Source organism: Carettochelys insculpta, chromosome 2 (genome assembly GCF_033958435.1).
Source record: "Carettochelys insculpta isolate YL-2023 chromosome 2, ASM3395843v1, whole genome shotgun sequence".
In the NCBI taxonomy this organism is placed as follows: Eukaryota; Metazoa; Chordata; order Testudines; family Carettochelyidae; genus Carettochelys; species Carettochelys insculpta.
In genome coordinates, this window is record NC_134138.1 from 269,315,142 (window position 1) to 269,553,272 (window position 238,131).

Sequence of the window (238,131 nt, forward strand, 5' to 3'; positions counted from 1 at the left end):
AATTTTCCTGTCTGAAATAATTACCAGCAGCAAAGGAAGGGAAGCGGTTCTTGTAATGCGTGAGGTGGCTGAAGTCTCTGTTCATACCACGTATTAATGTGTCAAATTTGCATATGTACTGTACATCAAAAATCTCTTGCTCTAATCTGTTGTTAAATTCTCTCAGATTGCCTTAGGACCATGTTTCTCAACCACCGGTACACAAGAAGTCTGGGTGTGTGTATCTATCTATCTATCTATATATATATATATAAATAAAATGATTGAGAAGCACTGATCTATAACCATTCTCCAGCTGTGCATTGAAGCTGCAGTTCAGGAAATCATCCTTCTCAAGGGCAGAATTTAAACATGTGGGATTAACTTGACGCATGGGATTAAGCCATGCTGATCCTCTGTCCTGAGTCAGACCTGTAAGCCTGTGATGGGGTGTACAAACTCTACTCCAGGGAACAGGTAGATGAGGAACAGCTCTGGTCACAGGAAGCACCTACCTCTGTAGTGCATGAGGTAGGAACAGCCTCTTAAGAGCCAGTAGGATCCATGCGCCTCTTTGAACTTTAACACCAGCTCTAGAAGTCACGATGACCCTGTTCTCACCCCACGAGCAGGGTGGTCATGTGAATGAGTAGCCCCACACCCCTGGCCACTCAAAACCAATAGCCACTGCAGAAGAGACAGTGTAGTAACTGCTTGTGAAATGGGGAAGAGAATCTTCTAACCCACTCGGGGGAAAGAGGGGAGATGCTTTAAGACAGCCTGCAGTGTGCCTCAGGAGAGACCAGGACGTGGTAGGTAGTACAGGTTGAACCTCTCTAATCTGGAACTCGCTAGTCTGGCAACACCCATAATCTGGCATGCTTTTAGTTAGCCAGATGACGATTTATCGTGGGTGTGGCCAAGTTTCCCATGGTCCCATAAAGTTTGTTTACAGCCACCAGTCCTGGCTCTCAGTGTTCTGTGCTGTTATTTAGCTCTAATTTACCCATAACTCCCTTCTAAGAGCCCAGTAAGCAGTGGAAGTATTGGCAATGTGTTAAAAAATATTGACCTCCTATGGTTCAAAAAATTCTCATCCAGCATCAGTCAAGTCCCGAGGATGCCAGACGAGAGAGGTTCAACTTGTAACCCAGGGAGTAGGCTGGGTGATAGCCTTGCTCAGGTCACATACCGGATCTGCCAGCATCCAGGCCCTGGGTTGGACCCTGCAGGAGTGAAAGGACCAGGTTCCCTGGACTTCCGTCAACTTCCTGGACTTGACCCACTAAGCACTACTGCCAGCTATGGCCAGCCAGTGCTCTGACGACCGGAGGACATGGTCTAAGAAGCAGATCCCCCCCCTACGTTGCTGCATGTATCAGTGAGCCCATTATCTTTCTTAGGGAGTTTCTGACCCACTGAATGCCACAGTATCTATGGAGCCCCGTGTTTGACCCTCCTCTGGGTCAATCCATTCAGTTGCACTGGTGTCAGGAATTTGCAGCATGCGGTGGAAGGTAGAGCTTGGCTCATATGATGTGCACTGCTGAATGGTATAAATGAAAACAGAGATTTTCAAAGGCTTTCCCCAGACATGCAGTGCATTGATTTTGCTTCTTTTCCTACTGCCAGCAGGTAGGGAGTTGGAGTGGTACAGAGAGCATGGAAAGAACTGGCTTGCCCAGGCGGCCTCAGTCCTTTCACATTGCTGTTGGCTCTGCAGGGAGCAGCTCGGCCCACCGAGCAGCAGCCCTAAGAAGAAACTCCGTCTCCGTCTCCACATTAGTGGCCAGGTGAGCGGCTGATGTCCAAACACTGCTAACCATTCTGTATTGCTGAGGTACTGAGAGCTGGCTAACTGCAGCACACAGCCTCCAGCCCCCCCAGGAGCTCGTGACAGACACTTTAAAACTGTGGCTCCCAAACTTTTCAGCACCACAACACCTTTTGATTTTTGAGAATCCCTCGTGCTCGCCCACCTCTTCTTTACCACCATCCAACCCCCCTTTAACAAACCATTCAATTCGTAATTCGCGATAAACACAAAAGCTTGAGATAAAAATGTTATTTAGAATTAAAAATAAGCCCAAATAATTTTTCTCGGTCCCTTGTGGTTGCCTGGTGCAGTCCCAGCTGTCCAGCTGCCTGAGCCCCCTGCCAGCCTCCAGAGCTGCCCACGCCAGCTGCCCACCTGCCTCAGATCTGTGCTGCCAGAGCCGCCCACCGAGCCTCACGCAACCAGGACCAGTTGCCCACCCGTCCACCTGCCTGCTGGCTGCCCGAGCCCCATGCTGCTGGGGACAGCCACCCGCTCACCCGCTCAAGCCACCCAATCCCCATGCTGCTGGGGCCAGCCACCCAAACTTTGCTCTGCCAGGCCCCGCCACTTGAGCCCCAAGAGTCCCGCAAGCTGGCCGGCCACCCAAGCCCCACAAGCCCTACGAGCTGCCCACCCGAGCCCCTCTCCTGGCCTCCCACAAAGCCAGGCACCCTCAGCCCTGCATCTAACTCCATCCTCCTCCTCCTCTTCCCCCCCGCAATCCACACACTCTCATTCACAGAAGGCAGCCAGATTCATGTGGGTCTTTGCTGGCTGCCTGCTTTTTATTGCAGCTGCGCTGGGTCACCCACCTTAAATGTCAGGGACTGAGAGCCGGAAGCAAAGGCTGGATCTTTCTTCGGGTGGGGCGTATGATGGGGGGGCTAGGTCACCTCACACCCCTCCTAGAATTTCTTCACACCCCGCAGTTTGGGACACCATGCTTTAAAACATGCTTCAGATGCTGCAAACGCTACCCAACAGGGCTGGTTGTGGTCAGCAAAGCCCTAAAGCCAAGAGAGGGGCCTCCAAGCGTGCTCCCCTGCTGTACTGCCACAGCCGAGGTCAGCCGGGCTCTCAAACTGGGTATCTCAGGAGGTGGCAGCCCTGGGCATGTTCTGTGAGGGCTCTGGGCTTCTCGAACTCACTCTGCACCTTGGTTTGAAATGCTCTGGGGAGTTCTAGCGATGTGCTTGCCATGATAAGGAATTGTCGGTAGGCTGGCTGAGGCCTTGGAAGTGAGCCTTGTGAACAAACAATAGACTAGGGCAGGTAGGACCTCAGAGAGACATCTGTTCATTGCTTCAAAATTAAATAAATCTGACCATCACACTTGCCCTTTCAGAGCACAACCCCAGCAGCAACACAGAGTGTAAGAATAAGTCAATCTCACCCAACAGAGTCTCTGCTCGATTAGCGAGGGGCACGTGCCTCAGAGAGACCCCTCTGCTCTCCTTAGGCAGCAGAGCAGTGGGTTCTCTCTTCAGTGATAGGGCGTTATACTGAGTCAGACCAGGGGCATCTCTTTGAAGGTTCATTTTCAGATCTCCGGTGTCTACGATAAGTCTGAAGGGTCATTCACTGCCCTCTGAACCTAAGCAGGGTGCTCTGCCTTGCTGCAGGTAAGCAACAGGCACACTCCAACCCCTGAGCCGTTCGAGCATTCCCCAGTATGTCCACCTGTTTTCTGCTGAACACTCACAGAATTCACAGCTCCCAAAGGAACAGGGTCCCACAGGTTAGCGCATCAACCAACTCCCAGCTCTCAGATTTGTTTACGTAGCAAACAAGTAAAAGTTTGTTTAACAAAGTCCAGAGATTCTAGAAGTAGCATGCAAAAGATTTGGAAACAGGTGCTTGCAAGTAAAATCAAAGCATACCCCACTTTTCCAGAGCCTAAACTTCACTGCCAGGACATCCTCCTGTCACACAATGGCTAGCTCAGCCAAAGTCTTTCTCACAGGGTTAAGTGGCCAAACCAGCTGTGATCCTGTGTTCCTAAAATAAGCCAGCTGGCAGCTTGTCCCCAAAGTGAAGAATATTGGGTTTTACCACTGTACTCGCATATATAATTCCAGCACTCCTCTGTTTTTGCTTGTAAACAGGGCACCCCTTGCTGCTGGTTTTTTTTGTAGACAATATCTCTTGGAGACTTTGCAATCACATGATTACCATTTGCCTAGCCTGTAAATAGGAATTCATTGTGAAGTATATAGTACTCAGTTTACATATAGCCAGATGGGTAGAACAGTATCTCCCAAGCGAAAGGTACTTTATCACCTTTTGGTGTTCAGCCTCAGCTCAGGCTTTGAGAGATCACAGTGGATGAGAGGCTGGATATGAGCCAACAATGTGTCCTTGTAGCCAAGAAGGCTAACGGCACATTAGGGTGCATTAGGAGAAGCATTTCCAGCAGATCTAGAGAAGTTATTATTCCCCTCTACTTGGCACCAATGAGGCCACATCTGGAGTACTGCATCCAGTATACTGGAGTACAGCCCCCCCAGTATAGAAAGGACACGGATGCATTGGAGCAGGTTCAGTGGAGGGCAATGAAAATGATTAGGGGGCTGGAGCACATGACCTGTGAAGAGAGGCTGAGGGATATGGGTTATTATTTTGCAGAAGAGTGAGGGGCGCTTTGATAGCAACCTTCAGCTTCCTGAAAGGGGGCTCTAAGAAGGATGGAGAGAGACTGTTCACAGTGTTGACAGATGGCAGAACAAGGAGCAATGGTCTGAAGTTAGAGGGGGATGGGAGGGAGAGGTTAGATATTAGGAAAAACTATTTCACCAGGAGGGTGGTGAAGCACTGGAATGCGTCACCTTGAGAGGTGGTAGAATCTCCATCCCTACAAGTTTTTAAGTCCCAGTTTGACATAGTCCTGCCTGCGATGATTTAAGTGGGGTTGATCCTGCTTTGGGCAGGGAGCTGGACTAGGTGACTTCCTGAGGTCCCTTCCGGCTCTAGGATTCTAGGATTCTATGAGTGTATGGACATGACTCCCTATGAATTATCTGTCTTTTACATAGGTATCAGAACATACTGGATTGTGAAAGGGCCACTTCAAAGCAAGAGAACTACAAGGTGAGCTACAGGCAAGCTGAGTAATATATGAGTGACAGAAGACAGAAGACCTGCTGATGGTGGCGGGGGAGGGGAAGCAAAGTGGGGAGTTGCCCCCAGACACGGCATTTCAAAGGGGCCCAGCGCTCCAGCCACATTGAAGTAGCAGCGGCCAGAGCTCTGGGCCCCTTTGAAACATTAAGGAGAGCTGCACCGTGTGTGGCTCTGAGGAGCATGGGGGGGGGGGTAGAGTTGATGGGCCTAGTCCCACCCCTTCCACCTCTGACCCCGCCTCTTTTGGGGTTGGGAGTCAGGTCCCCCGCCCACCTTGCCCCTGGGCTCGCAGCAGCTATTGTCACCACTGGAAGAGATAAGAGGCTGACACACTGTATCGTCTTAATGAATGAGATTCAAGCAAGTCGCAGGAGCTGGCTAGCACCCTGCTCACAAGGATTCAGTTCATCTCAAGACTTGGTCATATCACTCCTATGCCCATAGAGAATCAGACACAGGAAAGGCCACAGAAGGTATGTCCACACCTGAAATGCTACAGTGACACAGCTGCAGCATAGTAGTGTTTCTGCTGTGGATGCTCACTATAGAGTCACTCTAGTCAGCCGTCATCTCTTGACTTGCTGGGGTCTATATCTGGGGTTAGAGGGGCTTAATTCTATCACACTAGGAGTGAAATGTTCCACAGTCCTGAGTGACGTAGGTAAGCTGGCCTAAATCAGTTGATTTCGATTGAATATATCACAAGCTTTCAGACCTAGTGGAATCCTAAAACTATGGGTTGAACCTCGCCCATCCTGCACTCTCTCGTCCAGCAAGACCCGTGATCCAGCATGATTTTAGTTAGCTGGATGACCACTTATCATGGGTGTGGACAAGCTTCTCATGGTCCCATAAAGTTTGTTTACAGCCACCAGTCCTGGCCCTTAGTGTTCTGTGCTGTAATTTAGCTGTAATTCACCTCTCAATGTCTTGTGGGAGCCCAGTAAGCAGTGGAAGTGTTGGGAATGCTGCTAGACAATATTGACCTCCTGTGCTCTGGCAAGTTCTCTCATTTGACGCCAGTCAGATCCCGAGGGTGCCAGACTAGAGAAGTTCAACCTTTAGTATCCCACTGGCCATGTAATTGGTATGCAGTGTCTGTTGCTTATCATGTTACGATGTGTACTGTCTCATAGTGGGTTTGCACTCCCACATCTGCCTGTATCTGTCTACTGTCTCTCATCTTCTGCTTAGATGGTAAGTCCTTTTGCTCTGTGTTTGGACAGCACCTAGCACAGTGGAGCCCTGATCCACAACTGGCGCCTCTAGGAGCCAGGAATGCAAATAATAAACTCACGCCAGGGAAACCTTTCAACTCCTATTGATGAGCAAAAGATTTAACCAACTTATTTTCACAAGACTAAATTCAAGATTTGAGCTGATGTCTGAAGGTGTTAGTCACTGATCTTGCAAGCTGAGCCATGCAGGAAGACCCACTGAAATCTGTGGGGCTTTGTGCAGGTTCAGTGGGCAGCCTATGCAGACCCAGCTTGCAGAGATGGTTGCCTAGCATCTTAACCCTCTATACCAACCTGGCCTGTAGCTGTGGGCATCGTTATTTGTCTACTAACTTAAAAAGGACCAAGAACTAAGAGTGTCCCTTTCTCCCTCAGCCTGTGATTAAACATCAGTCAGTACAGAGCACAGCTCTTTCTACACTAGGATGTGAGCAAAATGTATTTGAATTCAATACAGGTTAAGCCTTTCTTGTCTGGGACCAGGGAGCCCCAGCCACAGAGGTTGCTGGGGCGGAGGGCTCAGCCAGTCTGCCAGGCAGCCGCACTGGTTGGGAGTGTAGCTGGCGCTTGCCTTGGGCAGGGACCCCTAGGCAGCCATGGGCTGGGAGCCCTGGTGGCCTGGAGCACAGAGCCCTGGGTGAGGAGCCCCAGGAGCCCAGTGCAATGAGCTGTTGACAGCTCTCAGCAGGGAGATGCTGGGGATAAGGAGCACCGTTGGCTGGAGCAGGTGGCCAAGAGTGGCCTGACCTCCACTGCTCTGGCAAATTCCCTCGTAAAGGAGGGCTCAGGCCCAAGGGCACGAGACCAGGGGGGTCCAACCTGTATGAAACAAACATTTCTGAAATGAATTCTATTAATTGTGGTTATCAAGCATTTAAACTACACTGCAGATAAACTTGCTTCTCAGATCAGCATTATAGCTTTGTAATGTGATAGCGTTCAGTGCAGCCGTTCCTGATTTACACCAGTGGAAGAGGGAATAAAATGCAGCCCAAACATAGCATGTTACAGAACACAGAGTAAGACAGCCCCGCCCACAAAAAATGTATACTCTTCCATAGACAGGAGAAAACATGGGACCACCATCCAGGACAGAGTAACCCATGTGCAGATCAGCGTCTTGAGGGTCTATGGAAGGAGTGGTTTTAGGCAAGAGAGATCAGGAAGACATGGGGAGGGTGCCTGATGGGAGATTGTTCCAAGCCTAGTGATATGATCGATGGCATGAAGCTGAGAGTGGGTGCTGGGGTTCAGGACTGGGACTACAGTGTTACAATCATGGTGCACTCCCTGGGGACAGAGCTATGTGGGACCCACTCAGGGTCAACTTTCCAGGGGTCAGTTTTGCACATCTGGTAGGGATGCACAAAACTGACCTCTCAGGGGTCGCAGTCAACCCCTGTATTCCTGACAAGACACCAGGGAGAAACTCTCCTGTCAACCTTCTTCAGTAGGGATGGCCAACTAAGCTGAGCACAGATACATCAGTTCTAGCTAAGCAATTGCCGTAGCTAGAATTGCATATCTCCAGTTGACTTACTTTGCCTAGTGTAGACATAGTCTGAGTCTCATTTGTTGCTTTTTTAGATCATGGTGAGAAATGGTCTACAAAAGGCTTCAGGGGGAAAACCTGTCTTACCTCAAGGCCAAGTCAATGATGAGTTGAGGAGCAAATCGATGGAGAACCTGACTCTCCATCAAACCGCTGGTACTTCAGTGAACTCCAGGAGGTTTCAGACCAGCTTCAACATGGGCAAAACTGCTCCCGCTTCATGGCTCACAGCTTTCCCTTTTGCCATGCCCCAGACAGCATCTTTCAGCAGCAGTGTGAGGAAGAGTGAAATGGAGCCCAGCACTGTTACACCCATCCACTGTCCACCCAAGGGGGCTAAACCCTGGACAGAGGTGTCCTCTTCAGCACAGAGCAATGGCAGGAGGCAGCAAGGGAGCACTGCAACCTCCATAGGGAAGGATTCAGCCAGAAAGGTTGGTGGACTCTTTTCTTCCAAGCCTCCCAAGACATGTCTGTCATTCAGCATGGAACCCTGCTGCCTTTGAACTCAGTGGTGAAATCCCACAGATGTCCCTAGGCTGGGGAAGCGTTACTAGATGTGCCCAAGAGTAGGTCTAACAGTTGCTCCTGGGTGTGGCTAGGAGGCAAACAGCAGCGCCTAATGCATGCAGCACTGGCTTCACTGCATGTTCATTAAGACCATGTTCCTTATGACTCCTAGTACTTGCTGCAGCACCTGTGGTTAGTGAAACAAGCACTCTGTCTGCTTCCCCCGCACATCCCCTGATTCTGTTCCATTGGGTTCAAGGGACCCGCTCCTGGAGTAGGGCGCTAGAGTAATAGTGGCAGCATCTGGCCCTTCCTTGGTAAGTGGTGTTGTGCATGAGAGGAAACGTATTAGGTTTTAGCACCAGTCCATGAGCGTAGTGAATAATATTGAGGAGAACCAGTAAACATCCACTGGGACAAGAACAAACTCATTTCCATTTGTGGTTTGAATTAGCTTTGAACCCTATTGTGTAGCACAGAATCATAAAACCCTAGAACTGGAAGGCCCTCGAGAGAGCATCGAGTCCAGTCCTCCGCCCTCACAGCAGAACCAAGCACCATCTACATCGTCCCTGACAGAAGTCTATCTAACCTGCTCTTAAATATCTCCAGTGATGGAGATTCCACAACCTCCCCAGGCAATTTTTACCAATTCCAAATCCACTGTGGACCAAAGTAACCTCCTCCAGAGCCCTTCTAATCTAAACACACATCTTCCCAGCCCCTGAAACACAGTTCAGCCTAGACCATCCAGGCCTAGGTGATTTTGAATGAACAAACATTCCCCAACAAAATGAATGAACAAAAATGCCCCCCAACACTTACTAGGTATTCCAAAAATCCCAAGGTGATACAGACATCACAGTTATACAAGCATATCCAGAGAGCCATCTTGACAGCCGTATAATGGAGGTCACCCTGGATCTTGTGCTTACTCCTCCTGAGAGCAGCCAACATAGAGCAGAGAGCTGCTTGCCCTGTTTACTAGGGCGCTGGGCAGCAGAGACACTGAAAGAATCAAATGGAAATCAGAAAGTCTTGGCAAAAGAGAGTTAATGAGACTTGACACTGTGGTGGTGTGAGTGGGGCAAAGCACAACACTGTAAGCCCAATAAAGAGAGTCAAACAAGATAATACTGCCAGTCACTAACCTCAAGGTAGGCGGCTTGCCATAGTACTGCACATAAGGCCCTTTTGAGACCCCATCTGGAACCACAGGGAGTGTGGTTCTACTGTCTGAGGAGAAAGTTCCATAGCTGAGAAGACAAGAAAGGACAGTGAAGATAATTCCAGGCATGAGAAGTCTCCATTGTGTAGGGACAAGTTAAAGAAAGGGTCAGAATTACCTCTGTCAGAAAGAGGCCACAATGATACACTCATTGAAAAAGCAGCAGAACTTTGCCCAGGACTTCGGTTTCTTTAGTTTACAGAAGAGAAGACTGAGGGGTGATTTAATAGTGGCCTTCAACTTCCTGAAGGGGAGGTCTAAAGAGGAGGGTGAGAAACTGCTCTCAGTAGTGTCAGATGGCAGAACAAGGAGCAATGGTCTGAAGTGACAGGAGGAGAGGAGTAGGTTGGGTATTAGGAAAAAACTACTTCATGAGGAGGGTGGTGAAGCTCTGGAATGCGGTGCCTAGAGAGGTGGTGGATTCTCCATCCCTAGAGGTTTTTCAGTCCCAGCTTGACAAGGTCCTGGCTGGGATGACTTAGATCCTGCTTGAAGCAGGGGGCTGGACTAGATGACCTCCTGAGGTCCCTTCCAGCCCTTGGGTTCTATGCTCCTGTGATTGGCGATACGCAAATAAACCTTTGTGGAAATAGCTTTAAAAAAAGAAAAAAAGGAATATAATCCCAGGTGCCAGATTTTGATCTTTTGATTCTGAATGGAGGAGTAACTTACTCCCTCACTATGCTATTGAAGTCAATGGGACTACTCCTGGAATAATTCATACTTCACATGGTAAGGAGGACGTAAATGAGACCAAAATCAAGGGTAAACAGGGGGTTTATTTGGAGTACTCTGGGGGCTAAGGGCCATTAGCATATGCTTAGGTGAAGCTATGACAATGGCAGGAGGACGGTGTGGAATCTTTAGTGGTTGTTAGAAGGGCCTGGAATCGAGAAACTGTCAGCTCTCCAGTGCTGATACCCTCTCCTAAATATAAAACCATTTGAGCATGACAGTGGTATGCTGACGTGCAATGGATAGAGGCTCTGTCAGAATCCACAATGCAATAATATGGTCTAATTGCTGCCCGTACGTGCCAGTGCCCGTTCAAGTTTCTAAAATCTGTGTACAGAAGTGTAACTGCCCAACTAGCAGCTCATCCTGTTATCATTCCCATATAGGAAATGAAGCTCTCCGTGAAAAGTAAGATGCCCATCTCGGAAGTGCCAGATACAGCTGGTGGCTCAGCTCCGGGTAAGTGCTGTGAGTTCCTGATTTATTTTGGTGATCTCAGCAAGTGTACTGCTGGAATTGTGCCAATCACAAAAGAGGGGACACCCCCGGCTCCTGAGAAAATCGGCTGATATCACATAAATCTATGACGTTGCCCTGAAAGTAGAGTGGGCCAAGGACATTCTTGCCAGCAACCACAGAAGCTTGGATGGCAAGGAGCAAGTAACTTGGTGGTTCTGCCTTTCTTAGGGAGATGCGAACCCAGTAGGATCATTCTTAATGAGACAAAAAACGAGGGCAAATTATCTTGCAAGTACAGTGCGCTGCAAATTACCTGAAGCCAATCCATTGTAAATTTATCCTTTCATTGACTTAGCACAGACATGTCACAAGGGGTTTAGCCTCAAAGAATTAGACAATGTAGTCATCCGAGCATAGGCCAGGGGTCAGCAACCTGTGGCTACGGAGCCACCTGCAGCTCTTTAAGGAGCCACTTTCAGCTCTGAGCGCTGCTGCCACTAACTCCTCTCGCAGCTCTGGAGGCTGCCTCTTACACATAAACACTAAATTCAGGTGCCCGTGATTAAACCAACTGAATTTAGTTTTCTTTGTTTAAGCAGTGGCAGCGTCCAGAGCCACTGAGCAGTCAGCTGCAGCAGGGAGCCCTGCAGCAGAAAGCCAACAGGGCAGGGAGCTGTCCTTGCTGCATGTGGGGGAAGCGCTAATCCTGCAGGAGAGCTGGGGGGAAGGGCAAGTGAGCTTACCCTTGCCGGAGCCACGCAACCATGATGAGAAGGAGAAGGCAGTGGGGAGCAGCGGGGGACGGGGGTGTGGCATCTGCCATGGAGGATCAGCAGCAGCGCATGGAGCTCGTCCAGCAGGCAGGTTAATCCTGGGGATCATGGGGCAGATTTGGGGCTGAGAGTGGTTGAACCTGGGGATGGGCAGTGGGTTTGCAGGATGTGGGGGTAAAGCTTGGGGATAGGGGTGGATTTGGGGGCTGAGGTGGGTGAAGCCCGGAGATGGGGTAACAACTTTCTAAATGGTACAAATCATTGTGTGTGCACTGTTCTTAAAATAGGACTGACAAAAAGTACAGTTTGATGTTATTTATTAAGGACTGTCTCGTATTCACGTGCACTGCGGCTCTAGAAGCACTGATTTTGAAAAAAACCAGCTCTTCTTGCTATTTCGGTTGCAGACCTCTGGTATAGGTGTTGACTTCTCTTTTTGCTCATGGGTGCTCAGCCCCAGCCCCCCACTCCAACGCCACCTATTAACCCAAGCCCAACGCCCCACCCCACCTCTTCCCTACCTTCTCCCCCAAGAACACCCCATATCTGCTCCTCCCCTCCCTTCTGGAGCTTGAACACTGCAAGTCAGCCATTTGTGGCACTCAGGAAGAGGGTCAGGAGTTTGTAAGTTCTGGTGCACAGGAGGTGCAGGGGTGGGGGAAGGGAGGGAGCTTGGTACTGGTGGGTGCAGAGCACCTGCTATCTTTTCCATGGAGTTGGTGCCTCTGCGTTTTTTTGAAACTGGGAAACTGAGGTGCGTGACTTTGAGATCACTTGCTCATGACTAACCACTGAGCTCATGAAAGCAGGAGCAGGAATGCAAGAGCTGCTGGCACTTGGGCCAAAGTTCAGTTGATGCTATACTGTTAGTCTCTAGGCTAATGTTTAAAAATAGGCTGTATCAAATGGTGTCTAGCTGGGGTTCATTTGCGCTGCACTGGAGATGAAATAATTCTTCCATGATACTCTGTGAGCTATGAGGTTATTTTGCATGTAACAAATGATTGGACTACGGCACTCTCAGACTGATTCTATTTCAGACAGCGCTTGGATGATGAATCAGAGCCAGTCATCATTGGCTTAAGGTAGGATGTTGTAGGTGATCCCCATGCTGTGATTGCATTGGAACCCAGCCATTTTAGGAATGTACTCAACAGTACAGCTATTAGGGAATAGAAACAGTACAGGAGAACCTGAAGGCATCTGATTCCCACCGGCTTTTTAAACAGAAAGAAGGTGGGAATCCTCATCGTACCCTGGTAAATGGGTACTGAGGTTTTGAGGATTCCATTAACATTAGTTTCATCACTAATTTTACAGTGCGAAGGATGGGAACATGGCTCATCATCTGGCTGATGGATGATGATGGTGATACACTATTTTAGGATTTTATACTGCCACCCACCATTGCAGAACTTTTGGCCAGGTCTACACTAGACCTGAAAGTCGATCCTAGATATGAAATTCCATCTCTGGCAATTGCAGGGCCGGAATCGATATATCTACGATCGATTTATCTGGCCATCCCCACAGAGGGAGGTCGATGGGAAAAAACTCTCCCGTTGACCTTCCTTATAATCCTTGTGATAATGAGGAACACCGGGGTTGACTGTGGAGCCCTGATAGTTCGATTTTGCTTGTCCCCACTAGGCGCATGAAATCAAACCCTGGAAGATTTACCCTGACCTGGTCAATCTCCTTGTAAGTATAAGCATAACCTAAAGCAAAATAAATAGTGATGGCAAAGTCCTCAGTGAACTTCATGGAGTCTCTGTCATTTCTCCCTTACGTGGGTCAGAACTGTGGTTGGGGCAGGTATTGGGAAGGAACTGGGAATAAAAGAGGTGTACAAATCATAAATGACTTGCAGCAGTTTAGCTTTCTCAGTGAAGAAGGCTCTGCTGTAGTGCTTTAAAATGATCAGACTCTGAATTCACTACATCTCTTCTGGGAGACTGTTCCTTCCTTCAACAGAGTGCTTCAGACCTGGCTTTCATGGGCTTCACTGGGGGGTTTTCAAGTCTACCCATCATCCCAAAGGAGCACAAGGAGATGTCACTACTGTACTCTGTTGCTGGTAGCACCTTGCCAGGATCCTAACAAGCGCTGTCAGGACCAAGGGTCAGAGCTGGGGCACACCTGAGGCCAAGGATAGTGGAGAAGTACCGAGCCTAGTTGCAGGCCAGAGTCAATTCCAAGCTTCAGAGGCTGAGTCAGGTTTCAGCGTCCGTGTCAGGAAGTGAGGCATTCAAGAACCAAAAGCAGAAATGCTAGTGTCAGCTACAGGGGCTCTACTCTGTTTTTGGACACTCCCTGGAAGGCCTCTGCTGTTCATATGGTGTGGGGAGCCACTCAAGAGCCATTAGGCTTCTTAGACCTGCTGCAGGTGGGTGGCAGGATGAGGTGTTCACTGCCTGGCAGCTCTGCAGGCCAGGATTTGAGACCCTTTGGTGCTTTAAATTATCCCCCACTTAGGAGCATGCTCTGCTGGCCTCAGTGGCTGTGTCTACACGTGCCCCAAACTTCGAAATGGCCATGCAAATGGCCATTTCGAAGTTTACTAATGAAGCGCTGAAATGCATATTCAGCGCTTCATTAGCATGCGGGCGGCAGCCGCGCTTCGAAATTGACGCTCCTTGCCGCCGCGCGGCGCGTCCAGACGGGTCTCCTTTTCGAAAGGGGCCCGCCTACTTCGAAGTCCCCTTATTCCCATGAGCTCATGGGAATAAGGGGACTTCAAAGTAGGCAGCATCCTTTCGAAAAGGAGCCCCGTCTGGACGTGCCGCGCGGCGGCAAGGAGCATCAATTTCGAAGCGCGGCTGCCTCCCGCATGCTAATGAAGCGCTGAATATGCATTTCAGCGCTTCATTAGTAAACTTCGAAATGGCCATTTGCATGGCCATTTCGAAGTTTGGGGCACGTGTAGACACAGCCAGTGTGTCCACAAGGGTGGTGTGGAAAGCTGCCATGAAGTCAGTGGGATGGTCTTTGGACAGTGAGTTGGTCTGGTAAGACATAGCCTTGCCAGACCACAATTTTTGATTGCAGTATCTTGTGGACCTCATCTTCACTGTATCCTTGGATCTGCACCCTAGCACATAGCGATGGGATTGCTGACATAGGGTTTTAGCAAGGACATGTGGAACAGTGGGTACATTTTGAGGGATCTAAGTAACTGAAGCTTTATTGTCCCTGGGTTTGTTAGCCGTCTGATAGACTAAGGCCCAAGGAATCGGGAGTCTATTTTACAACATGGCCAGTCAGTGCAGAAGTGTTGGGCTGACAGACGCACTTTTTGCCCAACAGTGCAAGGCCTTCCCAGTGCCGGTGGTCAGCATGCCACTTGCCCTCTACTGTGGCCTTGTCCACATAGGCCTGGGCTTTGCTTGGACCTCATGAATCTGGAACACCCCATCAACAAGCAGGGCAAGCCTGTGTGCAGGAATTTCTAGGTGGGGGGATTTCTTTTGGGGTAAATGTGGACAACGCCCTCGAACAGCAGTCCCTGCCACATCCCCCCACCTCCAGCTCTCCAGCTGAACTGCCCCTCCCCACTTCCACTGTAATACAGTAATACAGGTTTTATAGAAATTGCATTCTGGGATCTTGGTGGTCATTGAAAATCCATATTCCAAAATATTCCAGTCTTCATCCCTCCACACCCAAACCTCCTGCCCTGAGCCCCAGACTGAGCTGCAGAAGGTGCAAAAGATGAAGAATCAGAAGCAACAGAAGGAGAAACACAACAAGAGCTAGAAGAAGCAGAAGCAGCGAGGAGGTGGCTGCTTAGCACATTGCTTGAAGTGGGTCTCTTACCAGGGCCCCGCACCAAGCAGGGCAGCTCCTGTGCCCGAGCACCAATCTGGGGCAGAAGCAGCAGCTGATCTGTGCAGCCTGAGGCTTCCTTGCCTGGGCTACATGCCGCATGTAGAGCCCCATGGTCCAGTGGCAGCCACGTTGTACAGCAGCAGTGTTGTGTGGTGTGTGCATCGCACCACTCACACACGGACCAGCAGCTGCCATAGGGGAGGTAGGGGAAGGGCTGCTGACACAGCCATAGGACAGGTGGGGCAGCCACCCCAGGCCCCACAGTGGCTGCCCCAGTTGTCCTATGCATGGGAGGAAGAGTATTACCTGGGGCAGGGCGCGGGCTGGCAGTGGCAGTGACAGACACCCCTAGCTTCCCCGACACTCATCATGCAGAGCTCCATCACGCCATCCTGGCCTGCTGAGCCCTCCTGCTGCACAGGAATTACAGCATTGTATGTTCACACCGGTTCCAAAGGGCGTATCCTTTCTTCTCTTCTCCCCCTCCGTTTTGTATTCATTCAAGAGTGTACCAGCAAACAGTTCCTTTGCAAACATGACAACAGGCAACTGAATAGTAAGTCTGCTGTAACTAGCCAAGAGAGCTGGCTTGCAGTGGTTTGTTTGTCTCACTCTGCCTCAGTGAGCAAGGACCCAGGCTGTTTTTCAATAGAGGATCCAGGTACCTAGTTAAGCTATAAAGCTGTCTTGCGGCAGAGAAGGGGAGAGTGCAACAGGGTCTCCCCAAACCCTGCCTCCTCTTCAGGCCAACTCACCAGCCATTTTGTCAATGAAGCTCCCACCACGGTCAGTATTTTATTCTTTTTCCCTAGGGATTTACTCATTGTTCAACAGATTGTCAGAAATCAAAGCAAAGGTCCTGGCCTCTGACTCACCTGAGGTCTTGGCCACTGCCTACACAACCTGTACCCCAGTCAAGTCTTTCACCCAGCTCTTCCTGACCTGGGTCTCTTGTAGGACCCTCCCTTACTACTTGCAGCTGTCTGCTTAAGTGAGCTGCTCCTTGGCTGTGTATCTCACCAGCAGGGAGGCAGCTGACTAGTCACAGTTAGGGGCTATGCCCAACCCCCTCACTCTCCAACTCTTACAGAAACTACTTTGATTTAGCCCCTGTAATATGACGGGGCTTCTGGGCACAGCTGCGGGAACCAACCCAGGGTATAATTGCTAAAATCCAGGCCACTTGCAGCCCAGGCTGTGATTTCCTTCTCACTAAGGAAAATCAAACCAGCCACAAAAGTACTTCTTCCAGCCCCACTGGCCAGCCAGAAGCCACACAAGCAAACCCACAGATTCTCCAGCTGCTTCAAAATGCCCAGACCAACAGCCTTCTACGCTCAGGTGAGATTTTATGGAAAACTATTTCACCAAATCCACACAGATTCTTCTAGTCCCCAAAGGGTCCAGCCACAGTCCCAGGTCAATATATACTTGGATCTTACACAAAACAGCACACCATGCCTATCCTTTAGAATCTAAAATCTATAGCTGTGTCTACACTACAAAGTTCTGTCTACGGAAGAGGCCTTCTGTCGACAAAACTAGGGAATGTCCACACTGCAAATGTGTTCTGTCTAGAACTGGTCAACAGGACACAGCCATTTTCCTGGCAGGGTTCTGTCTTGAAAGCTTGAGGCATAGTGCCTCTGTAGGCAGATTCTGTAGACAGAACGATAATGTAGACACTCTGGCTATGTTTACATGGCACTCCGCCCAGTGCCGCTGCCGGAAGAGGTATGCAAAATGAACTTCTCAGGATTGCAAATGGCATGCTATTTGCATACGCCCACAGCTCATTACCATAGTCCTGCAAGAGTTCAGCATTGGCAGAAGGGGGTGCCAGCACTGCAGAGGCATGTGGACGTGCCTCTGCTAACTAAACCCCTCTCTGTTGCCAGTGTCTAATGCCCCTGGGGGGCCCTCTGTTGACAGTGAGGGCTTCCAGTTCACCTTGCAGCTCTGTTTGCAGAGTTGCTGGTTGACTGTTCTGTCAACAGAGGGCTGGTCAGTCTGGCCACTCTCTGTTGACAGATGGTGTCGACAGGGGGAGCCCCCATTAGGTTCAGACGTGTTCTGTAGACAGAGATTCTATTGGCAAAACTCTATTGACAGTGACTTCTGTAGACAGAACTGTAGTGTAGACCCAGCTTAAAGGTTTGGAAAGAAAACAAGAAAGAAAGATAGTTAAAGTGATATATTACACACATCAATTACAATTATTGATGCAGGTCAGCAATGTTATATGCCAATTTCTGGAAAGTCTCTGAAAACACACCCCATGAGGGGTGCGACCCCCAGGTTACTTTGGCTTAGTTCATGGAGACTGGAGAACTGAAGACTGGAACACTGGAACCTTGGAACCTCAAGCCAAATGGTCACTGCCAAGGCCATCTTATGGTACGTCTACACTGATCCCAACCTTTTGAAAGGGGCATGCAGAAACAGCAGATCAAAAATGCAAAAGAAGTACTGATTTGCATATTAAGTGCCTCATTTGCATAACAGCAGCCACTTGCCATTCCAGAAGTACTGTTTTCAAAGGACAAAATAGCTATGTAGATGGGATTCCTTTAAAAGGAAGCCCCGCTTTCGAAAGCACCCATCTTAATTTTTTTTTTTCAGGAAGAAGGGAGCTTTCGAAAGCAGGGCTTCCTTTCAAAGGAATCCCATCTACATGGCTATTTTGTCCTTTGAAAACAACACTTCAGGAATGGCAAGCGGTTTGCTGTTAAGCAAATAAGTCACTGAATATCCAAATCATTGCCTCATTTGCGTTTTCAATCTGCTGCTTTTACACGCCCCTTGCAAAAGGGATGGGCCAGTGTAGGTGTAGCCCTGTAGTTTTCAAAGCGGAAGGAAGAAGTCCTTTCTTCTTCCCATAGGTCCTTGAGGTCAGAGTCACCTGACTCAGGTGAGTCATTGTGGCAAACTCCCATTGGTGGCTGGTTTTGCTAGCACATCCCACTCTATTTACATAATAGGTGGAATGGATGTCTGGGCATCTAATTTCAAGTCCATTGTTCAGCCCAGGTCACCTGACCAGCTGGATGACAAGTCCCAAATTCCTGAGATGTGTATTTGACATCTGAGCCTTTTGTTTAGTCCATCATCCTGGCTGGGATGATGACTACACCTCCTATTGTGAATCTTAGCACTAAAACATTTCTAATACAGCTACAAAGCCAATATCTATAACTTGATATACAAACATGGCACAGGTATCAGAGGGGTAGCTGTGTAAGTCTGTATCTGCAAAAACAGCAAGAAGTCCTGTGGCAAACATGGCACAGACATACAAGTAAAATAAATAAATTCAGGGCATTACCAGCTTTCATTAGATACCTCACTTGGCCCACTTGGCCATCTAGTGGCCAAATTGTTACTGTCTTTGTCTCTTTATAATGACTATTTGACTAAATTTGATATGATTTTCAGGTTCTGATTTGGCAGTTGATGATATTCACCTTTTTTAAAAACAATTTTGTAATGTACTATGTTGTTTAATTACTAATGTGACTTTTTCCTTTTTGAATTGATGAGGATACTTAGCAATTTTCATCTGTTGCTTGAATGCACAAGAGTACTCTAAGCACAGACATGTGAAATTAGCTGAGAAATGTCAAAGTACCTTGGACTTTAAGTTGATTCAGCATTTAAATTAATGTGAAGAATCTCTGGATTTTTAAGCTGATTTTGTTGACTTGGGATAATGCTTCTTTTTCCCCTGTGCACACAGAGGCTTTTCCATGAATTTAAAACTAGCTGTATAAAAATAGTGCTTAAATTATGCAGCAGGCAGGAGTCACAGTAACTATTTGGTGATTTGTGCCCCACCTGTCAAACAAGACACTTACACCAGGATCTCAGTCAAGCTGCTACCAGCCGCTGTCTTCTCCAGCAATGTGGAGCCACCCCACCCACACCCTCTGGATGGTGTTCTGCCCTTGAACGTGTGCCCTTCCAGCACTCACTGCCTTTTCTCAGCATCCGTATTAAATTATTACACCACAGCTCCACAGTGTGTGCTCTGTGTGCCTAAGCTAGTCTGCTGTTCCATTTGCTGACTTTTGCATGTTATGGAGCTTATGAATAATCTAGTGAGCTGAACTGGTAGACATATGACAACCTCTGTGGTTTCTATTCCTGTGAGTCAGAACCTGGCAGGTAATCAATGAAATGTATATTGCATGCTTACTCAGCTCCCTGGGCTTCCCCCCTGTGAGTTTGCAATACCCCATGTGGGGCTATTTTATCAGTGACTCTACTGCTGCTTAATAGTGCCCTACTCAGAGACCACCTCTTGTGTGACACGCAATGTCTTGTTGACATGGGAGATTAATTACTGTGGTCTCTATGCTATAGTTTCTCCAGGGCTCTTTTTTTTTCCTCAGGTCACTGGATTTCCATCAGTTCTGAGCAAATTAACTTTCTTCCCTGCTTCTCATCTATTGAAGGAAATGAAAGTGCACGTCCAGGAGGGGGATGTGCTTGTGGAATGGTGGGATGAGCCTAAACCCCTGAATCTCAGCAAGCGGCTAGGAAGCTGTAGTACAGCTGTGAATGTAAGGACCTGGCCAGCATTTGAGGTGGTGAAGAGCTCAGTCGCTCCAGGAAGCCCAGTGGGAAAGGAGAAATATACATTACAGCAAACAGAGATACCCAAGGGTTGTAAGAAGGGGCTTAAGCAACATGGATTGAAAAAGTAGCATTCTCAAGCTATTTGGCCATTCCCTCAAGGAAAATAGGGTACCTCCGGGGTACCCCTTGCTACAACTCCCATTATGTTCTTATCCTTATTTAGGCTACCCTAGTATCCACAGGCACTTACTGTAGCAGGGCCACACCGTGCTAGGTGCTGTACCAACACATAGCAAGGCACAGTCCCTGCTGCAATGACCTGATAATCTAAATAGTGAAGGAAGGAAACCGGAAATTGAGACCCATAGGATTGAAGTAGCGTCCTCAGTGCCATACAGGAAATCTATGACAGAGCTGGGAATGGCAGCTGTCTTGACTTCCAATTCAGTGCATAAAGCGCAAGATCTTCCTAGCCTCTGTCGAGTACAGATTTGTCCCTTATCTCTAGTTGGTGGCAGGAACTACATTTCTAGGAGCCACACAACACAAGCAGCTTCTAGAGCAAGCTCACACCTTCTTGAGCAAGCCCACACCTATCTAGTTGTGGTTGGTCATGCTTTGAGCAGGGCGTTGGTCTAGATGACGTCCTGAGGCCTCTTCCAATCCTAATCATCTATGGTTCTTAGAATTCCTCAGTGGATAAGTTATACCAAGTTACACACCTCTAGGACAGCAGCAGAATGGGTGAAACGAGATCAAAGGGGCTAAGGTAGTGCAAGATCTAATTCCGCGGTGTCCAATGCATCCACTACTCACCATATGTGACAAACAAGACACTGCATTGTGGCGAATATGGTTCTTGAGCCACATGTGGCTCTTGGAGCCTTTAAATGTGGCTCCTCCTGACAGCTGCACATGCGGAGTACAGTCTGCCTGCTCCACACACGCACCCCACTGCTTGGTGGGAGAAGCATGTGGTGGCAGCGGCAGCAACCCCAGCGGAGGCTCTGGTGGCAGCTCTGGTGAGTCGCCGGCATTAAATTAGAAGGGGGGAGAGGAGGTTGGGGGAGCCTGGCTCTGGGGGAGGGGGAAGGCATTTATTTGCAGGGGGTGGAAATGTGGCGAATAGGGAAAGACAACAACCACAAGTGTGGTGATCTTTGCATGCCTATTGAATGCTGCTGATCTAACTTATACATCACCTTATACATCACTTTGGCTGACAGACATAAATTTAAAGTGGACTGAGAGTTGAAGGCACTCAGCCCTGTTCAGGAATAGCTCCAATATTGTTCGCTGTGGCCAACAATTCAAAAGAAAGCATGAATCCTACACAGAGTACCTAAGGACAGTTTTGTATGAAGTGTGTGTGGGAGCGAGGGGATTCTTTGCTGTCCTCAGCTAGTGAAAAGTTTGTGCTGTGACACATGAGGTCTGCCCACTCTTGTTTGCATTCTAGGGTAGGATAACGATAGATGCTATTGTTGTATATACATACCAGCCTTCTCCACAGTCTAAGAAAAAGCAAAGAAAAATAAAAGGCAAAAACAATAAACTAAACAAAAAGAAGGTTCTTTTAGCCAGCAGAACTCCTCATCACATGATATTACATAATGTAGAGCCGTGTTTCTTTAACCATGTTCTGCAGAACACAGCTTTTCTGTGAACAAGTGGAAGGTGCATTGTGAGTGTTTGGAAAAATACACTGATGGGACATATTTTCTATTATTAAAATCAGATGCAATGTTACTTCTTCATTGCTAGCATACCCAATTAAATTACTTCATTTTGGTTTTGCTGTATATATTGCTGGTTGTTTTGTTTTGTTTTGTTCTTGATCTGCTGACAGGTTTTTTGAAGAAAATTTTCATAGGTGTCCCACATCAAAAATATTATTGCTCGGTGTTCTGTGGTCCCAAAAAGTTTAAGAAACACTGTTGTAGAGGACAGCCCAGCTGGTTTTCTCTGTATCATTCCTTCATTTATGTTCCTCTGCCATATCGCCTTGTGCTGTTCTCTTTTCCAAACCAAACAGCTATAGAAAAAAATACACCTCCCCGTAAAAGCTAATTATGAACCAGCTTGGGCTAACCGTTACTTGTTGCCATTCCCAGCTTTTAACATAGTAATAACCTTGTGACAGCCTCAAAGTGCCAATGCCGTGGCCTAAGGACCCCTGAGAATGACTCAGGAAAGTGCCTCTTCTCCAATACACAATATTTGGAAGCTTACACATCCCGTTACTGAATGACAGTGGGGCAGGGCTGAATGAATAAGCCTATCAGCGTTGGAAGCTGCTAGCGCCAACAACAACTCAAGACTCCCCCATACTCCACTCGTCTGTCATAGCTTCAGGAACTCTTGATTGACTCAGCCTGATGGAACAGCAACTTCCGTATTCCCTAAAAATAAACCCCTTGTCTCATCCCCTCAACTTAGCCCAGTGCACTCTGATAAAATCAGCTGTCGGAGACCAGTCAGGGCAGAGAACAGGCTCAAGAGAGGCCGACTGAAGCAGGGCTTCTACATAGGATACACTAAGGGCTGCTTTGCCTTACATTTGAAAAACCAATCGAATTCTGCTGGATCTTTTTACCCAGACGACACGACTAGCTGGACTGGCAGGAACTCTTGGTAAGTAATCACTTGCTTGGTCAGATTCTAGTGAAGATTTGCACGTTCCATTGTAAAGTGGGGATGTCCTGAAGTCACAGCTTGAAACTCCAAATGAGTTTGCTGCCACTGGAAAGCAATGACCCTGGAATCTAGCAAATCCAGGTCTCTGTGGCGTCTTTTGCTACAGAGGGTATTGTCTCTGCACCATGGGTTGTGTTTTCTGTCTAGTACCACAGAACGTTGACTCAAGCAGTATGGGAGGCTTGAAATGGAGAGAGGGCTTTTAACATGGGGACAAAACCATTCCTCCTTTCCCCATAACAAAGCAGCCAAAGGTTGTCACAATTTCTAGCATCTGTGCAGCATTCGCTGGGCAAGTTTCTCAGTTTCAGTTACTTGCATGGAGCTACATCAGTTTATACGAAGGGGCTGGTTCATTGTAGCAGACAGATCGGGTGCGGAATCCATGCTAAGTCCATACATTCTATGGATCAGCTAATCAGATAGATCGAAGGATATTGTAAAGGAAACTGCATGTGATTTGCTAATTTGCATCTATGTGGCATTTACACCCTTCAGGAGTCAATGGCAGCATAGATTTTCCCCAGGCTAGAATCTGATTCCCCCTCCCACACTTCCAACAATGAAGAAAACATTTGTATATCCATATTCCTGGGTTATTCATGGGGCCCACACTCAAGAGGTGCACAGCACTTGTCTGAAGCGATTAGCAACTCAGTACCAGGCTTATAGTTTATAACTTTTGGAAATACTTCTGTTCACTGTTTGTTCAATAAGCACCAGAACTGCAGCTCTAAGGTGCCCATGTTGTCTAATGGGGGGAGCAGGGCAGAGAGACATGAATACAAGGTTCTATTCCTGATTCTGCCACTGGCTACTATGATGGGCAAATCCCTTTGTTCCTGGTGCTCAGATGGGGCGAAATAGCATATCTACTAACTTCAGTGGATTTACATCGACTGAGGGCCTGGCCCTGTGTGTCCCTAAAAGAAGTGTACTACAATTTAGCCTGCTGTCAAGCAGTCTAAAATCCTCAGCAGGAAGGTGTTATTGACATGCACAGTATGTTCTTCATTCATGTGTTCTCTTGTTATTACTTCCTCCTGGGATGTACCCATGGCAACCTGTCAGCTCCTGCAAAGACAGCTAGGCTGTTCTTTCCCTGATCAATCACTGGCTAAACACCGCTTGAACAGCTTCTTTTGGTAGAAAAGAGAGAGAGACAGAAACAGAGAGACTCCATCTGCTATTACAACTGCCTACAGTAAGGAAACAGAATGGGAATAAGCTCTCCCGGCCCAGCACAAAGGGGTTCAGCCTGCTAGTCTTAATTAAGGGAAAGGAAAGGAAACCCTAGGCTGAGGGTGGGAGATGTTACGATGCACATTCAGGTCCTTGTATGCCCTGAACTATTCATTATTTCTAAGGAAAGGAAACAAATGAAGCCAAGATGACTCCTGAAAACCTGAGAGCTCATCTGCTCACAAAAGCTGTACCCCCTGTAACCTGTAACCATCCCAGGGTAACTAAAGCAGAACTGTCCCTAATGTGGGCGCAGGTAAAGCAGTCTAACAGTGAGTTATATTGGTACAGCTTACCTCTGTATGGGACAGGGAATTGCTTTTACTCGGCACCTTTATTCCAGTATAAAATGAGCATTCTCAGGGTTGTAACACATATACCGCTGACCACCATAGCTATGCCAGTACTAAATCTGTGCACAGACCAAGACTTAGAGGCAAGTCTGGAAAATAGCAAAAGATTATTATATTTAAGCGCTCAACCATAACCATAGGAGAGGTCTGGCTAACGTTAATTTCACCCACGTTGAGTTTGTCCTTTAGCTCATCCTCCCAAATATGCCATCGAAGAAATCCCCACCAAGAATTCCATAGGGTTAGGTACTGACCACTAGCTCATTCACTGGTGACTCCCTCAGTATTACTAAGCACTCCCCTCCCGCTTCCTCACCTTTAGAGATTCTATGGTCTGGCGCAGCTCAGACCTGCTTTATGCCGTCACTGAAAGGGTTTCTCAGAAGAACTTTTTCTCCTTTCCAGGCAGGAGCTCTCAGAATTTCATTGAGAGCAGCTGGCTTTTGAAAAAGGAGCTGCATTCTGGACGCCGCACACATTTGTGCGGGTAGCAATAGAACTATGCAATGTGTAACTCCCCCACAAGCAGGCTTAAACCTGGGACCTCTGGAGTTTAGTGCAAGAGCCACTACAGTTTGTTCTAAAAGCCAGATGGCACTCGTCTAGGGCTGTAGAGGAAACTAATTCTTTCTCTCTGTGTATATGATCTAGGTGCCATCACATGGGACAGTAAACCACACCTAGATATGTGGGATATATGGGCACTTTCAGATTTTTGTACAAGAGCCTCTAGCAACAGCTACAGTGAGGAATTGACTAATTCACAAGTCAGGCTCCCTGGGGTAGAGGCCATGTGCAGCTCCTAGTGCAATGATGCCCAAATAATCAGTTGTCTTGTGGTTCTACTGAAACATATACAACAATCAGCTTTGTTTTGTGGATTTGAAAAGATGCCTCAAACTATTAGTTATCAGAACTGGAAGCAGACGTCTCTGGAACTGTGAAGAAATTTGAGGCCCAACTCAAAAGATGTGCCTTTCACTATCATATTCTGTGACACAGATGTGAAAAAGTAGGATTTCTCTCTTCTGCTCTTTTATAGGCAGTCTTCTTTCACTTTCCTCCTCCCGCTTCCCTCTCCCCTCCTGCTGCCCGGATCCTAGCTAGCAGTTTGCTTCTGTTGGGAAGAGGAGGAACTGGAAGACAAGAACTTTGCTTGCTTTTTTGCAGCTATTGTTGGGATTTTTTTTTTTCAGGCAGGATTAGGTTTTCCAGAGCAGACATAAGATCCTTTGTTCACCATTAATTAAAGAGCAGTCAGTAGTTTAATGGGTCCATATGATACTTCACCATCACTAAATTAGTAAAAGATATGGAAAAGGTTTGAAACAACTACTTTTAACTTAGCTAGTGACATACATACATTCACAGGGTAAAAATATCCACTCAACTCACTGATAAGTTCAAGAGCATTGCAAACAATGCTTACAGTTATTTTTATTTGCCTTTTGTGCTGAGATTCCTTCGACATCCCAGAAACATACAATACATGCAGCAAATGGAAACATGTACCATGCTCAGGCCAGTCCTAACATTCTCATGATGATTAGAATGGACCCGCCTTAAAAGGCATGGCATTCCTAGGACTAAGGCAATCCTTCTCCCCATTAAGATATGACCCCAATGGCCGGCTCAGTCCTACTGTTCCTAGTGATTGATGTTGGCAGAAGTAAAGCTATTGCTATGAACTGACCAGCCGTAGGTGGAAAATCCTTTAGGAATCAACTCTCTGCTCAGCTTGTGTTCACAGCAATGTGTCTGAAAGTACCAGGCCAGGAGAGTAAAGAATAAGCGATCAAAATAGTCACAGATAAATAAAAATTAGTTTTACATAGGAAGAATGATCCTGTGGTTGATGCACTGGATTGGGGCTCAGGTGAGCTGGGAGTGGGGCACAATTGCTAGTTCTGCTACAGACTTTCCATGTGACCTTGGGAAAATCACTTAATCTCACTGTTGCCCTTTCATAAACTGGAAATAATAATCCTGTGTCTATTTTACTATTGAAATTGTGAGCTCTTTGGGGTGGGAACTAATTCTCCCTGTGTGTACATACAGCTCCTACCACAATGGGGGTCCTGATCTTGGTTTCAGAGTCTAAGAAATAATAATAGTAATAAGAATAATAATACAGTTGGAAGTAAGATATTAAAGAGAAGAGTATAGTAGAAATGTAGACCACAAGAGGCAATTTTAAATACTATGAAGATGATACATTTGTGATCACACTTTAGATTAAAGTTCAATTTATAAAGAGTCCATAAAGAGTTAAGAAATTATTAATAAATGTTACAAGAGTAGCTCATGTGATGGGTAGATTTAAACACATCAGAAGTATTATGGACATGGTTATGAGCAGGCTTTTGACATTATAGACTCCATAATAAGTTCTTTAGCGTTAATTAAAACACCTGATCATCATTTATTTCAACTTTTCATAAGTGGAAACTGACTCCAAACTGTGACTTCCATTGGTAAAACACTTCTGAGGCTGCAGCCATAGCTTCATCCGTCAGCTCAATCAAAATGCAATCAGAACGCCTGGAAGACCTGCAGGGGTGAGATTTAAAGTCCTCCCTAAGGCTGGATCTTTCTAACTATTTGCATCCTTGCCAGCCACCCTTCTTCTCTCGGCAACACCACTAGCAGCTGTTACTTAGAGAAGTGTCTTTGCATTTTTGAACCAGAAATAGCATCTCTGCATTCCATCGAGCCTGAATTTTTACAAAGACCAAAAATAACATCGCAGTCCTTCAAAGTGACTCTTGTGTCAGCACAGGGCTGTGTTTTGTGGAGTCACTTCTGGACCTCTTTAAGTTGCATGAGAGTATTGAATGGGGGTATGCCACCTGCAGAGAACTGTCAGATTCCAGTTATATGGCCAGGATTTTTAAGGAGTGATGAATGATTTGGTTGCTACAGTTCTAACATGACCACTTGAGCCTCCTTAAAAGAGGGACTGCCTGTCAGTGTCTGGGGACTCAGTACTTTACGAAAGATCCATTTAAGGTACCTCAAACTGAGCACCCAAGTTAGTCACTTTTGAAAATCTTGGTCATTTATGATATATTGAAATCCTGGCTTGTTTTGCTCAGCTCACATTAGATTGTTAAAACCTAAGAAATTTCCTTTTCACTAGAGCTGGTTGGTTTGCATTTTTCTCTGCGCTTTTGATTGGAGTCAGTTCCACTTTCCAGCTGACATGTACTTAAGCACACCGATGAATTGCGTCTTACCCACAAAAGCTCATTATCCAAGTGCATTAGTCTTTACAGTGCTACAGGAGAGCTTGTTCTGCCCCTCTGACACTATTTACTGTTGCAGTATAGTTCTAAAGGCATTAGCACAGGGTTTCTATGGAACATGTAAGTTGAAGCCACTGCAAGTGGATGTTTAAATCCAAGCTGTAACTAAAAGCTGATTTATATGGTATGTCTGTAAAAATTGTATTATTATAATGTATTTGTAGTTGTGACAGAGCCAAGAGGCCCAACACTGGGATCAGAAGTTAGCTGCTGCACAGGCATTATAAACTATGCTCCTTACTCCAAAGAGTCTGAAAACGGTACTAGCAGCTCACTTACTTTTATTGTGGGTCTTGCGATAAATAGTGTTTTTCTTAAAGCCCCAGTCGCTGGAGTCATGTGAACATGTAAAACTCTTAGTGTTCTTTTTTTTTTTTTTTAAATGGTACATTTCTGGCTGTGGAGAAAAGGCTAGAAATGGGACTCAGGTGAACTCTGCAGGGTCAAAAACCAGAACAAGATAAAACTGCCAAGATGCTTCCCTCCCACACTTCAAAAAAAAATCTTTATTTTTTAAGCCAATTTCTGGTTTTTTTGGTGGACCAGACTCATGATTTTTGACTATTCGTGGTTGGCAAACATGCATTCTCCCCTGAGGCTGACCCATCCCTAGAAAGAGCCCAGCTTGAGTTTCAGATCCCAGCTGGATTTTGTGAAACTGGCAGCAAGGGAGAAGGCAGTTAGTTTGCAAATGAGTAAAATCCAGATCCAAAAGTCAAGGAGCAAAAGAGCGAATAAATAAGAATCCTCTGGACATCAGTGTTCTGAACTCTTTCCTGCCAAAAGCTTTGCTTTAAACAACTGGTTCCTGCTTTGCCCAAACACTGCCCTGTATTCTCGCCTTGGCAAAACCAGCACATGGCCTTTGAATGATTTTTCTGTGCCCCAAATACTCCACCGTAGGCTGCAGCCAAGTGAGGAATAGCTGAAATGCACTTTTATCCACCGCTGAGCTGCCTGAATAAAATCTGCCGTTGTCTCCCTGGCCATCTGCAGGGAGGTGCCCTTTCACACCAACCTAAGGTCTAGAGTAGTGGTTCTCAACCAGGGGTACTTGTATCCCTGGGGGATGCAGGGGTCCTCTAGGGGGTACATCAACACCTCTAAGTCACTGTTTCTCAACCTGAGGCTGGAGGATGAATGGGTGGGGGAGGGTCACACTTGAAGGGATGGCACGAGAGCATAGTAAGTAGGGCAACTACCTGGGGCTCCATGTTGTAGGGGACCCAGCAAAGCTAAGTTACATGCTTCAGCCCCTGCCTGTGGGCCTCAGGCTTCAGCCAAGGTTCACCAGTAACATGTAAATGCAATACTTGTATTCCAGTTGATTAACATTATCATCTTAGAGAGAAAATCTGCATCTTTTTCCGGTAAAAATGTGCTGGGACACTTTTGTATTTTCATGTCTGGTTCTGTGAGCAAGTCATTTTTAAGTGAGCTGAAGCTGGGAGGATGCCAGACCAATCAGATTCCTGGAAGGAGTAGAGTAGTCTGAAAGGACAGAAAATCCGTGCTCTGCACTGAAATAGAAGTACATTATTTATAGGCCCAAGGAGTAAGGGAGCAGCTTTTCAGTAGTAGTAGCACTTTTGTATGTGTAGGTCTGATTTGTAAGTAGTTTTTAAGAAAGCTGAAAATTGGGAGAAGACATATCAGACATCTGAAAGGGGTATAATAGTCTGGAAAGGTTGGGAACCCCTGGTCTAGAGCATTTTCCATTAGCTCCAGGTGGTGCAACGCCAGGGTCACTTCCCCTTTTGGTGCAACTGCTGGAACTCTGCATCCCTGAGAGGGAGAGATTCAGACAGCTGGAGCAGTCTGAGCTTCCTCCGCCCTGCCCCCATCTGCTTTCCACATCGTTTGCGTCCGTCGCAGTGACAAAAGGGCTGTCAGGCACTGCCGCTGGATCATTCCATGAGGAATGTGGACCCTGTGGGGGGCTGAACAAGCCCCCTCAGCCGGTGCTAAAACTGATGGGCTGGAGGAACTGACAGGAGCACAATGGGCCGTCGGCGCACAGAATGGAGGAAGAGATTTGAACATGTTATCATCGATTTAACAGGGCCAATGAGCACCTAGTCTCCCAGATTAAGCTGCCATGCTGGCTTCTTCTCCAGCTATTATTAGTGCTTATCCGTCGATGAGAATTCCACCAGAGCAGCCACATGAGTGGCGCCCTTATTTAGCAGGCCTTTTGTCAAGAGGCCTGGCAATCTCCCAGCGGAGGGAGGGGGAGCGATTCAGCACAACTGACTTTAAATGCTAGTGACCAAGCCATGAAAATCAGGGCGAGGGCAAATTGTGATTGTGATGCACGAGCACTGAGGGCTGGTATCACCAATCTGCACTGATTCCAGCTTATGGTGAGTTTCCCAGGATTCGCTAATGCACAGGGGACCTGGGTGACCAGGCGAGGTTCCTAGAGATGGAGGTGCAGGGAGTGGCCCAGGAATACGGCAGGACACCTCTCCAGCCTGCCACACAAACCCACCACTCTGGAGCCTACAGCAGCTGCTGAACTCAGCACAGGCCCCCATGAGGTCAAAGCAGCGGGGAGACTCAGAGCCCTTCCCATGCCACAAAGAGCAGCTGGGATTCAAGAGATTCCTGGTTAGAAAACCAGCTGGCTTAGACTGTGTCAAAGACCATACAGCCATGGGGGGTCACACTCAGTCACTATGGGGCATTTAAGTTACCCCATCACTCAAGCGGACAGATGTCAGGACACGCTGCAGAGAACAAACCTGGGTCGGCAGGTAGAGGAAAGATGGCTCTTTGCCAGCTCTGGCTTGCACAAGCCTGGGAAATGGCAGGGTGCGCGTCCCAGTCACTGAACATTCACTTTAGGGAGGCACAGCGCACAGCCGCTCGTGACTCCGGATACTCCCATGGCTGGCAAAAGCAGGGCTCAGGAAAGCCCACTGGAAAGAGTAGCTGCCTATATCCCCATGGCTGGGGGAACACCAGACAAGGTCTCTAGTGGTGTTCCCTCAAATTTTTCCATCCATGGGCCGAATAAATTTTGTTACGCGCACCAAGGCATGTGTGGATGTGCACCATTGATAGAAACACAGGCTGCTGGCTGTGGGCACTTGTGAGTGCTCTGCTAATCAGCTGGGCAGTCCCTGAATCTCTCTGGGTGGGCATCCTAGCGCTCAGCCTAAAGCAAACATTGGTCTGTAATAGTTATAATCCACCACACGTTCTTCTGAGCAAAAGAAAGCTAGGATTTGGTTTCACACCTCACGTCACTGGATGGTTCTTCTTTGCTTTGTGACCACAAATTGCAAATGCCTTAGCTGTGGCAGGCACCCCCATGTTAGCCCACACAGCACTGGGCAGGTTCCATTACCCCCATCCCATTGGACAGGCAGGCTAGTACAGAAGCACCACCATCCAAGTGGGTTTCATATTGTGGCACAAAGGGCTTTCGCTTAGCAACCGTGTTTGTTCAGTGCAGATGATTTCAGGAGCAAAGCTGATGACACGCTGTTTAGCAACCATCCCAGCTAGATGAGGCGCTGAGCTTGCAGCTTCCTTTTTTAATAGGTGAGTCAGTCATTCGGTAGTTCACTGGGCATGATGGTGCTAGCCGGTCTATGAAACACCCTAGCAAGAAAGATGATGGACACTAACAGGTGGGTGGCATTGTTTCCCTGCGACACATAATGGTTTAAGTAGAATGAGACGCCAATCGGGGTTGCTGACTTTTTTAAAGATAGGAGAGAGATTTCTTAGAGGCAAAAGAATTTTGTTTTCCTTTACTGAGATTCTGGCTGTTGGATCTAACGTTGTAATTGGAGAAAAGAAAGAAAGAAAAAGATTTTGTATTGAGTGCTGCACCTTTATTAACTTTTTTCTGTGTAACTCTGAGGCTTTTTCCTCCTGTAATGTTACCTTCAAGAGAGGACAGTGTGCTCTTGTGGTTTTAGCTCCTGTGTCAAATGGTTAAATGCTTCTTCATGCTTATGATTTAGGACTGCCACCCGCACCAAGCCTAATCATTGATCAATTAATGAGAAAGAAAATAATAAATAATAATAATATTAATAATAATAATAATGATAATAATAATTTCCCAAGCAGGGAAAAGTACAGGTTTTGCCAGTTCTGTGTTATGCCGCTTTCCAGGGTCTTTTAGAGCATGGGCACCCTCCTAAAACCGGCTTTAAACTCAAGCTTGACAGAAATAACACAAGGGGTCAAACTCCACCCCTGGCAAAATGACGAGAAGCCCTGTGGCAGATGAAGTGGGCCTTTACCTACGAAAGCATCTGTCAGCCTTTACAGTGCCCCAGGACCCCTCGTTGTGTTTGCAGGTCCAACTGAGCATGGCTGCCTCTCTACCCCGGCGTGATTTAACTGATTTCAGTGGATGAATCTGGGCCTCTCTTCTGAACTTTGTGGGGCAGAGTGGAGGTGGCTGTAAATCAGGATTGCTCTGTGGCCATGGAGGTGGCTACACTAATTTGCCCACTGGCGATTTGGGCTATATGCCTGTGTGTAGCGGTAAGGATGAATTGTGTGACCATAAAAGTGGCAGACTAATGGCCACTCGCTGAAGCTGGGTGTAGCGCAGACCTGCACTGTGTGATGGAACCACTGACACACTTTGCTGAGACACCCCACTCCTGCCACACATCCTCCTATTCCACTTCGGGCCACAGCAGGCTTCTAACCGCTGCACCTCAGCTCAGGCTTGCAGCGCTGTTGCTATGGGTGTTCCACACCTCTGTTGAACTGAGACTGCTGGCTGGCCCAAGGGTTCCTCTACCAGGAGACCTAGCTGACTACTTAGAGGTGCTTGGCTGAGCTACTGAACCTGTAGCCCCTCCCCAGATTCGATTTACAAATACTCTCCCAAATTACAGTCCCATGGGAGCCAATGGGCATTGCAATGTGGTCTTCAGTGGGAACCGAAGCAGTGCCTTGGGGTGGACCCTACACTCTTGACTCAGGGGAAATTCCCAGTGAAAGCATCGGCGACAGCTTCTCCTCAGAACAGCAGAGGGCAGCCATCATGGAAACCCATTTATTACGAGCTAACCAGTGAGGAAGCCTAGAGTAATCGGGTTTAAAATCCCCAGACTCCCTGGGGCCACCGCTGGGTCTATTGTTTGATTTATATCAGCGTCTGCCGGTTGCTGGTGGGACAGCTGTAATCGATCAAATAAATTCCAGCCTGGCCCTTCGTCTAGCAAGGCAGGAAACGGAGTCCCATTCAGTCTCCTACAGCTCTGAGAGATGACCTTGTGTTCCAGGGTCTCAACCATTTTAATCAGACACAGGAGATTCCCTGGCAGGGTTTGTGATCAGTATGGGCTTGCGCCAGTGTTTTAGGTTGAAATGGGCTCCTTGTGATAATGCACAGTTTGCAGTTTGTCTAAAATGTCGAATAATTATACAATGCAGTTGCAAACCGGTCCGAGCCTGGCTTTCTGGTGTTCAGAAGGACTTGGTGCCCCTCAGCTATGTGGGCTATTCTCTATAATTAGCCATTTGGTGAGTGGCTGTTGTCCTGAAAAGCTGTGGGTCCTTGCATACTTTCCATGCTTTCAGAGCACACAGCTCATGCTGCTGTTTTTAACACCCGCTATCTAAGGCGTGTGATTTTCAGGAAGGGGATAAGCAAAGAGCAGGTTTGCAAATACCGAGTAAAAGAAAAAAAAAGAAACAGAAAATGACAGGGAGAGACTCGACTGGATGTCTCACGTCTGACTTCATCCATCAGCCACAGAGCAGCCCTTTGATTTTCTTTATTCAGCTGATCTGACTGCTCAAGGATAAGAATTTGGTCATGTGCTAGCAATGGACGCATTCCCTTTGGCTGTGCAAATGATGTAATCTACTAGAAATCTCAGTTAGGGTATAAAAAACTGTTATCTCTATAAACTCTCTAGGACCAGGAGGATCACTTGGTTTTTGTGTCTGTGGAGCACCCAGCAGAAGGATGTCCAAGCATTCCTGCGGCTCATAGGCAGTACAGGTTGCACCTCCCTGGTACGGAACTCTCAGGACCTCAATAGTCCGAAACAAGTAATTTTGCCATACCAGAGGAGGTTAATGCCCCCTGGGTCCTGGCCACTCCCATTGGTCAGCCACAGTTCCTTGGCCTTGCAGATGCAGCTTATTGCTACAGGAGGCTCTGTGCCCTGGACCTCCACGGGGCTGCCAAGAGGCCAGCTCAGCTTGCCCTCCTCCCCAGGTCCTCTGGTGCAGGAGTATTCCTTGACCTGCCAGATGAGGAATGTTGCCAGACCAGAGAGTCCCAGTTTTAAGAGGTGCAACCTGTGCAGGAGTAGACATCATAAACAATGCTATGCAGTACTCCCCAAATACAAACCTAGAGTAATTAACACAGACGGCACCTGCCTCAATGGCTTCAGGATATAGCATATTTTTGTGGCTCCATAATATTACTGTAAATTCTCAAGTGGAAACCTGGATCCATGACCTGTAGGCCATATACCTGCAGCATGATCAGTTCAGTCATTTTCTAACATGGGCATCTGTTCTGTTTGAATGTATCATTTTAAGACTCCTGGGATTTCATACACTGCTGAGCTTACTCAGACTGCTTCTTTGCAAGGAAAGGCGTTGGAGGGAGTTAAGAAAATTAAGCTCCACGCCCAATCCTCAACCCTGCCTGCACACCTCGGCCAGATCTACACTACAGAGTTAGGTTGACGTAAAGCTACTTAATGGCCACTTAACTCCATAAGTGTCTACAGTAGAACCTTGCTCCTGCCAATGTAAGTCCCCCACTGCACTGACCTAATAACTCACCTCCACAGGAGGCATAGTGCATGTATCAATGTAATCTGGGGGATGATGCAGTGTCTGTGTAGACATTGTTTTTTGTGCCAGTGCCATGGAGCCCCGCTGCTCTGTGTGCAGCCTCAGTGCCGGGGCTGATAACCCAGCAGTTACACATGGAGCTCAGAACTGAGGGTTCTTCACAGGCTTAGTAGCCCAGGCTGTCAGAGCCTCACACAGACCTCACACATGGGGATGCAAGTGCTCCAAGTGGGGACATGCACCACCAGCTGAAGAAGGGTTATGGGAACATGAAAAACTGTGGTAGTTACTGCAGCAGATGTGTATGAACCTTACATAGGCTGACAATGGTGTAGTGTAGATAAGCACAAGAACAACCAGATGTGAAACAATTAGCAATGTTGACAGTGTTCTGTTGTATTGGGGTCCAGTGCCAAGACCCTGGTGAGATGAATAAGGGCTCCTCACGCCTCAGGGGGTGATTTGTTTTCGACCACGCACCTTGATACGGGGTGAAGCCATTCCATGGATGGGAGGCCACATTTGAAAGGTTGTCACCACAACCAGAAGAACTAGAAACCTTTTCTTTAAAGGATGATACTACTGGGACCACCTGATTGGTGCTGTCTTGGCATTTCAAAGAGCACCTGATCAGTCGGAGTCCTGCTAATATGACTGGACCCATTTAGACTGGGATTTGCAAAGAAGCCTTAGGGAGTTTGAAATTCAAAGGTGCTACCTGCACCTAATTCCCTTAGGCTTCTTTAAAGATTTCCACTTTAATAGGCATATCAAGAAACAGTGAGAGTAACTAGGATAACATGGGATTTTCCTTATTGGCCAATAAGTATTTTAAGAGACACCTTCCTGCAAATAATTGAGGAGGCAGCTATGCTGAACGCTTATAAAATATGGGTATAACAAAGGCAGCCTGACGGCACCATGAAGTGCATGGGACATCCACCTGAGCAGTCCTATAGGCCAAACTGGTGTCATGGTGGCGAGCACATCCATCATGCACTCCACAGGCCAGAACTGGAGATCGCTATAGACAACATGCTCTAGCTGAAGCAGAACCTGGGGGCTTGAGGCAGGAATTACTAGGCATGGTTCTCTGGCCTTGGTGATGCAGATGAAATGGTTCTAACAACCTCTCCTGGCCTTACAATCTATGAATCTAAATGCTTTGGCCATAGAGTCATAGAATCCAAGGCTAGAAGGGACCCCTATGATCATCTAATCCTAGGGCTGGCAACCAAAATAGCAAGAAGAGTCATTTTTTCCAGTTCAGTAAACAGCTCAATAATTCAAGGGCTGCAATGCATGTGACTACAAGACAGTCCTTAATAAATAAAATCAAACCATACTTTTGTAACCCCTATTTTAAGAATAGCGCACACACCATGATTTGTAATGTGATCCATGTTTACTGCAGGATGTTCACAAACTTTTTACGTATTCTATTTCCTGACACTTTACCCGTGCATTTGTACCAGTGTTTTTCTGACTTATACTCCCAAACCTTTTCTCTCTCTGGAGGATGCTAGGGGGAGTTATCTAATGTTTCGAGATCACACATCATTTGCTATTTAGATATGAGTTGTTCATTTGGGGGCTTTTAGACATTCACCAAAAATAATCAGGAGTTTTGTTTTGGTTTTTTTTAAACTTCGTCATTATAGTGTTGGGAGCCCCAAAAAAGTCCTTAAAGAGTCACATGTGGCTCCAGAGCCGCAGGTTGCAGACCCCTGATCTAGTCTTGGGACATTGAGCTTTCCTAAACAACCCTAGAGCATCTTTCTCAGGAAAACCACCAGTCTTTGTTTAAAAACTGTCAGTGATGAAGATTCCACTATGGCCCTTGGTATACTATTCCAGTGGTTAATCACTTTCTCTGTTTAAAATTATGCCATATGTCCAGTCTGAATATGTCTACCTTCAGCTCCCAGCCACTCAATCCTGTCACCTCTGCAAGACTGAAAAGCTCATTTTAAATATTTGTCCTTCATGTAGTTACTTGTATAACTTACATAAATTACTTGATTTGCCTTCTCTTTGGGGAGCAAACCATTGAGCTCCTAGAGTATATCACTGTAAGACGTGCTTCTTAATCCTTTAAATATCCTGGTGGATCTTCTCTGAACCCTGTCTGATTTGTTGACACTCTCCTTCCCATGTGTGAATGCTGATGTGGCAAATCCCACAACTCCTTATGGAGAAAAGTAATAATTTGATGGATCCCTGTGTTTGGAGTGTGCTGCTGGTGGGAGCTATTTCCTCTTCTCCTTTTAGGTTCCAGTGTCCCCAGCTGATCCAACTAGGCCAGGGGTCTGCAACCTGCAGCTCTGCAGCTGCACATGGCTCTTTAAGGACTTCTTTGTGGCGCCTAAAGCTATAATTGTGAAGCTGAAAACAAAAAACAAAAACAAAAACAAAAACAAAAAAAACCTCCTGATTATTTTCTATAAATGGTGAACATCTAAAAGCCCAAAAATGAACTACTCATATCTAAATAGCAGACGGTGTGTGATGTCGAAACATTGGATAACTCCCCCTAGCATCCTCAAGAGAGAGAAAAGGTTTGGGAGTATAAGTCAGGAAAACACTGGTACAAATGCACAGGTAAAGTGTGAGGAAATAAAATATGTAAAAAGTTTGTGAACATCCTGCAATAAACATGGATCACATTACAAATCATGGTATGTGCACTGTTCTTAAAACAGGGGTTACAAAATGAATGATTTGATGTTATTCATTAAGGACTGTCTTGTATTCACATGCATTGTGGCTCTTGAACTATTGCATTTTTTTTTTTTACCAAATTGGAAAAAATGACTCTTCTTGCCATTTTGGTTGCCAGCCCCTGAACTAGGCTGATTCCTCATTGTTTCCAGCTGTTTCCCAAGCAGCCAACCTCCTTTCTACCCTGAAAACCTAGGCTTCTGTAGAAGCAACTGGAACCTAGGAGGAACACCCAGTACCAAGTGACCTGCCACCTCTCCATGGCCTGCCAAAAAATGCCACCAATAATCACAGGGGGACACACACAGTAGAATAATGTGTCTCAAATAGTGTTGCCAAGTCTCATGATTTTATCACAAGTTTCACGGTACTTGATGTTTTACCTAAAGCCCAACCTCCTGGGCTCATGTTATTATGAAAGATTCTCAGCTTGCTTTTTGTTAGGAAAAGTGCATTTCTAGCAACCATGGGTGCAGAGAAAAGTTTGAGAATGTGAAATGCGAGGATCTAAATCGAGAAGGAGAAAAATGAACCTCCAATGTATTATTTTCAATGTGTGGTGGTTTTCAGCCAATTGTGTGGTTCTGGGGACCCGGCCTCAGTGTGCAGGGCTGGCACGCCTGCATAATAAACACACAGGATTATTATCTATTCACTGAGCACCATAAATATGCATATAGTGGTCACCTGTAAAAAATAAATCAACCGTTACTGGGGTTGTTGGATTTGTGGGGGTATTTCCTATGCAGCAGTTCAAGTAGAAAACATGGTAAATACTGAAGTAAATTCCAATGCAACAAACATAATTGTTGTTTTTATTTAAAGAAGAAAGCAGCATATGAGCAAGGTGCTATAGTCCTCTCTTGTTTTCACTGGATTGGCAGAGGGAATAAAATTTTAACTAGCAAGGAGAGAAAACACATACATCCATATTTGTGATCCCTCAAATCTTTTCCATCCATGTGCAGATTTTTTCTGTCCATGTACGGAATAAATTTTTATGTGCACCAAGGCACCAAACATACCTGTGGGTGCTCTGCTAATCAGCTGGGCGGCATCTGAATTTCTTCCATGAGTGCACAGCTTACAAGGTCCTCTGATCCATATGCCTTCATGTGACCATAGTTGTACACATGGATGTGATGGGATGTGGGAGCAGAGTATGAAGGTGGTTCTTAACCTTTTGTCCTGCATTTGGGATGTTCTAAGATGGATCCAAAGATAGCCCAGGGTGATGTGGTAGATGAGGACCCTGCTGATCTCACGGACCCTTCTTAACTCTGATTCCTCTTGGGTTATACAAGAGAGACTTGTGTTACTCATGGCAAAACAAGAGAGAAATACATTGGCTGGAATAGGGAGTAATGGATCACTTTTGGCAAGGTCAAATTGGGCTGCAACAGGTGTATTCATTTCCATAAATTTCTCTGTTGGAGCCTAACACTGATCTCTCCATCAGTGGCAAAGCTCCCAATGAGTTCAGGAGCAGGCCCTTCGCTACAAACCCATGCAGTGATAGAGCAGCAGCAATTGGGAAGAGGTAAGTGTTAAAGGAACATGGGCAAGTGTGAGAGAAACAGACTGTGGCCGTCTCCATACGACAATGTTAGCATTATACTAGCCAATGCTTGGGGTGGGTCCTGGGAGGTTGAGGAGGAGAGCAGATACATATAATGGAGGAAGGCTGGCATTGTGCTCAGGGCATTAGACAGACTCAATTCCCAGCTGTGCCACTGTCTTCCCACATGAGTTTGGGAAAGTCAATTAACTGCCTTGTGCCTCAATTCCCCCTCTGCAAAGTGGGTATTATATACAATTTCCCTACTTTGCAAGGAAGTTGTGAAGCTCACTGCATGGGAGGGGGACTGGTAGCATAGTGATAGCCCATAAGAAGGGACTGTTGATTAATGTTTTAAGTAAATAAAAGTTTCATTTCCCCAACCCCTCTCGTTTCTGGCAGTTACTCTCCAGCATCAAGATGGCTTTGCCTTAGCTCCCTGAGGCATGGACTGGCCTGTGTCCTAGCTTTATAGAAGTGCAGTTTTGCTGACAGGACAACACAATAAGGAGACTGTAAACGTGTCTCCTGCAGCCCACCACTGGGAGCCAGGACATGGTCCTTTCCCCAAGCATATGGTATGGAATAGACAGGACATGTGACTAAATGCCCAATGCTCCATTCCAGTATGGAGGTTCTACCACCTCCTAGTTTCCATCCAATCTCTTCACCGCCCACCTCTCAAGTTATTTCTGTCCCCTTGAGAGTATCTCTTGTATAACCCAAGGGGAATCAGAGTTAAGAAGGACCCTTGTGATCAGAAGGGCTCCTCGTCTGCCACATGTCACCCTGGGCGACGTTTGGATCCAGTCTCAGAACATACCAACAAGCAGGGCCGCCTAGCCTCGGAGACGAACCACCCAGTTCCTCCCCGCACTCAAAACCCTAGCATCTGGGACACAAAGTGCTGAAGGGATTGATTGGGGAATTGCTGAGTTTCCAGGCAGTCCCTTGTCGTGCTTATGCCTAAGGCCTTCCATTTTTGCTGCCTTTGGCGCTCTGGCATATTTCTAACACCCATCTCTGTCCCTGTTTCAGGTGAGAGGACATGGTCTGTTTTAGACAACACTAGACACTTACTGCACCCAAGAGACGGGAAACCCTTCTCCCCCTCTGTGAAGGAGCGATCAGCTCTCTATCTCACTCGCACAGCTGCTGCCACTGCTCACACAAGCAGCTTCCCGAAGTCTGTAAGTATCTCATGCTTTTCATTCCTGGCTCTCATCTGAGTCACCAAAAGCATCTGAGCAATGTCCCTTCCCAGCAACTGGCTATAATGAGGGAAAAGAGAATATGACTGTTTAATATAGATTTGGAAGAGAATGGAACTAATCCTCCACAAATCACCATCTTTCGCTTGCCAACGAGCTGTAAGACATATTTATTTACCATAGATATAGACATATAAGCCTCAGATAGAAGAGTTATATGTTATACTATATGTTAATCTACATGTACATATAGGCCATGTCTACATGAGAAGGCTCCGTCGACAGAAATCGCTGTCAAAGTATTTCCCAGTAAAACTTCAGTTGCCAGATTGTATCTACACATAAAAGCAGATCAAAAGAGCGATCCCCTCTGACGACAGAGAGCAACCAGACTGCCCGGCCTTCTCTCAACAGAACACCTGACTGGAAGCTCTGCAAACAGGGCTGCCCAGTGAACCGCAAGCCCTGTCTGTTGACAAAAGAGCCCCAGTGCATCTACACGGCTTTTTGTTGACAGAGCACTGTTGAGAGAGTCATTATATCTGAAAGTGGAGAGGTATAACGCTGCCAGTGGATGTGCCAGGTTTTGTCAACAGAACACTGTCGAGTGCGGCTTTATATCTGAACGCAGAGAGACCACACCACTGCCTCCAGCTGTGCTGGCTTTTGTCAACAAACTGTTGAAAAAGCACATTTTGCATGTAGACGCTCCATGGTTTCTCCCGACCAAAGCCTGGTTCTGTCAGGAAAAGGCACTTGTGTAGATATGACCATATTGTATATACATTATATACCTGCGGACACTCATATAGATTGTGTATACACGCACATTCTATCTATAATAACCTTCAAATACAGTGGATCAGCAGTACTCTTGCAGCTTCAGCTGTACGTGATATGGTTCACTCTCATCACTCCATTCTTGCGTAGTGTTACTGTATGCTGTTAAGTTGTTGCTGTATTCCACCACAGAGATGGCTGCCTTTCAGCGACAAGTAGAATCATCCCCTGGCCTTGCTGATCCCATTTGCACTGCAGTAAATGGCAAAAGTCCAATAGACTTCAAAGAGGCAGGAGAGGCCCTCCATAGTCACAGAGACAAACTGCTCACAGCAGATTGTGTTGTTCTAGCCATTCCTTGAGCCACTCGCTGGCCAGGCTGAGTGGCATTGGCCATCTGTTTAGTATAACTTACCATAGCCTAGAATCTCCAAGCTCAACTGATCTGCTGGCCTCAGCTTCCCAAGTAGCTGGGATTGCAGGTGTGCACCACCCTGCCCAGACTCTGTAGGATACAAATACAGTAATTTGTACTATACATTAGGACTTCCAAAAGGTGTCAGACAAAAGTTTGATCCTAACTTTTGGGACTGAACACCCACAATTCCCATCAACCACAAGGGAAGTTGTGGATGCTCAGCACCTTTCAGGATCAGACCCTAACTAAATCCTAATGGATATATCAATGTCAGGATAGAAGGGGAAGGTTTTCTGTGACGTTTCCTCAGGTCAAACCCCTATAACAGCACCTCAGCTCCTCCTGTGACCACCTGTGAAGTCCGTGTGGCAGCACACACAAAGCTGCTGCATGTTAAAGTCACAGAGAGAAAGCCGTGTTCGTCTGTATCTTCACACAATAAAACACCAGCCCTGTAGCACTTTAGAGAGACTACTGAAATAATGTATTAAGTGATGAGCTTCCCTGGGGCAGACCCACTTCTTCAGCTCTGGAAATTAAATTATTAGTTATTTTGTTAGTCCTATAAGTGCTACAGGATGGCTTTTTTGTTTTGTTACCACAAGTGTGAGAAGGGGCTACACATTCAGACTTCATCTGCATTTTAGCTGGGAGGAATGATGCCTAGAGTCAGGCCCACCAATGGGGAGAGGGGAAAGGGGGCAGTTGCCCTGGGGCCCAGCCTTTCAAGGGAACACAAGCTCTGGGCTATTAGCCTTCCCCCTGTGGCTGTGGTGGACCCATACCACGGTCCCAGTGGCACTAAGAGTGACTGCCATTGGCCCTGCCCCTTCTGACCTTAGCCAAGCCCCTCCTGGGAGCATGGAGCCAGGCCCCCCACTCCCGCTTTGCTCTGGGGTCTGCAGCGGCTGTCGGCCTTGCTGCCCAGAGAGTATAGATAAGCTCTGCTGTCTGTGCTCAAACTAACTTGAGTGGCTTCTCAGCCTCACCCCCTGAGTACAACCCCACCCAGACCGCCACCGCAGGTACGTGCCACAGGCAGCTGAGCCAGACTGCTGCCGTGCTCTCCAGCTGCGCTGCTAGGGTCAGCAGGCTCACTCAAACAGCTTTGTTCTTAAATATGGATGTGTCCATGGTTAAACCCTAGGGCAGTCGTCTGTACTGAGAGGCAGATGTCTTAAGCTCCATTCATGTCCATTTCCTCACTCATACATGGGCAGGGTACCCAAAAGGGCCAGGGACAGGTAAAGAATGGGTACAGCCAGGCTCGCTGACGGCATGGGTGAAACAAATGGAGCAACAGCCCTGGGGCCTGGTGATTCAAAGGGTGTGGGGCTCCCAGCTGCTGCAGTTGTGGCCGTGGCAATGGCTGGAGCCCCAGGCTCTTTAAATAGCCAGTGGAGCACCACACCTCAGGGCTCTGATGGCTGGAGGGTAAGCACCACACTGCTCAATGGGCAGCACTGAGGGCTGGCCGCCCCTTCCGCCTGAGGCCTTGCCCTTTCTGAGGTGTGAAGCTGGGTCCTACCCACACCTTGCCCAGGGGCTGGCCAATGCTGTCATTCCCATGAGTACTACTGAGCACAATAGTTTAAATATGATCTTTCTCCAACCTCTGAACTACCTGGCTCCCCTTAGGGCTCACTCCCGCTCCTGAATCGGAGTATCATTGTAGTCACACAACCGTGCTCTCATCTGGTTCCCCGACGTTCTCCTTCCTTTGTACTTACACATGTAGCACTTCATGCCTCTCTTGTGAACGAATATGTCCACAGTGTACTTCCTGGGGCCACAAGGACATTTTTGGCTTTCAACTCTAATGATTTTTGAAGGGTTGGGTCAGAAAAAATCATTCTGGAATATAAAAAGTCCTATGTAAGAACTAATATGTTACACATTCACATGCACACATACAAACACACACACGGAACATGTATACACATACAATTTTATGTAATTATGTTTTACTTCTCTTTCAGAATACCACAGAAAAGAACACCTCCCATTGTCCTGACAGCCAGAAAAAGGTAGGGCATGGTAAAAACACGTGTGGTTGTCTAACCTAGTCTTTGCGGACTGATGTAGTGTGTTTTAACTAACTACATATGACAATGACGAATGCTCTCATGCAGACTCTGGAGGTCTGACACCTCAATTATCCAACCATATTTAGCACTTATTTATGAGGTTCAAAGCTCCTTTATGTAAAACAGGTCCAGGAATTTAGAAATATATCGACGCATATGAAACTGAAGTGTTTTGCTACTTGCCATGCAATACGTTGATTTTGGTCTTTCATCACTAAGGTTCAATACATAAAAAAAAAAGAAGTATTTTTATGTTTAACAGAGTGAATTAGCATTGCAAACAACTGAACTTGAGTCAAAAATATGAAAAGCGTAATGGCATGCAAAGGTTTCTGCTTGTGTTGAAAGATAAAATACTAGAATTATGGTCCCTCTTAGGTAATGATTATTAGCATCAGCTATTTCCGTGTGTAAAATCTCCTATGCAATATAGATACTGTACATTCAACGCAGGATTATGCTGTACTTCCCAAGCTCAAATACTAGGGAGCAAAGTCAGAGCATAATCAGACATAATTCTAATGTCACATTCACTTCAATATCAGTGTTTCCATTAACTAAGAGCGGAATTTGAACCAAAAGGTCTGCCGGGAATCTGTTCAGGCAAGTTTGCACTACAGGAGAAGGTCAAATTAAGGTGGGCAATTTCAGCTATGTTAATTACATAGCCAAAGTCAACATACCTTATTTTGGACTTCTGTGCCATCTCCTCTAAGGGAGGTTGACAGGAACCTCCACTCCCGTCAACTTCCCTTACTCCTAACGCGGGAGGGGAGAGGTGCAGGAGTACCATGGTTGGGGGTGTGTGGGAGGAGGGGGCTATAACTTCAATTTAGCACATGCTAAAATCAAACTCCAGAACAGTGACCGTGGCCGGGTCGCTCTTCCCTGTGGTGAAATGTACCCTCAGTTTGGCCCAAATCAGATTGCATCTAAACTAGTTTAACTCACACACTGAGGAGTCAGAAGAGAGGACCCAAGAAAAAGGAATTAGGAGATGGGATTGACACAGTGGAAATTAAAGGAAAGCACATGTTATTACTGAACCCTTTTCCCATTTTCTTCTGCTTCCATGCTGTAGAAATTTACTCTCCTTTACAGATCACAAGTGGGCACAAGGGATCTCACTTATACCCAGCTCTCATCTGGGCTGTGACTGTCGCAGTTAAATGTCACTTACCTTAGGTCTACAATCTGCTTATGTTTTCCAAGTGTATTAACTATCATGGTCCTACCTGGATCTTGGGGGCACTTAGGCTATTGCTAGGGGAATTCTCTGCCAAAAAAATAAAAAATTCTGAGCATAAAATTTTAAAACTCTGCAAAATTCTGCAAAATGCATTTGTCAAAATAACACTGCCTAATCACAATGGTTTCGATTATGGTGGTAATTTATTTAAAATACCTGCCAGCTAGTCTGTCTGTAACAGTACAGACACACACAAAAATGCCCCTCCCCTCAACTGAAGTAGAGCCTTAAAGAAATTCCATGACAACCCAGTTCATGTGTCTGTGCCCTCTTCACTCCGCAGAGCCCATGCAGGGGGCCAGATACTCAGACCACTTCCTCCTCAGAGCCAAGCCTGCCCCTCCCCCAGCCCAGGCACCCACTTTCCTCTTTCGCAGAGCCCAGGAGGGAGAAACAGCCAGACGCTTGGTCCTGGGCTTGCATGGAGTTTCTTAAGTGCCACCCTCTCCTTCCTTCAAGGTGTGGGGGGAACTGCAGTTGATGAGACCCCTTCTAGCTCCCTTGCTCTACCACCAGCAGCGTCTACTATGTGCAAACTCGGTTTTGCCTGGTCCAGCTGCCCCTACTGGCATCCAGCTGCACCGCAGCCCATTTCTGTGGGGGAAGGGAAATTCTGCTCAGAAAACCAGCAATTTCTATAAAATTCTGTATTGCACAGTGGCACAGAATTCTCCCAGGAGCAGCAGTTGAGCCACAATAGAGGAAATCCTTAATCCAGTGAATTTTGTCTTCATTCTAGAGATGTAGGCTTCACAGGCCCTAGGAAAAGGCTTCGGCAGAGAGAGAAAAATGGTCCAGCTCTGATTAAGGCCCATTGCTCTAATGATTTTGTGCAGCATTCCAGACATCCAAATATACAGATGATCTTCACTCCTCATTATAATCACAAATTCTGCCTCCTTGTGGGGTTTTCTCCCATGTTAGTATCAGAGAGTTGTCGTTCCACTGGCTTCCTTCTGCATCCCTACCTGGGTCTTCATTTCCCAGGCCCACTGCAGTACAAAAAACCTGGGAATGATGTAAGCAGCACATTAGCTCCCTCTATTCAGAGGTTGCACTGTTAATGTTACCTGGTTGCTCATCCTCTCTTGCTCGCTGTCCCAATCAGATATCTCTGTGACATGCTACCTGTGCAAATTCTACACTATGGCTACGTCTACACATGCCCCGAACTTCGAAATGGCCATTTCGAAGTTTACTAATGAAGCGCTGAAATGCATATTCATCACTTCATTAGCATGTGGGCGGCCGTGGCACTTCGAAATTGACGCACCTCGCCGCCGTGCGGCTCGTCCAGATGGGGCTCCTTTTTGAAAGGACCCCGCCTACTTCGAAGTCCACTTATTCCCATGAGTGGATGGGAATAAAGGGACTTCGAAGTAGGTGGGGTCCTTTCGGAAAGGAGCCCCGTCAGGACGAGCCGCGCGGCGCGTCAATTTTGAAGTGCCGCGGCCACCCGCGTGCTAATGAAGCGCTGAATGTGCATTTCAGTGCTTCATTAGTAAACTTCGAAATGGCCATTTGCGTGGCCATTTCGAAGTTTGGGGCACGTGTAGACACGGCTTATAAGTGCTAGAAATGGGTGGATTAGAGTGCTCACTTTAACCTGCCTTGCTGTGGAAATGGTTTAACACCATGACCCCGATCCGGGAGAGAGTTTGCTGTGGCGTGGTGTTTTGGGAGGCTGTGGGCTATTGAATCCAAGTTGTGGAATTCATATTCAGTAGGTGCATGGGTTTCCCTGACTTGTTTGCTGCTCTCACTACTAACAAGCTCTGGGCAGGTGGAGAGAGATAACCCTGACGTTCCAAACTGTTTCCCCAAGGATGGCAGAGCTTCAGAACCAGACGACATCTAAAGCAACTGGTAAGAAAATGGAAGAGGACTTACCTCCCCATCCCCTGCAAGACTCACTGCAGGCCGCTACTCCCCTGGCTGGCAGCCAGGATACAAATCCCCTGCCTCCGCCTCCCCCTAAGGAATCCTTCTCCAAGTTCTACCAGCAGCGCCAGGTGAATGAGCTGAAGCGGCTGTACCGGCATATGCATCCCGAGCTGAGGAAGAACCTGGAGGAAGCTGTGACTGAGGACCTAGCGGAAATGCTCAACACTGAAGATCCCAGTGCCCAAGCCTCAGTGAATCTGGATGCAGTACTCCCAGGGGAGGTTCAGTCCATGCGCTGGATCTTTGAAAATTGGACGCTAGATTCCATTGGGGAACATCAAGGCACAAAGAAGTTGGCCGAGGAGGAAACCATCCCCAGCGGGGATGTGAAAAGCACCTCCAGGAGGTTCGAAAGCCAGTCACTGAATGGAGAGGGGCTCTCCCCAGTGAGCAAGGTGCCGGAGGTAGTCCACGCCAAAGGGGACGTGCGTACAGCCCGGTGGCTGTTTGAAACCCAGCCACTGGACTCCTTAAACAAACTGTACTCAGATGAAACAGAGCTGCAGGAGGCTGTTCTCAAGGAGCCTGTTCAAAGAGGGGATGTGAAAGGCGCCAAACAACTCTTTGAAACTTACTCCCTGGAAGCACTGGGACACTGCAGCTCAGTGGAGGAGCAAAGTATCCTGCAACTCAAATCTGAAATCCAGGAAATAAAGGGTGATGTCAAGAAGACCATCAAGCTGTTCCAGACAGAGCCACTCTGCGCCATCAGAGACAACACTGGCAATATCCATGAGATCAAATCCGTATGCAGGGAAGAAATACAGAGCAATGCAGTCAGGACAGCTCGCTGGCTATTTGAGACTCAACCCCTGGATACCATCAATAAGGACCCCTCCCACGTGAAAATTATCCGGGGGATTTCATTAGAAGAGGCAGGAAGGAGAGACATCAGCGGAGCAAGGTGGCTGTTTGAAACTCAACCATTAGATGCGATCAAAGAATTGACAGTAGAAGAAAAGGATTTCAAGGCTTCTGTGGATTTTGTGGAAGGAGCTGATGTCAGTAAGCAGCGTCTACTTTTTGAGACCCAGCCCCTCGACTCTCTAAAGGGAGAAGTCTCAGACAGTGTCCCAGCCAAGGAAGAAGTCATCGGAGGTGACGTGAAATCTACCCTCTGGCTGTTTGAAACCCAACCAATGGAAACCCTGAAAGATAATTTTGAAGTGGGCCATTTAAAGAGAGTGGGGCTTTTGGAAGAGGAGAAGGGGGATGTGAAGCAAAGAAAGCATGTCTTTGAGACCTGTCCACTAGGCAGCATCTGCAAGACATCCTCTGAAGACCTTCCAGCCTCTAGTGTACAGGAGGTGATGAAGGGGGATGTAAAATCTTTCAAAAATCTGTTTGAGACTCTCCCCTTAGACAGCATTAAGCAGACGGATGCTGAGTCCATCACCAAACAAGAGGAGGAGATACCAGCCGGGAACGTCAAAGCCAACCAGTTCCTCTTTGAGACAACTCCTTTTTACACCATCCAGGACAGCTTGGGAAACTTCCACAAAGTCACCTCTGTCAGCAGAGAGCAGGTCATGAGCGGTGATGTCAAGAACTACAAATGGATGTTTGAAACCAAACCTTTGGACCGGTTTGATGACAGCACTGAGAAGGTGGACGTCATCAAAGGGATCACGAAGCAGGAAGTGATAGCTGGTGATGTCAGAACAACGAAGTGGCTCTTTGAAACCCAGCCCATTGATGTCATCCATCACCAGGCCAACCAAGCAGAAGAGCGCTCCTCGGTGAAAAGGGAGCTTTCCCAGCGGGGTGACGTGAAGACCTGCAGGTGGCTGTTTGAGACACAGCCAATTGACAGCCTATATGAGAAGGCGGAGAAAAAGCCAGAAGGGGAAAGCTCTGTGCCACAGACAGACGTTAAGTCCTACACGTGGATGTTTGAGACCCAGCCTCTGGACTCTCTGAAAGGCCAGGAGGAGCAATATTTGCAGGTCAGCAAAGCCTACTGCCAAGATGACCTAAAAGGAGTTGACATTAAGACTGTCAGACATCTGTTTGAGAGTGAACCACTGTCCGGCAATGCCTCCAGTGAGACTGACTCAAGGAAAATGGTCAGGTACTCCAGCCATGTGGAGATACAGTCTGGGGAAGTGTCTCGGGTGAAGGAGTTCTTTGAAACCAAGCCCTTGGAAGTACTGGGTAAACGGGCCACTGCCACGAAAGGGAATGACCTCCCTGCAGATGGGAACATTGAGGCTGGATCTGTGCACAAGTTCACTTGGCTCTTTGAAAACTTCCCCATGGATAGTATAAAGAACACCACTGAGGGCATCCAAGAAATCCCTCCAGAGAAAGATATCAAGAGTGGGGACACAGGAGGCAAGAGGTTCATTTTTGAGACCTACTCCCTTGACCAGATTCATGACAAGGTGGATGATATGGAGCTCAAGAGGATCCAGGAGGAGACCATGAGCAAAGCCAGCATCAAGTCCTGCACCATGCTCTTTGAGAGCCAGCCCCTGTATGCCATCCAAGACAAGGAGGGGGAATACCATGAGGTCACCTCAGTGAAAAAGGAAGAGATCAGGAAAGGTGACTTGAAAGGCGCCCGGTGGCTCTTTGAAACCAAACCGCTGGATCAGATCAAGAAAGAGGAGGAGGTGTTCGTGATCAGGGCTGTCACCCAAGAGGACATCAAGAAAGGGGACATACAGTCTGCCCGATGGAGGTTTGAGACGGAGCCTCTTGATTCCTTCTCTGGGGGGAAGAGGTCTGTGGCCCGGACCGTGGATGATGTACAGAAAGGAGATGTCCAGTCCAACAAGCAGCTTTTCGAGTCTCAGCAGATGAGCCAGAAGAAATACGTGAGGATGGTCAGCGTCAGTGACATCCAGCACGGCAACGTGAGGACATCCACCTGGTTTTTTGAGAACCAGCCCATCGATTCCCTGAAGGGGGATTCAGCAGGGAGCTCCAGCATAACCACAGTGCAGAGAGAAGACAGTCAGAAAGGGGACGTGAAGCGCTGCACCTGGCTGTTTGAAACTCAGCCCATGGACAGTCTTAAAGACCATGAGGGGCCTGCCAGTGGCAATGCCCCAGAGGTGGTCCCTCACGCTGACGTGAAGAGCACAACATGGCTGTTTGAAACCACCCCTCTGGATCAATTCAGCTCTCCTAAAAACAGAACTGAAATGGAGGTGAGAGAGAGGACAGTGAAGGAGACTTTAGAAGGACTCTGTGCGTGCCGGGCCATCCAGTATGGCGGGATCCTCATTGAAGCCAATGATATAGGGAGTGTGAGGATGGTGAAGTACCAGCTCAGCAGGCAAGGTACACCAGAGATCCAAAAGGAAGAAATTGTGGGAGGCAATTTGCAAAGGATCTTGCTGCAGCTACTGCACAGGACCAACGTGGAGGCCCAGGGGATGCTGGTGGAGGAGGACAAGGAGGGCAAGATCCAAGTCAGTCCACTGCAGCTGTTGGACCCGAGTGAAGCCAACAAAAGCAAAGAGGAGTTGAGGGATGACGTAGCTAAGGCTCTCCAAAGTCTCCTCAACCAAGATGCCTCCATCAAAAAGGGCATAGTCATGCAAGAGACAGAGGTGGGGTTGGTGAAGATGACTATCTACTCCCTCCTGCACCACTCCATACACCAGGAAGTTGTCAAGGGGGATGTGAAATCAACCATCGGAAACCTGTTGGCTTCCTCGCAAGAGCAGCGGACGATGGCAACCGTCAGACGGGAGGACAACGAGAAGGGCAATGTCCAGCTGTTCACCAGCTGCATCGAGAAGGGAGACCTGGACTATCTAAAGAACCTCCAATGGGAGTCTGAGATTGAGTCCCTTGTCTCCTCTCAAGCAGAACGGGAGCCAGCTGAACCCCTCCAGCAGGCTGTGCAGGGGGCTACCATGCATGCCTTGCAACAGGAAGAACCAGCAGATACAGCGACTCCAGATGTGGGACAAGGGGGCATTAAGGGGGCTAAGAGAGTGCTCATGTGTGAAGGTGTTAGTCAAGTGAACGTGTTAGAAAGAGAGGCAGTGCATGTAGGTGATGCAGAGTTCACTGTGAAGCATCTTGGGCAAACCTTGAGCTTGCCCACAGCATTGGAAAAGGAAGATGCTGTGTCTGGGAATATGCAGGCAACCAGTCAGTCACTGCAAAAGACTAAGAATGGCAGCAAGAAGGCAGTGGGAGAGGAAATAGTCTCTAGAGGTGGGAAGATGGCACCACAAGGAGCAGCCCCCAACAAAGTGGCAGCTCAGAGAGATGTCATGGCCAGAAGTCAGTGTCCTGTGGCAGGGGAAACCCACCAGATGACAAAAACACTGGAAGAACAGGCCCTTGGAAGTGACCTTCAAGCCGCAATGCAGAACCTGAGGCTAGCCACAGCTGAGGCACAAAGCATTCAACACCAAGTGCAGAGCAAGCTCCGCAAGAGCACAGAGGAAATCCATCTGGCCCCTAAGCAGCAAGCACCCAGCCTTTTAGGGACGGTGGCCCTGCAATCAACTGTTCGCCAACAGGAATGTGCACCCACCAAGCTGCATCAAGCTAGTGCCACCATCAGAGTCCAGGAGCCCGCCAAGTCCCACACAAGTGTGTCTCAGAAGAGCACGATGCCACACAAAAAGGTCAGTGCTTCTAAGGAAGTACAGGGAGGACAGCAATTGTGCCAGGAGAGCCAAGCTGTGCCTAGTACAGATGTTAGCATTGATGGTCTGTGTACAGCCAAGCCAGTCAAAGCCTATGTAAACCCTTTTATTGAGTCTGATTACAAAGATCAAACAGTGCGAGAAGAAAGAGAGCAAGAGGCCTTGCTCAGAGGGGATGTAAAGACAGCTGTCAGAGCACTGCAAAGTGCTGCAACAGAACAGAGACAAGTAGAGAAGGAGGAAGTTGTCCGAGGTAACTTAAAGGCCACCCTTCAGTCGCTGGAGAAGTCTAATGTTAATGTTTCCAAAGGGGACTTTAAAGCTGCTATGATATACAGGAATGCAGGGCAGGCATATTCCATATGTAAAAAGGAAAATGAGACTCAATCCATTAGTAACCAGACAGCTGTAGTGGCATCAGGGTCCCAGTCTGATAATGACTTTCCTCCTCCTCCCCCAGTTGCTGTGATGAAAACTAAGTGTTGTCCACCCACGACACAAGCAATAGAAGCTGCCCCTTCCCAGCCAAGAAAAAAGGACGAAACCCTGGGATGTTCTGCATCTGTGCACAATGCTTTTCTGAAGACCCTAACAACTGTCTCCACCACAGCCAATGACCAGAGCCCTTCAGAGAAACCTGCCATCCTCCCCAAACCAGTAATTACTGCCCCACCAAGGAGGAAACCCATTCCACCTCCAAAACCTGAGCACTTCCTTCAGGAGGCACCTTCACACCCTGCTAGCAACAACAAAGGGAGGATGTCAAAGCCAGTCCCTCCCCCACTGCCTCCTAAACCTCCAGGCCTAAGTGAGCTAAGCAAAGCAAAATCCCCACCCATGAATCAGGCAAAGGAGCCATGTTGTTCTGATGCCTCATCACAAGTGGAAAGTGGGGACTGTCTATCAAAGTGCTGTACCTCTCAGTCCTCAGTGACCAATACTGCTATGGGAAAGAACCACAACTCAGAGGAGAAAGAACCAGAAGACATTATCAAAACACCTCTTCAGATAGCAGAGGAAAAGTACAAGACAATCAAGAAAGAACAGGGCAAGCAAGAGTCCGTAGGCTCTGTGACATCCAAGCCACGTAAAAATGGAGTGGCCGGCTCTGAAACAGAAGAGGTGATGACCAAAGAGAAAGCAGTAGCTCAAAAAAAGTGCTGTCCAGCGGAGGAAATTCAGGAACGCATACTTCCATCCGGCCAAGAGAACGGGTGCACATTAACATCAAGACAAGAATGTTTGGGTGGCTATCAGACAAGTTTGGCTGCATCAGAAAGTCAGAATAAGTCACGTACCTCTCCTAAGGATCAAGTCACCCTTCCGAGGACAGGATCTGCACTGAATGTCTTTCCTAAAACAGAAAGTATGAGCCTGTCTAGTACCTCTGGGTCAGGGGATCATCAGAGCACCACCCAGAAAACCAGTCAGAGAAGACAAGAAGCACTTCCAGCATCTTCCCATCAGTATTCAAGGGACCTCTTTCAGGAGCAGGAGCAGCAGCAGGTGAACAGCAGACAAGTGGAACCTCTTGAAGTGAAGAGGGAGCTAATAGCACAGGAGAAGCCGGTGGTGGTTATGCGAGAAAAGTCCGGCAGAGAAACAGAGGATGAACGGCGCAAGAGGCTCTCTTTCCACAAGGAGGAGATCATGAAGGGCAGTGTCAAGGAGGCTATGGAGATCTTCGAGAACCTGCGGCGGCAGGAGGAGCTGCAAGAGATCCTGACCCGAGTGAAGGAGTTTGAGGAGGAGACATTTAAGGTGGATGTGAAAGCCCTGAGGAGCTTCTTTGAGAATGTTCCAGAATGGGTGGTGCCTCAGAAGGCTCCCCAGGTGACGCAGCAGCATAAGGTGGATAAGGCTGAGCAAACGGCAAAGGAAGACTCCGACAGCGTCTCCTCTGTGGAGCTGGCTTTTGAAGACCTGGAAAGGGCAAGTGCTGAGATCATCCACCTGAAGGAGCAGACTCTGGCCAGGCTGCTGGACATTGAGGAGGCCATTAGGAAAGCTCTCTCTTCCATTTCCAATCTAAAGTCAGAGTCAGACATAGCTGGGCTCTCTGGGCTTTTCAAGGAGTCTCTGGGGAATGCCCAGAGCCCTGCAAGCAGCACCAATATCCGTAAGATCAGCATTGTGTCCAGCAAAGCCAAGCAAGAGAAAGCAATACAAGGGTCACAGAATGCAGCATCCACGGGAAGTGCAAATGTGCCAGAAAAGATGGAGATGCCCAAAGGAGAATTAGAGGTCCCCTGCGTCATTCAGCAGCGTGTAAATTCTCCATCCTCACCTTCTTATATTTCCATTGAGTCTGCTGCCAGAAAGCCTGCAGAATCACCCAGGACACCATATTCTTCCTGGGATGCCCCCTTACCAGATTATCCCTCCATGCCAGGGAAAAGGGATGCGATCACTCAGGACACCTTTAACTCATTAACTCGCAAACCAGTGAGGCCCAGTGGATGCAGCCCTGCTCCATTTGAGAAAGAACAGGAACCCATCCAGATGAAGATAGGATTGAAGTCAATTAAACAACACCATCTCAGCAACTCCGAGCACCAGCTCTGTGGCAGTAGTGACAAAGAGTCGTGCATGCTGGACACATCTAAAGGCAGCTGCCCTGGTGCAATCAGAGGAGACTTTTCTGACTACAACCCTAAACCTCCCCGGAATATCCCTAGCCCACAGAATCCAAGGAGGCAGAAAAGCATCCTAGAACTGCAGACAAGCCCGGATGGATCCAAGCTTTACGGAGCTACCAGAACAGTGACTGAGCAGTATGAGGAGGTGGATGAGTTTGGAAACAAGATCATCACTTCGTCCACCACTGTCACCAAGCAATCAGAGACCCAAACCTCCTCCACGTGCAATGTGGTCTCTCCTCCCCGGTATGAGATAACCACCTCGCCCCTCCTTCGGAGATACCTAAACAGCCCAAGTGAAGATTTCCACTCCAATGGCAGCTTCCAGGAAAGTGGGGTGGTCTTTGTCACTTTTGGGAACGCCAAGTCAAAGAAGTAGAAGACTTTGACTAGTTGGAGATGCTAATCAATTACAGAAAAAACGAGGAATCCATTGATTTAACCAGGTGACATACAGGAACTCTACCAAGTCCTATGATTCTTCTAGACTACTCCCCCCGTGTTTGGAATACAGAATAGATGCATTCAGGGGCAGCCCTTGTGGTAAACAGCACCTGCCAACTCATCAGCCTGACAGACATGGGGGTAACCCCACATCTGAAGATCTGAAACTTTGATAGAAGCACAAGCAAGAAAATAAACAAATGGGCGTTTTAGGATGGTTTCTTCTCCTCTGAATAGTATTTGTGAGTGTATCCAGGGCAACTCTGAGCAAAGGCTGAAAAAAGAACAATTAGAGACACCCAAAAGACCAGCCTGTCTGGGTAATTTGGAAACAGACTTGTTTATCCTCTTTCTGGTACCAGCATAGACCTCCCAACAAACACGTTGCCACACAGGGACACTCACTTACACTCATGGGTAGGTTGGAATAGTTTTGTCTCAGCTTTTAAAAGAAAACACCTGAGCTTGCTTTTGGAGAGTAGGGGGCAAGACACTTAGCAAAAAACAACACACAGCAAGTATTCAGTGTCGCCTAAAACTGTACGAATCAGGATTTCCAGAATGTCTGCTAGTGTCTTTCCCCATAAGAAGAACATGAAGGAAGATGCTCTGGTTAAAACTCTGTAACATGTTCAACTAAAGAAATAGATTGTTATTGCTTTCCTTTCTTTCTTTCCTAGACCTGTAATTTATTATCCATGGTATACAAAATCTTTTAATGTCCATGCATTCTTATGTGTAATGTTTAAATCCATTTTGAAACTTTGTAAAGAAATTTTCCTTTTATTATGAATTTGTTTTGTACATTCTCAACTCAAGATTTTAGATATTTTGGGCTCTTCCCCTTTTTTAATTTTTATTGCTGCATTTTGAAAGTAAACGTTACCTCTGAAAACACGCTGGTCTGGTTATTTTGTTTTCCCACGCATTTGATTCAGTTCTGAGTATTTAAAATGCCTCTGCTGAGGAGCTGGTTGAGTCTTTCATGGTCACCTTCAAGCTTTATCAGTGGAAGCTAAAAAGAAAACAGAGCTAGTAGTGATGGAAAAAAATGGAATTGAATTTTCAACACAAATATATTTCCCACAAAAAAAATCCACAGAAATCCCTAGCAAATATTATTTCCCCACACTTTTGCTCTTTTCAACCCTACTCTTTTGAAATTCACAATTTAAAGAAAAGGAAAATACTGCATATTTTGACCAGATATAATGGGGAGAGACTGTCTAGGAATGATTACGGCAGAAAGGGATCTAGGGGTTATAGTGGGCCACAAGCTAAATATGAATCAACAGTGTGATGCTGTTGCAAAAAAAGAAAACATGATTCAGGGATGCATTAACAGGTGTGTTGTGAACAAGACACAAGAAGTCATTCTTGCGCTCTACTCTGCACTGATGAGGCGTCAGCTGGAGTATTGTGTCCAGTGCTGGGCACCGCAGTTCAAGGAAGATGTGGAGAAATTAGAGAGGGTCCAGAAAAGAGTGACAAGAATGATTAAAGATCTAGAGAATGTGACGTATGAAGAAAGTCTGAAAGAACTGAGTTTGTTTAGTTTGGAAAAGAGAACATTGAGGGGCAACATGATAGCGGTTTTCAGGTATCTAAAAGGGTGTCATAAGGAGGAGGGAAAAAACTTGTTCTTTTTGGCCTCTGAGGATAGAACAAGAGGCAATGGACTTAAACTGCAGCAAGGGAGGTTTAGGTTGGACATTAGGAAAAAGTTCCTAACTGTCAGGGTGGTCAAACAGTGGAATAAATTGTCAAGGGTGGTTGTGGAATCTTCATCGCTGGAGGTATTTAAGAACAGGTTAGATAAATGTCTATCATGGATGGTCTAGACAGTACTTGGTCCTGCCATTGGGGCAGGAGGCTGGACTCGATGACCTCTCGAGGTCCCTTCCGGTCCTAGTGTTCTGTGATTCTATGATAACAACATGAGCAAAGAATGGGTTTAATGTTTAACAAGATGATTGGCTTTATTTAGGGTTATCATGTGATGTGGTTATACAAAAGAGGAAGAACCCCTCTTCACAGCTGGGTTGATCTGGGTCAGGAGTTGGTAACCAAGATAGCAAGAAAAGCCATTTTTTTCAAATTCAGTAAAAAAAAAATCTCAATAATTCATATAACTAAGACTTTATTAGCAACACAATCAAAATGCGGACACAGTGTCATATCCCACAATGCACTGCACATATTAAAGGGGGAGTTATCCAGTGTTTCGAAATTACATATCCTTTGCTATTTAGGTATGAGCTCATCATTGTTGGGCTTTTAGATGGTCACCATTTACCAAAAATAATCGGGGGCGGTTTTTTGTTTTGTTTTTACTTTGCAATTGTAGTGTTGGTAGCCACAAAGAAGTCCTTAAAGATGTGCATGTGGCTCCAGAGCCGCAGGTCACGGACCCCCGATCTGGGCAAACAGCATTTAGCTCTGAGTGTAGCCTGGTGCAAGTGTCCGCATTACAAAGCAACAGCCCCATTTGTGTGTCCTTACTGGTGCTGCAGGCACTCATGTGCCTCACTAGGACTCCTAGGACATAGCCCATGGCTTTCAGTGTTACAGGGGATTTCGCTGCTCTGTGAGCCTTTTCCAGTGACTTATGGGAGAACTTGTCATTTTTTTGGGCACAACTGTGGGAAGGCATTAGAGAACTATCAGCACTGAAAGGGTTCCCCTGCTTGAGTGCTCCCAGCACTTGGGTTTTAAAGCACCACCGACTTGAGTCAGTGGGGTTTGTACATGGATTAGAGCTGGAGCTGAGACAACCCAAAGGCTGCTCAGACCTTGAGTTAAGACGTTGTCTCTGAAGCAGGCTCCAGCCCTGCCACTCACTGGCCAACACTGAGGTATAACCATTCAGGCCAGCAGCAAATGACTCCCTTTCTCCCAGAGCAAGGAGGAAGTAAAGCTGTTGTGGCTCACTGGGATGTCCTGTGCCCCTCAGGTCTCCACGTGGGGCTGTGTTGCCAATGCCCTCTGGTCAGGCTGTCGCTAAAGTCACAATCTAGCCCTTTATCTGGAAAGGAGGAGCGTTAGTGGGGATTTCTCGCAAGCTAGAGAATCTATTAAAAAAATCACGCAGCTGGGTGGTCTAGTGGTTAGCACCCTATCAATTCTCTTCACAGCAATGCCAGTGGATGTGTTGGGTAATGGGCAAGTCACGTCATTGCTCAGTGCTTCTATTTTCCCCTTCTGTAAAAAGGGGCTAATGATACCGATTTCTTTTGTAAAGCACTTTAAGATTTAGGCATGAAAACCCGAGTACAACCTCTAGTAATTATTATTGTTCCTATTATTCTTTCTCCCAACCCTGCGTGGAGACAGAATTGGTTCTGACACTGATGAGTAAAGAGGAGGGAAAAAAATTAAAGACAACATCCATGCCGGCAGTGCATAGTTAATGAAAGGAACCACCTGTCTCAAGATACCCAAGGGAACAAAAGTGGCTAAATTAAAAGGGCCTGGTTACTCTGTGCTCCTGGTTATACTGTGTGTGATACTTAGGGCAACCATATCTCCCTGTCCCAAATAGAGGACAGTGAGATACGGGGGAAGGGCTGCTCCTCCAAGCTCTGGGGAGCTGGGAAGGAGGTAGCAGCCACCAGCGATCCCCAGGAGCCCCAGGAAAGCAGCAGCCCCCAGCAATTCCCCGGAGCCCCAGGAAAGCTGCAGCTGTCAGCCTCCCTGGGAGCCCTGGGGAAGTGGCAGCTGCCCATGCTCCCCCTGCTTCCCCAAGGCGGGGAGGGGGGCGGGTGCAAATACGGGACAATGACTCCATTCTAGAAAAAAGGGTTGGGACTCCTTTTTGGCGTCCCAAATAGAGGACCGTCCCACCCAATACAGGACGGATGGTCACCTTAGCGATACTAGGTGAACTAAGATAAAGAAAAAGTTAATCAGACTTCATACATCAGGACATAAGTTGATCCACCATGGGGAAGCCAGGTGGAAACCTTGTCTCCCATATCATGTTGCATGAATTGGTCAGCTGTGTTACAGCTGGTTTATTCCTTCCTTTTAAACAAAGGGTACTGGTCCCTGCAGGAGGTAGGATGTCATATAGGGTGGACCAAATGATCAGATGCAGAATAGAAACCCATGGAAGATACATTAAGAAGGAGCTCAGGGGCTGATCTAGTGAACTGATGTGGTCATGAGGAGGGGCTCTGAGTTCACACCTCACTCTTGGGGAGCAGGGTTGGGGGCGGGGGACTAAGCTCTGGAAGCAAGGAGCACCTCACACAGAGCTCTAGGGTGATTCTTCAAAATGACCTATGTAGTAGCCTGATAAGCTCATCAAGGCTCTGGCCAAAGTTTTTCTTGGAGCATAGAAGGATCTTTTGATGTGGAAAAACCATGTATGAGCCAAAGCAGACAGTGCAGAGGCTGGCCCACCTCTGCATGGCAAGAGAGCCTAGCTCCACTTGCCATGAAGACAGAGAAAGCTAGAGGACTGGGACATTATTGTAAGCCGGGAAATGGAGCAAGGGTGGAATTTTTTGTCGCATTGCTTGGAATAGTCTTTTTTTTTTTTTTGTTATTTTTTTTTGGCTCATTTGTAGATGCAACAGAGTGTGGGAGTCACCAGGCCCTGCACCCTATCCACGGTCAGGAGTCACTCTCACTAAGCAGGCACAACAGAAGGTTTATTAGTCGACAGGGACACTGCATAGTACAGACTTGTCAGTACAGCAACCAGACACAGTCAGTCCAATCCGTTTGGGGGAGAGAAGACCCCAAGATGAGACCCTGAGCCAGAGCCTTGGCACCCCCTTTGTCTCTTTCCCCTAGTCCAGACTAACTGCCTTCCAAACCCCCAGTTCCAATTCCAACCCACCCAGCCCTTCCTCCCTCCTTTGCCCTGTTTCAAGGGGAAAAAAGGTGTCACTTGGTAGCTCACCTTACCACTACGCACTGATGCTTCCTAGTGGAACCTAGGGAAACTGCAGGGAACTACAGGGCCTACATACAACCCAAGCAGAGGAATAAAATCCCCACACACCTGCTTTGCCATATCTTAAGCAAAATGACTTCATATACCTGGTACTTCTAAGGTTTGAAAAACAGATTTTAAAATATGTATGCATCAAACAACAATACAAGGCACCATGTATCATCGCCCCCATACCAAGTCCCAAGTCAGGCATGGGTGTGTATGATGTTGTAATGTATTGTGTTGCCCTTAGTCAGGAAACTGTTGTTCTCAGGCCTACTCCCCCTCCAAGGTCAGAAGTAAACTTTCCTCAGTCTCTTACCGGTTCCTTAGGTAAATATCATCAGAGGAGTAGCCGTGATCAGCTACAGCTTCATGAATAACAAGTAGTTCTGTAGCACCTTAGGGACTAAGAAATTTATTAGGACATGAGCTTTTGTGGGTTAGACCCATCATTGAAAGCTCATGACTTAATGATGCGTTAGGCTCTAAGGATTGGTCTACACACCAAAGCTACTTGAAATAACAGCGGTTATTTTGACATATCTATCCTAGCATCTACACAATGCAATGGCTATTTTGAAATTATTTGAAGAGTGGTTGGCTTCTTTTGAAATAGGCAGACCTCATTCTACAAGGAATAGTGCCCATTGGAAATAGCTTTTTCAAAATAGGTGCTGTTAAGATTGGGAAGAGACCCTATTTCAGAATAAGCCTGAGTGCGTCCAATGGCTCTGTGGTGAAATAGGCTCTGTGGCTATGTCTACACTAGCCCCTTCCTTTCAGAAGGGGTATGGTAATGAGCGAGTTGGAAAGATGCTAATGCAGTACCTTGTTGGCATAATGGCAGCCACACAATTCAAAAGTGCCGCTTTCAAATCGTGCATTGCCCGTGTAGATGAGGGCCTTTCGAAAGGACCCTCTGGACTTTGCAAGCCCTTTCTTCCTATTTGGTTTTTGGAATAAGGGGCTTTAGAAGTCCAGAGGGTCCTTTCAAAAGGCCCCTGTCTACATGGGCAGCACGTGATTCGAAAGCAGTGTTTTTGAATCACATGTGGCTGCCATTATGCTAATGAAGTGGCACATATTCATGGAACAGCCTCATTAGCATCTTCCCAACACACTCATTTCCATGCCCCTTCTGAAAGGCAGGGGCTAGTGTAGATGTAGCCAATGTGCATAGATGATGTATTTCAAAATAGCTGTGTGCTTTTTCAAAATGCATTTTTGTGTGTAGCAGCCTTACTTCAAAATAAAATATTCCAGAATAGCTCATCCAGAATAGCTTATTTCAAAATAAGACTGCTCTGTAGACACATCCTAAGGTACTACAGGACTGTTATTTGTGAAGTTCCTTAGAGAATTACGTTCAGCCAACTGCCAAAACTGCCAGCAGACAAAGAGCCTGAGTGATCAGAAAGCAGCAGCAAAACACACACCTGAGCTGAATCAAAGCAAACACAGAGAATGTTTTAGGAAAAATCATATTTTCACTCATTTGGCCAGTGGAGGTTGGCCCCAAGCTCTGGTTACTAAATCAGTGGTGCAATGAATCAGACATAGACTTCCCATCAGTTCAGGGGTCAGCTCCTATTGGAATCTCTATGGGAACTCTACATTTTGGGCTTAAGAAGGCTTCGTCAGGCCAGGTGAGCTGTTGCTGAATAGTGTCACTCTGAAGACAGGTCTCCATGAAATAGCTGCTTTGCAGATTGTCCTTGCTACACTTCATGCAAACAACTCGCGGTTAGTGCAGCAGCAGGTCTCAGGTCCCTGCTCCTTTTTGCCCAGAAAAACTGTCAGAAGTTGTTACATGTTGAACTTCTCTCATCCGGCACCCTCAGGACCTGACTGGAGTCAGAAGAGAGATGTTTCCAGACTACGGGAGGTCAATGTTTTCTAGCACTTTACCAATGCTTCCACTGCTTACTGGACTCTTAGAAGCCATTTAGGGGTAAATTACAGCTAAATAACAGTACAGAACACTGACAGCCAAGACTGGTGGCTATAAACAAACTTTATGGGACTATGGGAAACTTTGTCACACCCCAAATATGTGGTCGTCCAGCTAACTAAAATCATGCCAGATTACGGAGTTTGCCGCACAAGAGAGCGCCAGATTAGATAGGTTCAAGCTGTATAGAGCTGTGCAATGCATTCCAAAGCAGTTCACTGAGCCTGTTTAACATGAGTTAGTATTTGTAGAATCAGGCCATAACATGGGGCTCATATCGTAAAATATGGACCATAATAAAACACACTAGATGGATGTGTGACCTGGGCTTGTTATTGTAGCTGCAGAGAATTAACATTTACATTTGCTGCCTTTGTGTGATTTTAACTGTCCAGCCTCTGGGAGCATTATTTTAAGCTGAGGATCAGTGCATCTGGTTTTCTTAGGGTTACTTAGCCGACTAAGAATTTGCAGTATCAGATCTTGTGTTAGTTTGTCTTTTTATACACAAAATTTTAAATGGTTCTATCTGCTTGTGGGGAAGAGCTTCAAGGCAAGTCTCGTCTTTTTCAAACTCATTCACCCATTCCTAACACACCCCAAACTCTCTTCCTATACCTGACAGCAAATTGCTTGGAACAACCAGGAAATTGAGAGCGTAAGAAAAAAAAATAGCAACATTTGCAATATGACAAAATTCCACAGTAGGAGTCAAATCAGCAAAATTATGTTGCATGTTTAATTGCAGGTGTGGGGGTTCCAGTGTTATTTAACTTTGGAATTATCATTTCAGTCCATGATGAAGGAGGTATGTTGCTCATGTCTTCAGCCTGTCCCTGCTATGGAGCGTGTGATAGCCAACAAGTTCCTTCTACACCACACATGCTTCTGTTGCAAGCTCTGCAAGAAGCAGCTCAGGTAAGCAGAGGCAGTAGCTTCAGTTTACACCTTGGAGATCTCAAATTAATTTTATGAAGTGCCCAGAAGTGCCTTCCAGTAACTCTGGTAGTAGAGAAGATTTCTATAGTGGTCACAGAAAGGGGAGCAGTGTTGCTATAATATAAATATCCCTCCGTATCCCTGGAGCTTGAAGACTGCCCACTTCAGACACATGGTGCTAGGGCTCTGTGGGTCAGGAAGCCTGCTGAAGGCAGGTGGGCTTGAAGCAGCTGTCATCTATGAAGAAGTTAATGACATTTCAAGCAACAGGGACTCAGACTGGACCTCATGAGTACCACAAAGCCTGAGGGCAAAGCAGCCAAAGACAGGGCAACATCCAGCTGCCGCAGAGTGAGGAAGCTGGTGACAGGGCAACCCTCCTCACCCAGCCACCACAGAGTGAGACAACCAGTGACAAGATATCCCCCTCCCCAGTCGTCATGGAGCAAGGCATCATGCCTGTCCACCCACAGCTGCCATGGGACAAGGCAGACAGTGACAGTACAGTCCCCACAGCCACCATGGGATGAAACAGCTAGTGCCAGTGTTGCCCTTCAACCACCATGGTGTGAGGCAGGCAGGCAGGGACAGCACCTCCCCCACAGCCAACCCGACAGCCAATAGCAGAGCAGTCCCCTCAGCCACCATGAAGGGAGGCAGCCAATGGCAGAGCAGTCCCCTCAGCCGCCATGAAGGGAGGCAGCCAATGGCAGAGCAGTCCCCTCAGCCACCATGAAGGGAGGCAGCCAATGGCAGAGCAGTCCCCTCAGCCGCCATGAAGGAAGGCAGCCAGTGGCAGAGCAGTCCCCTCAGCCGCCATGAGGGGAGGCAGCCAATGGCAGAGCAGTCCCCTCAGCTGCCATGAGGGGAGGCAGCCAGTGGCAGAGCAGTCCCCTCAGCCGCCATGAGGGGAGGCAGCCAATGGCAGAGCAGTCCCCTCAGCCGCCATGAGGGAAGGCAGCCAGTGACAACACTTGACCCCCAGTCCCCAAGAGGTAAGACAGACAGTGACAACACTTCACCATGGGTCAAAGCATCCCATGACAGTGCAGCCCCCATGGCTGCCATGGGGCAAGACAGCCAGTGGCAGCATGTCCCTCGACCAGTCGTGATACTGGGGAGCAGGGGCACGCCAACAGGTCAGCACAGTGAAGCACATATTTCCTGCTCAGGCTGAGGAGACTATGGTACTTGGAGCAGTGTTCCCAGTGGATCCTGGGCTCTGCAAACATTGCCCTGGCCTTTAAGGCTCCCCAGACTCTTCACCCCTCCCAGGAGCATTGGGAGAAAACAACAGGGTGAACCATGACATTGCCTGGGTGTGTCACTCCTGCAGCTGGTTTTACCCAGGAGGGCCTGTGACGGCCCTCTGCACTTTCACAACAACACTGCAGCTAGTTCTGGAGTGAAGACTGGCAACCACACAGCATGCAATGTGTTGTACGCCAGTGGCAAAAAGGGGAAAGGACGGCCAAGTAAAACCTTACAAAAATGTCCCGATCTCTTTAGGAGGTGACAGAGCATCAGCTTTTCACACACATTTCATTGCTTTCAACACAGTGTGTGGACCTAGGTTCTTGGATATTAATGCCAGCAGGGGCCATGCTGATCCTCTAACCTGATCTCTTGGGCACACAGGCCTTTGAATGTCACATTGTGGCTCCTCCATTAAGAATCTATAGCATGGTTGAGCTAGAAAGTATATTTTAAAAAGACACCCAATCTTGATTTAAAGACCTAAAGTGACAGAGAATTCACCAAGTCCCTTGGTAAATGCCACACAGTTTATTGTCTTTGAGAGGCCTTCAAAATGGTCGCCTTATCAGAAGGGTAAAGGATTTAACTAAAATAATCAGGACTTGAACCAGTGTTGCCAGGGTGCCATGATAAAAACATAAGGATGCCAACTTTCAGCCAGCACTAATAATAACCTTTTCCCTCACACACAGCATTCAACTGCTGTTTTATTGTCTGTTTTACAGCTTGCATGACTACACTGCTCTCCACCATGCATTTTACTGCAAAGTCCATTCCAAGCAGCTTGCCAAAGCCAGGGGAGGATGCAAGGAAGAAAGGACTGATTGCAAACAACAAGATCAGCAGCTGCACGCAATGCTAACACCTGCCTTAGGATCAGACCCCAGGAACAGATATAACAGGGCAGAAGAGAAGATGTTGGAGCGAGAGAAACTGCAACCCAGATCCTTCGATTCACAGCCATGTCTCAGCTTCAGGCCAGCTGATGGGATGAGACAACTGAGTACGGAGTTTGTCTCAAGAAATCAGCTGAGCACTAGCTGTCCGCCTTTGAAAAACAGCTCCGCAGAGGCAGCCAGGTGCCCTGACAAACCCGGAAAGAGTGACAGGCAAGACACTGCACTGAATTTACAAACCTACAAGGCTGTGGCCAGCAGAGCAGATGGGGTTCTGGTCAGGATGCCTGATGGAAAATCAGTAGCAGAAATAGCTGTGGAAAAGAAACCAAGCCTGTTACCCAGGGTCAGCTTTCTAAAAGAGGAAGGGCAAGGCTGTCCCTGGGTTAAATCAAGGTGGGGGGAAGGAAAGCTGAGAAATGATAGAACAAAGGTGGGGAGCAGGGAGAGAAACATGCCAAGCGCTCCCAAAGGGAAGCAAGGGAGCAGCGTATCGGAGAAAGTTGCTCTGTTCCAGGAAAGTAAACCCACACTGGAGAGAAAGCGTATTCCTGCCCTCTCACCATTAGGCTTGGGCCCCGTGAAACCTCCTGCCCATTATACATTCATCTCCCAGTCAAAAGCACTGAGAGCTACTAACTGGACATCTCCAACAGCTGTCCAGGCTGGTGCGCTGTTTACTGAAAAGCTCCCACAAAAGGATAATGAGCATAGCATAACGCCCTCCAGCAAGACACTGTTTAAAGAAGAAAGCATAAACCTTAGCACAGAGCAAGCTAAACCTGTTCCCAAAATTAGAGTTAATTTGCCTCAAGCGACTCTATCCACGAGTTCCATTACACGGGACCGACAGCATCCTGAGGATGCTGAGAGTAATCCATCAGCCATTCATGTACCAGGAGAAGCTGAAATGCACAGCACTCCAAGCATGGCACAAGAATGTGGAGCTGGGGGTTACATTTCCTCCCAGCCTAAGCCTGAAGCACAGAGGCAGCCATCTGAACATGGTACCATCAAAGGCAATGAAACAGCTCCCCACCCCAGTGAGTCAGAGACCCCTTACACAGTGGCAGATTCACAAGAGCTGGGAGTTTGGGTGCCATTACACCAGATAGCTGAGCAGATGAATGACGATTCAAAGACAGACAGCCAAGAGTTCTCTGGAAACCTAATGCCGCTATCTTATGAAGCAGATGTGCAGGGATGTAGAGAAGACCTCAAAAGCAGTGGAGCAGAGATTGAGAAGATGAAGAAAATGCAGCCAGAGAGCAAAGGGTGTTATGAACATACTCCTGGGCCAGTATCTACAGAAGGCAAGCCCAAAGAACTAGTCGTCTTTTTAGATGAACAGGCAGATAGAAAAGATGATCCCACTGGGTCCTTCTTACCAGAAACAGAGTCTGAAAAGACACGTGATCCCCTAGTAAATATCCCACAAGGGGATATTTTGATAGAGAATCTTAAACTAACTAGCAGGCACATTTCAGGATCAACAGACACAAACCTGCCTGCAGGCAGCACTACTGGGGTCTCACATGATAAGGCCAGCAGCTTAGAAGATACTAAACTCAAGTCAAAGGATCAAGATGGCACTTTGGGACAGAGAATCCTTCATATTTCTTCTGCACCATTGCACAAAAGGATAGATCTGAATGCATCTAATGAAGTACCAGACAAGCCTGAAACTCACCTAGCAGGAAATGGGAATGTGGATGTGAAACTGGAACATGAGAGTGAGTTGCATGGAATTGCTAGTGAACCCCAAGAAAAAGGGACCAGAAATGTTCATGACAGGAAAGATGTAGTAGCAAAATCTTCCAATCTTGGGAAAAATCCCTTTGCTAGGCTCTTTGCTTCTGAAAATAAAGGCACCACCTCAAAGGAGGTTGCAGGGGAAAAAAAACCCACTAAGCCCCAGTCTGCCTTGGTGACATTGTTTGGCTATTCCTCAAACAAAGAAAGGAATCAAAAGGAAAGTCTTACAAAACCATCACCAAAACTTTCAAAGCAAACAAACAATGGAGATCAGCAGGAATCTTCCCAGATCAGAAGCTCCACAAGCCTGTCCAGGCCGAAGGCCAATAAGGAGGAGGAAGCACCAGATGCTGTTACTAAAATAAGAGCAGAGGCAACCCAACAAGATTCACTGAAGAATTCTGGGTACCACTTGGGAGATGGACTAGGTGAAAGTTTTCCACATTTAGACAACACTGAAATCTTAGGGTCCAATGCACTTTTGTTGACTCCAGGTGAAGGCAATATGACCAATGCTAGAAATTTACATGAAGCACCTATTTTTGAGTTTCAGAACCAATCTGATTTAGAGGTGCAAACTGCACAATAGGGTGATGGCAATTGCTCATCCTTGATTCTATTAAAAGACTCTCAGGAAGAATCTCCAGCAACCAAGGAAGGCAGACAGCCTCCTACAGCTGCAACAGACACTAGTATGAATCTCACCAGTGAAGGAAAACAACACGACATACGTCTGCATAAAATGGAAAACCTGGCTGGTTTGGATGATCAGGATTCAAAGACCAAGACTGGAACCTTTTCTATATTAAGTCATTTAAGGAGCAACACAAAAGAAGTTGACCTTACCTTAGAAGACAGAAATATTTTAGAGTCCAGTACACTTGTGCTGTCTGCTGGGACCAGCACTTCAAAAAGCACAAGCAAAAACTTTTCTGACCGAAGTGGCACAGATATCCAATACCCAGCTGATTCAGATATTCAAAATTTACAAGCAAAAGATCAAACTTCTTCTGATTTAAATTCCTCAGAATTACACAATACAAGGTCATGGCAGAGAAATGAACTTCAGTTATTAAACTCTAGTCCCCTTCTGATGGAAGACGACTGTTTGGGTATCACCGATGCTCATGAAATTCAGAAGTCTGGGCTGTTATAGGAGTTCTAGCTAGACTCGCAGCTTCAGGTGGACAAAATGAGCCTTTTGGACTGGGTCTTGACACTAGACAACCATCTACAGCTTATTAGCTTACATGGCAGACAGCTTTCTCCCAGTGTCCACATCTACCCCCCAGGTTTCTGAGCCTCTTAATGATATCCTGGATATCTTGAGTACTGAGGCAATAGCAGCTCTCCAGCAAGCATTGATAACTGTGGAAGATAATGTGCAAGCACTAGACCTTCCATAGCACTGCATGATGTCCAGCCCCATGCAACCTGGCTTTGCTTAATTATAGTTTTAAAACCAGATATCATTTTATATAGATATGATTCATGGATAAGCACACACACACACACACACACACACACACACACGTGCACACACATACCATAATTAGCTGACACTGGATGATAGTTGTTTCACAAAATGAGATCAGAAATCCACCCAGAAGATAACATTAGTGCTGAATTTGAATACATGTGATAATTTGTGAATGGCATGGAGATCAGCATTTGAGATCATAGTGGAGCTCACCTAATGGGTAGGTGCCCATATCACAAAATCCACTGCCACGGCTGGAGTATAGTCAGCAGTCTCCACAAAGAACCAGAAGTGGCCATCCAGAATAATCAACCCTTTTTCACCACTTGAGCAGGGTCTCTGTGTTGGAGCTGAAGCATAATATCAGGACAGCATGGAGGGAGCTTGCCCTTCTGCTTTCTATGCTGTGGAGTCACAGAAGCCTACACACTCCAGAGCTGTCAATCTCCTAAACTTTCACGGGCGGCAATTTCAGATCAGAAAACAGACATCAGGAGAGAATCATACTGTCACTTGAGACTCTTCATCTCAATCACAATGACAGCAGTGGAGCTGTAAACTGTGCAATGAAATGATGTCCCATAGCTTTTCACCTTGTTGTTTTCTTGCACAGTACCTAACAATATTTTTCAACTTATCACTTTTCACCCGTAGATGCCAAAGCCCATTTTACAGAACTGTACTATAATTCCATTAACCCACGAGTGTGGCCAGACCATTTGACATGTTCTAATTGTTTCTTCCTCCTCTGGAAAATTCCCAAAGACCATTATTTTGTTGGAAGAAAATAACCTCCTTGTTCACCCCAGGGTAGTTGCAAAGCCCGGTGCCATGTTAGGTGCAAAATAAGAAGTTGAGTACAATGTAGAAGCGATCCAAAGGAAATGAATGAAAAATCCAAGGTCAGATTCTAGGACTCAGATACAATGCCAGGGTTAGATATAATGGCAATGCAATTTAGTTTTAAACCTGCTCTGCTGAGGGGCAGAGGGGCAGACTCAGCCAAGGCAGCCCTAAAAATGAGCTGGCATGACCAGGACACCTGGCACCTCCAGACTCCTTAGAGCAAAGCCACCTGGATACTCCCTGCTGTCAGGCACAGGAGGTTGTAACTTGAATGGCATGGGGAGAAGGATATGCTGGCAATAAAAACAGGGAAAGTTCCCCTTTGCATCTAAAGCATTCCATGGACACCAGCTGAAATAGAAAAACTGCATCTGGGCAGCTGTGGAGCTGAACGTAGCCCACTAACATCAGTGAAAGTCTTGCTCTGCAATTCAGTGGGTTCTGGGTCAAACTCTTTCCTTACAGACCCCTCTCTGCTTCCCTGCAGTGCCAAGCTCTAGTAATAAGGTCACCTAGCTCTGACATAGTGATTTTCATAGAACTCAAAGTGTTTTAAAAGGGAGGTAGTTGTGATAATAACGGGGGAATTGAGGCAGAAAATGATAAAGCAACACAGACCTTGGCAGTGGGTCTTTGCCCACAAGAGTTTATGCTTCAATAAATCTGCTTGTCTATAAGGTGCCACAGGACTTCTTGTTGTTTTTGCAGATACAGACTAACATGGCTACCCATCTGATACCACACACAAGCAGGAACTCTCTGCCTACATTGGCTGAAAAACATGATTCGGGGAACGCAAAAGATCAGACACCAGCTAGTTATTGGGTTAACAGATAAAAACCTTTCACAGGAGCTACACGGCCGAGGAGAGATTTAACCCTTGCCCCAGCAAGTCCAGCAGCAAAGCAGGCTGAGCTGGAGAGACAGCAAAACCCAAGAGCAACTTGCCTAGTTATGGTGTGAGACCACTGGGGGTAAGGAGAGAAAATGCCCAGATCAAGGCGCAAATTCCAGACCCATTCCTTGCTCTTCTGAATTACAGACCAACCCCCTCAGAGTAGCCACTTCATATAGTCCAGCACATGTCAGGATGGGGAAACAATTCAGAACTAAGTTCAGGCTTGTACAAAGGACTTTCGGTGTGGGGGGAGCTTTTTTAGTACATATGGCCACCACCTCCCTTGGTGGGCTGTGCCCTTCTCCCCTCCCTCAGCTGTCCAGTTGGCCCTGCCTCCTACCCTCATCCAGCCACTCCCAGTTTAGCTCCCCCTTCCCCAGCCCTGCAAGGCTCAGCCCTAATGACCCACCCACACACCCACTGTTCAGCCCAAGGACCCCCCCCCAACCCCAGCTCATCCCAAAGATCCACCTCCTCCCCCGGGCCCAGGACAGGGAGGGTTACCTGGGCTGGGGGTAAGGTGGCAGCAGCAGCAGCCACAGGGGATCACCTCTTCATGGCCTCCCTCCCCCTCCACGTCCCAGTGCTCCCCACATGGAGCTCTGCCTTGGCCTGCCAGACTGTTGAGCCCCACTTCTCCACCTGTGGCTGGAAGGCCTCTAGCCCCAGTGGGGCTCAGCAGACCTGGAGGATATGGCGGAGCACTGCACAGTGAGCGTGAAGGAGCAAGGGAAGCCGCAGGAGGTGATACCCTCCAGCTGCTGCCACCTCCCCCACCACTGGCCCAGTAATCCCCAGTTAGACTGAGCAGTGGAAGGGGCATGGCAGCGCATGGTGGGGTGCATTTGCACCCCTCACTCCCCCATCCCCATGCACAAATGGAAGTGGTGGGCGTAGCCAGTCCCACTGAGGTTGTCAGAGACAAAGCAATTCTACATTCTCTTCGGCGTCTTATGAAACTTCTTTACTAGGCCATTGGTCTGCAGATGTCACACTGGGATTACCAGGGACTTGTGGTCAGACAGGAGCATGATCATGCTGGGAGATGAAATTAGTCCCTTGAAATCCCACACGAGAAGAACTTCAAGAGATCTGTGGTGATCACTCTCATCTGCTTTTCTGGGTTTAACAGGCAACATTGATCTCAGAAATGTTTGGCCACCACCTGTAATCAGACACCTGGTGGGTGTGTCGCCTGCTGAAGCCACTGTCTTTAGGCTGATAGCTAGGCAATTAATTACACTTTTTTTTTTTTTTTTACTTTGGCCTAGTCCAGCAACTCAAGAGAGTCTCAGCTTTGATAAGCAGGCTGTGTAGGTGTGGTCAATTATGGGGCTATCAAGGGAGCTTAATGTTCTGGTTGCCAACATGCCACAGTGACCACCCACTCAAAGGCAACCACAATGCCTTCAGGGTCATTTCTGTGAGCTGGAAAGCTTGGGCAGTGCAAGTCAATGTTCCTGGGGTGCAAAGTTGGGGAGCTGCAGGGAATTGCCTGGAGCTTCTCTATTGATAATCCATGTGCATCTAAGAGAAGCATTCATGTAACTCAGTTGTGTCCCTGCATGTGGACGGCCGTGTAAGGACAGTGCCTGTTAGAGGCTTTTAGTTTGACATCAGCATAACAGTGTGAAAGGCAGCACTGGTTGATGGCTTTGTCGGGAAGGGGTGGGGCCAGCAGTCCCGAAACCCAGGTTGCTCCTGGGGCACCCAGTCACAAAAAAAACTCAGAAAGAAACACCACCATCAGAATGCACATATTCTTCATCTAAATGTAACCCTTCTATTAATGCCAGGTGCCTGCCAGAAGGGCCAGGTTCAGCTCCTAGGGGGTTTCCTGTCAAGGATACAACCGGCTCGAGCCCCCTCCCAGTAGCCTGGGACAATCTCACCCCACTTGCTGGGTGCCTGTAAGGCAGTTCTCCCCCCACCAGCACAGAGTCTAAGATAGAAACAGCTTATTTAATGACAATAACCTACCCCAAGGTTACAGTGACAGATGCAGTATATCTAAGCAAAGGAGAGACAAACCCCTTTAACAAGATACCATCCCCATACGCTATAGAACCAAGTCTTTTGGCCTTTACCCCACACACAGTTACAGGATGTACCTCTCGCCGTGCAGTCCCAAACCCAGAGCCCACAGATACATCACCAGGGCAGTACTAGCTGTCCACTTGTCTGCAGCATCCCACTAGCTGCCACCTGCTGACCACTGGCTACTCCTACCAGCCCGCCCACCATTGTCCGCCATGCCTCCTACCAACTGCCTGCCGGTCACCATCGTCGCTCCCTTACCAGCCACACTGCTGGGGGAATGCCCTGAGGCAGAACCCTGTGATTTGAGCTCTGCATGGCCTCAGTGCCACTCTGTGATTTCAGCTCTTAATATGTTCAGTGTGAAGTTTCATGAAAACCCTGGTATCCAATTCTATCTCTCAACAGGTGGGGAAAGCTAGTCAAACCAGGCTTATAGCTATATGGCCAAGACATAAGCAGGACCAAAGCACCCAGCAAGCTCACTCCACTAGTACCCTCCCTCTGTCCCCCACAACAACCCAGAGCATTGGTGAGATCCTACAACTCCGACACTGAGTGTCAGCATAAATTGTGATTTTACAACAATGTGTTTACAATAGACAAAATCTCATGGCTGACATGCTACCCATTAGGCTTTGCCTGAAAGGTATCACAAATGCACCCCTTTGCATTCTCTTGCAAATGATCTCTGGGAGACACATTCCTCCCAACCTTCAGCAGCCTTGCGTTCCTGCTGCCACTTTCCTTCCATCAAAATGGAAAATAAGCCAAGAAGTTGGTGGTGAATATTGAAGAAGAAGGGAGGCCACATCTCATTACGCATTCCACCCCGGTTCCAACCCGCTTCCCTGCCTTCAGCCTGTGCTCCCCCACACACTCACACAAAGTGAGTGAAGAGAAGAGCCTTACACCATCACAGAGCGATCTGCCAACCAAAGGTGTAAGGCAGGGGTTGGCAACTCCCAGCCTGCATGCCACTGTTGGCAGATTAACCTTTTAAATGTCATGTGGCAGGAGCTCAGCCCTGCCCCTCTTCCCCCATGTAGCACATGAGGGGGCCAGAGGACTGGGTCCCCTGCTGTGAAGGGCCCCATGGCAGCACAGCACAGGGCTGGGGCTGGAGCACTGCACAGTGTGGGGCTGGGGCCAGAGCTCACTCAGAGCCCCACTGAGATGTGGGGCTGGGGCCAGAACCCTGAGCTGCGTGGGGCTGTAGCTCCTCCTCCTACCTGGACTCCCCACCGCAGGGCCAGGGCAGAGCCCCTACTGCAGAGCCCTGAAGAACCTGCCACAGGTTTGTTTCTCTCCTCCTCCCCTGTAGTCTGGAGATGAGTGTATGGGTTCTGGCCAGGAGGGAGTGTGCAGGAGCGAGCTGGGGTGGGTGCTTGGGGTCTGGATGGGAGGCGGGGGTGCAGCAATGGGCAGGGTTTGGGGATCTGAGTGGGTGGTAAGGTGCAGCAGTGGGTGGGGGGTTCAGGTGCAGGCTGGAGGTCTGGGTGGGAGGATGCAGGAACAGCTGAGAGTGGGGGAGGGGGTCCGGGCAGAAGGATATATAGGAGCAGGGTGGGGTGGCCCGGGCAACAGGAGGTGGCAGGAGTAGGCTGGGTGAAGTGGTGGGGTGATGCTTATCTTCCTGCAGCATTGTCGCTGCCCCTGACCCCTGCAGTGGGAACATCAGTGGGAGAAATGTGCCATGGAGAGTCTTTTCTCCCACAGTCCCAGATATTTGCACCTCCTCCCCTGCAACTGCTCTGATTGGCAGGAATGCCAAACAATCAGAGCAGTGGGGGGAGCCTCACTCCACACAACCTCTGTGCTCTGGGCTCCCTGGTTCAGTGATCCTGCCAGATGATGGACATTGCCAGACCACAGAATCCAAGATAAGAGACGGTCAACCTGTATTAAAATCCCAGATATTTGTAGATATTGAAAAACCCAGCCGGTCAGAGATTTAAAGACTGAAACAGTAAAGCTCCGCACCTTAATTAATTGATTAATGTGGCCGTAGGCCTGTTAGTGACTTTTAAAAGTATCACCGGCACTTGGACTGTACATGGTGGCCAAAAGGTCAAATTTCGGCACTCCACCTCAGAAAGGTTGCTGACCCCTAGTGTCAGGGAAGTTGTCAATAGATCTCCTAAGGAATGGCATCATGCTAGCACTCCTCCCCAAAAAGGGACCCAGGACTGCCTCACTCAGTTTTACTGGTCACAAGAGGCACAGGGCTTATCTGTAAGGAAAGGAAGCCTAGGGGACCCAGAACTTCAGTGGCCAGATGTTCTACTTCTGCCTCCTGGTGTGGTTCTTCTACCACCTCTGATTGACTTTTATCCCCAAAATAAGCAAAGAACTCACAGTGAAAAAGCTTTTACTCTGCTTTACCTGCATGGCATGCCTCCCAAACAGTCCCGACGACAGTGTTTTGGTATACAGTAAAAGGAAAAAAAATAAAGTCTTCTTCCAAGTCCTATGCAGCACTTGTGTGGCAAATATCTTCAGCGCTGGACTGCCTCTGCCCTAATCATTCACCTCTAGCAAGTGATCTGTATAAGGCGGCAGCCAGTGAAGAACCAGGTAGAGAAAGAACAGGTTTTCCTTCATATGAAGTGGCAAAGGATGATCACAAGCAATTAGAAAACTTTGTGATGGGTGTGGCATAGGGAAATGAACAGAACCTGTGACAGATCACCACCAGAGCAGGATACATTCTGAAGAATTCTCCCTGCTAACTCCACAAGGCCCATCAGTCCTTTTAGATGGACAAATTAAACAGGTTCTTTGTCAACAAGCTAAACTGTGCTTGTAAATAGGTCCTCCAGAACACGAAGGGTTTTCATCAGACATTCACTTTTTCCTCTAAGCTCAATGACGTCTACAAGAAAAGCTGCCCCCCATTAGACATGCCAGACCATCTAGAGTTCTTCTTCTTGGGTAAGGCTAGCTAAAAGGAATAGGGGTTTGAAGTGAGGGTGGGCTAGAGAGAGAACTGGAAAAGAAAATTTTGTTAGCTGTCTAGTGAACTCTATCCATCAACAAGCGTGGTTGTATTTTCTTGGGCTGTACTCAACCTATATGTTTATTTTGCACATGCTTCATTTCCTGTGAAAGGCTATTCTACCATTGAATACAACTCACGCTTGGGGAAGTTTCCGTACATGGTTGGGGGGGTAAAGAGGGAAAAAAATTGTTCTGCCCCAATTTCAGATTTTTATCTTCAACTCACAGCTCCAGTTTTCACCCAGTAAGGCTGTTGCACCAGTCACTGAGCAGATCAGGAGTGATGAACTGTGGTACCTACTGGCAAACATGAAAAGGAAAGTTACGGAAAGCAAATAAGATAACAGAGAAGAGGTGGCAGGGGGCTGGTCTACTTGGGAAGTCCATGTAAATGAGACCCAAGCTGAATCCACTGATGGTTGGAAGTCTTTGTTCTTCAGCCTCTTATGGCCAGCTTAACTAAAAATGTGTGCTCCTTGTGTGTCCTGTGTCTTGCCCATCTTCTTTCAGTTTCAAGGATCCAGTTTCACAGTTACTCATGACATTTTCACAGGACCTAATGAAAGGGACTATGGTTAGGAACATGAGAGGGACACTTTCTGAAATAGCAACAGCCGGTCCTTCTTTGCCACTGGCTTGCCACATAACCATGATCGTGTTTCCCATAGCCCAACCCACATTTCCCTTTGCCCCAAACACAGCCCACTCAAAGCCACTGAGAGCATTCCTCAGCCCTTTTGCAACTCTCCTCTGCACCTTCCAACCCACAGAAGAACTGCAGTTTCACCCCTTCTTCTTTCCCTGAACAAATTTACAGTCCCCTGCAACCTTCTGAACTCCCCCCAGCCCCTGCCACCACCACAAGGTGGTGCCTACCCCAGGATGCCTCATCCTCACAGTACACTGAATATGCTGCTTCCCCATGCAGTATATGCTAGTCTTTGTGGCAGTTGCTGCTGATGTATGTTGTCTGCTTTCCCACACCTCCCCAGGCCCAATGGCAGAGGTGGGGAAGGACTGGGGGTGGATTGCAGATGGGGCAAATCAAGATGCATTCCGAGCAAGAGCACCAATGAGGCATGGGGACAGAGCCCACATGATCTTCCCCGAATCCTCTGAAGTTAGTGCCACAATGAGAAGTGCCCATGGGCTGCATTTCCCAAGAGGTTGACCTCCCCATCTTCCATATAACAGTCTCATCCTCACCCCACGTCCGCCCACCCGCATCTGCTCCACCTAGCTTCTTCATGTCTGAATCAGATCTCATTCAGGCCACCTGCTGACAATGGTGATGAGCATTAACAGTGCAGAGGAGAAGCAGGTGAATTGTGCATTTCATCCAGTGATGGGTCTGAAAGAGCTCACAGCTCAGTGACCCAAATACCACTGAAGAGGGAAGCAAAAAGAGACCGTCCACCGGCACCAGTGTTCCTGGTAAGCTGAGCGTTTGGGCAGCCGCCCGGCAGAGAATCGGGTGCTGCCCAGCTGATTAGCAGAGCACCGCCAGCCACCCACAGTGGGCAGTGTGTGTTTCTGTTGGTGGTGCTCAGCCACATGTTTTGGTGCACATAGAAAAATGCAGGCCCCTTCAGAGGACTTACCGCTGGCTAGCCACAGCTGCTTCCATGTGATCCTGAAGCTCTTTGCCACATGTCTCTGTGAGGAGGAAGCAGAGGGTTCCCGCAATCACTGACGTGCTTCCAAATATCACCATAGAAACAGAAGGATGGTACTTGTCCAAGAGACCAATCAGAGGGGACAGGATGCCTCCCACTCTGGAGGACATTGAACATAAACCCAAACTGGATTGCCTAGGGAGGAAAGCATGGGAGACGTGAACAAGATACCAGAGGAAAGTCTTTGCCAAACAGGTTGTCGCCAGTGGTCTAGCTCCTGTCCTGCAGCGTAGGGGAATCCCAGTTCAAGCTCGGATCAGTGGCCAGGCTGGGAAGTGAGTGGGAGGTGACGGTGTGTGTGAAGCAACATCTTTTTGTATTTAAATATTTGTGGAACTCTCTCATCTTTGCATTACCAGCAGTGGGGGCAGTACGTAAACGAGACTCCAAAGTTGGGAGAAAGCGATAGGGCTCAATTCAGTCAGCTCTTGGTCACAAACTATAATTGATTATTGACCTTTCAGCCAATGGCAACTGGTAATAAAGCTTCCAGGGGAGGCACCAGCCATGTGCCCCTGCCTTGCCCCTGCTCCACCCATTCCTCACCTCCCCACACACATCTGCTCCACCTATTCCCCACCCCGCCTGTCCCTGCTCTGCCCAATGCTCCACTCCCTCCCAGTTCTGCTCCAGCCATGCCCTGTCCCCCGGCTTCTTCCTCTGGAAGGGTGGCACCACCGCATGCCCCACGCCTACCCCCAGAGCAGCATGGCTGGAAAGCAGCATGAGCTAGAAATCTCACCCTGTTCTAGGGCCATGTCGCGCCAGAAGCGGTGTGATGCTGACAGTGACTGTGTGGGGGAGGGCCAGATGTCAGGGGTACAGCTGACCCCCCTGTTCACCCCACCATGTGTCACTCCTGCTTTCAACTAAAAAATAGTGGCCAAAGGAAGGTGTTTTCCAAACAAGTTAAGCTGGTGAAACACAATCCATCACTGAGTAGCTTGGAAGGATAAGCAACAACTAGAGGGTTTGTTTTTGAGGAAATCACACACCCCAACCCCAGGCTCGTAGGCCATGTCCCCCCGAGACTGTAAGGAATGTAGGTGATCACCCAGTCTAGTAGCTCATCAACTCAAAGCCACTCATACAGAACGTAACAAGGATCCAGCTCTCTAAATCGGTACTTTATGGCCCCCATCACTGTAGGATCTTGAATTCAAATTAATCCATTTGATTTGCAGCTCAAAACCAGAGACGGACTGCTCCCTGTTCCGGAGCCGGGGGGAAAGAAAAAACTGGGGGTGGAAGACAGGAGGAGGAGGAGAGAAGGGTGATCTCACCTGATAACAGTGGGGAATAGCTCTGCACAATAAACATAGGAGACAGCAAAAGAGGCTGAGATGGCACACTTCGCAAGAGCAGCCAGCACTGTGACTACTACCGGCATATCTGGTGGCAAAAGGCGATGCTGTTATGCAAAACTTATTTTGGGACATTGAAGTCAGCTAATGCAACTTGAGGCACACAGAGGGAGTCAATCCATGGGACAAGAAGGCATTGGTTGTACACAGTCACTTGTCAGACCTGAACCCCACCTTCCACAGTCCTCAAGTTCACCAGTGCAACTTTAGCCAACCACCAAGTACAGGTTAACTTTTATTAGGTGATCACTTGCAGTTGTTCCCTTCTAGCTTGAGGTAAATTACACTATGTTACACTCTAGGAGACAAAAGAGAGGTGCAGCAAATCATCAACAGAGTTCTACCAGCCATTGACTTCACTGAATTTACACCAGCAGTGAATTTAGCTTGTGATGTGGGAGATTTTCAATGGTACAAATAAGAATTATGCCCTCAATCCCAATTAACGTTCAGAGGGAGCTGGGTGCAAAACTTATATTTTTCCTATTATGTTCTTTTTTTTACCATTGGTATGATTATTTATTGTTGTAGTACGGTAGCACCTGGGAGCTTTAGTTATAGACTAGGAGCCCAGTGTGTTAGGCACTGTACTACACAGAGGGCAGAGTGACAGCCCCTGCCCAACAGAGTATGCAATCTACGGGTATGTCTACACTACTGCAAAGATTGACCTGGTCAGGGTCTATCTTCCAGAGTTCAATTTCACACGCCTAGTAGAGATATACAAAATTGAACTGTCTGCGGTTGGCAGCCTGCTCCTCTACTCCTCAATATTGTGAGGAGTAAGGGAGGTCAATGGAAGAGTTTTGCCCGTTGTCCTTCCTGTGTATGGAATCATAGAGCTGGAAGGGACCTCTTGAGGTCATGTAGTCCAGCCTTCTGCTTCAAGCAGGATCAACCCCCACTAAGTCATCCCAGACAGAACCTTGTCAAGCCCGGACTTAAAAACTTCAAGGGGTGGAAAATCCACCACCTCTCTAGGCAACACATTCCAATGCTTCACTGCCCTCCTGGTGAAGTAGTTTTTCCTAATATCTAACCTACACCTCTCCCTCTTTAGCTTCAGACCACTACTCCTTGTTCTGCCATCTGACACCACTGAGAACAGTTTCTCACCCTACTCTTTAGAGCTCCCCTTCAGGAAGTTGAAGGCTGCTATTAAATCACCTCTAAGTCTTCTCTTCTGTAAACTAAACAAGCCCAAATCCCTCAGCATATCCTCTTTTGCTCCAGCTCCTTACTCATTTTTATTGCCCTCCGCTGAACCTGCCCCAGCACATCCACATCCTTTCTATACTGGGAACCGCAAAACTGGACACAATATTCCAGATGTCGCCTCACCAGTGCCAAATAGAGGGGAACAACCACTTCTCTAGATCTGCTCACAGTGCTCCTCCTAATGCACCCTAATATGCTGTTATCCTTCTTGGCTAAAAGGGCACACTGTTTACTCATATCCAGCCTTTCATCCACCATAACCCCTCGGTCCCTTTCCATCGTACTGCTACTGAGCCAGTCGGTCCCCAGCATATAACAATGCTTGGGATTCTTCCACCCCAGGTGCAGGACTCTATGCTTCTCTTCTTTGAACCGCATCAGATTTCTCTTGGCCCAGTCCTCCAATTTATCCAGGTCACTCTGGATTCTCTCTCTACCCTCCAACATATCTACCTCTCCCCGTACTTTTGTGTCACCCGCAAACTTGCTGAGGGTGCAATCCAGTCCCTCATACAGGTCATTAATAAAGATGTTGAACAACACTGGCCCCAGAACCGAACCTTGGGGCACTCTGCCTAAAACCGACCACCATCCAGGTACAGCCATTGACCTCTACCCATTGGGCCCAACTGCCAAGCCAGCTTTCTACCCATCTTATAGGCCAAGGATCCAATCCATATTTCCTTAACTTAAGGGCAAGAATGTTGTGGGGGACTGTATCAAAAGCTTTGCTGAAGTCAAGGTATATCACATCCACTCACTTCCCCATGTCGACAGAGCCTGTTACCTCGTCATAGAAGGTAATCAGATTGGTCAGACAGGGCTTGCCCCTGCTGAATCCATGTTGGCTACTTTTGATCATTTTCCCCTCTTCCAAGTGATCCAAAATGGATTCCTTGAGGATCCCCTCCATTATTTTCCCAGGGATTGAGGTAAGGCTGACTGGTCTATAGTTCCCTGGATTGTCCTTCTTTCCTTTTTTAAAGATGGCACTACATTTGCCTTTTTCCAGTCATCCGGGATCTCTCCCGATCTCCAAGAGTCTTCAAAGATAATGGCCAAAGGTTCAGCAACAACATCTGCCAATTTCCTCAGTACCCTTGGGTGCATTAAATCCAGACCCATGGATTTGTCTACATCTAGTTTTTCTGGAGAGCTCAGAACTTGTTCCTTCCCCACAGATGGCTGCCCTCCATCTTCCCATACTGCATTGTCTAGGACCGTCGTGTAGGAGTTGACTTTGTCCATGAAGACTGAGGCAAAAAGAACAGCATTAAGTACTTCAGTTTTTCCTACATCATCTGTAACTAGGTTACCTCTCTCATCCAGTAATGGCCCCCCACCTTCTCTGATAACCCATTTATAGTTAACATGCCTGTAGAAACCCTTCTTGTTACTCTTCACATACTTTGCCAGCTGCAGTTCCAATTGTGCTTTTGTTTTCCTGACTACTCCCCAGCATTCTCCAGCAGTATGTTTATAGTCCTCCTTAGTCAACTGTCCACATTTCCATTTCTTGTATGCGTCCTTTTTTAGTTTAAGCTGACTAAGGATTTCCCTGTTAAGCCAAGCTGGTTGCCTACCATGTTTTCATTTCTTGCTATGCAGCGGGATGGTTTGTTCCTGTGCCCTCAGTAAGACTTCTATAAAATACTGCCAGTTCTCCTGAACTCTTTTCCCCTTCATCTTCGTTTCCCAAGGGATCCCACTCATCAGCTCTCTCAGGAAGTCAAAGTCTGCTCTTTTGAAATCAAGGGTCTGTATGTTACTGCTCACCCTTCTTCCTTTTGTCTGGATCCTGAAATCTACAATCTCATGGTCGCTGCAGCCCAGGTTTCCACCCACTTCTATTTCTCCTACTAATTTTCCCCTTTTCGCGAGCAGCAGGTCAAGTTGTGCACGGCCCCAGTCAGTTCCTTCAGCACTTATACCAAGACGTTATCCCCAACTTTCTCCAGAAACTTCCTGGATTGTCTGTGTGCTGCTGTGTTGGTCTCCCAACAAATGTCTGGATGATTAAAGTCTCTCATGAGAACCAGGGCCTTGGATTTGGTAGCTTCACTTAGCTGTCTGAAGAAATCCTCATCTACCTCACCTCCCTGATCTGGCAGTGTATAGCAGACACCAACTACAACATCACCTCTGTTACTTCCGCCTCTAAGCTTAACCCAAAGATACTCAAATGGATTTTCTCCCTCCTGTGGATGGCCTAGTTGATTGCAGGTGAATCAATTCTAGCTATGCAATTCTACCATGATGAGAACACAGAATGCAGTCAACTTAGCTCCCTAGTGTAGACCAAGCCTGAGTACGAGACAAGAGAAAACAAAAAGTGGAGCACAAGGAAACAAGGGAACAATTCCTTTATAAATAGACCAGGTAGAGACAGAGTGGAGGAAGGGGTAGAACATACAACCAGCACGATCAAAGTGATGGTGGCAGATGGCATGTGAGCTCTGATCTACACTAAGGGGCACCATCGATCTACTTCAGCTACACTATGCTGATGTCGACATACTTACCACGGTGTCTTGCGTGTGGTAAGGTTGGTGTGGGGGGACTGGTCTCCCATGGATGCCAGTTAATCTTCTCGATTTGGTGGAGTGCAAGTGTTGATGGGAGTAAGGTCAGACATTGATTTATTGTGTCTACTTCAGAGGTGACAAATTGATGGCCGGTGGATCGATCACAGCAGTGTCAATCCCTGGCTTTGTGTAGACATACCCTTTGTGCCCCAGTTTTGAAGTGGGGAAGGATTACATAGGAGGGGATCGGCTCCATGGAAAGAAAAGCAAATGGAAGCAGGAAATGGCACAGTGCAGAGGCGGAAAGGCATAAGGCCATAAGAACTGCCCTCAAGGGTCAAGACCAATGGTCCAGCTAGCCCAGTATCCTGTCTTCCAACTGCACTCAGGGGGATTTGCTGTGTACCTTTGGGGATGCCTATGATGATTAGACACATGACTCCACTCTGGAACAGAAAGTAGCTCTGGCATTTCTTCCTCCCAAACCACTGCAGCAGGAAGAGACAGCACAAGCGAGCTAGTAATTCAACAGCCCCAAACACAAACTGTGTCAAGTAAATGTCCAAGCCGAAACTTCCGATATTGAAGCTGAGGCCATAGAACACCAAGCTGTTCACAAACCTGAAATCAAAGCAGAACAGAGTATCTGTCTCCATGATCGTGGTTAGCTTTAGGTGTTCCCTGTTTCCATAGACAAAAAAAAAAATCCACTACTTTTGCTATAAAATAAACCCTCCATAAAGTGCAGGTATCCTACGCTGGGTAAGAGAAATAACAAAGGGAAAGAATAGGGTAGTTGCAGGCTGCAGTCAGAGAACAGAGGGACGTTGTGGTACCTTTGTTCTGTATGTAGTTTTATTCTTAATACAGGATTTCTCAGACCTGGTACTGCTTGCCAGCCAGATAGTAGATAGGACTAGCAGAGAAAGACATGGAATGCTGGAAGATGCAGTGAGAAAGATAAAGTTGAAATGGCTACTACTGAGCCTGAACAAGTCCTCCCCTGGCTGTGAGAATCAGAGGAAATGCTGAATATGCCTGGGAAAGGTTCAAACTGCAATTTTGAAAAAAATTGATATACTCCCTCTCAGAGTGTCCTCTTTTTTGAAAGTTCCAATGCAGTAACCCTATGTAAACAGTGTGCCCTTGTTGCCAGGAAGGCTAACAGCATAGTGGGCTGCATTAACAAGAGTGTTCCCAGCAGATGGAGAGAAGAGATTATTCTCCTCTATTCAGCAGTGGTGAAGGCACATCTGGAATAGTGTAGCCACTTCTGAGGCCCCCACTACAGAAACAATGTGGACAAATTGGGGACAGCCCAGTGGAGGCCAAGAAAAATGATTAGGGAGCCGGGGCGTATGAAATCTGAGCAGAGCCTAAGGGAAATGGGCTTATTTAGCCTGTAGAAGAGAAGAATGAGGTGGGATTTGATAGCAGCCTTCAACTTCCTGAATGCGGGTTCCAAAGAGGATGGATCTAGGCTGTTCTCACTAGGGACAGATGATAAATGAGAAGCAATGGTCTCAAGTTGCAGTGGGAAAGGTGTAGGTTGGATATTAGGAAAAAATATTTCACTAGGAGGGTGGAGGCACTGGAATGGGTTGCCTAGGGAGGTGGATGAATCTCCATCTATGGATGTTTTAATACCCAGATTTACAAAGCCTTGGCAAGGATGATTTAGTTGCAATTGGTCCTGCTTTGAGGAAGGGGTTGAAGTCCATGACCTTCTGAGGTCTCATCCTATCCTAATCTTCTCAGGCTCTATGATTCACATGGAACTGATACAAGCCATAATCATATTCTCACTATAAATTGAGCTTTCTGTCACCTCGAGAGTGCTTTTAAAGAGCACACAAAAATTGTTGTTTTCCCAGTGATGAGAAGAAAAATACTGGAGTGAATGTACAAAGGGCACCTTGTGAAGACCACATCGAAAAGGAGAACTAAAGCAGTTATATTCTGGTCATAGATGAACAGCAACATCAAAGAAATGGTGTGCAAATATGGAATATGTCAGATTCCAAGCCCTGGTACTGCACAAACAACTCTCAGTGCCATAAGACAATGTTAGAACTGACATGGGCAGCCTAGAAAGGGGTGGGAACTCAATGGTCATTTGAAAATGATGAAACTACTAATTTCCAAGAAACGGTTGCACTCAAAGATGCTGCAGGCACATCAGTTATCAGGCATATTAAACCTCTATATGTACATCATGAAATTGCAAGCATGGTAAATAAAATATATCCCTTTATTCACATGCCATGCAGAACTGTAACCATCTTTCTACAAGGTATGCCATGTAAGGTATCATTTGAAAAACTCATAATTTGCTGGGCATTATTATGCAGCTAACATAAGTGGGGCAACTTTGTATGTTAAGGTATAAGATTTCCCTGTACTTTATAATGTTTCAGGTGCATTTTCTTCCTTTTGCTGGCAGAAGAGCTGTCTCCTGCTGTCAAAGAGCAGCTGCACTGCATACCCTACTTGGGTACTGCTGTAGCAGCACAGCTGGTGCCTCTTTAAGTTGTGCAGTGTAAACACAGCCTAAGACTGCGCCACTTGTTCCTAAAAGATCACACTAGCCATATCTGCATTGCTACTTTTACTTGGTCCTTACTACAACCATAGAGCAATGATTGCAGACATCTCACAAGATGGGCAGGATTGAACCTCGTCAGTAATCAGATGGGAGGGCTCTAAGGATAGTCTGGGGCTGTGGGAAATGGTAATCTTGACATGGCAGGTGGCACTCTGAATCATTACCAAACCAATGATCCCGCCTGACAGTCCCTCACCGCACTTCTACAGCCCTGTACAAGAATTCATTTTCACTTCTGTGAGGTAGGGTTATCATCTCCACTTTAGAGATGAGGAACTGAGCCAAAAGGATTTTAAGTAACACACACAAGGTCACACAGAGTCTGTGGCACAGCTGGAGGTCGAGCTGTATCTGAATCTCATGAGTCCCAATTCAGCATTGTAATCACAAGGCCATTGTTCCTCCTTACTACCCATAAAAAGCACATGTTTTTGCTTCACAGAACAGTATGTTTGCTCACTGATGTCTTAACAAAGTAAGATGATGACGTAACAAACAGGCCTGTGGCACCTTAGAGACTAACAAATTTCTGGGTAAAACCCACTTCCTTGGATGAAAGAGTGAGGAGGAAAAACAGAGTTCAGGCTTTATATAGCAGGGGGAAGGAAGGGGAAAGTGGGTCACCTGTCAATAGGAGGACCAGTTAATGAAGCGAGTTAAGTTGGATGCATCTCATTGCTGCAAATATCAAATGTGGGGAAATTGGCCTTGTAATGTATAAGCTAGATAAGATCTCTACTCAGGCCATGGTTAAAGGTGGTAAATTTGTAAATGGATTCACTATATGCATGCTTTAAAAAACAGTTATAAAATAAAGAAATACTGGATGACTTACCAGATATAAAACATAATTAAAATCACATTCCTCTGTTGCTGCTTCCTGAAGAGATCCAGAACATTTCCAGATTTGTTCTTTTTTTCACATGTCAGCTTCAAAATACACAAGCAAAAGGGTCAAAATATAAGAGTCACCAATGGTCTGATCCAACACTTACTACAGCCAATGGAAAGACGTGCACCACCACCCAGGACAGATTGGGACAGTAGGGTTCTGGAGATGAGTACTCAAGCACTGCCATACAATGTGCTAGATTTATATGGCCAAAGCCTGTTTTTCTAAATGCCCCCTTTTGGTCATTAAAGGCTTTTCTTAGGTTGAATATTCCTGACAAGAGGCCTGAGAAAATGTGGTAGAAATTATTGTTTGATATGTTTAAGAAAAGAGCAGAAACATAGAACAAATTCCATGGCACTTGAGCAAACTGGTCTGTAAGGCTACGTCTACACAGTGATTCTCTCCACACTCAAAACAGCGCTGCTTCTCAAGCGTGGCATTCTAGTTCCGGTACCCATCGTAGTACGAGGGGTCATGGAACTTTCGGAATACCCGCTTCTTCCCAAGTTTGGTGCCATTTGGATGGTACCAAGTTTGGAGTAAGCGATTTCAAAATAGTGCACAGTGCAACTGTGTAAATTATTTCACAACCAACTCACCATGTACACATAGCCTAAAAAAGCCAGTGTGATATAAGACTATTGTATGTATGAAATGGTTGTACTTCATAGATATGACAGAGGAAAATTAATGTTGTCCTTTTCTTTGATCCACTAGCTACTACATTATAGCCACAACTATAAAGTAGTGTCAGTTAGAAACAGGACTTGTTTCATCCTCAAGTGTTTTCTCAGTGATATAACAGGCACATATTCTGTATGGACCAGGCATGTAACACATGCTGGCCAGTGGGTTATGTATATATGACATAAAAACTGTGCTTTTGTATCTCTGTTCCAGTACACTTTGCATGCCATTTGTTTTATTGTGGCAAGGACCATGTATGTGAACAGTTCTCAGCACCCTTGGGCTTGACCCTAACCAGAGTCTCTGGTGCTACTGAAATAGTTACATAACAGAAATTACAGTGTACAAGTGAAAATCCACAGGAAGCAAAGATGTAGAATAAAGGAGTAAGAATAGACAGTGTTACCTCCAGTGAAATGACATGAATCAATGATTGCAGTTTCACTGAACATCTGTTCTGCTGTTTCAGGAGAAGAATAACTGGGTGGAAATGGTTTCCTGTTCCTCATTACAACTAACAAAGGCTCTTTTAACTTTTTTGAGAATGAGAGGGAGAGAGACCTGAGAGTTAACCAATAGCCTAATGGGCAGGAATTTTTTAAAGAAGAGTTCTAAAATGGAACAAACACTGAAAGAGAATAGGGACTTGGACCTAACTCGACTTTGTGTGGAAGTGAGGATATTCAAAATCGAATTTATAAAACCCAGCATTACAAACTCGAATTTAATAAAATTGAATTTATCTGGTAGTGTGGATGAGAGTGACCCCATGGAGGAGACTTGTAGATGACCTACACTCCTCTCGGAGTACAAGGGTTTAAGTCAAGCCAAGACAGGAACAACTCCAGCAGGGGAAAAGGAGTGCAATCCTGCCAAGACTAGCCAGTGGCCTGGTGATTGTGACCAAAGGTGGAAAGTAACTAAGCAGAAATACTTTGGTACACTACCCAAGCACATTTTTTCAAGTAATTTATGTAGTTACTCACTACTTCCACCACCCCACTAGCGGTTGTGCAAGCCAATATTCCAATTTGCTAAAGCACAGCTGCATGTACATATTATCCAGTCATCATGCAATCAATAACCAACAAGCATAATGACCCTGCCAAAGAAGAACCCTTTTAATAGCTGCATCAACACCTTTTCGTTCAAAACCAATCCCTACACAGACCCTACCAACCCTACACCTGAACCCCCAGGCTGCTACCCAGGGTAAAGTGCTGAGGGGCTGCATGTGAAAAGTTTCATGTGACTTCACCTGGGAGCCAGCCCGCTAGGTAGGAGGGGAAATCCAGCATTTCAGTGAAGAGTGGGGAGAACAGCAGCACTTACTCTGTCTCAGGTAATTCCTCTGCTCTGGTTGGAGAAGCAACAAGGGGGGTGCCCAGAGCAGGGGCCTCCCACTCTCCCTGAGACAGAGGTTCCTCTGTAGAAGCCCTCTGGGAAGAGGGTGGGGCAGGCTGCGCTAGAAGCAGCTCGGGGTGAGCGGCTGAGGTTGCTAAGGGGTGAAGAAGTGTGTGTGTGTTCTCTCTGTTCTGGCTGGCTAGCCCTGGGGGTCAAATATTAATGTGTGTTTGTGTGGCTTCCCTCTGTGCACTAGATGGGCTCTGAAGCAACCCTGCTATCTAGGTGTGTGTGTCACAAACTATGGGTAGTTAGCAGTAGTGAGTAGTGTGAATGGTTGGCATGAGTGACTTAACAGTAAGTGGGCTGAAGAGAGGCCATTTGGAGTCAGTGCTCGGGGATTATGGACTTGTTTACCACTTCAAGAACAGAACTGTGTGTTGAGAAAAGCAAAATTACACAAAGGCGGCCAGTTCCCAGGTAAATTAAGAAGGAAGAAACAAGGTGAATGCCTGGTCGTGAGGATGGTGTCACCAGGAGCACTTAGGCTTCCTTGATCAGGGGATGCTGTTCCATAAAGGACTGCTAAGCAGGGATGGAATTCACCTTTCGAGGAATGGGAAGGATGTATCTGGATGGAGACTGGCTAACCTAGTGATCAGGGCTTTAAACTAGGTTTGATGGGGACAGGTGACCAAAGCCCACAGGTAAGTAAAACACCTGGAGACCTGGGACTTGGATTGGAAATGGGAGGGATCATGAGCTACAACAGCAGAAAAAAAATAGGGACTAGGCAGAACTGGGGGGGCAAAAGCAAATCAGTATCTTAGATGCCTATATACAAATACAAATACAAGAGGTATGGGTAATAAGCAGGAAGAACTTGAAATCCTAATAAACAAAACACAACTATGATATAATTGATATTGCAGAAACTTGGTGGGATAATACACATGATTGGAATATTAGTATAGAAAGGTACAACTTACTCAGGAAGGACAGACATGGTAAACAGGGAGGAGGTGTTGCCTTATATATCAAAAACATGCACACTTGGACTGAGGTAGGGATGGATGCAGGAGACAGATATGCTGACAGTCTCTGGCTTAAGTTATAAGGGATAAAAAACAAGGGTGATGTCATGATAGGGGTCTACTACAGACCACCTAGCCAGGTAGAAGAGGTGGATGAGACTCTCTCTAAACAATTAACAAAATTATCCAAAACATGGGACTTGGTGGTGATGGGGGACTTCAACTATCCAGACATATGTTGGGAAACTAACACAGTGACACACAGAATATCCAGAACGTTTTTGGACTGCATGGATGTGACCATTTTTTTTTAATCTCAGAAGGTGGAAAAAGCTACTGGGGGGGAAGTAGTTCTAGATTTGATTTTAACAAATAGGGAGGAACTCACTGAGAATTTGGAAGTGGAAGGTAGCTTGGGAGAAAGTGACCATGACATCACAGAGTTCATGATTCCAAGCAATAGCGAAAGAGAACAGTAAAATAGAGACATTGGATTTCAGGAAAGCACATTTTGGTAAACTCAGAGAGCTGGTAGGTAAGGTCCCATGCGAAGCAAGATTAAGAGAAAAAACAACTGAGGAGAGTTGGCAGTTTTTCAAAGGGACATTATTAAGGGCCCAAAAGCAAACCATACCGTTGCATAGGTAAGCTAGAAAGTATGGTAAAAGACTGCCCTGGCTTAGCCTGGAGATCTTGCGTGATCTCAAAATCAAAAAGGAGTTGTATAAAAAGTGGAAAGTAGGAGAAATTACAAATTATGTATATAAGCAAACGATGTGTGCATGCAGGGCCAAGACTAGAAAGGCCAAGGCACAGAATGAGCTCAAATTAGCTAGAGACATAAATGGTAACAAGAAGTCATTCTATAAATATATTAGAAGCAAGAGAAACACCAAGGACAAGGTAGACCCACTACTCAGTGAGGAGGGAGAAACAATATCAGGGAAAATGGAAATGGCAGAGGTGCTTAATGACTTCTTTGTTTCAGTCTTCACCAAGAAGGCCAATGCAGAAATGCTTAATATAATGCATGCTAGTGGGAAGGGGGTAGGTTTAGAGGATAAAATTCATAAAGAACAAGTTAAAAATTACTTAGAAAAATTAGATGTCTTCATGTCACCAAGCACCTGATTAAATGAATCCTAGAATACTTAAGGAGCTCATAGAGGAGGTTTCTGAGCCTTTAGCTATCACCTTAAAAAAGTCCTGGAAGTCAGGAGAGATTCCAGAAGACTGGAAAAGGGCAAGTATAGTGCCCATCTATAAAAAGGGAAAAAAGAGCAACCCAGGAAACCACAGACCAGTTAGTTTAACTTCTGTACTGGGAAAGACAATGGAGAAATAATTAAGAAATTCACCTGCAAACATCTGGATGAAAATAAGGTGATAGGTAACAGCCAGCATGGATTTGTAAAGACCAAATCATGCCAAACCAATCTGATCGCGTTTTTTTAAACAGGATAACAAGTCTTATGGATAAGGGAGAGGCAGGGGATGTGGTATACCTAGACTTTAGTAAGGCATTTGACATGGTCTCGCATGACCTCCTTATAAATAAACTAAGCAAATACAAGTTAGATGGGGCTACTAACTGGCTGGATAACTGTTCTCAGAGAGTAGTTATTAATGGTTTGCAGTCATACTGGAAAGGCATAACAAGTGGGGTTCCACAGGGATCTGTTTTGGGACCAGGTCTATTCAATATCTTCATCAACAAATTTAGATATTGGCATAGAGATTACACTTATCAAGTTTGCAGATGATACTAAGCTGGGAGGGGTTGCAACTGCTCATAATTCAGAATGATACGGACAAACTGGTGAAATGTGCTGAGGTAAACAGGATAAAGTTAAATGAGGACAAATGCAAAGTACTCCAATCAGCAGTTGCAACCCCTCCCAGCTTGGTATCACCTGCAAACTTGATAAGCGTACTCTCTAAGCCAATATCTAAATTAGGAAGAAACAATCAGCTTCGTACATATAGAATGGGAAGCAACTGTCTAGGAAGCAGTACTGCAGAAAGAGACTTAGGGGTCATATTAGACAACAAGCTAAATAAGGGTCAACAGTGTGAAGCTGTTACCAAAAAAGCAAACATGATTCTGGGATGTATTAACAGGAGTGTTCTGATCAAGACAAGAAAAGAGAAGTTACTCACCGTAGTAACGGTGGTTCTTCGAGATGTGTCCCCGTGGGTGCTCCACAATAGGTGTCGGGCTTGCCCGGCGCTGCAGATCGGATCTTCCAAGCAGTTTCTGCCGGACCGCGCATGCGCTGGCGCGCGCCGCTCCCTTGCACGCTCCTGGCCATGTGCGCGATCCGGTCCCCGCCAGTTCCTCGACCAACCGCCTCGGGTGCCCCTGCAAAACACTAACAGAGATCTGAAGCGGGGAGGATGGGCGGGTAGTGGAGCACCCACGGGGACACATCTCGAAGAACCACCGTTACTACGGTGAGTAACTTCTCTTTCTTCTTCGAGTGTCCCCGTGGGTGCTCCACAATAGGTGACTACCCAGCAGTAACCCAAGATAGGAGGTGGGTAATCGGATTATGTGCAGCTTGTCCCCGAGAGGACCGCTGTAGAGAGATGGGTATCCTCTTGGAATACCCTGTGAAGGGCGTAATGTTTGGCGAAGGTGTCGTAGGATGACCAGGTCGCCGCTCTGCAAATGTCTTTTAACGCAACGCCCTTGAAAAAGGCTGTTGATGCCGCCACCGCCCTAATGGAACGAGCCCTGGGAGTGGCCGATAAAGGAGTCTTTTTGAGCTCGTAGCACATTTTTATGCAGGATACAATGTGCTTAGAGATTCTCTGCGAGGAGAGACCTTCTCCTTTCGACTTGGGAGCGAGGGAGACTAGGAGTCTATCCGTTTTCCGGAAGGACTTGGTCCTGTCTACGTAGAAGGCTAGCGCCCTCCTCACGTCCAGGAGGTGTAGGCGCGCCTCTTCGTTGGAGTTATGAGGCTTTGGATAAAACAAGGGTAGAACAATAGGTTCGTTAATGTGAAACTCGGAAGAAACTTTGGGAACAAAGGCTGGATGCAGCCGTATGGTTACCGCCTCCTTGGAAAAAACAGTGCAGGGTGGCTTTGCCATGACTTCCGCGAGCTCACTCACCCTACGAGCTGACGTAATTGCAAGAAGAAAGGTCGTCTTTATTGTAAGGAGGCGGAGGGGGACCGTGGCCAAGGGCTCGAACGGTGGTCCCATTAGCGTGGTAAGCACCAGGTCCAAGTTCCACGAAGGTGGAATCGGTTTCCGAGGAGGGTATAGGTTTACCAACCCTTTGAGGAACCTGGTAACCATAGGGTGGGCGAACACCGTGTGCCCGTCCTCCTCGTGTCTGAACGCCAAGATGGCGGCAAGGTGGACCTTCAACGAGGATAGTGAGAGTCCTCCTCTCTTGAGGTCCAGTAAATACTCTAGTATTGTAGGTATAGGCACCAAAAGGGGGGCCAGCTGTTTGGTAGAACACCAAGCCGTGAAGCGAGTCCATTTCTGCTTGTAGGTCTTCCTGGTGGAAGTCCTCCTGCTACTTTCTAGGACTTGCTGTACTTCCACTGTCCATGTGCTCTCTAGGGAGCTGAGCCATGGATTAACCACGCTTGCAGTCGCAGGCTTTGGGGGTGCGGGTGCACTATGGACCCCTGGGCTTGCGTGAGCAGATCCGGCGCCACTGGAAGAGGCATCGGTGGACGGTCCGACATGCGCAGGAGTAGGGGGAACCATTGTTGTCGATCCCACGTTGGGACTACCAGGATCATCCGGGCCCTTTCCCTCCTGGCTTTCTGCAAGACTTTGTGGATCAGCACTGTGGGAGGAAACGCATAAAGCAGGGGGCCCCTCCACGGGATCGCGAACGCATCCCCCAGGGACCCCCATCCCAGTCCTGCCCTGGAGCAGAATCGTGGGCACTTCTTGTTGTGCTGAGTGGCAAACAGGTCTATCTGGGGAAAACCCCATGCGTGGAAGATCGGCCGTAACAGATCGGGACGGATCTGCCACTTGTGTGTGAGTGCAAAACGCCTGCTCAGCTGGTCTGCCTTCACATTGTGCGCACCTGGCAAGTATGAGGCTTTCAAGAGTATATTGTTGGCGATGCACCAGTTCCATAAGCGGATTGCTTCCGCGCATAAGGCACGGGATCGAGCTTCTCCTTACCTGTTTATATAAAACATGGTGGAGGTATTGTCTGTACTGATCCCGACGACTTTGCCTTGTATATGGTCTCGAAAGTGTCTGCAGGCGTTGAGCACTGCTCTGAGCTCCAGTATATGTATGTGTAGTGACTGTTCCGTGGGTGACCACAGTCCTTGAGTCACCTCTTCGCCCACGTGCGCTCCCCACCCTATGAGGGAGGCATCTGTAGTGAGAAAAACCGATATCTGCGGCTGGTGGAAGGGTACCCCTGTTATCAGGTTCCTGGGGTTTACCCACCATTGCAGAGATTTGCGCACCCCCGCTGTGGGCGACACCACCCTGTGAACGGTGTGTACTGCCGGTTTGTATACACTCGCCAGCCAGTGCTGCATGCTGCGCATGTGTAACCTGGCATTCTGTACTACGAACGTCGCCGCTGCCATGTGGCCCAGCAGCTGTAAGCACGTCAAGACCGGCACCGTAGGGCTGAAGGTGATGACCTGCACGAGGGAGCCGATGGCCCGAAAGCGAGCCTCTGGTAGATACACTCTCGCTGTAACCGAGTTTATGCGAGCCCCTATGAACTCTATGTCCTGTGTGGGGTCTATTTTTGATTTTGCCAGATTGATAACCAGGCCGAGTGAAGAGAACGTGTTTGCTGTGACGCGTATCATGCACAGAACCTCCCCCTTCGAGGCCCCTTTGAGCAGGCAGTCGTCCAGATACGGGAAAATAAATACCCCCTGTCTGTGCAGGTAGGCTGACACCACTGCCAAGGTCTTGGTGAAGACTCTGGGGGCCAAGGAGAGGCCAAACGGTAGGACCTTGTATTGGAAGTGTTCGTTGCCTACCATGAACCGGAGGAATCGCCGGTGAGCCGGATGGATAGTTATGTGGAAGTACGCGTCTTGTAAATCGAGGGCTGCGAACCAGTCTCCATCGTCCAGTGCTGTAAGGATGGAGGCGATTGTGATCATCCGAAAACGTTGCTTGCGCAGGTACCAGTTGAGGCCGCGAAGGTCTAAGATGGGCCTCCAGCCTCCTGTCTTTTTCTCCGTGAGGAAGTACCTGGAGTAGAACCCTTTCCCTTGCAGTTGCTCCGGCACTCTTTCCACTGCCCCTATGAGCATGAGATGGTCCACCTCCTGCCTGAGCCTCGCTACATGGGAGGCCTCCTGGAGGTGGGGCTTGGGTGGAGGTCGTGACAGTGGGAGTGACTGGAAGGGGATGGCGTACCCCGTGGCTATGATCTCCAGCACCCATTTGTCTGTGGTGATCCTTTGCCACTGGTCGTAGAATGGTCGGAGGCGATGGCGGAATAGTCGCTTCGGATGACCTTGTGCGATGGTAGTGATGGCGCAGCCCTGGATCTGTATGTCAAACTTGTGGCCTTTGGCCCCGCCCCGAGGACACACGGCTCTGTTGTGAACGTCGCCTGGGAGTTCTGTACTGCTGGTGCTGTTGATGTCGCCCTTGCTCGTAACCCCTGTGGTACTGGGGGCGCTGTTGCTGGTACTGGTACCGTCTTTGTTGAGGGTAGTACCTTTTCTTTGTGTATGGAGGGGTGTAAATCCCCAGGGTCCTGAGTGTGGCTCTTGAATCTTTACTGGAATGAAGGACCGAGTCAGTTGATTCAGCAAACAGCTTCTGCGAGTCGAAGGGAAGGTCAACTATCTTTGCCTGCAGATCCCTCGGTATACCCGAAGTCTGGAGCCAGGACTCCCTTCGCATCACCACTGCCGTTGCTGTGGAACGTGCTGCTGTGTCCGCAACGTCCAGGGCGATCTGAACTCCCGTCCTCGAGGCCGCGTAGCCTTCTTGCACTATGGCCTTGAGCACCGGCTTTTTGTCCTCTGGAAGCGAGTCCATGAGGGAGATTAACCTGGAATAGTTGTCGAAATTATGGTTCGCTAAGTGCACTGCGTAATTTGCCATTCGCAATGTTAAGGTGGAGGAGGAGTAGACCTTTCTGCCGAACAGCTCTAGCTTCTTGGCATCTTTGTCTGTTCCCCCTGTCCTGAATTGAGATGTCTTTGATCTTTGTTGCGACGACTCCACCACCAAAGAATTTGGCTGTGGGTGGCTGAACAGGAACTCCATGCCCTTCGCCGGCACGAAGTATTTCTTATCTGCTCTCTTTTGGACAGGCGGAATAGTCGCAGGGGTCTGCCATATCGTAGTGGCGGACTCTAAGATTGCTTCATCAAGCGGTATTGCTACTCTGGAGGAGGCCGGAGGTCTCAAATTTTTGAGGAGCTTATGGTGTTTCTCTTGCACCTCTGCTGTCTGGATGCCTTGCGTGAAGGCCACCCTCTTAAACAGCTCTTGAAACTGTTTGAGATCGTCCGGAGGATGGACGTCCCCCGGGGCCGTAGCCTCGTCCGGGGAGGAGAGCGAGGAACTGCTGGGGTACGTCTCTCTGGACCCTTCCGGTTCCTGCTGGTGATGGTACACCCTCTCACTAGAGATTTGCGAGGGAAAATCTCGGGGTTCCATAACCAGTCCCCCCTGAGATGCTTGAGTCTCTGTCCCCGGTCGCGATTGCCCTCGGGGGTACGAGATCGTCTGTGGGGATCTTTCCCTAGTAGATTGCCGATGGTGTCTATGCCCCGCGTGGTAGGGGCGACCATGGCAGTATAGGCGCTGTTCTTGGGAAGGTGACCTAGACCACTCCCTTGGTGCATACCCTGTGTGTCTGGGGGAGGGAGATCGTCGAGACACTGGAGAGAGCGATTTTGCATAATAGTCCAGCGGTTCAAACCCCAGGAAGGGTGAAGGTGGTCCCAGCCAGGGTGAGGCTGGTTGCAAAAATGGAGAAGGGGGCTCCGGGTAGGCTAGGGGGGACCCCTGCCTTCTGGTTGGAGTCTGCAACATAAGCGGAGGACTGTGAGAAAGCAATTCCACAGCCCTGTGCGGAGAGGGGCTGCAAAGCCTCCTCTTGTGTGCAGCCTTCCCCCTCCCTTGAGGAGGTAACTCTGCCCCCTGACATACAGGGGATCCCGGCCCCGTCCGCACCGTGCTCGGCACGCTCGAGGGCGGTGCCGCACGTGCGGTGTCCTCCGGTGCCTGCACGCTGCGTGCCTGCGCTCTCTGCACCGCTGGTTCCCCGGGGGTCAGTGCCGCTGCCTGCGGTGCCGCCGGTACCGGCACTTGTTTAGCCGCCGCCCTGCCTGCGGTGCGGGGCGGCTGGCTGATTATCGGAGGCTGAGCCGCTTCCACGTGGCTCTCCGTGCCGCCGCCGATCAGCTGTTGCTGCGGCTGGGGGCTGCTCGCTCCTCCCGTCCCGCTCGCTGTTGCTGCCGGCAGGGATCGGGCTGGGGAGACTTTCCTCCGTTTTTGCGCTGATGGGGTGAGGGAGGCAGCTTTCCTTTTATGGGCCCCGGAGGGTCCCTCCTGCTGCGGCCGCTCCGGCACGTCTGGCTGGAGGGCCTTGTTGAAAAGCAGCACTTTAAGCCGCATCTCCCTGTCTCTTCTTGCTCTGGCTGTTAATTTAGCACAGAAGGAGCATTTCTGTGCAACATGGGACTCCCCAAGGCACCTTATGCATAGACTGTGCCCATCAGACGCTGGCATCGCCTCTCGGCAGGACTCACATTTCTTAAATCCTGAAGAGGACATTGTTGGTGAGTCTTTCAGTTGTTAAACGGGTACTTAGCACCTTCTCTGTGCTGTTTTCCCCTTCTGATGGCCTGCCGCAGCAGGAGGGCTGATGGCCCTATGCTCCTGGCCTCCGGCGCTTGTTACTGGGACTGGATTGAAGCTGTCCCGCTTGTAATTTGTTTGTTGTTTTTTCTTGTTTTTTTTTTTTTGAAAAATAACAACCGGCTAACTTGCAGTAGCCTAAGTACTTGAAAAAAAACTTCAAAGAAAAACAGTTGAAGTCATTGAATACGCTACTTGGCCTTAGCCTAGTTTGGATTCCGTCTGCAGCCGACGGCGGTTAAGAGGAACTGGCGGGGACCGGATCGCACACATGGCCAGGAGCGCGCAAGGGAGCGGCGCGTGCCGGCGCATGCGCGGTCCGGCAGAAACTGCTTGGAAGATCCGATCTGCAGCGCCGGGCAAGCCCGACACCTATTGTGGAGCACCCACGGGGACACTCGAAGAAGAATCATTCTTCCACTCTACTCAGCACTCATTAGGCCTCAGCTGGAATATTGTATCCAGTTCTGGGCACCACATTTCAAAAAAAATGTGGAGAAATTGGAAAAAGTTCAGAGAGAGCAACAAGAATGATTAAAGCTCTAGAGAACATGAGCTATGAGGGAAGACTGAAAGAATGGGGCTTGTTCAGTTTAGAAAAGAGAAGACTTCGAGGGGACATGACAGCAGTTTTCTAGTACTTCAAAGAAGGTTACAAGGAGGAGGGAGAAAAATTATTCTCCTTGGCCTCTGAGGATAGGACAAGAAGCAATGGTCTTAAACTGCAGCAAGGGAGATTTAGATTAGGCATTAGGAAAAACTTCCTAACTGTCAAGGTGGTTAAACACTGGAATAAGTTACCTCAGGAGGTTGTGGAACCTCCATTACTGGAGATATTTAAGAGCAGGTTAGACAGACACCTATTGGGGATGATCTAGATGGTGTTTGGTCCTGCCAAGAGGGCAGGGAACTGGACTCGATGACCTCTTGAGGTCCCTTCCAGTTCTAGTGCACTATGAGTCTATGAAACACCTAGAACATTCTGTTGGCTCATCGCTCATGGCAGAGGCAAGAAGAATTGGGGTGATGTAGCAGGATGTTCCAAAATTGGTCTTGAACAAGAGCTCCACCAGGACTGAGGGGTGTGACCCATGAACTGAGCAGCACCCCAGCCGGACTGAGGGGTATGACCAATTAGTTGAACATCACATCTGCTAGACTGTCACCTGCCAAGAAGATAAATACTATACCAATTTACCACATGAGTCAGAGTCCATCAGTTCGACACAATGGGTGATGTGCGCATTGGACTCTTACCTCAGACAACTAACCAATATTCCAGGGGTCTGGCCAGCCTCAGAGCATGAGTGAGGGTATGTGTGAATGGGTTTATGTGCATGTATGTAATTCACTGGGTTAAGAATGGGGCTGTTAAATTGGGATAAAAATTAGACCATTAACCATTCAAGCTACACATTAGTTAACAGTTACAAAGCAAACAAAAAGTAATCAATGGAAGCCTGGTTTATAAACTGTTACCATAGGTGCATGCAATAAAAGAATTTTTGCTGTGGGAATTCATTGCTCTCTGAGTTCCTAGAGTTCTTAGGGGAGCACTGCCAGGTTGATCAGCTGTGCAGTTGCACTATGTTGTAATGTGTGTTAGTGTGGAACAGGTCTGGGTCCACCCCCACCCCCTTTTCCTCCTAAGCCCCACAGAGGAAAGGAGGAGGAGGATGACTGGGCTACAAACTGGGGAGTGGGGTACAATACTGAGTTGTCAAGGGGGGAACATTTAACTTGTGCCCCTCCCCTATCATCAGCGGGTCCTGTCTTCCTGCTTCCCTGGCTGGCTTAGACATGTTGTTCACTTTTTTTGGGTCGGGGGGAGCTGCTGCTGTTGCCGCTTCCCCAATGGGAGGGATAACTCAGTGGTTAGCACATTGGCCTTGTAAACCCAGGGCTGTAAGCTCAATCCTTTCCGGGGCTTGGGGAACGCTGGATTGTTTGTTGGAGTGGGGGTGGGGTTACAGCTGGGCCGAGCAGCAGACAGCCTGAAGTAAGATGGGGCGAGTTACAGTATATTTTAGGGAGCAATCAACAGTGTTGCTCCATTGTGGGGTTCATGTGCGTTATCCTCCCAAATTCTGAGACACAAAAGTCTTACGCTGTAAACGTCCAGCCTGCCTGGTTTCATTACATCTGACTCCTTCATATGTTGTGTGCAAAGGAGTTTGGTCATAGGGAGCACAAGGGCATTAAAAACACAGCTAAAGCTTTCATCCATTTACATCCCTATTTAGCCTCTCTCCCCTCCTGTTCCTCCCGCAAAGAGATATTTCTGACCTTTTCAAACAGACCGCCTGACTGCAGCCCCGTCTCAGCATCCATTACCTGATTGAGCAGTTCTGGCGGGAGGCGACGGTTATTTACACACGCTGCTTTTTGCAGGAGAGTTTTGGCTTCCTCGCTCTTCCCTTTTGTTACAAGCCACCGAGCAGATTCTGGAAGGATCCTGTGAAGTGGTTGGAAAATAGCAGTCATCCCCTTAAGTGTATGTCTAACATCCCCTACCTGATTGCAGGGGCATCATTTGGGTTTCGGTAGGAGAGCAGTGGGGCTGCAGCCATGCAGGGCCCCGGGGCAAGGCGGGGGGAGGCCCAGTTCCATGCCCCCAGAAGAAGCAGGGCAGAGGGCGGAAGGGACAGGGCAGTCAGACCTCAGGCCCCCTCCCAAGCTGGCAGAGAGGCACAACACTGCTCCAGGCCCTGTGAATGGCTCCACACAGCAGTTCAAAAGGGGCCAGGACATCCCAGCTGCCCTTGAAGGATTGACCCAGGGGCAATTTCCACTCTTGACCCTCCACTGCCACGTGTGTATGTGGGGGGGTTCCCCTCTTCCCTAATCTGTAGGGGGCAAGGTCCCCCCTTTCTTCAGGTGTGTGGGGTGGGGGGCTGGGTTTCCCCCTTTCTCCTGGGGAGGGTGTGTGTGTGTGTGTGTCTGGGTTCCTTCCTTTCTTCTGGGGCGTGTGTGTGTATTTGGCTCAGTTCCTCATTTGTTTGGGTGGGTGGGTGCCCTGCTTTCTTCTGGGGTGTGTGCGCATGTGTGCGGCTGGGTTTCCCCCTTTCTTCTGGGGGCATGGTGTGCACATGCCTGCTTTAAAAACACCTCCATTAGTAGCCAATGGGTACGCATCTGAACAAGTGCACATGACCTCAGTATTGGTGCATGAGACAAAACTCACTCCACTTATGGATAAAAAAATCTCAGAGGGAGCAGTGCCCCACACCCAATCCCTTGCCTCCTGAACTCCCCCCCCCACACCTCATCCTTCTGCCCTGAATACCCCACACACCACTCAATGCCTACATTTCTTATAGGCCCTGTTTATCCAGTATCCCCCCAGGGGGTGATAGGTTGAATAGTACCCTACCTGTAAAAAATTTGTTACTTTCACCCCTGGTTCTGAATAAATACAAAGGATCGGAAGGGGATTCCATTCCTAATGTTTCTCTCAAGATGTGAGAGTATAAACATCACCTCCATGGCATTCATCAAAGGTACTCAAGCCAGAGAGACTTTGCTACCCTCAGAAGTAGTAAAGAGGAGCTAAGCTTACTTACCAGTTGGAAGAGAAGGATAGTGCAGGAGACACACAGCTATAGAAGGGCTGGCTGTTTAGGGGAGGGATTCGGTCCTGCACAGTAACCAGTAGCAAAGGTATTCTGGGGAAAAGGCCTCAGGATTCAAAAGTACATTTGCTCTGTTCCTGAGGAATTAACATTTGTGTGCAACAGACAGGGCCTGCCTGGTAATCTGACACACCCACTACAAGCGAAAGAGTCTCTCAGACAAGTGAAAAGTGGAACTAAATGGAAGGATAGATGCCGCACCCAGGGGTACTGTCATTCCCCTCAAAATTGGAGTGTCAGAAAAAAGTGGGAAAGATTAAGTGTAATTTAGGTGACGTCTGTGGTGTGACAGCATGTTTGTTTCTTGACAGAAGGGAAAGATCCACTCAGGTGGTCATTTTTTAACTTTGCTGCTCTTACAGTGAAGCATTCCTAGGTGACAGAGCAAAGGATAACCACAAGGGGAGGAGGAAGAGGAGGAGAGAAGAGTGAACTAGCTTTTCAAACAGCGTGGCTGGGGCAGGGACAGGCAGGGGTAGGGAGCCTCAGAGAAACAGCAGAGCCAGCAGATACATAAAGAAAATGTCCTGTAGTCCTCACACTCCTGGATAGAGGGGAAGCAGGAGCCAATGTCCTGAAGTGGCAGGGCTCTTGGGGGGCGGGGGGTAGGCTGCTGTCCCTCCTGCCTCCCCCAAATGACACCCCTGCTGATGTGTCTTCAATGGTCTTACAAACAATTGGACTGTGTGCATTTACTTCAGGAGACAGGCAGATCTTCTGAGGCACTATGGCTTGAGTTTGAATGCGGGGCTGCTTTGTTTCAATAGAAATAATTGTACGGAGGTGCCTAGAGTTAAGCTCTTAAATCCATATTTAGGCCCCTCAATAAAAGTTGTTTGATAGGCAAGTGCGTGCAGCTCCCAGCAGCTCTCACTAACACTGCATAAGCCTTTACAAGATCTGGGCTATCATGGGAAACAAACACCCCTTCAGGGAGTAGATAAATCCACTCTGTGAAGCCCATGTGTAACCTGGATCACAAAAAATCCTGCAGTGTGCGAGAAGAGTCTCTGGCAAACACATACTTACCATATGTAAAACAAAAGACCGAATACAGGGGCAGATCCAGCAATCTGTAACAGCTTCCAGTTGCGAATCCCATACGCTACTCCAGCCAAAGCTATCTGTCCGACGGGCACGGCACTGTTACCTAGAGTGACTGAATGTGCCCGGTAGGAAACTCCAACCCATTCAGTGCCTAGAAACATTAACACAGATTGAACTGCTAAGAACCTAATCGTTCAGCACCATTTAAAGGGCTTTTTTCCTATTCTAAAGCATTATAAATAGGAATTCCCAACATCGCAGTACTACTGCTCAGAGGGTTACTTAACTAACCTTCATGACTTTCCAGGGAAACACGTAAAGTGTGTTGTTAAGAGAGGGACTTTCTTGTTTGTGGGTAGCCAGTATGCTCAGAGATACAACAAACAGCCAATAACAGCACTCAGAGGAGATACTAATGACAAATTGAACACAAGTAAAAAGTCTCAGGGGGTAGCCATGTTAGTCTGTAACTTCAAAAACAAGTAGTCCTGTGGCACTTTAGAAACTAACAAATTTATTAGGTCACGAGTGGACAAAAATCTTACCTAAGGTTACCATGCTTAGAGAGACACTAGACACAGCAGCACCTACAATGCATCTCAAAGCCATGTAGATGTAGAAATTCGGTGCAAAGGCTGTTCCAACACCAAATGCTCCCATCACAAGCAGGGAAAGCAACGCAACAGGACGCCGACCTATCCTGGGGGAAGAAACATATTTGTCAATCTCTGAGGCTACTCTAAGCTTTGCAAAATCAGAGGGTTTTAGACAAGACTATCAGGTATGACTGTGGATTAATGTAAAGTTGGAGATCCAGAAAGTGGCCTGATTTTCAGAGGGTGAGTTATGTCGCAAGGCACTCCTGGGCCTGGTCAGGGTCCCAGGCCTCTCCCTTCAGGTGGGAGGGATTCAGCTGTACCCACTTCTGCCAGTCTGAGCTGTCTGGTTAGTCCTTCCCCTCCCTTTCCACAGCCAGGGCTTCAGTCTTGCTGGGGGAGGGGAGCCCTGGTCCTCTTCTGTTGAGCTACTCCCTCTCCGTCTTGCTGTCTTTGGTAAATGCTGTTTTCTCTCCTTCTCTGTCTCCTCTCCTCTTATCTCAACCACCTTCACTTTGCTACCTCATCCACCTCCACTCTCTCCTGCCCTAGCTCCCCCCATCCCGACTGGGCTGGCAGTGAGACCAAGTAGCCTCATCAATTACCTGCTGCCACTCCTTATTGCCTCCACCTGGGAGCTTAACTGGCTCTTGCTCTTCTTCCCCTAGCCCTGGATGTGTCCTGAGCTGCCTTTCATCCTTTCAGCTGAGGTGTGCTGGCCTGGCCCTGTTACAGTTAGTACTCTCTGGGGAAAAAACAGAGCACTTTAAAGCATTTTGAGATGGGCCCCCCAAATGACTTCTTCTAGCAGCAAATGGTCTCCCTTCAAGGAACTGCAGATGGGAGCTAAGAGCGAATCAGAGTACGGACACACCTTCTGAGAGTCTCCACTTTGCAGGAAGGCAAAGCAGTGGCCACATTCAAGAAACAGTCAAGGAACAGTTAGAGACCATCATAATGGGACACTTCCTGAGGGACTCTCATGTCCCCTCTGTTGAGGTAACTGAGGTTGCACCAGAAAGATGTTTTACGTATAAACAGGACAATACCCACCGAATCCCCTTGAGTTCTCCTCATGTTTGAATTGCCAGGTACGTTCTGTCATGTATGTCTCCCTAAGAGATGCTCGGCCACTTGGGGCAAGAGCAATCTTTGTTTTGTACATCATACAGTGCCAGGTGCATTGTTAGCAGCAAATGAAGATTTACTTGAGTTCCGTACACACCTTCTAACCATAATAAAGGGACAGACCAATTAATGCCACTGGCCAGCACTTGCCTGCTTTGTGTGGGAAAAGAACACAAGCAGAAGGAAAAGGAGGGAAAATGGAAGCTGGAAATTGTGAGGAGACTAGTGAGATGGAAGGGGTTGGAGAAAGGGAAGGAAGAAGCTCAGAAAATGTCCCACCACCAACAATAACGTTTAATCTCTTTCTGGTCTAGTTACGGTGCAAGTTCTTTGTGAAGTGGGAGAGTTAATATCTGCTTGAGCTGTACAAGGCACCACATAGACTTATAACAGATAATGTAGACTTAGAGTTTTGTAGATTTTCATTATACTATTATAGACTGTTAAGACTTTCTGCTAGGTGACATACACATTCATTATTACTGTGTTCACTCTGCAATATGTTAAACTGTAGCGCACATTCTTTCTTCTTACCATGCTGCAATTATGTAAATGTGTGCCTGTGTGTGCGAGTGAGAAAAAATGGACATGAAAGGACTTTCAACACCTAGAGTATCAGAAGTGGAAACCCGAACTTGGGGCAAACCAAAACAAGGCAGATTGACTACCTCAAAGTTGGAGGCAGACACCCCTTTTTGGTGAAGAAGGAATAAAGCCTTTCCCAAGACACCAACACCTTTGGGCCCTCAGCATGCAACACAACAGCCAGAGGAGGTTGCATCCAAAAGGACTGCTGGAAATGCTGAGAACTGTTTGAAAATGCTGAGTGACTGAGTGAGGCCTGATAAAGTGAAACACATGGACTTGTATGAGGGGGGGGAAAAACCTATAAAAATGGGATCAAAACAAAAAGCAGTCAAGTAGCACTTTAAACTCTAGCAAAATAGTTTATTAGGTGAGCTTTCGTGGGACAGACCCACTTCTTCAGACCATAGCCAGACCAGAACAGACTCAATATTTAAGGCACAGAGAACCAAAAACAGTAAGCAAGGAGGACAAATCAGAAAAAGATAATCAAGGTGAGCAAATCAGAGAGTGGAGGGGTGCGGGGGAAGGTCAAATATTGAGTCTGTTCTGGTCTGGCTATGGTCTGAAGAAGTGGGTCTGTCCCACGAAAGCTCACCTAATAAACTATTTTGCTAGTCTTTAAAGTGCTACTTGACTGCTTTTTGTTTTGATAGTGTATAAACTAGCACGGCTCCCTCTCTGTTACTATAAAAATGGGGTGTCTTGCCTTAGTCTTGGGGTTCTGTCCTGCTGCAACATGGAGCACCAGTCCTCACAGAAAGAACTTGGCTCCACCCCGCCCATTCCTCAATCTGGCCAGTAGATCAGGGTGGGCAATAGACTGGTAACTGTAACATCAGCAGGATGGGGGTGGGTGGGTGGATGTGTGTGAGAGAGAGAAAGAGAGAGAAAGCATATGCTGCTTTGCCTATGTGGCATGGTGACTTATCCCCCTGAAAAAGATCCCAGGTGCTTCTTTTAAGCTTAACAACCATGGGCTTTTGATCTCAGTTGAGCTCACTAGAAACAAGATGGGTGAGTTGAAAAAATTGTGTTAAACTGTTTGACAGAAAACAGGGTGTTCCACAATTAGATATTTTTTTCCCAAAAAGCATTGCTGAAATGTCTAAAGTCAAAAGCTTAAAAAAATCCAAGATATTTCAATTTGGATATGCTCATGAAGGGATTCGGCAAAGTCCACTGCCTCATCCCTATTCTTCTCTGTGGGCTGAGCTTCCCAGCCAGACTACATCTCCCATGATGCACTATGGCTAAAGACTCCTATAATGCACTCCAACTTCTTTCCAACAGGGGAAACAGTGGTGATTCATGGGAAATGTAGTCCAACTAAAGAACTTGGCTCTGGCAGCATGTACAAACTACCCCACCAGGTGAAGGTTAATGAATTTCCATGGGGTGAAGCAGTCCTGCCACACTATGCCTACAAGGCATGTCAGGCATGGAGGTAAGGTGTAAAGAGGCAAAAAAAGTCTTGCCAAAATCATCAACAGCAGCTCTGGAAGGAGGGACAGACTTTCAGAGATTCCAAGGCCTGGAAGACCATTATGACTGTGTAAGTCTGACCTCCTATATGCCAGAGATATTGAACCTCCCCAAAATAATGCTCAGAGCAGATCTTTTAGAAAAACATCCAATATGGATTTAAAATTGGTCAGTGTTGGAGAACCCACCATAGCCCCTGGTAAACTATTCCAATGGTTAATTACTCTGACTTCGAAATATACATTTCATTTCCAGTCTACGTTTCTTCAGCTTCCACCCATTGGACCTTGCTAGACTTTCCTCTGCTAGCCTGAAGAGCCTGTTGTTAAATATTTGTTCCCTGTGGAGATTCTAATAGCCTGTAATCAATACACCCTTTAAGCTTCTCTCTCTGAAACCATGCAGCTTGAGCTCTTTGCATTTAATCACTGTATGGCCGGTTTTGTGACCCTTTAATCAGTCTCATGATTCTTCTCTGAACCTTCGCCAGTTTATCAACAGCCGTGTTGAACTCTGGGCACCAGAACTGAACACAAAATTCCAATAGCAGTTGCACCAGTGCCAAATACAGATGTCAAATAACTGATTTCTCTACTTCTGCTGGACATTCCTCTGTTTATTCAGCCAAGAATTTGATCACTGTATCACACTGGGAAGAACATGTTCAGCTGATTAGCAACCATGACCCCTGCAAATCTTTTCCAGAGTCATTGTTTCCCAGGACAGAGTTCCCTCCCTCCCCCACAACCTCTAACTACATACAACCTACATTCTTGATTCCTAGATATATACACTTACCCATGTTTGAAATGCATATTGTTTACTTGCTCTCAGGTTACCTAATGACCCAGCTCACTGACAGTGAGCTTCTAGATCTTGTCTTCCAGAGGAGATAGATGGTTAAAAATAGACCCGTTTGTTATGTGTGCATAAATTCTTTAGCATAAATAAGGCCTTCCTCAGTTGTGGAATTGTGACTTTTTGGGCATCTAATAAAGTGTCCTTATACAATTCTCAATTATCAGTCACATGTTTCTAATTAAATTCATTCTCCCAATTGATCTGGCTCAATTATTTTCAGCTTTGTGCAACTGGCCCTTTAAAGTACCAACTACAAAGCTATATTTCACCTGACTTAGGGTGACCTTCCATCCTGTACTTGGCAGGACAGTCCCATATTTGGGACACCAGAAAGGAGTCCCTGCTTATATTTTAAAAGGGACTAATTGTCCTGTATTTGGACCTCGTGTCCCCCCTCCTCCTGGCTCCACTGACCTTTTCCACCAGCAGCTGCTGGCCAGAGAGTGCATAGGACACTTTCCCAGGCCTCAGAGAAGCAGGGAGAGCATGGGTGGTTGCCATGTCCCTGGTGCTTCCCTGGGAGGACCAGTGGCTCCCACTTCCCCAGGTCTCATGGAGCACCAGGGGCTGCCACTTTCCTGGGGCTCCCAGAGAGCACCAGCAGCTACCGCCTCCTTCCCGGCTCCCTGGGGCTTGGTGGAGCAGCCCCCTCCTGCCATATCTCCCTGTTCTGTATTTGGGACAAGGAGATATGGTCGCCTGAAACGGAATGGACTTTCTTTTGGTTGTTAATTAGAAATATGACAAGTCACTATTAAGTTTTAGTTCTGGGATCTATTCTTTTTCATCTATTAAGATGAGGTCAAAAAGTAGAATTTCCTGCTACCCCCCCAGATGCAACACTTTTTGAGTTAGAAAATTGTCTTCTAAGATATTTACAAATTCCAAGGTTGATTTAATACTGGCAGCATGAAAGCTTTTTCTCAGTACATTACAGATAGGTGTGTAAGGAGGTGTGATGGAGTGGGGGGGAGTGCATGTGAGAGTCAGGCTGGATGTGAGAGGCAAGCAGAGCAGCTCCCAGTGGCTAAGGATGACCCTGGGGCTACAACTGGCAGGTAACACCTCTGCCCTGAACAAAGAGGAGGGAGGAGCCAAGCTGGGTTTTTGAATCGGGGGACGGCAGTTAGAGGCTAGGGGAAGGGAGAGCTGGAAGGCAGCCAGCCTGAGGAGGGGGAAAGCTACACCCCAGAGGGGCACCCCTCGGGGTCTTCTCCCCAGGATGGGTTGGAAGGACTGTCTCTGACTGCTGTACTGTCACTTCTGTGAGAAACTGGGCATCTGTTGCCTAATAAACCTCCTGTTGTACCTGCTGAGTGAGAGTCACTCCTGCCAGTGGACGGGGTGCAGTGCAGGGGGACCCCTGAACTCCATCACAGGAGGCAGTCACCCTGTGCCCTAGTGTGATTTGGTGACCTGCAGCAGACAAACGCTAATACCCCATCCTGTTTTTTATCTTTTAGTACATCAATCCATCAGCATTCAAAATCATCTTCTCCCAAGTTATTGGTAATTCAGACACAGATAAAGCCATTATTGACAGAGTGGCATTACCCCTTCCCTTTTGCCCATTCAATCCTTCCTAAACAGATTATAATAATTGATTTTCACCTTCCACTCTTGGCAGTCATCCTGTCAGATTTCAGCAATACCAGTTACGTCAAATTTATGCTTATAAATAAGCAATTCCAATTCTTCTTGTTACCCAAGCTTCTAGCATCAGTGTATAGGTGATCAAAGAATTTCTTCTCTCCACATCCTTTGGGTCCCTGATTAATTTTGTTCTCAATATCTCAGTTTTGCACTCAGTGCTTGTACAGACCCTCTTTTTCACTTTAACCCGTTCGCTATTATTTTCATGTCCTCCTGACTACTGTATGCAGCCTGTTCCCAAAAAGATTGGTTCCCCTTCTATTGAGATGGAGGGCATCCAACTTGACTGCCCTACCCCATTGAAGATGAGCCAATATTAAGCACAATCAAAACATTTCACCCTAACACCATGTAGCTAATCAGAAGTCTTCCAGAATATTCTGTCTTCCATTTTCCTTCACTCATGGGACAGAAAAGATCTCAAAGAAGATCACCTGGATATTTGTTCTCTTCCAAGTTCCCTGAAGTCATCTATCATCTGTGAGATATCCTGCAATGTAATGTTCTTGGTGCCTGTATGAGCTATTGCCAATGGCTTCTTTCACAATCAGTTTTAAAATTCTATCCAGTCTAAAACAAAAAGCAGTCAAGTAGCACTTTAAAGACCAGCAAAATAATTTACTAGGTGAGGTTTCATGGGACAGACACACTTCTTCAGACCATAGCCATACCAGAACAGACTCAATATTTAAGGTACAGAGAACCAAAAACAGTAATCAAGGAGGACAAATCAGAAAAAAATGATCAAGGTGAGCAAATCAGAGAGTAGAGGGGTAGAAGTGCGGGGGAGGTCAAGAATTAGATTAAGCACAGTACGCAAACGAGCCCTATTGTGACTCAGAAAATTGCCATCCCATTTCAAACCATGTGTTAATGTGCCAAATTTGAATATAAAAGACAGCTCAGCTGTCTCCCTTTGAATAGTGGTGTGAAAATTTTTCTTCAGTAACACGCAAACGTTTAAGTCGTTAACAGAATGGTCCACTCTATTAAAATGTTGACTAACTGGTTTGTGGATCTGGAGCGATTTGATGTCTGTTTTGTGCACATTAACCCTTTGTCTAAGGGAGTCAGAAGTATGTCCAATATACAAAGCATCTGGGCATTATTGGCACATGATGGCATATATGATGTTAGTTGAGGAGCATGAGAAAGTGCCCATGATTCTGTGAATAACCTGGTTAGGTCCAGTGATGGTATTTCCAGAGGAGATATGTGGACAAAACTGGCAGCAGGCTTTGTTGCAAGGAAAGGTTCCAGGACTGGTATTCCTAGGGTACAGACTGTGGCTGTTCGTGAGGATCCTCATAAGGTTGACAGGTTGTCTGTAGGAGAGAACAGCATGTCACCTAGGGCCTTCGGGAGTGTGGCATCCTGATTAAGGATAGATTGTAGGTCTTTAATAATTCGTGGCAGTGGTTTGAGTTGGGGGTTGTAGGTGATGACCAGTGATGTTCTGTTCTTGGCTTTTTTGGGCTGATCTTGGACTAGTTGGTCTCTGGGTATTCGTCTGGCCCTGTCAATTTGTTTTTTCACTTCTCCTGGTGGGTAATTCAGGCTTATGAATATTTGGTGAAGATCTTGTAGTTTTTGGTCTCTGTCAGTTGGATCAGAGCAAATGTGATTGTATCTAAGAGCTTGACTGTAAACAATGGATCTAGTTATGTGTGCAGGATGGAAGCTAGAAAGGTGTAGGTAAGTATAGCGATCAGTGGGTCTGTCCCACGAAAGCTCACCTAACAAATTATTTTGCTAGTCTTTAAAGTGCTACTTGACTGCTTTTTGTTTTGATAATATATAGACTAGCACGGCTCCCTCTCTGTTACTATCCAGTCTTAGAGTGACCTATCATATCTTCGCTTTGGGAAGGCAGCACAGTCTCTTGTTGTCCACCTGTCCCTTCTGAACTATTCTTTCCATTTTTCTGATTATTGTATCCCCAAACAATGATTGTCTGAATGCCTCAGACTGTTGGAAAACTCTACAGCAAGTATGATTTTCTTAGCCCTTAGTCCAAGCTCCCACCTGCATCTCTCCTTTTCCTCGAACCAGCTGGATCTGGAGCAGTATCTTCCATAGTTTCCATACTGAGGACAAGATATCGAAGACCTGGTACCGTCAAATTGCAGATCCCAGAAAACGATGCAGACGAGAACAGACACACAACTACTGTCTGAGTCCTCTGAAGAGAAAGTGGGCCAGACCCTGATGGGACTATTTAAGCCCTTTGCACCCTTGCCAGAGGACAATGGAGGATGTCCTTCCAAAGGCTCCATGAAGGAAGGGGGCCTGCTCCTTTCATATCAGCTGGTTTGGTTTCCTTTTTTGGAGCTTTGATAGCTCTGGAAAGTGTAAACTTGTGGGACTCGCCTGGACCCATGGGGTCAACCATCCAGACTGTGTGTGCTAGGTGAGTACAAGGACCTGTCACACCAAACGACAGCTGTGGGAGACAAAGCGCATGACACTGCGCTAGGGAAAAGAAAGGGTAGGTGAGACACCCAAACTACAACACCATGAGGCACAGTGCCAGCGTTCCTAAACCAGTTTTTCCTGTTTTCACCTGAAATGTTTCTGATATTTAAATTTCCCCCCAAACCATCTCAAACATTTTGTGGGGAATGCGGACAAAAAAATTAAACATTTTCCTCAGAATTTTCCGCAGAATCCCCCATCCCCTATTTTCAATCACCTTTCATAAAAAGCAGACATAAAAATGACTGAGTAATTGGCCCTAGTATAGAGGGCACATCGACATCACGGCCTAGACGCCAACGTTCTAACTATACCAGCCCTGTGGCTGTGAGACACTCTACATTACCCCAAGTGAGGTTATGCTGGTGGCTCTGTGCAGATTCATCATTCTCTCTCCTTACCTGTCACTTACTGTACCAGAGATCACAGCTCCAAGGAGAAAGCCCAGCATTAAAATGGATTGGGAGATGTTACTTAGTTCTTTGCGGTCGCATACCAGGTCAAACTGAAAGAAGGGCACAAGGTAGGTTTCATTTTAAAAGGGCCTCATGACCTGCCAGTTGCACAATCATTCCAAGACAGAACTGAAGATTAAAACACAATGGCCATGATTCACCTATTGCCCAGTCAGCATCTAGCATCACTTGGGAGTTGGATGTGTTTGTGGGTATACAAATCCAGGAAAAAAAACCAGATGTACGTGAACATTCAGTCCCTCTGCCTAGGCTGGATGGTCTGAAGCAATGGGACTCATGCTTAAAAATAATCAGTTGTGACAGACTGCTGCCTGTAGGCTGCAGAGACCTGATAGAAGGCAAGTATTCCAGATGGTGGGCTAATGCTTTTCTGTTCCCTGAGTAAGCCCAATTAGGGCAAGCAGTCAGCTCGGGCCTCATTAGGAGTCAGCCACAGCTGAGTCTAATCAGCACCCATGGCCAGCTGAGGCCGCTGGACTTCCTATAAAAAGTGCCTCCCTACTCCCAGGCACCAGTGAGGAAGGAGTTGGAAGGTGCACAGGAGACAAGACTGGAGCAGAGCACAGCAGAACAAAAAGGCACCATGGGAAGTGGTGGGTGAAGTGGCCCAGGGTGAGGTTACTACATTGGGGCAGGGGCAAAAGCCCCACCAGCTACTACTTGTCCTCTTAGGGACCCTGGGACAGAGTCCAGGATAGAGTGTGGGTCTGGACTCCCCTCACCCTTCTCCAGAGAGCTATCTTGCTGGAGCAGGCAAAGGTCTGCAAGGGGACCAGCTTTACCCTTCCCTATTCCAGACTTGCCCATGATGAGACTGGTTTGCTACGCAGAGACCCCTGCCTCTGGAAAGACAGGGGCAGTTAAGGGGCCACTGTGAGTCCCTGTGGCACAACAGCATACTGCCAGAAAGCACAGGGACCCACAGTGGGCTGACTGGGGAAAGTCTCACACAGTCAAACCAAATTCTCCCAGGCCACTCCTAGACTGACATCTCCGGAAGCCTGGGTGCTTCACAGCAAGAAGCTAACCATTGCAATAAAGCAAACCGCATTCGTCAGGAACAAACAGACATCACAAACCTGGGTTACCAACGTTTGTTCTTGCTCTGCAGGATAAACCCAGCCCTTCCGGCACTTCTCAGTGGCATTAAGCCCATATTTTAGGATGGAATCAATGTCCTTCTCCACAGGCGTGTACATCTGGCATTCCTCATACGATCCAGGTGGGCTCCTAGGAATGGTTAAGTTCAGCTGCTCTTCTTTGGTCATGTTTGGACCAATTTCACGGATCCAGTTTGTATCACAGTGATGAGGCACATGCAAAACCATAAACATCTGCCCAAATAGTGGGAAAGCAGCAAGAAAAGATGACAGAGACACCATGAGCACCAAACATTTTTGAAACCGCCCAAAATCACCAACAGATTTTAGAATTTCCCCGAAGCTAGTCATTGTGAACTTTGTCTGGAGACAGTACTGAGTGAGTCTTTCAAATGATCTGGAATTAATGTTTAAACATAAACTCTCCTGAAGTATGTAAGTAAGGCAAGGAGCTAATTTTTCATCAGGATCCACGTTAATAAAACTTAATGCATGATGTTTTATATTCACAGCTGCACTCTGTGATGTATTAATCTCCTTTTGTCAAAATAGGCAAGCACCATTCTCCGTGTGCTGAAGTCTGAAAGGCAGTGCAGGCTAGTGATTAGAGAAGAGGACTTGGTCTCAGGAAAACTGGATTCTATTGTCATCTCTACCAGGACCCGGCTGTGTGAGCTTGAGTAAGATGCTCAGGATCAGTTTTCAAACAGCCTTCTTCAGCCTGGTTTTCTAAATGGCTCAGCATCTGCATCTCCCATTCACTCAGATTGTTCTGTGGGACTCAGCACCTCTAAAAGTCAGGCATGGGTAATCTAGGCTAATAAGTGGTCCTTGTGTGCTGCTCCTCCATCTCAGTGGGCTACAAGATGGTTGACCAAGATAGTCTCCCAGGATAGGCAGCAGAATAGAGTGGCCCCCTTTCAGCCATGCAGCTCTGTGCTCACAGAAATGGGGGTAGACATGTGACCCCCAAGTGCCCCCCAAACTAGACCCACAGCCAGTCCTACCCCCCACGTAGGGGAGGTTTCCCTTTGCTTCCCCATCACTTTCTGCAGAGACAATTGTCGCTCTGTGGGTCTGAGCGCCCATCTGTGAGTCTGTCTGTTCAAGAACATCTCCTAAACAGTAAGCACTAACACCACCAAATTTGTCTGGTTGTGACAGGAAAATGGGATATGCCTGGAATCTTATGGTTTTCCATAATGTGGAAAAGGAGGGCGTTGAGAGCTATACTGCTGAGTGGCTACTGGGGCAGTGAGTATGGGAGGACAGTTTACTGCGAAGTGACCACTGAGGGCAGCCCTGCCATAAAGATAGCTGCCGGCTAGGGCTCGCCATCCTGAGGAGCGTTTATACACCTAATAGCGGAGAGGTAGCCATGTTAGTCTGTATCTTCAAGAACAACAGAAGTCCTGTGTCACCTTATAGACTAACAGACATTTTGGAGCATAAGCTTTAGTGGGCAAAGACCCACTTCATCAGATGCATGAGTTGGGGGGGTGGTTCCAGAGGGGTATTTAAAGAGTGGGGTTCCCAGTAAAAGGGAGGTCCAAAGCTGAGGTCTATTCAGCAAGGTGGAAATAGCCCATTATCAGTAGTGTGTGTCAAAAGAGGGAAAAAAACAAGTCAGATCAGACAGGGGGATGTGGCCCATTGTCAGATTCTAATGTGGAGATGTGAACACCCAGAGCGGAGAAACTGCTTTTGTACGGGGCCAGTCACTCCCACTCTCTGTTTAATCCTTGGTTGATGGAGTCAAACTTGCAAATAAATTACAGCTCAGAGATTTCTCTTTCCATTTGATTTTTGAAATGTCTTTGTTTTAGGACTGCTACTTAAACTTACACACCTAAATTATTCCAGAACAGCTTATTCCAGATTTATTATTCCAAAATAATGCACCTACATGACAGGGAAGTCCAAAAATAAGCAATATTTACCCCAAAATAGCATGTCTACACACAACAGAGCCCCTGGGAACAATACCACCGTAAGTACCATGGCTCTAATCCAAATTGCTATGTCTACACAGCAGAATTATTTCAGAATAAACTATTCCAGAATAGCTTATTTCAAAGCTCCTATTCCCTGTCTACACAGCCCCTATTCTAAAAATATCTGTTTTGGAACAGGTGTTATTCTTTGTACTGTGAGGTTTACCAAATTCTAAATAAGACATCTGTTATTTCAAAATAGCAGTTGTGTTGTGTAGACACTTGTAAACACTGTGTAGATCTACCTTTGCTAACCACTGGACTGGGAAAATGCCTCCCCTGTCCCAAACCCCTCCTCCCTGACCCTCAGCTGCAGCACAGGGGAGGGGTGTATGAGAGAAAGCCCACCCCCTTGCAGGTGCAGAAGGAGAAAAGGCTCCTGGCCACATCTTGGAGCCACAGCCTGTTCCCCCAGCACTGCTAGGCTGCCCAGAATACCTGCCCCACAGCTGGCCTGCATAGCCTTCCCCTCCCCAAGCCTGACCAGTCTATGCTGCCCCAACACACCCTGGTCCTCCCCCGATCCTGGCCCAGCCTCTTCAGTGACAAGTTGACAGGCAGGGTACACAGCCTCACCTGCCCCTTGCCAGACCAAAGAAGCTGGGGTCCACAGCCTACCCTGGGCCCAGGGAAAAGCTGTAAGGTGGTGTCCATTCCCCATACTGACTCAGACATTCCACATCCCCTTACCCCCTCCTCACTTCTCGTACCCCCACATCCACAGCTGCCTGCCCCCCCGCTCAACCCTCCACCCTGACTCCTGCACCCTCACAACCCCAGCCTTCTGCCCTGAGCGCCCCCCACCCCACATCCCCAAGGCACTGCCCTGACTCCTGCTCCAACAGCAGCAGCCCCCGAAGGACCCAGGCAATGCGGGTAAGTCGTCTAGTTAATATATATTGAAACAGATGAGAAACCAAGCAGGACAGCATGCAGGCCAATTTCCACTAGCAGCCCTGCAAAGTCAGTTCACCATGTTAATGTTTTTTGATCTAGTAAATGTGTTTATTCATTACACTAAAAGTTAGCCTGACCCCTGAAGACAGATAAAAGAAGACAGACTTGTTTAGTCTTAAGAAATGAAGACTGGGGGTGGGGGGGCTGAGAACATTCTCTTCAGATATATTAAGGGCTGTTACAAAGAGGAGGTTGATTAGTTCCCAAGTAGTAATGGGCTTAATCTACGCCAAGGACACATAGGGTAAGTATCAGGATAACTGTTTCAGGGTAGTTAAGCTCTAGAACAGGTTTCCAAAGGAAGTTTTGGGATCCCCACCTTGAGGGGTTTTTATAAACAGGTTGGACAAACACCTGTCAGAGATAATCGAAGTTTGCTTTGTCTTGCCACAGCAGAGAGCCTGGACCTAACAAGCTCACATTCAAAGGTGTTCTTTAACAGGGGGTAGCTCCCTGTTGTAACAGTCACACAGAAGTAACTGCTAACAAAGAGGAGCTTGGAAGAACACAGGCAATTAGGATATAGGTAAGAGGATGAGCCACATGGTTTGAGCTGGCTACAGATACATTACTGCAAGAGAGACTTTTAGCCTCTTACTGCTGGCTTTCTATAAAATGATTTCAGGACACTCTTGGCTTTTTCTAAAATTTGAAGCAAAAAATTCTCAAATTCCTGAATCAGATCCTCTCCTGTAGAAGGTTCCCAACAATATTTTAAGATAGAAGCAGGAGAAAAAATAAAAAGCCTACTAGATCCCAGCTCTGAAGAGGTGAAACTCCAGAGCATCCTTCTAATTCCTCGCAGCTCATCCCATAAGAATCATAGAACAATAGAGCTGGAAGAGACCTACAAAAGCCATCAAGTCCAGCCCCTTGCCCTAGGCAGGACCAAACGCATCAGATCAGCCCAGCCAGGACTTTGTCAAGGCAAGACTTCAACAACTCCAGGGATGGAGACTCCACAACTTCCCTGGGTAGACCATTCCAATGCTTCACCACCCTCCTAGTGAAAACGTTTTTCCTAACGTTCAACCTGGAACTTCCCATCCGCAACTTGAGACCATTGTTCCGTGTTCTGCCATCCATGACCACTGTGAACAGCATCTCTCCAGCTTCTTTGCAACCTCCCTTCAGTAAGTTGAAGGCTATTATCAAATCCCCGCCCTCAGTCTTCGCTTCTGTGGACTAAACAGTCCCAATTCCCTCAACCTGTCTTCATAGGACATATTCTCCAGCCCCCTAATTATTTTGGTCACTCTCCGCTGGACCCTCTCCAGTGTGTCCACGTCCTTCCTATAATTGGGGGCCCAGAACTGGACACAGTACTCCAGATGCGGCCTCACCAAAGCTGAATAAAGAGGAATCATAACTTCTCTGGATCTGCTGGCAATGCTCCTCTTGATGCAACCTAATATGCCATTAACCTTCTTGGCTACAACGGCACACTGTTGACTCATGTCCAGCTTCTCGTCCCCTACAACTCCCAGGTCCTTTTCTGCAGAACAGCTACTGAGCCAGTCAGACCCCAGCCTATAACAATGCTTGGGATTCTTTTGGCCCAAGTGCAGGACTCTGCACTTGCCCTTACTGAACCTCATCAGATTTCTTGCAGCCCAGTCTTCCAATTTGTCTAAGTCACTCTGGACCCCTCCAGCGTATCTACCTCTCCCCCTAGCTTAGTGTCATCCACAAACTTGCTGAGGGTGCAATCCAACCCCTCATCCATGTAACTGATAAATATGTTGAACAGAACAAGACCCAGAACTGAATCTTGGGGCACTCCACTAGAAACCTACCACCATCCCGACATCGAGCTGCTGATCACTAACCACTGGGCCTGACCTTCTAACCAGCTTTCTATCCATCTTACCATCCATTTATCCAATCCACATTCCTTTAACTTGCTGATAAGAATATTGTGGGAGACCATTGCAAAAGCTTTCCTAAAGTCAAAATAAATCACATCCATTGATTTTCCCCTATCCACAGAGCCAGTTATCTCATCATAGAAACTAATCAGAACACTATGGCCATACTGGGTCAGACCAAAGATCCATCATTCTAAGACCAGTATCCTGTATTCCAGCAGAGGCCAATGCCTGATGCCCCAGAGGGAGCGAACAGAACCGGTAATCACAAATGCCCAGTAGGGTATGTTTACTGGCACCATAGCTGTCGCTGGCGCAAGTCCATTGATTCAGGCTTAAGGGGCTTGGGCTGGGAAGCTTTAATACGACAGCACAGACTTTCAGGCTCAGGCTGGAGTCCAAACTCTGAGCTCCCAGGAAGGGGAAGGTCTCAGTACCTTAGCACCAGCCTGTCATGCCTGCAAAGTGTTAAACCCAGGGTGGGGGGTAACTGTGGGGGGCAGCCAGGCAAGCCAATGGGAGAAAAGAGGGAGCAGTGGCCTGAGGAGGGAAAAGGTCTGTTTCTTTGGTCTGGGCTGGAGCTGAGACCCCCCTGACAAGATATTTAAACCTTAAGCAGAATAAGAACATAAGAATGGCAATTACTGGGTCAGACCAAAGGTCCATCTAGCCCAGCGTCCTGTCTGCCAACAGTGGCCAGTGCCAGGTGCCCCAGAGGGGATGGACCAAAGACAATGAGCAAGCAACTTCTCTCCAGTCATCCATCTCCAGCCTCTGACAGAGGTGAGACACACCATTCCTACCCCCGGCTAATAGCCTCGTATGGACCTAACCTCCATGAATGTATCCAGCTCTTCTTTGAGCTCTTACAGTCCTAGCCTTTACTGCCTCCTCTGGCAAGGAGTTCCACAGGTTGACTGTGCACTATGTGAAAAAGAACTCTCTCTTGTTAGAATAAATCCAGTAAATATTCTGGCCATCAAATAGTCAGTGCACAGATATGTAAGTAGAAAGGAAATGTTTAGACATATGCAATCAGGTTATTTTTATTTTGGATTTGGTGTGGGACTTCTCAGATTATGATGCCCTGTACTCTGCAACTTCTGAACTGAAAACCTGGGAAGCAATTCTCTGTGCTCCAACTGGAATGTTTTGAATTGTTATATTATATCCAGCAAGCAAGTATGCTTATTTATTTTCTTTGTATTTTTCCATCTTTTAAGAATAAATTAATTTGAGGCAATGATTTGATTTCTGGGTCCTAGAGGAGTATCTCTCTGTGTGAATGCCTGTCTAAAGCAAGGTCAGCTATCAGATTACAGCTTGGAAACAATGGGCTATCTCCCAAGAAAAGGGTAAACCTCTGGGTTACCCCACAGGGAGATATTCAAGTTTGTCTTCCTGGATTTTAAGGGGGGCTTTTTCACTTGATGGTTATGGTGATTACCCGCCAGGGGCAGGGAATCTGTGACTTTGGGGAGCATTTTTAAGCAGAGACTGAAGAGGCAAGGTATTTTTAAGGTTTTTGTGGGCCCCCACTTCCTGCACTCAGAGTGGGGAGACAGTCCAAAACCAAATTCTATACTGCAATTTTTATGCTGCAAACACGTCAGCTGACCAGTGCCCTAAGACTCACTGCTGTGCAGTTTATTGCAAAGAAGACATACCTTGGCACTCTCAGTAAGGAAGTTTGAATGTAAAAGTGTCTAACGTTTAGTCATGTAAATGAATTCTGTTATCTGTGACAGTCCCATACCCTGGTTTCCAATATGCAGCCTCAGCCCCAACTCTTAAAACAAAATGGCAATGAATGCACAGCCATGGACAATTTATTCTTTATTGATTAAAAATTAGATATACATGCAATAAAATACAAAGTCAAAAGAAAAAAGGTGGAATATTTTACATCTGTCATTATAATCTACAGCACAACAACGTTGTGGAGAGGATCCCAGTTCAGTAACATAGCAATATCCTTAGAGTATTGACTAAATTAAAAATTACCACCTGGTCCTAGTTTCAGACCAGAATTTAGCAAAAACCAAATCCATTAATGGCATGTTAAAAAACTTATGAACAGCATTGGCACTTTTTAATAATCTCAAACAGAATTACCTAGCACTGTAGTACCCCAAGGAAAATTCTGAACGACTACCAAAAATGTGTAGAGGTTTAATCTCAAATACGCTCTAGCTGCTGTTCTGAATGGAAAAAAAAAATCATAAAAGCCTGCACGCCAGTGCAAACTCACTGTCTCTGCTAGTTCTGAATTAGGGGGGCCAGGGATTATTTATTAGATAATACATTGTTTCACTCGAGCCGTCTGAGTCTGACATTTCTCAGCACCAGTGTGCAAATGAACAGTGAGGTATGCATAGCATGCGGGCAGAAGAGAAGTAATACTGTACCAACACTATTTGGTCTCCATATTCTAAGATTTAAAAATTACAGAAGCCATCACTCACTGGCCTTCATGAATGTACAGCTCACAACCAGCTCTTTCAAAGCCAATAAGCAACTGCAGAGGATAAGCCAGGAGCGTGCTTTTGCATCACACAACATGAAAAGGTGCCAAAACTATTCATACACGTTTTAAATCAAAAGCAACCACTCCATTATGCTAAAAATTGTCATGTGCTTTGTGTTCCTTTGTTTGCTCTCATACTAGACTCTCTCATCCTCTTCTCCCATTGCGCTCATTTAGTGATGGGATTGTGCATAAAAGGCAGTAGGAAGATTTTAAACTACAGACTAAAGAAACAAGTGCAGTATAAAACCATGCAAAATTTAGGAAGCTTCCATAGCTGCTCATAGAGAAAAATATATAAATATATATTGTTCATTACAAGACAAATAAAAAAGTCCTAAGTGAACTCAGTTGTCCCATTTCAACTCTGCTTTCCGGATAGTACGCAATGGCTGGAAACAGATTTCCTTGTTTCTGTGTTAAATTACAGGTTTAAAATTTAATTGTATAAAACACTTCAAAGCCAATAGCAGATACAAAGGCAAACTGTGAAACAGTAGGAAAAAAAAATCAACACAATTTATTTATTCACATATTGCATTGCAAGTGTCTTTCTAAAACTAAAAGTTTAATTTATATTATTTATGTAGAAATTCAAATTAAACCCCACATAGTAATGAAACCTAAATGTGAGTTACATGGTCAGTGACATCCTGATCAAACTTCAATGCTTGGGTTGAGAAGACAGCTGAAAACCCAAGTAGTTAGTGCAGGATGGACATAAGGTCCGGAGCTTACTTGCCCAGTATACATCTACAGGCAATCCTTTTATTGCTGTAAAACAGAACAGGAATGGTTTCACGTGTACCTGTTTGCAAACACACAAGGATTTTCTCAGCAGGGCAGAGGGATTTATTCCGCAGAACAATTCAATGTGCAGGCTTTTAAAGTGCCAAGCAGCCTGGATTTCCTCTCCTTTTTAAAAATGACTATTACTAATCTACCTGAAAGGTCAGTTTCTGAAAAGCCCCCCAGTTCTACATAAAGAACAGACTACATCTGAGGATGTAGAATCAAAGACCTAACTGAAGCAATAATCTGATCACAGTAAATTAAGTTCTTCTCCAATACCAGACTTAGCACTAATGTAGAACAAAGGGAGAAACAGGCTAATAGCAGGTTACTTAAAGGGGCAGATGAATAAATGGTTGGCACCTAAGATCTCAGCTTAAGGGAATCACTGAGAAACGCGAGGATAGAAAATTTCAGCTGTCCTATGGTTAAGACATGGCTCACCTTCTGAGGTGCCAGCATTCAAATAGGCAGAGTCTTAAAAGCACAGCCAAAGATAAGACAGATTCCCAGGCACTCCAGCTGACCAACCAGCATCTCCATTGCTATTTCAGATGCAAGGCTAAAAGCAAGTCCGGTGGGGCGGGGAGGGGGGGAAAAGGCGGCCTTTTAAATTTGTGCAAAACCAGCAAATGAAACAAATCAACCCACAAGTAAGCAAACGTTTGGGCTAGCTGATCAGAGAAGTGGAACGCCTGTTTCGTACTCAGTAGTATTCATTTTTAAGTAAGGCAATAATAAAATGACTATCGTGGCAATGAAGTGTTGGATCTGCATGTGTGAGATGAAGGTATAAAAACATATGGAGAGTTGTTTATAAAAGCAGTAAACGGAATTTCAGTAAGCTGAATAGGTTTCTGACCCTATTTAGGGGAAAAAAAAAACATTAAAGCTCCTAGAAAGACGGCTGTAGTTCAATTCTTTGGCAGTAGTGGTTTTCTTTTGTTTGTGTTTCAGGCCAACAGAAGCATGAGAAATATGCACATGTACGTCTTCAGTGAGGAAACCTCTCCTGGGACTGCAGTTTAGCTGATGCTGAGCTGTGCAAATCCTATAAGTTTGCCATCATCAGGAATATCCGAGCCTTCAACCCCAGATGCCTGCAAACAGATTGGGAAAAAAATATTCAGTAGTTCTCCATGATGCGTGATTATGATTGATGCATGACGTTTGATCTTGTGAGAGTTCTAGTTTAGGAAGGAACCAGTAAAGGACAACTTTGCATTGTGTTCACCAGATGGCAGTGTCTGAGGTTTACATATGTGCATTTTTCAACTTTCAAGAGCTGAACTCAAAACGTATCACCAACGACTTTTCACTTTAGGGCTCAGTCTACGAGCTAGAGTGAAAGACAGAAACTCCCTATCCCAAGAGAAGTCCAAATTTCTAATAGTTCATCTTCAAGCCCCTATTGATGAACAAATCTGGGTTTTAATACTTCTTTGCAGGGCTCCTCTGACCCTGCCACCACACTGCTTGGGATCAAAGACATCCTCAACCACCTAATTTCTCTTCATTGGTCTTTCTTCTACTTCCTCCTATCAAAAAAAAAAAAAAGCAGCTCTTGTCACGCTGATCCTCCTTTTCCTACTCCAAAAAAGGAGCCCATGGCATCTGAATACCCGTACCACACCAAAAAATTCTATTCTTCCTGGTCTACGAGGGTTTTCAAGTCCTGGTAACAGCACTACTATGCCACTTGGATACTCTTATTGAAAGATTCAGGAAGCAATGAGGAAAGGGGCTCAGGAATTTTGTCACTGAATGTGCAGTGTTTTATTTACAAAAATGGCAATGTGCTTTAACATGGGAACAAGAATAAATACCAGTTTGAAAGTGACGGATCTGTTTGCCTGGGGTTCTTCCACAATTTTCTGCAAATTCGCTGCAACTGAAATCGTGTACACATAAAGGTTGTATTAGGACAGTGTAGTAACAGTTAATTCTACATTCATTAGACACTTGTTTTTATTCAACACTTCTCAAAGCGTACAAGCTTAGGATGCTGAAAAATACAGGTAGACGTGCAAAATACGTAGGCATATAACTAGGCAAAATAAAAGTTGTTCAAGCTACATTTTTAAACTATGCAAATACTATAGCCTGATTCTTGAAAAGCATGCTCTGTTTATGCAGGTGTAGACTTGAATGCCTGACTGTGCCATCACATCAGGTCAGCTGCTAAACTGGCAGTATTTCTGCTTTCTAAGAGGGAAGCAGAGCTAAGCCTGTTTCCAAAGCCAATTCCCATGAAATGGAATTTCACATGCTGTAGCTCAGGAGTTGGCAACCTGTGGCTCCGGAGCTGCACACAGCTCTTTAAAGAGCCACTCGAGGCTCTGAGCGCTGCTGCCACTGACTCCTCTTGTGGCTGTGTAGGCAGCCACCACTTAAACAAAAATCTAAATTCAATGGCCCACCATTGAGCCAACTTAGTTTGTTGTTTAAGTGGTGGCAGCCAGAGCTGCTCAGCAGTCAGCTGCAGCAGGGAGCACAGAAGAGAAAGCTAGCTGGGCAGGGAGCCACCCCACATGAGCAGAAGGCTAGGCCTGCAGGAAAGCTGGGGGAAGGGCATCCAAGCTTGCCCCTGCCAGAGGCAAGCAGCCATACTGAGAAGGAAGAGGAGACAGTGGGGAGCAGTGGGGGGCAGGTGGCCTCTGCAGATGCTGCAAAACTGCATGTGCTGAGGCAAGTTAAGCCTGGGAGTGGGAGAGAGGAAGGGGCTCAGAGGTAAAGCCTGAGGGCAGGGGAGGAAGGGTGGGGTTCAGGGGGCTAAGGCAGGTAAAGTCTGGAGATGGGGGTAACAACTTTCTAACTGGTATGAATCATTGTGTGCGCTGTTCTTAAAATATCGGTTATAAAAAGTACAATTTGACATTGTTTATTAAAGACTGCCTCTTATTCATGTGCATTGCAGCTCTTGAATGAGTGATTTTGTAACTGGATTTGAAAAAATGGCTCTTCTTGCTCTTTCGGTTGCAGACTCTGCCATAGCTGAAGAGATGTGCTCTTGCAATGCAGACTGTTTGTATTAGCCGTTTAAGTCATTTAGGAAATGACTGTGGGAGGTAGCTGTCTAAGGCTTGTCTATGCAACACTTCGTTTGCATTGTGTGAACCCTCCAAGCACACACTAAATGTTCTGCAATGGATCTACTACTCTTTCAAAATGGGACACTGGCCAAGGGCCTGCAAAAGTGAAAGGATGTGAAAGACGAATGCATCTACTGCACTGCCTGGATTCTGTTTATTTTAGTCTGTATTACATCAACAGCCAACACAACCTTTTCATCACAATTCTTATGAATGGGTCATGCTCTCTGACCTCTGGGGTCCAAACCTGCCCATGAAGGCAAAACTGTTACTGGACTTAGTGACAGTTTGGCCCAGGTATGACAAACAGACTCAGGGCCTGGGAGAGCTCCCCCAGAGGAACTCAGTACCTAAAGACCTGCTCATTCTCCACATGCTAAAGCTGATTTACTATAAAGCATACAAATTCATACAGAGAAATACTACAGCATCACTTTGATTACCTATTACTAAATCTCTGCCATCAACAAGCCCAGCTGAGATGAGTTCTTGAGACACACCATCTGCAGTATCTGTAGGGAACAAAAGATATGTAGTGCTCAGTTTATGTTGCAACTAGTCTGGGTCAACTTATGTTATTGTCAAACAATCAGAGCTACAACACTGGACCATCAAGTTTCTCATTGTCTCAATGATTTGGGAAACAGATATTTGGCAAAAGTAGTTCTTAAACACAAAACCTGCACAAATTACATGGATCGTCATTTCTGATACAACAAAAGTTCACTGAGCTGGCTACCTAGAAAAAATACTAAATGGTTACATCAGAATGCAACTATAATAAAGCAACAGTTACAGTTTTGATTCTTTTCTGCCCTGAGCCTGTACTAACAGATGGTCATACAAATCTAAGGCCATTAGAGACTTCTACAAATATCCAGCTCTGCCTCCACTCTCAGATTTGAGAGGTGGACAGTATTTAAAATTAGCAACACTTTACCACCTCAATTATCCAAAGGACGTATAGGGACTACTAGAACTTTCAAATGGAAGAAACCAGGCCAGCAGCTGCAAATCTTGCGTTCATAGATTCATAAATTCCAAAGCCAGAAGGAACTCTTGTGATTATTTAGTCTGACTTGTGCCATAACACAGGCCAGAGACTGTCACCAAAACAATTCCTTTTGACCTAGAATGTATCTTTTAAAAAAATCTGATCTCTGAGTGGGATGGGGCCAGAGAGCTATACCTTAGCTCTCTCCATTGCTGGTTTTCAAAAGATTACATAACAGAAGCATGCCCCACTGCCTCACAACCAAACGTCTATGAAGGTGTGATCAAATTAGTTTGTTCTGGGTATCTCAGACATTTAATGAGTGGAGCAAATACACTCCAGTAGAGCACATGCCTCAGCATAGACCTCCGATTGGAGCCCTACACATTCTTTGTTTCCATTTCCCTTTCCTCCCCCTAATTCCAACCATTTAAATTGCCACAGCTCCTTACCTCTCCCTGGGGTAAATTCAAACCGGATATCATTTAGTTCTTTCTTTGAATTCCTGTGGGAAGACAAGAGTTAATAAATGAACATGAAAAGCAGGTGTTTTACAGTGTTCATCTCAGATCGTTTGGGGATTCTGGTAGAAGGGGACGTATTAACAAGATCAGTTTTAGAAAGATAGCTGGATTTTAATTTTTAAATACCGTTAGTCTAATGGAGACGCACAGATAGTCATTGGATTTGCATCCAGGAGCAAAGCTCTCAGGAGAGGGCCACCTACTAAGAAATTTGATTCCCCATTGGTTTGACGGAGCCTTTTTGCACTGACACTCAGGATACATAAGGCCCATCAATCCAGGTACTTATGAGCCGCCCTGATCCTCACCAGTACCTGATCACCTTGCAAACACTAACAGATTCATCCCTGAAACATCCCTACAGGGCAGAGAACTATCACCCCAATTTTGCCAAAGGGGAACTGAAGCAAAGGGATTATTAACTAGCCTAGGAAGTCTGTGGCAGACCCAAATCTCAGCACCCAGACCAATGTATTAAGTACATGACCACCCTTCTCCCAGCTCTCAATGAAGGGAATATTCAGGAGACACCTGAGCATGGACTGTTCTTTAATGGTATGGCTGATGTTGCCAATTTAGGCTATTTAGAACCGTTTTTCATAGAATCATACAATTCCAGGGCTGGAAGGGACCTCAGGAGGTCATCAAGTCCAGCCCCCCGCCTAAAGCAGGACCAATCCCAACTAAATCATCCCAACCAAGACTCTGCCAAGCTGGGACTTAAAAACCTCTACAGGTGGAGATTCCATTACCGTTTTCTTGCCTTTAACTACATGTGGGCACTGTGAACAGGGTAAGCTGTTCTAAACAAGTGGATATCCTTATACAGTGAGCTGCAGGAAGGATCTCCCCTCTTCCACCAAGCTAAACAGATTTGTCCTTAAGAAAGCTCACCAGATGGGCATTCAATACATCAGGTCTCTGGTGCAGATGCTGGCTGCTACTCCATGAGACACTCCCAGCACGCCAGCACAAAACCCTGTTATAGCAAGTGAGCCCACAAGCGATCAGGCACTACAAGTGATTTTCACGGTTTTAAACGACTTAAGATCCCCAAACACTAGAAAACAGGGGCCACTCATTCTTGCCTAGTACACACTGTTTCACGTGTTTTACACCAAGAGTGATACCTCTTAGGACATACATTTGGCAAAGCTCCAAGGAGGGGTCTGAATAAAAGAATTTGGACCTGCTATTTTTCTCCCCCTGCACTCCACAGCCCCCACTGCCAGAGTTGGGGCCCACTTAGGAGCATGTGAGGGAAACTAAGCTAGAGTACATGTAGGACACCCAGCCCTTCAGTGTAACAAGGGGGAAGATGCAATGATCTATGAAACTGACACCTCTAGGACACACTACTCATCCTTACAGCATCCCTCCAAAGTAGGTAGGTAAAGTCTTACAGCTGGAGGAACTGATTACGTTTACAAGGGGAAGTACAGCTTCAGTGAGAAACCCAGGATTATATTTCCAGAGGCCCCATATCTTAGCACTCCAGCCCAGCTCTCCGCCTTCCTCCCAACTTCACATTGCCTTACTTTCCAGCAGTCCCAAACCAGTGCACTTACCTTAACCTTAGCACAAGGCTGATGGGGACTTTTATATCCTCCTGAACTGGTGCTGAAGCAGGAGCAGGTGGTGCCTAAAATGGGATTGGATTTTTTTAAAAACTCATCTGTCACTACCCTCTCTGCCCCCAGTCTTAAAAAGCACAAAACACAGGTAATAGCCATTGAGTATAAATACTGAATACCGTACAGTTATCAAATACCACACAACGCAGGGCCACATAGCCACTCACTGGAACACAGCGCACAATGAAAACCCAAACAAGAGGAATAGTAATGTGCAATCGAACTATACTATGAAGTAATACTTAGGAAGAATCCTGTCTGAAATGGCCTCCAGAGAAAAATAAATGGTGGAATAGCTATTTGTCTTTTAGAGACATTGGACACTGGCCAGCCTTCAGAAGAGGTTCTCAGTGCATTCATCAAATGGATTGCAGAAAAAACACAAATTTGTATGAAAAATTAAGATATTTGATCAATTATGATAGACCTTCTATCCTGCCTCAAGATATCGTACATGGTGTTTGGAAAATACAGAAAGGTTTTTTTCAAAAGCATCTACTTTTTTTTAAGAGGTATAAGCCTCATTGACTTTCAGTGGGAGGTGAGCATTTTAGACTACTTTAGCCTCAAACATATATCAGTAGATTTACAAATTAGTATTTACCTTTATCTAGCCATACGTATTACTGAACGTATGGTTGTTTCACACATATATAACTAAATAAGCTTTTAAAGCTCTAGAATTGTCCATTTCCACTTCATAATTATGGCTGATTTGTACTTACAGCCAGATCATTTTTATTTCATACTCTTCAGTAAAACTTTTCCATGTCCTCACACTGCTGGTGATAGACTTTAGTAAAGGAATATATGGTTTAATCAAACTCTGGACAGCAGGGGCATTGATGATTCTTTCATTTGTCCTGATCTGTATTTCACATGCTGTACAATAGATTTTAACTTGAAGCAACAGGCCAGGCAGTATACTAGGCTGACAAAGCACGGGAAAAATCAACCCAAGTCCTTTTTTCATCCAAACCACTCTCTTTGAAGCAACCTAAAAATGGACAGCTTGATTAAGAAACAAGGTGTTTCAGGCCATTGAATACCAAATTTACTCCCTTTTCTGGGGGAAAAAAAAACAACAAAAACCAGGGGATAAAGGCTGGCTCTGTTCAAAAAGGCACCAAAAGATCTTGAGTTACTGCAGTGAAGTAAATGTCTACTCCAAAACGTGTCGTTTTTCTTTAAAACTAATATATAGTCAGTAACTGTCTCATAGCAATATTAACCTCAGGCTTCACAAAACAAAGCAAGCAGTCCTGTAGCACCAGAAAGGCCAGCAATTTTGTTTATTAGGTTTTTAGGTAAGACTCACTTGTCAGTAATGGTGATTTTTAAAATGGAAATAGGAATTAAGTGCAACGAGATTATATATAGTTCTACTTAAAAAAAGTTCATAGGAAAAAATGAAGACCAGAGTGTTGCATTGCCAAAATTCCTCCCACGTTGTTAATGGTGAGATGATGTTTGCTTTGTCCTTTTGAATATTAAATGATTCTCCCCAACTGCAAACATGAACATCAATTTATTGTATTTAGAAGTACCATCAGTACTCTGTCAAATTTAGCAGCACGGTATGGCTGCTAACTGCATAGCTCAGGAATGGTGTGTTTTGGCAAATTCCCCTCCCTCCCTCCCTCCCTGCCTTTAGCTCAAGTGATCAGAGTTCATTTCTTTCCCTCCTCGGTATGCACTCCTAGCTTGGCTTTGCACTCAAAACAACACAGAACAAAAGTTTGGTGCTTAAACATACAGTTTGTTTACTTGACACATCAATACTCTTTCTGCACCAAATAGGAGCCTGTCAAAGAAAAAGCCTCAAACTCAAAACCACAAGGAAGTCCAATTTCTCTACTAGCCTTGTCTACCATAAGCTTTTTCAATGCCTATGTCCAACACCCCTTTCAGAGTGTGGAGGGCCTCCCTCCTCTATCTCCAGTTTTCTCCTACTAATCCTCATAGCATTAATGCTCTGATGCTGTTGAGGTCTGGCCAGAACCTGCTTTACAGATCCCCACCTCACAGTGTCTGCCCACAACTCTTTCAACTGGTCAGCTCACCACTCTAATACAGCCATAAGCAGCTCTCCTGCCTTAAGTAAATTCTAGCGTGACTGATACTTTCAGGAGGCTCTCCCACAAAACTGGAGATTTGTATAAAAGGTGTCTAGCCTTACCTGGCCTGCTGCTGGAGCTGCTCCAGGAGCCTGAACAGGTGGGGGGACAGCAATTTGAGAAGGCTGTGCAGGTGCTTGTCCTGCTGGCTGAGGTAGTTGAGCAGGAGTCTGTGCTGGAACAGGGAGTAAATGACCTGTGGGTTCAGCTGGTGGGAACAGCTACAACAACAAGATGTTTTAATGAGACAAGGAATGTTTGTGAAAGCAGGTGGCTGGGCATGAAGTTCATGGTGATCCTGTGCTTGCTAAAGCACAAATGATGAGTTCCCTGTGATCTGCCTTTCGGCCCTCTTGAGCCATTAAGTCAACTTCCCTGGGGTTGTCAAAAGGTTTCAGCTTCACCTCATTCTGGAATCTGAGTCTTCCTCCCCCAGTAACTCCTGTAAGGCTAAACCTCTTTCTCTTTTCCCTGCATTCATTCATGACAATGATTAACTCTTAGAGGCAACTCTCTGCAGAGGACCACCAAGTAAGCCAATGGGAGGTAGAGAGCAATAAATCTCCTGGCCGTCTCAATCAGCATACAGATATGTAAGTAGAAAGGGAATGTTTAGTTAGATACGATCAGGTTGTTTTTATTTTGGGACTTGCTGTGTAATTGCTCTGGTTAATGATTTGACTCTTTCCCCTGTATTCTAACTTTTAAGCTGCATCCCAGGGAAGTAATTCTCTGTGCTGCGAACGGAATGTTTTAAAATAGTTTTCTCTTGTTTTGTGAATAAGCTACCTTTTTAAGGCAACGATTTGATTCTTAGGTCCTAGAGAAGAATCCGTGTATATTCATGCCTTGGACTGAAAGGTCAGATTACACCTCTTTGTTTCCAAGATCTCCCCTAAGGGAGGGTTAAGAGCTTGGGGTTTACTTGACAGGGAAACATCCCAAGTGTGCCTTCTGATCTCTCTCTCTCTCTCTTGCGCGCACGCGCGCACACACACACACACGAACACACACACACAGAAGACGTGTGTCACTTGGGTGGTGGTGGTGATGACCCCCAGGTTCAGAGAATCTGCGACTTTGGGGAGCTTTTTTTAACTCAGACTGTAGAAGCAACGTATTTTCAAGGTTTGCAGGCCCTACTTTCTGCACCCAGAGTGTCAGAGTGGGGAAGCAGCCCTGACAGCCATGGGCAAGAAACTTGTACCGTAGAAGGGCTGAATGCTACATAGGGGTATAAAGTGAGTGCTTTCCTGGAAGAAAAATCACATTCACTAGTCTCCATTTTCTTGGAGCACAAATTGACATGTTTCATTTGCCAAGTTAACAGGCCAGCCTCTTATACACTTCTTGTGACTCCCTTTCAGAGGGAAAACAAACAGAATACAATGAATTAAGTCTTTGTAGATAATTATTTGTTTCCAAACAAATGTGATTTCAGGAATTACAATATCAAAATAGTTCAGCATCCAATTCTGAACAGAGTGCAGGCTCTTTCAAAGTCTGTAAGAGCAGCATGACTGGGACTGGAGGCATAGATTTAATGTGTTAGTCCTTGGCTGGCCAAAAAAATGGCAAAAAAAGAACTTAACCACTTCTCCAGAGAAGAAGGATGGGAAAATGTGAGTTTTTACAAACATCAATCTTCTGACCTCCATTTTGAGAAGGCTCCAGGGAATCCTCTACAATCAGACAGGTTCTCGGATGCAAATTGAAATTAGAAGAGGATAGGCTAAACTTGGTCAGACTTTTATAAGACATTCCAGTTTTATATCTGGCAAGTGTCTGTAAGGAAATAAGTAATACTTATGCACTAAAACAGCAAGCAACCATATGTTCATATCTAAGAGACACTAATAGTGCTGTTGTACAAGATTTGCAGTCTGCAGAGTGTTCTGAAGCAAGATTTTTAACTGTGATTAAATTGTTCCTCCACTACCAACAGTGGTGGACTACTGAAGGCCTAGCTCAGGCTTTAGAGTAGCATGTCAGACAAGGTCCTGTAAAATGGGTGCTTTAAAGCAGGTCTACATTGTAATTAAAACCCTGGGGCTCGCCCGTGGCAGTTGACTTAAGCTCACAGGGCTCAGACTATGGGCCTGGTGAAGGGCAGTGTAGATTTTCAGGCCCCTTTTGTAGTCTCTGTCCTGAACCTGAGTATCTGCAGGGCAGTTGAACAGCCCCATAGCCCAAACCTAAGTCAGCTGGCACAGGTCAGCTGTGCATTTTTAATTAGAGTATACCTACCCTTTGACTGAGGTGCTTGGCAGAAAGAAATAGTATGTCACAGACTCTGCAAGAGTGGATTCAACCTCAAAGCTGGGGAGCATGAACAATCTTCAGAACTTTGCTTGATTAGGAAATCATCTGAAGTTGCCCCCATGGGGAATGGCCATAGCAACTAATTTCACTGAGCCTCTGTCATGAGAAACTAAGTTGAAAACATTCCCAATAAAGGTTTGTTAAGGTTAGTGCTAAGAGTCTCTCTCTAGGTCAAGTGGAGTCCTGTAATAATTCAGGATCGCCACGCTTGTGGTTATGATCCTCACACATCTGCCACAGAACCCCTGCAAAAATAAATGCCTTCCCCGAGAGACAGGTACCCCCTGCCCACCACAACCCCCGCTCTAATTGTATATTCTGGAAACTCACTGGAGCCACCACATGGCTCCCAGCTAGAGCAGCAGGAGCTGCGCCAGGGCTGAAGGAGCCACGTGGCTCCCTGTTGGAGCCACAGCAGGGCAACTGCTCCAGGGGCTACGTCCGCTGCTGCCTCCACGCATGCGTCCCACCAAGCAGTGGGGCACGTGCATGGAGCAGGCAGAGGGGTGTGCCACATGTGTGGCTCTGCTGAGCTGCGTTTTGCCACACCCAACTGCCCAGGGAAGGTATTGGACACTGAAGTTCTACGTAGTCAATAATTCACTTTCTACAGAAGCAACTAGCTCCCAAGCCCTGTAATGTTATTTTTAGAGGCCAATAACATATTCCTTGTGAAAGTGGCAATGATTGGCAGCTCTCAGATTCAAAGAGTAACAATTTCCAAAATGCAAAACTTACCTCAGAATTCTGTAGAGAATCTTTCACTCTGGGAGACTAACAAGGAAAAAAATAAATACCACTTGTTACATAAACTGTTTAACAAAACTGAACCTTACTGACTAGTCATGGACTGGCTCGATCATAATAATATTCACTACCGCACAAACCTGGGTCTGGACTTACTTTTAACTACATATTAAAATGCACAACAGCAATCGAATCAGGTGATTTCTCTGCTCTCTACCCATCCCCTGCCCTGGAAGTGCACTGACACATTACTTACAGTTCAGATGTATACACAACAGCATATAAGAATAAATGCTGGAGTTCTTTACTGATACAGAAATCTAGCATTAATGAGCACAACACATTTATTAGCTTTTGATCTCAGTAATGAGATGAGACAATAAAAATCTGTTTTAGAGTCATTTCAACTCTCAGAGAGGACAACATAATAGTCTGCAAAGTAATTACAATACAGTAGACCCTTGCGTAACCCAAATCAGCTTCATACATACAGAATGGGAAGGGACTATCTATGAAGGAGTACTGCAAAAAGGGGTTTAGGGGTCATGGTGGACCACAAGCTAAATATGAGTCAACAATGGAATGCCATTGCAAAAAGAGCAAACATGATTCTGGGATGCTTTAATAGGAGTGTTGAGAGCATGGTATGAGAAGTCATTCTTCTGCTCTACTCAGCGCTCATTAGGCCTCAGTCGGAGTTCTGTGTCCAGTTCTGGGCACTGCATTTCAAGAAAAACATGGAGAAATTGGAGGAGGTCCACAGAAGAGCAGCAAGAATGATTAAAGGTCTACAGAACATGAGCTATGAGGGAAGACTGAAGGAACTGGGCTTGTTTAGTTTAGACAAGAGAAGACTCAGAGGGAACATGACAGTCGTTTTCAAGTACCTGAAAGAGGGTTAACAAGGAGGAGGGAGAAAAACGGTTCTCCTTGGCCTCTGAGGACAGGACAAGGAGCAATGGGCGTAAGCCGTAACAAGGGAGGTTTAGGTTGGATATTGGGGAAAAACTTCCCAGTCGTCAGGGTGTTTAAACACCGTAATAAAATGCCTAGGGGTGTTGTGGAATCTCCATCACTGGAAATAAATTTAAGAGCAGGTTAGACAGATATCTATCAGGGATGGGCTAGACAGTAGTTGTTCCTGATGTGAGGGCAGGGGACTGGACTCTATGACCTCTCGAGGGCCCTTCTACTTCCAGTGTTCTATAGTTCTAAGTTATAGAACTATAGAACTATAGTTGAAGTCCTATGCAATGTACACTACAATGGACAATCAGTATATATATATATATATATATATATATATATATATATATATTTTTTTTTTTAATCTACAGTTGTCATGGCTCCTTCCCCAATCTAGCAAGACAAATGCAGAAGTGGGGGCCAGCAAAAGTACCTCCAAAACCTTATCTACCCGGTTTTGGTATAAACTTCACCCCCAAAATCCTAAAAAAACCTTAGATTTTGGGGATAAAATTTGCTGCCACCACCCAAGTAATAATAAGGAAACCAGGGAGAGACTACTTGGGAAATCTCAGCCCCAAAAGTAAAAACCAGGACACAAACATTAACCAATACCAGGTTAATAAAAAGCAAAAGAGAATTTTTATTATTATGACAATACTCGTGTTGCAAGCCTCATGACTAGATGGAAGAGTCAAAGTAAAACACAGGGGGAGTCTCCATCATGGGCCTAGAACTTAGTTACAAGGAGAGTAAAAGAATATTTCTAAAAAGTGCACAGACATCAGATCCTACTTCCCAAACCAATAAAGCCTAATGGATTTATCTAAACTTTACCCTACTTACAGAAGATTGGGGGGCCTGTTGTTGGAGGGAGATATCCTGTGTCTGTCTCCCTCATGGCTGGAAAGAACAAGAAGGAACAGAGGACAGAAAAGGGAGGAGCCAAAAAAATCCTTTGTCCCAGTTTGAAATTCTTACTTACATTCCTATAGGCCAACCCCGCCTGGCTAAGGAGGTTAACCCTTTTACTCCCAGGCTGCTGGCTAACCCTCATGATCATGACAACAGTTGAAAAAGGTAAATAGCCTTCTACTTTATATCAGGGAAATAACAGTAGCTTTACCTATTAGCTATAATTTGTTACAATTATGCCTAGGAAACTCAAAGGCCTCACTGGGCTTGCCATTTTAGGAACAATGAAGTCCCTTTGACTCTCAATTATACGGACTGCGATTTAGCAGACTTCGGGAACAGCAGAAAACCCCGCTGTCCCCAAAGTCTGCTGGGGTCTGTAAAATTCTAAATTCTCCCTGCCTTCCACCCCCAAAAAGCTAAGGAACTTACCCGCTACTGTGGCCTGGAGCAGCTGCCATCTCCTCTGCTGGAGCCACCACACACTCCTCTCACCAGGGGAGCCCTGGTGGGAGGAGTATGTGGCGGCTCCTCCAGGTAGCACAATGGCCTCTTCAGCCACTCTCGCCAAGGTCCCAGCCGTGGTCTGGCAGCTCCAGCTGCATGGCAAGCTCCAACAGTTTTGGCTTCAGTGGCTGTGGTCTGGGGAGTTCCCAGGTTTTTAGTTCTTTGTTTTGGGTTTTTTGGGCTTTTTTTCGGGGGGTGAGGGGTTGACAACTGGGCCTGGGGGAGCCTGGCGGGGTGGGTGGGTAGTAAACCCTCTGATTAAACAGACATTCTGGTTTAACCGAAACCCTTCCATTAAATCAAGAGTTTACTGTAGATGTCAAACAAGTGGATGAGACAGGGTAAAAAGGAATCACTCCTCAACGTTCAGTTAGATTTGGGCCACTGTTTGGCAACTGACAAACACAGGATACTCCCTGCCCCACAGAACGTATAGTCTGAAACAGCGGTTCTTGGCTTTCTTTGTGCCGCCCATCCCCTTTGGGTGTAGAGTTGAAAAGGTTAGGTAAAGCCCTGCGCTGAAACCAAACACATATCCGTGGATACGGATATCTGCCATTATAAAGCAGATATTCATGGAGCTGCAGGGCTCTAATGACAAGAGAGACCAACAGGGCCATGGCCAGTGACAAAGCCATGAACCCCAGCAGCGAAAGCAGGAGACGGTTAGGCAGCTGCTTGCAGAAGGCAGTATGCAGTCCAGTCACCTCCTCCAGCCTGGCTGTATCGCCCCTAGCCCTCCAAACTGGGGTGGGGACCAGGCTCACTGGCAGCTGTCTCTGATCACACTAGTGTGCGCAATAGCTTGCATGCTCCTGGGTAGGAGTCTCACTCGTTGTCACAATAGCCCTGCTACTCTGCAGGCATCTGCTTTATGTCTGCACTGGACTCTAACAGTAGGAGGCTGAAGCCACCAGGACCTGACAGATCAATTGCACAACCCCCCTGAATTTGTCACACATCCTCGATGTTGAGAAATGATGGTCTAAAAGATGGGGTCCGGGTTGGGATGATAAAGTAATAAATGAAAAGATTGCAAGCAGAGGGTAAAAACATGACTTGAACTAACAATGCTATTTGGATGAGACCCAAAACTGACGTCCTAACCCCTTGTGGTTGTCAGAGGCCAACGTATTTTTTGTAAGAGGTGTTAACCCTTCATCTTGGCCAAATTCCCACTTTGCATGATTGAAATTCTGCCTCCTTATGGCCCTCACGCTGTTTTAACGTGAGAAGGTATCTTTACTCTCTGAACTAAACTGTTCAACAGAATTGTTTCTTGGAAATAGTGGTTGCATGTCATCCTGGATGATTGCATTTTTAGTGTTAACATTTTTAAAATAAAGTGACAGCTTTTGTATCTCCTGCTTTATTATGCTAAATTTGTTTGGGACTCTGTTTGCTTCCAACTTTTACATAAATGAAGTCAGCCTGATTTTTTCCTAGTTTCCTCATTATAGAGAACTAAATTCAGTTAGTCTTCTTATACATGGTTTCTTATGAACTAGCATTATTTAGTTTCATACTAAAACTGAAGACTAATGGCATTTCTGTTCATTACTAAAAGTGGTACGCCAGCATCATTGAACCAACACGGGAGGCAACAGATACGGGTTATAAGCTCTTGCTTGACTGGCATAGAGAACAAGCGCCAAGGGTTGCTTCTGACCATGGGAGAGATCATCACATCTCATTGGACAGTCACCGCCTGCCTTAAGCTGGGCATCCTCAGCCAGTAGGGTACTGTCTCGCCACAGTTCACTTGCCTCCCTGGGTGCATGAGGCTTAAGGTTCCCAAACCTGACAAGTGACTGAAATGAGCACCAGACAAACCAACAAGAAAAGAAAATCAAAGTTTCAAGCTTGCTTGTTGGAATGTACAGATCACGTTGACTGGTTTGACTAAAGGTCTTCAGGATGTCAACGACACCTGAAAGACTGCTGTTATCAACAAGGAACTGAAGAGGCTCCAACCTGACATCGCCACTTTGCAGGAGACGCGACTTGCAGCTTCAGGATCCCTAAAGGAAAAGGGCTACACCTTTTTCTGGCAGGGTAAAGCCCAAGAGGAACCCAGGAAGCACGGTGTCGGCTTTGCCATCAGAAACACCCTTCTGCAAATGGTGGAACTAGGTCACGGGCGGATCAGAAAGACTCCTTCAGGTCAAACTTCAAACTTGCGCCGGTCCCGTCCACCTGATCAGTGCTTATGCTCCAACCCTGAACGCCACACCAGAAGCAAAGGACAAGTTCTATGACCAGCTCAGTGCCGCCATAGTGCAAATACCTGCTCGTGAACAAATGTACTTTTTGGGTGACTTCAATGCAAGAATTGGAGCCGACTGTGACTCGTGACCCTCTTGCTAGGCCACTTTGGTATGGGAAAAATGAATGACGACAGACAGCATCTCCTCGAACTTTGCATGTACCACAATCTGTGCATCACAAACACATTTTTCCAAACCAAGCCACAGCACAGAGTGTCATGGAGACACCCACGCTCGAAACACTGGCACCAATTAGACTTGGTCATCACCAGACGCAACCACCTCAAAAATGTCTTCCTCACACGCAGCTACTATAGTGCTGACTGCGATACAGCTCATTCGCTAGTGTGCTCCAAGCTCAAGATGAGACCCAAGAAGCTGCACCATTCTAAACCAACTGGAAGGCCCCGGATTAATGCCAGAAAGACGGCAAACTCAGAAAAAGCCGAAATGTTCAGAAAGACCCTTGAGGAGAATCTGCACAGCAGCCCTGGGGGTGCTGATGTGACATCCAGATGGAAGCATCTGAGGGACACAATCTACAATATGGCCTTGTCAGTGTTTGGAAGAAGAGCTGGAAACACAAAATGACTGGTTCGAAGCTAACTCCGACGAGATGATTTCAGTCATCGAAAAGAAGCATGCTGCACTTCTGGAGTATAAACGCTCACTGAGTCAGAGTACCCAGCAAGCACTCAGAGTAGCCAGAAAAATAGTACAGCAGACAGCCAGGCGCTGTGCCAACAACTACTGGCTTAAGCTATGCAGCAGTATCCAGACCTGTACTGACTCTGGTAATCTCAGGGGAATGTACGAGGGCATAAAGAAGGTAACGGGACCCATCCAGAACAAGACGGCACCTCTGAAATCCAAATCTGGTGAAGTCATCACTGACAAAGCCAAACAGATGGAGTGATGGGTCAAGCACTACTCCGAGATGTACTCATGCAAGAACATTGTGGTTGATACAGCCCTCAACGCTGTCAAGCTCCTGTCAGTCATGGATGAGCTGGACCAGGAACCAACTGTGGTTGAACTGAAGAAAGCTATTGACAGCACTACAGCAGGAAAGGCCCCAGGCCAGGATGGTATACCACCAGAGGTAATCAAGTGTGCCTTGGACACACTCCTGGAACCCCTACATGAGCTGCTGTACCTGTGCTGGAGAGAGGGTGAGGCTCCACAGGATATGCGGGACGCCAACACTGTGACCTTGTATAAGAACAAAGGAGACAGAAGTGACTGCAACAATTACCGTGGAATCTCCCTCCTAAGTATCACTGGTAAATTGTTCGCTAGTGTCATCCTCAGCAGACTCTAGAAGCTCGCTGAGAGGGTATATTCTGAATCCCAGTGCAGATTCCATGCCGAGAGATCTACCATTGACATGATCTTCTCCCTGAGGCAGCTGCAGGAGAAATGCAGGGAGCAGAGGAAGCCACTCTATGTCGCCTTCATAGACCTGACCAAGGCTTTCAACTCGGTCAGTAGGGATGGACTGTTTAAATTGCTCCACAAGATAAGCTCTCCACCACAGCTACTCAAGATGAACCAGTCTTTCCACAAAGACATGAGAGGAACCATCCAATATAACGGCACATCATCAGATGCCTTCAGCATCAGGAGTGGCGTCAAACAAGGATGCATCCTTGCTCCGACATTGTTTGGGATCTTCTTCGCACTCCTCCTGAAGCATGCCTTCGGTTCTTCAACAGAGGGCATCTTTTTGCACGCAAGATCTGACGGGAAACTGTTTAATCTTGCAACGCTGAAGGCTAAGTCTAACGTGCGTGAAGTGCAGACGATGCTGCTGTAGTGACACACATAGAAGGCCAGGTTCAAAAACTGCTGGATCAGTTCTCCAAAACATGCAAGGACTTCGGGCTTACCATCAGCCTAGAGAAGACAAATGTACTTGGTCAGGATGTTGCTGAACCTCCATCAATCAGCATTGACAATTACACACTAGAGGTCATCCATGAGTTTACTTACCTCGGGTCCACCATCACTGACACCCTGTTGCTGAAGACTGAGCTGAACAGGAGGATTGGAAAAGCAGCCATAACTCTGTTCAGACCTAGCAAGAGAGTGTGGAACAATAACTAGCTGTACGCTCACACCAAAATGCACGTCTACAGAGCCTGCATCCTCAGCACCCTCCTCTGCGGCAGCGAGTCTTGGAACTTGTACGCCCGCTAGGAAAAAAGGCTGAATGTCTTCCACTTGCACTGCCTCAGGCGCATTCTTGGGATATCATGGAAGGACAGAGTGCCCAACAATGCCGTCCTCAAGCAAGCTGGAACTCCAACCATGCACACCCTCCTGAGGCAGCGGCAGCTCCACTGGCTTGGCCTCATCCACAGGATGAATGATGGAAGGATCCCAAAAGACATCCTGTATGGTAAGCTAGCCTCTGGCAAAAGACCTCCCGGACACCCTCAACTGCGCTGCAAATATGTCTGTAAGAGGGACCTCAAGGAGGTAGACATCGACTCAGATAGCTGGAAAGAGCTGGCAGCCGACTGCAGCAGCTGGAAGCAGGAACTACACAAGGGCCTTCAGAAGGGCAAGATCAAGATCAGACAGCTAGCAGAGGAGAAGCGAGCCCGCAGAAAGGACAGCAAGGACCTGCCAGACACGCACTACATATGCAACAGATGTAGCAAGGACTGTCACTCTTGTGTGGGCCTCCATAGTCACCATCAACATTGCAAATGATGATCTTAAATGGAGTTACGAAGGGCGCGATCCATAGTCTACGCAGACTGAAGGATGCCTAGGACTAGGACTAAAAATAAAAATTCTACTACCTCACTGATCAAACTGGCTCAGTTTTTACTTTCTCAGAGAGACTAACTGAGCTGTTTGACCCCACTGCAGTTTGGAAATTCAAATTAGAGATACATTGCAATGCATGTGCTCTCAAATGATTTACTTTCCACTAAAAATAAATGTCTCAGTGTTACAGTACACTGCACATTCGTGCTCACTAGTTAATTGCAATTCAGTTATTACTTCTGCATAATTTACGTGAGTTAACACACTTTAAAAACAAGCCTAGAGTCATGTATAACATGATGATGCCTGTAACATAGAATTCTACTTTTTTTAATCCTTGTCCTACCTCACACATTCTGTCTTATTTGCCTTAATGCCCTCACGTGCCCTGTATCAATTTAGAATGTAAGCTTTGGAGAAAGGGACCAGGTCTCATACAGTGTCTAGAGTACTTTTGAGTTCTCAAACAATACATCTACACTCCACTGACTCATTTCTTGTGGTATTCAGACACTCTTGGAAACGGTCATTTAAAAACAGACAAAAGCTGTTTGCTACAGAAGAGGCAATAATGACAGTTCTTCTACATCTTGCTTGGGCACATGTCAAGTGAGGACTTAATGGCGGGATGGATTTCAAAGTTTACCTTTCCACCTGGATTACTCTTCTCCTGGCACCATCAGCATCTTATCACAGTGAAGGAGTTCCTCCAACACAGTGTTCTCTGCAACCAGCTGGTTTGGGAACAACACCTCGGTACTGTCTTTGGTGGATAGGCTCAGGTTGTATGCAACACACTGGCCAAAATCAGTCTTGGATATCTTAAAATGGTATCTCCACACAGCGTTGTTACCATCTGGCAATGGTTAGGCTAACAGCAAGATGAGAATTTAGCTTATTTTATACTGCCCTGCTTGGAGATCTTCCACCCACATACTGACCCTGCCTAACTCTGATTTACTGGTGCCATTTGAGTGGACCACAGTATAAAGAATAACATCTGATTTACCAAAGAACCTTGAACTAGTTCAAATGTTTGTAATGCAGACTATAACTGAAAGTGTCAATTCTCTGTCATGCAATAGGAAAAAACTAATAAGCCATGTTCAAAATGTAACACAGGCCAGCACTAAATTGCATTTCAGACACAAGAAATAGGAACAAAATGGTTTTTAATCTTCCTGGAAACAAAGTTTGGATTATCAGCCTTGACCAAAATTAGCTTTAATTTAAAAATATAGGGAGACTATATTTGGTAACAGAATATCTAGATCAAGATTTTCTGCATTATCTGATACAACAGAAAGACATCCCCTGGATGAGGAACAACTGAGCAAAAAGAGAAAATTAGTCAAATTTGAAAATGGAAAACAAGTAAAAACTGAATAACTAGCTATGAAGCATATTAGAAAAGTGTGCAAATATAAACATTAACAGGTACCTTTTTAAAAAATCTGAGACTGAAAAACCGTGTAATTTTGCAGAGACATAAGAGAATTTCTACACAGATCAAAAACAGACGAGATGTAATGAAACAGAAGATGGAAATGAGAAAGTTTTAAAGGGGCAAAGACTTAAATTCCCCAAGAGAAAATTATTTTAGTACAAGAGTACTTGGAGAATTCACCAGAAACTCATCCTTTGGCTCTCCTTAATTAAATCTGAGAACTGTTAAAATCCATAATACATTGCAGATGTGTTACCATGAAAGTGAAAAATTACATTCTGAAAGCAACTTTGAAGTGGTAGTGTTTGGAAAGATGAGCATACATATGACTGAAGATTTAACATATGTACAGCAGATTTAACACTTCAAGTACTACACGTCTTATTTAAACAAAATATAATACACAAAAAACAGTAGCCACTTCAGACTCTGCAGTTGCCACTTGACTGCACATTGGGCCATGTAACTTTATGGAAGTTGCTGAGATTTCAGAACTCTGTTCCAACTGTCCATTAGCAAGTCCCAATCACTTGAAATCAGGGAGAATGACATCTGTGGAAGATCAATGATGCAACTGAGCAGTGCAGATTCTATCATGTAGGAGGCAGTGATAGCCACAGGATATCCACATTAATCTGTTCATTACAGTCCTCAAGATAATGTTACAAAAACATCTCAGACAGTTTACACACCAGAGTTTAAATTAGTCAAGACTATCCTGATTTCTCTATTAATCCACTGGACTGGGATTCAGGAGATTCGGATTCAAATTCCCAGATCTACTACAGCTTTATGTGCAGCTTTAGACTAGTCATAAACTCTAAACCTCTGGACATGTTCTGTACAATTGGGATTATATTACTTCTCCCATCCTGTCTCTTATTTTTAGACAGACAGTAAGCTCTGTGGGAAAGAAACTATCTTAATGTGTATGTTTGACACTTCACACAATGGGGCCCTAAAGTGAGCTGAAGCATTTTGCACTACTGTGATACAAATAATATAACTATTGCAGGATCCAGCGGCTCACCCTGAGCTGTGAAATTGCTGCTCTCCCTTCCTCACTTTCTTCATCTAGCTCATCATCACTCCACTCCCAGCCACCATCTTCAGTCTTATGAAGACGCCCACTAGAACCTGGGACCCTCCGGACCTGTTCAGCAGAGACACAGGAACAAATGATGTACGAAGCAGATAATTCAATTGTTTTTTCAAGAAAAATGTATCCAAACATCATCTAAGCTTTCACCCTAAATTCTAACAGGAGCAAGGGACCCGTGAGCTTATAGCAAAAATCACAATGTTAATGATTAGTCCAAAAATTGTTGAGTACAGTGAAGCATAAATCTAGACAGCGACATTCCTGTTCAACAACATGGATATCTGTCCATTTGCATCTTGGTACCTTTTTAGCTCTTTCAGTGATTGTTGGTGCTCTCTGCAACATCTTTTCTTGTAGAAATTCTTTATTCTGGAAAGCAAAAAGATTAAGTGTTTCATTCTCTCTTTTAGTGTTGAAAGTTCACTCATTAAGCTTTTAGTCATAAACCTCATCTTCAAACTAATTTTACTTCACCTTGGAAGACTTATGTTCTATGGGAGTCAACTTTGTTCTAAGAATATCTCTGAGATGTAACAAGAAGCAATCCTCCATTCGTTTTCTGGAGCTGCAATTTAAAATTTCTCTAATATGCATACTGATCCTATACACCCCCTCACCTGTGGCAGATTCCCCATTGCAAAATGATATAAGATTAGCAAGTGAGACGTGGTATACAAGAAAGTTCAGTTTTCCTTAAAATTCAAATGAATCACTGCAAACTATGTAGCCCCTGAAAACTAAACATTGACCAAACAAAGAAACTGGGTACAGAAATAACAAAATCAGGCAGGTAAAAAGCCTTTTATGACGTCATTTTATTAGGTATACCACATACTGTCTTGCTAGGATTCTAATGCTATTAAATTCAGCCCTATCCTGTTTTCCCTTTGCTCTCATAAACTCCTCCTTTCCCTTCTGTCAGTAACAAGTCACCTCAGATGCCAGCATGAGGTGTCTGGAACAGCACAACCCAGTACATGCAAAATGTGATCTATATGCACTGGCCAGGGAGAGTTACAGAACAGCATAGCACATGTATTTTCAAGGAGGAAGCCCAGTATGTTGCATACAATGGAACAAAGTTCAACATGTATAAGCTGCATCCCCTTACATTAAAATTTCCTCGTATAACCTTGCCTATTTCACAATGTACAGAACAGATTTCAGACCAATGGTCCATCTAGCTCACTAACCTGTCTTTTAACAGTAGCCAGTGTCAGAGGTTTCAGAGGGAATATACAAGACAAGGAAATTATCAAGTGACCCACCCCTACTGTCCAGGCCAGTTTCTAGCAGTGAAGTATTCATGAACACCCAGAGTATGGGGTTGTCTCTCTGATCATTTCAGCTAGTAACTATTGATGGATCCATCCCCCCATCAATTTACCTAATTCACTTTTGAACCAAGTTATTCTTTTGAACATCACATCATCATCTCCTGACACAGTTCCACAGGTGTGTTGTGTCTTATGAGGAAAAAAAGTACTTCCTTCATTGGTTTTAAACCTGCTAGATACTGATTTTATTGGTTAATATTTACATTCTCCCCATTCACAATTTTACAAACCTCTGCTTATAGTTACTTCTTTTCTAAGCTGAACAATCCTGACTTATTTTCTCTTCTTATATGGAAGTTGTTCCACATCCCTAATATTTTTGTTGCCCTTCTGTGTACCTTTTCTAACTTTCATATTTTTTTTCCTGAAAGGGGGGACCACAGCTGCGTACAGTATTCAAGTGTGGCCGTGATATGGACGTCTATAATGGCATTATGATATTCATGTTTCCAGAGATTTCCAAGATGTTATTTACTCCGAGACATTATCTACACTTGTACCAATGTGTAGGGTATGTGTGGCTATGTGAGATAGTCAAAGGCAAGCTGCACCCATACTCACTGCAAACCACAGCTATATGTAGCAGTGAAAGGCTCTGGCAGGGAGCAGGTAGTGGAAAAGCCTCCAGATGAGCTGCTGGTACCTTTCCCCACTGCCTCCCTCTGCCAGAGCCTTTCTAATTTACTTGCCTAAGCTGTGCCTCACTGTCTACACAGCTACTTTATATCTGCACTAGCTGGGCATGCAGTAGCTAACTCTAACACATCTCTGCAAATGGAGAGTTACTTCTATCTGGCATTAGAGGTAGAGAGGGGAAAAAGTAAACCCCCATGGAAGAGGCTAAAAACATCTCAAAGATTTTGTCAAGTCTCTGTGAAACACGTTTAGTAGAATACAGTAGTGCCTTGATTTATGCTAGAGACGCGTTCTCACGCACCCTCATGTAACTTGATTTTTGCATAAGTTGGGGGGCGGTTCCCCCCCCCAGTGGAATGCATGTTTAGCAGCCAGGGAAGCAGTAGGAGCACCTGAAGCTCCTTCGGAAGGGTAAGTCCTGGGTTTGGGGGGCCACTGGGGAAGGGTTAAGTCTGGCAGTGGGTTAGGGCTGCAGGAGGCCAGGAGGGTAGAGTTGAGCTGGAGCTGTGTGGGGGGAGGGGAAGTTGAACCAAGGCATGGAGGGCTAAGCCAACGCTGTACACGGGGGCTCTGAACCAGAACTCAGGGGGTTTGAACTGGGGCTACAGGCGGGGGGGAAGGGGCCGTTGAGCTGGAGCCGTGCACAAGGGGTTTGAACTGGGGCCGGCAGGATTTAGCTGGAGCGATGCGCCAGTGCTGAGTTCGGCCACTGGGGCCTGAGAGGGGGGTTGAGCCAGGGCTGGGGGAGCAGGATTTTGAGTTGTGTTTAACTCGCATTAATGCGAGTTAAGTGCCACTTGAAATCACACATTTCAAGGGTCTACTGTAGAAGATTCTGTAACATGCAAAGGTTTTATTTCATTAATTTGCAACAAGCAGCCTAACTCAGAATAAGCAGTGGTTGTAAACAGAGCATCCACCTGAACTCGTGCCACTAAAGCCTTGTCCCACCCTATGTATTATGCAGAGTATTTCCGTTCCATACAAATTTGGAAAAGAAGAATTGAGTTAGAAAGTTTTATCTTACCTTTGCTTTTGTGAAAAATTTGTGTCTTAATAGCTCAGCTGCTGTTGGTCTATTAACAGAGAAGGAGAAAAATACTTTGTTACTTGGAAATGTAACATTCTTCCAAGCTGCCTGCCTCATTCACTGCAACCCGCCTATAACATGAAAGAGGTGATTAGTACATGTGCTCCAATAACAGAGCTCCAATAAGTAACACAGTAACACATTTGGAATCTCAGGCTGCTTAGTCAGTAAGAAAAAAAATGGAGAGTTTGTTTTTAATTGGTGCAATTGTTTGTGCATCTTATTGCCACATACGTTCTCTGTTCTGGAAGATAAACAGTTAGCAAGATTCTGATGGGATTACTTCACTCAGGCTCTCCGCCTACACTAGAAAAAGAACTCAAATTTATTAGTCGACTTTACACCACTAGATTTTTATAAAATCCACAGCGAGCATCCACACATTTAGAAAGTTGACAGTGTGTCCCCATTCCCTTTGCTAAGCTTGATTGTGTCAGTAGTGCATTGTGGGTACCTATCCCACAGTTCTTACACCCCCTATTGCATTCTGGGTTTCTGTGCCAATGTGTTATGAGGAAAAAAAATGAGTTGCAAGTGGTTGTAGGTGCCTGATGTCATCATCCCAGACTGCATTATCCTTACTACCCTTTCTTGTTGAAAACAAACTGCCCAAAGCATTTTTGCTCCACTTTTCCACAGCCTGCCCGTGGCACGTGTTGTTACAAGGCTAACGGGGCAGTCCTAAGATATGTAAAATGCAGAAATAAAAATCTGAAAAAGTTTCAGTTTGGAGCTATTGAAAAGTTGCTTTTTGGTATTGTTGAAATGCTTCATTTTGATAGTAAAAAAAACCAAAAGCAGCAGAAACGTAGTACTTTAAAGACTAACAGAATCATTTATTCGGTGATCCTGTGTTGATATGCTTTTATGGGACCTACCCACTTCATCAGATCAATTTCATTTCCAATACAGACTGACATATAAGTACAGAGGACTTAAAAAAATGCAATAAAAACTGACAAACCAAGTAAGATTGAAGGAAGCGCGGTGGGGGGGAAGAGGTAGAGGATGTTAATTGTCCTGTCTGAGATAATTATGAGCATCAAAGGAAGTGAAGCAGTATAATGCGCGAGATAGATGCCTCTGTTCATATCACTTGTTAATGTGTTGAATCTGAATATGTACTCCAACTCACAAATCTCTTGCTGCAAGCTGTTAAATTCTTTGTGTTCCAGGATACAAATTCTCAGGTCTTTAACGGAATGACCCATTCCATTGAAGTGTTCACTGACCGGCTCATGTGTATTGAGTTTCTTGATGTCTGCTCTGTGTCCATTTATTCTTTGGCAAAAGTTGTTATTTTGAGTCATTCCATTTTGAGCCGGCAGCCATGTGGTGGTGGGGCAGCCGGAGAGTCTAGCAACCCTGTGGTGCTGGGGACAGCCAGACAGCCCAGGCTGATTCCTGCTTCCTGCTCCCCTGGAGAGCAGTAGAGGTGAAAGCGATGGTCAGAACAGACACATTGGTGGCATTGTGAGATACTTGTGGAGGCCAATAAGATAAGTAGGCACAGTGTTACACTAGCATTAAGTCAACCTTGTAAGTCTGACTTTGGTGTTACTCCTCATGAAAAAGCTGGAGTCAAAAAGTCGACCATAGGACCCCTTAAAATTAACCTAATTAAATTTGTACTAAAGACAGCTACATTATAAAACCTACCTAACTCCCTTAAATTGACTTTATGCTCTAGTGTAGATTTCACCTCAGAGCCTCAATGGGCATGCCTACACAGCACAGAAAAGCCTGTGGCTGGCCCAAGTCAGCTGCGTCAGGCTAATGGGGCTTAGGCTGCTGGTCTGTTTCACTGCTGTGTAGCGTTCTGGGCTTGGGCTGCAGCCCAGGCTGTTAGACTCTGTGGGGTGGAAGGGTTCCAGCATTCATTCAGCAACCCAATTCTTATCCCAGTATTCTACTGAGTAGTGAGACTTCATCACAAACCAAGAGCCTGAGTCAGCTGGCATGGGCCAGCTGCGGGTGTCTAACTGCTGTGGAAATACTCACTAAGGACAGCAAAACCAATGGCCCTTTGCCAAATGTATGCATTTCAGTTCACACCTCTGCTTTAAGGCAGATGGTTACTAAATACTAATTCTGCATTCAGTTAGTTATCTTTGGAAAGTGACAGACATTGCATATTTAGGAGGTGCACAAATATACCCCTGCTATTTGCTGGTACCATTTGGCTGAAACTGGTTTTTGAGCACTTCTAGATTAGGCTATTGCCTTTGTTTTACTCATCTGTACTGTTTCTAGTAAAAAAGGGACCCTGACTGGGGCTTCAGGCTCCTACCACAGAATAAGGAAAGAGTCATGGACTTGCAGTTCCCAATTTATTTGCTTTTCTTCCTCCCTCAACACTGTCAATAACACTGAACAGGGGATCACCTACTTGAAATGAGAAGATGACTTATAACTACTGTTTCAGGGTATTGTAAACGATTTGCACAGATGAGAGAATGAGTTATGGGAAATTTTCCAAACATTTTATGTAACTGCCCTTAATAAACATTCCTTATAACCAAATGAGTCAAGAATGCATTAAGTGCCTTCTTATATTTGCAAATTTAAAAACTTGTATTTAAAATTTTCCCCAGGTAGATATATAGTTGACAATCTATAACTTCTGATGTACAAAAAAGTGCAGCTTGAAACAAGAGGTGAGACAAAGTTTGCAACTCTCTAGGAATGCAACACACAGGCTATGCCTACCAGCAGGCGCTATTTTGGGATAAAAAGGAATCCCAAAGTAACTGCTCGCATCTACGCAATGTGCCCATTCTCTTGGTTTTTGAGGTAATGGGATCAATGTCCTGGCATCCCTGTAAACATCATTGCATGAGGAGTACAGGGATGCCTTGAAATAGGGCTTTATTTTGGCATGTGGCACCCTTTAGACAGTGCCACATGCCTTAATAGCCTATTTCAAAATTTACTTGAAATAGGCTACACAATTTGCATTGAGTACAGTAAACCCTCAAGTTATGTGGGTGTTGCATCTCTAAACCCCCTGCATAACTCAAATTTTTGTGCAAGTGGAAGGGAGACGGGAAACAGGCTACAGCCTGGTTCCCAGCAACCCTGGGCTTGCAGAAGATGGGAAACTGACCAGCCCAGCAGGACTGGTCTGTTTCCTGGCTCCCAGAGTGGCGGGAAACAGGGAACCATAAGGCAGCCTGGTTCCCTTCTCCAGCTGCTTGCAGAACCAGGAAACTGACCGGCACAGCAGCTTTGTCAGTTTCCTGGCTCCAGCCTGTCCAGGGGAGCCAAGAACCAGGGGCAGCCTGGCTCCTCTCTGCTCCTTAGAGCCAGGAAACCAACCAGAGCTGCTACCTTGCTCAGGGCAGCTCCCCTGCAAGCACAGGGGAGCCAGGCTCCTGCCTGGTTCCCAGCTCCCTGCCCCTCTGGAAACCAGGAAACCACTTCTCTCAGGGGCGCAGCCACAAGTCAGGTTGCTGCCCTTGACAGGAGCAGGAAACTGCTCCTGTTGGGCAGCACAAGTCAGGCTGCTGCCCCTGAGAGAAGAGGTTTCTCTGCTACCATCACGGATGGTAACCTGATTTGCAGATGTCAGGGGCAGCAGTCGCATTAACCTGAGATATGTTCAAAATTGCATGTATTGCAAGGGTTTACTGTATAAAGCAAATTGCATTATTTATTTCAATCTTACCAGGCCATCTAGACATAGCCTTAAAGAGCTAGCCAGGACTCGATCAGAATGGAAAGCTGTGCATCTTGCTAATTGTACACAATATTGAATATTTTCATATAGTTTTTAGAAAGGGATGATGACCTGGAGACCTTACTGTCACAGCAGGTCCTCTGCAATCATCCTGGCTCAAAGATCGGGGCGTTAACTGGGTCAACTTTTAATTTAAAATGGTGGTGGTGGCTTTACCTTTTTTCAGGGTCTTTCTGCAGACATGAAGAAATCATCTTCCTAAAGGACTTCCCATACTTCTTCAGCATTTCTTTATCCTGCACACCGGTCTCTAAAGAAGGTGGGTCATTCTGTAGTGTCAACATTAAAACCTGAAAGAATTAAACCAAATCTCATAACCTGTAATGCTGTGTAGGAAGGGACAACTATTACAGGTCAGAACACAGCAGACCAGCAGTGAAGGAACCCTTTTTTCCAGACCATGTGGTCAGTTAACTAATTTACTACACACAGGTGTCTCTGAATGTATGGATAACTGCAGGAGTCTTAAAATGCCTTGCATCCTATCTTGCCAACTGCACCACTGCAACCGGAGCAGATTTAGAGAAGAACCCTGTAGTGGGACTGGGATCCTGCAGGGCCTTCTACCACCATAGCAGGAGTGGGTAAAATGCATTGTATTGCAGGCAGGACTGAATGGATGTGGAAAAAAAAATGACTTCCCATGGGCTGCCAGATAATAAAATGTGCCAGTTATTTGAGCCGGGACTGACGGCCAGCCCCATCTGGGACACTGGCTCCATGGCAGCTGGCCCCAGCCACGTATGCCAATTGACCAAATGTGCAGAATAACCAGGCTTTTACTGTAAACAATTTCAATAATGGAAAGCAACTTTTTCCTTTTTCTATGAAATAAAGGTTTTAATACTGAAATTTAAGTGAGGAAGAGAAAGGAATGATGTTTATTATAGGTAAGTATATTCTTTTTGTAGCAAAAACTGATTTTTTTTAAATACAGACTCTGCTATGAATAGTGACAGAGAGGGAGCCATGCTAGTCTATATACTATCAAAACAAAAAAGCAGTCAAGTAGCCCTTTAAAGACTAATTAGGTGAGTTTTCGTGGGACAGACCCAAGTGGGTCTGTCCCACGACAGCTCACCTAATAAATTAGTTTGTTAGTCTTTAAAGTGCTACTTGACTGCTTTTTTGTTTTGATACTGTGCTAAGAGTCGGGCAAGCAGGTCACAGATTCTATGCTTGTAATCAGACCTCAGCAACTTCCTTATAGTTTCACTAATTCAGTCCTAGACAGCGGGGTTCAAACCCCAGCTGGGCTCCTTTCTGCTCTTTGTTGAGGTCAGAGGTGTTACCTGCCAGCTTCAGTTACAGCCCCAGGGGTCATCCTTAGTCACTGTGAGCTTCTCTCCCTCTCCCTCTCCCACACACACACACCCCGACACTCTCTCACACACGCACCCCAACTCTCTCTCTCTCTCTCTCACACGCACGCACATACGCACCACTCCATCACAGATGGGAACAGAATAAAAATGGGATTCAAAACCGAGTCCTGAACAAGGCTCTCATTTAGAGCAACAACCCTCCCCAGGCTTCAGTGATGAGCCTTTAAAATGGAAAATTCTGAACTACACCAACAAAAATACCACATTGCACACAAATCCCAGCTCAGTTCCCATAGTTATAAATACCAGACAGAGCTGAAAAAACCACACAGCGTAACGAACCAGCTCTCTGACAGAACAAACCCAACAACCTTCTGGGAATAACCAAGACTAAGGCCCTCAGTTCATTTTACAGGGGCTACTGAACAGCAGATAGATAGCAACTTTTGGTTTCCAGCGGGGCTAACATTCAAACTGGTGGTAGCATGTAGAGCCTCTAACCTCAACTCCTGATGCAGCAGAGTATGCTAGCCCACCCCAGGTTAAAAATCACATGGGACAACTGCTGCCAAGTTTTATGAGTAGCTGGACAGAAGGAACTCTGAGGTAGGAGACAACTGTTTCTCTCTTTGTCCAGGAGTCCCTGGATGCCCTATTAGATGGTCTGAACGGCTGCTTTTTCTAAAAGTCTAAGATAAAAGACTGACATGTTGCTTTTAAAGGATCCAAGGGAAACGTTTAGTACTACAGTAAACTCTCAAATTAACAGACCCCAATTTAACAGACTTTGGACATAATGGACGCTGCCCGCCAGCGGCCCGCCCCATAAACATCAGCAACTCATCAGAGACTCTGGCGCTGCTGCTGAAGCCCCCACGAGCTTGTCCCACCAGGGGTGAGGCATGTGTGAGGGCAGACAGGTGGATTTTCAGCACTGACTGACACCTTTTTCCACCCATTAGTCTGTTAAACCAAGGTTTTATTGTACTAATGAATAATGGTCTGTACAGAGAAGGGCACAGATTTGAATGGTGCTATCCTATATTTTAAGCACAAATACAAACAAGAAAAAATATTGGGCTAACTATGCTCTTTCAAACCACCACAGGAAATGCTGCTTAATACTTTCTTGTCACTGCACGTGTTTGAAATTTACTACTCACTTTCATTGGTGGATATTTGTGGTAAGGAGCTGCCCCTGTAGCCAGCTCTATTGCAGTGATTCCAAAACTCCAGATGTCTGCCTTGAAGTCATAACCTCTGACCTGAAAAGCAACAAGATATTTCTCCACATCTTTTTCGTTATCCCAACAAACACCTCCACCTGCAAGCTTTGAATGGAGCTTGCCAAATGATAGTGTCATTTCTTTAACCTCAAGGACTTTGAAAAACATCTGCCATTAATCTTAGTTGCCCATTCTAATACAGAAACTCAGACTACTTGGGCATGACAAACAGCCATAGTGGCGGGGGGAGTGGCACTGACAGCGACAGCCCCCAATAGCCAAATTTCTAACTAGTTACTTCATTAACCTAACTGCAATCACAGACAGTTCAGAAACAGGTTAACATTCTACTCTATGCACTGGGAAGTGCACGCCCCCCTTGAATTGAGCCAGGTCACTGACTAATTCCTCATTCCTGCTTACGGAAGCCACTGCTGACATTTGAATATTTGCTTTCCATTAAATTGTCTTTTGCATTAGTCATTTCCACATTATACGTGCAGGTTTGTTCACAAAGCCATGTAACACTTTAACCTCCACTCTGTAAAGAAAGAAATTCATATGTAGGTAGGCATTTTTCATCATAACATGACCTAGTGTTTTGGTATCTGAAATGGCAAAGTAACATCAATGAGAACCACAAGCATTTTGCTAAAAAGAAATAGTTAATTTTTTTTCTGCTCTCCTGCAAAACGGAAGAACACTGCAAGAGCCGAGTCAGTGCCAAATTAATAGTAGTATTGCGTTAGTCTAAGTTATTTTAGGAGAAGACGTCAATTCTGATGAAGCCAAAAGTTTCGTGTGGAGTTTATTGCAAGAAATTATTCTGAGACTTTGTACCACCACATTCTCTTCCAGCAGGTGTCACTAACTAGACTTAACTGTTGCATTTTGAAGATCACATCCACATTTCAATTTATGGTTCATCTTCACTTATGTTCATAATGTTAAATTACATTTGATAAGTTTACTATATTTGTTTGTTTATTTTCTACAAACTCCTTAAGTTCTGTAGACTATGTTTGGTTTTTGTCAGCTTTCGCCTCCCTGTGGTACTCCAGTTTGATGGAATTTTAGTGACGGAAACTGCTAGTAGTGATCGCCTTTTACTGCATAAACTTGGTTTCTTTGTACTCATATGATAATATTAGTAGTGGAAAAAAATCTCTGTAAAAGTTCAAAGCAACTAAGCTGTATCACACTATGTAGCTCAATAATGCTAGAGAATAAATTTTAATTAAAATCAAAGCGACAAAAAACAGGGAAGCAAATTGTTAGTATTGTGGTAAGTGCACAAAGAAATCTAACTTTTCCAATACATTTAAACAACGCTATTTATAGCTTCTGACTACACTACAAAATCCTGTTTGTAACTTAAAGCCAGAGGGAAAATTTCAACTATCTAATAACTAGTACAGCTAATGCATATCCAAAGGGAAAACAGCTTGTCACCTGAATTTTTGATCCAGAACACAACAATAACCTTAACTTGTTTATATTTTATGGATTTAGATCAATGAAATGTACCTCACCAATTTGTTTTCTTGTCAAAATGTGCATGGCATTTAGAATGATAATGGTGATATAGGGAAGATTATGCCAACGATAAGGTAATGGAGCTGGGTCAAAAATCTTTTACAGATAAGGAGAAAAAGGTAGATAAAGATACAATTGGCTCACAGTGACACCTGCTGGAAAAGAATGTGATCGTACAAAGAGTCTTAAAATAATTTCTTGCAATAAACTCCACACTCCCAGCTTTTATGAACCCTTAAGTCCCCAGAACATTGGTCTCAAAAGCAAATATGTGATATATTTATCATTAAGTCTTTTCTTTTTAGTTAAATTCCCTGCCTGGTAAAGACCTTTATTACCATGAAATCCTTTCAGTTTTTCCCTTTCTTAACACTGTTCTTTGATCCATTGGATTTTCACTGACCTAATCCCCTCTCTCTCTTTCTCAATCACAGACATTTTGGGCACAGCCTGGAGAAGTCCAATAAGATGTAACTACAGCCTCCCTGCTGCTCTGTAACTTGTGACTTCAGTTACATACGGCAAAAAGAGCAGCCCTCACTTCCACTCCCTGTTGATTGGCTGATAGGTAGTTTGAAGAAGGAGAAAGAAGCCAACTTTCTAGAAGCAGCCATTCCTTTTCAAGGGATGCAAATGCGGAGTAGGAATTCAGCTGGATGTAGAAAATTCAGCAGGGTAGTGAATCATCCCTCCAGTCTCATCTCCCCCAATTTTCCTTCACAGCAGTTACTGACGTTTAGATTTGTTTTGCCTTGTTGGCAGTCGTTAGCACTGCATGTTCAGGAAGAAAATATTCTCTTGACCTCCTTTAACCCCAATATCTGTCATTTTAATGGATCAAGTAGCAGTTCTGAAACAAGCAGCAATCATTATCGGAGTTTAAGAAACAATCCTGGCTCTTGCATAGACTTTTATCAGAGACTAGCGGGGATGACAGAGTGTGCTAAAGAAAAAAGCCTATCAGAGAGAAAAAGGGCCTGAAATTGAGAGTGCTCAAAGCTGCCTGAAATTTTAGAGAAAATACCCCATACTACGTTGAGCAACACGAGCGCTGAGCCACTATGGAGTGGCATAAGAGCCAAGCCACCACAGTGGCCAAAGCTTTCATAAACAATGACTTAGCTCACTTGCCATGTACAATTTTCTAACAGGATACTAGCAATTAAAGAGTTACCTGTTCCATGACTTCTGGCGCCATCCAGCAAGGGGTGCCCACAAAGGTTTTTCTCACTTTATTTCTGGTAATATCACCACCAGTTGCTAAAAACGCACTTACACCAAAGTCTGAAATATCAAACAAGCCCACAGTAAAGAAAACATCCTCAACATTGTGGGGGGAAGGGAGAGAATCTCAGCTATGCAGCCAAGGTCACATTTCACATGGCAAGTTAGTCTTTCAACAAATGCTTATAACCATCAATACTATTCAACTCCATCAAAGAGGTGTGAAGTGTACTTCAGAGACAGAAGTGCACCAAGACAGAATTTTTAATTATAGTGTTTGGGCCAGGGTATGAATTAAGGACCATATATACCCTCAATCCACAGCAGACGTCCCACTGATGTCAATGGGAGGATTACATGGAGATGAAGGAAAAGACGGTCTTTATGTAGTGACAAACGATAGGAGTTCAGTTGAGTTACTGCCTCCTCTAGAAACATTCAGAACCTTTAGAACAAAAGGCTTCTGCCTTTCTTCTTCCTCCCTGCCCTCCAAATCTTTTATCTTTTTCCTCCTCCATTGTTTGATGTTGATTAACCAGAAAGCCTAACAGTGTAAATATCCCAATAAGAAAAGAATAGGGCAGGCAGGGAGCTCACATATAATTCCCATCTCACTGACGGAAGTCACTCACTTTAGTTCCAAAGTCACCTGCATTCTAACACTTTACTTCCGATATAAAAACTTCTCCATAATTTCAACTTAACTCTATTTGTACTCAAGCCATGAATCTCATAGCAGTTTAGGCTTCCTGAAATACATCCTTTGTTTAGGGTTAGCCGCTGTTTGAGCCTTGAGCAATTTGAGAGCTATCACTTAGACCCGTTATGTAAATTGTCTGCAGCCTCAGGATGACAGCACTGCACTGGTTAGTGCTCTGTTGATTAGGAAGATTCTCCACCAGAATGAGGGGGAGAGAGTCAGATGTTTAAATAAAGGATTAGAATGTGTCACGTGGACTATAGCTGTTCATGCAGCTGGGAAGCCCAAGATCTTAGTCTGATACTATGCTACCAAGGGAAGTATGTATGACAGGTTGGGTCACAGAGATCCCCTTGAGACTATCATCTCATTGGCTGATCATGTCTACCTTACAACCCACTGCCACCACCCTGTCCTCAAGCCAGAGCCAGCCTGACCAGGGCCTGGAGATGTGACAGCTCAGCTACAGCCAGTGGTAAGGTAGTTGCTGTGCCTGGAAGGGGAAGGGGGCAGAGAGGGTGCCCAGTGTGTGCAGAATCAGAGCTGGAGGCAGGGGACCTCCCTTGGTGCGTCAAATTCCTTGTTAGGCACAGGTCAGGTCCCAAGGGTACCAGACCAGGGAGGTGAAACCTGTAGTTTCATTCCTGCTTAACTGGTAAATCTGGCAAGGTTCCAAAACTGTATTTGCTATAATTTGGTGCATTTAGCTGAAGCCTCGGAATTTACACAGAAACCATCCTAGTTTCCACTCGAGACAAACTAAGCTGACTTCTTGTAGTACCACATTACCTGTCTTTTAGGAAACTTCTATTGTTCTAAAAATAAGAGCAATTTAATCTCTAGCAACAGGCTGCAATTTCAGTAAATGAAACAAGCATGTATTTCAAATAATGCATTATCTTACTTCCATAAAGGGTAAAGGAAATGTAATTTCAAGTACCAGTGTTCCAACAACAAAAAAAAAACCCAAACACAATATCACTGGTAGATGATCATTTTTAATGAAGTGGCCACTGTATCTGACCACTCAACCCTTGTCCTCAAAAGAAACCGCCACAATATTTCCAATAGATGAACCTAGGAACTTAAACTCATAACTTTGCTAGGCACTAAAAATCATGGACCACACAGAGGCACTGGATTTATTACAACAATCTATAACCTCTCCAAGCTATTCTATCATGCCCACCCCTTGCCTCTCTCTGATTTGTTACTTCACCTTGAAATACACATTAACTACAGGTTGAACATCTCTAGTCTAGCACTTTCTGGTCCAGCAACATCTGTGGTTCAGCATGATGTCAGTCAGCTGGATGTCCACTAATCAGGGGTGTGTCCAAGTTTCCCTTGGTCCCATAAGTCGTGTCTACATGTGCATGCTACTTTGAAGTAGTGGCACTAACTTCGAAATAGCGCCCGTCACAGCTACATGTGTTGGGCGCTATTTCGATGTTAACATCGACGTTAGGTGGCAAGACGTCGAAGCCGCTAACCCCATGAGGAGATGGGAATAGCGCCCTACTTCGACATTCAACGTCGAAGTAGGGACCGTGTAGTCGTTGCGCGTCCCACAACATTGAAATTGCGGGGTCCTCCATGGCGGCCATCAGCTGAGGGGTTGAGAGACGCTCTCTACAGCCCCTCAGCTCAATGGTGGCCGCGTGGAGCAGCCCCTTAAAGGTCCCCGCCCCCTCCCTTCCTGTGCAGGAAGCTGAGAGAACGTGCGGGTGGCAGACCAGACATGCGGCCAGCCTGCACGTTCCTCAGCCAGCACAGACAGCCCCCCCAGAAGACCCCCCCCAAGGGGAGCCAGGGCAGCCAGGGCTCGCAGGCTGGCAGCCAGGGCGGCAAGCGGCAGCGGGGCCCCTCCTGGACGGAGGCCAAGCTTCGGGACCTGCTGGGGCTCTGGAGCGAGGAGGTGGTGCTCCAGGTAATGGGGAGCAAGAGGCGGAATGCGGATGCGTTCGCTCAGCTGGCTGAGGACCTGGCCGCCCGGGGTCACCCTGCCCGCACTCCAGACCATGTCCGGAGTAAAGTCAAGGAGCTGCGGCAGGGTTATGCCCGGGCCCGGGATGCGGCCGGCCGATCTGGGGCCGCCCCCATCACTTGCCCCTTTTACAGGGAGCTCAGGGACATCCTTGGCCCCCGGCACACCTCCTCCCCTCCAGCCACTCTTGATACCTCGGCTGAGGAGCCCCAGCAGGCCCCGGAGCCCGCCCCGCAGGTAAGCCCCGCACCCCGGGGGCCCCCCCTGGAGCCCACCCCCGGGGCACCGCAGCAGGAGGAGGAGGAGGGGGACTCTTCCTCCACCGACACCTGCCTGCACATCCTCCTGCCATCGAGGACCAGCAGCCGGGTGTCCCCCGACCGTGGGAGTGGACCTACAGGTATGTACCCCCCCGGTGTACACCCCCAGCGTTGAGGGGCGGGGGTAATAGATATGTGGCCAGGGCCCTCCACATGCCCAGATGGCCATGGCCCCAAGGACAGCGGTGCCATGTCCCTCACAGGAGTGCATCAGCCCCTGCCCCCCCCCCAGCACGACAGTGCCATGCCCCATCCCCGGGGCTGGGGGGAGCGGAACCTCTAGGGTCCCCCGGGAGGAGGGGGAGGGACACCCAGCAGCAGCAGCAGCAGCAGCAGCAGCATGTGATGGAGTGGGGGGAGTGCAAATGCGAGTCTCAGGCTAGATATGAGCAACAAGCTGAATAGCTCCCAGTGGCTAAGGATGATCCTGGGGATACAACTGGCAGGTTACACCTCTGCCCTGAACAAAGAGGAGGGAGGAGCCGAGCTGGGTTTGAATTGGGGGCCGCAGTTAGAGGCTAGGGGAAGGGAGAGCTGGAAGGCAGCCAGCCTGAGGAGGGGGAAAGCTACACCCCAGAGGGGCACCCCTCGGGGTCTTCTCCCCAGGACGGGTTGGAAGGACTGTCTCTGACTGCTGTACTGTCACTTCTGGGAGAAAATGGGCATCTGTTGCCTAAGAAACCTCTCCTGTCAGACCCTGCTGAGTCAAGTGAGAGTCACTCCCGCCGGGGCACGGGGTGCAGTGCAGGGGGACCCTTGAACCCCATCACAGCAGCATCTCCCAGGGACAGGGATGGGGAACCTGCAGCACAGGGGTGGGGGTGGGGGGACAAGGGCCACGGCTCGGGGCCCACACTAATGACTGTCTCCACTCTTCTTCCCCCACTCCTGCGTTCCGCAGCTGCACCATCAGAAGGACTGGAGAGTGCCAGCGAGGCTTCAGTGGTCCCGGAATCCCCTCTGGGGCCATCGCTCCAGGCCAGCCCCTCGGTGGAGGACCAACCGGCCCCACAGCGGGCAAGACGGCAGACCCAGCACCACCACCCGACGGCGATGGACCCCCAGCTGCTGGCCCTCCACCGCCGGCAGGTGGAGGTCGCCGAGCAGCGGCTGTGGGTGGAGCGACGCCGCCTCCACCTCCAGGAGCGGGCGCTGGCCTGGCGCCAAGAGGCATGGGGGGGCCTACATGGAGACCGTTAACCGCATAGCTGACTACCTGGCCCCCCATGTCGCGCCGGCCGCCGCTGTGCCCGCCCTGACTGCTCCACCCGCCGCGCCACCCACTGGTCCTGTCGTTGCCACGCCATCCGCCATCACCCTGCCACCCAGGGCCATTCCGCCGAGGGAGACCTGGGGCCAGCTGACACTCGCCGGCCGTATCTGCTGGTCCGCCCGGCCCCCAGCCAGGGCTGCGGCCAAGGCGGGGCTCCCAGCCGCCCACCCCCAGTGCTGGACTATAGGGGCATGGGGCCCAGGACGTGCCCCACCCCTTGTATATATTCCCTCCACTGTTTTGTTCTTTGCATTGTATATAGTTTGTATTTATTTATTTGTGCCCCCCGTTTGCCCAGTCTGATCCTTCCCCCCCATGTAAATAGTTCTCCCCTTCCTTGTTATCCCTGGTTTTTTTTTGTTAATATATACATACACTTTTCATATTTAAGTTAGTTAGAAGTCCCTGTATATAGTTAGTTTTAGTTAGAACAGAGTTCAAAGTAAACAAGTTTGATTTCACAAACAAGTGTCTGCTTTTATTTGTCCAGGAAAAGTTGGGGGGGGGGGTGCTGTTGGGTGCTCTGTGGTGTGGGCGTAGGGGCAGGGAGTGTTGTGGAGGATGGGGGGGGGCAGTGGGGGGGCCTACCAGCGTTCACCCCATGGCCTCATCGAAGTGGGCCCGCAGGGCCTCCCGGACCCGGGTCCCTTCGGGGTCCACCTGGCGACTGGGGGCAGCGGGTGGCTGCACATCGGTCCTGTCGGCCTCCACAGCCCAGCCCTGAAAGAAGGCCTTCCCCTTGCTCTCCACCAGATTGTGTAGGGCGCTGCACGCACCCACAATCTGGAGGATGTTGGTGGGGCCCGCATCCAGGCGGGTAAGGAGACATCTCCAGCGCCCTTTGAGGCGGCCAAATGAGCGCTCCACCACCTGGCGTGCGTGGTTCAGGCGCAGGTTGAAGCGCTCCTGGCTGGCAGAGAGATGGTCCGTGTACGGGTGCATAAGCCAGGGCCGGAGGGGGTATGCCATCTGCGATGATGCAGAGGGGCATGGTGGTGTCCCCCACAGGGATCTCCCACTGGGGGATGTAGGTCCCCGCCTCCAGCCGGCGGCACAGGCCCAAGTTCCGGAAAACCCGGGCGTCGTGGGTGCTGCCAGGCCAGCCCACATAAATGTCCTGGAAACGGCCCCGGCTGTCCACCAAGGCCTGGAGGACCACTGAGTGGTAGCCCTTCCGGTTTATGTAGCATCCTCCACTGTGCACCGGGGCGCAGATGGGGATGAGAGTCCCATCCAGAGCCCCGAAGCAATTGGGGAAGCCCAGGGTGGCAAAGCCCACGATGGTGGCATCTGGGTCCCCCAGCCTCATGAGCCTGTGGAAGAGCATGGCGTTGATGGCGCGCACGACCTGCAGGGGCAGCACATGGGAGAGCACCAATGAGGGGCGAGCAGGGTGTGCGTGGCCCTCCCCTCCCAGGGCCCCCCTGCCCTCCCCTCCCCTGCCCTGCCAGGGCTGCCTCCCCCCGCGGGTCCTCTTACCTCCATGAGGCCTTGCCGACGCCAAGCTGCTGTCCCACGGATCGGTAGCTGTCTGGAGCGGCCAGCTTCCAGACAGCGATGCCGACCCGTTTCTTCACTGGGAGGGCACGCTGCATGGCGGTGTCCTGGTGCCTGAGTGTGGGGGTGAGCCACTGGCATAGCTCCATAAATGTCTGCCGGCTCATTCTGAAGTTCCTGAGCCAGCGGTCGTCGTCCCACTCCCCAAGCACCAGCCGCTCCCACCAGTCGGTGCTGGTGGGGTAGCTCCACAGCCGCCGGCGTGTGAGACGGGGTGGGGGGGTCGGGGTGCTGCAGGGTTGGGGGTTGAGTCCTCCTCCCCTGCGGGCCGCTCCTCCTCCTGTGTGGCAAGCAGGTGCTCAGCTGCCTCCTGCATGGCATGGAGCAGGGCGAGCCCTGCTCCTGCAGGGGCGGCTGGGTGGACACCTCTGGCTGCTGCTGCTGCTGCTGGGGGTCCATGACTGCGTCGCCCGAGGTCTGCGTGCCTATGGCTCTGCAGACCGCGTGCTGTGCAGGCTGAGTGTGTCTGGGAGGGGCCCTTTAAGGGAGCGGCTAGCTGTTGCCCTGGAAGCACTAGCCCGCCCTGTGACCCTGTCTGCAGCTGTGCCTGGCACCCCTATTTCGATGTGTGCTACTTTGGCATGTAGACGTTCCCTCGCTGCAACTATTTCGATGTGGTGCTGCGTAATGTCGATGTTCAACATCGACGTTGCCAGCCCTGGAGGACGTGTAGACGTTATTCATCGAAATAGCCTATTTCGATGTCTCCACATCGAAATAGGCTACTTCAATGTAGGCTTCACGTGTAGACGTAGCTATAAAGTTTGTTCACAACCTCAGTCCTGGCTCTCAGAGTTGTGTGCTGTTATTTAGTTCAAATTTACCCCAAATGTCTTCCAAGAGCCCAGTAAGTGGTGGAGGTGTTGATAATACTGCTAGACAATATTGACCTCCTGCAGTTCAGCATCAGTCAGGTCCTAAGGGTATCAGATTTGAGATTCAACCTGTACTTATGCTAAATAATATCTTTCACCTTGTATTTAGCAGTGACATGGAGTCTGTTTGGCAGATCTGAAATGGGCTCTATGTAAGCTTGTGTATCTCATGCACAGAAAGTGGTCCAATGAAAGATACTATTCCACCCACGTCTATATAATACATATGGGGTGCGTCTACACTAGGAACTAACTTCGAAGCTAGGCACAACTTCAAAGTAGCCAGCAGAGAGTCTACACACATTTGCCCTAACTTCAAAGGTAGGCTCCTTAGTTTGAAGTTCTTGCTCCATTCCCGGGAATGGAGCAGTGCCCTACTTCAAAGCAGGGTGTGTGTAGATGCTCAACTTTAAAGTCTGTTAGTCTGAAGTAAGCAACTTTGAAGTTATTTTTGTAGTGTAGATATAGCCATCATGGATCTTTTTTTCTCTGTAAGTTTGTTCAAGATCAAAGTGACTGTATGATTATTGGATTATTTAATGCACTGGTTGTGGTACACCACAATGCTGCGATAAAAGGGAGGGAGGGAGAATCATTCTGCTCCACACCTGGGCCTGGGTAGGGTCGAAAGGAAATTTTCCACCACGTCAGACTGACAGAGCAGCTTGGGGAGGGGGTGTTTCACCTTCCATTGCACCAGGGGTCCCATGCAGGTTTCAAATAGATAGATGGCAGACCCCTGTAACTTGCAGTCTTTAAAGAACAGAAATAACAGCTCGTTCCCCTACTGTAATAACTTCATTAATAGTATTGCCCTTAGCGATACTACATCCTAGACCAGGGGTTCTCAAACTTCATTGTACCATGACCCCCTTCTGATAAGAATTACTTCTCTACCCAGGACTGGGGGAGCCAAAGCCTGAGCATACTCAAGCTTGACTATCCCAGGAAATGGGAGTCAAAGCTGAAGCCCAGCTTCAGTCCCAAGCAAGGGGCCTGTAACCTATGTCCCACCACCATGGACAGAAGCCCTCAGGCTCTGACCATGAATGGGGAGGCTTTGCCTTGGGCTTCAGCCCTGAGCCCCAGAAAGTAAGAGCTGTCCTGGCAACCCCATTAAAACAGAGTTATGATCCACAGTTGGAGAATCTCAGTCCCAGACTACTGCTGAAGGACAGTATAGGTTTTTATTTATAAAGAGCTTGCCCAAATGAGAAATTTGGGAAGTCACACAATACCTGCTATCAGTTGACACATACTATTGTAATACTTAATGAAGGAATTCATCACAGGCATTAAGAACTCTGGGAGGATTTAAGGGAAAGTAAATATATCCTGGGGTCTATACAGAAGCCTTATGTCTAAATGTTGTACAATAAATCCTTGAAACCCATGGCTTCAAGTTGCGCGTAACCTGCTTTAACGCTGGAGGACAGCGGGGGAAAGCTTTTAGCTTGCCTAGCTGCTCGTAGCTGTGAGAAGCTAGGCCTGCTGAAAGCTCCTTCTCCTGTCTTCCCCCCAGCCGTAGCAAGTTAAGCACAGCTAGAAGCTTCTCTGTGGCACCTTTCTCTTGCCTTCCCCGAGTGGTACAGCTGTCAGCCCGGAATTTTTAACTGGGTTTCTACTTACCACTGCTAGCCAAATACCAAGCAATGCATTACCACCCGCGTTCCCTGTGAATACCAGAAAGTACTTCACCTTCAAAACTTGCACTTGTACAGAAACTCAGCAGGGATTCAAATGCCAACCAGCTGATGAGCAGAGCACCTGCAGCTAAGTTTTGTTTCTACTGGTGGTTCACATTCCCACGTGCCTCAGTGCACATAAAATATGTATTCCATGCATGGATGGAAAAGATTAGAGGGAACATTGACAAACCCACATTTCGTCTTCACTCCAAGTTGATAAGGAAGTTACCTGCAATTTGTACTGAGCCATCTTCTCCAAGAAGAATATTCCCTGCTTTCACATCCCTGCAAAAAAATGAAGCAACGGTAAGTACTACTTATTAAGCAAAGACACTACAGATTATTTCCCACACATGCACTACACAACATTACGAAGTGGGTTTGGCTGGGTGAGGAGATGTGTTAAGGGCCCTCAGAGTTTCTTTATCCTTCACAACATCCTCAGGAGCAGCTCCTCTTGCCCTTCTGGGAAGTCCTGAAAGTGGTAGCAGCTGAAGTGGCTAGAGTGGCCCAGCGCTAAACTCCCTGAGCTCACTCCCAATTTCATGCTTCCAAGGTTCTTGAGATGACATACTTGTATCAGTAATGCAAGAGTTAGCATGACTGGATCAGTATACATGGTACTGAATTAGAAAAAGTAGAGAAGTTTACATATCTGGGGAGCAACATAACGTATGAACTAGACGGTAAGAAGGAAATAGCTACTAGAATAGAGAAAGCAAGAACAAGTTTGAAGACGATGGATGAGATCTGGAAAAACAAAGTGATTAGCTTAGGAACGAAGCTGAGCATCTTGAAAATGTGTGTATTCAGCAGCAGCATGTTGTATGGATGTGATACATGGGTGATAACGAAAGATTCAAAGAGAAGAATATCAGCGTTTGAAAGGAGTTGTAAAAGAAAGATTCTGAGAATAAGGTGGATGCAGGTGGTTACCAACGAGGAATTATATAGGAAGACACAGACGAAAGAGAACCTGCTGCAGAAGGTTATAAAATGGAAGCTACAACTCTTTGGGCGTATTTGCAGAATGAACAACAAACGAAAAATCATTACCCCAGTATTCGGCATAATGGATGGTTTGAACAGGTGAGACAGACCCCACAGAGAATGGGTAGATGATGTAGTAAATTGGTGCGGAGCTCGTCTACAGAAACTAAGCCACTCTGCACTGGGCAGGGAAAGATGGAAAGGAATAGTGAGAGAGGCATCAGACGCCAACAGGTGCTGAGCCCACGATTACTGATAAGATTCCAAACTGCCTTAGTCTAAGAACTTCAATATGTATATGTCAGAGCACTAATATGTTAACATTAATTAGTATTCTGCATGATGTTAAGCCAATTTTACAGCTGAGTGAGATTCACATCATTTATTTAGAAGCTGTTGTACTGTGCTGTATCAGTGACAAAAATAATTTCTATGACAATAGTATACCACCAAATTCTACGGAATATCCTCAAAAGAGCAACACTATAGCTTCCAGCATAAGCCTGAAATATGTTTGTGGTAAAGCCCCACTTAGCTGCGTACCGATGTACAGTGATTAGAAAAGTTGTAATTACAGCATGTAAGTGCAATGTCGCCAAAGGTCTTTGGAAAGTGAATGAATTACTTGTTAAGGGTGCTGAATGGACAAGCTTGGACAATCAATTGTTTTAATTACCCACAGAACACGAATATCACAAGCAGTACAAAGATCTGCCACTAAGTGACTAACTCCTGATTTGGATGAGTTCTCTTCATGGATCATTTAATTCTTAGGGAGTCTGCTGAGACCACCAATAAGGGTCGTGTAGCCGCAGCAGTAGCATAGCCATGTTGGTCTGCAGGTATTAAGAGAGACAAGGTGGGCAAAAAAGTCTCTTATTGAACTAACTTCTGTTGGAGAAGTACAAGATTCTCAAATACTAAAAGCTCATCTTCAGGTTGAGGAAAGGTACCCCGTGTCACAGCTAAATACAAGGCAGAATGTAGCACAAGTAGTGAATGCATATTAATGGAGCAGATCACCTGGAAAACTCATCTCTTTCCCCAACAGAAGTTTAACCAATAAGCAATATTACCTCACCCACCTTGCCCCTCTAATATCCTTGAACCAACATAGCTACACCACCACTCCAATCAGTTGGGGGCTCATTTATAAGCAGGACAACAAGCCACTGCAAACTGGACAGACCAATTCATTTCACCCAGGCCAAAGACCTACGTTCATGTGCATACACATGCATGTACACAGACACCCACCGACTCCCAAAGATGGCAGAAACTTTAAGGCCTCATTTACAAGGTCAAGTTAATTCTAAAAAATATCACAGCAACTGGGGAGAAGCAGGGCAACAATGGGTTAAAAACCATGTTAAATATATAGCTATCCCATCTCCTTACCCCAACTCTTCTTGTGATAATACAGTAAGTAGGCATTTAAAATTAGCATTTGAGAGAGCTGTTTATTATTCCATGTTTAAAGCAGTAAGAAACGAAGCCGTCCCTGTCGCATTCAGCCACAGGGAAACCCTCTTGGTGCATAGTAGGATGGAATCCTCCAGGATTTTGATCCTAATAGCATCTGTAGCTGGGAAAGTTTGGAAGGTGCTGAAGGCTGGGCAGGGAACGCCACCAGTTTGCTACCTACGGAGATAGCCTGTCTTCAGCAAGAAATCTGTGCTATATATACACAAAACCAGGTCCAGGAATCCCTCCTGGCACTTGTGCAGAGATAGATCAGTGGGGCCCTCTGGATAACTGGCAGAATAAATTACTTCCTTTAGCGAGATCAGCAAGCCAGTTCCTTCTGACTGCCAGTTCGTCTCCCTCAAGTTATGCTGGTTTACAAAAGGTTTCAGCTCAAAATGGTGTGGGGGTAAGGAGGGGGAGGAGAGGGCTGGATGGAGGAATAGAACAGCATGAATGGAGGTTGGCTGTTGGGGTTCTTGCCCCTCTGTGTAGCTGGACCCACTTAATACAAGGTGGACTGGCACTGAATGTCTTGTTTAGTTCACACACAATCCAGCACTGTATAGAACAGGTTTTTTGGGTTGTTTTTTTTTTATTTTCTAGGTAAGAGTCATCCATCACTGGCCTGTGCAATGGTACTACGCCAATCAGAATTCACCCTATGGCTACACTACATCACAGTTGGGTAACCCAGTAAGTACAATTTGCCATCTATTCAATCAAGTACTGGAGCTAAAACTTGGCTGGCATTTACAAAACAGTCAGCAAAAGGAGAAATGTTAACTATCATACAGTGTTATTTAGAAGCCAGTTCCGTTTCCATTTCCACAGAAACAATTAGGTAACAAGCACCAGGCCGACTCCAAGAAAGCCAGATCGCTTCACCCTTGCCAGGGTTATGTTGCTGAGTAATACTGGGTATCAAGAGCATTAAGGCAGGCATTTAGAATTCATCTAGTAAAAACATCTGCAGAAAAATCTTTCCGTTTCTTGAATCTCCTTAAGTTCCCAAAGGTATTTGCTAAGGTTTCTGTTAAAATGGTGCTCTATGCTAGCTCAAAAAGACCTTCTGTCTTAAAGAAAGTGTAAAGAAACGGTAAACAACCTATGCCACTATCAAAAATGAAGACCAACTTGAGAACTACATCGCAGTTTGATGTGGCACTTTGTTTCTATAAAAAATGTTTTAAGATGACTAACACTGTGGTAGCCACTCTACCGCCATAGAAGCTAAAAGGTTTGATTCAAGCTTATGTTGGGTGCGCTTTTACTTTGATTTTACTATACCACAGAAGCAACTTCTAATCTTTCCATCATCTTCATGACTTAACATAAGATCACTGAAACCTCTTCAGAATTATCATCTCATGGCCTTCATGAAGCACTGGATAAGCCCTTGGCCTTACCATCAGTATAGCCAAAAGGAAGTTAATTTGAAATCAGTGCTTTCCTTAATGTTAGCAACAAGAAAACAAAGATGCTTCCCATTTACAAACTTTTCTTGGGATGAATAAACTCAGAAGCTGAATGATGAGTGGTTTATTTATCTGGGATATAGTTATTATCAAGTACAAGAATTTGAAGATACTTCCTATTAATACAATAATAATTATACCCTAGACTAATATATTCCTCAATATTTATCTATCTGAGTTTGCTCAGCCCAAGGTACAGTTATTTACCTCAGAAAAAGTACCTACAAGTTTCTATGAAATTAGTAGTTATTCCCATTTTAAATGGGGCTACAAAACTGTAAGTGAATACTGAAACATGGTTGTAAAACAGGGATAGTCTTAAGAACAAGTTAGACAAACACCCGTCTGGGTATATATGGTTCTGTCTCAGCACAAGGAGGTGCCATCCAGCTCTACCTTTCTATGATTCTACTATTTGTATTACTGTAGCGCATACAGGCCAGAGCTATGTTATTCTAGATGTTGAAGAGACATGAGACAGTCCCTAATCTCCCAGCTGCCAAAATTTTTGATCAGATATTGTAAGACTATATACAATAAGTAGATGAAAACAGACAAAGCAAAAACACAAAATTAACACTGTTCAATGGTCACAGCCAACGAGATACCTAACAATTTTTAAGGCAAAAAACTCACACGCTTTCGTACAATCTTCCCTACAACTGCCTGAGACCAAATGAAGCCTATATAACGAAGGCCCCAGATATTTCAGTATTTCCATCATACACTGCAAGAGGAGAGTGAAAGTAAGATACTTCCCTCACCATGTTCTCACACTCAATTCCATATGGCTTACTCCCTTCTCTGAAGATCAGGCTTGCTCTGCACACTCTTTCCCGCCCTTCCCTCTGCCCCCAGGCAAGCTTTCCCAAGAATTTACCGAGGTCAGTTTTCCTGGTGGTTTATTTATCCCTGGAAAAGGACAATGTGAATCCATTAGCCCTGTCAAGAAGGGGAAGGCCACTCTGACCCACCTTCTAGTCCATGTTCCAGTCTCAGACAGACGGGTAAGAGCCCTGAGCAGATGCAAAATTTGTAGTCACATCTGTATATGCAAAAATGAGCATATGCGAAGCACATATGCTCAGATTTGCAGGGCTCTACAGATGGGAAGAAAAAGTATTCGAACAGACACTTATTGCCCCGTGACAGCTTGTTCTGTGACAGAGTACACCAAACCTTTTAGTGGTGTGGAGATTAGAGTACCTTGCCACTTACGCCAGTAATTGCTCCAACTCTTAAGTCTAAAAATATGCACCTAAGTTTTTTTTTTATTCTTATTAAAATTGTTACAAACAGACTGACTGAAGTTTGCAGCCAAAGCAAAGAAAAACAAAGCAGTTTAAAGTTAATTGGCCTTTTGGTAATCACCACCTGTCTTTGGAAGCTCAAAGGAATTTATCTGGCCTATACTTGGGTTCACAACAGGAGTAACCTAGTATGAGAATGTTCTGGAAATTGTTAAGTTTAGCCCCAATAAATATTTGACTTGGGTAAATAGAGAGTTATACAGATTTCTCAAGCAGGGTACATGTACCTTTGTGGATACGCCAAGATCTTCTGAGGGTACATCAACTCATCTAGATATCTGGTTAGTTTTATGACAGGCTATAGTAAAACCCTGACTTACATGCTGGTTGCATCTGAGGCAACTGCACATAAGTTGAATTTTGTGCTAATTGGATGGCAGGATAGAACCCCTGTCAGCTTCATCAGGGAGCCACCTGGCTGGGGCTGGGAAAAGAATCCTGGAAACCAGCTAGGCAATGAAGTGCTCCACCTGCTGGCTCCAGCCCCCAGCTCGGGGAAGCTGGGGAGAAGCCGCGTCACCTTACCAGTCAGTCTCCCCGCTCCCCCAGCTGGGGGAGCCAGGTGGGCAGACAGCCACAGCATGCGCTGTACTGTGCGTAACTAATTTTCCCTGGCTGAACTCCATGATGCACAATTTGGAACGAAGGAGGAATTTTTAACCCTATCCAGTGTTATTTTTAAAAAGAGAAAGTGTAATAACATAGGATTACTATTTTCTGCTAATGTCAGGAAATACCCTCAGAAGACTTATGCTACATGCAACTAGCCTGTTGTAGTAAACACTATTCCAAACAATTGCAGATTGCTTTCAATGTCACATATTTGCCTCCAGATAATCAAAAAGCACAAAGCAATTTACCTGCATTACAAAGCAAAACAAGTGCTATTCTGTCTCTGCTACCACATGATCATCCCCCTCAGGGGTATGTTTTCTCTCGGTCACTTATTTTTAAGCTTTATACGACAGAGCCTAAAGTTAAATGGTTGATTACAAAACAGCAGTGCTCTATCAGCTCAGATTAACTGCAGAATGGAGAGCAGGGTTACACTGATCAAAGCACATAAAAATAATTCCAACATCTCAAAAAACAGAACTTTGTAGGGTACAGAAGGTCACAAGTAATATAAAGTCCTCTTCTGAAAATAGGACTAGAAAGATTTGCTCATTCAAGAGAAAAAATAGCGAAAAACATTCAGATTGACTGGTCCAGTGCTTCTGCTGTGAGCTGTAAGTCTCAAAGTCATGGAGAAGGGACAGAAACATAGTGCTATATTGCTGACTGATTCTGACTATAAAGCTGCACAGCTAGTTACAGGAGGAATACAACATAAATATGGAGATGATCCAATGGCATAAAGCCAACAAAGCAGCTTTGCTCTTCCTCTCACCTTCTGCGCCTGGGAAAATTCTTCACCACTGTGCAATGAAGACATTTGTGCAGAAATTGATGTTTTTGTGCAGACTTTCCTTCCCCCAATCCCTTACCCCATCCCCCAGAAATGGGCTGCAGAGCTGCTAGCTGCCACTAGGTGGTGCTAAACCCAGCAGAGAGCAGCCTGCAAACAGACATCACTGCTGGGGAGAGTGAAAGGGAATGGGAGGTTCCTGGGCAGCTGCAGTTTCCCACTTGCCCTGAAGGAAGGTTGTGTGCAGGAAACTCAGGCTGATGCTGGGTCCCTGGCTCGTATTGCTTCTCACTCTGGATCCCTAAGATAGTCATAAAGGTGTGAACAGACTTGCACCCCATCTTCTCAGGAAGCCCACTACTACCACCAGGCACTCTAAACACTCACCGGGCCCCTGACAGGCCGAACGGGAGAACTGAAAATTGGTAGGGGGCCTGGTTCACAGCAAACCTGAGGATCCTGACATCACCCTGGAAGACTGAAATGTGAAAATAGGGATCCCTTAAATCAGGAATGGGGAACCTACAGCCCACATCCAACCCACAGCTTGTGTGGATTCAACCACCAAGACTCAGACCTCTGGCCCACTGTGGGGTGGGGTGGGGTGTGGAGTCCTGAGTCTCAGGCAGATCCAGGACACAGGTTCTGCCTGGCAAGAGAAAGAAGCAGGCCTATGTGGGGTCACTGCCACTTCCCCTCCCTCTCTTAATCCCCAGCTGCAGGAACAGCAGCACGGAGCAGCACCGCCTACAGGCTTTCCTCACCCCGCTGTGATTGTCTGGATTTATGGCCAGAGCAGCAGGGTACATGAAGCCATGTGAACCCCCACAGAGGTGTGCCAGGTAAGTGGCCCACCTCAATGCCTAGACCCACATCCCTAGACTGCTCCTGCATTCCCCCCCTCCAGCCCTCCCAGTGTGCTCTCATGCTCACTCCTGCTCAGACTCCATACCCCAAGCCTGCTTTCTGGCAGCCCCCTCCCACAACGAATCCCTCATTTCACTGAGCCTTGAGGGGAACGACAAAAAAAAAAAAAAATCTAGGAGCCCTACCGCCCCCAGGCTCTGGGGCTGGCGCGTGAGTTGAGTGGGGTTTCATTTCAGTCAAGGACCACATCCACAAGAGTTTGGGTTTTTTTTTTGTTTTGTTTTCTCCTTTTCATTTGTGCGGCTTCCCACTGGATTTCCTGTGGGTCAGTGATTCCTGACCCAAATAAGGTTCCCCACCCCTGCCTTAAATGGTGAAATGAGACCATGCTGTGCTGACATGGGACAGGTGGTCCAAAAATGAAGGGGACACAAGCTAGTGCATAATTACTAGTACAACACAGTCAGCTGTCCCATGAAAAGGCATCTTTCAAGTTCCTTCAGGTGTCTGGATAGGACAGATGCTGGAAGGTATTAAAAACCTTTGCTCCATTCTCCTCTGTAGGTCCTGCCAATGGAGCAGGACAGAGAACGAGGAAAGCTGCTGAAGCCTTTAATACTTCCTCAAAGTTGTCGAATAACAGAATCATAGAATACTAGAACTTGAAGGGACCTCGAAAGGTCATCCAGTCCAATCCTCTGTAGTCATGGCATGACCAAGCACTAGCTACATCATCCCTCACAGATGCTTATCTGACCTGCTCTTAAATATCTCCAACCATGGAAATTCCATAACTGCCATAGACAATTTATTCCAACGCTTAACCACCCTGACAAAGTTTTTTTCACATACCCAACCGAAACCTCCCTTGCTGCAATTTAAAAACATTGTTTCTTTTCCTATCATCAAGGCTAAGAAAAATGTTTCTCTCCTCCTTGTAACTACCTTTTAGATATCTGAAAGCTGTTACGTCCCCTCTATGTTCCCTCAGGTTCCAAACTAAATAAACCCAGGTCTTTCAATCCTACCTCATAGGTCATATTTTTTAGACCTTCAATCATTTTATTGCTCTTCTCTGAACCTTCTCCAATTTTTCCACATCCTTCCTGAAATGTGGTGCTCAGAACTGGACACAATATTCCAACTGAGAGCCAGTCAGCACAAGGTAAAGCAGAAATATTACTTGCTTATGACACTCCTGTTAACATATTCCAGAACGAGGTTTGCTCTTTTATGCAGGGGTGGGGTGGGGGTGGGTGGGAACAGTCTCACAGGCCATGTCTACACTACAGCAATGCTTTAAAAGAGGCTCTTCTGGAAGATCTTTTGACAGAGCGCATCAGCACAACCCTCCGCTCATTCCAAAGAGCAGGCCAGGGATCAAAAAAATACATTGCCATAAGGACTCCTTTTTGGAAAAAAGGGCCTATGGAGCATCTACACATGGCTTTCCCCCCCACTCAAGAAGTGTTCAAAAGGAGGCGCTTTTCCTGATCTGGGAGCAGAAGAGGGCTTCCAGAAGAAGGGCTACATTCTTTTGATTTCAGATTGAAAGAGCACATTTCTGTGGACACTATGTGTTTTTTTTTTAAAAGGGGCCTGATTTCCCAAAACAACTTGCTAGTGTAGTTGCAGCCATACTGTTTACTCATATTTAGCTTGTGGTCCACTATGACCCCTAGATCCCTTTCTGCAGTACTCCTTCCTAGGCACTTCCCATTCTGTATGTGTGAAACTGATGGTTCCTCCCTAAGTGCCACATATTACATTTGTCCTTACTGAACGTTATCGTATTTATCTCAGACCATTTCTCCAGCTTGGTCAGATCATTTTGATTTATAACTGTCCTACAAAGCTCGTGCAATCCTTCCCAGCTTGGTACCATCCACAAACTTTATAAGTGTATTCTCGATGCCATTATCTAAGTTGCTGATGAAAATTTAGAACAGAACCAGTCCCAAGATTGATCCATGCAGAACTCTACTTGTTACACCCTTCCAGTGTGACTGTGAACCACTGGATAACGGTTCTCAGAACAGATATCAATCAGTTAGGCAACCACTTTATAGTAACCTTATCTATTGTTTGCCTAGTTTATAAATAAGAAGCTCATGTGAGATTGTATCAAATGCTTTGACTAAAGTCTACACTTATTGCTTCTTCCTTATCCATAAGGCTTGTTATCCTATTTAAGACAAATCGGTCCTCTCTCATCACTTCATTTTCTTCCAGATTTTTGGAAGATGGATTCCTTAATTATTTCCTCCACTATCTTTCCTGGCACAGAAGTTAAGCTGACTAGTCTGTAGTTTCCTGGGTTTTCCTTACTTCCCTTTTTACAGATGGGCACTGTATTTGCCCACTTCCAGTATTTTGGAATCTTTCCCACCTTCCAAATCACTGGAGTAGTTAGGCTAAGAGACGTAAGAGTAGTCCTGGAGTTCATCTTCTCTGAAAAGATCAAAGCCCCTTTGATAGGGAGATCCTTACAAGACTGCTGGATCTCCAAGGGGAAACAGAAGCACTGCAACCGTGAGACACTGAAGAGGCAATGGACCTGGCCACCGAGTCTGCTGCATCCCGGGTTGCCTGCAAAAAGGCCCTGGCTATCACCCTCCTCTCCTCCACCAGCAAGCTCCTCCAACGTGGAGCCCAAGATTCTGAAATCCATCTGCCCAGCAATGTGTACTGGCGAACAATACTGAGGTGTAGCCCCCCCAGCATAAGCCTTTCTCACCAAAAGGTGGGGTCTGTTGGGGAGTTTTGCGCTTTAGGTATTGCCCCTCATAAGCCTTGCCTCTTCCCACAATTGGTCGCAGAGACGACCAGGTAGCCAAGGGGTCGGGGGGTGCAAGTGTGAGATGAAAATATTGGAATTCTTAACCCATGGCATGTACAAAATACTTCCCAGGGCTCTTTGATGTGGGAAAGATTCAGAGGGGTTGCCAAAAGGATTTTCACTGGCCTCATTGAGAAGTAAAGAATTCGAAAAGCCTGCAGCAGTCAGAGCATCAGCCAAGCTGCAGAGGATTCTTCTACTACTTCCAGCTGTAAGCCAAAGCTGGAGGCTGCCCCTTTCAGCAGCTTATGTATGTTATCAAGTTAGAGGAAAGGCGTGTTTCTTTGGAGCACAACCAGTTACAGAAGCTTGTCAAATGTGTCATCTTGGCCTCTTCCCTACCTCCACGACCACAATAGGCAGACATGGAGGAGGCCCATCACAAGTAATAATCAGGCCCCTCCTCCCTACAAAGATGGGTTATTATTCCATTAGAGGACACTCAAGATATCATGACTTACTTAAGATGAAAGAATTTAGATAATTTCTTTCAGTGGATCCATTCTATGCTTTACAAGTGCCTTCTCTCATACCCTAAGAATGAGATTAATGCCTTAGATGACTTACTAAATGTTTTAAGGATAGCATTTCATCGATCCTTAGTATACAGAATTAACAGAGGTTAAGGAAATTTGAAAAAATAAAATGGAAAGCAGTTAGTATTTTGTACAAAAAGAAATACCAACAGCTGCCCCAACAAGCATCTCTAATAACAAACTTGCACCTATAAAATGGAAAGAATACCAAACAAATCAGTTCTAGTTTGACTAAAATATGCCTCAAATGCCGAACTACATCATCTCAGAATTATGTGAACAGCTTTAAATGATATAAAACGGCTCATGGAGTGAACACAAAATTACAGAAATTTGATCATTCACACTCTGAATGCTGCTGTCTGTAGGACATAGAAGGTGATGCACCAAATGATCTAGTGGCACAGGCAACAGAAATTCTAGAATAGAATGACTGCCTGGTTTCAAAACGTATGTAAATAAATAAGACAGGGCAACGGGAAGAAGGCAAGCAGATTGCAATTCGACTGCTCAGGGCCTTGTTACAAATGCTGCTTATTCACTTTTTGAAGTTTCTCTTCCATGACATTAGCTAATAGTTAATGCAAGAGGGTGGGAAACACAGACATGTGGTTTTATTCCCTATTCCAAGTAGCTGTATGACCTTGGCCAAGTAGCAAACCATTGGTGCTCCAGCTACAGAACAGGTTAAGTTAGCATAACAGATGACTGAAAAGTGGTGGAAACAGAATAACTGCAAGGGGCATTTGGTGACGAGCACAAGGGAAGGGGAGAGGGCGACATGTTTCCACCATCACACCTTAGTGGACTAATCAGGCTATTTTCAATTCAAGTTTGCTGGACACTCCCTGCTACCGAAAAGGGGGCTTTTGTCCAGGTGTTCTTGAAATCTGAGTTCCTGTGTCAGAGTCCAGAGGCTAAAAATAGACTGGGAAATTCTTCTGTGTCTTCCTCCACTGAGTCCTTGGATTTCCTGATCTCATTTCCTCTATAGCAATTGTGACAGAGGGTGAGCACAAAGCTGCTTTAACAGCTGCCGCAAGCTGTTATATAAATCAATGAGAAGGCATACTGTGGAGTCACAACGTCTGCTTTTTACCCCTAGAGACCCAGATAATTTTGCAATGCCCACTTTCAGCCACTAGTAAAGGGGTAGCCATATTCGTCTGTTTCAGCAAAAATGACGAGGAATCCTGTGGTACCTTAGAGATGAACAAATTTAAAAGGACAAGCTTTCATGGGCTGCAGCCCAGTTAGATGCACAAATCAATGAATGAAAGATCCCAGGTTTGAGCTCAGTTTCCATTTCAAAACTGTCAGATTTACATTGTGTAAATACCTGGGTATACTTGCTGACATGGCAATACTATTTATATATTTATTTGACAGGGCTCCAATTCTCACATCTGCTCATTTAAAATGCATATGTTTCTAACTGTGAAAACTGAAGGACAGGAAGGAGGACTTCCTAGGTCTCAACTTCCTTCCCTGAACCTGGAAATTGATAGTTTTCAGGCCAGCCAAACTAGTGAGGGGGGAGGAAATTCCCTGGATTTATAATTAAATTGGGTATTTACACATATAAAAGAACCTTTAAAATGGAAAATCATCCTCTGAGCTGCCCAATGTAAGTCAGTATGGCTTTTCCAGCTTTCGAATGCACATTACACTTCTCCCTCTCTCACAAGAATAAGAGGCTTGGTGAATGTGTAACACATTATGTATTTAAGCATGTATCAGATAAACTCATATTATATGTATTTACCTGTAGTTCCTATTTTGAACGTTGTCTTTTATAATCAAGCAGGTTTGGCACTTTTTAAAAATGAATTCTAAGGTTATATAGTATAAGTAGCCCCCATCAGGACAGACCACTAACTTGCTAAGTCACTAAACTATGATCCAATACGATTCCTGAGCTTAGACCAGTGTTGCACAAGTTTAGGCCTGACAAACGTTTTCATTTGCCCTGAGGCCCACCCCTGCAGCTGCAAAGAGGGGAGAACTACATGCTGCCCACAGCCCCAGCAAAATCTCTCAGCTCCTACTGGCTGGAAACTGGCCCAGGGGAGCTGAGAGATTTTGTTGAGGAGGGCATGGGGCAGGGGACAGTAAAGCACAATCTCTCAGCTCCCGTTGACCAGAAACTGACCAATAGGAGCTCAGATATTTTGCAGAGGATGGGGGCAGTACTCAAAGCTCTCTCCCTCTGCTCCCCATGCAAAGAGTCAGATGGAATAGCCAGTGGGCTGGGGCTGCTGGCAGGCAAGGAAGCCTTCCTGAAAGTTTTGCTGGTCAGGACTTGCTTAGGTAAATGCCTCCAAGCTAGAGCCTGGTTCTGGCACCACACCCCAACTTCCTCCCAGACGCAGCACCCCCTTCTTTACTCCTACCCTAGCCAGAATCCTCTCCTGTACCTATACCCCATCCATGACCCTCCTCTCCCCCTACCCCAGGTCACAACTCCCCCTCACATGCTACACCCACTCCTACATCCTTCCCACCAGCCAGAATCCCCTTCTGCCCCCATACCCCATCAGACACTGCACTGCAATACCGCGCCCCAAGTCACAACACACCCCCATCCCAACTGCCCCTCAGACCCCACTCTCCTGCACTCCTGTCCCCTACCTCAAGCTCCCTTTTGCACCCATCCCTCCATCCCAGACCCCATGTCCCCTCCATAGGAAAGCACAGGCTTAATCAAACTCTTGGAGTGGCCTCCATAAAAAATTATTGCCCATCCCCGCACTTGACTGTGCACGGTTGGCAATAGATTTCTACACAGGAACATCTTCCTACTGGATTTTGGCATACCACCAGCTCAATTCCCATAGGCTACACAACCGCCATCCAATAGTAACAGCTTTCAACTTGGCCTTCTTTCAAGCTGGCAATTAGAGGTGAAAGGCTCCACATCATATTACCCACCCCTTGAGCTATTCAGTTCCCATTGGCTTTGTCTTTTTTCACAAATGCACTCGCTAAAACAAATTTGCAGCACTGGAAAAATATTACATTATTGTTAATAAAATTATGAACTACAGCTCTTCCAGTCTTCATGGCAGTAATAAAAATACTGGAGTCCAGTTTTACTGCATCACTTGCCAGTAGCTCTGTCAACCCATTATTCGTCTATATGGAAATAAAGTTGGTAGCCTATGGAACGGAGTTCTACCAATACACTTCCACAATACAAACCCTCAAATTAACCTATAGCAGATTATGACAATCACCTATCTGTCCAGTTCATTACAACTGTATTTCCACAGAAAGGTGCAATCTTTGGCTGCGATTCTCAGCCACAGACCAAATTTTTCAGCTGGGACTTAGTTTGAAGTTGGTTGTAATGGAGGCAGGGAAGTTAAAAATATTGTTAACCTGGCAGTCTCTCTTTCAGCACCGTCAGGTATGTACAGTCCACCACAAGCACCTCTATGTTCTCCCATTCATTTGTTAAGAAAATTCCCTCTGATTTCTTTCACTGCATTTTTCCTCTTCCCTCCCCAAGTCAGGAAATCAAACCATCTTAGCTAGTATGAACATCAGGAATTGTGTTTCTTCTTCAAAATATACAGCTGGGCACCATGGCACTCTCCTTTACAAGGCTGACCATTTTGAAGAGGTAAAACATTTTCAAGATAAAGGATGCCCTACATTAGCTGTGCAAGCAGCTTTAACTAAGAACACTGTAAGTGCTGGCTCTGCACCTAAAGATGAGTCAGCAAGTGACTATTATATGTCCCATGGCCCGTTTTCAATGCAAGGCCAATATTTTCAATACATATAATTTTTAGTCACTTACTTGAACCCTTTTATTTTTGGAATACACTATTTCACTTAAGAATTCTGTGATTCCAGGATCCTGAAACGTCTTATTTTACATAGCAGCATCTGATTTACCATTTCACTGGGGTTGAAATTTCAGTTACACATCAGGTAATCAGGAACAGAAAAATAAGCTCCATTCAAATAGAGACAGAGACCTTGCAGCAGTTAACCAGCATGATTCATTTGTTAGGTTGCCATAAAAAGTATCACCTAAAAAATCTCAAACTTAATGTAGATTAACTCATTATAAGTTCACGAACTGCAATAGCTCTTTGGTTACTTTTGCTGTGGTTACATATTACACAGTCATCCGTCAAACTCCCAGGTATCTGACAATCCCTAATCATATATGCCTAAGAATCAGAGTCCAAATCCAGAGATGTGCAAAGTATCTACTTGCCATTCTGCTATAGTCAATCATGACAGCTTTAGCAGGACACTAAAGTGGGCTTGGCTCACTGGTTTGATTTCTGTGGAAACTTCATAGGATACAATCCTGAAGCCCAACTCAATAAAGCCATCTCAAAATGGGTACAAGATCCGGCCCTGAATCTTAAGCATGTTGGCTAGTTTTCAGGTGTTTCTTCCTATTACAGCCAGTGTCTGCGGTATTAAAGCCTAAGACAAAGCCCTTATTTCAGAGATCTGCTCATCCATTGTGGCAAGAACAGGGCTGTTACTGCAAAAATACACATTCCTAAGAAGTGCTTGTCACATGACTGGACTTTTATATTGGGTCTGGAAACCATTTTACATGCCCAGTGTGGCTATTGGCCCCAAATATTGTGCTAAGGGTGCTATGTGAGGGTGTCAAATGAATGCTGATGATGGCCTGAATCTGTGTATACTACTTGTATGACCCTCTTTACTGATTAAAACTTCTGAGCTGTTAATGTTTTTGCCCTCTCTGCAGCCTCATGAGGTAGAATCAGTGCTCCTACCCTCATCCTACAGATGAGCAACTAAGACACTAAGAGACAAAAGCAACATGGAGCCTGTGGCACAGGAGGGAACTAAAGCTGAGTCTCCCAACCTCCATGCTCGCACCCTACCCCTGGGGAATTCTCACAATCATGAATCTGAGATAAGTATGAATCTTTTCAACAGCTGGTTGGGCTGCCAAGGAGGATAAAAAAAGACTTTCAAGAAACCTTGAGGCCTCTCCAGATGTTTGGCTTTCCAACTTCTCCCAAAGCACTATCCAACTCTATCTACCGGCACAAAGCAGCAGACTGAAAAGCAGGCTCCTCAAGCATTAACCAGGAGTGACACCAAGCCCACGACAAGCTTATATGGCATGAGACCCAGCAGCAGGATTTCATTAAGCCAGTTTGCTTAACACTCTCATTTAAAAAGATCCATTATTTCAAAATACATCATCATCAACTGCAGCAACAGGTTCTGTAACTGAATATCTACTCTATATTCTGTCTCACTGCTGATTTGCAACACTAGTTTCTCCTCTTTTCAGGTCAGGAGTTCCTGCTAATTAATTTTATTCTACCATACTGTGACTAATTGGGTTCAGCCAATTTTCAGCTAGGCGTGATGCATGACTTAAGTGTTCCAGCTGCATCTGTGTAACTGACTGAATATACACTTCATTGGGCTAGTGAGGTGTACTTTTATTTGTTAAATATCCTACAGAAAGCCCCCAACATTGTACACCACAGCTGACACCTTTTCACCTACACTCAGATGCCCCATATTACAAGCACCCTTCAGATGGAGCTTTGGACCCATATGGAAATCTTAGTCTGTGAGCCCCCAAGACCACAACTGGAAAAGCACTGTGGTAGCACTTGCTACCAGCAAAAGACTACAAAGATTCCACCTGCACTGAACATGCTCCATCTTCCTGCAGCTCCTGCATGTTACCAACTGTATATCTGCCACCCTCACAACATGACTGAGTGTGCTGAAGCCCCGGACCAGACGATTTTCCCAGTAATTGCTGCTGCAGGTCAAAGGAGAGCCAGGCACCACAAATGAGAGCAGTGAGCTTCTCTTTGTTGGTTCAATGACACTATTCTGGCTTGAAGGAGGAATCAGTGTGACTTGAATGCAGAGGAAATAAAGGCCAGGACAGAAGAGTGAGATATGAATACAGCAAGGTCCCCACATTTGCAAACTTAAGGTTCATGAATTCGATTATTTGCAAGCGGCTGCTTCCCCAAGGCCCAGGGGCAGGGAGCGCCATCAGCCAGGCTCGAGGCGGGGAACACCTACAGCTGCCATATTTGCGAAACTGAATATTCGCGAGGACTCTCAACACAGAACCCTCACGAATGTTGCGACCCTACCGTATACAGGGATAAGGAGTCTAGTGAGATGGACTGGAGAGCAGAAGACAGGAGAGGAAGGTTGGGACTGGAAGCAGAGGGGAAATAGCAGGAAGGTATGTATTATGACTACGAGGTAATGTGGGAAACGGTGGAAAAAGATGACATATGACAAGTGTAGGGGGTAGAACTGGGACTGCCTGCGCAAAGAGACTGGGACAAGGAGTCCAGGAAGGACACAGCGTAGGACGACCAGCTTCAGGGAAGTGGAAAGACACTGGATAACCAGCCAGGAGGAGAGAACTGGGATGGTCTGGACAAAGAGACCAGAACTGGATTTAAGGGATGATGGGGAGGAGACTGGAAATCAGACAGCCAGCCTGAAGGAGGAACTAGAACTGGAGGGCAAGGAGACTGAAACTGTACTGAACTTCTGGCTAGCTTTAGCACGCAAGTGACAAGACAGGGACAGACCACAGAGAACAGAGCAGAGGCATAAAGTATGAAGGAAATTGACAAGAGTGACAACTAGAGAACACTCCCCTCCCCAAAATCTTAAAATGAAACCCAGGGTTCCTGAATCTCTCAGATATTTGCTGACAACCAATAAAAGAGGTGGTCTTCACCTCTTGCGCTGACCCAGAGAAAACATCCTATTATTGCTGTGACCAATTCAGGACGTGTACATGGCAAAGGTCCAGGAAATGGATGTGGAAGTTCACATGCATTTGATAACCTATGTGGGTGTCAATGCGATATGACAATTTGTTTTCTCAGTTTGCTTTAATAACTTAAGACCTAGAAGCTACCTGAAGATAGCAAAATTAAGCACTCAAATAGAAAATGCAAAACTATGGTTACCATGATGTCTTTTTACAATCACATAAAAAGTCCCAGGCTAAGTCACTGCTGAGGATGGGCAGTGCTCATTTACTGAACAGCTACTCTACGTTTTACTTCAATCTCATTGTTTAATGTATGGCCCCATGTCCTGTTCATGGCTCACTGTTCAAAGCTTGCTTGGAAGAGAATAAATTTCCTCATGGTCTTTTTCATACTGCTCTTCACTTCAATGCCCAAGTGATTCACAAATAGTCATTTAGTAGATCCACAAAACCAATGTGAGATAGTTGGGTATTACTAGTCTCATTCCACTGATGGGGACCTCAGGCACAGACGGATTGAAGTCAAAAGGTACCCACTAATTTTAAGTACCCTATCTGAGCTGACTACCACAGGATTTTTCAGCGTACTTAGCATTTGTATAGTACTTTATATATTTGAGCACAACTCCCACTGACTTGAGCTGCTCAGCACTTTGGCAAACCAGAGCCCATTATCTCAAGTTGGATAGTCAATAACTAGAGTGATCATCTCTCCCCTGGACAAGTATGGGACATGGGAGCTGTCATGGCCAAAACGAGATGGATGGTTACCCTACCTGGGAGTCAGGTGGTGGCTGCCTTGAGGGGGCTGCCACACTACTGGGAGGGCCGCAGGGGGGAAGCTGCAGTTCTCAGTTGCCCCATGACTTGGGGCACCGAGAACAGAGCTACTGCCCCGCCAGCAAAGCTCCCAGCTTCAACCAGCTGCAGGAAGCTGGGCGGAAGCCACGCCAATCTGCCTCCTGCCAGCTGGGGGAAGCTGGGCAGCAGCCACACCGGTGTGGTTTCCCCAGCTGGGGGAAGTCAGGCGGCAGCCATATCACCATAAGGGTCCAGCTCCCAGCTGGATAAAGCTGGGTGGCAGCTGCACGAGTCCAGCTCCTGGCTTTCCCTGGCTGTGGCAGACACAACAGTCCGATTCTTCCACCTGGGGGAAGCCAGGTTGCAGCCACACTGCCATGTGGGTCAAGCTCCCAGCCCCCCCAGCCAGGCGAAGTCGGGCGGCAGCTGCGCTGCCATGTGGGTCTGGCTCCCGCAGCTGCAGGGAGCCAGAACTGAGGGGCAGCCACCTGCTTAAAAAAAAAAAAAAAAAAAAAAAAAGTGGAATATGGGACAATTAGCCCCTTTTGCAAAATAAATTGGGACGCTGGGATGGCGCCCAAAATATGGGGCTGTCCAGCCCAAAACTGGATGGATGGTCACCCTACCAATAAGTGAGGAAGATACAATTTGTGACCACCTGCAAAAAGTCCAATTCAATTGGATTTGCCCAGCATCAAACAGAAACTCAGCGGTAGAGACAAGGAGAGAATCCAACTCCCCAGGGCAACATTTGTTTGAATTAACCATGCTCCTTTCTACAGTCCCCTGGCTTGTTCACTATACACCTTTGAACTTCTGCAACAAGTGAGAAGCGGGTCCAACAGACTACACTCTCCTTCGTTATACGACCCCATTCATTCCCACCACAGGACCATCCCGTGCAGTGAACAAGGCAGAGCCCTGTGGAAAAGAAACATGTAATCCTGTAATTAAAATACATCATAATGCATATTTTCAAGGGGATTTCCTGACTGCTTGTCTTTGCAACTTTAATAATGCTCTTTTAACATGGTTTTCTGCATGTACTTCAAATATACCGCACTTTTGCTTTGCCCCGAGCCCGAAGTATATGGCAACCCCCCCCAATAATATTATTTCTTCCCTGGCATACTGTACTGATTCAGTGCCCTTGTTTCAGTGAGACCCTATATACAGTGTTACAACTAAGTTCGGATAGCTCAGAAGAAACATTTTCCACATAGGGAGTGTGTGAGCAAGCCAACCAGCACTTCTCCAGTATTGAGAAAGCTCTGAACTACAGGAAAGCAAAAACAGTACCTGTGGATTTGTCCATTTTTATGCAGGTATTCTAGCCCCTCCAACACCTCCTTTAGGATTGTGGCTATAGTTGGTTCATCCAGGACTCCATTCTTGTGTTCTCCTTTTGCCACAATGTGTTTTATAACATCCAGAACAGACCCTAGAGAGAAGAGAAAAGTTAAATCTGTTCTTTAGCTTAAAAAGGAAGGAATTATTCCATGGATTAACCACCACCTACATAGACATCTTGTGCCTAAATCAAGGAAGCCTGGAAAAGAAGAAGTGGAGGGGTTAGGCAGGGACAATGTAATGGTTCTCAAAGCATGATCTGTGGCCCACCTGCCCCCTCACTGAAGCAGAGAGCCCACACTGGTGCTCCAGACCCATCCCCATCCCTGCGAGGCAGAAGCACCAACAGTAGCTTCTCACTACAGCTGGGGGTGGGACGGGGCTGAATTGACTTGCAGGCAAACAAAACGGCTCTGTGTGTTGCTGCTAATCCCCCCCTGTGGCTGGAAGAACAGCAGGGCAGGAAACTTCCTAAGAGCTTTCCCCTACTGCTCCCATCAGCTGGATTCCAGTCCATAGGAGCAGTGTAAGGCAGTGCCTGGGAGGAGCATACAGCGCAAACCCAGGTAAGTGGTTCCCATCTGTCTCATGCCCAGATCCCTGTTGCCCTCACACACACTCCTCCCACTGAGACCCCACCCTACTCCTGCATCACCCCTCCCAGACCTCCCCAGCCCACCCTGCTCCTGCACCCCAACCTTTCCATCACACTCCTGCAGCTCCGCTCAGATCTCCCCACCCCCCACTCACCTCCTGAACCCTCTCTCCCATCTAGACTCTCCATGCCCACCCCGGCCCCCAACCGATTTTTCTGTTGGTCAGTGGCCCCCAACCCCAGAAAAGGTTCCCTACCCCTGCCATAAATACAGAGAGCATCGAAACCTTTTGTTTTGGACATAAATTATTTTAAATAAAATAGTTAAAATATACACTCCCTTACGTTATAAAAATAAGATCTAAATATACATCCCTTTATGCTTTAGCTGTGTAGTTATGTTTTTAGGACCTAGCAGCCTGATAACGTCTACAAGATGATAAAGGTACTACCAATGCTGTTTACATCTTATGGTCATCAATAGAAAGAGCATGTGAAGTACAAAAGGACATATATTTGTGCTTTATAGACTTTGAGAAAGCATTCGATAGTGTAAAGCATGATGAAGTGATAAAAATCTTAGAGGAACTGGACATAGACGGAAGGGATTTAAGAATAATTGGGAATATATACTGGGATCAAACAGCAGCTGTAAGAATGGGGGGTAAACTAAGTGACTATAGGAAAATAAAAAGGGTGGTTAGACAGGGTTGTGTTCTTTCACCAGATCTTTTTAATTTGTATAGCAAAAGGACTGTGAGAAAAATAGAGGGTCTTCCTGGGTTAAATATTGGTGGATACAACTTAAATAATCTTCGATATGCTGACGATACAGTTTTAATTGCAGAAAATGAAAGGGATCTTCAAGAATCAGTCAACATTGTTAATAGGGAAAGTGAGCTGAAGGGACTTAAGTTAAACCTTGCAAAAACTGAATCAATGGTAATAACTAAAAGAAAAGTTATGCCAAGGTGCGACGTAAGTGCGAACAGGATAGTTATATGTCAGGTGACTAAATTTAAATACTTGGGGTATTATATCACATCAGATGGTAGGTGTACAACGGAAGTTAAATACAGGATTGAACAAGCGAAGTCTGCATTCCAGAGAATGAGGAGTATCCTCACTAACAAGCCATTATCATTAGAAGTTAGGAAAAAGAGTTTTACGATGTTATTTTGAGCCAATATTATTATATGGGTCTGAAGCATGGACAATCAGCAAGCAAGTTGAGAAGTCCATTGAAGCCACAGGAATGTGGATTTTAAGGAGGATGTTATGTATTCCATGGACAGCTAAGAGGCTGAATGAGTCTGCTTTGATTGAAGCACAGTGCAGGAGACCATTGCTACTGAGAACAAAGACAAGACACACAAAATTTATAGGACATGTTATGAAGAAATTAGGACTTGAACACCTAGTAACGACAGGGAAATTAGATGGTAAACTGGGTAGGCGGCAAGAGAAATTATGGGATAGTATTACTTCCTGGTTGCAGTGTGGAAGCACAGCAGAAATGCTAGAAAGCACTCAGAATAGACAGGGGTGGACGGCCATGATCGCCTATGCCAGTCAGCATGGCACTTAAGGAAGGAAGGAGCCTAATATAAAGAATTTAGCATACTAGGTGTTTAGAGATAAGCGAATGCATTTTGTCATCATGGGTGATTGGGTGGTGGTCCATGGAAAAGTTTGTGTTGAGCGGGATGGGTCTCGGGCCCAAAAGTCTGAGAACCACTGGGATAGCATCAATAGCACCCACTTAATTTCCAACCTGAAAAAAAAAACAAAAAAAAAACCACACAGATAAAAGGACACTCTTGCCATTTCCAAGTGGATGTACAGAAAAGGATTTACTTGCACTCTCTTAGCAGTTTTCTCAAAGTATTTAAGCCCCCAACTTTATCTGATCAGTGGTGGGGAAAGCCTTACAAATCTCACTACACACATCCACAAACACGCATCTAGCATGCCTGACAAGTTTGTTGAGAAGTCCAATGCCACATAAAAGCCTTACATTTAGACAGCCACTAGAGTCTGTCAGCTAGCAGCGAGGATTCAAGTTCATTTTGACTAACGTGTGATTAAGGCACTTCTGGGGGGAGTGGGGACAGATGAAGAGAACACATGACTTTAAAATTCTGGTAACATTACTTCCTCACTCTATATTGAATTGGAGTAAAGTTCAAATCCTTCCTGAAAGGCATCAGTACATCTCTTCTTCCTAAAAGGGTGTGAATTACATCATCCTGGATGACATACCACATTTTTATTGCCCAAATCAGCTCTTTGAAATGCTCCTGGGAACAAATCAGGAATCACTTCAGAGCCTGCCTCTTATCATACAACATCGTGACCAGCTGATATGTTTGGGTCAACATCTTCTGTTTTTTCATTCGGGAATTGGAATGCCATATATTTGGTACTTACTGCTCCCACTGGTCAGAGAGCCTAACCCTCAAGGCATGGTGTATAACCTCTATTCTCATGGCCTAAACTGTGTTTAGCAGCTCTGTTTTGGAGCTGAGTATCTGCAAAGTTACAGTTGGATTGTTTAACCCTTGTATATTCAAGTTTAAGGAGCTTTAGTGATACAGGTATAAAACAAGACAATGTTGGCAATAGTGATGTGCTTTGGGAAGAATTAATCTGATCCTAAGTTAAGTCCTTGAGCAGAATAGTCAAAGAACACTTTGGTGCCAGTCTAGCTAGTTATTAGAGTTAGGAGTTCACTCTAACTTGTGATTAGAATCATAAAAGAAAACAGAACATGTTTTGACTTGTTAAAGAACAGTGACAAGCCCAGAAGGGTTTAATATTGGCATGTATTAAAAACACTAAGACTGAGTCATATGAATTTTGATTACTAAAGAATTTCAGAAATGAGCCAGTTAAACATTTCTAAGCAGACAGAAAGCAGAACATTCTGAGAAAGCCACAGGTAAGGATTTTCGAAAAAACATTTACACCCTTGTGAAACTCTAGGGATTTTGAAATACAATTGCAGGGAACAGGGAGCGGCACTTGCAATTTTGCATTTGGTTTTACCCATTTTATCCCCATGAAGAGGACAGGAGGTTGAGGTGCGTCCTGCCCTTGGTGAGGTGGGAGGCGGTGTTAAATCTCTGCGCCCATCCTGCAGTGGTGCCTTTAGTCCCCAGGAGCTGGACACAGCTCTCCACTACAGACATTGCAACCTGATACGGAGTCACCATGTTCAGGTTTGGCACGGCCACCCCATCATCATGATGGATGAGAATCCAAGCCATGTTTTGAGTGCATGAACAGATGAGTGTGAGCTCCCAGTGAGACACTGTGGCCGAAGGACGAAATCAGTACTTAGAAGCGCAAACAGCACAATCTTGAGCAGAGAGATTCTTTTGCCTTTTTGACAATTACTGGAGTACTGCGCCCAGTGCAGGTGCCCACACTTCAAGACCCATGCTGATTAACAGGAGAGGGTTCAGAGAAGAGTCACAAGAATAACTGAAGGATTATAAAATATGTTTTACAGAATTATTTTGGGGAAATTCTCCAGTGGTCACACAGGAGGTCAGGCAAGAAGACCACAATGGTCCCTTGAGGTGTTTGGAACTTTTGACTCTGAAAGGAATAGAAGACTCAAAACAATCTTTAATTGCAACAGATGCCTGCGTTTTCTACAGGCAGAACAACATTTACTGTGTGAAAGTGAATGACTGATTTCTTGGTATATGTTTTGTGACTTTAGCAGAAGTCAGAGCATGTTACTTTTAACTATACCCAGGAAGAGCTGGATTCAGAGGTTTTGCCTTTTAGAGTCTAATGTCAATAGGACAGGGGCCTCCTCTTTTGTACGGCACTGATATTAATGCGACCATAAATAGTAACAGAGAGTAAGCCGTGCTAGTCTATACACTATCAAAACAAAAAGCAGTCAAGTAGCACTTTAAAGACTAGCAAAATAGTTTATTAGGTGAGCTTCCGTGGGACAGACCCACTTCAGACCACAGCCAGACCAGAACAGACTCAATATTTAAGGCACAGAGAACCAAAAACAGTAAGCAAGGAGGACAAATCAGAAAAAGATAATCAAGGTAAGCAAATCAGAGAGTGGAGGGGTGCGGGGGAAGGTCAAGAATTAGATTGAGCCAAGTATGCAGACAAGCCCCTATAGTGACTCAAAGTTCCCACCACGATTTAAACCATGTGTTAATGTGCCAAATTTGAATATAAAAGTCAGCTCGTCCACTTCTCTTTCCAAAACGGTGCGGTAATTCCTCTTCAGTAACACACATCCCTTTAGGTCATTGACAGAATGCCCCATTCTATTAAAATGTTGACTAACTGGTTTGTGGATCTGGAGTGTTTTGATGTCTGTTTTGTGCCCGTTGACCCGTTGTCTAAGGGAGTTAGAAGTCTGTTCAATATACAAAGCATCCAGGCATTGTTGGCACATGATGGCATATATGATGTTAGTAGAGTAGATTTTCCGAGCTGCAGCACCGGGGCGAGCCCGACACCTACTGTGGAGCACCCACGGGGACCACTCGAAGGAGAATAAGTGTTCATAGAGAAGCACTATTTTAAATTTGATTGTATTCCTTTAACTTTGAGAAAATAAAAAGGGAATATTTGTGATTATCTCAACATCTTTAGCTACAGACTGGGGGAGGAAGAGATGGTACAGCAGGGAAAAAGGAATATTTAAAGCCAACCACTTCTCACACTCTTTCCATTTGGCTCAGTGTATATGCATATAGTTCCACTCACCTCCACTAAGTAACTTCATCACTAGCCAGAGCTCATCTTTCACCACAAATGACGTGTAGTAAGATACAATGTTAGGATGATGGCACTGACTCATGGCTTGAATTTCTTTCTGTAAAGGGAAAACATAGTTATTCTTTAAATGTCTAACAAATAAATCACCATCTACTGCTATTTCCATCAAGACAGGGTGTGTTAATGAGGCAAAAAGAAATCTTGAAATCCCATCGTAAAGATCCAGAAACCTAACAGTCACATTTGATCTGTTCACATTAAAGCCTGACATTTCCCTCAATGCAGGAGTAAGCAATCTAGTCCTAGCTAGTAAAGAATGAGGGAAGGGACTTCCAATTAGCAGGGTCAATGGCAACATCCTCATAAGAATTCAAGCCCCTACTACCAACATTGAAGTGAAAGGGGAGGTGGCTTCTGGGACTTCTGCCAGGTCTGTTCCCAATCCAATTTGCATAGCGGGCCAATCTTTCTATCAACCTATGGTTAGGAAGTGCTTCTTCCTATGTACAGGAAACTCTTTCATATCTGGCATTCTATCATCACAAACTCTCAAATAAATGGCATTTTAACCATAAGTAAACTTTAGTTACATTTTCTGTAAGTACAGTACAATAGAACCCCGAGACACACGCACTCAAGTTGCGCATATCTCAGTTTAATGTGACTTAGGGTGGTGGGAGTTGGTGCCTGGCTCTGGGCTGCCGGCCACTCAGGGGAGCCGGAAAACTGACCAGCACTGCAGTGCTGGTCAGCTTCTTATCTCCTGTGAACAGCAAGGAGCTGGTCAGTTTCCTGGCTCCCTGAGTAATGCGAAGTTTGACTTACGGGGTTGTGCAGGAATGCAACCTCCACATAAGCTGGGCATCTACCTGTATAGTTAATGTAAATACAAATAAATACAGCAGATACAGTATAAGTTTACAGTGTACTCTGCATACTCTTGTTTCTTAATATCTAATCTTATTTTTCTTCATTGCTTGGTATACCTCTCTATTATCTAGAATATTGGAATGTCCAGCAACCTTCTAGTCCTGGGGCTGATGAATATGAAAGAGTTTACTGTGCATTGTAGCTTTCAATGGGACTACTGTGGCACTTTGAATCACCAGCAGAGAATTTGATAAAGCCCTTAAAAATGTACGATGAGGAAGTCTTCAAAGGATATTCATTCCAGAATCCGCTGCGCAGGCAAAAAATAGCAAATTTGTTACATACTTGTGTAAATGCAGAACAAAGACAAATGCACAATATATGCAATCAAAAACACTCAGCTATTGGATTTGTAAGATGGCGAGGCTTACAAATGTCCTATTCGTCAAATGAGGTGGTGAAGCTGTGAATAATTAATAGCTGCACAGACCATTCTTTTCAACCTACTTGACCTACGAAGTAGTAGAGGTGAACACTTAACAAAAAGAGAACCTTCTTCCTCCCAACTCAACAACTCATCTTCTATTCTAATCTTTCACTGGCTACAAGAGGGCTTTCCTCATGCTCACAGAGATTTCAGTAACTCACCCGGCAAATCACAGGGGAATTGTGGTTAAAAATGCTTCCTCTCATAATTGAAATCAGACAAACTGTCATATGTACAATAGCTTTGTCAGAGCGACAGAAACACAGCACAATTGCTAAAGAGCTGTATTTAACTCCTAGGAACCTTATTCTATAAGCATATTGGGTGGGGAATGGAGGAAAATGTGAAAGTAACCAAATTTCATGTGTATTTCTCGCATCCTCAGTTGATACGAATTTTCCAAAGTATTCTGAAAACAATGGTTCAAGAGCAATTTTAAGTAAAGTGACTTTGTTAGACAGGGAGAGCACAAACGAACGCTGCTACCACCAATCCCATTCTGAGTCCCCAGGCCCAGAACACAACAGTCACTTAACTACTTAATTTGTGATACCGCACAAAATGCAGATTCCGCAACACTAGGCTTCTACTGCAGTTCTGACAGTGGGAGCCCTCACTCTCAGCCCCAAACAGTGGAAAACCATGGAATATTAAGAATGGAATTTATTGCTGCAAACAAGGTTGATTTGGACTTTTCCATAATTTCTTTGACTTAGCCACAATTTTTTTACAGTTGCAGTTATCATCCCACAATTCATTTTACATGTTCATTTTCATTCTTCCTTTCTCCTTGGGGAATTCTATTAAACCACTTCATAACAAGTATCAGGGGACAAACACAGGAGAGCTGCAGAAATGAGATTTGCCCAGGCCTTCTCCTGGAAGCAGACTCCCATCTCCCTGTATTCAGTCTTTGTAGCTATTTTAACTTCAGATCATGAAGTTGCATCCTGCGAAGTGTTTCTCAAATTGCAAATAAATGCACTTGGTCCTATCTTTACCTGAACACACTGAACCAGCTGAAGCTATCTTGAACAAAGAGTTGCTTGTGATTGATAACTTGGGAAACAGTATTTAATGCGCTGCATCTTTGGCTATGGAAGATGAAATACTGGTATTTTTGTAGATTTCAATAGTGCCACATTTCCGCTGAAGTGGGTATTAAAATATCCACATTATCAGATTCCAAAAATTTGTATCCAGAGATCATCCTAATTGTTCTGATGTCTTCCCATTAAGTAATTATCTTTACCACATCTCTCTACAGTAAATTGAGCACTTTGAAGCACTTGAAATATCAATAAAACTGCTACTGTCATGAATGACTGGCTGTAAAGAATTCACCCGTACAGGTGCCTCTGTGGGGAATAGCCAGGTAAGCCAAAAGGAAGAAGATAAATTCTTTTGAACTGAGAACAATTGCAGTCTGTGTGTCTGATGCAGAGAAGACAAAAATGACTGATCCTAAGCAGCTTGAATGAATCCAGTAAATATCGTGGTCGTCTCATAAGCAGTATAATAGCTATGTAAGCAGAAAGGAAATGTTTAGTTAGAAGCGATCAGGATATGTTTATTTTGGAAGTGGTGTGAAATTCTTAAGCTCGTTGATTTTTTCCCCGTCCTATGTAACTTTGAAAATGAATCACAGGGAAGTAATTCTCTGTGCTCTAATATTAATAATCTTTAGTTGCTTTAATTATATGCAGCATCTAAGTATGTTTAGTTGCTTTTTGTTAGTTATTTTCCCCATCTCTTGTTTTGTGAATAAATTATTTTTTTAATACAATGATTTGGATTCTGTGTCCTAGAGAAGTGTGTGTCTGAATGCCTGCCAAAAGCAAGATCAGGTATCAGATTACAGCTCTTTGTTTTCAAGCTATCCCCTAAGAGTGAAGGTTGGGGGTGGGGTACCCCGTAGGGAGCTATCCACGCATGTCTTCCCAGCAATTAAGAAGGGCTACATCATGTGGTGGTGGCGGCAGAGGCGATTACCACAGTATTTTTTTTTTTAAGTTTTTTTGTGGGCCCCCACTTTCTGCACTCAGAGCAGCCGAGTGGGGAGGCAGCCCTGACAGCTACAAACTATAATTTAGAATCATAATAGACACTGAATGGACACCTTATATAAAATAAGGTTAGACATGTCAATAGAAGACTAGGAACAGCATTTTGTTTGATTTTAAAAATGGATCTATTCACCTACTGATGTCTGATTCAGATTGGAGATAACTGGAGTAGAGACATGATGCTACCAGGCCAAACATTTGATCTACAAGCTGAACTTCATTGTGAGCATATGTACAAATGCTAAATGTTTTGCGCAGCTAATCTGCTCCATAGGACAGCTATGCGGAAAAATCTTATTCCTTAAAGCACTAAGCACAGGATCCTGACAACTTTAGTTTTCCTTTCTAGACATGAACTCAATGGACCCAATCCTGGGGGAAAGCACTGTGTTTACACACAGGTATCTATGATTTCAGAGGAAACCAGGATGTTGCTTGCTTACTGAACGATCAGGAACAATGCAAAAAGAAATCTAGCCCAGTATCACAAAGCTTATTTGGGAATCCCACCCAAGCCACTAGAAAAGTCTGCGGTAAGTGAAAATAGATCCAATGTGACCTACAAGGCTAAGTAGTGAGAGATTCTCTTTTAGGAGAAATGAGGGTATGCGTGAACACGTAGTAAACCTCCTTGGTTTTGCTCCATGAAGTATTAAACAGAATGATAACAGCCTCAGAAGTAACAAGAAACCATAGCCCTTCAAGTACCGCTCAGAATTTTAACATTTCAGTTGAGGCTATGAATTTATAACATTAATGTAGTTTTATTTTAAGAAAAATCTTAAATCCATTTTCCCCTGTTCCTTATCAAACTAGATAAATAAAAATTCACATCAAACCAGTCAAACAGCTTTTTTTGATAGAACAACAAGAAGTCTAGTGGAAAAGAGAGAAATGGTAGAGATGGGTTTCCTAGACTTTAGTAAAGCATATGATACAGTCTTCCATGACCTTATCATCAACTGACTAGGAAAATACAACCTAGAGGTGGCTACTGTAAGGAGAGTGGATAGCCATTCTCAAAGAAATCAATGGTTTGCAGTCACGCTGGAAGGACATAAGTGGGGTTCTGCAGGGATCAGAGCTGGGTGGGACCTGTCCTGCTCAGTTTCTTCACCAGTGCTTTAGATAATGGCACAGAGAGTACATTTACCAAGTTTGAAGATGATACTCAAATAACAAAAGGGTTGCAAGTGCTTTGGAGGACAATGTGAGAATTCAAAATGATCTGGACACACTGGAGAAATGCTCTGAGGTAAGTATGATGAAATTCAATAAGGACAAAAGCAAAGTACTCTGCTTTGGAAGGATCAGTTGCACACATACAAAATGGGAAGTGACTGTCTGCGAAGGATTACCTCAGAAAGAGATCTAGGGGTTGTAGTAAACAAGTGAAATACAAGTCAACAACATGAGGCTGTTTCAAAAAAACATACATACATCTGGGATGTATTAACAAGGATGTTGTAAGCGAGACAAACTAATTCTTACACTCTACCCTGCACTGATTAAGCTCTCCACTGGAGTAGTGTCCGGTTCAGGACAACACATTTCAGGAAAGAGGTGGAACCACTGAAGATCCAGAGAAGAGCAATAAAAATGATTAACAGTTTAAAAAAACATGAGCTTTGAGAGACAACTGAAAGAACTGGATTTGTTTAGTTTGAAAAAGAGAAGACAGAGGGGATATAACAGATTTCAAGTACCTAAAAGGGTATGACAAAGAGGAGGGAGAAAAATTCTTCCTCTCAACCTCTGATAGGACAAGAAGCAATGGGCTTAAGTTGTAAGCAAGGGAGGTTTAGGTTGGACGTTATGAAAAACTTCCTGTCAGGACAGATAAGTGCTGGAATAAATTGCCTTACGAGGCTGTGGAATCTCCATCACTGGAGGTATTTAAGAGCAGGTTAGCCAAATGTGTCAGGGATGATCTAGATGTTGCTTGGTCCTGCCATGAGCACAGGGGACTGGACTCAACGACCTTTCAAGCTCCCTTCCAGGTCTAGTATTTTCTATGATTCTATGAAAGCAGGATATGAAAAAGGGAGGACAAATACAGAATGCAGGAATTATTTTAAATCAAAGTAATCAAAATTGGCCTGTGAAGCACTGCCAAAAGTTCTCTCTGCTTTAATGATCTTGGGAAAAAAATGTAAAAAGGAATAGTCATTTATTGGAAAACAAGAAACATTCAGCTCTACCTCAGTAAGTGTTAAACAGTTTAGAAAGGATATAAGCCTTCATGCTTCAGGGCTTATATCAATCTGAAAGGATGTGAAAAAACTGCTCCTAAGGGCAAATCACTGCACATATGCCCACTTCAGCATGTTTTGCCCCTTCCTCTATCTAAAGATGCTAATACTGACCACTCAAAGATTTGACAGACTAGGTGGCCCACTAAGCTCATTTGGCGTAGCAACTCAGATGTTCTGTAAATTGTGCTGCTTCTAGCTCACTGCATGGTTCCTGAAGCAGGTGAGGGAATCACTCAACACCTGTTTCCATTCCCCTTCATCTGTAAACTAAGCACTACACTTGTGTTGTCAGGATTGCTGTGTCTTAAGGACCACTGAAGATATAAATTGTCGCAATAAATGCAAGAATACTAAGAGGCCTTCGAGCTGGCCAATCTCAACCTCAGCACCTCCTACCACCCATGTCAAACAGGTTGTTGCATCCTTCCTTTTGACTCCCAGTATTGTTCACCAGGCTGACAGAAATTGAGCAGATTTATCTGCACTCTGAATCAGCTTAAATTAGACAAGTTATTGCCTTGTAAATAATTCATTATGGGCATTTTCTGTCTTAATATGCCATTTTGTCTGGCTCAAGAGACCAAGAGCAAGTGGGCTGCAGTTTTCTTTTACAGGGGCAAGTGTCTATATTTCCTCTGGAGAAGACGTCCCAATTGAATTATAACACAATCTGACATCAGTAAGATAATTAAGACTGCTCAGCTTCAGCTCTGATATTCATGTACCGAGGAATGATATAACAGAGCACTATGTCTGTTAAAATTGCAGTAGCCTTAAGCTTTCCACTTTCAGTTAGCGGAGATCCCATCTTACTAGGTATTTAAAAAAAAAATCACATAACTGGGTTTTGATATGTCAAGTTACACCACTTACACTGTAGGATCTAGAATGCTGCTAGCATCCCCCTCCCCCCACACCGAACCAATGTAAAGGATATCTCCCCAGCAGAAAACAAGAATCCCAGTAAGGAAATGGATGGAGATGAGACACCTGCACTGAACCTGTCTGCTGCTGATTCCAGCCACCATTTGAAATTATTAACCCACTTGTGGGATATAAAATTGGCCTACCAGATCAGATGCTTATCTAGTCTGCACCCTGCTTAACGGTAGACAATGCCAGATCCTTCAAAAGCTGGCCTAAGAGTCTCAATAACGTGTAATTATACCAGAGTCTGACCCATAGGGGAAATTTTCTGGCTAAGCCCAGGCAGTTAGGCAGCTGGCTATGCTTTAGGGAAGAGGTCAGCAATCTTTCTGAGGCAGAGTGCCACATTTGACCTTTTAACCTCTATGTACAGTCCAAGTGCCAGTGACACTTCCAAAAGTCACTAATAGACCTACTTACAACAGCTTCTTTAATTAAGATGCAGAGCTTTACCATGTGCATGGTGGTTGGTAGTATTAGCTGGTTCTTTTTTAATTTACAGCTGCACAGGGGAGGAGGGGCAGGGCTGAGCTCCCACTCCGCATGCCTATGAAAAATCATCCCATGTACCACTATTGGCACATGTGCCAGAGGTTACTGATCCCTCACTTTAGGGAATTATAAATTCTCATGCCCAACCCCAGGATACTCTCATACATACATGTGACTAATTTTTCATGGCTCTTAATCTCAGTATTTTGTAGCAACAAAGGCCACAGCTCAATTTTTTGCAGTGGAAAGGCATTTTCTTTTATCAGATTTAAACCACATGCACTTGACTGTCCCATAGCTTTAGTATTACAAAAAGTAGTAACAGGCAACCCAGTTTACATTTTTCTTTATTATATATAATCTATCCTGCCCAGCCTACTCTACCACCTTGGTCTCTGATCTTTTCTCACCTGATTCTAAACCTATTCCAGTTCTGTGAACTGCAATCTACCAATCTGTGGAATTACTCTTTTAAACTCATGACAGGCAGCTGCTTCCACTTTGTAGAAACTCTAGCTGAAGCTCCACCACCTTAAAGTTTTCTCCTCTGCTAGTCAACATTAAACTATGCAGAGACATTAAGCAAACAATCCATGTCACTCAGCTATGCCCACATCCAGGTGAGGGGAAAACCAAACAATTGATGAAAGTTAGCTGGCTTACATTTAACAATCAAGATGGAGCTGATGCTGGTATGTATGGGGGAATAAATAGGGCCACCTAGATTGTTAGCTCTTCCAAACAAGAATGTGCCTTTTCACTGTTTGCACAAGGTCTAATTATGGTGGACACTGGTAAAAACAATTAGAATCCATGACCATTCCCTCAGGATAACCATCCACGTGGTTGACAAGGAGTCGCTTGTTCCAGGAGCCAGCCAACTCAGCTCTGCGCTTAGAAACCAGGTTGCATCAATGGTCAAAAATGCCTATTCTGTTTCAAAACAGCAAAACTGCACCCATTTCTGGAGAACAAAGGCCATGTTACTGTTACTCCTTCAGCACCATACTGAGTGCTAAAATCAAAACTGACAATGCAGATGGAGGTGACAAGGTGCAGCACAGGTAGTGGAGGAAAGACATTCAGAGTGAAAGTGCCCAGACAGTAACCTTGAATAAAGCTGTCAAAAGCAACTGAGTCACTTAGCAGCCTATGTCCCATTTGCCTTCAGTGACACCTAGGCTCCTAAGTCACTTTTGAAAGAGACACTCAGGCTTGGGTGTTTTTGAAAACTGTACCCAATCTTTCCTTCTAAGCACAATGGTGGAGAAAACGCTGCCTGATCTTTCCCTTACACACACTCCTTCCCCAAGTACTACAGCAAAAAGGGATTTGAAAAACTGAGGAAAAGTACTTGTAGAGCATATCTTGCCAGAGGCTTTCCAAGTGCAAAGCCCCCAACCCCACTGTGAAAGTGAGGCACAGAGGTGGCACTGTTATCTCCACACCCACACAGGACAGCAGAAGAACAGGCTCCAAGCACTCTGGTTTCATTCCGTTCTTTCACCAAACTGCCAGGAGTGGCTCAGCTCCCAAAATATTTTCTTTGTGGCTGTTATCACTCTTTCTGCTAAACAGTTAAGGTGTCCTTGAGTTACTTGGTGCATATTTCCATGCTAATCTGTAGCGTGACATGGCTGGTCTTCTAAAATTAACACAGCTACAGTGTATGAAAATATAATATGTTGCCTTCCTCTAGAAACACATCTTTTAATTATAAACACAACCGTTACAAACAGATTCCAAAACACCACATGAGGTGGTGTGAGGGTTACAGCAGGATATCCATGTGGCTGAAATGGGCTTGGAGACGTAAGTATTAAGGTCAAGTACCAGCCAAGTCACAGCATTAGCCATGCTTACCCACTTCTCCCCTGAAAGGATCCTCCAAGATCAAGGGTCTCTCACAGCCTGCCTTTCATGTAATCCATTTTCAAAACACTGTCACACCATCAGTTGCTACAGTAGCAGATGTGGCCATCCGAGGGGCAGGGGAGAGACCTGGGCAGCACCCCCAGTGCCCCAGGCCCCATGCTGCTGGCCCTGCCCATTCCCCACTGTGAGCCCTTGCTCCCTCCCCAGCCAGCCTGCCCAGAATTACCTGGGGCAGGGGATGACGTATGAGAAGGTGGAGGGCAGCCATCTGCAGGGAAGGAATGAGTTATGAGCTGTCTAGAAAAACTAGATGTACACAGATCCATGGATCTGGATTTCATGCACCCAAGGGTATTGACGGATTTGGCAGACTTCGTCATTTGCGAGTCTTTGGCCTATATCTTTGAAGGCTCTTGGAGATCGGGAGAGATCCCAGATGACTGGAAAAAGGCAAATGTAGTGCCATCCTTAAAAAAGGCAAGAAGGACAATCCAAGGAACTATATACCAGATAGTCTTACCGCAGTCCTTGGGAAAATAATGTAGGGAATCCTCAAGGAATCCATTTTGGAGAACTTGGAAGAGGGGAAGTGATCAAAAGTAGCCAACATGGATTCACCAAGGGGAAGTCCCGCCTGACCAATCTGATTAGCTTCTATGATGAGGTAACAGGCTCAGGGGACATGGGGAAGTCAACGCATGTGATACACCTTGATTTCAGCAAAGCTTTTGATACAGTCTTCCACAACATTCTTGCCCATAAGTTAGGAAAATATGGATTGGATCCTTGGAGTATAAGATGGATAGAAAGCTGGCTTGACGGTTGGGCCCAACAGGTAGTGGTCAATGGCTCAATATCTGGATGGAGGTCGGTTTCAAGCAGAGTGCCCCAAGGCTCGGTTCTGGGGCCTGTGTTGTTCAACAACTTTATTAATGACCTGGATGAGGGACTGGATTGCACCCTCAGCAAGTTTGCGGATAACACAAACCTTAAGGGAAGAGGTGGATACCTTGGAGGGTAGAGATAGGATCCAGAGTGACCTGGATAAATTGGAGAATTGTGCCAAAAGAAAGCTGATGCAGTTCAACAAGGAGAAGCATAGAGTCCTGCACCTGGGGCAGAAGAATCCCAAGCACTGTTATAAGCTAGGGACTGACTGGCTCAGCAGTACAGTGGAAAGGGACCTAAGGGTTACGGTAGATGAAAGGCTGGATATGAGTAAACACTGTGCCCTTGTAGCCAAGAAGGCTAACGGCATATTAGGGTGCATTAGCAGGAGCATTGCAAGCAGATCTAGAGAAGTGGTTGTTCCCCTCTATTTGGCACTGGTGAGGCCACATCTAGAATACTGTGTCCAGTTTTGCCCCCTGCCCCCAATATAAAAAAGGATGTGGATGTGCTGGAGCAGGTTCAGCGGAGGGCAACAAAAATGATTAAGGGGCTGGAGCACAAGGCCTATGAGGAGAGGCTGAGGGATTCGGGCTTGTTTAGTTTACAGAAGAGAAGACGGAGGGGTGATTTAATAGCAGCCTTTAACTTCCTGAAGGGGAGCTCTAAAGAAGATGGTGAGAAACTGTTCTCAGTGGTGTCAGATGGCAGAACAAGGAGTAATGGTCTGAAGTTACAGAGGGAGAGGTATAGGCTGGATATTAGGAAAAATTACCTCACCAGGAAGGTGGTGAAGCACTGGAATGCGTTTCCTATATAGGTGGTGGGTTCTCCATCCCTTGAGGTTTTTAAGTCCCAACTTGACATGGTCCTGGCTGGGATGACTTAGTGGGGGTTAATCCTGCTTAAAGCAGGGGGCTGGACTAGATGACCTCCTGCAGTCTCTTCCAGCCCTCTGAGTCTATGAGCAGTGGACAGCAGCAGCAGTCACACGGGATCACCTTGCCCCATCCTCTTTTCCCTCCCTGCACTCCTCACACAGTGCTTCCAGCCCACTGAGCTCCACTGCTCCACACGCAGCAGGGGCCTCCCAGCCACCCATGGAGAAGAAGGGCTCGGCAGGCTGGGAGGCAACCGTGGAGCGCCATGAGGTGAGTGCTGGGGGAGGATCCCTCGTGGTTGCTGCTGCCGACACACAATCCCCTCCCTGCCATCCATACAATGGGTGCGACAGCTGCCATGGGGTCACCGAAAGCACAGTGCCTGAATCAGCCATCCCACTTCGTCCTATAGATGGGACAGCTCTGGCAGCAGCCTAAAGGAAATGCCTTCCAGAGGTCACATGGTGGCCATAATTCAGCTGACAGCATTTGAGAACAATGTAGGATTTCTCCCTGCCCCTCTTCCCACAAACCCAGAACTCAGCATGTTAGTTTTGCAGAAGTCCCAGCCCCCTACAGGCTAAGAGTTTGAAACAAATCTCATTACTGAGTAAACATTTCATCACCCCAATTGAGGGTACAGCCCCTCCCATTTATGCAATTTTACCTCCCTTTACCACCTGTAGGAAATATTGCCAAGAACAATCAATGCCCCCCGAAAATCTACTGGTCTGAAGTGCTGCAAGGAATTACAGTTGATTGTCATTTTCTGTCCCAGCTCATGACAAGTAGGCAATGTTTTATTGCACAAAAGCAAGGATTTTGCTGCCAAGAGACAGAATGGAATGTTTGTTATAAGCTGGCTATTATGCTTGGAGTCCTTGATCAGCACAACAGAGGGATAATGGAGCTAACAAACAAAGCACACTAGTTTATGTTTATAATGGCATGACATCGGGGTGGTACTATAGTTGAGCGATTTTTTCTGGCATTTCGCTTTCAAAATATTTATTCTTGGATTCCATTTTCACCTTTTTAAACAAGGTTTAAAAAACCTATAGGGATGAATACTGCAAGAAACTGACAGGTTTCAGAAAAGGGCTATCAGAAAGATCAAAGATATGGCAAAATTCACATGAAGAAATTGAAATGATTGGAATTCTCTACCTTAGAAAAGTAAGGCATCCCGGAATGTGAAAAAAAATGACAAAAATGGTTGGTTCATCCATTGGGCAGGAGCAGTGCCATCCTTTGTGCAGTGCATGGTGCAAGGGGGCCCTTGAACTTGGTTGGCACCTCCAGTGCTAATGATATCGAAATTACTGATTTATAATACAGTGATGCTCAAAGGCCCAAACTGGCAGTGGGGAGCAGGGATGGGGGTGGGGGGATGGCAGGGCAGATGATTGTGTTGTACTGAGTTGCTGTACAAACTTTAAAAAATAACCCGGGTCCCCTTGGAGTTTAAAAAGATGAAGCACAGAAACAGAGATAACAAATAAATCATGGCTAAAATAAAGCCAGGCCTACATTTTGACCCAGGTGGAAACACTCTGAAGAGTCCCCGTTTTCAGAGGAAACGGAGCATTCACCTTCTGAACAAAATCAGGTTTTTGCCATCCAACTAGAAACAACACTGCTCCATTCCAGCCATTAAGGCCTTGATGCGTTTAACAGAAATAGACCATTCTCTCATACGCCGTTTTGGTCTCAGGACTGATGGACAACTCTTACAATGCTTTATGATGAAATGGACATTAAGAGATATATTGTTCTTAGTTGCAAAAAGATATATTCATTCCCCTATCCTGTTCCCTTTTTATTCTTGCCCAAATTACTGACATACCCACACTTGAACACCAGAACACAAAGAGCATGGCTGTTTTCATTAGCACTATCCAAATTACTGCCCATCAGACCACCTTTAATACATGTGACTAAGTATTATAATAAATTCATTAGGCTTTAGAACTAAAGAGTCCATCTTCACACAAGGTACAGTCATTGACAGGGGATGTGATAGAACCAAAACTATGAATAGGATCCAACAGAGAATTCCATATGTTCCAAGCTAGTCAAGGACACAACTGCACACTCTGGGTTCCATATGCCTCCAATTGCCAGAAGCTAGGACTAAAGCATGTGGCACAGGCCACTGTCAGTAGGCAAGATACTGGGGTAGATGGACCATAGGTCTGGTCTGACCCACTACAGCTGTTCTTAAGCAACCTGCAAGAGCTTACTCCTCAGCTCACTGGTGCAGAAAGATAATTTCCACTCCTGTCTTTCACCCAAGCATCTGCCCAAGAGATACCTTTGACATTGCACTCCATATTCCTTATGAAAATATACTTATGAATAGGACTATGACATAACTAACATACTTTATGCAAAACATTTCGTATAACATCACTGGAAAGCTTATAATCCCTTCAATGTATGTACAGTAAACCCTTGATTTAACAGACCCTGATTTAAGCGGACTTTGGAAATTACAAACACTGTGTCCCCACTGTTCCCCAAACAAATGCCAGCAACTCACCAGAGCTGCAAGAAGCACCGGGGCCAGAGAAGGGAAACTTAGTTTCCACATAAGTGCCCAACCTTGGGTGGGTGATGAGTGGCTCATGGCAGGCAAGCCCTCAGGCTATGCTCTGTAAACAGCACAAAGTGCCCACAGTGTTCCTTCCAGGTCTCGGATGGAGTGCTCTCTAGTGCATCTCGCAAAGTGCTTCCTGTCCCACAGATTTAGATTTAATGGATTTTTGGCATTAACGGACACCCTTGCCCCCGTTACTTGGTTAAGTTGAAGGTTTCCTGTATTCTATCTAGAGGCATACACCATTTATTTATTTAATTGGAGATACACATCTACAGAACTGGAAGGAACATCAGGAGGTCATCTAGTCCAGTCCCCTACCATCTCGGCAGGACCACACACCATCACTGACATCTATTTGCCCCAATCCTAAAGGGCCTCCTCAAGAATTGGACTCACACAGCCCTGGCTTTAGCAGGCCAATGCGCAAACCACTGAGCTATCCCTCCCACCTAGAACATGGGTGTAATGCCAACAGACCCAGGTTGCCGGCACCAGGGCTAGAACCTGTGAGCATAGAGTCTAAAGCCCTGCACTCTACCACATGAGCTATTATCCATGTATTCATGTAGGGAAAAGCCTATTTCCAGCCCATTTTAAACAGCAGTGAGGAGGCCAGTCACAGCAACCACTTAAATCCTATTTTTTATGGTTAATAAAATCATTTCTATTAATAAACTATTGTTACCCGCCAAGGGGGAGAGCAACAGCTCTGCATCTCTCATTGAGAAAGGTGGCAAACAAGTTATGACTTTTCTGTATAAATTTTATATATGGTAAGACAAATTCATCTGGGGTTCTGGTCCCATGGGGTCAGGTCCCTTTGACTGAGCCGTCCCAGAGCTGACATGATCTCAGTGTCCGTTGATCCACTGTTGGCCATGACCCCTATTCTGTGACATTGCTGGGGGAAGACCAGAGGTTCTGGCTCAGCTGGACAGGGTGAGTGGCACCCTAAAGGGCAGATATGGAAGGCTCAGTGTTACTTTCAGAACATCAAATGACTGTCAAGGGGATCTCTGACTAAACCAGTCAATTACTTTATGTTTTAATTAAATGACCACGGCTTAGAGTCTTCCTTAAAGCATGACTTGACACTTCTTCACAGCAGCCTGTTATCAGCCTGTTCTATGATTCTATGATCACGCCAGCAGAACAGGCCAGCACTAAATCACATTACATAACGGACTCCATGAGAGAAGAAAACTGCAATTCATTGCAGTCCTATTCATTATGAGATAAAATTGGAGGTATGTTGAATAATGGGTCAAGCTGGAGATTAAAATATGTAATTAGGGACATTTGTATCTAGACTTACATGCCAAGTCTCTACAGCAGAGTTTCTGAATATAAGCCTTTTAGCTGAAATTGGCAATTACTCAAATCCTATTCATTATGGTTTTGTTTGTGGAAACTAGTTAGGAACACCAGTGAGGAGGGGGACTACAAACTACATAAGAGGCATTAAAGTGATGGTAGGTTGTCCTGTCCAGAGGAAAGCTCATGATTATGGAAGAGAAGAGATAAGGTCACAGACAGGGCTTAACACTCTTGTAGATATGTTAAAAATAAGCACTTCTACAACGTCTGCTCCTCTCCACAATGCACAACATTTGAGTCTGACGAGCATTGCACCCAATTATGAGATGGCAACTGGAGCTCAGAATTTAAAGTGCTTTGCCCAAATTTGTACAGTGAGAACCAGAAACGAAACCAGGAGTCTTGGGTCTCAATCCCGCATTCTAATCACGGGCCACCAAACCCCAGTGCTTGCTAGAAAGAAGCATGATCATGAAAAAAAGCTGATGCGTAAGGCTACTATTACTAGCTGCCACAAATGGTGCTACTAGTTGAGAAGAAGAATATGAAGGACTGTAGAGGAATTTGCTCAGATCTAAGTAACTACTCCCACACTATTTCCTACAAGTGTATGTCCCCCTCATTTTGTTTCAGATTGTAGAGCCCACAACTAACACCGGCCGAGTCCTTAACTCGTGCATTTAGTCCAATTCAAACTAGTGTGACTACTTAAGTAAACGGTCTGAGAATAAGACCTCCATAATCTGACTCACTCCATCTTTGGTTATACATTGTGTCCAACAGTTGGGATCTTATGGGTATGTGTTTAAACCATACAAGGGGAGGGAGTACATCTTTCCTTGTGACCATAACTTCCCAAGAGGAGCTGTTTAAAAGCACTTCAATGCCAAGCAAGAAATTATGCTAACTAGAGCACAGTCTTCCCAAACAAAATGTACATAAGTGCATACCAGGAGTTCATCCATGCTGGTCTGACATTTCTCGAGATTGATCCGTTTAATTGCCACCTTCTCTTTTTTCGGTATGCAACAGGCTGCTTGTACCACAGCTGTTGCTCCACTCCCTGGAGGGAAACAGAAAAATAGTTATCACTTTCTCATGTAGGATCGCTGCAGGAAGCTGGAGAATTTAGAGAAACCAGTATTCCAAAACCTGGTCACTGCTAACTACAACAACAGGTGAAGGCCTGAGGAATGTAATCCCTTTTAGAAAAGGAACGTTCTACCATATTAAGTTCCACACAACTCAGCAAGCCAAACAGGATGAATGTATTGAAGTACAAGGTTAGCAGAACAGAAATAATGCAAATCTTTAAGATATCATCAGAAATGTGCAAGCAAAATAGGAATTAGGTCTTGTTCTTACTCGGACAGCCACACTGATATCAACAGGACTATCTGGGTGAGAGAAGCCCGAGATTTGACCCTTGAAGGTTCATGGGGAAAAAGGAGAGGAAATAATGTGACTAAAAGAAGTCTTTAACCTGAGGCATCTATTCTAATATTTCAAAAAAAACAAACCACCACCAAAAACTTTGCTGTTTTGCTACCACAGTTATAACTGAAAAATGTTGGGAGAAAGTCCAAATTGCTTTTTGCATTTCCCTCAGTATGGACAAGGAGGATGGATTGATTGGCATTATTTGGATCCACTCTTCATGGGTGCAACTTCAGTTCTCTCATATGAGCACAATACTTCACTGCCCCATTTATTTTCCCCTGTCTAGAAAATCATTGTTTTTCCCGTTGTCCAGTTTTAAGCCGTTTATCCTCTGTCACGGCCCAAAAAAGGGCAGGGATTGTGGGCTGCAACAGGCAGGATTTGCTCTGGGTAGCCTTCTCTCATCACTGCAGCTGAACAGCAGGGAGCCAGGAAGGAAGCAGCACAAGTTGACAGCTGCTCACTGTCCAGCAGTGCGAGGCAGCTGTCTTCCAGCAAAAGTTACAGCCTACAATCATGTGAAATATGCCCTTGAAGCAAATGCAGATTGGTACCAAGGACATGAGGCACCTCCAATTTAAAAAGCAGCTTTCAAAAGGCCTCAGCTATGCCATTATTTAGACACTGCCTTCCCAAGTTAAGTCTTCCCTGCGTTTGCAAGCTCTCTTCCCACAAAGCCACACTGAGGCCTCCCTGATGGGCAGCACACCTCCAATTGGTTTTTGTCACCCTCCTCTAGATCACTGCTATTTCCATCACATCTAAAAAAATGCAACAATGCAGCATTTGAGGCGAGCACACAACGTGAAGCTAATATCTCTGTTTTAAACACGATCTAGCAATGGTGTCATTCAAAAGATAAACGTGTGAGATCTATGTGCATTAAGAAACTGAATTATGCTTACAGGTATGGAGTAAGAGGCACCTGAGTTAATTTCTTCTGCTTGCTTTGCTATTTCTTTGCAGACGAGGAGCTAGAAACTTCCAATTTTAGTACCACAAAATCCACTCCATTGTTCTGAGACATCGTTCAAGCACAGTTAGCTTTGTCTCCCTCCATTTTTGTTTATTTCACATAATGAGCTGTATAGCAAGGAAGCCAGGGGTGAGCCTGATAGGCTGTTGAAGCTGTACACAAATGGCTAACGTCAACATTTTTCTTACCTCAAGTCTTAAAAGCCAGAGGCAAATCTTTAAACGGAACCGTGATGGAAAAGGAAGAGTTCAGAACACAACCCTGAGGATTTAGGGAAGGGGTCTTAAGCACACAGCCTGGGGGCCATCTGCAGCCTGCACAATTCCACTCTCCAGCCTGCGCAAGCTGTTGGCACAAGTCCCTATGACTAAGGGGTGCATACCTTTCCCTCAAGTCCAGCCACTGCTCCACCCCCATCAGCTTTTTCCCCACCCCAGGCTGCCCACACTGCACCCTTTCCCTCAAGCAACTTACCCTGAGGGATGTGACCTCAGGGGTTACCAGGTGTTCTGGCACAGGGCTGCAGCAGTAGTCAGGTCACTGTGACACCTGCAGGGAAGCAGAGCAACGCAGCAGCCTCTGCTCTGTCGCCATCTCCCAGTCCAGTTGCTGTGCTTCACCACAGCAGCAGAAGTGCAGCATCCGAACTGGCTGCATAGACCCACAGTTGGACTACTAGCGATCACTGGTTACAGTCACAGTCTGAGGGAGGCAAACTGCAGGACACAAAATTCTATGGTCACCACAGTTGGACTATCATGTAGTAGCTGGCTCCTGAAAAGTTCTGAGCAAGAGAGCCATGTAATGAATGCCCACAAATAATTCAGACTGATCCTAGTACAGAGGGTTACATGAAAGCTGCCAGGGGAGGCTTGGGGTCGAAGGGGGATAGGTGGGGAGAAAGAATAAGAACTCCCTTTCAGCAGGAGTCCCAATCATCCTGCGCTTGAAACCTGAAGCCAACGAGTAGAATCAGGAGATGAACTCGGCAGAGGGGTCAGAGAATCTGCAGACATCCGGGGGGTGGGGGGAGAAGGAGGAGAGATGCTCAGAGATTCAAGAGAGGAAGACCATAACAGCTATGGCTTTAGCTGGACTAGAGGCCAAAGGGATGTGAGGATGGGATGCTGTCAGGAAGTGGCTGCAACGAGTAAGATGAGAAAGTTAGCTGAGTGACAAGCTTACAAGATACAACAACTGTGTTACAACTGGACAGGATTACAATGCCTGCCTGGTACTGTGCACAGGTTACATCCATGCTGAATTCTTAATCTTCACTGAGGGGCTCATTATCCTTGAAAGTCTTGGGCAGATTTACTGATATTTTTTAAGTCTCCTTCAGATTTTAGGACTGTGTTGTCAGTTTGCTTCTCATCAGCAGCAAACAAACTCACACCCTAGGTAAAGAACACAGCACAGCAGAATGGCAAAAGTAAAGTAAGTGAGAACAGTGGGGGGGGGGGCGTCTCCTCCACTCTCCATTCTCCCTAGGGCAGCACCTGAGAGGAGGCAAGCCAAAACTAAGCATTTTTGTGCCTTCAGTGTTCCTTTAGCAAGTCCAAAGCTCTGGATGAGATTTTCTTGGTGGCTTCTTACACATTAACTATACAAGCATCTTAACTTCCAATCCTTCAGGAAAGAACAAAAATCATAGCTACAGGCTGAAAACAAGTCAGGCTACCCAAGGAAACACTGTGCCTCCCCGCGAGGAGTAGGGCACAGACCCCACACACTCAGGCCAACAGACTGCAGACTGAGTTGCAGAACACATTGCAACTGTGAGCCAAGTCCTCCAGCAAGAGAGAGTCAGAGACCAATGTAAACACGGAATCAGGAAAAAGTTATTGTGATTCGCACTACCCCTTTCAAGCCATTTTAACAGAAACCCTGGAAGGAAACTAGACAAAGGCAAAAACCAGGTCCATAACTTCTCTCCCAGACTGTGTCTGAGTGGATAGAAAGCTCTTCAGGTTAGGGACCATGTCTCATTGTTTGTTCAGTGTCTAGTCCAATAGGGACCTGATCTTTATAGGGATCTTATTCCACTAGTACAGTGAAAATCCAAATCTAAATAGCTTCCTAGGGCCAGGAAGGGAATCCTCCAAGTTGAAGATTCAGTAATAATTCCCTGCTGCTCTCACTACTCAGGAATCTCTATGTAGTTCAGTCACCACCTGCTCACCTCCTACCCCTGCCTCAATTGTCCTTTGCTTCTCTTTTCAGCTCCCACTATAGCAGTTAATTATAGAGGAACAATGAAATTTCAAAAGCATATCCAGCAAGAATTAAGCCAAGCTGCAGTAGGATGTGCCACAAGTTGAGCTCCTCTTTGATAGTAGCAGCAGCAGCATGCTATGCTTTAGATTCAGAGACTGAACAAAGAGAGGTTCCCAGGGTCCTCTACAGAGCCCTGAAAACAAAACCATTTCAGGTATTATAGCTATGTGATTTACTTATGAAATTCCTTGGGGATGGAGAGTGTGGGGAGAAGGACGGGACAGGGGATAACAAGAGTCTTAAATCTGTAGATCAAGGTTAATGTAATGCAATATATTTAGCAAATGAAATGGCAAACAGGAGATATGGAGGAAGGGAGGCAGACGAAAGGTGACATTGGCTGGCTGAGAAATTACCCAATATTGTGAACCAGAAAACAAAGGTGTTTTGTTTGTTTTGGGGTTTGTTTGCTTGGGTTTTTTTTTGTTTTGTTTTTTTTTTGGGGGGGAGGTGAAGGGATTTCTGTGGCTGGCTTTACAAATCCCCACTAGCTATTACTCCACACCCTTTTAACAACTGGACCCCACCAGTCCAGTGCATGTATCGTCAGGTTCTACTGTAAGGGTGTTACACATTTCACCCTATTATTGACTAGAAAGTTATTAGTTTTCAAAATGATACCTCACAGACGTAATAATCTCTGTACAACAACAGTGTGCAGTGAGCCACACCAGTGGACTCAGCTAGTGCCCACGTCTCAGCTCAGCGTGTTCTTAAAAGAAATACAAAAAACCCCAAGATATGCAGACAAACAATTACAATAGATGGACTATATGTGAAATATTTGAACGGAATAAAAATTGCAGACAGTGAGTAATTCACAGTCTTGATGAAAGCTCTTGCTGTTCAGAGTACCATTCAAAAACAAGCACCAAGTTCAGAGCATGGGTGTTTCTGTCCAAGTAAGAAAATGTTTTTATTTCAGATTCCTGATGTTCAGCATACATAGTGGAAGCACCAAGAGGACAGCTAAAAATAGTTTGATGTTAACACTCATTTAACCATACTTTCTCTACATAAATATGGGCTCAAGCAGTATTTTACACAGACAATTGGAATTACTATGTACTTTAGTTATCAGATGAAAAAGTCAGCAGACAACCTTTTTACAGTCATTTAGCAAGACGTCATATTGTCCTCAAAGGCATCAGCCACCAGTAGGCTGTTCTGGCTCCATTTTGGCACATTTCCCCTGTACTATGTACTACAGTTAAAGAGGACAATTTATTGATGAATTACTGGGAAGCTGAAGTGGTCAATTCACTACACCAGGAAAATGTGGTCTGCTTCCCCCCTACTCCACCTCTTCCACCTGTCCTCAACATCAGAGTGGGCTGGGTCTACAGCAGTGATTTCCAACCTTTCCGTAGTGCAGTGGTTCTCAAAGTATGGTCTGCACACCTGACTATATTGTAGCTGGGCCACAAGCTTGGGGCTCACTCTCTCTCTCACACCCACCCCAACAGCTGGGAGCCCACACTGGTACTCCAGCCCTGCTCCTTCCCCAACCTGCCAGCTTTCCATTGTGGGTAGAGCAAGGAGCCCTGAGCAGCATTCCCTGTAAACAGAGCACTTGGACAACCACCTAGAAGAGATTCAGCTGCCACCCAGCTGATTAGCAGAGTGCCTACAAATACCCACCGCTAGCAGCATGTGTATCTACTGGGGGTACACAGCTACACATGCCTCAGTACACACAGCACAGCTGATTCCACCCATGGATGGAAAAAAAAATTAGAGGGAAACCTGGCCATGAGCCTCACAGACTGGATTCAGCTCACAGTGGGAGAAAACAGCTGGGGGACCAGCAATGCAGGAAACCACTCACCTGGACCCTTCCTCCCATCCAGACTCCGCAGCCCACTCCTGCATCCTCCCTCTCAGACTCTGCACACCCAGCCCAGTTCTGAACCCTCCCACTTGACCCTGTGCTCCCACCCCACCTCCTGCCCAGACTACACACTCCCAGTCCCACTCTCTTGCATCCTGCTCCCACACACTGCACCCCAGAGCCCAAAAAAATTACTAGCCCCCTAAACCCGTAAGAATTAGTCTTGTCTGTGTGAAGCCCTGAACCTCAGTTCCCTCCCCACACAGGGCTGCGTAGAGTGGTGTAAGTGGTGGGTCCCCCCCACTTCTCACTTGTGCGGCCTCTAACTGATTGCTTTTTTGGTGGGTCATTTAGTCCTAATCCAAAAAAGGTCCCTCACCTCTGCCATAAATTACGACAATGCTGAAACCTTTTGTTTGGTACATAAGCTAATATTTTATTTTATTTAAAAGTAAGTTTGGTAAACTAACACAGTATACACAATAATATCTAAATATAAACCCCCCTATGTTACAGCTGCATATATGTTTTTAAGCTCCAAGAGCCAATTTTCTCAACTAACTTGTCTGTCTTTACAGGGAAAGGTCGACAGGAGAGATTCTCCCTTTGACCTCCCTTACTCCTCACGTCTCAAGTACAGGGGTCAACTGTGACCCCAAGAGCTTGATTTCATGCATCCTAATTAGATACATGAAATCGAACCTCAGAAGATTGACCCTGAATGGTGTTAACCTTCTGCAGTAGTGTACCACCACAGGGTGGTGAGGCAGTATCAAAAGCCACCTGAAAACAAAGCTGATTGCTTTCCATTCTTTAAGTGAAATTTCCCCAGGACAGAAACCCTGGGTTTAATCTTCCCCATCCCTAAGAAAAATGACCAGATTCAAGATGGATTCAAGCACCATGTGGTAAGGTCACATGTCTTTGTAGCAATGATCACAGATTGGGTTTACAGGAAAAAACAAAGCTATACACAGCTAATTGAAAACCTAATGGCTTGGTACTCAAACCAGAGTATCATTAACAAGTCTACATTTATAAGCAGATTTATAACGTCACATAACACGCACAGAAATAAAATCTACACACTCAGGATATTGAAAAGGATATGTTAAATGTGTTTTGCCTAAAGTGTCTTCAAGTTATGCATATTCATAAGCCAATTTTCATGAAGTATGGGGGGCATGAAAGTAGCCATTCCCATAAATCAATTTAGATGAGTTAACAGATAAACTGTCATTTAGACTCTTGGCTCTCCAGCTAGTTTTCCAAGAAGCCACTGTCTCAACACTTAAGTATAGGGTTAGTATAGGGTTATTGCACCCATATTTGAAAAATAAATAAATAAATAAATAAAATCAGTACCAGCTGATATCACAAGATACTAAGCAGCCTGATTTTTTCAGTTGGTTTCCTTCTATTAGAGCATGTTGTGCAGAGTAGAGCAGATATTCTGCTGGCCAGCTGTGAACTTTTCAGCCAGCCTCGGTAGTTCCCTTAAGACAGAGAGAAGAAAAGTGGAAAGGGTGCCACATCTAAAGATAATGGTGGAAGGAATATTAGGCTGACCAATATTGGCGTTGTTTGCCTCATCTGTTTTCTCATCTTTAGAAAGGAAATGCCTACACTGCAAAAAAAAAAAAATAAATAAAAATAAATTCATGGTTCAGGTTAAAAGCAGTGAAGGCAGTAGTATAACTTCCATCTGTAGCTTGGGTTAAAGCTTGGAGGGCATTTTAGGGTTTCTTTTTTAAGCAGAGTTAGCTAATCCTATAATAAGAATGCTTTTTGACACTGTAGACATATCCTTAGAATGTGAGTTCCTTAGGGCAGAGAATATACAGTAATCCCCCCAAGATACGTGCATTTTAAATGCACATATCTTGCGCTTACACAAGGAGGGGGCAGTGCCACGGGGGTAGGACAGCAGCGAGACCCTGCAGCCTGCACCTGGAAGCCACCTGGGCAGCGCCTGGCCAGCAGAGACAGCCATGGGGTACCAGGCCAAAGGGCGGGGAGACCCGCAGCCCAGCAGCTGGAGCCTTCTTCCTCCCTTCCCCCAGCCCTGCAGCTTTCTGACTCTTAGCCTGGTTCCTGGCTCCCTGCTTGCAGAAATTTGCAAGCTGACCAGCCATGAGCTGGTCAGCTTTTCAGGTCCTGCAAGCTGCAGGGAGACCAGAAATAGGAAACTGACAAGCCCAACCAGCCCAACTGACCAGCTTCCCAGCTCATATGGGACCTGTTCCAAGCCCCTAATCATTTTAGTTGCCCTTTTCTGAACCTTTCCCAGTGCCAGGATATCTTTTTTTAGGTGACGAGACCACATCTTTACACAGTATTCAAGATGTGGGCATACCATAGATTTATATAGGGGCAGTAAGATACTCCTTGTCTTATTTTCTATCCCTTTTTTAATAATACCTAACATCCTATTTGCCTTTTTGACAGCCTCTGCACACTGCGTGGACGTTTTCAAGGAACTATCTGTAATAACTCCAATATCTCTTTCCTGATTAGTTACAGCTAAATTAGCCCCCATCATATTTTAAGTATAGTTGGGGTTCTCTTTTCCAATGTTTCCTTACACTTATTCACATTAAATTTCATTTGCCATTTTGTTGCTCAATCTTTTTGAAGTTCTTCACCATCTGCCTTTGTTTTGACTCTCTTGAACAGTTCAGTGTCATCTGCAAACTTTGCAACCTCACTCTCCAGATCACTTATGAATTAACTGAACAGGATTGGTCCTAGGACTGTCCCTTGGGGGACACCTCTAGTTACTCCTCTCCATTCAGAAAATTTACTGTTTATGCCTGCCCTTTAACCAGTTCTCAATCCATGAAAGGACCTTTTCTCTTAGCCCATGACAACTTAATTTACATAAGAGCCTTTGATGAGGTACCTTGTCAAAAGCTTTCTGGAAATCTAAGTATCCTACATTCACTGGATCTCCCCATCTGCATGTTTGTCAACCCCTTCAAAGAACTCTAACAAATTAGTAAGACATAATTTCCCTCTGCAGAAACCATGTTGACTTTTGCCCATCAAATTATGATCTTCTACGTGCCTGACAATTTTATTCTTTACTATTGTTTCAACTAATTTGCCCGGAACTGACATTAAACTTACCGGTCTGCAATTGCCAGCGTCACCTCTAGAGCCCTTTTTAAATATTGTATGACCTAGACTGTAAGAATGAAACAGTGACTAGAATTGCAAAAGCAAGAACGAGTTTGAAGGCAATGGATAAGATCTGGAAAAGCAAAGCAATTCACTTAGGAACAAAGCTGAGCATCTTGAAAACATGTATTCAGCAGCATGTTGTATAGATGTGAGACACAGGTGCTAAATAAAGATTCAAGGAGAAGGATATTGGCATTTGAGAGGAGTTATTATTGAAAGATCCTGAAAAAAGGATGGATGCAGAAGGTCACCAATGAGGAATTATATAGGAAGATAGAGCTGAAAGAGAACCTGCTGCATAAGGTTATATGTTGGAAGTTTCAGCTATTCGGGCATATATGCAGAATGAACTGCAAACAAAAAAAATAAATCAAGACCCTGTATTCAGCATAATGGACAATTCGAATAGGAGAGAGAGACCCCACAGAGAATGAATAGATGATACAGTAGATCAGTGCAGAGCTAGTCTACAGAAACAGATAAGTTACTCTGCACTGGACAAGAAAGATGGAAGGAAATAGTGAGGGAGACATCCGTCACCAACAGGTGCTGAGCCCATGGTTGTTGATGCTGGTGATGCTCTCCACTGTTCAAATCAAGGTTTGGGCCGGTGACAAGGAGAAATGTCGATCTAATCAGAATTCTGCTGAAATACTGCATGTTGATGTAAATATCAAGGTATTTACTAGACAAGAGTTTTTACATCAGGTTCTAATCATCATCATTTTCAGAAAGCTCCTTGGAAACATTTGGAGAATCCGAAAGATAAAACACCTTAGCACTGAAATTCCAGCCTTCTGGGCTCCCATTCCCCAAATGAGAGGTGCTACTAAGGTGGATTTAAAGAAAGAGCTGCAGTCTCTATCTAGATGCTCCAAATACTACTCAGACCCTCCAGAAACAAGCTGCCCTACAGTATCCCTAAAGTGGATCATGCAACAGAAAAAAGTTTTATGAAACATCAGCAGCAACTGTATACATCAATAAAGAGGCACTATAGGACATATTTACTCCCTGCTACAGCCGTTTACCTTGACGTGCCTATCAACGGTATCTGAAGAAGCAATAAGAGGGTGAAGAGGTATCCATCTACACAGGGACATTCAACTAAGAATCACAAAGAAGTCCAACTGCTGCAATAGTGACAGAGATAGCCGTGTTAGTCTATATTCTATCAAAACAAAAGAGCAGTCCATAAACTGCTGCAATGTATGCATAACTATCACATGTATAACTTTAGAAAAGATATGGTAAGTATTAACTAACTAGCCCTCTTAATGACTTTTGAAATGCAACAGAACCTCAATTTCAAACATCAGAGTCACGAACTGACCAGGCAACCACAGTCCCCATTTGGAACTGAAGTACACAATCAGGAAGCAGCAGGGACAGCTCCTGCTCCAAACAAAAAGCAAATACATTGCTGCAGTGTGCTAAACAAACTACTAAAAATAAAAGAAAGGCTGTATTTGTGTTCTGCATAATAAAGTTTCAGAGCTGTATTAAGCCAATGTTCCATTGTGAACTATTCCAAGAACCACCATGACTTTTTTTTTTTTTTTTTAAATAAAGAATCACAGATGTTCCAGAGTTACAAACAACCTTCATTCCTGATATTTTGGTAACTCAGATTCTACTGTAAAGAATATTTCCTTTGCTTCAGTTCTGAAAAACTACAAATGGCATCAGAAAGCCAAGGGCTGCATAAGACAGAATGTTATCACAACTGTAAGCTCTTTCTTCAGAAAAAACTGTTTCTAACTCATTATTGTGAAGAAAACCTTAATATTGTACAGAGACAGTAGTGTTGGTTGAAAATAACATAATTAGCTATTTCGCAGCTATTTTAAAACAAACCTGCCTGATGTGCTTACCCCCACAACCCTAAATTGGTTTTCAGCTCCCACAAATCAGAATTTCCCCCTGCCAAAACTTCCAGGTTTCCTTGTAAAGCTACTAATTGTCCAGCCTCTTCGGTACAAGAATGATAGTATGTTGAAAACTGACAGCATAGCAGGAGCATAAAATGAATTAAATCTGAAAAACAACTACACTGATGGCATTTTTATCTTCAAACTAAAAAAATGCAGGGTTTCACGCTGCAGAATAACCCCAGCATGTAGTGACCCTATGTCAAGCTCACCAGAAATGTCTTCAAGTTTTCTTTGTGTTCCAGCCACTTCTCGTAACATCTACTCAGTTAAGATGACATCCATACAACTCCCACAAAGGCCAAAATGTTGAGGAGTTTCAGTAAAACTAGCTTAGTCCTTTGAGTATGACAAGAGTGACGATGGCTGAGTCAAAGTGCTGAAGTTTTGCCAGAAATCAGGACCTTGATGAGAAGAGTCTGTGTTCCAGTGAAAACTCATGTTAATTTGACTGAGTTATGAGCCTTTGAGAGTTGCACTTCATGCATTCACGATACAATTAGCATGATTTCCTTTAAGCAGTGTATGAAGCGAACAACAGCTACACTGAGCAGACCTGGGCTAACTCAACAGTGTAGCAGAAAAGTATATGCACAGAGTGAATCCAGAGCTCTTACCTCATTTACTGTGCATCTTGCAAGATATGATCTGTGAAGCTTTTAAGGCTTGCTGGAGAGAGCTGTCTCCTGCAGACTTCCCAGAGTGCAGAGTAGAAGAGCTCCCTCTAAGAAAACCTTGTAAGGTGTGTGGGATTCACCATTTGATGTTGTCATGTTGTGTAGCCAAACAGTTCCGTATCACAATTTCTCTTAATCTCCCTAGGAGATTACAATAAAAGCCACGTTAAACACTCAAAGTCAGGAAGTGACAAAGTTAAAGGACTTCAAAAAAAGCCATATGTGTCAAAGTTTTTTTTTTTGTTTTTTTTTTTTTTTTAAAAAGTGTATTTTACACAGAACATCTGGTAAGACCAAAGATTTCTGTTCTCTAATATATTCACTCTGAGCACTTGACAACTCTGAACCTAGTCAACTTATTCAGAGGATATATCTACATCTCCATTACTTCCCCACAGCTGGATCATGGCAACTGACTTGAGCTTGCGCTAATGGGCTGTTTAACTGCAGCGTAGATGTTAAACCATGTGAGGTGGCAGAGTCCCACATCTTGAGCTGTAGCCCAGACCTCTACACTGCAGTGAGAAAGCCTCCTATAACCCAAGACAGCCAGCACAGACCAACTGCAGGTAAATATACCCAAATCACATGGGTCTAGCACACAGTAAAAGGGAAGATGAAGATGTGCAAGAGATAGCAAAAACTGTCATTTTAAAACCACAAGTTAGAGGAGTATTTCTGGGCAGGTGCAGGACAAAAACTTTCAATTGTCTTGGGCATTATTCCTTTAAGCTTGCACATGAAGCCTTAACTCTGCCCCATGGTGTTTAACGGACTATGGAACACACATGATCTGCCACTTTAGAGACAGTATGGCAGAAATCAATTCTTTTAAAAAATTTCAGCTCATGGTTGATTTGAAAGTTTGTTTTGTTTTTTAAGATTTTTATTTATTGGATGTTTACAGTTGCAGGAACTTACTGAGAATCAGATAACACCACTGAAAACACAGATCTAAAAAGTTAAAGTTTCATCAGTAGTTAAGACACAAACTATTGCCTTTCCATGAAAACAACATATGAAATAAATATACTTCAATCAATAAGTCATACGGGTTTTACTACTCCTGTGCTCATCCTTTTGTAACAAGCCTAATTCAAAAAGTCTCAACACCATTTTTCCTTTTTGCCCATCTGTAAATATCAGTTCTCATAAATGGAAATATTTTTCCATTAGCTGGCATGTGTATGGTGAAATCAATTTCTACTGACAATTAGGCATAAAAACCTAATCCTGCCAAGCCTAAATTTTCCATTCAGATCTGCTCATACCACTTATGACAAAATATTAACTTCACTCAGATTTCATTTTTAAATACACGTTCTCTTCAGTAACAGTTATGACTAAATATGTTGACAGCATTACCCAGTCCTTTCAGGCAACATCAGTCTTCTTCAAATACAATTCAATAGAAAGAACAGTAGTCCTGTGGTTAAAGCACTGGATTGATTGACAATCAGGAATCTGGGGTCTAGGCCTGACTGTCATACATATCCTGTGTGATCTTGAGCAAGTCAGACATGGATTGATTTTCTGAAGTGCTGCAGCAACTCTGAAAGTTGGACCCTTCATCTCTGTGCTTCAACAGCTACCTAGCTATGACGCGAGGGCAGAAAAACAAACTGGGCAGATCACTAACCTGACCTATTACAGTAATTCCCATTTTCCTAACACAGCAGTCATAGAACCATAGAACAATAGAGCTGGAAGAGACCTAAAAAGCTCATCAAGTCCAGCCCCCTCCCTGAAGCAGGACCAAACCCATCAGATCAGCCCAGCCAGGGCTTTTTCAAGGCAAGACAAACACCTCAAGAGATGGACACTCCACAGCTTCCCTGGGTAGACCATTCCAAGGCTTCACCACCTTCCTCGTGAAAAAGTTTTTCCTAATGTTCAACCTGGAACTTCCCAACCACAACTTGAGACCATTGTTCCGTGTTCTGCCATCCGTGACCACTGTGAACAGCCTCTCTCCAGCCTCTTTGCAACCTTCCTTCAGTAAGCTGAAGGCTGTTATCAAGTCCCCCCTCAGTCTTCTCTTCTGCAGACTAAACAGTCCCAATTCCCTCAACTTTTCTTCATAAGTCATATGCTCCAGCCCCCTCATTATTTTGGTTGCCCTCCATTGGACCCTCTCCAGTGTATCCACAACCTTCCTATAATTGGGGGCCCAGAACTGGACACAGTACTCCAGATGCGGCCTCACCAAAGCTGAATAAAGAGGAATAATCACCTCTCTGGATCTACTGGCAACGCTCCTCTTGATGTAACCTAATATGCCATTAGCCTTCTTGGCTACAACGGCACACTGTTGACTCATGTCCAGCTTCTTGTCCACTACAACTTCCAGGTCCTTTTCTGCAGAACAACTACTGAGCCAGTCGAACCCCAGCCTGTAACAATGCTTGGGATTCTTCCGGCCCAGGTGCAGGACTCTGCACTTGTCCTTACTGAACTTCATCAGATTTCTTGCAGCCCAGTCTTCCAATTTGTCTAAGCCACTCTGGACCCTATCCCTACCCTCCAGCATATCTACCTCTCCCCTTAGCTTAGCATCATCCACAAACTTGTTGAGGGTGCAATCCAACCCCTCATCCAGGTCATTGACAACTATGTTGAACAGAACAGGAGCCAGAAGCAAACCTTGGGGAACTCAACTAGAAACTGAACGCCATACCGACATTGAGCCGTTGATCACTACCTGCTGGGCCCAACCTTCTAGCCAGCTTTCTATCTATCTTACCGTCCATTTATCCAATCCACATTCCTTTAACCTCCTGACAAGTATATTGTGGGAGACCGTATCAAAAGCTTTGCTGAAGTCAAGATAAATCACATCCATTGATTTTTCCCCTATCCACAGAGCCAGTTCTCATCATAGCAACTAATCAGATTGATCAGGCATGACTTGCCCCTCATGAATCCATGCTGACTAGACCTGATCAGTTTCCCCTTCTCCAAGGGCCTCAAAATGACTTCCTTGAGGAGCCCCTCCATGATTTTTCCAGGGACTGATGTAAGACTGACTGGCCTATAGTTCCCTGGATCATCCTTCTTCCCTTTTTTAAAGATGGGCACTACATTTGCCTTTTTCCAATCATCCGGGATCTCTCCTGATCTCCACAACTTTTCAAAGATAATGGCCAAGGGCTGGTCAACAACATACGCCAACTCCCTCAGAACCCTCAGATGAATTAGGTCTGGGCCCATGGATTTATGTACATTTAGCTTTTTTAGATAGCTCCTAACCTGTTCTATCCCCACCAAAGGCTGTCCACCTTCATCCCACAGTGCACTACATATCGCATTAGTCCGGGAGCTGTCCTTGTCCGTGAAGACAGAGGCAAAGAAAGCCTTAAGTATGTCAGCTTTCCCTACATTATCTGTCACTGGGTTACCTCCCTCAACCAGTAGGGGCCCCACACCCTCTCTGATCACCTTCTTCTTGCTAACATGCCTGTAGAAACTTTTCTTGTTATCCTTCACATTCCTCGCGAGTCGCAATTCCAGTTGCGCTTTCACCTTCCTGATAATTGCCCTGCATTCTCGAGGTATACATTTATATCCCTCCCTAGACATCTGTCCAAGTTTCCACTTTTTGTAAGCTCCCTTTTTGTACCTAAGTTTTCCAAGGATTTCCCCAGTAAGCCGGTCTGGTCTTCTATCATATTTACTTTTCTTGCTGTGCATCAGGACGGTTTCTTTCTGCGCCTTCAACAGGGCTTCCTTAAAATACTGCCAGTTTTCCTGGACTCCTTTTCCCTTCGTGGTAGCATCCCAGGGGATTCTGCCCATCAGGTACCTGAAGGAGTCAAAGTCTGCTTTTCTGAAGTCCAAAGTGTGTAATTTGCTGCTCTCTTTCATTCCTTTGGTCAGGATCCTGAAGTCTACCATCTCATGATCACTGCTTCCCACGTTGTCACCCACCTCTACCTTCCCTATTAGTTCCTCCCTGTTTGTAAGCAGCAGGTCAAGCCATACGTGACCTCCGGTCGGGTCCTTCAGCACTTGTACCAAGAAGTGATCCCCAACATTCTCCAAAAACTTCCTGGACTGCTTGTGTACCGCTGTATTGGTCTCCCAACAGATGTCAGGGTAATTAAAGTCCCCCATGATAACGAGAGCCTGAGATCTGGAAACTTATCTCAGTTGTCCAAAAAAAAGCCTCATCTACCTCATCATCCTGATTTGGCGACCTGTAGCAGACACCAACCACCACATCTCCAGTGCTGCCTACACCACTAAGCTTGACCCATAGATTCTCAACAGGCTTTTCTCCCTCTATGTACTGGAGTTCCAAGCAATCATAGTGCTCTCTTACATACAGTGCAACTCCTCCTCCTTTTCTCCCTTGCCTGTTCTTCCTGTACAGTTTATACCCTTTCATGACAGCGCTCCAGTCATGCAAGTCATCCCACCAAGTCTCTGTTATCCCAATCAAGTCATAGTTCTTGGACTAGGTCAGGGCTTCTAATTCCTCCTGCTTGTTACCCAGGCTTCTGGCATTGGTGTACAAACACCTTAGATAACCAGTTGATCTCCCCGTCCTCACTACTCGAACAAGGGGTCCACTTTTGTTGTACATTCCTCTTTGCATTTCTTCCTGGCCTCCAAGTTCCTTTCTTCCCACAGGGTTTTGGTCACCATCCCACAGCAAACCTAGTTTAAAGCTCTCCTCACTAAGTTTGCAAGCCTACTTGTGAAAATGCTCCTTCCTCTCTTGTTTAGGTGGATCCCACCTCTTCCCAATAATCTTTGTGCCCAGAAGAGCATCCCACGATTGAAGAACCCAAAGCCCTCTCTCTGACACCACCTGCATAATCATGCATTTATATTTTCTACACTCACATCTTCGTGTCTTCTAAGCTTGCAGGGAAGAAGTCGAATAAGTTACACGTAGCATTGGTTGTTTACCTTAGGAGCCAAATTGCAAGTGAAGTAGTCTGACAAGGGAAAACACTTCATAAACGCTAAAGTTTCCCCAGATTACAGTTTCAATACCCATTTGTAATTAAAACACCTATGTCCAAGAAAGCATTATTTGCGGTTTTAAAGATTCTGAATTTTTTAAGTTTCATAAGAACTCACGTTGACATCTAAAGACTTAATGGGCCAACTCCCATTTCCACCAACAGCTCCAGACTCTGGAATAGAGTAGTTAATACAAACTTTAAAAGCTGAACGTTCTGGGGGAAAAAAAAATAATTTCTCTCTCACAGAGTCAGTCAATTACCTATGCAACAAAATTCCAGAGTGTACATTTGTCAAACAATCTATGCCCCCCTTGGGTATGCAAGGGAGCCAAAGACACCCAAGATATCTGACTACTGGCTAAAAAAAGCTTACCGTACAGTGAGTTACTATGCTTACAAAATGGCTCATTGACTAAAATACAAAATAATCTTTCCAAGAAACTAGCTCCATTGGAACGGTCACCCAGGAACAAACCACACTAGCCTGCTTCTATTTAAGGCTTCCATCACTCACTCCAAAATAGCTAAAGAAAGGAGACGCTGAGTCCTTTGCCTTCACCTCAAGTCACCTGGAAAAGCAACCAAGCTGCTACAGGCTGAACTTTTAAGTCCAGCACACTCTCATGCAGCAACATCTGTGGTCTGCAAAGACTTTAGTATGCTGGGTCTCCACTTATGGGTGTGGCCAAGTTTCCCACAGCCCCATAAAGTTTGTCTATAGCTACCAGTCCTGGCTCTTAACGTTCTGTGCTATTATTTAGCACAAATTTACCCCTAAATGCCTTTTAACAGATCAGTAGGCAGTGGAAGTGTTGGTAATGCTGTTGAAAAATATTGACCTCCCCTGCTGTTCAGCAAATTCTCTTGTACAACACTAATCAGATCACAACGCTGCTAGACTAGAGAGGTTCAACTTGTACAGTAAATGCTTGAGAAGCGCAATTTCTATTTGCACTTACCTCACATTAACATGAGTTGAGTGCACATGGAAGTTGACCCACCACCACCCTCCAGCCCCTGGATCCCCCAGCTGGGGAGCCCGGCACTCAGGCAACTAACTACTTGTGGCACAGTTTCTCCCAGCTGGGAGAAACCATGCTGCAAGCCTCTGCCTGAGCACTGGGCTCCCCACCAGCTGGGGAGCTCAGTAGGCACATAGCTGCTTCCAGTGCGATTTCTCCCAGATGGGAGAAACTGCGGCACAAGCAGCTGTGTGCTCTCTAGCTGGGAGAAGCCAATGGCTGCATGGCTGCCCCTTGCCCACTCCCCAGCCAGGGCAATTCCGGGGAGCTCCCAACCCGCCCCCCCCCCAATTTACATGAAATTCAGTTTATGCAGAGGTTGCCCAGGACACAACCTCTGCATAAATCGAGGGATTACCGTACAATGAAGTACTCTTTCCAGCCCTTCTCTTTACTACTGGTACTACTGCCATTGAATTTTAATCTATTCTTTCAATAATCTTAGCCCACTTCCTACATGCCAACTGGAAGGAGCAGGGGCTAGCAAGAAAAACTGGACTGCATTTGTAGAACACCCTTCCATTGTCCCTAGATAACCAAATAGGAGGAAAGATTCACAGACAAATGGTTGGATTTTACTAAGTGATGCTAACAAGGTACTAAGTAACTAGAAATCCTCACTGTTGAGAAGATTAGATGGTTTAGCTATGGCAGGGTCACCTCATTGCTTACAGAGGTTTACAGTTCCTGAACCGGCATTTGGATTTCATAGTATGGTGCAACAGCTATGTGGTGATGAAGGCTAGGCACACAAATGCCTAGATAATCTAAACACTTTGAACACTGTGGGTACGTTTAGTTTGTGTTCCTCTTCAGCAGATTTTGCAAAAGCTTTAATACAGCCCAAGAGCAACAGAAAGGTATCCGCTTTCTACTGAGTTCTTTTTAAAAAGAGATTTCCCCGCGGTGTTTTGAACTGAACACTGAGAACTGGCAATGGAAATGGACTTTGCTTAGCCAATTAAAATACATGGAGAAATACCAGGAGCATATAGAGAATTAAATAGAAAGAAAACTGCAGTGCATTTTATGACTTCCATTTTCAATTTAGCGTTGGTAAAAACCGGTTTGTTTAAATTATTTAAGCATATGGAATTGATGTTCGTTACAACTTGACTACAATTAGCATACAAGACTCATAAGCAAGCCATCAATTCTAGTCCCCCTACAGATTCTATACAGGATTACTGCTGGGCAATTCTTTTCCCATTCCATCTCCTTCTTCCTTTATAGAATCCAACTGGAAGGAACCTCAAAAGGTCATCGAGTCCAGTCCCCTGCCGTCAGGGCAGGAGCAAGCACTGTCTAGACCGGGGTATGCAACCAGAACAGTGAGAAGACACATTTGTTCAAATTTCAGTTACAAAATCAATATGCGAAGAGCCACAATGCGTGTGAACACAAGACAGTCCTTAATAATGTAAAACTGTACTTTCTGTAACCCCTATTTTAAGAATAGTGCACACATGGTTTGTACCAGTCAGAAAGTTTAAGTTACTTTCACCCCTGGACTGAAGAGCAAATGAGGAAAAGGAAATCCTGTGCCTGGAAATAGGCTCTTAAGCAGGAAGGAGCAACGTTCACATCAACCCTCCATGCCCACTCCCATCCCCAGGCTTTACCCCCATTCCACAAACTCGCCCCCACCACCCCCCAGGATTAACCCGGCTCAGCTGATGAGTTCCTCCAGATGCATGTGCTGCTGCTGCTCCTCCACAGCCACCACCACCTCCTTCTCAGCAGGGCTGCATGGCTCCAGAAAGGGCAGACTCGGCCTCCTCTCCCCACAGAGCTCCTGCTGACTTAACACTTCCCCACCTGCAGCACAGGCAGCTCCCTGCCCTGATGCTGCTGAAACAATGAAACTAAATTTAGTTGGTTTAATGGCCAGAGTCCCTCCTGCCACCCATTAAACCAATTAAATTTAGCTCCATTATTTCAGTGCGGTAGGGCAAGGAGCCACAAGAGGAGCCAGTAGCAGCAGCCTCTGGAACCACAACTGACTCCTTAAAGAGCTGCATGCGGCTCCAGAGCCACAGGTTGCCCACACCCTGCTCTAGACCATCCCTGATAGATGTCTGTCTAATCTGCTGTTCAATACCTCCAGCAATGAAGACTTCAAAACCTCCCTAGGCAATTCACATAAAGTATTCTGCTCTTACAAACCATAGGTATTTATGAAATGGGAAACCTTAATAAGTAATACTTTATTTTAGACCTCACTTCTGGAAAGGAGAAGGAACATGTAAATTCACTCTGTCTTCTTCCCCACTCCCATCTCAGAGCAGGGGGGTGGGAGTCTTGGGGGTAAGGGGAGAGGCTACGGCGAGTGGTGAGAAAAAGAGAGCATTCTCTGCTAATTTACCACTACCCTGCCTCTGGTTTTAGCATCTTGTCCTCTGTTACTAGCTTGCTCCAGCACCTACTTCCCATACTGCTCACAGCTTTCTGAAGATGCCCCTAGATGAATGTGAATGAATTGAGCCCACTCAATTTCATTGCTGCCCCCAGGGTTCCCACAACAGCAACTCCACAAACCCACAGAATTCTGTCTAGTTTTCCCTCTACATCAGAATGGGGAAGAGCCAAGCAACAGGCTATATTCCTTCTGACTTTATAGACAGCGCTGCCTTGACTTCCATGCATTCAGCTTCTGAAGAGTTCACTTCTGGAGGAATTCTGTGTCACTGCATATTGCCGAAATTAATATTTTTGAGCGGAATTTTCTTTCCCACACACCAATGAGCTGAAGTGCTGCTGGCCACAACTAGGAACCGCTACATCTGGCAGAGCACAAGTCACACATAGAGGACACTGCCAGAGGAGGGAGAGGGAACTGGAGTTTTCCTAGAAGTGGGGCAGGGCCCTGAAAGTCAGAGGCAGCAGGCTTGCAGTGTAGGAAACGGTGCAGTTCTGGGACCCAACACCAAGCTGTCTCCCTTTGGATCCCTGGGAAGGAAGCCAAAAGGCAGGTGTCTGGGCTGCGGGGACCCTGTGGCAGGATGCTGGAAGGGAGGGGAATTTGATCGTACTGAACACCCCACAGCTGGGTTCTGCAGGAGAGGGGGCAGAGAAAGAGCAACTGTGTCATCATATGCATTCCTTTAACTCCTTATTCCTGGGGAAATTTGTGTCTGTGTTATTGCAGACATACTTGGTGGCAGGTATTTTGCATAAACTTACCAAAATAATGGAAATGGGCATTTTAGTGTTATTTTGACAAGTGAAACTTGTACAATTTAATTCCGCTGGCACAGAAATACCCCAGGAATAAGGTTTATCATTACAACCATAAGGGGGACAGACTGCTTTTTAAAAGAAAGCCAGATTACACAGTGGTTGATCGAACTCACCCAGAAAAAGTACCTACACACAACAGGCGTGTCGCATTTGCGGAAAGCTTTTGGGGCTCGTTTGCTTTAAGACAAGTTTTGATCCTGAACAAGTTAGTTTGCAACACGACAGTGAAAAAAGGAATCTACTTGAGAACACTCAGCCGTTAGTCACTAAAGTGAACATGAATGTACGCAACAATCTATACCTTTAAAACTGAATGAATCACATCTACTGTTGACTAAGAGGATTGTAATGCTAGACAGAATCTGTAAGGTGGTTTATGAGGGAACTTTTTCTGGATGTGTATTCCCACTTAACTGCTGCACTAGAAGGACACACTGCCCTTTGGATTCCTGCATGGATATTTACAGGCGGAGAATTAGCATGAGGAAATAAGGAATCAGAGAAGAGAGTGAAAAAGTGATTTCCCTCTACTTGCTTTCCAAAAAATAGAGTATGTTACTTACAGAGGGCTAGTTTGAAAACCTGGAGAACATCTGTCACCACTGAGGATAAGATTATGTCACGGAGGTCATGGATTCCATGACTTTGAGAAATTTGACATTTTTGCTCCGGCCTCAGGGCAGCAAAAACAAATCTGTCAGCTGGCAGGGGGCCCCCAGAGCTATCTGTACCCATAGCAGCAGGTGCCTGATGCCCCCTCTCTTGCAGAGGGACTCGGACTCTCTTCCCTGCTGCTTGGGCTTCAGGCAGTCAGTCATTCTCCTTCCCACCCCCACCAATCTCTGCCTCTAGTTATTTTTATTTAAAAAAAAAAAAAAAAAAGAGAGACAACGGGCTTCAGTGAATTTTTGCTTCTTCCCCACAACCTGTTGGTGAATTGTTTTTTTAAAACAATCATGAAAAAAATCTTAACATTAGTCACAACCCCAGACATAGTAAAGTACCTTAAAAGTGCAGCTGAACGGATTAGCACTTTCCAGGAGGGATCCCCTCTTTGACCATGACTACAAATTGTAAGCTGACAAAGATGGAGTAATGAGAACCAAGCAAGGCCCTGATAAGAGCGAGAGGTATGTATGCAGAAGAGGGAAAAAGTTCAGTTGCTTAAGAGAACCTTGAAACATTTTCTCCTTCAAATTATATATGTGCTGAGACTTAAGTCACATCTACATCCAAGACATTAGCAGAAATTCTGACGTTTAGAAAGGGTAAGGTAAGGGGGCGGGGGAGGGGATACTTATAAACACCTTTCAGTGTATGTTCCACAAAAGTATGCAATGTAGCCCAGAATCCTGATGAGCTCTTGCAGTGAGCAACTGACAACCAGGAATTCAGCATACAGAGGAAGAGGGGAAAAGAAAAAGGAAAGAAAAAGCCTTTTCCTGTTTACTTGCCAAGCTCAGTACTGTTACAAGAGAGCTATGATGTATCTCAGTCCTCCTAATGATCCTTCTCAGTATGAGGACTGCCAGTCAGCAGCTCCCTTGAAAGCAGCTGTCGGAAGTTTAAATGTCTCCTCAACCCTGTGAGAATTTCCTTTTCCTCAGCACAGATAAACTTCAATAAGTACATAAAAGAGCTTAACGGGAAAAATCCACACCTAAGGATTTGGTATTTTGCAGAAGGCACCTCTTAGTAGATGCCCTCTAAGCAAATCACAGAATCAGCTTTACAGAAACTGGAGTTTAGTTGCAGTTTACTCCAGCTTCTGCTTCTTCACAGGACAAGCCCAATTTTTGGAAAGCAGCCTCCCCAGGGCGTTTTCCTGGAAAGAGTTAAGAAGTGCTAATTCTCACAAGTTAGTTTCCCCAGTCTCTGTTGCAGGCATCAGTCCATTTCCCTCTTCTAAAGTACTGTTTCTCTCAGTACGCTAAAGGAGGGAATGGAACCTGATCCGATGGATCTACAGGGATTTCCAGTACTTCCACAAAGATTCCACACCAACCATAACTTTAGACCCTTCCTACTTTCAAAACAGTGCAAGGAATTTAATCATGGCTTAATTTCTCTGAAAATTTACACCATGATTTTCTCAAATTCTCCAGCCCTAACAATAGAAAGCAGATCTGTGATAGAGATGGAAAGCCTAAAGATAGAAACATCTTTACTTACATTCTTCAAGACAGGAAAGCTCCTCAAAGCACCTCATAAACATTAAATTAAAAATTAACTTTTCTATCACCTTGACCAACAAACCCTCCATTCTCTGCCACTCTGGTCAAACAGGATGTGAGGCACTGACTGCACAGTCACCTGTGGCACTCAATAAGAAGTGTGTTAAGATACTCAGTATGCAACAATATAGCCTTCACAGGAACCTACTAACAAAGTAATTAAAAAGAAAGATTGAGTGAATCAGGGCAGAGAGATCTACTGCTACAAAGACATTTAAATGAAGAGATTCAGCCATTCATAAACAGCAAGGGCAGCTGTCTCCAGCTTAAAAAAAAAAGCATGAGAGAGATTACAAATATAAAGACAAATCAACCACAGCAAAACCCCTCCTGTCCTAAACAGAGCACACAGTGCCTTGAAATTAATAGTCACCATATGGATGGACTCTCCCATCTGACTGAATACAGCTTGTGTAAGCTGCTCAATAAAGGAAATTCTATACTGCAGCATCCAAGGAAGAGAAACTGCCCTTCATTATTTACCAACATCTAAAGCTCCATACGATAACACCTTACCTCTTCATCCTTCCCAACAGCCAAGACAGACCACCTACAGACAGGCATGGTGGACAAGTACCCCTCTTCAAAAATCCAAGGTTGGCAAGAAACTGCCCACAGCAAATACCTCCAATCCCAAAGCCAAAAAAGCCCAAAAGTCTAAGCCAGAGAAATTCACAAACTCCAGTGAAGGGGTGAGAGGGAATGTCACTTGGACCATAGGCTACAATACACACCTCTCAAGAGAAAAAATTACTACAATTTTCCCTAGGGACACTTCCAGAAGGGCACATACCAATTCATAGAGATCCAAGAACAGACACCAGAGCACCACCTCCCATTCTTTTTCCATGGAAACACACACACCACTGAAATCCCTACACCTTAGGAGTAGACAGACAGCCAACACAGTGGCTCCAGAGCTGCCTCATCCCAGATCTGAATCCAAAAGTCACCCAAGTCCCTAGGATCAGAAACAGCGCTCTCAACACACACCTGATACAAATATGTACCCCAGGTCTGAAAACACCCCCAAAAGGTCTGCCCTCCATTGCAATCGCCACCCAAGGCCCCAAGACCTCCAAGCCAAGAGCAGGCATCCCTCCGCCAGGTATTGGCCGCAAGGCTAAGTCAGACAACCCGAGAGAGACTCCCCCTGGCGGCCGCACACCTCCAGACTAGGGACAGAGTCACGCCGTCTCCAGGATAGGGCCAGACACACACGCCCCCGCCCTGCCCGTCTCCTCCAGGGCGAGGCCATGTTCTCCAGCTGGGATTCCTACACCCTGGAGCCAGGCACGGGCCCGGGAGACAGTACAGGCACCGCCCCCCCCATGCTAGGGCCGTAACCCCCGGCACAGACGGCCACACCTCAGATCCGACCGCCAGCCAGGAGCCAGCTAGCGCGCACACAGCCGCACGCTGGGCCCGTAACCCGCCCCAGAGTGGCACAGTCTCCCTCCCCACACACAGGCCGGGCCCCTACCCCCGCCCCGGGTTGGCACAGTCCCCCTCCCCACACACAGACCGGCCCCCTACCCCCGCCCGGTCTCCAGACACCCCCCAGCGCGGGTCTGGACTCCACCGGGCGGGAAGATGCCAACCGCGAACTCCCGTATCCCTCCCCGCCCCCACCGTACCAGCCCAGACACCCGCCCCGGGCCCGGGCTCCCGTACCACCCCAGACACGCCCCCATCCTGGTCCCGTAACCCCGGCCTGACTCCTGTATCCCCACGTACCAGCCCAGACACCCCCACCCCAGGCCCTTAGTCCCGTATCCTCCCGGGCTAGCACAGGCGCGCGCGCGCACACACACACACCACGGCTGGCCCGCACCTTCGCCCCTGACTCCTGTCACCCTCCCCGGCTGGCACAAAGACCCAGTCCCCGCACTGGAACCGGGCTCCTTGGCTAGCGCAGACACCGCCTCGGCCCGCAGCACTCAGGGACGTCCCCGGCTCCGTAGCCACCCCCCGCCCCGCAGTCCCAGCTGCCGGGCGGAGCGCAGAGAGCGGCACCACAGGCCCGTGCCCGACTGACAGCTCCCCGCGCGCCCCACTCACCGATCACCTCCTGCAGCTCATAGTCATCCCTGTTGATGGACCAGGGCAGGGCACTAGGATCCTCGGCCATCGCGGCGCTTGCGGAGCGCAGCGAACTCCGCACCGGGCAGGCAACAGGGACGGACACAGAGAGGCGCGCAGCGCCGCGCCGCCCGACAGCCTCCCCTGCCTGAGCCCTCCCCGCGCCGCGTCCCCTCTCGCCTCCCCATTGGCTGGAGTGGTCAACATAGGGCGTGGCGTCACAGACACGCTGGGCGGGACCTAGTCGAAACCGAAAAGAAAAAAAAAGAACGCCCCACAGAGAAGGCAGCCCCGAGACTCCTGCAGAAAAACTCATTAACCTCTAACAAGGTTAACGCTACCATGGAAACCTCCCCCGCCAACATGGACTCGCCCATCACCAACCTCGACCGGCGAGGGATGACGTTATCCTTGCACGCCTGCGGACGCCATCTTGAAAAGCGGTGCAGTTCATCCGCCATCTTGAGTGAGGCGCTTTCAGGGCCCCAGGATTTCAATCCGCTCGTCCCGGCCATTGTACGAACGGCTGCTCATAGCCAGGCTTCCTGAAAAGCGCAAAGATTTGAAGAGAGCTGAAGGACGGCGGGATGAGAACATGCCACACACAAGATGGCTGCCGTTTGCCTCCGAACCCTCCTCTCAGGGAGGAGCGGAAGAGGGCTCACCTGCTAGTCTATGTTGATTGGCTCTTGCAGCGATTGGCCTGAAAAGCTGTCAATAGCTTAAAGGGCCGCCTCAGGCCGCGTATGTGTTCTTAGTGGCTCATGCCAGAGGAGGGGAGAGAGAAGTGGGAGAAAGAAGGGAGAGGCCTGTGCCAAGGGGTGGTTCCTGTATAAAATGAGCCAGGCAGAGTCTCCAGCAGCCTGGCCTGCGGGGGCAGAGCCCACACTGGGGGAATGGCTGTGGGGAGGAGAAGCTTGGCTTTGTGTGGAAGAGCCACTGAGTACGTCGCCCTGAAGCACTGTCACGTCACCTGTCCCCAGCCAGGCTTGCCACCTGTCCCAGTGTGTCCAGGAGCACTGGATTTTGTGCCGATGATCCTAGCTGCTTGGGGCAATCCTCTGGGATACTAATAATTCCCCAGAGTCACTTTCACCTTGGAAGGGCTGGGCCCTGCTCTCATGTGTGGGACAGCTGCCGCAGGCAGACTCTCTCCTCTGGTCAGGACTCCTGCTTCACCTTCTTCAGCGTCTCCCCAGGTCATGTCTCCTTCTCTGTTGCCTCTCCCCTTTGGAAGCTGTCCGGCTCAGGGAGGTGGTGCGTCAGTACAAAGGTACATGCCCTGGCCAAAGAGGGGCGGATGTGTCTATCATCGGTGGGGCTGTCAGTCCCACTCCTTGTGGTCTAATAGTTGGGAACTTCACCCTGTGCGCAGGCCAGTTAGGGCGTTTGGTCTTTTGGCCTCTTTGCCCCTTGCCGAGGGCTGTCCTTGGATGGCTCTTCAGCAATCTGCTGATGGAAGTTCCTTTCTCTCCTGCCTGCTCACTTGTCTTCAGTAGACCTGCCGGCCTGCTTCCCATCTCTGTGATCTTCCCAGCTGCTGTTACCCTGCCAGTCAGCTGGGGCAGGCAGTGCTGGGATTAACCCTTTGGCTTCTGAGCTTTTGTGAGCATGTACACTCCATGACAGGTTCACTTTGAAACTCTTCCTCCAGCTAGAGCAAGTTCTGCAGGGGCAGTGGGGTGGAATCCCAACAGCACAGCCCTGCTTTCTAACCTCTCCTGGACCAATCTGGGGCTGTACATCTCAGAGGCACCCTGAAATGTACAGCCCCTGCAGAGCCTTGGGCATCTGGTGACAGGACAAGATGGAACAGAGCTGACACATGGCCTCAGTGTCCTCCTGCCTTAAGAGAACAAGGCCATGTCAGAGACTTGGTTCCCCCAGGAGTCAGGGAGAATTAATGGCAACTGGTTCCCTGGGATGGACTCACCTTCCTCTCTAGTGACCTTCAGTGCCAGATCCGCCCCCGCCCCCACTCCCCAGCCCATTGTAGGAGGAGCTCCTAACTTCATCTCCTTGTGACAGCTGTTCCTTAGCAGCTTCTCATTCTCTGATTTCTCTGTGTGGGTTAGCTGGCTGTATTTTTCCATTCTCATTGGGCTGCATCCCAGGTCCTACAGAATAGCAGGGCTCTCTACAGTGGATGGAGTATCCTTGGTGGACTCAATGACCTCCTGAGGTCCCTTCCAGCCCTAGGATTCTATGATTCTATGGTCCCTGGGGAGGAGAGTTTGATCCTAAATGAATATGAGGAGCAGGAGAGAGACAGACTCATCCTCCAGTTAGGGCCAGTCTCAGAGGATATGGTGAGTTTCAACTGAATTCCCATTACCCAAGGGGAGAACGTCTCAAATGGGAGGTAGCTCATTTCTTCTGGGTTCCATTGCCTGGCTTCTGTCAGTGTCACTCTTCTATTGGGTCCCATTTCCCAGCCGCGTTTCCTTACCTTTGGCACAGCAGCAGTTTGCAGAGCTGGTAAATCCCCTCCCTGGGCAGCTGGCCGTTGTCCTTGGGTGGGTCACTGATGGACAGTTGCAGTAAGTCACCAAGTTCCCTCGTTTGGGGAACTGAGCTGAGTTCTAATGGAAGGGAGTGAGAGGGAACTCCATCAGCATCCTCCTGTCAGCTCCCAATCTCCCCTGGGCCAGGAGTCTGTCCACCAAATCTCTCTGCTGGAGACTCTAGGGTAGAGGAACTACAGCAAGTTCTGCCCCCAAGGGATTCTGGAGCAAAGTGATGTGGACAAGGCCCTCCCTGAGGACCTGCAACCCCAGCTGCTCCAGAAGAAAAAGGGACCCAAAGCCAGGTAAAAACCTGCCTGGAGCAAGGGTTGGCACTTGGTCACCTTAAAGTCCCAGGATCTTCACTGACCCAGGAGAAAATAAACATGACTCAAGTCTATCTCATTCCCTGCTCTGACTCTGCCTTCCCAACCCACACACAGCCCCTGCAGCAGCAGGTCCTATGGTCTGTTGGTGCCAGCCTGCCTACGCCTGGTATCAGGAAGCCAGAGCCAGAGATCACTTACATCAGAGAGGGAGATAGTCAATCAGAACAGGATTTCTGCTGCTCCTTCCAGCTTTGGCTCTCAGCTGAGACTCTCTGGATCTAATGCAGAAGTTGACACGCTGTGGAGGAAGGAGACTGGTCATGACCAACAGACCTGTGCGCAATGTGCTCGGGGTGAAATATCTGATTAATTGGTCATGGCACTGGAGAAGGGGATTGTCACGATTTATCTGTGTCTCTCTAGACTGGGACAATGTTCAGTGTCTGGGCTGGTCCCATCCTTTCTGGACTCCTGATTCACAAACAGCTCATCAGGATGGAGGGAGACCTCACCCCCACCCCAGGCCTCTCACTGGATCAAAAGCCGTCGTTCAGAGGAAGGGGATTACTGGAAGTACAATTTCCACACACACACCCTGTGAGTCTCAGTGCCAGTAGGAGAGAAGAGCTGGTTCCATTCAGGCCCACTTGGTTCTCTAGGATGGATTCTGTGACTCTTCTGTGAGAGCCTCTCCTGGATCTCATGGCAAGACCAGGGGTTGGAAGAGGGATTTGAAGCTCTCACAGCAGCTAGGACCTTGACTTGAAGTTCTATCTCCTCCCCCATCCCTGAGGAAGGAAGGGCCCAACACAGTGTAACCACCCACATGCGGGCACAAACCTGGAACCTCTGGAGCTTAGTGCAGGAGCCTCCACAGTTTGAGCTAAAAGCCACCTGACTCTCAGCTAAAGCCCTGGAAGGGATTCATTCTTTCTCTGCATATGAGGTGTAGGTGCCACTATATGCGACATTGATCAATACCCAGTAGGTGTCTGGGTTTCAATAGCACTGTCCTGACCAAGGATGTCCCACTGGGGAGCAGGCTAAGTAGATGGACAGAAAAATGAATTTCCAGTCTCTCCTTTCCAGTTCTCCCCAGTGCTAAGATAAAAGTGTCCCCTGCCCCTCCTGACCATGCTCACCTACAATATATATTGGATCCTGTCCATGTCTGGACACCCTGCTAGCAGGTTCCCCAGCATGGCATGCCTGAGGTCAGACAATCTTTATGCAGAACCTGCAAAGGAAGGGGTATTCATGGGTCAAAGGTAAGAAATTGGAAAAAGTTTCCTCCCTGCCAATAGCCCTCTGCTGGGCCAATCAGGATCGAGACTCTAAGAAGTGGGAGGCTGGAAGGTCTCAGCAGGTGTCCCAAAGGATGGTCCAGGTCACCATCAGAGGGGATCAGTCTCAAAGCCTCCCATGGCCATGTCTACACTAGCCAAAAACTTAGAAATGGCCATGCAAATGGCCATTTCGAAGTTTACTAATGAAGCACTGAAATACATATTCAGTGCCTCATTAGCATGCGGGCAGCCGCGGCACTTCAAAATTGATGCAGCTCATCCAGACAGGGCTCCTTTTTGAAACTGATCACAATAAAGTTCTCTCAAATGAGTTTCAAACCAGCAATTGTTCATAGTCATTACTGAGCAAATTTTAGAGAAGAACTGGAACATCAGAGAAAATCAGGAACTGACCAGACACAATAATTGCAGAGAAGCAGCACCATCAATCCAATGCATGATTGCTGGTGACCTATTTGGTCTTAAAAGAGTACAGAAGGACCTGAGTCTTCCCAATCAATAGCATCTTTTTGGCCAAGCAGTATTGAGACTCAGAGCCAGAAGGCAGAGGGCTCTCAGCAGAAATCCAAAAGGATGGCCCAGGTCACCACCAGAGGGGAATTCTCTGAGCACTTTTCTAGCCCCACCTCTTCTGAGGGCCTCACACAGTGACAGCAACCCCCTGACATGCACCCCTCCTTGGTGGAGGCAGGGTTGAATGGAGAAGGGGGAAAAGAAGCAAGAGAAGAAGAAGAGGAAAAGGGAACGCTAAATGACAAACTCCCAATGCCCCCAGTGATTCTGTGGGACAGAGTCTTGGGCAGGAAATAAATTAACTTTAACCTAGTGATTTCTGTGGCTAGCATTCAGCTGGAACCAAGTGGATCAGTCTGAACAGATTCCAAACCTCTCTGTGGTTCTTATCTTCTAATGAGGGTCTACAAGAGCAATAGTAGGGAAGAAGAAAACTCAGACGAGGTTCCTCCTCATGCACACGTACATTAATCCTAGTTCCCTCTCCAGTCCCCAAGGAGAGACCTAGAAAAGGAGCCTTGCTGCTGTAAAGCCATGGGAGTCTCTGGGATTGCCCCTGCCTTGCCCCTCTGTCCTGCCTGGCTGATGTCAGGGTCTCTCTATGAGGTCATCACCTCTCCACCACTGTCCTCCAATAGGCTGAGGCCCCACAACAGGCCTTTGTGATGTCACTGCTACATCCACACCTACCCTGTATGGCTGAGGTTTGACAGGCTTCGCAGGATCACCCCACTTAATGACAACTGATTCTGGGGATCAAGCTGGATGCACAGTAAAGCCCCACAGGCATCCCTGTGCCACACTCAGCTTACCATTAAGTAGTAGACTTTAAGGCCAGAAGGAACCATTAGAGCATTTAATCTGATCCCTATATATCCCAGCCCTCTTATATATCACAATAACTGAGTTTTGATCCAAACACACACCAGAATGGCACCTAGTCTTTATTACAAGACACCAGGAGGTGGAGAATCCGACACTTGCTGTGTTGATTTGTCCCAGTGGTGAATCAGCCTCATTGTGAAATAATTGTACCTTATTTCTTATATGAATTTGTCTGTTTTCACGATTAGCCACTGGTCTTGGTCTACCTCTCTCCGTGACATAAAAAGCCTGGCATGTTCTCTCCAGGAAAGCACTTAGACACTTCAGTGAAGTCACCTCTCAGCCTTCTTTAGTAGAAGTTAAACAGATCAGGCTCCTGTCAGTAGCTCACAAGAAGGCATTTTTCTTTAGCCCTCAAACCATTGGACTCTTTTCAACATCCTTTTAAAATGTGGCCCTTCAAACAGGCAGCAATATCCAGTCTGTCTCACTGCCCTAGTCACTCCTCTGCTCATGTGTCTAATGATGGAGAGCACCAAAGATGAATGGTTTGGGTCATGCCAATCAGTCACCCCCATTCCTGTGTGAGAGGGGTGTATGGGAGTTTGTCACCTCTCTTTGTGCAAGCCTGAAAGATAAGAAGGTAAATGAAAGACTCCAGCTATGCCATATTTCTTTCTAATGAGAATTTGATGTTAATTGGAACCTTTGAACTGCATAGTTCTGACTGATTGCCATTGAACTTGCTTGAGTACAAGTAATTTTACAACTGTTCCACATTCAGCACAGGGAAAGAGTCACCCTGCCTCCTTGTGCCTCCATTTTCCTATCATTGACAATAACGTTAATATCTATCAGAGTTACTTTAGATATGATGTTAAATCCTAAAATCATTTTTCACAAGGATGTTGTAAGAATTAAAACCTTCTACTTTTTCTCTCTACCCAGAGTTCTCACAGGTATTATCGCCAGCCGATCTACAGGGATGCAACCTCAAGCATGTATCATAAGAACATAAGAACATAAGAATGGCCATAGGGTCAGACCAAAGGTCCATCAAGCCCAGCATCCCATCTGCCGACGGTGGCCAATGCCAGGTGCCCCAGAGAAGGAGAACAGAAGACAAGTGATTTATCTCCTGCCATCCATCTCCTGCCCTTGTTATGAAGGCTAGGGCACCATACTTTATCCCTGGCTAATAGCCATTTATGGACCTGACCTGCAAAAATTTATCAAGCTCTTTTTTAAACCCTAATAGAGTCCTGGCTAATCAAGCTAATCTGATGTAATTCCATTTTGCAAATTCAGGTATTTCATGCACTGTCCTACTATTCATGCACACTTTAATCCCGTGTTTCCCAAAGTGTGGTGTGTGTACCACTGGTGGTACTCAAAAGGATTTCAAAGGGTGCACAGCATAAAATAAATTACTAAAGCTCAGGAGATAAGTACTGGGATGGCACTGGGAGAGGGGGCATGCCGGTAAGGCTGAAGTCCTGAAAGGGGTATGTGAATGTTTTAAGTATGGGGAACGCTGCCTTAGTCCTTTAGCTAGAGTTGCTGTTTCAAAACAGCCACACAGTGGTTACAGTGCAGTTGTGGTTTAGGGCCATGGAATTTACTACCACATTTCTAGTTAAAAGCTTTTTAAGGATCCATAAACCTGTGTTACAAGTGACTGTGCATTAGCTACCATAATGCTCATGACCAGCAGCCATTAATACGCTTAGCTGAACTGCTCATCATGGTTTACTAAAGCAAGAGGGAACCTAACAATGCCTGTCTTATTACATTCATAATAATGAAAATGTGCACTGGCAAGCAGAATGCCTGACCTTGTTTCAGTGTGAAATTTGCATACTGTTCTTCATTGAGAAAAATCCTTTCAGCCTTATTGCAGGGAACTTTCTCCCTGCAAATTGTGCATGATTATTTAAACAAATTATTGGGCTGTTTGCTCTGTAGCCAACAAAGCCAGGAATGCAGTTCATCTCCTGGGATCTCTCTGATCATATGTGCTTTAGTTGTTCTTGAAAAAAAATGATAAGAAAAGGACTAGACAACACAGCAAATAGCTTTGCTTTAAAATCCTCCAATCCCCGCATTGTTCTTACAATCAGCTCAGCAGAATGTTTTAAAAACATTCCAGATACATGCCCAAACTATACAAATAGGCTTGCACCAACAATTCTAGGTAATATTGAGTGCCTCCAGTCATTCACTATAGTCCATGCTAGCATATTAAGTAATTTAAGGTCACTCTGAATTAGTCAAATTCCAAGTTTTAACAGGTGCCTTCTGATTTTTGGAGTACATTTATTGAATCTAGATTTTGTTCCCAATTTGCTCTGCAAACTGTTTCCCTTTATCCCAATGCCACTTTCTCCCAGTTCACAGAAAAATACACAGTCTCCAACTCTGACCAGGCAAATTCCCAGGCTGCAGGGCCTGAGGGTACAAGGGCTGCAGAGAAGCAGCCATGGTAGCAGAAGGCAGCATGTCCAAAACTGTAGCAGGGAACATTGATAGGCTTGGCAGCCAGCTCAAGACTCTTAATTTCTCATTTTCAGTCATTCTGAGCACCCACATCTCCTGACTCATGAGACTTGCTGGGAAAGGCCCACTTGAGGTTGGTTTGTCCCCAGTATCGAGACAAGGAAACCAAGGCACAGACATGCTAATGCCACCATTTTCAAAAGCATCCTTTTTTTCTTTAGTTGGGGTTTTATGGGACCCACCAATACAATACTCATCTTTATCTCCCTTTACCTGCTATGTTCTCCAAGAATCTCAGCAACTTCAGGACACGGCCCAGGGAAGAAAAACTGAGGCCCTTTGTGGAGTTTCCTCTGACTCTTTCTGTACAACAGAGAGTTCAGGCCTAAAGCCCCCATTCCTTGAGATTCTCATGGGCCTTGAGAATCTGCTAGGTGGAAAATGGCTATTCACATGAAAGCCTTATATTTCTATGCTATTTCCATGCACTCTCTGGCTCCCCTCTAGCTCAGCTGGCATTGGTTCTCCTATGGACAGTGGTCCCTGCAAGCTGTTTCAAAGTCCAGGAGGGGAGTAAGGGAGCTTCTCCCAGGTACATATGCTGACTTATGTTGTATTTGGTAAAATACAAAGTGCTCTGCCTGCCTTTCCCCCAGCCCTGCTCTGTGTTAGGAACCACCTAGCAGTCAGGCCCCTCCTGCTCCACAGCTGGAGCAAGAGTCTTCCCTCCTCCTCTCTTGGAGCCCCCATTTATACAGCCCTAGCCAGGCCTTAATTTTCAGTTAATTGCCTCAGCGGCCAGCTCCCCAGCCTAAGCCTCCCCCAGGGCAGGGTTTAACCCCTTCCCTGCAGGAATGGGGCCATGGCCTTACTACAGATGGACATGCTTCTCCTGAGCTATTTTCAATAAATTTGTTGAGAAACATGTTCTGGGCAGGTGAATGGCTCAAAGGGTTTGATAATGGGCTGTGAAGCCTTGCACCTCACGTAGCAGCGAGGTAGCTGAGTTAGTCTGTATCTTCAAAAGCAACAAGAAGTCCTGATGAAGTGGGTCTTTGCCCATGAAAGCTTATGCTCCAAAATATCTGTTAGTCAATAAGGTGCCACAGAACTTCTTGTTGTTTTTCATCTCATGGTCACTTGTATGAATCCAGCATTGACAGCGACTGAAAGCTGTTGCTGTTTGGTGGCCTCTGATACGTGCAATGAGTTGGATGGTGGGGAAATGTGTACACTACAACTGTCACTTCTACGATAATCTACACAGAGGCCCAGGATTAAATGTCTCTGTGGACTGAACTATCACCCCACTCCCCCAGGGTTCCCATAGGGTGAAGCATTAGTGGGGTAAGGTGTGGGAGCCTGTTGCTCAAACTATATGTTATGTTACTTTCCAGGGCCATCAGTGTGCCTCTTTTACCACCCCTTTGAAATGAGAGAAAAGGAAAGAAAAAATTGTTGAATAGCAACATCAGAAGAAAGATAATATTATTTCAGGGAAGGCGAATAACAGGAGAAAGCAAAACAAAGGTAAATTCAATCCCACCCTCTGGAAATAGGTAGTGGGAGGAGATTTTTTTTATCTATATATACGTCAAATCTTAGCATGTTACTCAACTGAGGCCAAGAAAGGTAAGAATCTTCCAGGTTGGAACATGCTAACGGGTTTGTGCTTTAAGCCAGCAGATTTTGGTGGCCAAACTGGACAGTTTCTCCGTAAAAGAATAAATGGATAAATGGACATAAATCAGACATCAGGAATGGTAATGTACAGAAGCCCGTGGGAGAACACTTCAATCTCCCTGGACACTCAGTGGCAGATTTAAGGGTGACGGTCCTGAAACAAAAAAGTTTCAAAAATCAAATGGAAAGAGAAATCTCTGAGCTGCAATTTATTTGCAAATTTGACTCCATTAACCATGGATTAAACAGAGCCTGGGAGTGGCTCGCAGCTTACAAAGGTGGTTTCTCTGCTCTGGGTGTTAATATCACCCCATTAGACCCTGACAAAGGCTCACATTCCCCTGTCTGATCTGACTTGTTTTTTCCTCTTTTGATAAGTACTGTTGATACTGGGCCATTTTCACCTTGCTGAATAGACCTTGTCAGCTCTGGCCCTCCCTCTTACTGGGACCCCACTCTTTAAATAACCCTCTGAAACCACCCCCCCACTCACACATCTGATGAAGCGGGTCTTTGCCCATGAAAGCTTATGCTCCAAAATATCTGTTAGTCTGTAAGGTGCCACAAGACATCTTATTGTTCTCGAAGCTACAGACTAAATAACACGGCTACCTCTCTGATACTTGAGAGTACTGATATAGATCAGCTACTGGTGATACACTGTGCCAGTCACGCCCAGGACACCACTTATCACCTAGAGCCCTCAGCTTAAACCTCTCCAGTGTTATCATTGACAAACTACAACCAATACTGGAACATTCCATCCCTCGCAGAGGCCTTGGGTGACAGGCCTGTCCTCTCCTACAGACAGCTGCGCAACCTCGAGAAAACCCTCAGTGGCGGCCACACCCCATACCACAGAAACACCAGCCCAGGAACCTATCCTTTCAACAAATCCTGTTGCCAACTCTGTCCACATATCCATACAATCAACACCATCACAGGACCTAACTACATCACCTGCACCATGAGGGGCTCATATATCTACAGATCCACTAATATGATATATGCCATCATGTGCCAGCAATGCCCCTCTGCCATGTACGTTGGACGAACCAGACAGTCTCTGTGCCAAAGAATGAATGGACATAAATCTGACATCAGGAACTGGAATAAACCAATCTGCAGGGGAACACTTTAGCCTCATTGGACAGTCAATAAAGTAACCTTCGTTCTACAAAAGAATTTTACCACAAGATTACGAAGGGAGACATCTAAATTGAAATTCATTTGCAAATTTGACATCTTTAAATTAAGACTTAACAGCGATCTCAACTATCTTATGCATTACAAGGGCAATTTCACCACCTTTGATACTTGCAGGAATGGCAGCCATCCCATTTAATTTACTTCATCTATTGGACTGGTTCCTTTTTTTCTGTCCTTCCTTGCCCCCACTCACCCTGCTGCTGAATAAACCCTAGATTATAATTTTCTACTCCAATAATCTGACAAAGTGGGTTTTACCCACAAAAGCTCATGACCTAATTTTTGTGAATCTTTAGGGTGCTACAGGACTGCTTGTTATTTGCCAGGCATACCTTGGCAGATATTTTACCTCTGTATGCAACCATTTTCACCATATTACACCAGAAGGTGTCACATGTGGGCTCTGCTCAGAGCTATGAGCTAGCTTAATGTCAGGGTTACTGTGTGATGTTTGTACATGAAATAGTTTATGAGACATAAAATATAGATGATTAGGTTGAGACTTGTCACTAGAGGTAAGGTGGGGCTCTAACACTGAGATCCGTGGATATGCACAGAGGCAGTGCTATGTTTTCTGGCTGGTCCAAGTAGAGACTAAAGCACTGAGAAAGGAACCCCAAGAGGATTCTCTGAACAGGGAATCCCAGCATTCTCAACTGGACAAGAACTGACCCTGAACGCACCATATTAGCCAAGACAGGAATTTGTTAACAATTATAGGCAATAGTTTGCCTCTGATGTTTCCCAATTCTGATACTTGCTTATATTTGACTCTGTTAAATAAACTTCAATTTGGTTTTATTATAAATCCCTCTTAAGTGACATGGTAAGAAGGTAGAATGGAGAGGTAGCCAGTGAATGGAGACTTACTGCTTTTACAGAGGCGTATATAAACTGCTAGGTAGCACAGGGAGAGAGCAAGGTTCACAGAGCCCACAGCAAAGCACCGGTGGTGCTGGTGCGAGAGTTTCCCCAGGTGAGCACAGGTGTCTCGCTGGCATCTCACTTACCAGTGCACGAGAGCTTACAACAACTACATTCCAGCCACCTTAACATGGCTCAGTGATGGATCAGCGTCTTTCTGTGCACTGTTCATCCAGCTACGGAAAGGATGAAAAGTGAATCTGGAGAATGAGCTGCGTCCTGCCAGGGAAAAGGGAGATTCCCCAGAGGGAGAGAGCTGAGGGTCTCCAGTGAGGACAGGACCCTGAAATGGGACCAAAGCTCCAACAGCTAACAGACTAAAAAGACAGTTTAGGGGACACTTGCAAGGTGTCCTCAGCCTACTTCTCTTGTTGCCCCAGTGTCAGGTCTTGCAGCTGCCATCTGCTGCCTGTTCACATGCCCTCCAGTGGGGGGAGAACCAGCATTGCTGAGATG

The 238,131-nt window shown here is 46.0% G+C and overlaps 3 protein-coding genes across 11 annotated transcripts; 1 reads left to right on the forward strand and 2 right to left on the reverse strand.

Moving 5' to 3' along the window:
* The first annotated feature begins 1,626 nt into the window (after positions 1 to 1,626).
* XIRP1 (xin actin binding repeat containing 1) lies at positions 1,627 to 54,778 on the forward strand. 3 transcript variants are annotated; one of them, XM_074985146.1, is made up of 7 exons: positions 1,627 to 1,772; positions 4,831 to 4,885; positions 7,744 to 8,142; positions 10,568 to 10,649; positions 39,532 to 39,683; positions 42,882 to 42,934; positions 46,064 to 54,778. In XM_074985146.1, the coding sequence occupies exons 1-7, from the start codon at positions 1,642 to 1,644 to the stop codon at positions 53,814 to 53,816; spliced, it is 8,625 nt and encodes a 2,874-aa protein (XP_074841247.1). In that variant the 5' UTR covers positions 1,627 to 1,641; the 3' UTR covers positions 53,817 to 54,778. The 3 variants fall into 3 exon arrangements, with proteins under 3 accessions (XP_074841247.1, XP_074841246.1, XP_074841245.1); XM_074985145.1 differs by lacking the exons at positions 1,627 to 1,772; positions 4,831 to 4,885; positions 7,744 to 8,142; positions 10,568 to 10,649 and adding an exon at positions 22,282 to 22,453 and having other exon boundaries at positions 42,882 to 42,929; positions 46,064 to 50,777; positions 51,259 to 51,401; XM_074985144.1 differs by lacking the exons at positions 1,627 to 1,772; positions 4,831 to 4,885; positions 7,744 to 8,142; positions 10,568 to 10,649 and adding an exon at positions 22,289 to 22,453 and having other exon boundaries at positions 42,882 to 42,929.
* An 18,467-nt stretch (positions 54,779 to 73,245) lies between these two features.
* On the reverse strand, positions 73,246 to 112,014 carry LOC142008948 (solute carrier family 22 member 13-like). Of its 5 annotated transcripts, XM_074986326.1 has the most exons (11): positions 111,966 to 112,014; positions 110,096 to 110,350; positions 108,942 to 109,045; positions 100,303 to 100,457; positions 99,740 to 99,908; positions 97,413 to 97,533; positions 84,109 to 84,203; positions 81,075 to 81,289; positions 76,845 to 76,953; positions 75,487 to 75,696; positions 73,246 to 74,441 (listed from the first exon to the last, which is right to left on the reverse strand). In XM_074986326.1, the coding sequence occupies exons 2-11, from the start codon at positions 110,348 to 110,350 to the stop codon at positions 74,345 to 74,347; spliced, it is 1,530 nt and encodes a 509-aa protein (XP_074842427.1). In that variant the 5' UTR covers positions 111,966 to 112,014; the 3' UTR covers positions 73,246 to 74,344. The 5 variants fall into 5 exon arrangements, with proteins under 5 accessions (XP_074842427.1, XP_074842428.1, XP_074842426.1 ...); XM_074986327.1 differs by lacking the exon at positions 111,966 to 112,014 and having other exon boundaries at positions 75,487 to 75,541; positions 110,096 to 110,467; XM_074986325.1 differs by lacking the exon at positions 111,966 to 112,014 and having other exon boundaries at positions 110,096 to 110,467.
* A 7,009-nt stretch (positions 112,015 to 119,023) lies between these two features.
* Positions 119,024 to 226,029, reverse strand: OXSR1 (oxidative stress responsive kinase 1). Of its 3 annotated transcripts, none has more exons than XM_074985148.1 (18): positions 225,865 to 226,029; positions 200,970 to 201,082; positions 185,348 to 185,456; positions 179,950 to 180,091; positions 160,409 to 160,464; positions 151,730 to 151,839; positions 148,957 to 149,058; positions 146,625 to 146,758; positions 142,667 to 142,715; positions 139,970 to 140,035; positions 139,595 to 139,717; positions 129,676 to 129,711; positions 126,678 to 126,785; positions 124,433 to 124,506; positions 122,793 to 122,845; positions 121,790 to 121,858; positions 120,081 to 120,145; positions 119,024 to 119,354 (listed from the first exon to the last, which is right to left on the reverse strand). In XM_074985148.1, the coding sequence occupies exons 1-18, from the start codon at positions 225,932 to 225,934 to the stop codon at positions 119,280 to 119,282; spliced, it is 1,554 nt and encodes a 517-aa protein (XP_074841249.1). In that variant the 5' UTR covers positions 225,935 to 226,029; the 3' UTR covers positions 119,024 to 119,279. The 3 variants fall into 3 exon arrangements, with proteins under 3 accessions (XP_074841249.1, XP_074841248.1, XP_074841250.1); XM_074985147.1 differs by having other exon boundaries at positions 126,678 to 126,836; XM_074985149.1 differs by lacking the exon at positions 225,865 to 226,029 and adding an exon at positions 212,275 to 212,425 and having other exon boundaries at positions 126,678 to 126,836.
* Between the last annotated feature and the right edge of the window lie 12,102 nt (positions 226,030 to 238,131).

Coding starts and splice junctions, on each gene's coding strand:
- OXSR1 (XM_074985147.1), bottom strand. CDS start 225,934: ATGGCCGAGGATCCTAGTGCCCTGCCCTGGTCCATCAACAGGGATGAC. Junction 180,092..185,347: donor GATGAAGTTACTTAGTGGAG/GTGAGTGGAACT, acceptor TCTTCTCTCTAG/GGTCTGTTCTGGATGTTATA. Junction 146,759..148,956: donor ACAAATATCCACCAATGAAA/GTGAGTAGTAAA, acceptor TAATTCTTTCAG/GTTTTAATGTTGACACTACA.
- XIRP1 (XM_074985146.1), top strand. CDS start 1,642: ATGGAAAGAACTGGCTTGCCCAGGCGGCCTCAGTCCTTTCACATTGCT. Junction 8,143..10,567: donor GGAAGGATTCAGCCAGAAAG/GTTGGTGGACTC, acceptor ATTCCCATATAG/GAAATGAAGCTCTCCGTGAA. Junction 42,935..46,063: donor GACAGCCAGAAAAAGGTAGG/GCATGGTAAAAA, acceptor TGTTTCCCCAAG/GATGGCAGAGCTTCAGAACC.
- LOC142008948 (XM_074986325.1), bottom strand. CDS start 110,467: ATGACTAGCTTCGGGGAAATTCTAAAATCTGTTGGTGATTTTGGGCGG. Junction 100,458..108,941: donor TCTGGTACAGTAAGTGACAG/GTAAGGAGAGAG, acceptor TTCTTCCCCCAG/GATAGGTCGGCGTCCTGTTG. Junction 75,697..76,844: donor CTATTCCCCACTGTTATCAG/GTGAGATCACCC, acceptor TTTCCTCCCTAG/GCAATCCAGTTTGGGTTTAT.